General features: G+C 43.5%; 7 protein-coding genes across 18 annotated transcripts; 4 read left to right on the top strand and 3 right to left on the bottom strand.

The window, feature by feature from the left end:
• The first annotated feature begins 10,709 nt into the window (after positions 1-10,709).
• Positions 10,710-12,699, top strand: TMEM139 (transmembrane protein 139). Its single transcript, XM_074927325.1, has 2 exons — positions 10,710-10,957; positions 12,300-12,699. Exons 1-2 carry the CDS (start codon positions 10,710-10,712, stop codon positions 12,697-12,699), a joined length of 648 nt encoding a protein of 215 aa, XP_074783426.1.
• A 2,588-nt stretch (positions 12,700-15,287) lies between these two features.
• Positions 15,288-34,920, top strand: CASP2 (caspase 2). Of its 6 annotated transcripts, none has more exons than XM_074895574.1 (12): positions 15,288-15,305; positions 15,572-15,722; positions 21,040-21,207; positions 22,908-22,983; positions 24,393-24,487; positions 25,913-26,089; positions 26,561-26,578; positions 27,221-27,349; positions 27,809-27,899; positions 31,443-31,592; positions 31,682-31,791; positions 32,905-34,920. In XM_074895574.1, the coding sequence occupies exons 2-12, from the start codon at positions 15,573-15,575 to the stop codon at positions 33,037-33,039; spliced, it is 1,299 nt and encodes a 432-aa protein (XP_074751675.1). In that variant the 5' UTR covers positions 15,288-15,305; position 15,572; the 3' UTR covers positions 33,040-34,920. The 6 variants fall into 6 exon arrangements, with proteins under 6 accessions (XP_074751675.1, XP_074751667.1, XP_074751714.1 ...); XM_074895566.1 differs by lacking the exon at positions 15,288-15,305 and adding an exon at positions 15,314-15,430; XM_074895613.1 differs by lacking the exons at positions 15,288-15,305; positions 32,905-34,920 and adding an exon at positions 28,013-28,074 and having other exon boundaries at positions 15,318-15,722.
• Positions 34,921-40,213: 5,293 nt separating this feature from the next.
• CLCN1 (chloride voltage-gated channel 1) lies at positions 40,214-103,231 on the top strand. The gene is made up of 23 exons (XM_074927340.1): positions 40,214-40,304; positions 72,495-72,648; positions 73,175-73,306; positions 75,281-75,409; positions 75,506-75,639; positions 75,985-76,062; positions 81,836-81,914; positions 84,111-84,236; positions 85,987-86,071; positions 88,562-88,663; positions 90,464-90,548; positions 90,949-91,098; positions 93,702-93,771; positions 95,338-95,448; positions 95,576-95,789; positions 96,465-96,598; positions 97,105-97,331; positions 97,449-97,545; positions 98,636-98,718; positions 99,469-99,507; positions 100,127-100,231; positions 102,087-102,173; positions 102,653-103,231. The coding sequence occupies exons 1-23, from the start codon at positions 40,254-40,256 to the stop codon at positions 103,052-103,054; spliced, it is 2,874 nt and encodes a 957-aa protein (XP_074783441.1). The 5' UTR covers positions 40,214-40,253; the 3' UTR covers positions 103,055-103,231.
• A 6,767-nt stretch (positions 103,232-109,998) lies between these two features.
• Positions 109,999-165,724, bottom strand: FAM131B (family with sequence similarity 131 member B). 2 transcript variants are annotated; one of them, XM_074895696.1, is made up of 9 exons: positions 165,595-165,724; positions 128,819-128,928; positions 122,993-123,028; positions 120,262-120,355; positions 119,460-119,657; positions 119,010-119,153; positions 118,430-118,606; positions 117,795-118,336; positions 109,999-116,204 (listed from the first exon to the last, which is right to left on the bottom strand). In XM_074895696.1, the coding sequence occupies exons 1-8, from the start codon at positions 165,620-165,622 to the stop codon at positions 118,062-118,064; spliced, it is 1,062 nt and encodes a 353-aa protein (XP_074751797.1). In that variant the 5' UTR covers positions 165,623-165,724; the 3' UTR covers positions 109,999-116,204; positions 117,795-118,061. The 2 variants fall into 2 exon arrangements, with proteins under 2 accessions (XP_074751797.1, XP_074751787.1); XM_074895686.1 differs by having other exon boundaries at positions 117,795-118,606.
• A 258-nt stretch (positions 165,725-165,982) lies between these two features.
• ZYX (zyxin) lies at positions 165,983-193,840 on the top strand. Of its 6 annotated transcripts, none has more exons than XM_074895627.1 (10): positions 165,983-166,176; positions 185,467-185,721; positions 188,681-188,871; positions 189,904-189,996; positions 190,288-190,794; positions 191,111-191,252; positions 191,335-191,504; positions 191,655-191,833; positions 192,120-192,240; positions 192,653-193,840. In XM_074895627.1, the coding sequence occupies exons 2-10, from the start codon at positions 185,478-185,480 to the stop codon at positions 192,761-192,763; spliced, it is 1,758 nt and encodes a 585-aa protein (XP_074751728.1). In that variant the 5' UTR covers positions 165,983-166,176; positions 185,467-185,477; the 3' UTR covers positions 192,764-193,840. The 6 variants fall into 6 exon arrangements, with proteins under 6 accessions (XP_074751728.1, XP_074751774.1, XP_074751764.1 ...); XM_074895673.1 differs by lacking the exon at positions 165,983-166,176 and adding an exon at positions 181,739-181,759; XM_074895663.1 differs by lacking the exon at positions 165,983-166,176 and adding an exon at positions 181,765-181,857.
• Positions 193,841-198,274: 4,434 nt separating this feature from the next.
• Positions 198,275-236,076, bottom strand: EPHA1 (EPH receptor A1). Its single transcript, XM_074927353.1, has 18 exons — positions 235,931-236,076; positions 232,762-232,829; positions 218,604-218,879; positions 216,580-216,970; positions 212,347-212,502; positions 211,095-211,427; positions 209,714-209,838; positions 209,451-209,610; positions 206,868-206,964; positions 206,020-206,075; positions 205,635-205,757; positions 205,346-205,531; positions 204,844-204,905; positions 204,272-204,481; positions 203,454-203,603; positions 200,567-200,760; positions 200,093-200,248; positions 198,275-199,223 (listed from the first exon to the last, which is right to left on the bottom strand). Exons 1-18 carry the CDS (start codon positions 236,025-236,027, stop codon positions 199,145-199,147), a joined length of 2,919 nt encoding a protein of 972 aa, XP_074783454.1. The 5' UTR covers positions 236,028-236,076; the 3' UTR covers positions 198,275-199,144.
• Positions 236,077-246,554: 10,478 nt separating this feature from the next.
• Positions 246,555-247,548, bottom strand: LOC141957919 (olfactory receptor 10AC1-like). The gene is given in 4 exon segments (XM_074900198.1): positions 246,555-246,848; positions 246,850-247,139; positions 247,142-247,332; positions 247,334-247,548. Coding segments are annotated over 4 exon segments (990 nt in total).
• Between the last annotated feature and the right edge of the window lie 40,810 nt (positions 247,549-288,358).

Raw genomic sequence — 288,358 nt, forward strand, 5'->3', positions numbered from 1 at the left:
AAACAGAGTGATGGGCAGACTTTTTTTACAGCGAAGAGGCAAGTCATTAGAGTGAGGAAAGGCTGAAGAGCACACAGGTGAAGATACAGGCCTTGCCTGGGTTGGGTCAACAAGTTCAACAGTTTGCAGCAATTAAATGGTATTCAAACAAGGGGAATAATAGTGTTCTAATCCAAGAAGAGGGACGGGGCGCACATGCAAAGTTTTTGTGCTATGTTTGTATCCACAAGTCTCCAAAGTGGCACTGGGACTGCTAGAAAGATATCCAGGATGGGGAGGAAGGGAGGTCAGTCCTGGATGGATGCAGTGCTGGGGAGGACAATAGGGAGGTGCCTCGGTGGAAAGGCAATTGGACAAGTAAATTTATTTTGCAGAATTAGGGATAAAACTGCCCTCAGTTTCTCTCTGTCCAGATAGTGTGAGCCAGCTGGGACTATTCCCCACAAACATCTCCTGTCAGCCTGAAATTCTGAAGGGATCAGAAGGGGTTAAAGCATCCTGCAGTACAAGGGGTAGCAAGGAGCGGCCCCTGTCAGGCCAACTCAGGCTGGGGAATCCCTGGAGATTGGACGCCATCAGCCCAGACTCTCTCCTCTGGCAGGAGTCCCCTCCCTTGGGCGGGATCCCGGGAAATGGGAAAGGTGCCGCGTCCCCTTTAAGGGTGGGAGCCGCCGCTTATTAGTGTGTTCCGCACGATCCACTGCGGCGAGGCGCGGGGAAAATGTTGGGGAAACCCAGGGGGATTTACACCCCGAGGCACGAAAGATCCCTTAGAAATACATGGGAAGGCGGAGTTGCTACTGACAACTTCTTAGACTTGATCAACACTTGAAATGTTGTGAAATAATGTGTTGAAGTGAAATATTTCTACTTTTTATCATAGAAGGAGGCTGCGAGATAGCTCAGTAAAACCTCGGCCCTATTTGCAAGGCACAAAATACGAGTCAGTCCCCATTCTAAAAATATTCGTTCTTCAAGAGACTTGCAATGAAATGAGGGATTTTGCTTAAAGTCCCAGCTGAAAGGTTTGTAGCAACTAGAAATTGAACTGAGATTACCTGAATCAGAGATGAGTTTCCCAGTTTACAAGAACAGTCGCCTTGCTACCCCTTTCCTTGCTGTTATTCCCCAGAAGAAAAGCAATACAGTGCCTTTCTTTAATTACAGGAAGGGAAGGACATCATTACTATACTTGAATCAGGACAGTAAACAAACAATATGCAGGCTGTTCACAATTAATTTCTTAAGAGAATTTAATCAAAAAGCACCTATCAATTGTTCCACAATGACAGGCCACCTGGAAAGTGGCAAAGATGGTTTATGCAGAGAGTAAGGAGAAAAAATAATGGATCATTTGTTAACCAGTAAGGACGCATAAAGAATACCGAGGGTCTAGTAGTGTAAGTATGTACCATAAAGAACAGCCAATACTTGCTTTGACAAATACATGGCATAGATAGCACCTTAAAAAGACTCACTTCATGATATTCAGTAAGAAAACCTCTTAGAATGTTTTCTTGTTTCTATGTTTCACTTAGGAACCATACATTAAATACCCAGAAAATCTATTAATGCCCTAAATACACAGAAAATCTGTTAATGAAGAATGTGGGGGACATTTTGCTTGTGTGAATGTCTAATAATCCTACTGTGTCTGTATAGTACATATCACAATAGGGCAGTTCTAATTGGCATGTGGGCTGTACAGTATAGGTACACATATATTTATAAAATAGATAATATATTCTATCAGCTCTGCAATAAAAACTGAATTTATGCCTTCAAGTTTACCTAAGTGTTTCCTAAACCATTCAGAGAACTGTCAGACAACATGTCTCACAAAATAGTGTTTCCACATCAAACTTAAATGACAGAACAGAACAACTAAGAAAAAAAATGGCTCTGTGGACCAGTTTATTCGGGACCTCACTGGCCTGGATAGCACTAAGAGGACAAACAACTGAGCACCACCGGAAAATCAGCCTATACAGAGCACCACGGATCCAGTAGAATTCCTAGACTGCAGGGACACAACCGCTACAACAAAAAAATCCTAGTAGATTGCAGTAAAATCAGCAAGGGATGAAAAGCATCCAGCCATTCTTGGACACCAAATGACCACTTAGCTGGAATAGGAACATCCAGCAATTTCTAGACTGCTATATATTGTAGACCTGAAATAAAGAACACTAGCAGTGCTTTGGTGACACATAAAACTGAGAACAGGGAAAATCCAGCAATCTTCTAATAGCAAGTAGAGCTGCACAAACTAAAATATAATGGAAGGAGGACAAGATGTTTACTTCCTTCTCAAAGAATATTAGGAATAGATAAATACACCGATATAACTGATGTACATATATTCATGGAATGAAAGACAGAGACTTCCCACTTTCAGAAAAGAGAAATTCATTAGTTCTGCACAACATAACAATTGTTTCTGACTCACTCTCTGTAGATATATGCTTTTCAGGTATCCCTGAGACAGCTGAGGAACTAGTAGCAGCAGTAGAAGCTCTCCTTGCAGTATCAGTCCTTGTGTGACCACATCTCAACTCTGATCTATAGAGAAAAAACACTGCAGGTAGAAGACAGCCATGCCAAAAAGCCATCTTACTGTGACTACACATACGATAACTTTCAAGCATTGTCCTGTAAGAACTGGAATAAACTGGAAGACAAAAAAGGATTCCCAGCTCTCAAGAAATGTATGAACATTCAGCTAATGGCAGGTAAAGCACAATCGTCTTTCTCAAAGTTACACGTATTTTTTGAACATGTGAGCACAGGTTTCCTTGGGGTTTTGCTTTCTCCTGCTCTAGACATTATACTGGCCAGAAACATATCAACCATAGTTCATGGCTGCCCCGTGACCTCTGTAGATACAGCATAATCATGCTCCTGAACTGAAAAATCAAAGTCATATTTCACAAAGGTGACTAAACAGAACTTGGGAGAGAAAAGGAGAGGTAGACAAGACAGGAGAAGGTGGTTCCATAGCACTTTGTCCCCAGTAATTGCTCAGGCTCTCAGAAATTGCTTCAGGACAAGGTTATTGGGAAGAATGGCCTGAGTGATTACAGAGACATTAATCATGCTGTGGTATGTACGTCACAAGCCCTTGGGAATAAAGCAAGCTTCTCTGCATACCGAGCTGATAAGTGAGCTTACTGTAGGTACTAAGTTAATTAGTAGCAGTCTGGGCAGGAGGTAGAGTAGATAGTGAGATGACGCAGGGGAAAGGTAAAATGCTTCCTAGAGACTGAATGAACAAAAAAGACCAACAATGAGATACTGGAAGAAAGAAAATTTTAAAAAGGAAATCTGTGGTCTTAACTAAAGAAATGTGCTGTTAAAGGAAGTCTGGTCCCCAGAGCATGACAGAGAACAGAAAGCTTTCTATAAAAAACATCTCTACTGCACATGAAAGGGAGACAGTTTAGGAGGGCAGTATAAATGTCCTTGTTTACTCTCCCTGACTTCTATGCCTTCTTTCACAAACACTGCATAGTGATACTTCTCAGGCCTTTCCCAAGCCCCGCTGCGTTTTCTGAATCCTGCCATCCCAAAAAACTTCTTGATGCAGCTACATGATCAATTTTTTCATTCTTATGGATCCCCACACCACTGTAATCAGTGACAGTCTGAACCAGACCATGGAGAGAATCAAAATGGCAGACAGATAAAAATTTCAAAGTCCTTCAGAAATGCCAAAAGACCTCATGTAGACACTCTATGTTGCTAGAACTCATATTGCAAAGGTTAGTTCATAGAAGTTCATCCTGCTTTGTATCCTTAGATCCACAAAGCAGTCAGTATCACAGTCATAAACATGTTCAACTAATGCATTCACAGCTGCATGGCAAAGTATCGTTCTTGTAAATGCATAAAAATAATTCCTAAAGATTCAGCCCTGTCATCCATGCAACTCCATGGTTAAAATATATAGGAGCTGCTGAACTCTGAATTTCAACTGAAAAAAACTAAAGTAACACAAGCAACAATTAATACAGCAGAGATACCTACCATTTTTATCGTTTTTCTTCCTGGTATTTCTTAACTATGTCTATACATATTTTTTAAAATGGTGCATGAATCAAAACTACTATACAAATTTTCAGCAAAACTTCTATTACAAATCAAATACAGCCTTTCCAATTGCAGAGGTAGTTTTCTATAAATAATGAAGATTTTTTTTCACTTTTCTGACTTTTTGCTAACTTAGCAAAAAGGTCTAGCCCCAAAGCACTTTTTATGTGCCTACTCCCCACAAGAGAATGTGCCTTGGTTCCTTCCACACAGCTAACAGCAGGATAAGCAGCCTTCTATAGGTACTTACAAGGGGATTCAATGATAGTCAGATTGCTGGGGGGATTCAACAATAGTGTACATACCAAAGCTGGGAATTGGTCATCGGGCCATCAGGCTGAGCTGAAAATCCCTTATAAAATTAATAGGACTTGCTGATGCCAAGATGGGTGTTAGATTCTACACCTTTCTTTGGGGCTTACTCAGTCAAAGAAGGAAGTACTTCCTTCTGTTCCAGTGGTTTGGGTTGAGGGTATCAAACAGTGCCCACTGCAGCCCTAAAAGTTAATCCTGCTCTCCCTCCCTCCCCCTCCACCACTCCAGCGATGCATTCCCATTGCTTCCCTTGAATGGGGATCTAGTGGTTAGATGATACCTTGGTGACTAGATTCAGCCCACTAAATTCACTCTGGAAAATGTAAATAATTTCCCATTAGCTGAGACATTTGAGATGGCTCAGCTAGAGATCAGCTGAGCACAAGAATCATTGCAAGGAGGACAGGAGAAGATGGAGGCAGGAAGAAAGGACTACTATATTCCATAGCAATTACCTATTAAATTTGTTCAGCTGCCTTGTCAAACCACACTTTCACTTGCTCATTCAAAAAGCAGAACCCTTTTCTTTGAAAATTCACTCTTGTAGTTCTTACAGTAGTGATGCTCTTTTGTTACAATAGCTCAGTAAATAGAACACTTAGCAAAGGTCTGTAGTATATTTTAATATACCCCTCAGCCAAGTAAGATATAATCTTTTATCTCTAAGGAACAGGTCTAACAACCACCACCTACCCTGGTTAGAGGGAAGTTGCTGTTAGTACAGAGGCATCCAGATTCCACAAGTCAGTCATGCTTTCTGTGCAGAGAGGCTGTTTTGTAAAATCTTCCTTAGCTGTTAAGGTGTTCTCAACACTAGGCAACCCCAAAATTGAAAGAACTGTAAGAAACAAATCAGTTTTCCCATTTAAATGACAGTCTTGGAAAACAACATGCTACACACCTGACTTCCTCCCCTTTATGTAGAAGTCTGCTATCTTCAGAGGAAGTCTCTTGAAAGTAAAGAATGTGTAACAGTCGGAGCTGAAGGTCCTTTATCTGTCAGCAGCCAAAACGGCAATTATAAGAGAAAAATACTTGAAACATAGAAACATTGACAAGTCTAGGCTGGAAGAAGAGATCATCTGGTCCAACGTCCTACTGAAAGCAGGGCCTTAGACTCAGCTGCATCTTGATTATTTCCAGCAAGATGATTCCTCCACTTCTCTGGGCAAGTAATTGCTATGTTTTGCTGTTTTCACACTGCAGACTTTTTTTTCTTTTATCTAGAGGCACTTACCCTCTTTCCTATTGCCTCTTGTCTTGTCACTATGTACCCTCATGAACAGTACCTCCCTCCTCTCTGTAACTACCTGCTAGACATTGGAAAACTGTGAACAGACAACTCAACACCTGCCCAAGCCTTCTCTTTTCTAGGCAGTACAAACCCAGCTCCTGAAGCTGTCAAAGTTCTCCAACCCTTAAATCACCTTAGTGGCAACTCCCCAGACCATATCCCATTTTTCAGTTTCTCTCTTGAACTGGGGGGACCAAAACTGTACACAATATTCCATGTGTGTTCTAACAAGTGCTGAGTAGAGTAGAATAATCACACCCTTTGACCTGTTGACTACACTCTTCCTGATGCAACCCAGGACACAGTTTGCCTTCATTGCTTCAAGGGCACCCTGCTGACTCCTGTTGAACTTGCCATTCATCATGACCACCAGGTCTGTTTCAGTCAGTCAGACCCCAGCCTGTACTGCTGTTTAGGATTATTCTGTCTGTGCATGACTTTACATTTATCTTTGTTAAAGCTCATGCTTGTCAGTCCCATCTTCCACCTTCAATACTATTAATAAACATTTAGCAGTAGGACATCTTTCTATTACAGAAAAACTTGAGCTGCAGCCAGCTAGTGGATGTAATTCATAGTATAATGTTTGAGAACTTCTAATGATGTAAACACTGATGAGTTACTGATAGGCAATTAAGAGAAATTTCACCATCAGTAGCCCTTGTCCTTACAGAAGATCTCAATGGGAGATGTCAACTTCCAAGACATCAAATGGGAATATCATACTGCTGAAACAAGCAGATCTTGGGAATTCTTGAAGTTTGTAGGAGATAACTTCTTGTCACAGGCACTTGGTGAAACAACTAAGAAAGATGCCCTCCTACACTTGCTGTTTGTGAATAGCAAAGGACCTGTGTGGGGTGCAATGGTAGGTGGCTATCTTGGCCACAGTGATCATGAAATGATTGAGTTTAAAGTTTTCAGTGTAATAAGAAAGAAGGACAGCAGAGTTGCTACCCTGGGCTTCAGGAGAGAAAACTTGGAGCTATTCAGGGAGCTATTTAGCAGAGTACCCTGGGAATCTGCTTTCAAGGGCTTAGGAGTCCATGAATGCCTGTCAGTCTTTAAGCACCACCTTTTAGAAGCACGGGAGCAGGCAATTCCACTGTTTCAAGAAAGTGGGGCAGAAGACCTTCTTGGCTGAACAGGAATCTCCTCATGGAGCTTAAGAGGAAGAAGAAATTGTATGATCTCTGGAAGCGAGGTCAGGCTTTGCAGGAAGATGACAGAGATGTGGTTTGTATATGCAGGAAGAAGACATGAAAGGCCAAAGCTCAATTAGAATTGAAACCGTACATTCATAGCAAGAGGAGGTCTAAAGAAAACTTTAGACTGATACTTGTTGAAGATGGTCATCTGACTAATAAGGGTGAAGCAAAAGCAGAGGCATTTTTGCCTCAGTCTTTAATAATACCAACAGATCTTGGCTGCCCAGTTCCCTGCCTTGGAGAACCACAAGTGTGGGAACAGTGGCTTTCCATTTGTAAACACTAAAATTGTAAGGGACCAGCTGTATCAGCTGAATGTTCACAAGTCCATGGGGCCTGATGAGATTCATACCAGAATACTGAAGGAGCTAGTAGATTTTATGACAGGACCCCTCTCAGTCACCTACCAAAGGTCTTGGGAGTCTGAGGAAGTTAGCCAGTGTTATTCCAATCTACAAAAAGGGAGTGAAGGAAGACCCAGGGAACTACAGGTCCATTAGTCTAACCTCACTTCCTGGAAAAATTATGGAGAAAATTATACTGGGTACTACTGAAAGGCATTGAAAGAACAATGCAATCATCAGGCACAGTCAGCAGGGGTTCACCAAGGGAAAGTCCTGTCTGACTAATTTGATATCCTTTTATGGTTAGGTCACCTGCCTAGTGGATGAAGGGATGAAGGCGGCGGATGTAGATTTTCTAGATGTGAGTAAAGTTATTGATGCCGTCCCAGCATCCTTCTGGACAAGCTGTTCAATTGTGAGATAAGCAGGTTCACATTATGCTGGGTGAAGAACTGGCTGGAGAGCAGTGCTCAAAGGGTTGTGGTGAATGGGGCTACATCTGGCTGGTGACCAGTCATCAGCGCTGTTCCTCAGGGCTCAATTCTAGGGCCAGTTCTGTTCAATATCTTTATCGATGATCTGGATGCAGGAATTGAATACACCATTAGAAGTTTGCTGATGATACCAAACTGGGAGGTACTGTTGACTCTCCTGGGGGACAAGAGGCCTTGCAGAGGTATCTAGAGAGATTAGAACATTGGGAAATCATCAATGGCATGAAATTTAACAAGTCGAATTGCTGGATTCTGCACCTACAATGGAGTAATGCCAGGCACAAGTATAAACTGTGAGAGGAGGGGTTTGAGAGAAGCCCTGCAGAAAGGGATCTGGGAGTGCTGGTCAGCAGCAGGCTCAGTGAGAGTCAGCATTGTGCCCTGGCAGCCAGTAGGGTAAACCACATCCTGGGGTGCATCTAATACAGCATGACCAGCTGGTCAAAAGAGGTAACTATCCTGTTGTATGCAGGGTTGGTGTGGCCTCACCTTGAGTGCTGGGTGCAGGTCTGGGCCCCACAATTTAAGAAGGATGTGAAAGTTCTTGAATGCATCCAGAGGAAGGCAACAAAGCTGGTGGAAAGGCTGGAAGGCATGTCCTGTGAGGAGTGCCCAAGGACTTTGGGCTCATCTAGTTTGGAAAAAAGAAGGCTGAGGGGCGACCTCATTTGCTCTCTGCAGCTTCCTGAGGAGGGGATGTGGACAAGGAGGTGCTGATCTGTTTTCCTTGGTATCCAGTGATAGGATGTGTGGGAATGGTTCAAAGCTGTGCCAGGTGTGGTTTAGACTGGACATTAGGCAGCATTTCTTTACCAAGAGGGTGGTCAGACACTGGAACAGTCTTCCTGGAGAGGCGGCCAATACCCCAAGCCTGTTAGTGTTTAAGAGGCATTTTGGACAATGCCCTTAATAACATGCTTTAACTTGGTCAGCCCTGAAGTGGTCAGACAGTTGGACTAGATGATCGTTGTAGGTCCCTTCCAAATATTCTATTCTATTCTATTCTATTCTATTCTATTCTATTCTATTCTATTCTATTCTATTACATTACATTACATTACATTACATTACATTTTCAGACACACACTAAAGGTTCAGATAATAGAAGATTTCATGAAGTAATTCAGTAACTGTTTTGTAGCTTATCAGTACTCCTTATTCCCAGATGCATCAGGGAGTAAAAAGGATTTTAACTCAGCCCTCTGTGAAATAATAACCCATTGCCTCCTTTTTTCCTTTTGTTTGTAAAATCAAAGAGGACATAAATCAACACCTGACAAAGAGCACCCAAACAAGATTAAAAAATGTATAGATTTACATTTTACAGAACTCATATTTATGCCATGTGATGTGGGCTGGGCCAGCAGTCCTTCCTGCTTTGTGAGGCAGAGATCAAGATTCCTCTGCTACGCAGTGGGGAAAACATAATTTTCAGGGCAGTTTCTCCCATTAAAGTAAAACAGACCAAAGAGATCCAACACAGGTAAGCACTCCCCCACTGCTCACTCCACCCTCTTTCCTAATGAGTTTCCTGCTTTTGTGGGACAGACCTAGAAGAGCTGCAAAAGAGTAGAAGGTATGTGATCGTCTAGAAATTGCTTTGGATTCAGAACCTGAAAAAAGGAGATTCTAGTTTCCCACAGAACACTCGTACAACAGGATCTTCCCATCATTTGGTACTTTCCCATATTCACTACTACCCAGCTTTTAGTTTCAAAAGAAATCTTCGTCATCTCCCTACAGGAAAACTCAAAAGAAGGAAGGGAGAGTTTTTACTGGTGTCCCATCGTCAGTTCAGAAAAAGAGGGAGCAGGAACAAAAGAGCTTGTACATTTTACCTTGTGATGAAGTCAGAAGTTAAAACATGACTGCTCCTACCTACCGAAACCTTTCTCTGGTAAGTATAGCTGAAAATGAATGTGTTTCTTTTCCTGGCATTTGTATCTATACATTTATGTATTTTTGCTGTAACAAGGGAATGCATTTAGTGCGCAAAAGCACACAATGTAACATGGAACTGTATAAAACTATATTTTTTGAAGATGCATAGTCATAAAAAATATGCCCATTGTCATGCTTTTTTCCCTTCAAAGGGGTCTTCATCAAAACAGTGGGATATATGTAGGTTTCTATAACACATGCAAGATGACTCCTTAATTATAGTATTCTTGAATACCACAGATGCCTGTTATTCATTGCATATTGACTGCACACAGTGACAACTGCTCTCTCTTTCACAGAGATGGGCTTTGGAATGGGGGACAGGAGGGGTTCTCGTGTGTGAGAATGGTGCAAAAAAGCACATAAACGGAAAAACAACAAGGACATAGAAAAATATTCAAACACATGCCTATATTTTGTGAAAACATACACCAGCTATGTCTAGAACCTAGTCATGTTATTGCTATAATGCTACACTGAAGTTAGACCCTCAATTTACTGGGGCAGACAAGCCCATTAATAAGGCTACATTTCTTCCCTGATCTGAACTAGTATCTGAATGTTCATTATGCAACGTACAAATGCCCTAGAATTAACCTTTAAAGTTATTTGGCATTTCACATTTGCAGTAACCTCAAATCTGCATCCTAGACTGGTCTAAGTTCTATTAAGAAGCTAAACCTTTTTATGTAAGCCTGGCAATTAAGTGCTAATGGTGTATTTATGCATTTTGTCTTGCAACTGTGTGTCCAAGCATTCCCATTATTCAGTATGTGTTCACATAGGAAAGACTACTGACATGCATTTATGCACAGATTTCCCAGGCTTATTACACATATGCATAGCTGCATGTTCTCATGATGGCATGTACTTGAGTATGTATGTTCTTATTTTGGTCCTGATACTGATAATGTGTTTATATGCTCATGCTTCATGTTGAAAAAACTATTGTGTCTCCCACAGATGTCTGTCCCCTTAACTTCTCATCTGTTCTCAGCTGTCTGCTACAACCATCTATACTACCATGTGGTTAGAGACACACTGGAAGAACATCCGCCAAACCTTGTTGCTTCTTTTCACTGCTGCTCTTCTCATTGGGGTCACCATGCTGGCCATTTCATCTAACATCAATCCAGTAGGCTATTTCTTCCTAGGGGTAGGGGGAGTGTGCCTGATCGGCTATTTGCTCAGTGTGTTTGTCGAGTGTTACCTGAGGAATCAGCACCGACATGATGCAAATGAGATACCTACAAACAGACAAAGCCAAGCAGGGTAGGCAGCAACCTGGTTACTTCTCTTACTTTAACTCTCTCTCCTCAGTCATGGCCGTTTTACATACTGTTGTGCTGCCCTTCCCCTAGGGCACCAAACACAGATCTCATTCCAGAAGACAAAAGTTCTTTATAGATTGTTTTCTTTCATTCTTCAGGTGGAGATTGCAAATGTCTATACCATGCATGTCCTCTATCTTGTCCAATATAAATTTTCTTCCCCCTGTGAACAGATCCACTAACAATTCCCAAGGTTAAACAGATCCAGGCCCAGTTTTGTTTTGATTTGAGTAATTAAGTTTTGCCAAACAATGAGTCAGACAAGGAAAAAGGAAAAATGCTGAAGCAATACTCAATCTTAGCTGGGCTTAGCTCTATAAACCTTATCTCCAGAGCAACTGTTCCTCAGTAAACTTTTAAAAAGGAACCTGTAACAGGGTGTGTTTCCAGTCTTAAAAATCCAGCTTGACACTAATAAACCCTGATTCTGAGAGGCCCTGAATACTCCCACATCTTTTTGAGTTCATGTACATTTGCAGGTTCTCAGCATCACCTAATTTAAACCCAATTTGCCTAGTGTAGTTGAAGAGTATAACTTTATTTGCCTCTTTGCTTCCTTGTCTGTATAATCCAGGTAATCATTATCCACATCCATAAATGACTTGACATTCTCAGATATGGAGTTTGTAGGAGGGTAGGTTTGTAGGGTGTTTATTTTTAGAAAGAGTACATAAAAAGCAGTCTATATTGGGCTTTTCTAGCTCGGGGGCATGCTAGAAGAAAATTAGTATCTGTTTATTTTAAAATATGACCTAAAAAGGAAGATGTTTCTAAAGTAACGTTTTTCTTTACAGATACTCTAACATAGAATAGTTAGTTGTTGTTTAAATTAAATGCAAATACTTTTCTCCACTTCTTAAAAATAGATGAACATTGAGCTAATATATTAAAAATGCAAGGTCCTGTTTTATTCCAAGAAATAATCAGTAGTTAGTAATTCTTAGTAATAAATTTTAACTGGTAGGAGGTTTTAAATGAAGGACATCAAGCTAAGCCTAGGATACTGAACTGAACACTGTGAGTTTCTTCATTTATTCTGAGGAGTGTGGGAAGAGTCAGGTGAGCCATTCTCTAGACCAAAAAGCAAGACATTAAGTTGGCTGGACAAGTGAGCTGATGCAGTGACAGAATATCACATACAGTAATACTACCTGAGAGATCCTGTCCCAGTCCCATCTACTGATTGTAGCATGGTCCCTATAGGACATTATCCAGACTACTCACCTCTCCGTAAACTAAACAGTAAAATAACCAGTGTAACTGGCATTCCTCTCTGTGCACAGGGTGAACACTGCCTATGAAGCACCCACCTATGAGGAGGTGATGACCATGTCAGTTCCAGCCATATGGACTATTGCATCCAATCCAGGCTTCGTGCCCTCACCACTGAACGAGCCTCCTCCTTACAACGCAGTTACTGAATCATCTGCCCAAGAAGAGATTATGGTGGAGGCTCTCAGGGCATCAGACACAATGAGCACCTCTGAGACAGACACAGGCTCTAGGATGCCGTTGCAGCTGGTTCTGCCCCCAAGGCTGCAGCGGTTTGTTTCAGACATCCATGAAGTGAAAGGTATTGAAGAGAGGTTTGAGCCACTAGAGCCACTCACTCCGCCACCTGCTTATGAGAGTGCCATCAACGATGAGGTCTTTGAAGATGCTTTCCAGCCCTCGGTATTATGATTAATTTCACTTTCCATGAATGCAGAACCACACCCTTACCTAAATACAGGGCACTCCTAGAGGGAAGGTGAGAGATTTTTCATGCCTGAAATGAAAGTTTGTCTCACCATTCTTTGAACCAGAGCTGAACTACAGACTCAGCTTCTGATGTCACTTAAATCAATGCAATACCATAATGCTTTGTCTTGGCAGATGCATAAAACCACTGTGAGGAAAGTTGTGTTATATATGGCAACAATTCTCAAACTGGAGATACACCTTTGTGGGGCAGGAGAGTGAATCATGAGAAGAGACAAGGTTGCCAAAGGACCTCTGAAGGACTGTAGAGTGCAGCCAGGAGAAGCTGCCTGGGAAAGGGGAGGAATAGAAACAGCACTAAGTAGGTTCTGCCTGTGTATTACAAACAGCAGTATTGCTGAGAGCTGTGCAATCATCAGCCACCCTAAAATCCCTACTGAGAGATAGACACTACAGTTCCTCAAGTTGCTGTTTTGCAGCAACACAAATTTATGGTCTGTGCTGTTTGTTGCTACCCCTCTGCCACTCTTGCTGCATGTCATCAGCTGTGCTGTACTGGAGCATGACTGAGGGGAGGGTGGCTGTCTTCATCTGGAAGCTGGCACCACCTTGATACCTGTCACTTGGGGCTGAAAAGCTGACAGCAAGCATGGCACCATGAAATTACTTTTGTTCACAAGGTTCTCATCCCACACAGCCTGCAGTGGCAGACAAGAGGGAGATAATAGCAGTTTTTCTCCTGTAAGAGAGGCTGGCAGTGGGACAACATACATATATATACATATCCTCTGCCTGGACCACCAGTCTTTGCAGCTCTGTCGGAAGGTGTATTTCTCTGCTGTACTACAGCCCCAAACAGATGTCTTGAGATACTTTATTGTCATCACAGCAAACATTTGCACAGAAACGTCAATGTTCCTCCAGTTCTCTGTAACAACACCATGCACGAAGGCTTCTCCCCAGACTCTGGAAAGAGCCAATCTGTCTGCCGAGGCCACTGCTGCAGTGAGGAGCACCTGAGGATAACAGTCTCAAGGCATGTGTAGTCTTCTTCGTGATGACTCTAGGCTGGAGCCATATTCTAGCTCTCATTGCTCAGTCATGCTGGGCAGTCTTTTAAAATGGGTGAGTTAAAATGATAGGCTCTGCAGCACTAAAGTGGTCTGCAGTATGCAAAGAAACATTAATGTGTGGTGAATGTCCAAACAAACAAAGAAAAAAGAAATATGGTGGTCTGAATTTCCTTATGAAGGAGAACAGCAATTATCACAGCCTTGTCTCATACAACTGCATCATCTTTAATTCATATGAGCTACCATCAAACCATAGGCTAGAAGCAAATCAATTATTTCTTATTGTTCTTTACAGTTCAAAGGGAGAAAAGACCTTTTATGTTGTTTATAAATAAATGGGACCACATTAAAAATACCTGGTGGCATCATTAGATTTTCCTTCCAAAATACTCCATGCTTTTGCTTGCATCCTGCTTATTTGATAATCCTGGCTTAGAAAAAAAGAGAGGAGTTCCACTTCTAAAGCTACAGCTGAATCACTTTTAATATCATTATGAAGCAGCTATGATACGTCTATCATGAAAGTATTATAAGAGATGTATTTGCCGATAGAGGCAATAACATTTTTTTTAAAGCCAATCAGTTCTTGCATTTCCCTCCTGTATCTGCAAGCATGAAAGAACAAACCACAGTAAAAAGCAGACAGGTATACTGCACAGGAACAGAAACTTTGGTCTAAACTGGGCAACCCGGACCTTTCTGTGTGCACTGAATTGCCAGGAGTCAGAAAGAAATTCAGGTGACCAGCACAGATAAAAACTAGCCAAAACAAAGGGCAAGAATGCCACCAGTTATAATCATTAGGATTTTGGCTTCAGCATCTGTAAGGGTTATTTAAGCCTTTGGACTTGTGTTAAGTTTTAGTATGTGAAACTCCTCAGGAAAAGGAATAACTGTCTGAAGCTTTACGTGACAGGAGCTGTAAATTTGCTTCTGCTAAAAGGATGCTCACTTGCTTTCCCCCTCCTATTTCAGGTGTACTCCTGCACATCCTCTGCGCTCCCTTTCTCCCTTCTAAATACAGAACGTTATTTGAGCCCTTTTTGGACTTCAGCTGAAACGTATGGCAACAAAATATATGTAACAAAACCTCTGAAAATTAAAAAAAAAAAAAACAAAAAAACCCACCAAACCAGAAGCGGTATGTTTGCAAGAAAAGCTGCGTACCTGTTAATTATATCTAAAGGCAGAACCCCTCTCATTACCCTGACGTGCAAGACGCCCTCGCCCATAAAACCAGCCCCGGCGCTTTCCCTCTGCCCACCAGCTGCGCGCGCAGAATATCGCCACAATTGTGACAGGCCTCGAGCAAACCCCACCCCCCGCGGCCGCGCCCCGGTGGAAGATACATGACCTAGACTACGCATGCGCGAATCGGGCGGTGGCACCATGTTTTGTTTGGCCTCTGCAAGGAGAGGGACTGCGGGACGGGGCTTTTGCCTCGGTCACGTGACCGGAAGCAGTGGACTCTGGCGAGTTGAATCGCTGGGGCCGCCGGGAGGGCGGAGCGAGGCGGTGAGTGGCGGGAGCTGATCCTGGGGGAGCGCCCTGAGGCCTGCACCGGCTCGCGGGCTGGTCCCTGCCGCCTCGAGGCTCGGGGGTGGCACAGAGCGCCCCCTTCTTCGCCCATCCCCGGTGGGGTAGGTGGTGGAGGCCTCTTCCGCCCGTTGTCTGGCGGCGGGTGCCCGCGGGGTCGATCTGCTTCCCCCTGGAGCAGAAAGGCGGGTGAAGCGTGGCTCTTGCCCGTGAGTTTGGCTTTGGTCTCTCTCCTCTCTCGCCAGGATGCTCGTGGCGTGCGGCATGCAGCGATGTCACCAGGAAGCGCTAAAGAAGAACCGGGTGATGCTGGCAAAGCAGCTGATTTTGAAAGAATTGGCTGAGCATATGATAGAGAAGGACATCATCACCACGGAGATGATGGAAATGATACAGGTATGTAAGTTATACTTCGCTGCACTGTGAGCTTTATTTCTAGTTAAGAACCTTAAGTTCTTGGCAGTCGCAGCACGGTAGAGCTAATCTGTGTGTTACCTGTGTATTTTAATGTGATTACGTTTGGAGAACATGCAAAGCAGTGCAGGGTTTGCTTGCAACACACAGAAGCGTAAGATGCTTTTGGCAATATGGATTTTGTCTGAGATGTACAAAAGTGTTGGCTTGCATGCTGGTATGTAGTTGTGACAGGCTGTGCTTTGTGAGTCAGGTGGTATTTTCCCGTCCTTTGTTGCCATTTTGTGCCTTTTTCATTTTTAGAAGTAGGAACAATACCTATTTCCAAGCGAATACTGTGAAAGTAAGTAAATGAATGTATTATGAACCAGCTTGTTGTGGCACCTTTAACTTAAAGAATTTGTGTGTCATATGCGTGTTTGTAAATTATGTGAAGAACCTTACTACGTGAGCTAAGTCTCGCTCTCAGATGATGAATGCCATTAATAGGTTTTTGATACTTAACCTAAGCAGTGGGTGCTATGAAGTCTTTGGACTTGGGATTGCTCCCAGAGGTACGGTAATGCACGGAAGACGTAATGCACGGAAGACTCTGCAGGGTGGAGATAGAGGTCTTCAAAGAGAAAGCAGACTGCAAAGAAAAGAACTGAAGGTGCACATCAAGTGCATCTTGGGATGCAAGGAAGCAATTGAGGGACTTTTTAGTCTCTTAGTAAGGTTGATGGTCCTGTCATAAGAACAGATGCTGAAAAATAGAATTATGAGTTATTTCCTGGGCACCAGTACAGAAGGTATGAACCTGAGACTGATAAGGGTTTTGAAAGCAATGAAGAAATAACTTCCTGATTAATTTTGACTCATTATGTGTCAAAGATAATGTGAAATTCCTCATGGGACCTGTCATGGATACCTGTGTTAAGTTGTGGGAGATGCAGGCAGTCTTACCTGAAATAGCTCTGGTCTCTGATGAAGGAGAACAAAGATGCAGGAAGACAGTGAAAATCAGAGAATTGATCAAGTACTGATTGTACTGGTTTTGGCTGTGATAGAGTTAATTTCTGAATAGCAGCTTGTATGGGGCTGTGTTTTGGATTTGTAATGAAAACAGTGTTGATAACACAGGGATGTTTTAGTTACTACTGAGGAGTGCTTACAGAGTCAAGGTCTTTGATTCTTATACTGCCCTTCCAGTGAGGAGGCTGGGGTTGCACAAGAAGTTGGGAGGGGACACAGCTGGGACAGCTGACTCCAGCTGACCAAAGGGATATTCTGTACAGTACGACATTGTGCTCAGCAATAAAAGCTGGGGGAAGAAGAAATGGTGGAATGTTTGGAGTAAGGCCATTTGTCTTCCCAAGTAACTTAGGTATGATGGAGCCCTGCTTTCCTGGAGATGGCTGAACATCTGCTTGATGATGGGAAGTAGTGAATTAATTCCTTATTTTGCTTTACTTGCGTGCATGGCTTTTGCTTTACCTGTTAAACTGACTTTATCTCAACTCACAAATTTTTTCACTTTTACCCTTTCGATTCTCCCCAGCCATCCTGCTGAGGAAGGAGTGACTGAATGACTCTGGTGCTTAGCAGCCAACCAGGGGTTAAACAATGACACTGCTGAAGTATGGGTAGTTAGTAGGGATGTTTAGTTGCTGGCCTGCAGTTAGTTACTGAAGGGGGACGAAGGAAAGGGGAAGAAAAAAAAAAAAGCTGCCCTCTCGAAGGTAGGATGATGTCAGAGAAAATAGCTTTTTGGCAGAATGCTGCTGTATTTAAGAAGCATTGGGCAGAGGGGAAGAAGACAAATGGAATCTTCCTCTCCAGGTGTAACTAGATAAAAGGAGATGCAACAATACTTAGTAATGGATTATCAGTAAGGAGAGAGGTGTTATGATAGATAAGCTAGGTAGTAATAGTGTAGTGGAAAATGTTGTGCCTAATCCAACATACACAGATAACTAAGATCTTATATGTATATAAATAGCAATAGCAGCCTGAGCAAGAGAACAAAGTGACTTGAACTACTGTTGCAGGGTATGAATCTGGAAATTCCAGCAGAAATAGAAATATGGCAGGGGTAGGAGGAAACCATTAACAACTGGAACAGTAATACTGCAAAAATATGCATTGTACTGGAAGGATAGAAATTAAGGGAACATTTGCAGTACAGTACTAATCATAACACTGCTATAGATAAACAAAAAGTAACATGCATTAAAAAAAATAAGTCACCTGAGTCAAAACCACTTTGTCTTACCTTTTGTTTTTCTGTGGTAAGTCTGTGAATTTGTAGTATTCTTCCACTCTGGCTCAAATGTGAACAAAGGTTTTAGAAGTGCTGTTAGGTAGCCTATTCTTGAAAATGTATTGTGATGCATCAGGTACTTTAGTGGAAGTAGGAGGAGACAAATGTCACTGTGTCTGATGATAGAGCGTAGATTTTCCTGGATGCTGTAACTAACTGATTCTATATATCCCCCTGCTCCCCCCAAAGGTTGGGAAATTGAGAACATCTGGATAAATAGTTATGTTTGAAATTATTTTGTCTTAAAACCACAACAGTTATACTGGTCCTGTTGGTTTCATTTAAACGAAACAGAAGAATAAACAAAATGGTTCTGGAAATAGGGCACTCTTTCCTCACAAGGAAAGTGAAATAAGCCAAAGAGCTCAGAGAGATAAAGGAAGCATGAAATTTCTTCAAGTATGAGGTGCTAAACCAGTACTGAAACTTTACTACAAGTAAGAAAAAGGTGGGAAGGGAGGACATTGGAGGAAGGGCCACTGAAGACAAAGGTGGTTGAGCTGGATGAAGACCTCACAAGGAATATGAAGAGTTAAGTAAAGAGTTTGTAGGTGTACACTAGAGGAAAAATTAATAAATAGGAGCAGCTTCCTTTGATGTCCAAAGTGGGGAAAGAGAGTAGGAACTGACCAGAATTAATTTAAATTGCGTCACTCAGAAAGATACTCAACAATTGGAGTTTTTTTCAATTATATATTTTACAGAAAGAATAAGGAAAACCTTTTGCTTACTGTATAGCAAAGATGATAGAAGTTATCTAGATTAAGACTCAGAAGAGGGATTTCAAACACAGAGCAAAAAAGATAGTGGAAATAAAGTGGGGCAGTGGAAACAGCTGTTTTTAAGATGAAGTCCAAAATCCACTTCATTAATGCCACTTTGCCAGAGGATGTGATGTTCTCCCAGAACTCTGGGATGGACCTTCAAAGCTGCACGTATGATAGCAAGAGCTTTCTCTTGCTTTTTAAGCAAGTGGAATACTCTGTATTGTAATCAAAGACTATCAGTTTGTGTAGATACAGGGATTTAAATGCTCTGTCTTGATCACTAGACAGTAATGCAGGGATCACTGGCTTTGACAAAGTTAAATAAATTTGATGAGGATGTTTGTCAAATATATGCTCTTCTCCACAGATTCTGCTTGTATATTCAGTCTCAATAAGAAGACTAATGCTATGGGATTTTGCCAGGAATTCAGAGTTTATCATGCAACCAGTGCCTGTTATGCAGATTATCAAACTCATCCATGAGGGTACAAAAAAAAGTTAAGGATGTATTAGGAAATAAAATGAAAGCAGTCTGTCTTATGAAAGTTTTACTTCTGAATGTTTGCTGAACATTGTTTAGTATAACTGAAATGTGCTGTTGATGTGGAATTCACATGAGGAGGTACAGCGCTTTGGGTATTTAAGGAAGCATTAAAGAAGAAGTCTGCCAAAAGCTGACTACTGTACATATGAAGTGCAGTATATGAACATTATGGAAATTTCTTAACTTTTCAGTAAAACTTATGATCCAATTCTTGAGGGCAGCTTGTGATCTTGATTCGTGGTTTAGAGTCATAGACTATGAAGACATAAAGTGAAGAAGAGCTTGTCATAAACAGCTGCAGGCCTATTAGAAAGGAAGAAACAGTTAATAGGTACTGTAGAATATCAGCTGTCAATTTACTTTATTAGGTAAAATAAAATGCAGTGGGCTTATAGCAAGATACGAGTATATGGAGCTGGTTATCTTCTATGGAGTAATGGAGAAGTGTTACTGGGAGGAAGGGGCAAGTATTTTTGTACTTCTGGAAGGACACAGGTGAGATATTACTGTATGCACTTCTAGTCAACTGTGTTCTGAAAGCTGAGGTTTCCATGGGAATAAGAAAGGGTACCTGCATTATCAAGGGGAAGAGCTATTTGTGAGGAGGCTGAAAGAAAGTGGCTTGTTTACTGTAGCAAATCTAGACTGATTTATAGAAAGAAGTTTGATAAGTAAGGGGAAGGACAGGAGAACACTGAAGTCAAGGACATTGTTGACACAAAAATAAATGCTATTAGTCATGAATGAACATAGGTCTGAAATTTCAGAATAGGTTCATAAGCATTGGATCAACAAGATTTTGCAATAACCTTCCAAACAATATGATGGGACAAAATCCAATCTGCTTTTAACACCAAGCTTGAAAAAGTTTGTGAAAGAAGCCAGATGATGTGAAATCTTTTGTAGCAGAGGATTTACACATGTTATTATTAAGGCTTACTCCAAAAGAAGAGATCTTGAATCTAAGTTGTAATTCAAATCAGATCAGTTCCATGCAACTGACAAAATTTATTTTTGATACCCAGTATTTTAGTAGGTGATGTTTTGGTGTGTTTTACATACCATAGGAAAGGCTATTATTGTAGAAAATTAGAGGTTTGTTGGCAAATTCCCTGTTAATATTCTAACACTTAAAACTTCTTGAATGTCTTAGATACATACATTTAATATTTGATTGTTACTTTTTCTCATATACAACTATATATTGCTTTGTTGGTCTATATGTTACAGTCTATACATATGTAATTTTTTTTTAATTGACTGCATATAATAAGTATTTTACTTAATGCTTTCTGAGGGATTTGCATGTCTGCGCATGAGACCATAAACTATTGGGCAGTAATGGAAGCATGTTCTGGACTTCATGTATTCAATAGGGGAAAATAGATACTACTCCAACAGTAACTGGAAGTAAGAGGGCATATTACTGTGTGTGTAGTAACGTATGAATTGTTGGCTTGCTGTGTTGTCATATACTCTCCCACTTGAGCTAGTAGGAACAGAGTAATAGGAGTGAAATCAGCTAGGAAAGACAATAAAAATGGATGTAGCACAGTTAAGCATGGTGATGAAACATTTAGATGAAGTAAAAAAAAAATAAAATTAGTTGTTCTGAAAGTTTCACTGAAAATTAATTGTGTTGGGGTGTTACTTTGATTGTGAATTTTGTTTTTTCTCTGAATCTAGGCCAAGTCTGGGAGCTTCAGCCAAAATGTGGAATTCCTTGATTTGCTGCCCAAGAGAGGCCCTAATGCCTTCTCAGCCTTCTGTGAAGCTCTACGAGAAACAAAACAGCAGCATCTGGAGACAATGATCTTGAAGACAACATCCAACCTGAGTCACAGGACTGCAAGGGTACAACAGTTTTGGGGTTTTTTTTATTTGTTAAAAGGGATGGATGGACTGGATTTCAGAATGATTTTAGGCACAAAGTGATCTTTTTCAAATGGAAAAAAAAATTTGTTTACGAAGGATAGGATGGGATTTTGTTGCGAACTGAAACTTGTAGTAGCCTTAGTAAAAGCAGAGGAGAAGGAATTTGGGAAGAACAGAATTTACAGACAGAATTCCAAAATGATAGAGGTTGGAAGGGACCTCGGGAGGTCATCGGGTCCAAACCCTCCGCTTGAGCAGCATCACCTTGAGCAGGTTGCACAGAGTCACATCTAGGTGGCTTTTTAATATCTCCAAAGATGGTGGTTCAGGGGCCTCTCTGGGCAGCTTTCTCCAGTGCTCGGTCACCCTCACAGTAAAAAGGTGTTTCCTGATGTTCAGATGGAGACTCCTGTGTTTCAGCTGTACCCATGGCCTCTAGTCACTGGGCACCACTGAAAAGAGCCTGGGTCTGTCCTCTTTGCACCCTCTCTTCAGGTGCTTATAGGCATTGATAACAGCCCACTGAGCCTTCTCTGCTCCAGGCTGAACAATCCCAGCTCTCTCAGCCTGTCCTCAAAGGAGAGGTGCTCCAGTCCCATCATCATCTTTGTGGGCTGTTGTTGGCCTCTCTCCACTATGTTGATGTCTCTCTTATACTGGGGAGCCCAGAACTGGACACAGGACTGCAGATGCGCTGAGCATAGGGGAAGGATCACCTTCTTTGACCTGATGGTAACATTCCTCCTAACGCAGCCCAGGATGCCATTAGCCTTGTTTGCAACAAAGGCACCTTGCCGGCTCCTGTTCAAATTTATTTTCACCAGGTCCCCTGGGACATTTTCTGCCAAGCTGCTTCCCAGCTGGGTGGCCCCCAGCATATACTGGTGCATGGGGTTGCTCCTCCCCAGGTGCAGGACTCTGCATTTCCCTTGTTGAACTGCACAAGGTTCCTGGATATTTTTATATCCAACATGTTCTTAATGGATGTGTCCTCAAGAACCCAAGCTGGAAAGAAAATATTTTTTTTCTGAAATCTTTTCATTTAGTGTTCAATGATTCTCTGAGTAGAAAGCTACTAAAAGCTAGACTTGTCTATTGAGGAGAGAGGGATTTTATTTTGTTATTTTTATTTCACAAGCTACATTTGTTAGCACTGGATTAAAGGAATAATTTAGCAAAGATTAAGTAGTCTTACTGCATTGACAAGGATGGAAACTTGCAGTAAACATGTATCATACAAAGGAAGGAAGAACAGATACTTTGGAGATGTTCCCTTATTAAAATATAAAATTTATTAGACTACCTTTCTATTTTTTTGTTTTCAGCTGTGCTTTGCTATATGAACAATGAAATCTTGAAAGCAAAGATAAAGATAGGAATCACTGGAAAATTAAATTTTTGGCAAAAACAAGGAGGACATGATGACCGCTGTAAGGTTTCCAAACTGGGAATTTTGGTAGTAGAGATGAGCAAAGAAGGGAAGGAATTTTGCATTGACAGAAAATGCTGCCATCTTGTCAGGATGTTTCATTTGGATGTGAACCATTTTAAAAGTCATATATATGTGTATGTAAACGCATGTATCTTTGTTCCATGATTCTCTTGTGGTACAAGCTTGTAAATTAAAAAAAATAGCTGGTTTATGGTACTTTTTCACGGGTTTATTGTATGTCTTGTAGCTTGAACACTGTTATGGATCAAATCTTCCATTCCCTGTCAGTGAGTTGTGTAATTCAAAGAGACCACGCTGGATTGGTGAGTCACACATGATGTTGTAAATACTTGATTGGCTATCTGGTTGGTTGTTTCTAAATTCTTAATATTCTCTTAATTCAATTCTAGAAATAAACTCACCACAACTTTGATCATTCCAGGAATACAAACTTGACAGTGAACTTACTATGTTATGATCAGATATAGGAGGCAGAATTAGGCTAGAAAATGACAGTGAAACAGAGAACTCAGTTCCTAGTCAGCTTCAGTTATTCTTACAGGATTTTCTGTTGCTTAAACAGTACACGTCAGTAAAAAGATTCTGCAAAGATTTTCTTCTTTAAGGTTTGTAATAGAGTTTAGCTGAACGAGAGCTGAGAAGATATTGATTTCGGGCAGTATTCCTTACCATAGAATTCCTTCTTAGCAAATAGGTTTAAGTATAAGGCCTTACATATGTTACATGGGTCCAACATAGACTTCTGTAGCTTCTGTCTAGTGCAGCAAATCATCTTTTCAATAGCAAGAATTTGTGACTTAGATCAAGGAACTAGTTGGGATGAATCTCCTTGATTGTTTTTATATTGCCTCTGGTAATGCCTGGAGTACTCATGTTCCTAACCACAGCTTGAACTGTGTACTGGTTACTGGGAGCTCTCTCTAGTGTTAAGAACAAGTGATTTTGAAGGCTTTTTTAAATTTAGGTGCAGAGGTTTTAAGGTTGGGTTGTCTTGGTTTTTTAGAGCATATGTTCATCCAACCAGGAAAGCCATGCCTCAAAAGGCTGAAAAAGGATTTCAGAGGACATCATGAATGTCATTAGCTCTGTTTCTTCAGGACAGGGGAGTGAGTGTTTGTCTGCAAATGACAAATAATTGGTTATGATTCACCTCATCTGCTGTTACCTAGAGGAAAGGGTTGTTCAGAGACAGATAAATAAGAGGGCATTGTACATTATGGAAGTTAGAAATGTCTAGTTTGATCACTTATGAATATGTTCAGCAAAAAATAAATAATTGTATCCAGTGAGCATGGGAGGCCTTTTCTGAAAGGAAAAGCACTGTTCTATTTGAATATTTCTAGCTATTTTGTCAGCCTAACTGTGAACATACTGTACAAAAAGACAGAAAGCAAACAACTCTAATTTTAGGTAAGAATTCTGTTTTCATCTCTGTAAATTTACTAGGCCTTAGAAAAGGATAATCCACATACAAGACAAAAAAAAAAAAGTTGCTAATTAAAATTGTAAAGAAATAAGAATACCATTCCAGTACTTTTCGGTTTTTCTCCTATGTTTGCTTGTCTGTCTGAAGTCCCTGATCAAGGAAAATTTTTAGAGGTATGAATAGCATAGTACAGGAATATGACTTAAGACAACATAGTTCAGAATTTGCAAGCCACTACCTCAGTGCAGAGGCTTTGTAGTTGGAATTTTTTATTGTTTCGCACAGAACCAATGGAACATTCCTTGGATAATGGAGATGGTCTACCGATTCCTCCAGTGAAGTACTGCTCTCCTGAATTTTATCGTGATCATCAGCACTTGGTAAGTACTTGACAGAGAAAATCTCCTTAAGATGTGAAAGATGTGAGGTGTTTGGATATATCAACTGAACACGTGCTACTTAAAACTGAGTTGAAACACATTCTTCATTGGGATGTGGATCAGAGTTGTGCTATTTGTATAACTGAAAGGTGTTACCAGTCATGTTCAATTTGGTGTAATTCTCATTTACTAGTGAAGAAATTCTGAGTAGTTCTGTGGCTATACAAATCTCTTGCCTCTGGTTTTTGGTCATGATGAGCTTCATTAAATGCCTTCTGTGTTGTTGCTCTGTGTAAGCTGTCAGTATTATTGCCTCCTATTTATTTGTCTGCATCCTCATCTTTTTCTGTGTGGTGGCACACCCTGCAAATGTCTGTAAAATACTAGAACTGTGTTACTGTCTGTTTTAATTGCCAACTGTACTCAGAAGTATGGGTCAGATCATGATTCTGTGCTGGGTAGTACTGGGTAAAACAACCTGAATTTCTAATCTGCAGCGTTAGAAGTAGGCAGTCTGATTACTTTTTGTTTATTCTGTTTGTAAAGCATAGATTGTGGTGGGGCAGATGCTTTACTAGAGTTACACAATGTGCTAACACTTAACGCTCTGTCACAGGCTCTGCGTACGGCAAAACAGATGAATTTTTTTAACTATTGGGGAGACCTAATTAGGTAGCGTTGGTGTGACCCTGACTTCGTTCCTTTTACACTTCTGCCTTGATGCACCTTATTTGATATACTCCTTTGGTATTAAATTTTACGTCCAATTTACAGGAGTGTTAGTAACTGATTTATTATTGATTTGTTGTTTTAGAGTGGGAGGGTCAGAGAGGGAACTTAATTTGAAGGCACCCCTCTTAAATAAGTTCTTTCCCTGTTGACCTTTGGCCGCATCACTTTCACAATCAGTGATTGACAGCCTCTTCCTGTTACAGTTGTACTCACATGCTATTTTACATCTCTCTCTGCTTCCAACAGCAACTAAGAAATGTTAGCTACATTTTACGTAGTGTTGTTCTAAGGCCTTTGATGGAATGACAGAATATACGGGACTGTGCTGGGATGAGGATGGGGAAAGGGAAAAAAGCTAGCAAGGCCTAATTCACAGTTTGAAATGGGTAAGCTCTGTTTCTTTTAAAATGAGAAATAAGGCAAGCTAGTATAACAACTTAATGAGTGTTGTAGGATCATCAGTTGTGGAGACTTGCAAATACAGTTACATGTGGGATCCGTTGCAGTGCAAACATTTGTTTTATTTATTTAAAAAAGCCCACAACCCCTTCAAAAATTTAACCTCTGCTGGTTTTGTGCCTTCTCAATCAAGAAATCCTGCATATTGTATCAAGTTGGCAGGTTGGGATTGCTGTCTACTCTAATATTTCCTTGTGTAGTCTAAATTTTACCAATTTAAAATCTTCTTTTCAGGCATATAAACTGATATCAGAGCCCCGAGGCTTAGCACTTATTCTCAGCAACGTCCATTTCAGCAGTGAGAAGGACTTGGAATATCGCGCAGGGGGAGATGTGGACTGTAATTCCCTGGAGATGCTTTTCAAGCATCTTGGGTATCAAGTGACTGTCTGTCATGATCAAACTGCACAGGTAAGGGGGATGGATCCCAGTACTTCACAACCACTATGGATGAGACTTTGTTACATAAACATTTTAAGAGGTTCCCTTTGGTATAGCTAAGCTGAAACAGGAAGATGCGAATGGTCACTTCTGAATAGAAGATGAGGGATGATGTCTGCTCACATACTGATAAATTTGAAGAAGCTTGGAAAGCAGAGGACTTGACAGAAAGTAGAATCACAAAGGGACCACAAGGGGTACTATTCTAGCCTGACGCTAATGAAAGGGGCAAGAATTTCTAGATCACACCTGGCATGTGTGTTAAAACCACAAATTAGTAAAGTCTGCAATGTACTCTAGATAGACTTTTCCAGTGTTCTGCTATCCTAGAAGTTAAATTTTACAAATATTTGACCTAGTCTTGCAATTTTAAGTGATTTTTTTTTTTTTTTTTTTCCATGTCCTTTCACTGATGGAGTCAGTTGCCATCCTATTTATCAGTCTTCCAGTGTCTTTGCAGTTAAGTTCCACTCTTTCACTCTTTGCTTTGCTAGAGAAGTAGCCGTGCTTGACTTGGGAAAATTGATAATATTCCATGACTGAATCAAGCCACTTTGTTTTCCCTGGGAATGCAGTTGCTGCCTTCTCCAGCCTCATTTCTTCTTATTCCTTTTAATGAAACCGAGTGATACAGAATGTGTTAGTGTGTTTTATAGAAGACCACAACTTTTTGCGACATCATAACATCATAATAAGACTTCTGCACCTGCCATGTTGTCAGAGTTCCTAAAGTTTTTAAATTGTTACCGTGTACTGTTAAGTTGCTCCAATATCCCAGCCAGACTCAAGTGTCAGTGTAAAACACAATAATATATCAGCTGGTTTCTCCTATGTTAAATCCATGTGTACCAATTCCAGATACTTGCTGCACCCCCCTGTTGGCCTAAGTGATTCCTACTTCACAATGTTGTACTTAGGACTGAATATTACATAACATTTTGCTGTTCTTTTATGGACATGTCTTTTGTCTTGTAAATTTGATGTATTGTAGGGTTTATTTCATAACAGGAGGACCATTTGTGTTTTTCCCAGTATATTGGCCCATGTCCCCTATGCAAGTCTGGAAAGCATTAATTTTTTTTTTTTTTTTTTCTCTTCTAGGAGATGCAGAATGCATTGGAGAGGTTCTCTAAGCTGCCAGGTCATCAGGATGTGGATTCGTGCATTGTTGCTTTGCTTTCCCATGGTGTGGAGGGTGGGGTTTATGGCAGTGATGGCAAACTACTACAGGTACATTGCTGTGTCCTGATGTGGTGTTGTAGGTTATCTCTTGGAAACTACCGATGGAAAGCGGGGAAATATTTTTTTTTTTTTAAAGTGAAGTGATAGGAGACTGAAAAATCACATTTTTTATAAAGGAAAAAATAAGTTCTTGTGTGAAGAAAAGGGCAGGGGGCTGTCTATGGGAGGTCTGTAGGATAAAAAGTGGCATAGAAATAGGGCAAGTAGGGAAAGTTATTTCATTCTCTCTTCCTGTACAAGTACTAGGTAGAGTTCATGAACTCCAGCTAGTAGAAGCTGAGGGAGAGGGTGGGAAAGGTATGTGTTTGTCACATGGTGAGTTTGGAGCTAAAGGAAAAAATATCAAGACTAGTGAGGTAATAACCAAAATACAGGGAAACAAGGCGAGACTGTGTTTGACTCATAGAAGGCTGCAATGAAGAATATTTATCTTCTTTCTTCTCTCAGTTGCAGGAGGCTTTCCGGCTCTTTGATAATGCAAACTGTCCAAATCTTCAGAATAAGCCCAAAATGTTCTTTATTCAGGCCTGCCGTGGAGGTGAGTGCCCACATACTAAAGCCTTGTATTGGGCATGCCATTAAGGCTCATCTTACTCACAGACACACCCTCACATTCAACTTGCTGTCAACTCTCCTCTTTGCTTCTCTCAGGTATAAGTGGAACCCATATTCACCTCCCTCTGCCCTGCTGCTGCCACTGCATCTGTTGCTCTGTAAGTGTCTTTTACTCTGCATGGGATGTGTACATTGGCTTGCAGACCTCAGAGCACCTTAATGATATCAAACTCTTATCACATCCCACTCATATGTTGAGGCTTTCTCGCTTTGCCTGCAGTAGGGGGAGTGGGGCGTATGGTGCATCGAATTGCAGCACAGCACAGAGTGGTACACTAGCAATGGAGTCCTGTCTGAGGTCCTTTCTTTTGATCCTGGATGTATTATGTCTCTTGTGCTGTTGTCTCTTGAGCTATCAAAGTTGGCTCAAAGTCTTTTTTTGTCTTTTTTTTTTCCCCTTTACCCTATCCTCTTTTCAGCCTCCAAATGACCTTTCTTTACACCCTATTCCACATACTACTGTAGAATGTTTACATACTATTGTACAGAATTCTTTTCTTGATTCTCATATACTTGGTTTTTTTCCACTTTCTGTTCCTTTTTTTTCTTTTAAATTGTGCCATTCATTTTCCCTCCTCTTGTAAATAAACACATGTCTGTAAGCACATACCTTTCAGATCTGCTAATGACTAAGTTTTTCCCTAAACTATTTGGACTTTTTGAGATTGCTGTGAAACTGTGGATACTCCAAAGCGAAGTTCTGTCTTAGAAAGCTTTGTTTTTTCTGTTGTGATAGAGAAATTCTTCTAGAGTGTATGCTTTTACCCCTTTTCCCTTGTAATTGTCTCCCTTTTTAATTTTTAGCAGAGCTTTATAGTTTGTCCTCTAGCCAAGAGAATGTTTCATTCACGTGTTATCTACTTGCGTTCAATCCCAGTGAGGAGAAAAACTTAGTCACATGAAGTATTTTGGCAATCAGAAATATTTGATTCTTCTAAGCATTTGGAAATACTGTAACATGTGTATTTACAGTATGAATTGAACGTGATTGCTTTTCTTATGTTATTGAATCTTTACAAACTCTTGAACAAACATGAAAATGCAGACTCATAACACTGTGGAAATAAGTGTAATAAACCAAAGCTTTGCAGCTGACCTTATTAGGTAATTAGGTTTATTTGACTGTAAGGTTACCATAATGGGTCTGTTCACATCAATGAATCAGGCTTGGCCTTCCTATTCCCAAAAAGGTATCAGTTCAGAATGAGTGGTAGGCTAACTATGCAAAATGCTGTAGAACTGGGATACTGCAGTAGGCAAAGGATTGAGACTTGAGCAAATTAAAAGTAAAAAAATCTTTTCTCAATTTAAAAAAAAAAAATTTTTTTTAACCTCTCTTTTAAACCTTTATTAGTAGCTGGAGGGGAAAGCTAGTTACAGAGTAATTGAGCTGTCAACAAAAAGGTGTACCTTTTCATGTTAGCATTCAAAGGTTAGACTAACCAATACAAATTTTTTTTCAAAAGCAGCATTTAAAAGACTGTATAAATAGTGTGGACAACTTTAGATTAGTAGTCAGTCTTTCTGTTGAAACAAAATGAGAAATTAATAGGTTATTCTTTTTCCCTACATTTATGTAATAGGCCTTATCCATCTTCTATTAATGACACACTAAAAAAATGTAGATAAAGAGGAGGTGGTAGTATCTTCTAAATTTCCAAAGGGTCTTTGGCAGAAGTCTACTAAAGAATGGAAATAGTCCACCTGCAGTCATGGATCGAAAACCAGTGACAACAGAAAGCAATGGGAAAAGACAAATAGATTTCAGTATGACATAAAATGAGACTTTGAAGCTGCGTAACATCTGTGTGGAATATAGTCGTTGATCCAGAAGAGTGAACTGTGGTAAATAATGACAAATAGGTAGCTAGCAGTTATTTAAATCAGTTGGCAAAATCACTATCTGGGAGCTTCATAAAATTTAAACAGGCTTAATCAATCTTTGTGGCAGTGATTGGTGATATAAATTGGAGGTTAAGTATGTGGACGAATATCCTGATAGGGTTAGTGCTTTACACTTTTTAGTTTGGGATGGTGTTTGAAGACAAATGCATGAGGAAGACATCTAATTTTGAAGCTTTAATGAAAAAGGTTTTGACTTTATGGGTGACAACAGTATGAATAATAGTTTGACTGTAAAGTTACCTGAGTCTTATCTGAAATAGCATACACTGTGAACAATACACTAAATTTTTAAGAAGATACAGAATTTAAAGGATTTGGAGAAGTGTGATAGAAGACATGAAAAAATGTGGTTAAAAATGGAAAAATTTGTATTGCTAACTTAGAGATGATGAAGGAACTTGATAGAAATAAAAATGAAATTTTGAGCTATGGAGTCTTAATTATAGGGTATATCTATTCTGTCAGACAATCAGACCTTCCCACTGCTGCTTGGAGGAAAAGAACAGCGTTGCTGTCTTACAAACTGACCATTACCTATGCGTAATTATGAGATGCCTTCAGTGCCACTGCCTGTAAAAGTGTTAGAAATCCAAATGCATTTCTTAGGCATGACCTGGCAACAAAAACCTAGAGCCATCATAACAGGAGGGTCTCTGAAGTGGACACTTGTGCCTCCTAAGACTAGCATCTACTTACTAGGAAGTAAGTAGAATAGTAGATTCTCATTTTACAGCAAAAGGGCAAAATTATATAGAAAGCCTGTAAAATGTAGTTTTACTTTTCTTACAGCATAGCTGGACTACTAAAGTTATTGCCACTAAGCAGTTGGTCTGTATTATAGTGAAAACTCTGCATCATGTAAACAAGCAATTGAGAATATGTACACTTGTCATAATACATACTAATGAATCCTGGAAAGGACATTAAATGTTCACCAGATTATAAACTAATCTTCAAGTACTCAAGTTCTTGTCTTTGGGGTCAAATTATTTTGCATTTTCTTATTGCACAATTTGTGCTTTTGATTGAAACAAATTATATTATAGTCAAGATTTAGAACTGGGGGAGATATTTGGTCCATGTTTTCTTGATGTCTTGGAGGCAGACCTTAGCTGCTAAAATTATAGCTCTCGTTTTGAGTTCTACAAGAAGTAGGTAGCTAGCATTGCAAACTAGACTAGACGTTTTTTGACATTTCTAAGGTAGATAAAAGTGTAAAGTAGAAACATGTGCATGGTGAAGAACTATCAAAGTTCTTTGCTTTCCATATATCCCATGATTGCATAGGAAAGAAGGGGGGAGGGTGGGGGTGGGGAAATCACTTGGCATGCAGACTAACAGTCATATTAGGTTGAGCAGGTTCAGCATTTATTGGTATATGCATTAGTTAGCATGGAATAACTTTCAGATGAGTTTTAAAAACAGCTGAGAAAGCTTAAAGTTCACGCAAAAGCTTTCTGCTTGACAGCAGATGTGGCATTGCTGCCCAGAGCTAAAGAAGTACAGGAAAAGTATATCCAGTAATTCATGATAATTTCTTCTTTTTCCTCCCCCCACCCAGATGAGACAGACCGGGGAGTGGATCAAAGAGATGGGAAAGAATGGTCAGATTCCCCAGGCTGTGAGGAAAGTGATGCAAACAAGGAAGAAAATCTCAAACTGCGTCTCCCTACGTGCTCTGATATGATCTGTGGATATGCTTGTCTGAAAGGTATAGGGGGGAGGCCCTAAGTGTTGGGGCATAAGGAGGTTTTATTTGTCTGTGTTTCCCAGAAACTTCATCATACACTTTCTTCTCAGGCACTGCAGCCATGCGGAACACCAAGCGTGGATCCTGGTATATCGAGGCTCTCACCTCTGTGTTTGCAGAGGACTCTCGAGACACTCATGTGGCTGACATGTTGGTAAAGGTGAGATGGAGTGTCTTTCTTCTCCCACACTTCACAGAATCACAGCATCATCATCTCGGTTGGAAAAGACCTTGAAGATCATCCAGTCCAACCATTAACCTCACACTGACCGTTCCCAACTCCACCAGATCCCTCAGCGCTGGGTCAACCCGACTCTTCAACCCCTCCAGGGATGGGGACTCCCCCCCTGCCCTGGGCAGCCCATTCCAACGCCCAACAACCCTTTCTGCAAAGAAATACTTCCTAAGAGCCAGTCTGACCCTGCCCTGGCGCAGCTTGAGGCCATTCCCTCTTGTCCTGTCGCTTGTTCCTTGGCTCAAGAGACTCATCCCCCCTCTCTGCACCCTCCTTTCAGGGAGCTGTAGAGGGCCATGAGGTCTCCTCTCAGCCTCCTCCAGACTAAACCCCCCCAGTTCCCTCAGCCGCTCCCCATCAGACCTGTGCTCCAGACCCTGCACCAGCTCCGTTGCCCTTCTCTGGACACGCTCGAGTCATTCAATGGCCTTTTTGGAGTGAGGGGCCCAAAACTGAACCCAGTCATTGAGGTGTGACTCTGAAGAGCCTTCTAGTGCTTCAAACTGTTAGGATTAATCTACTATCAAAGCGATTGTTCTTGCCTTTTTCATAACTAAATTATTACTAATTTCCCCATTTTTGTGTGTATGTGTGTATACATATATATACACACACAGTTCCACAGCAGTTTAACCAAAGTAAAAATACTGTTTCTTTGACTCATATTCATCATGAGACTGCACAAGTGAAATGGATGAGAAGAATTAATCTGGCTTGTCAAGAATTACTTTTTTTCTATAGAAATAGCTTTTCTTTCAGGTGAATTCATTCCCTGAACTGCTTACCACATAGCTGCACAAGCACTTGCACTCACATAAGATAAAGAAAATGGGGGAAGAGGGAGTGAAGACAGCAGTGTGACCACGGCAACAAACCGCTGTGGAACTGCACCCCAGTTCTATATTCTCCTTATAATATAGAAAGACAGTACATAGGGGACTACTTAATAAGATAAACTATGAGTATAGAAAGCAATGACATTTTTATTCTGTCTTCTTAATCCTTCCAGTAATTTTATTTTTTTAATTTCACATCTAGGTGAACAGGCAGATCAAACAACGAGAAGGTTATGCCCCAGGCACAGAATTTCACCGCTGCAAGGAAATGTCAGAGTATTGTAGCACACTTTGTCAGGACCTTTACCTGTTTCCTGGCTATCTTCCAGGAAAATAACCCTGCCAGCTCTGGAAGACAGATACTGCCAAAGCTCAACTTTGAGTATGGAAGTCTGTTTTCATTCTTATGGGTTGTGACATCACATGCACAAGCAAGGAACGCTTGTTATATCCAGCCAGTCTAATTCTTGATGTCTTCTAAAATAAGCTGGCAACTCTCTTTATAATCTGATTCAGTTCAGGGTTTAAAATTCTAATGTCCTGACTTACTCCATATGGTCAGAAATTGATGGACAGAGGATCAGCACTGGAAATGGGAAGAAATGGGAACATCCTTTGGAAGGAGACGTAAGGACATTTGTAAGCAAAGTGAATGTGGAAAGGGAAACAGACTATTCATATAACTTTTTAAAAGGTTAAGCCTTTCTGAAAGGAAAATTATTCATAAAATGCTACTTATGTTTGTATTTTAAAATTTTTAAATACTTTCTGTCTAGTTCTTCATGCAGGACAATCATCTCCTGTGTGCATTAGAAAATAACTCCCTTGTGAAAGAGAATCCTTACCATCTCTAAAATGGCAGGTTATTTTTTTCAGTACTTGACACTTTTCATCTTGATCCCTTAAATTTTTATTTTTGCACATTTCTTCTGTAGCCAAATTATCAAGAGAACTACAAAACATCCTAGGTTATCAACAAAGCAAGTAGAGATCCAGGATTTCTCATACAGACAAGTAAGCTTCCATAAACTGCCCCAGATATAGTTTTGAATCTAGAATTTCTAGATTAGCTCCCCTTAGTCCCAAGAATGAACAATTGCATGGAATATTACTTTTGAGGAATTTGTTTGGCATAGGACCTGTGTGTCACAGGCATAGCATTCAATCCACCAACTTCTCAGGAGCCTATAAATTGCACTGTAAAACTGAATCTCCCAAACCCTACAGCCTTGTACAAAAGGATCTTTTTTTTTTTCTTAATTAACAAAAATATTCAAGGCAGCTCTTTACAGCCTAAGCGTTTTTGCTTGGTTTATTTATCACTGCCATTTGTTTCCCTTTTAAATGAAAGGGAAGATTTTCACATTACTACCCTGTTCTGTGAGTTTTGTCTTCAGCCATGATCATGTAAAGCCATTTATTTAGCTAATATTTGCAAAGTGTTGTTTCAACTGATGAATAAGAAAAGTTGTGGCATAATCAGTCAGTTATTTTGGAAATTTCCTACATAGTCTTTTCGTGTTCTGGTTTCTCTTGCTTGTGTCCAGATGCAGTTACTGCTATTTGATGTGTTATGGGAGATAGGCATTGTTCTCTTTTTGTGGTAGAGCCTAAATCCTGATAAACTGAGTTACATATGGACTGTAGTCTGTTCAGTCTCAGTCCTCGCCCATCTTGTAAGTTGGCATAGTTTCCAGCTTTTTTATGTAAGTGTGACTTTTTATATATTTTAATATCTTAAAATATTTTTGTCAAGATAGAATTATGAATAGGAAGCACAGAGGGATATGGAGGGAAGCTGGAAAATTAGGCATGTGCTTTTTTTATTGTCTTGCCTAGGAAAATGAAGGCTGTTTCCTCCAGCTGACAAAGGTGCAGCATTAACATGCATCTTGCACTTGTCTTACACACAAGGTGATAAGCAACAAGGATCACACTTGCCAATTGGTGCCTTACTCTGAAGTTTAAGATACCATTTTAGAGGCTGTTGTACCTACCTCCCTGGAGTATAAACGCTTTCTTCTTGAGTGCTCCCTATTTGAAAAAGTGCAATATTTTAAGATACGTATATTGATGAAGCAGTCCACTCTGGATTAGATTTTTGTAGGATTACATCAAGCTGCGTCATCACTGCCACTTTCTTATATACTTTTTGTATACTTGTATTTTACTGCCTTGAAATGTCAAAATAAAGAATAAAGAATTCTTGTTTCATTAATATGTGCAGTGTCTTCCACTTGCAGAGTTATACCTTTGTGCAGAAATGGAGATTCTATATAAAGAGAATTTTTCATAATTTTTTGAGATAGTACCTTCTGAGGCACTTCTGAACTCTTGGGCAGAAGCCTGCTACTTGCTAGCTGCAACCAGTATGGGCTGCTTGTAAATTTTGGTAGCACCTGAACTACACAAAATTTAATACATTGATAAAGAGATGAGAGGCAGAAACACCAAGTAGGAGGCCAGGTTGAACAGGGTTTTCGGCAACCTGGGCTAGTGGAAGATTGTGGGGGTTGGAACTAGAAAATCTTTAAGGTCCCTTCCAACTCAAACCATTCTGGTTGTGTTGTGTTTCAGCACATAAAGTATTTAGACTGGGAAAACTTTGGGCTTGATGTTCCTGAAGGAAGAGTTGTTGCCAAAATGAAGGGCTCCTGAAAAAAAGGAGGAAGGGCTTAGAAAGAAAGTGAAGATACCAGCTGGAGAAAAGATCCTGGAAGTGCAGGAAAATCCAGGTAGAGGGCTGCATGGGAATGAATGCCAGGGACTGTCCAGAGGCTCTGACCTGTAATGCCCAAGACTGGTAACTGGGCCCCAGCTGTACAGCACAGAACCAGCATGACTTTTCCCCCAATCTTCACAGACTAGCAATGATCTCGCTGCGAATGCACCTGGGAGAAAGCTAGTGAGTGTGAAATAAGAAGGTAAATAATCCCCAGTGTCCAGACCCACTAGAGATTACCATTTACTCTGTCTCATCCATGACATTTAAAAGACAGAAAACACCCTTCTAAAGTCTCTTTTTACTGAAAGAGTACATTTTTTTTCCATAATACCAAATTGACACAGGAAATCTAGTAGTAATATTAGCAGTGGAATTACCAAGGTCTACTTGTGCAAAAAGTGTTTCTAGTAGTCCATGTGATAAAGCAGGCCAGAAGATGAAGTATACAGATGTTTGTATTTTCAGGGAAGTAAGTTTTGAGATAGTATCATAGTTTAAGGAATGACTAATAGCTAAAATAGGTGGTATAGTAGGAAAGTGCTAACCAAGTCACTTTTTGGCTTGAAACCAAAAGAATAATAAGGTCAGAAGTTTTGTTTTGAGGTACAGGGAGTGAAAACAGTGATTGTGGTGTAGACAGGGTATCTTACAAATCTTGAATAGCATTAAACTAATTATATTTATTAATAGAAAACTTTGGTAAATTAATACAATTGTAGTAATTCTAAACTGGTTTTGTTTCCCCATTTGCCATTATGAAAAGTAATAGATACCCAAAGAATTTGACTTTGTAAAAACAGTCATTGATCTTAAAAATAGGAAGGAACAGAATGGCATTGGAAGAGGGAAAGCTTTCCAAAACATCAAAAGAGTTGTCTAAACATATATAAAATGTCTTATAAGATAAAATTTATGCCAGGCTGAGACTCCTAACATACACTGTACCTGTGTTGTACAATGTGTTCTTGCCCTTGTCTTCAGGGTGTGAGAATTCTTTGCTACATCACAACACTGTTATTAGGAAAAGGAAATGCAAGAAAATAGGATATTGTTACGTAATTGATTATGTTGTGATGATGTCAGCAGTGTATGCATATAGAAAACAGTTTCTTTAAAACTAAGGGACTGAAATGATCTCTAGAGAAGTTATAATCAACTATTGTCACAAGATCAGCAGCCTTGGTGAGGCTGTTTTCCTGAGGAATGAGTACTAAGTCCTATGCAGTGCAATTGGGCCTAGTGTTGCTGCTTTTGCCAACACTACTTGTAGAATTCTCTCATGTGAAAGTTTGATGTTATTTTGTTTCCATTCATCTGCATTTAGTTCCTTGATTATGGTCACTGTTATGTGTAACTTCGTCTCCAGACAGTATTTTTGCAAAATACAAAAATACAGGTTACAGCTGTGTGCACAAATTCTTAAGAAGACATCTTCTGTATAAATCACTACATTTTTGAAAGAGTTCAGGGTTGTTTTCAGATTTCTCTGAGTTTAAGAGAAACAACTGGACTTGCTGTAGTTTACATTGATTTTTTTTTTCTTTGTTACTCCTGAAAGTTCTCATTTTAAGCTGCCAAGTAAGGAGAAACAGTAACACCTTTTATAGAAATCCATCCACCAGTTCCCTCAGTGCCTGCAAGGTGCATGTCCTCAGGTCGCAGGGACTTGGGCACCTTCAGATTCCTTAGATGGTCTTGAACCTAATCTTCCCCTACAGTGGGCAGTTCTCTCTTCTCCCAGTCCCCATCTTTACCTTCTGTAACTTGGTCAGTGTGGCTGGAGCCCTTGCTGGTGAAGACTTGAGGCAAAAAAGTTGTTGACTACATCAGCCTTCTCCATATCCCAGATAACCAAGTCTCCCCTTCCACAGAGGGCCCACATTTTTCCTGGTCTTCCTTTTAACACCAACAGATCTTTAAAAGCTTTTTTTTTGTTACCCCTCATGTCCCTGGCCAGATTTAATTCTATCGGGGCTTTGGCCTTGCTGAGAATCCCTGACTACCCGGACAGTGTCTCTGTATTCCTCCTAGGTTACCTGTCCTTACTTCTACCCTCTTCCTTCTTATATTTGAGCTTATCCAGGAGCTCATCCATGCAGGCATCCTGATGGTCTTATCCAGATTCCTTTTTGTTGGGATGCATTGCTCCTGAGCTTGGAGGAGGTGATCCTTGAGTATTAACCAGCTTTCCTGAGCCCACCTTCCCTCCAGGGTTTCACCCCATGTTACTCTGCCAAGCAGCTCCCTGTAGAGACTAAAGGCTGCTCTCCTGAAGTCCAGGGCAGTGAGCTTGCTGTGCTCCCTCCTCACTGCCCTAAGGATCTTCAACTCTACTATTTCATGGTCACTGTAGCCAAGGCTATCCTTGAGCTTCACATTCCCCACCAGCCCCTCCTTGTTGGTGAGAACAAGATCCAGCATAGCACTTCCCCTTGTTGGATCCTCTGTCACTTGGAGAAAGAAGTTATCATCAACACTTTCCAGGAACCTTCTGGACTGCTTATGTACTGCTGTGTTGTCCCCCCAAAAGATATTGGGGTGGTTGAAGTCCCCCATGAGGATGTTGGCTTGTGAATATGAGGCTGCTCCTATCTCTCTACAGAGGGCCTCATCCAATTAGTCTCATGATGTTGTCCTAAGTAACTGTCTGCTTTGCCTAGATATAGAATTTATTAATTTCCCTGACTGAAAAGCTTTACAGATGACAGAGGAAAAAAACCAGCAGGTGTCTGTGAAAAGAGCTGTTTCCTGTATTATCTGCTGCATTCCCCACAGAACTCTGGGCTTGCTGCTGCCTCAGGATACAGTAGACAGTTGCTAAGACTCAGCTGAGGAATAGCAGTTACCATGGCTGCTCTGTTTCTCAAGGCAGTAGCTGAGAGCAGCACCCTGATTTTGCCCTTTCTACCCCATTAGTTTCTCCTTGCTTTCCTTGTGGCAAACGCCCAGAACACACAAGGGCAGGAGGCAGGACTTCCCTACTTTTCACTCCTACTGATGTTCCAGGATCCTCAACATCCCACAAACCCTTCCTGACTGTGCTGTTGAGCAGCTTTGACTGGTTTTAAGTATAACAAATTTGGTTACACATAGCTTCTTTGTTGTCTTCTACATTCCCATGTCATTTCTAGTCAGACATTAAGAAAAAAATGCCAACATTAACACAAGAGGAAAATATGAGATCTTTTCAAGGTAGTTCTCAGGACTGCAATTATATGTATTTACATGCTAGAATATGCATTCTTTTAGTTTATCTGTCTATCACAAAATGTTTCAAAATTTGAAATTCACTTCTGAGGATGATAGGGAAAAAAATAGAAAGGAAGTGGAAAAAAGAATCATGAAGAGCTGAAATCTCATGAAGTCAACCTCATGAAGTTCAACAAGGGGAAATGCAGAGTTCTGCACCTGGGGAGGAGCAACCCCATGCACCAGTATATGCTGGGGCCCACCCAGCTGGGAAGCAGCTTGGCAGAAAATGTCCCAGGGGACCTGGTGAAAATAAATTTGAACAGGAGCCGGCAAGGTGCCTTTGTTGCAAACAAGGCTAATGGTATCCTGGGCTGCGTTAGGAGGAATGTTACCATCAGGTCAAAGGAGGTGATCCTTCCCCTATGCTCAGCGCATCTGCAGTCCTGTGTCCAGTTCTGGGCTCCCCAGTACAAGAGAGACATCAACATAGTGGAGAGAGGCCAACAACAGCCCACAAAGATGATGATGGGACTGGAGCACCTCTCCTTTGAGGACAGGCTGAGAGAGCTGGGACTGTTCAGCCTGGAGCAGAGAAGGCTCAGTGGGCTGTTATCAATGCCTATAAGCACCTGAAGAGAGGGTGCAAAGAGGACAGACCCAGGCTCTTTTCAGTGGTGCCCAGTGACTAGAGGCCATGGGTACAGCTGAAACACAGGAGTCTCCATCTGAACATCAGGAAACACAACCAGAGAGGTTTTGGAATCTCCATTCCTGGAGATACTCAAAAGCTGCCTGGACATTGTCTTAGACAACTGACTCTAGCTGGCCCTGCTTGAGCAGGGGAGTTGGACCAGGTGACCTCCAGAGGTCCCTTCAACCTCAACCATTCTGTGATTCTTTACAAAAAAGATACTGAGTGTTGGCTATACCAGTGGATGAAGGTTCATGAAGGTACAAAGACTGTGAGGAAGTCTGTTTATCTGCGGTGAGGTGGTGTTGTGGCCAGGGAATCAGCAATAATGGGTATGCTTTAAGAAAAATTAGGCTAAATGTGAGAACACCATGTAATTTATGTAAGGAATAGTCTTCCAAGGCCTGCTAGGAGAATTTGCCCTCTCAGATTCTGATACTTTACAAAGTTGTCCCAGAAACAGGTTGTAGGCATAATCCTGCTTAAGTTGCAGGATGATTCTCTTTTCTTTAATTGTGGTAATTTTTAATTTCCATCCTCTTCTTCCCTAGTCTCTCTCTGTCATCAGCCCCATGCTTTCTATGGTCCCACTGCTGACCCCTTCCAAATGCAGTGGAGAATGATACTGCCTGAGAGAGGAGAGGGAAACCTTACCTCCTGTTAATTTACTGAGCTGTTCTGGTGCCAGAGCAGCAGAGAGATATTAAAGCAGGGAAGCGGCTGCTGTGTCCAAGCACAGACTCAACAGGAGGGGGAAGGGAGTCTCTGATTACACTCTCCCTCTGTGCCTTTCCTTCACCAGTAACCTTCTCTCTCAGGGTGCTCTGTGGGATTTTCTCTGAAGCCTTGTGTCTGTTTCAACTCCATGATTTTGCTGTGGAGAGCAGGCAGGAAGACGTTGCCCTGGACGACCCCTACTCCACAGGACATTGTCTCTGAGGATATGACTGTGGATGGCTCTCCAACAAAAGCCTTCCGATACCAACAAACCCTGGTGAGTACAATACCTTCAGGAGGACAGAATGTTTCCTACAGTATAGCTGTTCCCTTTTCTGCTTAAGGGGCTAAACACTTTCTTTGCCTACAAACATCCTTCCCTGGTTGCATTAGGAAGAATCTGTGAGAGTTCTGACTGACCACATGCTCCAGTAGTGTCTTCCTCCAAGAGAAAAAGAGGCTATATTCTCCTTTTCTCACTGTGAAAATGGGAATCGTTCCTGATCCCCATGGGCAAAAAATTTACGTCACTGAATTCACCAGACAAGGATAAAAGTGCTGGAGAGACTTAGGGCTGAGTCTGTAGGGACACCTAGTCTTCAGAGGTGTATAGAAATGCAACTGCTGGTTGTGAATGGCTTTCCTATTTTTTTCCAGAGAACCACAGATAAGGCACTGAAACATTTCCCTGCCTTTCGTTACAGTTCTCAGAAGATATGGTTAGGATTCTGCCATGCTGGGTATTAGAAGCTGCTGTGAGAGCACAGAGCATGATGCTCTGTGGCATCTTTTGGGCACATCCCAGTGGGGTCTTGCACTGCTTTGTTTTATAGGTATTTGAATGCAGGCGGTTGCCTCACTTTTTGGTTTAAGTACTTTAAGAGATTACTGCCAACTGGGAGAAATAAGATGTATTGCACTGCATTAGTCCTCACACTTTTCTGGACAAGATGAGGTAGCAGTTTGTACTGTATCTAAAAAGCCACTTCCTTCAGTCACTGAAGTGAGAATTAGCATCATACACTCCAGATTGCCTAAGTAACAGCATGAGTGGAATCCCAGCCTCTAAAAATGAATGGTGGCCTGTTTGTACCTGAGCATGCAAAGTTTTGGTGGTAGTGTTTGGAGACAAATAAGACTGTGTTGGGGCTGAGGAAAACATGAAATCTCATCTTCTTTGAGCCACTGCAAAGTAAGATGGAGAGATTGTTTCTAGAAATTAGAACACCCAGTTTACCAAGGGGAATGTACGGTTGCCTTTGAGAACAGAAAACTGAGGTGAAGACCAGGAGAGTAGCTTTCAGTCCAACATTTTCTGTTGCTGAGCCTTGCATGTATGACATAGTGCCTTACAGATGAATGAAGAACTGTATGATCTTTAGTGTGACCATATAGTCCTTTATGACTGAAAGCTTGATTTCAAATTCAAACTTATGTAATTAATGTAAATTTCTTAGTGCTCCACACATCACAAGCACGTGCCCTCAGCTCAACGGTGTTTTACTAAGAATGCTATTTATCATTTGACAAGTATTAACATTGCTGAAGAAGCCAATCATTACAGTGGAAAGGCTAGATTATTAAATATTTCATTTCTGTTGGCCTGGCTTTCTGTAGTCCAATACAAAGAAAAGTAGCATCCTCAGCATCAGAGTCGAGTAGCACCAACACTAGAGAATACAACATAATGAGATTACAGTGACCTGTTTGCACAGTATGCAAACATGTAAGGTTTGTGGAGAGAGAACAAGAGGTGGGTTCTGAAACCAAAAATTCAAACTGGGTTGGTTTCTGAGCTGATCAAATTACATGAGGTCCTGAACTGTAAGAAAATCCTGCAAACCTGAACAAAAGCAGTGGTGAAGAAGAGAGGATGAGACAACAAAAGTTGCAGAATTAGAGAATATGCAGCCTGGGGAAAATGGCTATATTTCTTCTGTAACTGTACAAACTCATGAATCTCTAGAATTTTCCATTTTATGTTATTTAGTTTAGAACTAGACTAGTCAGAGAGTTTAGACTATTGACAGTTTTCTTGAATGCTTGTGAGAAGACACAACTAGTATCACATTACTTGAATCAAGGCAAGTCTTTGACAAAATATTTATACATTACTAAATAGCTATTCAGGAGAGAAAGGAAGACTATGGACTGCATGATTTTAATTTATTTATAAATGTATCCCAAATATTTGCCATTGGGATATTTTTTGGCTTCTGGATGGGACAGAACTGTGTAATAAGTGGCAGCTCTTTGATCAACTCGTGTCTTCATGGATAAACCCAAAATGCTTAGTTCTTTAACTGAATTCAAGTCACCCACATCCCTGATAAGCTTTATGATAAGGAGGCAATTATGCTACAACCTATTTCATTGAAGAGGTGGCTATAAATTTAGGAACTCTTTGAGAATGATCATATATACTTGGGTCCTTAGGGATCACAGGCAGAGTAGCAGCTAGTTACTGAGAGCAGCTAGTTCCTGGATCTAATTCAGGCATCAGTGCTAAATACATGCTGAATCACTAATCTTGATGAAGCATGAATTATTTATCAAAACACGAAGAATGAAGAACAGTTATAAGGATTAGTTAACAACAGATCAAGGGACTGTAATTCTGGATGTAAGTGCCTCAAGTGGATCCCAGACACTTTTGGGACTTGAGTGTCTTAGCAATTTATACCTTAAAATGCTATCTTTAGGACCATACTCCTATCAAGTAGCATCATTAGCACCATCCACTCCATGTAGTCAGTCATGTTAGTTCTTTCTTGTTTAGTGAGTGAACAGTAGCAGGGAGCACTTCCAAACTGATGCTACATACATCAGTTTTCATACGTAAAGCAACCACTGCTCTCTGGGCATGCTGGTCTGTAGTAAAAGACAGATGGTAGCTCATCACCTAGTTTCAAAGGCTGTGAGAATGACTTCTATTTTCTTCTAATTTAGAAAATCTACTGCCATGTCACGATGCAAAACCTAAGTCACTTATGACGCCCTTATACCTTGGGATGAGGAGAGATGGTAGACTGGGTAGTTGCTGGTCAGTTGCAGGTCACAAATCATCCATATAAGAGTGCTGACTCATAGCTGACCATTTTTTGTCCTTCAGTCCCTTCTATGATTAAAATATCTCTGCTTATTTATATAACATGGCCAGTTTATTCAATTTTTCTCCTCCTGGCTCAGTCTTTTGCCGTTTCTCTCCCCTATTCTCTTTTAGCCATTTTTTCCCCAGGTGTTCATTGCCTCTTTGTCATTTACTCTTTTACCATTCTTGTGTTATCCTCATATACCTTTTTCTCACTCTTGTCTTCTATTGCGTCTCCTCGGCTTGTTTCTCTGCTGTTCCTGCTCTCAGTATATACGAAGCCAAGTGTTAGGTTTCACAGCTGTGTTTTTCCCTGTGACTTCCTCACATCACTGCCATTGGATTATGTTCTAAATATATCCCATGTGACCCTTTCCCTGTGCTGTCCCAAGGCAGCGGGGGGATTCTCCACAGCCCCTCTCTCTTCTTTTTCTTCCTGAAGATGCTGTCAGTCATACAGAAAGTAATGTTAGAAGGCAGAAGAGACCTGGAGAACTGAGGTCATGAGAAAGATCACTTGTGCAGATTTTTATTGCTAATTCCGAAGTTGGAGAGGACAAAAGATGCAGATGAATACCAGGCCAAGCTCTACAGGTCAAGATGCGGGCTGCAGGAGAGCTGAGCATGCACACAACAAATGTGATCAAGCAATGCCCGTTTATTACAACTAAGAAAGCCCTTTTATCATGTTCTCCCTCGCACGTGAGTAACATGCAATACAAGTCCTCAAGATTGGACAGTTAACTTAGCCCACGCTTTAAACCTTCTTATGATTGGATAAAAAGTGCCACATCAGCCTTGCCAGGCTTCCTGCCTTGTGTAACTTCCTCTTCCGTCCCAACCCCTTCCGGGAGTTGTTTGTCTCGTAGAGTTTCTCCCCCCTCATTCAGGGTCACATCCTTATCGCATTCTTGCTCAGGCTGAGGCTCTTATCAGTTTTGTTCTCACGCAGGATTGCTCACATGGCCATTCTCTCGCAGAAAGTCCTCTAGAATCCCAACAGCAGGCTGCTGACAATGAGAACAGAAAAGAAAGAAAGGAATTCTTTCTATCAGCTTCTTGCTGTCTGATTAAAAGTGCAGGCATTTAGGAGCATCAGCTACTGCTATTAGGGAACGATTTTTAGCCTCTCATATTCAGTCTTTGAGGGGAGAGAGTCACTTCCTGTATACCGGCAGTATTAGTTGGCTCGCAGGCTGGCCTCTGCTGAAGCTAAGAAAGGAGAAGAGGTTCATTTCCCATGTTCCCATAAGTCAGACTGAGATTTAGTATCTACTGAAGCTAAAGGCTTCCTATTCACTTTTCCACCATATCCACCTTGCTGTCTACTTCTCCTTGCTTGGCATCTGCTGGCTCAGTTCATTGGGTATATCTGAGGATCTGCATTGATTTCTCTCCCAGTTTCCCATTAGAGGGATCACAGAACTAATACCTTGCCTTGTCAGACATTCACTGAAGAAACCTGGCTGCATGGTACAAATGCCTGGGGAGTTGAAAGGCTTTTCCCTGAAATTGTAGTGCTCTTCTTCTGTAACCATCATCCAGTCAATGGGCAAACAGACCTCCTGGTTTTGTGCTGTGGGACTGTGCCTGGACCTTTCCTAGCTGAGGGATGGGTCAGTTTCAGAATTCCAGTGAGTAACTGCAGGTTTCCCATGCCACCCAGCATGCCAGAAGGAAGGCTGAGGAAAAGAAAAATGACAACAAGCCTACTAACAACAATTTTTTTTTTAAAGTAACATGGGTTTTATTTTTAAGGTTTTAGTGAGGTAGAATATGCATGGCATTAATTTCTGTATTAGGAGCAGGTTGAAGTGTGGTTTGAGTATAGGTTTACTTCTCCAGACTACCAGGCCCTAGTGACAAATCATGAGGCACTGTTTATGTCTGTCCTATTCATCCTGTTTGCAAGTAATTTATATAAGAACCTCTTCCCCAAACAACAAAGTTGCATCATTGCATGGGAGAGGTGCTCAGAGCTGCCCTACCTGTTTAAAACACAGGGATAGGAAATTTTAATATATTTTGCTGTGGAGATAAGTTTCACTGTGAGACCTAGCATCTTCTTGAAGAAATTATCTCATTTCCAGTTTGTATTGCTCCAGACCTGGTCTTCATAGTTCTATTAATAATCAAAGTTTGTCTGCCAGTATTTTGATTTTGTCTCTATCAAGGTGAAAAAAAGAGCGACACAGAAATATTTAGATGGGAAAGGACCTGTGGTAGTAGCCAGTCCAACACCCTGGTCACTCATGAATTTCCCTTGTTGCAAGTCATGGCTGCTACCTCTTGCACTTTCCTCGTGCCTCTCTGAGAAGAGCCTGGCTGTGTCTTGTCTATACCCTCCCTCTGGGTAGTGGCAGACAGCAAATAGATCCCCCTTAGTCTCCTCTTCTCCGCCTGAATAAACCCAGCTCCTTCAGCCTCTCCAGTCAACAACCCAGGCAAGGCTTCCTGAGGTGACACCCACAGCTGCATACTGGTGCTGTTTACTACTGACCTGAATGCTTTTCCCACAGAGAAAGTTTGATTTAACAATAAGATGTGCAGCAGAGACAGCCCTGAAGACTTCGCTTGCCACTCAGCACTACCTGGCTTGGCTGTTGCCCATATTGTCCTTGTACTGAACCAGCATTTGCAGCCTCAGAGGTGCAGGTTCTCTGCAGGCACCTTACCCATGGCACCATCCTGGCAGGATGCTACAAGGGGCCTTTTTTGCTGTTTGCAGAAAAAGTATTTTTTACCCATTTTCAACATCATTTAGGCTCCATCATGAAGGTGTCCAGAACTGTATGTTTTAATAAGTTATTTCCAAACAATCCAAGGTGTCCAGGCACAGAATGAAGATCTCACATACCAGGAGCTAGCTCAATAGCAGTGGCATTATATCTCAGTACCACAGTTGTCTTTTCCTGAGAAAACTGTCACAACTATAGCACAGTAGCAGTAAGACTATCTTTATACTTCATTGAGTTTGTCCAGCTATGTGTCCCTTATTTATAATGTTACAAAATTGAAGCTTTTTCACAAATTTTACAGACCTCCTGTCCAAGCAAATACATGACAAGGGTGGGCAACATGTTGATCAATCTTACCCTTGCCATTGATCTGGTGCTGTAAAAAGTAAAATAATCTGCTTGTGTGTAAATGGCATAAGGGGGAATCCCACATCTGTCTGACACCTAGTTGGGTAGCTGCATGCTATAACCTTTTTTACGTGGACAAATAAAATACATCATTCTTTTGTCAGCCGATAATTGCATGCTAATTTGGAAGTACGGCAGATTACATTATTTCAGACAAGTTTGGGGCGGGGGAGACAAGGCACAGAAAGACAATGTACTAGCATTCCTGATGTTTCAGAAAGATTGCTCATAAAATTGTCAACAATTTTATTGCTCATAAAATTGTCAACAATAGTAGTAGAGGGGCAACAGGAATACAGTGGTTACTGCCCAGGCTCTACAGCAGGTGGCATACAAAGTACAGCACATCAGAAATAATGCATCAATACAGAAGTGTACAGCAAATACAAATACTCAAGGTAAATTCAGATACTGTTGTGAATCTCCACAAAATGACAGCAAAGAATTTATTTTTAATTCCTCATCTGTAACAAACTCTCTTATCCACCCTTATTTTTAAAGGAATCACAAAAAAACTGGCATTTTCTTCTATTAATGGAAAAGCAAATTAAAACTGTTTGCCTGCATCTAAATTTCAGGTTGTGACTTTAATAGAACAAGATCTATATTGTCTGATCAACGAGTTATTTTGGTTAGCCTACCTCCTGAGATATAGCAAAACAAAACTTTTCAGTTCACTTTCTCTGTATCATTCATGATTTTATTCATGTCCAACCTAGGAGGTTCAAGTCTGTTTAGCTGTTCCTCACACAGAAGCTATTCCATAATTTTGACCATCCTCTGAAACTCTTCCATTCCTACTCTATTCTTCTTGAGACTGGGGAAAACAGAAATGCAAATATTATTCAAGATGTAGTTGCACATTGCATTTAATTTTGCCTTATTTTCCTACTTCTTAACCTATAGTTCTAAAAAAATGCTGAGGGATTCATTGTCATGACTATTCTGTTTAACCCCAAGATCTTATTCTTAAACAGTAAAAGTCAGCTGGACAATTCTTGTGTATGCAAAGCTAGAACATCTGTTCCTCCTCACAGTCATCACTTCATATATATATTGTGACTGTTTCATTTGTCATCTTATCACTCAGTCATCCTGTTAAGGTCCTTATAAAATTCTTCAGTCAGCCTTTGTTTTTACTCCTCTGAATGTCTTGCCAACACACTGTGAGCCCTTTCCAGACCAACTAGGTATGTGTTATTACACTGCCTGCCATTAAGTTTATTATCAGTGGTAGAGGACAAGGCACTGAGTATACACCGCTTTTAGTTGTAATTCCATATAGAAATAGGACATGTTGGAAATCCCATTTCCATTAGTCCATAATGCTCCAGGCCCATAGGGTGAAAGAACTGCAGCTTCACCTAAGATTTCTAGGAATGGTAAAAGGAAATGCAAGATTAAACACATCAAAGCTGTGCAACATAGTAGTGACAGAAGAAATAGACAGCGTGCTCTAGGAACTTTACTCCAGAGGTACATGGAAATCTTTCTGTAGGGAGGATTAAACAAGGGCTAAGTAAAGTTCTCTTCTTGCCTAAGCATATGTTTTAATGCTTCATGTGAGGGTGTACGCTGTATCTGAGATAATCGACCACCACATGTTACAACTTCTTATTTGAATGCTGCTTCCCTGACCTGTGGTGAACCCATTCTGAGCACAACATTGAGCAGTTAACTGCATAAAAACATGAATCTTTTTCCATCAGTTTTCCTTTCACAGTGCTAAGGGCAGACATATCAGAGGTGGTGCAAGGAAGGGAATATGACTGTCCTTTATACCACTCACAATTTTGAGACAGCTGTGAAGGTTCAGGCCAACACTGAATTGCTGTGCGTTTCTCTATTCTTTAACCCAGCCTCTTCTCTATCTTTCAAAAGTAGCCCAAACTACTTTACCTCATGACCCCTAAAGAATTCTGATAAAAGACCAGATTTAACACTTTATATGGAAATATGAAATAAGGGAGACTAAGAAGTTCAAGGTCTGATAGATTACCAGTTTCTGATTAGGCAGAAGTGCACAGTGTGACAGGCATGTTCCGCTTAGGGCTTGGGTAGCGTGGCCTATTCCGGCTTGACTAGTAGCCCTTCACTACAAGCCCACAGAAAGAGAGAGTCAGAATATCTGCAGGAAGCAGTCTCTCCTCATAGTACCTTTCATTCTCTATTCGGTTTTAGCTCTGAGCCCCCCCATGTCACCCTTATTCTTTACCTTTACTGTTCCTCACTGTGGGAAATTCTCAAATGCTACATGGACTATCTGTAGGCATAACCATATTAAAAAAACACCACCTATGAAACACGAATCACAGACCTATGAGGCAGCACCAGCAACTGCCCAAGGTGTCCTACTGGGTGTCCTGGTTCAGCTAGGATAGGGTTAAGTTTACCCAGCAAAGAGGAAGAAGGGATCTCCAGCTGGGTTATTCATACCATGCTGATGTCAGGTCCTGCGTGGCAGCGCGGGAAGCTTTTCTTTGTGGCTTTGGTCACAGAAAGCACGTGTGCGAGCTGTCTGTAACCATTGCGGTATTTCTCTGTATATCTTTTGTCTTGTCTACTGTTATTACTGTTTATTGTTGTTATAATTACTACTGTTGTGGTTCAGATTGTTTATCACACTGTTGTATTAAATTTCTTCTTATTTTAACCCGGGGTTTGTGCCCTACTTGTGTCCGAGGGTGGGGGAGGGACAACGGCAATGTGGTCTCCGGTCCTGGCCAGGCCTAAACCACCACAGCATTTTTGGCACACCAATGTGGGGCACAAGAGTGTTGAAATAAGAATCAAAAAGGGACAGACCCTGACCAGAGTGTGTTAGAACAATCTGTTGGGTGTGATTTTTCTGTTTGTATTTGTACTGCTTGATAAGAAAATGTTTGCAATGCTGGCCCACTTGCTTGCGTGGTTGGGCTGGATTAACCCTTATATCCAGTATATGATCCCAGTGCTGGTGTTTGTTGTTGGTGGAAAATGTATAAAGGGGATTGTTTTGTCATACTGGCTACTGACTGCTTATAATGCCTTTGTATCGCTGGGGGGGAGGGGGGGGCGGGCCGGTACCTGTTTGCTGCCTGGGCTTTTGTTAGGGGTCTCACCCCCTCTATGGGTGAGCCAGGGGAAGAGATCCTCTTGGTTTTTGACAGTTTCAATTATCCTTGGAGCTTGCAGGCCAGTGTGATTGTGGCACAATGCTTTCTGAATGTCTGCCTGATTTCGGTTTTGGCCATGCGACACTTCTCTAACAATAGCAGTGCCCGGAATCCTGCCCCGAGGTCAGATAACAATGAGTGGCAAGGGGTGTGGGAAAAGATGGGCAAAGGCCTGAGTCAGTGGTCCCCTCCATTGCTTTGGAATTTCACTCCCAAACAAATGCAGAGCCCTGATAAGCTGATGGAGTGCTTAGAAAGGGTGTGTTACCCATCTGGCAAACCCCAGGAGACACAACTCGCTGCAATGTGTTGGGGACTTGCCCATGCCTACCATGTCCTCTTTAATACCACCCACTGCCCCCAGGGGGGAGAAAGTCCTGCAGGATCTGAGAGTGAACTTACTTGTACAGCAGCTGGGCTGGGGGTACAGGCAGAGCCAGTATCAGTCACCTCCACCAGCACAGCAGCTGAGCCAGAGAGCCAGCCAGTGCCGGTATCTGTCCCCGATACAGAAAACAAAATATACCAGAAAGTCAGCTCGCAAAGTGGGGGATGGGTTGAGCCAGGCCCAGCATGGGAACAGGAGGAAGGTCCAGAGGTGATCGTCCGATCTCTATCCCTGACTGAGTTGTAAGATATGCAGAGAGATTTCGGCCGCCTGGGAGGCGAGCAGATTTGCACCTGGCTGCTCCGATGCTGGGACAATGGAGCCAGTGCTTTTGAAATGGAGGGGAGAGAGGCCAAGCAGCTGGGATCTTTGGCCAAGGATGCTGGCATTGATAGGGAAATAGGCAAACAGACTCAAACCCTCAGCCTTTTGGGGCGACTCCTGTTCAGTGTAAGGGAGAGGCACCCCTACAAGGATCTATTTGCCATGGACTGGTCCATACTGCACTGGACAAAGGTGGGGCTCCAGAACACCTGCAGTACATTGATGACATCATTGTATGGGGGAACACAGCCGAGGAAGTCTTTGAGAAAGGGAAGAAGATAATTGAAATCCTCCTGAAGGCCGGCTTTGCCATTAAGCAAAAGAAAGTTAAGGGGCCTGCAAGGGAAATACAATTCCTAGGAATAAAACGGCAAGATGGGCGTCACCACATCCCGATGGAGATAATAAACAAGATAACAGCCATGGCCCCACCAACCTCTAAAAAGGAGACTCAGTCTTTCCTGAGTGCTGTGGGGTTCTGGAGGATGCACATCCCGAACTACAGCCTGATTGTGAGCCCTCTCTACCACGTAACCCGTAAGAAGAACGATTTTGAATGGGGCCCTGAGCAACAACAATCCTTTGAACAAATTAAGCGGGAGATTGCCCAAGCAGTAGCCCTCGGGCCAGTCCGGGAAGGGCAAAAGGTTAAGAACATGCTCTACACCGCAGCTGGGGAGAATGGCCCTACCTGGAGCCTCTGGCAGAGAGCACCTGGGGAAACCCGAGGCCAACCTCTAGGCTTTTGGAGCCGGGGATACAAAGGCTCTGAAGCTAATTATTCACCAACTGAGAAGGAGATACTGGCAGCGTACGAAGGAGTTCGGGCTGCCTCAGAAGTGGTCGGCACTGAAACACAGCTCCTCCTGGCACCCTGACTGCCGGGGTAGATGTTCAAAGGAAAGGCTTCCTCCACACATCATGCAACAGATGCCACGTGGAGTAAATGGGTTGTGTTGATAATACAACGGGCTCAGATAGGGAACCCCAGCTGCCCAGGAATACTAGAGGTGATTACGAACTGGCCAGAGAGAAAAGATTCCGGGATGTCACCAGAACAGGAGGTGACACGTGCTAAGGAGGCCCCACCATATAACGAGCTGACGGATGAGGAGAAGCGATATGCCCTGTTCACTGATGGGTCTTGTCGCATTGTGGGAAAACGTCTACGATGGAAGGCTGCTGTGTGGAGTCCCACACGACAGGTCACTGAAGCTGCTGAGGGACAGGGTAAATCGAGCCAGTTCGCAGAGGTGAAAGCCATCCAGCCTCCTTTGGATATTGCTGAGCGGGAAAAGTGGCCAAGGCTCTACCTCTACACCGACTCGTGGGCAGTGGCAAATACCCTGTGGAAATGGTTGCAGCAATGGAAGCAGAACAACTGGCAACGTAAGGGTAAAACTGTCTGGGCTGCTGAAGTATGGCACAGGACATTGCAGCCCGTGTAGAAAACCTCGTTGTGAAGGTGCCCCATGTGGATGCCCATGTACCCAAGAGTCGGGCCACTGATGAACATCGACACAACCAGCAGGCAGACCAAGCTGCTAAAATTAGAGTGGCTCAGGTGGACTTGGACTGGCAGCTCAAAGGTGAACTGTTCATAGCTCGGTGGGCCCATGAGACCTCGGGCCACCAAGGTAGAGATGCAACATACAGGTGGGCTCGAGATCGAGGGGTGGACCTCACCATTGACACCATTGCAGAGATGATCCACGGATGTGAGACGTGTGCTGCAATCAAACACGCCAAGCGGGTGAAGCCCCAGCGAAATGGAGAGCGATGGATGAAATATGGATATGGAGAGGCCCGGCAGATCGACTACATCACACTGCCACAGACCCGCCACAGGAAGCGCCACGTGCTCACAATGGTGGAAGTAACCACTGGATGGCTGGAAACTTACCCAGTGCCCCACGCCACCGCCCGAAACACCATCCTGGGCCTTGAAACCCAAGTCCTGTGGTGACACAGCACCCCAAAGAGAATTGAGTCAGACAATGGGACCCACTTCCGAAACAACCTCATAAATGCCTGGGTGGAAGAACACGGCATTGAGTGGGTCTACCATATCCCCTACCACGCACCAGCCTCTGGGAAGATCGAGCTCTACAATGGACTGTTAAAAACCACATTGAAAGCATTGGGAGGTGGGACCTTCAAAGACTGGGACATGCATCTAGCAAAGGCCACCTGGGTAGTCAACACAAGAGGATCTGCCAGTCGAGCTGGCCCGGCTCAGTCAAAACCTCCATGTGCTGTAGATGGGGATAAAGTCCCTGTGGTGCGCATGAGGAATATGTTGGGAAAAATGGTCTGGTTTAGTCCTGCGCCAGGAAAAGGTAAAGGCAAACCCATCCATGGGATTGCTTTTGCCCAAGGACCTGGATGTACCTGGTGGGTGATGCAGGACAATGGAGAGATCCGATGCGTACCACAGGAGGACTTGATTCTGGGTGAGAACATACCGTGAATTATGCTGTGCCTTTGCAAATTGTTGTTTTGTATATTGTTAATAATATGGCAGCTGGACATGACGCAGATGGTATAGAATAAAGGGGTGGATTATGTCCTGTTTCAGCTAGGATAGGGTTAAGTTTCCCCAGCAGAGAGGTGGAAGGGGTCTCCAGCTGGGTTATTCATACCATGCTGACGTCAGGTCCCGCGCAACAGTGTGGGAAGCTTTTTCCTTTGTGGCTTTGGTGAAGGGGAGCACGCGAGCGAGTTGTCTGTAACCATTGCGGTATTTCTCTGTATATCTTTTGTCTTGTTTGCTGTTATTACTGTTTATTGTTGTTATTGCTGCTGTTGTTGTTCAGATTGCTTATTACACTGTTGTATTAAATTTCTTCTTATTTTAACCTGGGGTTTGTGCCCTACTTGATCCGAGGGTGGGGGAGAGACAACGGCAACGTGGTCTCCGGTCCTGGCAGGGCCTAAACCACCACACTGGGTCAACCCTTGTGAGGTCTGCCCCACTCCTTCATCTCAGCAGCATCTTAGGGAAAGAACTCCAGGGGCTGTACAAGCACTGAACTGACCTTTTCCTTCTTAAGTGCCAGTCCTTGGAAAGAAATTGAGGGAATCTATATATCTTCAGTTGTTATCAAGAGATTCACTGAGTATAGCTTGCTTATTATTTCTTAATATGCTGTTTCTGCCAGTCTTGTTTGTTTTATATTCTGTTCAGCCACCTAACTCTTGATACCTTGTAGAAGCTGATATCCTTATAGCAAGTACAGAGTATAATGTTAGTATAATGTATTAACAAAATTCTAAGATACTCTGGCACACTCTTTCTAAACCTTTCTGCAAGTATTTTTGACTCTTCAGAACGTCTAATTGTTTCCACTTTCCACACAACCCCTTTTTATGACTGCAGGCTTCTTTCTCCTTCTCCTCACTTTCCCAGATCATTATGTTTGGGTTTGTAGTAAATGGATCTTGCCTAAAGAGAATGAGTAGTCATCAGCTGATGACATTTTGCTACTGAATGTGGAGGACTGTGGGACTGACACAGCTAATGCCATAACAGCGTATCAGCTGACTATGATTTTCAGGGTGAAGTTTTACAATACAATATAATATGATCTAATGGCAGGTAGCTGTGGAAAGGGACAGACTTATTTTCTTTTCTCTGTTCTTGGACATGCTTTCCTACTGTCCCTGTCATGATGATTCTAATGCCCATGACTGCAGTGTTAAATTAGCTCAGTCCACTGATTGAACAGAAATCTAACCCATCAAAACAATTAGTTTTCCATCAACCCAGCTTGGTCACCTCTCAGTCACAGGATTGCTCAGACCCCATGAAAGGAAGAGAAAATTGTTTGGTAATATAGCTTCTTGCTATGGACTGTTGTAAAAGTGACCTTTTACAAGAGGAACATATCAGCTGCAGGAATCAGGCTTCTGATGCAGAATATTAAGAAGATTGTCAGCACACTTTCAGACTGAAGATTGAGGAAAAGATAACAGGTGCAAAAGCATATTTTCTTCAGGCAGTTTCTATGAAGGATAGCAAAGTTAAAAAAAATTCTGTATCCTCGAGTGCAGGGCAGATCAGAGTCTGTGAACAATCAAATTAGATATAGAAAACAAATATGGTTCAATTTAAATAGAGTACCAAAACAAGAACCAAAGTAGTAGTATACCTACTTCTATGCAAATGCTAGAATTATGAAAAATAACAGGTACAACCAGTCTCTTGTCCTAACAGGAGATACATCAGTCATATTAAAAACTTCGTGGCAGACAATCAACGGGAAATTGTAGTACCAGATTACAAAATATGCAGAAAGATAAGGTAAACCATACTAAAGATAGAGTAGTACTATATGCTGATGAGAACCTGTATTGAGCTAATTAATTCAGCATCTGAATAGGTTGAAATTTCAGACCTAAATAGGAAGTGTGTGGTGGTGGATCTGCATCACCACTTTCTGAACCTAGCTTGCAATATTAGAGATGTGTTGATTGAGATCAGAGAATCAGCTAGGGCAGAAACTACAGTAGTAACACAAAACTGCAATGACCCCCCATATAAGTTGGGCAAATGTCACACTGGGATGTGAAGTAGATGCAAACAGTGATTGTGGAATAGTTAGCTAGGAAGTCCACAAAAGGCTGTGACCAAATAACCACACAAAACAATTCAATAGTTGAAACCACTACTTCATAGTGACCACAATGTGCTTGGAGTCAATACCCCTGTGGAAGCAACAAAGATCAGAAAATCCACTGGAATGGATCAAACACAAAACCACTTAAAAATTAAGAAGACTTTTAATCAACTAAGAGACATGACAAAAAACCCGAAATATTTCCAGAGACATAGAGGTTACTGAAGGACACCATATTGGTATCTAAAGAGAACAGGTCCACACAGAAAGCCCTCAGTCCTTTCATCTGCTTCAGATCCTTAAAAGGAGTGCTGTCATCTGCCAGGATGCTTCCTAGAACCTTCTTTTTCTCCAAGGTGTAGAGGAAATGTGTGGTATGATCCATCTCCCAAAGGAGCTACATGAATGACCAGAAAAAAATACGCCAGGACAAGCAAACTTCCAAATCCTACAGCTTATCCCACTTCTCCCAACACTCACTGTAGAAAAATGGATCACAAGACAGGCAAACACCCATTCAGCCCCAAAACCTTCTGTTAAGCTGCCCTGTTGCCACATCCTTCTGCTGGCAGCCACCTCTATGTGTAGCTGTTGTAAAATAGCCAAGCACACACCATTTTCCAAAGCCTTTGGCTCTGTCTTCCCACGGGTCCTACAATGCCCGTGTTCAAATGGCCAGTAGGCCAGCAAGAAGTGACAACAACCCTCACAGAGAGTGGATAGTTGTCTGGGAAGGACAACAGTTCAGTGTCAGAGGCTTCTGTGAGATGTTCCAGTGCAAGATGCAAGTCAGGAGTGGCTCAGCCTGATCTCTTCCACTTGAATATAGGTGAAAGAAACACTATCATCTGGTTGGAGGTGATACCATCCTTTAGGGAGTGCTGACTTCCTGCTTTCTTGATGATATCTGCCTCTTATTGCAGCTCTGTGAGCAGGACAGAAGCAAAATTCACAGCCAGGGCCAGACACTCCTGTGGATTGATACTGATGAGGAAGGCATCCTGATAAAAATGACATTGCAGACCTGGTATCAGAACACAGATAATAAAGTTGTTAATGCACTTCCAAGCAGATCTGAATGTGCAGCAGCTGATTTAGTACAACGATCATGTTCTTCAGCATTCAAGACCATAAGTCAAGAGAGGACAGAGTTGTAATGATCAGTGTGGCAAAATTCAGTATGAAATTGTATAGAAAGACATGTTTGTCCAAGTGGTCCTGCAACAAATTACAGCTGGATCACCAAGGTGAAGGTCTCTTGCAGGAACACAATGGAGGACCCTCCTGCCCAAAGCAAGGAGAATGCCCTGCCCCTACAGAGACCTTACCTTCATCCCATGGGGTTTAATGGTTGGATTTTGAGCTGTTTGACTTGGAGGGAGGGAGAAGAGGTGTAAGGAACGTTCTGGTCAGCAGTGGTGGTGCCAGTGGTCCCTGCAGTGCTGTACACCAGCAAGTTCTGCAGCCAGAGCTGTGGTCCCTGTGGTACAGGGAAGCACTCTGCCTCCTGGGTCCACTTCCCTCCTTGAACAGGGCACTCACTGATGAAGATGAGGTTGTAATCTGCCATGGCAACGGTCAGCTGCATCTTTTTTTTTCCAGAGCAATGAGTCTTCAGCACAGCTTGTCCCTCAGCATGATGGGTCTGAGGAGCCTGCAGACTTGTGTGAGCCTACAGTCCTTGTAGCACCCAGAAGCCTGTGGGCTGGGACATTTCTGTCCTTCTGCTAAGCAGAGGTCCCCAGCCCAACCCAGCAGAGTTCAACAGCTCTCCCCTTGACACAAGGACAAATAGCAGGGGGAGTGGAATTTGAAAAATCTCACAAGGACTATCTCTGTTTTTTTCATTTTCTGACTGATACTGATCAAAATATGCTATAGACGTAATGCTATTTGTGCAATAGAATATGGCTCTGATACAGATAGGCAAAATTTGAGTTACACCCCAGGCCAAGGGCAGCGTCTGAACAAGATATCACAAATCCTCTCAGTGATTTTTGCTGACTCTGAACACCAAAAAATGCACATGAGCAAGACTGTGAACAGTGTTATTAAACATCTTACACAAACGCGGCATCCAGTCAGTAATTTTTCATAAACAATGTGAGTTAGCAGCTTCTAGAACTCATTTCATTTCTCAAGTTAAATGAAAGTTGGAATAGTTCCCATCATTTATCCTCTGCACCGTCTTTTTCACTGGCCCATTATCCCTCTACCACTTCTAACTTCGGTCAATAGTTTCTAATGTTGATCTACAGTTGCTCCCTGGATTCCTGTTCCAGGTTTAATATTTCTAGATGGCATGGACATTAAGTGGCAGTTCTGGGACACAATGCCATTTGTGTGGTACTTACTGCACTTGCTCTTCTGACTTATCTTGTCTTGGACTTGAAATACTGTCTCTTTGACACATGGAAATTGTTGCTCCCTCACAGCCTGGGGTACTTTGTGCATCTTTTCCCCCTTCTGACAGTCAAAATTGACTCTTGCTGGTAAGTATACAGCAGCTTCAGTTTAATGAGTTCCACAGAGAAAAGACTTTCTGCAGCCTTCATGCCAAAGTGTGACCCAGTAATTCAACTTGGATGCACTTGCTCAATGCAGTTCTTCCCTTCCCCCAATGCTTTCCTACAAGTCAAGGCAGGGGACTGATAAAAGAGGGAGGGAGTCCAGTGAATGCCATGCGGACTCTCACTATCATCCCTGTATCAGCAGCCAGTGATAACAGCAAAGGTTATTGTCACAGGGGAATTGCTTTGCCCTCATTTGTGATGGATTTATTATTCTGACTGCCAAGAGAACTACTATCTTCCCTCTGTTTACCTTTGTCTTTATCTCATATCACTACCAGGGGTTGTTCTGTGGGAAACAGGCAAGACCCGTGCTGTACAGGATGTTTAAGTGCTTTTGTATACCGGTATTTGCGTTTGGATGGGGGAAGGACAAGGAAAACAGGAAGCTTAGTCAAAACTGTATAAGATTTACTAGTATAACTTTGATAGTAAATAAAGTATTTAAAAAAACTTTAATGGTAGCAATGTCTGTTCTGCAACTTTTATATTGATATAATTTATCTCAGTTAGCTGAAACAGGACAGGACAAGCTAGTCCAGTCAGCAACTACTAAATGGCAACCGTGGAGTTCATATAAATAGTTTGTACCATTTGTTCCAATAATGGTGAAAGTCTGAAACATAAGCAAGACCCAAGTGTTACTGAGAAAAGATTTATGGTTGCTTATGTCTCTACTGCAATCAGAGAAGGCAGTTCCGTTCCTCATTTCTAGGTGTGTTCCTGACCCTTTGTTTTCTAACATTCACGTGGCCATGCATCAGCTGGAATGGAGAACTGAGCTGGCTGAAAATTCATTTTTTGTTACATCTTGATCACTAGTTCCAGTACGTAACAAATTGTGCAGGTTTTAAGCCTGCCGGGATCGGAGAGCACGTTGCCGTTGCCCCTCCCCCACCCGCGGCCGGTCGGGCTGGAAGTTAGGCACAGACCCGGGCTAAAGTAACAAGAAATTTAATACAACAGAGTGATAGAACAATCTGAACAACAACAGTAGCAATGATAACAATAAATTTATAACAATAAACAGCAATAACAGTGAATAAGACAAACGATATACAGTGAAATACCGCTAGCTGGTTTACGGACAAAAGGGTGCCCGCCAAAGAGCAAGGTAAAAAGGTTCCGCCCCTGGACCTGACATCAGCATGGTATGAATAACCCGGCTGGAGATCCCTTCCCCCTCTCTCTTTGCTGGGGGAAACTTGACCGTATCCCAGCTGAACCAGGACACAAATCAGGACTGTCCTTTTCAACCAGTCTGCTCCTTAAGTCCCCTAAATCAGTAGTGTTATCATCTTCTCAGAGAGGTCAGTAGATTCTAGGGCCTCAAAGAAGTGACTTTTCAAGCGTTTGAAAGTTGAACGTGTATCAGGAAAATGAAATAAATCATTTATTTTCTTACATACATCTAATCCTAGCCATGGCCTTCTCGAGATGTCTGTCCATACTCATGGTCCTTTCTTCTTGCCAAACCTCAGGTCAAGCATACCCCTAACACATCCTTGAAATCTTCCCTTTTCATCGCAGTGCAAATAATTTTGCTTCATAAGCCCTAAACTTTTCTGCTATGATCACATTTTTCCCTAGTTGGCCATGGCATACATAAGAGGCAGCATTCTTCTCTTGAAATTAACCAAGTTCAATATAAAACCAGGAGCCCTAGCACAGCCTGTGCCAGCCCAGTTCTACACAGCTCATCACTGCATTTTCATCCCACCCTCATGATGTCAGTCATGCTGCTGTGTAATTGCATGACTGACAGATTGAATGTGTAATTATATATTTTACCTGTGCAACAAGCAATCTACAGAGAGGGGAAGAAAGGCAGTTGTTATCTGCCATGCATTGCCTACCATCTCCCATGGATGGTTTTAGCAACAAAATACAGGTCATGCTGCAGGTGACATTAGGGAACATTCACCATTTGCAATCAGAGCTCATCATCTAGATAAATACAAAGGTAAAGAGCAATTTCCCAGAGAGTCTGTAGATTCTCTATACTGGAATAATAACAAATTCACAGGCTTAGAAGCATACCTAATATGTTTTGATCACTCGAAATGAATCTGAATTTCCTAGATGTTCTGTAGTCTCTTCTGCTAAAAATGACTTCAAGCTGATTACTTCAGAGAATGTTTGTGATGCAACATTATTCTCCTAGAAAATAAGAAATACACGAAACCCACTTCAAACATTTCATTCAGTGTTTGCTAGTTCTTATTGACTTTAGCTGCTTTTGGATGCATAATAAAAAGTGTTCTGACTCTCAGCAGTCTGATTTTATTTTTTATCTCTTTTTTCTTTCTTTAACCTTTTGATACTTGTATATGCACTGTGCCTGTTTGGTTTACCCTCAGTTTTTTCTAAGACAAGACAATCAGATCTCTATCCCACCAGTAAGACACCTCTTCCTTTGGAAAGCCGTTGAGCATGTGCAAGGGAGAAATTATTTAGTAGAGGCTACAGGGTGCTATTGGGTAGAGAGTCACTGAGGGAATTGAGGGTTGCAATTTAAGAAGAGGGGCAGCTGTAGGGGAGGAGCCATCCAAGTTGTGGAGGTGCAGAAACAATCTCCTAGGCAATAGAGTGTAAGCACAAAATTTTAGCAGCTCAGAAGGTCATGGAGTTAATTGCAACCAAAGTTGCAGTGGGTGGAGAAGAGTTGTGTATAAACTATGTATTTACCTCTGTGCTTCCTGACTTACATACCTGAAGTTTTCTCTATTTTAAAAAAATCAATTAATCTTATTTTTATTCTAGTAAAAACTGTTCTATTTTGAGTTTGAAGCCTGCTGTTCTTAACTGGAGAGCTCACCAGGACATTTAGTGAGACTCACTTTAAAGTTCTGGATGAATTGGGATCCATTTATCAAACCTGATTTTGCTATATTCCCTTTCATCTGACTTTCTGTGTCTTGCTGTTGCTGCTGTGTTTAAGTTCTCTCTGCTTGTTCTTTTTGCTCTTAGTTCTAAACTGTGACAATGTTGTGATGTAAGATAAGACAACCTCAAATTAGCAAGTAACTTACCTTAGGTACCAGAATCAACATAGATATGGCTTTGCTTCATTTGATTTTGGTGTGAATTCACAATGTGCTCTGTGAAAATTGTCACAGTGGAGTTGTTTCTGTAACTGGGACATAACCCTGCCCCTTTAAAGCTCATTTAGGTTTTGCCAAGTCATGGCATAATATATTGTCATATCATGTCATACCACAGTGTCATCATGTCACATCATGATCTGTTCAAGTTTCCTTCCAAGTTCCTTCAATGGATCCTTCATGTCCCCGTCTTCCTATAAGTATTTATCTGCTTTCAATAGTGAGATCTATTTTATTTTTTCCATTCTGCCTCTCTTCTGGTAACATCATCATCCCCTTACCTGAGTTACCAGAAGCTGATGATTCTCAAAATCTGCCCTGTTTCTGTCAATATTTCTCTATTCAGTCTAGTATTAGTCAGTACATGTCCTCTTGAATATCATCATATTATTCTGTTATTTCTCCACTTAAACTTTTTGTACTTTTTCATTCTACTTTTTACTGTGAATTCAACCCTTCTTTCAAGTGTGAGTTCTCTGTCATCATCTCTCCACATTCAGCCTTGCTTACAACGTGCTCCTGCACAGCTTAAATTTCTATCTTTTGCTACCATTCAAGCCTTAGTCCATGGTCTATTTCTTTCTTTCACTATAAAAGCTGTCTTTTCTCCCAGTGTCCCTCCCTCTTCCTAACCCTTTTCACAGCATTCTTTCTCTCCCAAAGATCCAGTTATCTCCTGTGGCTCTTTGAAGCCTCCATGGGTATCTTGTCTAATAAAATGTCCCATTCAAGGACCTTGTTCTCATCTACAAGACATTTCCTTATCTTATGACTACTGAAGGCTTTTTCCTGCCTTTTCACTCTTTTTGCTCCATCTGAAGCTATTGCTTGAGGCAAAGTACACATGCTGTGACTTCTTGCTGTCATGCATCTCATCCTCTCATGTCCTTCTGTGCTTTCTTTGTCTCTTATTGCCTCTGTGTTTATCTCTTGGAGCCTTTGTTACTGATAAGTAGTCCTCCTTTTGTCTAAGTAGTCCTCCTTTTGTCACCTTTCTCATCTTCCTCCTTCAAAACTCCCTTTTTCCCTCTCACCTTTACAGTTTCTTTATATAAAGCTATATAAGATATAGGTTATCTTTTATATTATCTCCTTCACAGCCTTATGGACCTCTTGGATTTAGCTCTCTTAAGCACAGAATATTATTTTTCTTTATTCTTAAATTACTGCTTTTCTATTCTGCATGCATGGTTCTGAGTAACAATAACTGCCTCGACAAATTAAACTTCTTTCAGGGCTCTGCGTCACTATCTGCTGTAATGTCTGTGTATGCAGTATTGGTGGCAGCTGAAAAATAGACGTTATGTTTCATTCCAGAGGAAGCTGCAGTCTTGTGGTGGGTCATAAGGTTTGTATACAGTGAGGTTATGAAGTGGTCTAAATCTTTTAGGATGAATCTGCTAGAGAAACAAACAAACAAACAAGCTCTAATATAAGCAGAACGCTCAGAAGTTAGTCTGATGTCTGATAATTTTGTGGGCAGGGCACAGGGAACAACATTAAGCTTGTCACTGTCGATTAATAGCACTGGGATTTCAGGTGATAAATCTCCTGGGGCAGGACCATGAGAAAAGTGCGAGTCTTCAATGATCCCTCCCCCTATACTATCAGAGTTTTCACTATAAAGGCAGTAGGATGGGAAGACTAGGAATTATATTTTTGCATCCTGAAAACCAATCAGGAGAAAAAAATAAAGGCAGAGAAAGGGAGACCTGAGAGAAAACTGGGAAGAGGAGAGAGAAAGATAGATGGCTGACTGGAGAAAAAGACCCATCTTGGGTGAGAGTTCTTCTAACTTCTATTCCTTTCTTTTTCCTCACCTATGACCCTAATTTGGGCTGCAGCTGTAGTTTCATCTGTCATGAAGACATTCTCCTTGAAGGAAGTACCACAAAACCAAACTTTGGAGTCCTTCTAGGACCTGTAATATGCAAAGAACCTGGTGTGTGAGCAGGTTGTATACCCTTCCTCTTATGTGCTGTGGGGCAATCTAGGCACTTTTGTGAGCCCTTTCAAGAGTCTTAGGTGCACCCAAGGAGTCAAGCCTATGTACAGGTCATCTGTGTTTGTGACTACTGTAAGATTATTATTACATCTTCCTCTTTTTTAAAATCTTAGTCCTTTTCTGTGCTGGTCTCCTGAGACTGTTGGTAACATCTCAAGCAACAGCAGCACTAATTGCTGTGTCCTGGTAGAAGGGCAGAACTAGGCCTTGGTAGTAGAAAGCAGGACAGATGAACAGAAAAGAAAATACATAAAGAACTGTGGCAGGAAATTACACAAAAAGTGATAAGGGATATTGGACAGCAGTTGCTGGGTGAGAGCAGTAGCTGGGCAGAAAGGCAGATCTTCTCAGGAAGTGTTCAGTATTCTGTAATTTGGGATTCTGATGATCTGAAAACATGGACAAGACAATGGGTAGAGCTGGAACAATACCTTTCATTAGGTCAGCTGTGCCACTGGAAAAAGTGGGCAAGCTGTTGGGTCCGCAAGTTCTTTGAGTCTGAAATAGAAGCAGCAAATCTCAAAGCAAATACAAGTTGAGAGTACCTGTTTTGAATTTAACTATACTAGTGTCAGTAAGGCTGTGACAAAACAATATTGCTGCCTTGTGGAATAGAGAAAATGTTAATGGTGCTCAGAGAGCTGACAAAGTACTTTCCTCCTAGGGGAAAGAGGGAGAGGGGAGTGGAGCATGATAAGTTCAGGACACAGGAAATAATGTGACGTAAATCCAGTATCTGTACAGATGGCATATATTTTGTCATGCATGGGAATGGTGAATTTCAGTTCTCAGTCTTTTCCTTGGTAGACAGTATCTGGGTACAGAGATGAGAGGTAGAGAGATCATTTGATGAGTCGTGGGAATTAGATAAATGCTAGGTCCTTAGCTGCAGATGTCCTTAGAGCTAGGTCCTTAGAGTGCACACATGTACCACTGTGTGCACAATGACTGTTCAGTTTCATCTGTATACTTATCAGTCTACCATCTGGTGCACTGGATGAGGTATATGACATTGTGAAAAGTACAAGTGAGGGCACAGGGTTTTTGTGGGTTGTCTTCCTCATGAGGATAGGAAAGGTTTCTTGTCTGAGTAACATCTAGAGCCATTTGGTGAATGCTGGCCTTGGTGTCCTTCATGCTTTTATTGATGAGGTCAGTGAGGCTGAAGCCAGTTTGGAGGCTGAGAGGGACAGTTTTTGGAAAAAAACTTTGTAGCATAGGATCATCTTATTTTAGGCTATAATTACATAATTATTTTCCATGGAAATTCTACAACAGTATCATATAAGACAGACAGTAGAGCTTGATTAGCTGGCAGTAGGGGATTCTTTTTTATACTGAAGAAATTTCTGATGTGCTGTTCTTGTGCCTTTTGAAAAACAAGAACTAGAAGAGTGCACCTTGTTCCTATTAGTTTACTCCAATGGCTGTGATGAGTGTTCTCCTCCAGTAAACGTAATAGTAACTAAAGATCTGGTGCTGTATTACATGATGTTTGCTGGGGCTTATTGGTCTTTAGGTTTTCTACATATGTTCAACATTTATATTCTATAGAGCTTTTTATATTATATACACTATATAGTATATGCTATACATAATTTTTTATGTAAGCCATAGTGACATTGGTCTTCCAAAGCATCTCAATAGGTTGGGAACAGTTAATGCCTTTATGATCGAAATCTATGAGGATACCCAAATGTTCTCTGATTTCCTAGAAACGGTGACTTAGAATGTCTTCTTTAAGGTGGTTCATTACAAGGTTTGTCCTAGTCATAGGCCACAGTCTTCTTCCAGGAAACATTGCTTATTGAAAGTAAAGTGAGTGATGGTGAGAATGAAACTATATGCCTATATGTTTTGAAGCAGTACTGATACTGCTTTTGTAAATATTCAGAGCTTGCCTGGCCTGCCACCAGGTGTGCGTTGTACAGACTAAAATATCCATATGGATTTTATTGCTAATGGATATCCATATGGATATTGTTAGCAGAAACATTGGAGGAGGTGGGGAGGTGGTTTATGGAGGAAATCAAGTGTGTCTTCCTCTTGGAGACGTTCTTTGCACCCCACTCTCAAGGACCATGCAGAGTGAAAAAAAGCACAGTGAGCCTCCAGGAGAAATGTTCTACAGAGGTCTGCAAATTGAAATAATGAGACTACTGTTCTGACCCAAAAGAAGGGTGTTTTGCCTCTCTCTGTCCCTCATCCTGCCTGCAAAACTCTGATCCTGCTGTGGGAGAAGCTTGGAAACCATTATTCTGGAGAAGTGATAGTGTAGAATGAGAAAGAGGAGAATGAAGGAGTTAATGGGAGCTCTTTAGTGACTGTGAGGCATGCAGAGCCTTCTTCTCTTGTACACAATTTCTAGGATCTTGAACTCACTGTTCTTCATTGATTAATAGCCACCAAAAGACATGGTTACAAGCAGCACACTGACAGTACTGGGCGGTGTCTCCAGACAGTGTTGCTGGAACATGCTTCTCATTTCTGTCACTGTTTGGTAGCTCATTGGTGTTGGCTGAACTCATTGCTTTTTTTGCCTGAGAAACAAGTGGCAGAGTGGAGAGGAAAAGCTGCTGAATGCTATAGCCTGTGGAAAAGTGAACATCAGGAAGAATAAAGTTCTGCATATACTTATAACTGAATACCCACAGAGAAGTTTGGTGACATTCTTCACAAGTGTAAAGTGTTTCTCATAAGGGCACATGGGAAGGCTGTAATGCTCAGCAGTTTACAGGGATGCCTGACTTCTCTGTTGGGGCTTGCTCTTTCTCTTGTGGACCATGGACTTAGAAAAATTGTGTTGGGACACTGAGTGTGCACCCACCTTTTTCTATCTCACCACAGTTGCTAGCATCTTTATGATTGTCACTCAGTCCTATGGACACCTGGTATCTGGGAAGACAAAGAGGAAGTCCACTGAATTTTGTTCTCATTGTGAATGTGGCTTGCTCAGGATGGGGAGGTATGAAAGTAAAGATCTCCTGGATAACCATTTCTGCTTCCTCCAGTCTGCTTTTTGTCTCTGTCCTTCTAGCTCGCTCTGTCTTACCACTTTCTTTCCTCCCTTCCCCCCTTCCCCTTCTCTCTCCTTCAGGAGTTCCCCTCTTGCCCACACCTGATATTCAATCCCAGCAGAGTCAGTGCCTTTTGCTGAGATCAGACACAGCACTGGAGAATCATGTGGCAGAGGAAGGTTACTATAAATATAGTTAAACCCTGCAATCACTGCCTTTGGGCAGGGAGGGGGGAAAGTGAGAGAGGCACAAGGAGGAGGAGGGGCAGAGAGAAAGTGAGGCAGGAACAGGACAAGTCAGAGTGGTCTGAGGAGAGAAAGAAAGGAAGGAGGGAGCAGAAGAAAGCACGGAGGCCATGCTCTTGGCCAGAACATGAGGTGGTTCTAGGTAAGGCCCAGAGCAGCAGCTCCATTACAACCAAGCGTGTGGAAGAGTAGAGGCATGGAGAGCTCAGAGACCATGACGCAGGACCCCAGATCGAAGTCAGCTTTGGGGGGGGGCACACCGCAATACGACTATATCTGCTTTGAGAAATGCACCCGTTACGGGATACCTTTGGAGGCAGGACGCGAGGCCGGGGGGACAGGGGACGACCTGCACTACCTGGAGAACTCCCTCAGCTACCCACAGGTAGGGCTGGACAACTGGGACGTTTGTGGCAGCACAGGTTTTCCTGGGATCACACAGTCTCTTGGGGCTCCCAGAATGGTACTGGTAGAGCGCACATCCTTGTCCATTACAATCCTACCAACTCTCCCCTTCGCTTGCTGACTCCCAGGTCAGGCATTGACTTTCATGGTTGTACTTACATCAGCATTTCCTGTCAGGGTCATTTTCACCTGCCATGGACACAAAGAGAGTTAGAATGGGCAAGCTGGGATGGGGAAAATCAGCCAGACCATTAATGTATTTCTAACAGCAGAGAGGAACTGCAGCTACCTTCAGCTACACAGTGATATTAAGTAGAGCAGAAGAAGGAATAAAACCAAAGAGAGCAGTGATGTATATAGACGGGTATCTATCTGCACAGTTGGAGAGTCATGCAGAGCTCTGTTCTGACTTTTCTCTGACCAAAAAGCAATTCATAGTCATAGATCCATATGTGTATATTGATAGTTTTAGTAGCTCTTAGGGGAGCTGTAAGTGAGGGATTTTCTAGCCCTTAAATTTGACCTGACACTTGCTCTGGTTCATACAAGCAGCAGTTCAGAAAAAAATCTGGGAGACATAAATGTACTCTGGTTGTGTCTTCTTGTTCCATTACCCTCTGTATCCCCTCTACCTCTCCTTTTGGGACAGCTTCCTGCAAAGGGAAGGTTTTACAAGAAAGTCCTGGTCTCTTATTTCCTACCACTTTGCTCAGACTAAGCTGACATGAGAGGGCTTTAGAGAAATGAAGGATCCAGTCAAATGATGAGGGAGAGAGGGTGTGAATGTGAAATTCATACAGAAATGGATGTTTCTCCTTACATGAATAAAAATCCCTTTACATGAACACTTAGGTGAATGATCGGGGGATGAGGGAGGGAATGCATTCATCATCTCCTGAAAACTTTTGTGATTTGCTGATAGGGAAAAAGTTACATTTGCCACCAATAAAATATCTTCCAGTAGATAAGCATCCCAGTGAGGATTATATGTGCTGCATGGCAAAAGATTACAGAGTCAGTTCCGTGGCCACATTCAGGAATTTCTCTTCTGAAATTGTCTAAAACATCTGAGAGTTTTCAAATGTCTCCTACACTAAACCCTTCCAAAACCACTCCCTGGCTGATTTGGAAGCAGCAGCACAAATGGGAAGTCTGGCCAGAGGTCTGACTGGAACAGTTTATGCGTTATTTACACTAACACAAGGCAATGGTTTGGCTGCAGCAGCCGCACTAACAGGGTGAGTGTGGGGCGGGATGGGATGGAGGGGTGCGTACACCCACGCAGCTGGAGCTGAGCTCCACTGGGATTCAGCCTTCGCATCCCCACATATTGCTGCACAGGGCCCGAGGCAGGGTCAGGTGGTGGGAAGGAGATGTGGGCTGTGAGTGGAGCAATGCCTAGGGCTGGAGAGCTGAGGTGGGAGAAGGAAATGCACCTCGAATTACATGAACTAAGTTGGGGGCAGGGGGGGAGTTGTGGGATACAAACTGTTTCTCCGGTAAAGAACATCCATGCACAAAACCATCCCAGTTCACATGCATCGACCTGGTCTCACACCTCTAAAGCCACTCTCACAGCACCTGGTGACACAGTGAGGCGATACAACTCACCTCTGTGCTCTTGCTGTCTGGCACGTGATCTGATCTGATCTCAGCTCCAGAGGCATGCTGGTCAGTGCATGTAGACAGACAGCCTCATGCACAAACAAGCCTATCGCCAAATGCATTCCCATGTGCTTCTTCAGGCAGTAATGTCCCCAGGCAAACCTGCATTTGTGAACACAAATTGCAATCTAAAAAGCAGACAGCCCTATTTATAGATTTACTAGAAAATATGCTCTAGACATTCTTTTACATAATCACGTACACATGTGGATGTACATGTATGTACGAAACTCTGTATGCAGACATACTCTGGCAAAACCAGGCTTGCTGTGCATATGTGTATTTTGCTAGCCATTCATGCACATGCAGATAAAGTATAAATATGCATGTGAAAGTACACCTTGTACAAACATGCACACTTACATTATTAGCATGAAAAACATCCTTCTGAACATGTTTTCATCCATTTCTGTGCAGAGTAACCATCAAGATTTCTTTCCCCACTGTCATGTGAAAAAAAGAGTTGGCGAGAGAGATTTTGATTCTGTTGTGCCTTTTTCTTTTGCTAGCTGTTGCCTTCTGTTTTATATGTAGGTTGTAAGCTATTTCAGACAGGCTTCAGACTGTGATTTGATTGGGTTTACACGGGCCACAGAACAGTGAAATCTTGGTCTTTGGCCCAGAGCCTTCAGATAAGCAATGGTCAAAAATCAAATAGTGGTTAATAGATAAAAAAATAATAATAGTAGTAGGATGATAATAGTAATATATATATACAATTTTGGACAACTAAGATGACAGATATCTGATAGATGATGTAATATACATTGATAAAAATACATTCTCACACACTGTAGGATTTTATATTGTTTTCTTTCTGCATGAGAAAGCAGCTACAGCTGGTGAAGTATTTTGAATCTGTGTTATTCATGACTACAGAAAGGGTGTTCATGGCAGAGACCTCACTCAGCAATACACAGATGGGGTGTAGTGGGGGAGAATGTGTAATAAGTAATTAGGCAATGCAGTAATACAGCATAACAGACTCACAGAAAGATGTAGGTGGGAGGGGTCTCTGGAGGTCTCTAGTCCAAGCCCCTATTCACAGCAGGGCTGACTCCAAAGCTAGGTCAGGTTGTCCAGGCAGTTGTCCACAAATGTTCTGAACATCTCCAAGACTGAAGTTTACTCAGCTGCCCTGGGCACTTGTTCCTGTGTTGTACCACCCCCAAGAAGGGGTGGATGGCGACATGTTTTCCTTTTGCACGGACTTTCCTTTCTTGCAAATGATACCTTTTTCCTTTTGTCCTTCACTGTGCCTCTCCAAGAACTCTCTGATGTTTCTCTCCAACTCACCTCACCCTTAGGAGGTGGGATTGCTGTTAGATCTCCCCTTTGCCTCCTGTTCTTCAGGAAGAACAGTTATTTTATTGCTGCCCCCACCCCTCACATGTGCCTCATTGGGTCTATGTCCAAGCAGTTGAGCCTAGACTTTTTACTGACGTTTAAATTTACTTACAAAGTGAGTTTTGAGAGGTTTCCCCTTTGAGACCAAATATGGCAACTCTTTTGTGATCCATCAGAAAAAAAAAAAACAAAACAAAACAAAAAAAACCCCACCAAACCAAAAAAACCAACAAACTAAGGAGGATAATTTCAGGAATAGCAGGATGGCTGCAAGGTGGGAGAGGGATGAGCAGTAGAGCTCAAGACTTCCTCAATGGCCAGGAGCAGCAGATTGAAAACAGTCTGCACTGACAGTGCTGGGGGAAGGGATTTCAGGACTGGGCTATGCTGTGAAGAACATTGTTCAATCTGAATGGCATGGGAAATAGCTTAGACTTTGGCCATAAGGAGAGGGCAGTTTTATGCAGGTACTGAGCTCTCAGAAAATAGCTCCCAGAAGAATCTTGAGATTGTGGTGCTGTACATACTTTTTCCCCTGAGATTCTGTGCAGTGTTTCCCCCATTACTCAAGCAATGAAATGTCCCCATCTTTTTGGAAAGACAAACCCTGATGGTTTACATTTAATACTATTAAATGCTTCCTCCCTCAAAATGAACTTTACTCTGTTGTGCTTTCTCCCTGGATGCTTTTGGGATTCCCCCACCCCACCCCTTTAGTGGTTCAGCTGGTTTTGCACCGTTATCATGATGTCACTTGGCATTTAGCTAAGCTAGGCATGGTAGTACCTTTTCTGGCTCAACCCTTTATGTGGTAATTGATAAATTTTAAAATTCACTCCAGTTTTTCTGTTGCTCAGAAACCTTGTGTTAGCAAGGGAGCATCAGAAGAAGGAACAGTCTAAGTCCTACTGTGCTATATTTTTAGTTTTACATGTCTTCTAATAGAGTGGATATTTATTGCCTAACCTAATTTTGTTTTAAGGTCATCCTCCAATTTCCAGATTCTTTCTCTATCCCAAAATCTCCTACCATTTTAAATAGTGCCAAAGTCCTGGAGAAGCAAAGCACATGTGTGAAGCATTCTTTAAGTGAGTTGAGACTAACTTGTTCTCCAGGACAGAACTTTCATTTTTGTTTCTGGAGACTAACTCCTTTTTTCCCAACATCCTGAGTGCACCATTTTCCAGCCAGATAGAAACAGTCAACTAGGATAATGTATGAGGATTTTAACCAGTCATACTATTATACTGCCATGCTGTTCCATGTGGGCAGATGAAAGACTCTAATTTGAAGATCATACTTGGCATGGCTTTGAGTTCATAGTTTGGATTAACATGTATTTGATATAAACCCACCCCTCATGACCATGTAAAGGCAATGAAACATTAGCTGAGGTGATGTGAAGATGCATTTGTCTAAAATCTGATAGTACTTGGCATTTCTGGCCAAAATAGTAAGAGAACAAAAGGAGCAGTCTGCTGTTTAGGACTGGATTCTGTATGTCACAGCTTACCCTGTACATGAAGTTCTTCAACCTGATGTTTCGCTGTCCTGTCTGTATTATGGGGGTCAGAACATGGCCATGCCTCACTGCAAAGAGTATGCTTTGCTTAGTTTGCCTAGGGTGTGTTGATAATCATGTGGTTAATAATTACCATTAAATTTGTCAGCTTCCAATACAGTAATGAAGGGAGGAATACTTTCATATGTTCAGATAGATCAATTTGTTTAAGAGACAGCAGATAAGCCACCTTAAGAACAGGATGATTTTAAAAAGCCTAGGTGTGTGTTCTGTTAAAAAACACTAGGGTTTTTGAAAGGAGCTATTTCACATGGTTCAAGTGTCTCTTGAGGAATATATGCAAATAAATAAACTACTTAGGATCTTTGGTCATATTTGTTATGTGGAAACATGAATTGGTAGAGCACTGAAACAGGTGCTGAGAATCGGGGGAATTTCAACCCTTGGAGATGTTTAGGAGTTGCTTGGAGAAGGTCATGAGCAGCCTAATATGGCTTTGCAGTTCATGTGCTGTGAGCAGAGGCTTGGACTAGAAACCTCCAGAGGTGCCCTCCGGTGTAAATTGTTCTTTGAGACTCTGAGTCTATTTGATCTCAAGGTAACAGCAGCAACATCTCCTGTGTCAGTCTGAAAGGAGGAGACATGAAATTGTCAAATAAAAATGTCTCTTAAGTGCATGGCACTGCTTATGTGTCTTGTAATTCTCCAGCTGAAAGTGTCTGGTTTTGCTAATCAAGGTATTTCTCACTCTCCTGCTGACACTCAGAAAATGTTAGAGAAGCAGATGTTGTGCTGGGCAGGAAGCAAAGGGTCACCTTCTTGCAGGTGGGAAGTGCCATGCATCAGGTGACAGCCTGACCTCAAGTAAAGCCAAAGCTGGTTCACTGAAGGAGATGTGAGGTGAAGAGGCTTATTCTTTGCTTGTCAAATGCCCACCTTCCCCACCCATACTTTGAAAGAATAAGGTAAGATAGATGCTCTTCAGGGAATCTGATAAACAAACACAGGGACACAGTCAGGATCCTTCAAGCTCCCTTGAGATCTTGCTGTTGACAAGACGGCACAACTGCCAATTGCACTACAGATCTGTGTATGAAATATCATTGGTAAATGCGTGTAGATAGTTGTGAATTGCATGTAACCAATTGCATTTCAAGATTAGTTTCTGAAGACAAAGACTAGATTAAGTAGTTAGAAATTCAGAGAAACTGGAGATATGTGAGGACTTAGCATGATGATTTGGGTAAATAATGGGAGGACGTGTGCAGTGCCCTGTAATATTTGTGAGCTGATACTGCTTCTTTTCCTCTGCGGGCACCATCAGTGGCTGGGTGTCCTGTTAAGCATTCCTTGGCAGCAGGAGGAACAGATGCAGGACATTCCTGCAGCCTGTTTGATAGTGTAATACCTCTCAAAACCTTTAGAGAGTTTTACAGTGCTGCTGAAATCTGTGAGACAGCCCTGAGGGTGGCAGCCTGAATGTGAACTGTTTCGACCTTTTGTACCTTCAGAAAGCCTGCCCAATCTCTTCATACCACACCCAGCTCTTTCTCAGAATGTTTGAAAGCAATTAAATTTCTGTGATCATAACTTGTACTCCCCAAAAGGTAATGAAAAGATTTTGGAGAGATAATGAAGAGAGAACCAGAAAGGAAAAATAAAATTAAAAAAAAAAAAAAAAAAAAAAAAGATGAGCTGCATCTGTCTGACAGATTCTGTGTCTCCGTCTCCCTGCTTGGGTACATTTGGGTCTGCACCTCGGACTTTTAGTAGATCTAGATACCTTTTCATCTTTAATGCTATTTATGAAGGAGCACTTGCCTTGCCCTTGCCTTTTGATCTCTCTTGCGTTCTGCTCCTCTAGCTTTATGGCCAATACACAGACCAGATAACCGACTTTGCAGAGAAGGAAGCAGCAAAACTACTGAATAAGAAGCAGATCCAAAAGAACAATGAAAGACCCCTGAAACGTGAGAGTCAAGTAGAGATCAAAGAAGAGCAACATTCCAAATGTCAAGGTAGGGGCAATTAATCTTTCATTACTCTATAACTAGATATTGGGCAGGCCAGCCACAGAGACGGAACTTAAGCAAGACCAAAAAGACAAGAAAATTGTGACTGGGGAGAAGCAGGGAAGGAAGAAAAAGGAATCACAGTGAATCAAAAAGTCTTTTTCATGTAAGGCTTCATCACAGGAAAAGCCGAGATCTGTTTGGAAAAAAAACCACTCCCAAGTTAATAATTTATTCTACAACAGAACTCTGTAATAGGAGGAAAAAGACTTGTGTCAAAATTTTGCTGCTAGTGCTTAAGATGTTGAATTCTGCCCCACTCCCCCCCACCTTTTTTTTTTTTTTTTTTGAAGCTGCATAAGATTTTGCAGGACTGTATAAGACAGGGATGGGTACCAGTCCTTCAACATGAAGCACATGATGCTTCCAAATAAATCCTTTTTGTAGTCAGCTCTCAGCATAGGAGAGGAGAGACAGACACAGGCTTCATCTATGTTCCCTCAATTTTTCTGGTTTGCTCTTCCCTCCACAGACTGTGCTAGACACATCCAGAAATATGTTACCAAGAAGCTTGGAGAAGACTGGATTTTCTTGATTCTGTTGGGTCTGGTCATGGCGTTGGTGAGCTGGGGAATGGACTATGCCAGTGCGAAGAGCCTACAGGGTGAGTCCCATTCAGGTGTTGCAAATGCACACTGTAGATGATACAAATGTTTTACAAAGCCCAGTGACCAATGTTCCTCCCCCTTTAATATCAGTGTCCCGTTCTCACCCCTCCCTGCCCGGGAAGTCTGAAGTACTTGCAACATAGTAAAGAAAAGGTTAACTAGGGAGAGGTTCTTTAAAGGGACTGCAGGAAAAAACTTGGAAGCAAGCAGGCAGAAGCAAAGGATGTGCCTATGATGAGTCAAACCGTTATTTTGACTCCCTTTCCCTCCTGCTTCCTTGAATATGTAGGGCACAGAGAAGTGGTACTGTGATCCTTCCTATTATACCGGTTCCCATCGTCCCCAGGAATATTGAGCACATAGGGGATGGGGAGATGAAGGGTCTCTGAGATGCCCTCCTGACACTGTTTCTGCTTTTACCTCATTATTGTTCTTTCCAATTTTTATTTATACAGTGCCCTGTAGTTTCCTGCTACCTGGCTGCATAGCGCTCTCTCCTTTGGCTGGTTTTACACAGATCTCCTAAACACTGCCTTATATCCCTTCCCCACCTTTTTCCTGTGGTCCCTCTCCCCTTTGCAATCTATAACAATTACAAATATTTTAGTCCCCTTGACCTCATCTCAGTGCACACACATTGCCCCCATCCCATTATCATAAGTGCACTGTTTCTTTGTCCTTAACCTCAGTGTCCTAATCCTTATCTGCACATGTACACAAACCTTTTCTTCTCAGCACTCTTGGACGCTCATGTCCATCAGACACCGAGGTTCCTCAAAGCTCCCAATATTTGTTCAGCCCAGTGTTCCTCCCTCTAGAGCTTCCCCATCTACCAGGCATCTGGCTTACCCTACCAGTTGCAGAGACCTTCTGTTCTTTATACTCACTGCAGCCAAGTCCTTTGTTGTTGGAGAACGGCTTGCAGAGAGCAAGGCCATGGGTCTCTGCAGGAGCTGGTCACAGCCACCTGAGGTAAACAAAGGAAAAAACCCAGGGTACAGTTATGCTAACAAAGGACTGTTATGTTAACAAAGAGAGAAACTGAGGTACATTATGACCTTGTATATGATAAAGGAACGGCCCTGGGAGAAAAAACAGGTTCAGAAGAGGGAAGATGTTGTGACATATCTGAAATGCCACAAGGGGCTGGGATATTATAATGTAGCCTGTTACATGTATCCAATAGATTTGTGAGTAGTATGCATGATTATTGTAGAGTGCTTATATAAGGTGTGATTTCTTTCTATAAAGTTGAAGCTTATAAGGTGTGATTTCTTTCAATAAAGTTGAAGCTTGCTCTATCATTCACATTGAATCGGCTGCTTGCTTCCTCCGCCTGCCCTTTGTGGTTTGTTTGTTGTTTTTTTTTCCCTTCCCTCCACCAAGTCTCAACCTCCTGTTGTATGTGGATCCAGCTCAAGCAAAGAAGATGAACTGCACAGGAGCTGCAGTTCAGTTTGGATTCTTGGCAGCTCATGCTGTTGTACCTATCTGAACAACAGTATCACTGCTGTTTTAACAGTTGACATAGCTCCCTTCATGAAAATCAGCCTTTTAAGATAGTTTTTTATCTTAAAAGAGTGCAGAGGGCACTAGCTATTGGCAGACTAGTTTACTGTCCTTCAGGACCCGCATAAGGCCCTCAGGCTGCCAAACGAAAAGATGCTGTGCAGTGATTCATCCTCACAACTGCATGTAACACACCTTTTACATCACATTTTGGCACAGGTATTAATAGTATTTCAGAACAGGGAGCCACTTCTATCCGTTCCTGCTAAATGCCTGTTTTATTTGAGAACTCATACTCAAAATGTAACAAGACTTGTCTTAGAAAATGAGGACTTTTAGAATAGCATTTCTCAGGGAGATTTAGCATGGGCATGTTTAGCAAGTGTGTGATTCATTGATGTGTACCAACCTGTTTGGAGCTGCTGTGATTACTGACAACTTCTTTGTTTGTCTCTCTACAGCCTACAAGTGGATGTACAGAGCGCTGCACCCGAATGTTCCTATGCAGTATCTGGCGTGGGTCACATATCCACTTGTTCTTATTCTGTTTGCGGCCATTTTCTGCCACCTCGTCTCTCCACAGGCTGTTGGTGAGGGCAGAAGGCATGGCAAGATCTGTTTCTGTCTCGTTTTTCTTATTCCATTTGCCTGCAGGTTTTGTTCATCTCCTGCTCTGCTGTTTTCAGGGTCTGGGATCCCAGAGCTCAAGACCATTATGAGAGGAGTGGTCCTCAAGGAGTATCTCACTCTCAAAGCTTTTTTGGCCAAAGTTGTGGGCCTCACAGCTGGGCTTGGGAGTGGCATGCCTGTGGGGAAAGAGGTAAATATTGCTGTTTTCATGTGCGGTAGTGGCCATGGTATGGGAGGTTGTCTGTGGAAGAAGAGTCTGTAAATGTTTTCTTTCTTTTGCCACCATTACTCTTCTCAAAGTTCTGCTCTTTCCACCAATGCTTATCTTCTACTGTCCATTTTCCTTCCACTTTGAAAGGCTTGATATAGAAAACATCAGAGAACTCAAGTCAGGTAATCTTTGAGAGGAAAGAAAAAGAAGATTGGAGTACTGGCTGAGATGGCCAAAGAGAAATTATGAGATCTTCAATGGCTAAATGGTTGTCAGTAACCAGAGGGAAACCCTCTCTGATTTCCTCCTCCCTTTCTCTTGCAGGGTCCTTTTGTGCATATTGCCAGTATCTGTGCTGCGGTACTCAGCAAGTTCATGTCAATCTTCTGTGGCGTGTATGAGGTAAGGCACATGTCTCTGTGTAGAGCTCTTCCACAGGCTGAACTCCTAAGACACATAGGATAGTATTGGTAGGCCACAAAATAGAGAGGAATCATATGGATTGTATTTCACTGTGCTGCTATAGAGCAGTAAAATACAAGCCAAAGAAAGTGTTAGTGGGAGGCCAGATATAAAGTTAAATAACTATGCAGGACCACCAATGTTACCACACCAATTACACAGAGGCTGGTTAGGAATATGCATTTGACATGTTTTCAACCTCAATATGCTTATAACTTGGCACTGTGATCATTCTTTGTATAAAAAAGCAGCTGCAGACAACAATCACAGAATCACAGAATCATCTAGGTTGGAAAGGACCCTGGAGATCATCTAGTCCAACCATTCTCCTAGCACTGTTCCCACCTACAGCATATCCTTAAGCTCCAAATCGACCCTATTCTTGAACACCTCCAGGGATGGGGACTCCACCACCTCCCTGGGCAGCCCATTCCAACGCCTAACAATCCGTTCTGCAAAGAAATACTTCCTAATATCTAGCCTGAACTTTCCCTGGTGCAACTTGAGGCCATTCCCTCTTGTCCTGTCGCTTTCTACTAGGCTAAAGAGGCTCAAACCCAGCTCTCTGCAGCTTCCTTTCAGGTAGTTGTAGAGGGTCATGAAGTCTCCCCTCAGCCTCCTCTTCTCCAGACTAAACAATCCCAGTTCCCTCAGCCGCTCCTCATAGAACATGTGTTCCAGACCCTTGACCAGCTTTATAGCCCTTCTCTGGACACGTTCAAGTAACTCTATGTCCTTTTTGTAGTGAGGGGCCCAAAACTGAACACATGAATTGAGGTGCGGCCTCACCAGCGCCAACTACAGGGGCAAGATCACTTCCCTGTCCCTGCTGGCCACACTAATCCTGATACAAGCCAGGATGCCATTGGCCACCTGGGCACACTGCTGGCTCATGTTCAGCCGGCTGTCAATCAACACCCCCAGGTCCCTCTCTGACTGGCAGCTCTCCAGCCACTCCTCCCCAAGCCTGTAGTGCTGCTGGGGGTTGTTGTGGCCCAAGGGCAGCCCCCGGCATTTGCCCTTATTGAAGCTCATGCAGTTGGCCTCAGCCCATGGCTCCAGCCTGTCCAGGTCTCTCTGCAGAGCCTCCCTACCCTCAAGCAGATCAACACTCCCACCCAACTGGGTGTCATCTGCAAACTGACTGAGGGTGCACTCGATCCCCTCATCTAGATCATCAATAAAGATGTTAAACAGGAGTGGCCCCAAAACCGAGCCCTGGGGGACACCACTCGTGACCAGCTGTTAGCTGGATTTAACTCCGTTTACCACAACTCTCTGGGCCCCATCGTCCAGCCAGTTTTTTACTCAGAGAAGTGTGCGATTGTCCAAACCTCAAGCAGTCATTTTTGCTAGGAGAATGCTGTGGGAAACGGTGTCAAAAGCCTTGCTAAAGTCAAGGTAAATTACATCCACAGCCTTTTCCTCATCCAATAAGCAGGTTGCTCTGTCATAGAAGATCAGGTTTGTTAAGCAGGACCTGCCTTTCATAAACCCGCGCTGACTGGGCCTGAGCATCTGGTTGTCCCTCATGTGTTGCATGATGGTGTTTAGGATGAGCTACTCCATCAGCTTCCCGGGCACTGAAGTTAAGCTGACAGGTCTTTAAGCCAAATTTACACAGCATTGGTAATTATAGACACACTGTATCTAGGCTTTTGCTGTTGCAGAATAGCCTCTGCAGGCTGATCACTGTATTGACTAGCTGTATAAAAAAGATCTATTAACTTCATATAAAGATAAATGTAGGAGCTGCTTTACATGCAGTTTTTTTATCAGAAACTGGCTGTGTAATACAACAATGGGAGGCACTGTTCTAGTTGAATAGATCCTGCGTGTGCTTAAGAACCAGTGTCACTGCTGAAAACCAGCTGACAGTACTAAAGACCACACTAAAGTGTGTAGAACTTGCTATTTGTAATAGCAGTGGCTGAATCTACTGCTGGCTGTTGCTTTGTTTCATTGTTCTGGATCCTAACCCCCTGGCTTTGCTTCCTCTAACCCCAGCATGCTCTTCTCTGGCTGCACTCTCTGTTCCAGAATGTGCATAGGCAGTTCGACTTCCTGGTGGCAGCTTGTGCAGTTGGAGTTGGATGTTGCTTCGGGGCTCCTCTTGGAGGCAAGTGTCTTCCTATATATGACATTTAATGTACAGCTCATTTAGCCTCTGGCTGTGAGATTTCCTGGTCTCAGGAAAGGTTCTCCGCAGATGCCTCTCCACAGCAACATGAGTTCTTTCTTTTCATGTGTAACTGGTGGCAGTGAAAGAAAGGGAAGGTTATAGGAAAAGTGACACCTATTAATGTGCTGATTTCCTTCACTGTGTAAAGTTTTGGGCTCGCCATATAAGAGAGGTGTGAAGGGCCAGTAAGATAGCTGGGAGGTTGAAGTAACAGTATATGAAGAGAAGCTGAAGAAGCTGGGTTTGCTCAGCCTAAAGGAGAAAAGGCTAAAGGGGGATGGTCTAACTGATGTCATCAACCACCTAAAGGGGGATTTTAGTGAAGACTGATCCAGGCTTTTTTCAGAGCAGCAGAGTGCAAGAGGCAATGGGCACAACTTGCGACAAAAGAAATTCTGACTGTGTATAAAAAAAAAAGTTCCTCCCCCAGGGGTGGTTCAGCACTGGAACAGATGTCTAGAGGATCCAGGGAATCTCCGTCTTTGGAGATGTTCAGGACTCACCTGGACAAGAACCCGATATAGCCTTGGAATTACCCCAACTCTGAGCAGGCAGTTGGAGGAGACACATCCAGTGGTCCCTTCCCAGCTTTCTATGATCCTGCTGTAAGGAGAAATGTGGAAATTTACCTACCTCACCTTACATTTGCACTAGTCTTCTCAGTCCTGGAATTTCCTTAATCTGCATATATGCAAGAGGAACATGGGAAATTCTTCCTAAAACAGTGGAAATATATGCATAAATAGTTTGTCTTAAAATGTTCTCCATTCTTTCTTGTGCCTTCATTTCACTCTCCCCCCATGCACTGCACCAAACTTCTCTCTGCAGTTATTGTGCCCAGAAATTTAAGAAGTTTTTGAAATGAGATGCTTTTTCTAGGTTGTTTTTACTTCTTCCCTGCACTATTTTCCTGTTAGTCTTCAAATGGATGAGTTAGCTGACAAAGAAACACAGTCTTGCGTAAACAATAATAATGATATTTACTCTGGTTTGCTATTAAAAAAAAAAAAAAAAAAAAAAGGAACATAGTTTGTCAGCTACAAATTAGAGGTTCCTCAGTTGACAACTTGAGAAAAGATGTGCCAGGAAGAAAATGAGGTTCAGCAAGAGAGAGGCTGAGATCTGTGTATATGTGGGCAATATAGCAAGTTGGGGATAGCCTGAGCTGAAGCCTGAAGCTTCAAGGCAAAATTTGTTAAATCTGCTAAAAACCTTGAGAGAAACCAGGTTCAGAACCAAGGATTAGACCACGGTCAGGTGGAACCATTGGTAGTATGCAGGAGAATGGTATCTCTCTTAATGGTAAAAAAATAATGAAAAAAACAAACCCAAAACCTTCCATAACAATCTACAATTCTTGTTTCTTTCTATGTACCTGGAATTAATATTGTCTCCAGGACTGCAGGACACATTCTACACTAGGAGAGTCTAGAGAAGAAAAGAGAAGGATAAAGAAGAGTAGTCTAATTGCTCTCTTCTGTAGCTAAAGGAGATATTAGAGAGACAAAATAGTCCAACTCTTCTCAGAGAACAGTGAAAGGACAAGAGACAACAGGCACAACTTGCAACAAGGGAAATTCTATCTAATAAAAAAAAATTTCTCCCCTTTCCCCAAAGGTGGTTCAGGGTGGCACAGGTGTCAAGAGAGGTGTAGGAATCTCCACCCTTGGAGGTGCTCAGGGCTCACCTAGCACCCTGATCCTGAGCACCCTGATCTATCCTTGAAGTTAGCCCAGCTCTGAGCAGAGTTGGAGAAGAAGCATTCAGACGTATCTTCCAGAATGAAACTTGCTGTGAGTCTGTGATAACATTGTAGTGTGGGAACAAACTGGAGGTTATCATAGCTTTTGCAGCCCTAGATGGGTTCTTCTTGTGGATTCACACCAAATTGCCAAATGTGGTTTCCATTACCTGGCAGTCATGTAATCTTTTGCTGACATTTGTCTAGGATATAGCTTGCAACTTCACATCACATTGCCCACGGTGTATAACTTCTTGGTGTTCATGCTGGTGAACACCACCCTGTGTATTAATGAAGAGCCCTCAAAATGGATTTGAAAAGCCAGTTTAACCCTTGACAAACAAAAGGTGCCCAGCTTACTTTTTCTGAGTGCACTCTCGTACTCTTTGTGTTTGTTTTGGTCTATCTGGCTACTCCTATATTGCTACACAGCACCAGCACTCTGACATAGTGCTGAGTCCTGGAAGACGCCATATGCCACGGGCTGTTCTCAGTGGTTGCTATAGGTCTCTCTATCTCATACTGTTCTTCAACACTGTCCCATCAGGATTTGCACCTTCAAACAACTCTTATTACTTCTTGCCATACTGCAGGCCATGTCACATGCACCCTCAGTTTCAAGCTGTTAATCACTATGCTGGTGGGCTATAACACAACCCTCCCACTATTCCAGGCACTTTGAGCTGAACGCCACCCCTTTTCTGGTCATGATTATGTCTTAACGCCACAGGGGAACTGATAGGGCCCACAAGTTACCTAGGACAAAGCTGTGGATAAGGACAGGGAATGGTCCATGGCCCTTCTATGCTGGGTTGTGCAGAGATAACCTTGAGACACCTTTTGGTTGAAGCTCTATCAAACACCTGCTCAGGTAAACAGGAATTCATGGTGTTCTGGTCTTAGAATTTAGTGTGGCAACTGAGATTCTCACCATAGCACAGGACCAACCTTTCTCAAAACTCTTGTGGGAAACCTAACAGGCTGCTTTGGGAAAATAAGATAGTAGAAAGTACAAAATACACAGGCTTTAACACTGGTGCATTACACACCACCTAGAATTTAGACAAAATAAAATAACATCTACCTGTTCATGTTTCACCATTCTTAGGCACTTCAGGGACAAATCTTGGAGAAAGAGTGGAAGAGTATTTTTTCCCATTCAACAGCTCTATGTCTTCCAAAACTGTCTCAGGAGAGACTCTACCTTTTATACCTTCCATTTCCTTTTATTATCATGCTTGTTTTCACCAGGACAGCACAGTGCTTTACTAGGTAATCTGCTACCCACTCACCCACTCGAGGTGACAGGACCTTTGGCATCTGTCCACAATCAGTTCTGGACATGCATGTGCCTTGTGCACACAGACTCACAGGGTGGCTTTTTTGAGGCACCCTCTGGCACATGTGTATCCTGAGATTCCCTGACAAAGTAAAAGAGATGGAGTAAAACATAGTTATGTGCCCCCCACCGTCTGGAGGATTTTCCACAAGACATTTCTTCTACAGTGCTAGAAATGTGTATGTTTCAGTGAAAGAGTAGATGCTGCCTTCTCCACATGTCTTGAAGATGTGATTCCAGGTATATGCCTGTCTTGTGCCAGGTCTTGTCTTTTGAGTATTCTGAAACCATCCAGAAGGGAGAAGTAAGATAAATACAGCTGTAACTCTGACACTGGTGACAAAGCTGGGTGACAGCAGGTGGCCATACCTGCCAATTCTGTTACTCACTCTCTGCTTTCTTTCCTTCTTTCTTCTGTTTGTCTGTCTCTCTTTGTCTCTTTCACCAGTAGCAGCCATATTATTACACAGATGTCCTGACTGTGGGTTGTGCTGTGGGGGTCGGCTGCTGCTTTGGGACACCACTTGGAGGCAAGTGGCTGTTCTGTTTCCTTTTTCTCAGGGACCTAAATCCTCTCCTGCCTAGTCCTGTCCTCCTCTCCCCTTTCTTGCACTGTAATTTTGATCAGCCATCTACTTTGAACGAAGAAGCCTATCTTTAGCATTACCAACCTCCCCAGCTTCTCTGACACAGTCTTTTTTCCACATTGTCAGCCTTCTGGAGGCAAGAGGGGAAGGCTCTCTAGAAGTGGTCTCCAAATTGGGATGTGCCTACCCCAGGGACTGTGTAAGGTGATCCACTGGGGTGTGGGAAGGAAATATTGGAATTTCTATTTTTTTACTGAATCTTAAAAAAATTAAAAATCAATTAAGATTTACTAATATTCAGTATGCATATTGGCAGTGGTGCCCTCACTCAGTCCATATGTCAGATGGCCACTTGTCATGAGGTGTCACAATGCAGAGGGTTGACGGTGGTGTGCTCACTCATCTGCTCACTTTTGGCATACTGCAATGTATCGCAATCAGTGTGTGACCACTTAAGTGATTTATGGATTATATTATCTAATGTTAACTAAACTAACCCTCACAAAATGGACAAGTGGATTAAAAAGATTCCTTCAAAGAAACTGCATATTGAAGATAATACTAATAATGCAAGCACAGATGAATGACAAGAAGATAGCAGAGCTGATAGTTCTCCTACTCCTAGCACAGGCTCAGCCACATTATGAGGTACAAACAATGACTAGCTAATCAGGTTTGACAAGAAGTCGGGAAAAAAAAAAAAAAAAAAAGGATATTTAAATACGAATTTACATCCACTATCATTAATGAAAAACCTCACCCTAACAGTATATTGTGCTTTGAGAAGTTAGCTAATGACACTATGACACCATCAGAATTAGCAAGACATTTAAAAACTAAGCATCCAGAACATGAAGACAAATCTCTACAATTTTTTCATCAATGTTTTAAGCTATGTGATGTTCAACCCAGTACCTTACAAAATTTCACTGACCTTAATGATACACGTATAGAAGCCTCCTTTGAGATTTCTTGTTTCATAACAAAAGACAAAAAGCCACATACCACTGGGGAAACACTTGTTCTTTCTGCCACAGTAAAAATGGCTGAAATAATACACAGAAAACAATACAGTGGCAAACTAAAATGCATTCGTCAGCAAACACTGTTGGAAGTTGCATATAGAAAACATTACTGAAGGTTTGAAGGAATAAGTATCAGTACAAATTACCCAGTGTTAGAGGCTTGCTACGCAGCTGAATGAAAGTACAGATGTTTCTAACATGTCTTAGCTTATGGTATTTGCTACATTCTGTTTCGATAGTGAAATACATGAAGAACTATTTTCTGTAAGCCACTAAAGGAAAGATCTGCCAGAGAAGCTATACTCTCAACAGTAAATTACTTCTTTAATAAAAATGTTTTATGGAAAAGCTGTGCAAGTGTAGCAATCGGTGGAGCAGCTGCTTTGACTGGCATAAGAAAAGGATTACATGGTAAGGTTACATAGATAGCACCACACCTGAAATTCATTCACTGCATTGTTCGTAAGCAAGCTATTGTGGCAAAGAAATGGGAGACAGACGTGCACAAAGTGCTACAGGATGTCATCAATGTGGTTAATTTCATCAAAACAAGACCTTGAACAGTAGAATCTTTACATTACTTCAAATGAGATGGGGAGTGATCATGACAATCCTTTGTACCATAGAGACATGTGCTGGTTAAAAGAGTTGTATTTAAAGACCAGTACACGTTTTTTTTCTATGAAAAATGTGATGATCTCTTCCATGATGACAAGCATCTGTCAGTGTGTAACGAAGTGTTAAACCAAGATTTTCAAAAATAAAGAATATCAATATTTTAATCAGTATTTTTAGTGAGAAGAAAAATATTTTTGTTCCATCAATAAATAATGCATTCTTTTAAAAAATTTTATTTCCTCATTTTCATCCTTTTTAAATTTCTATTTTTTGTGCATGTTTTATATTGTACATAATATACAGTAGTACATGTATATATTTTTTAAATAAATATACATATATTGGGGGATACATGCTCCAAAATATTTTATTGGTAGGGGTGCGTGATCAAAGAAGTGTGGATACCACTGCTCTAGAAGACTACTTAGAAGCCTCTCTCATGCTTCTAACATTACACTTGTGATTTTAACTTTGGTCCCTTTCCAACTCTTTCTAGGGGTTCTTTTCAGCATTGAGGTCACTTCTACTTACTTTGCTGTGCGCAATTATTGGAGAGGTTTCTTTGCAGCTACCTTTAGTGCCTTCATTTTCCGAGTCCTTGCTGTTTGGAACAAGGATGCAGGTAAGCTAAGAGCCACTCCTACTCTCTTCATAAAATGTTGCTCTATTAATTTATTATTTTCTATCTTCCTTAAAACTACAACCGTGTATGATGCTTGAAACTTCTGCCATGATGTGTGACATCCAGCAGTACAGACAGAAAGAGAAGGGAAAGTATCTTATGTCATCAGTTGTATAACCCAACCTATTCCTAGGTTATGACTGAAAAATGACTGAATATGAGTCTTTGGCAAATAAGAGGGCCCTGAGGTGGTAGTTTTGCTTCTACTCAGCATAATATCAAGGCTGCAAACACAAAGGTATCCCATCACAGAGTATGTGATACCTACTATAGTGTATGCTGCTACTATCTGCTGAAAATACTGTGGTCTGCTTTGGTCATCTCTTGGCTAGAAGCATAAAAAACAAATAGTCTAGAAAACTGAGATGATAAAATGATTAGGAGGCTACAGGATTGGTAGAGTCTGACTGGAGGTCCTGAAAAAATAACTGTCTCAAGTAACTGAAAAGCGTAAGCGCAAATTTGTGAAGACAGAAATAGCACAGGACAAGCTTGTTCAGGAGAATATTTTAGATACTATGGGAATGGAGTTCCAGCTGATGCTGAAGGCTACCATTTATTTGTAAACTTCTTGTTTATAATGTCTTTATCTTTTATACTTACAGTTGTATCTATTTTATTGATCTGAGCTCCATGTGGGCAGTTCCTTTACTTAAAACTGCTATAATTTATGTCTCTTGAATTCACAGGGTTGGATTTTTTGTTTGTGCTAAATCATTATTTGGCTTGAATATTCTCTTGAATGTAGAAAGTGATTACATCTTTGTTTGTGAAACACTGCCTCATATTGAGAGGTATTCAACCATTAGTTGCTCTAAACCATCTAAAACCATTATTGCTCTAAACCTAGTCCTGTCTGACCAGTTAACAAGTAATTAATGCCTCCTGTAATTATCATATAATGTGAGATTTTTCACTGCTTCTTTTCTGTTCTCATTGTGTGAATAATTCCTTCATCCAGGGCAAATTTGAATTTATATCCCTCCTTATTCAGCTGCATTTCCACTCTGCACTTGATTATTAATTTGTACTTCACCTGTTGGCATACAGATATTTACTATTTCCACACAGTTAGGTACCTCCAGGCACATAAAGCAGGATAGGTTTCAACATCTGTGTCATTTTAGCAATGCAACACTTCCAGGAGAGGTGAGTTGGAGAAAATGAGGCTTAGCTGATATTTTCCATCTCTGATTTCTAAGGCTTTCATTCTTTTGGTATCAGCCAAAAAATTTGCAGATATAACTTCAGAGAGGCTCAGAGTTTTGTTTCTAGAAGGCAATCACAATGGTGCATGACACAGCTTCTTCAGATACGTAAGCACTGCCTGCCTCGGCAAAGAGAGTTTTCAGAGTCAGTGAGTATAGTGGGAAGAGATTTTATTTCCTAGAGAATGGATGGTAGAAAAAACAAAATAAAATAAAACCCTTTAAAAATCTGGGATTGTAGCTAAAAAAATATATACATTCTCTGAAAATCTAGAGCGTTAGGATTGCAAATGCTCAAAAATAGCACTACTAAAATCAGAGCAGTCTGCCAATCTGTAATATTGTGTATAATGTCACGAAACCACACAGCACCATGTATAAACTAGTTCCCCTGTCCTGTCACTACCCTTAGCTTTTATGACATTTAACTTCTCACCTTTCCTTCATTCCCTTTCCTTCTTAACCACTTTCTTCTCTCACAGTTACCATCACAGCCCTGTTCAGAACGAACTTTCGTATGGATTTCCCCTTTGATCTGCAAGAGCTGCCAGCATTTGCTGTAATAGGGTGAGTTCCCAGGAACCTGGCTTCTTGCTCTACAAAGGTTATCATGTGAATTCTGTTAGGAATTCTTTTGCAAAACAGTTACATACATCCGTTTTAGACATTTTGATTGTTACAAATAAGGCCTCTGCATTCCTCCTTTAGAAATTGTGCCCATGTAGTACAATGGGTAAGGAAGGAAATGTGGGTGTTTTCAAAATGTTTGTTATTTCCTTTCCACAGAAATTAAATTCTGGAGACAAAAAAAACACAAAACAAACCAAAACTAAGTCTAACTTGGTCTAGGTTCTGGGTGTAGTTTTACTGAATGACTCTTTAACCTTTTTGATGGCATCCCCAAATGAACTGACCCAACAAGTACAGCCTTTTCACCTGACAAAAATGGGATGAAAGACTTAACCAAGAAGTTTCCCTTTTACAAGGTCAGAACAGTTATCCTTTTCAGGAAAGGTTGGTACTCGACATGGTGGCAAGGGTAACTGAACCATAATTGGATTCAGTGAGAAAACAGTTAATTTATTAAGATGAGTGTCAGTTTTATTTTATTTGTGGAGATATCTGAGATGGTTTCATTTGTGGAGGAAATTTTGCAAAATGAAAGAATGAACTTAAGAAAAATGAGAAGAGAATTGGGAAATGCTAGAGAAAAACTGCATTTGGAATTGCTGTGAGGAAAAGTCTAGGGTCAGAGTTGAGAGAGGCTCCAGGGAAATCACTGCAGAGTAGTAAATGGAATACGCTGTAGGAACAAATACTTGTGCTGGTGTTGTGAACGTATTCTGTTGTAAGACCTGGATACAAGATCAGAAATATATTTGAGGTTTTCCGACTCAATATATAGCCTATATAATATAGGCTGACCTCATATTCATTTACTTGAATATGAACTCAAGTGGGATTTTTTGAAGACATCAGATATGTTGAAAATCTATGAATATACAGGAGCTTTTGCTAGTCACATGTATCCACTTTGTTCTTCTTAAATACATTTGCATGTTGAACTCGGGGGAATCCGTTTGTTTAGACTGACAAGGAAGAAGGTAATCCTTAGGGTTTACAGCTGATAGAATGCAAAACTTCTTATTGTGTTTTGAACAGAGTTGGCAGAGCTGGGGTTTTTTCAGTACTCCACATAGGCTAGGAAAGGAGTATGCCAACTGCAAAATGCTTTCAAATGCCTGGGTGTTCAACGTGGCATCTTTTTTTAAAAAAAGCTGGATAGTCTTGGATGAAGTCCTGATGACAACTTAGAATGCTCTGAATTCTCTTAACATTAAGTCTCAAAGTTGGACTCTTTCTATCCAACATATTTCTTCACTTTCAGGTAGGACAAAAAAAAAAGAGCCAGCCCAAGCACTGTCAACAGGTAGATCTTGTTCTTCTACGTCAGCAAATGCTAATTTGCAAAATATATACAGGAGGAGCACTTCTATTTTACTGGCAAATTGATAGGCAGAGATGGATGTATTTTTTAATATAAACTAATGCAAAGAAATTCAGTTAACTGTGCAGCCCTTAGGCTAAACAGTGCTGGCTTAAAATATTTAAGAGAAGCTCACTGGACATGTTTGTGAACAGCTTCATACTTAGTTTAAACTTGTTTCTATGCAATTTTTAAGTGATCGTGCAGGATCTTTTTCAACATACAACTTTTTACGTAAGCTAAATTAATCTTTAAATGAGATTTGGCAAAAGCCTGCAAACCATATAACAAAGGAAAATTCCCTTATTTTAAAAAAATAATAGAATGAAAATGTTATATGTTTATTCTCAGTATTCTGTGAGTTAATTTTATTTGCCACATAATATAATACTTCCCCTAACCAATTCTAAATGCACTCTTTTTTCACTCTTTTTTTTTTTTTTTTTTTTTTTACTTCACCTTTGAGTATTACACCCTATTGATCCAGGTCTCATTAAGTTACAGAGCATAAGGATCAAGGCCAGTCCTCAGACAGCTATAATTTTTTTGGCTTTATTAGTATCAGGAACATAGGGCTAAGTGATTAGGATCATGGAGATTACATACTTTGCTTTAGGCATGAGAGTTGCTATTACTTTTAATATTTGATGTAGGCGTATAATTTTGCTAAATCAGAGTTAAACTCCCCTCATTTTTATTATTTCCTGTTCCAACTCGATGTCTAAGTTCTGACAATACTGGTCTTTGCCCTGTTGCTCTTTGTCAGCCCCCACTGAGATCTGTCAGTCCTTTTTTATAGATTATTTTATAGGTTTTTATAGAGGAGATTTCCCCCTATATGTAACAAATAATTTAAGTGGTGAAATGGCAGTGTGTGTGACAAAGAGATCCAAAATAATTTCCCTTCTTTCATCAGGGAGTCAATGTCTTTAAGTGAATTTCTGTAGGAGTAACCCTCTAGGTGACATTTAAAAGACTTTATGAAAAAAACTTAAACTCATTTTCTTGACTGATGGTTTGTTTATTATCTGTTGTTTGGTATGATTTTATTTCTTTCTGCTCCACTTTAGGATATGTTCTGGATTCCTTGGAGCATTTTTTGTTTATCTCAATCGCCAAGTGGTCCTATGCATCAGGCGTCACACAGCTCTGAGCCAGTTTCTCACCAAATAGTAAGTGCCTTTGAAGTTATTCTCTTTAGGGATCAGATTTTTATACCCTACTGGTATTGGATAGTAACAAATGTTTTCTGGAAGCTAGTAGAACTATTTCACGTGTAATACAGTAAAACTATGAGAAACTGAATTTATATGAGAGTAAGATATCTATAAACATCAAGAGAATTTGTTCTGCACTGGATTTTCTTTTTCATCAGCCCAAATAGTTTCAAATAGCTTCTTGATTTAGAAGGGAGACTCTGTAATATTCATTAAGAGGTCAAGGCATATTATCGATTGGACAGAAAATGTTTTTAATTAGAAAATCAATGGTCATGCTTCTTAAGATCATGCTGCTTCTCTTTATTTTTTTTAGAATCTGTAAAAAATAAACTCAACATTTATATTTTAAGAAAATTAAATACAACCGAAATCTAACTATGTCTTGAAAACCTAACTTAAAAAAAAAAATCAAAATGTAGGCAAAAATATAATGTGCTGCAGTACTGCTGTTACTGCATACTTACAAACCAAATACTGAAACGGATAGTAACCAAATGATGTGAATTGCAGCATGGAAGAGAAATGCAAAACAAAATAAAAATTTAAGCCATAAAGGTTTTACAGGGCACCTGATACTTTTTTTTTTCCTCTCTAATTAAGTTATAAACTCCGAAGTTATAACCTGAAGAAGAAAAGGTGACTAACTGTAAATGTCTTCAGTTTCTTTCCAGAATTCTGATGCCATGAGATAGTTGAGAGGTGTGGAGGATCTACATTTCTTAGCAAAAGTTGCAGATCTGAGTAGAAGAAAAACACTAGTTAAAAAGAAGTTCAGACTAACTTAATTTATCCTGTGGAAGAAAAATTTTCTTTCTTCATTATGCAGCATTACTCACAAGCACCAGCAGAGCCATCAAACAAAGTTAATAGAGAAGTGGAGCAAAGCCTGAAAAGCAGGAATTTACTTTAAACTTTTGAGCAATTTCTCAGAATTTTGTAGGTCCTTAGACTGAAAGAAATTAAAGGTTATCTTTTGTCTTCCTAAATACCACAGTACCTCAGCTAGGACTTCCTGTAGGGAACACAGTAATTTGTCAGGGGAGACCTCACTGGATTAGTCCAGCATGTGGAGGCAGTTTACACTCATGTTGTCTTAGTGCCCACGAAGTGTCACAGTGTACCCAGAAACCCACCCTGGGATTGGATACAACAGTAGGAAAACACAGATGGCTTCAGCCTGCTCTCCAGTTATGTCCCACTGGCCCAGCACACTTAGACCCACCGGCCACCAGGGACACCTTCCCAAAAACTGTGATGGTCACCAACTCCATGGAAAGGAAAGCAGTTTTCCTCATAAGAATTAATGCAATGGGGGATGCAAAAATGTATGAAAAAAAGAGTACATTTAAATACACTAGGACAGGACACATTACAAGGGGCATGAAGAAACAAGACTGGTATAATCAGGACAAACGGAGGAGGTGCTGTCTTTTGGCAACAGGTCAACACATCATTGTAAATACACATCCCACACCTCATGTATTCAAGTTTGTGTATTTTGTAAATCCCTCTCTCCTTCCATCCCCTCCATTATATCAATTCTGATGGGAAAAATGGCTTTGTTGACAGTTGAACTCTGAATCATGATGATCAGTGAAGCAGGGCATTAAATTGCCAGTAACAAAACTCCAAAGCAATGGATACAGAGGTGGCAGAGAGCTTTCATAGAAACAGCATTCATAGTCCTGAAGTGATAGTGCTACAAGAAAAGAATGTGAGTGTATATTTTAATAATTTTTTCTTTCTTTTCAGCCGTCTCATATACCCTGGGGTTATAACCTTCCTTATAGCAACTGTGACCTTTCCTCCTGGATTTGGGCAGTTCATGGCAGGAGAGGTGAGAGTGGGATGTGTATTTGCAATTCTGCAGAACAATCTCCACTTAATCCTGTGTCCCAATAACCTTATGTCATGGAAAGGGGAAGAAAGAAATGGGAGGAGTTTGGACTGAGGATATTTTGAAACTCTTGATCTTTGCTATCTCCTTCATATAAAACTTGAAAAAGGTCCACTCTCCTAAGCAAGTAATAATGAAGATGTTACCCTGTGTGTAAAAGTAGTTATCCTTTCATCAGTTCAGATGAAGTTCCACCTCTCTTCCTGAAGATTAAAAATGTGAATTAAGTTTCATAATCATGAATTACTGAAGTAAAAATCTCCTCCACTTCCTTGGAACAGAGGTAGAACATTTACTCCATCTAATCTCATGGATCATGTGTGGGTTTTTTGCTGTTTAGTTGATGCCACGGGAAGCCATCAGCTCTCTCTTTGATAACTATACCTGGGCAAAATACACAGGAGACCCTCAGATCCTAGGGAAATCCGCTGCTTGGATCCATCCTAAAGTCAGCGTCTTCATCATCATCCTGCTCTTCTTCCTCATGAAGGTAGGAAACCCAGCTCACCAATAATGCTTCTCTACTCAGAATGCATGTTCTTGATCCTTTGTAAAATAGTTTTTGAATTGCCTATAGGTAGTTGCTGGGTATTGAATGAAGCACAACTGCAATGGATTCTTACATATTTTGATGTGATGTTTGCCCACCTTGAATGGAAAAATGCCAAAATTATTAGGGCATAGTTTCCTGGCCTTAATACAGTGACCTCCTTCACTGCTCCCTAGGTCATCTTCCTCATGCATCCTGCTGAATGACCTTTGGTACCCACTGTGTAGTAGTTGGTAGGGAAAGATTTCTCAAGTTCCACAAAAACAAATAAATAAGTAAAAAGCTCTCAGATAATTTATATTTGGTCCAAACAAAATCTGATACAGTCTACTTTATATTCCTGACTACAGATAAGTGACAAATAAGGATATGCAAGCACAATCTCTAGTTGCGTGAGGCTGAAGGATTTGTTAGCAGTACCATAACTTGATGGAGAAATGCAGCTGAAAACAGTTTTGCTCATTTCTCGTAAAGCAACAGCAGATAAATTTTCTGAGCTGACATGGTCTGTGAAAGTCACAACTGTTTCAACTTCTGAAACTGGTACATGACAGAGGAAGAGAAGAGATTTGAAACAAGAAAAGATTCTCTTCCAGTTATATTATATTCCTCTTTTCAAGAAGAAAGAGGTTTTTCTTAAAAAAAAAAAAAAAAAAAGAGATAAGAGGGTAAAATGGTGAGGTTTTTTGTTGCAAGGGAGCAAAAGAGCTGAGGCCACCTTGTAATATCAGTTGAATATTTCAGTACATCAGGAAGGGACATCAATGATTGAATGACACAGATGATTCCACCTAAAGTAAAATACTGTATCAAATTTCTGTCAGACACTTAAGGGTTTTGCTTCTGGGATAACCGACTGTAGTGCATCAAGCAGATAAGGTCTCATTTACTTAAATAGAAGAGGGATGGACTACATAGTGTATCTGTCTTGAGTCCATCTGTTCCTCTTTGGAAGAGCTGTATCCTCAGACACTAGATTCATTGGATTTGTCCCATCAACAAAAGGCCTTCTCAGCTCACTAGATAACTGCTCCAAACAGTTTATTTTTATCTGGATATATTCAAAGTTGGAACAGACCACATAATAACGAAACTACTTTTTCAACACTGGGAAAAGACTTGGCCTGATTCTCCATTGCACTGTAGTCCCAGTTCTCAGCTCTATTTGACCTGGATTTGGTAGTGCAAAGAAGCTTACTTAGCAGTACTTCACTTCTGCAGCTTCCTGGCCTCTGTAGCCACCTAGGAACATTTAAATAGCCTATGAAATGAAGAGCAACAGCTAGTATCAAACTGATGTTCCAACCATCCTCACAGCATGTTCCTCTACCACAGGCTGAGCAATGCTGTTCTGCTGACTCTCTGTTACCTTTGTAGAGGGCTTTCCTAAATGCCAGGCTATATATCGGCTTCATTTTCCCTTTTGTGCCAACCATCCTATAAGAGTTACAGTAGAAGAGCTGTCTTGGGTTGGATTTCCTGTAGACCAAACTGTCTACAGATTAGTATCTCAGCTGTCTACAGCTACAACAATGTCTGAAGAGGCATCACCTCCTCAAAGGTGCACCTTGAACAGGAAGGATTTGCCCACTCTGAGATTATAGTCCTGAAATACCTGAAAGTATTGCTCTTGATGTGCTGGACCATAGCTGTTTCTCTCCTATGGATGGTACTGCTGCAGCAAGGAACATCTTGCCAGTACAATTCTTTGTACAAGCTTTTGAAACAGCAGCACTCTCTGTGTTTCCCTCAACTGTGGAAATCTCTTGTCATATTGCCTGAGAAAGTCTGAGCATATTGGCCTTTGAGGTGCTTGTAAGATTAGGCTGTTGGCTCGAGATGAAGTCTGTATGTGCTGGGCTAAGTCAGCATCTGAATTGGTCTTAGCAGTACCAGGACAGATTTCATCATGTTGCCCAGATCAGTGATAGGACAAGAGCAGTGATAGGACAGATAGACACAAGCTAGAATAAAATAAACTTATGGCAGTTGGACTTCAGGGAAAAAAAATCTCACCTGAGTTTGTGTCAGCAGTGGCGCAAATGCCTGGAAATTCTGGGGAATCTCCATCCTTCAAAATGTTCAGACCTCACCTGGATAAGGCCCTGAGCAACCTGATCTAACTTAGGAATTAGCCCTCCTGGGAGCAGGGAGTTGGGGAAGAGACCTCGAGTTCCCTTCACATTGAAATCTTTCTGAGTCTCTATAATTTTGACAGTCTTGTTCCATGAAAAGCCAAGCTGTTTGGAGCAGTAGGAAATCTCAACTTCTGAAGTTCATGTTCATCCATCCACTTAGTGATTTGGCTTCTCTGACACCACAGCAGTTACCCAGAGGTCCTCTGCATCAGTGATGCTGTGTTGCCAGAGTTCCTCCAGCTCCCATTCACACCCCACCAGCCCCTTTACCCTTCACTTTCTGGCTGAGCTGCTAGATCCCTCAGAATGTGTCTCCTTAGGGATTCACAGGCTGGGCAGTAGAGTGGGGCTGCAGGAAATGCTATTGCTGCTCAGTAACAACCACACCCTCTGCCTCTGTTCTAGTTCTGGATGTCTGTCATTGCTACAACGATGCCAATCCCCTGTGGAGGCTTCATGCCTGTTTTTGTTCTAGGTGAGTTTCAACTTTGTGTTGTAGCATGTTGCAGCTGTCTGACAGGTGAAGATAAAAGAGATATTGCGCACGTACCCAGGTTTCTTCCAGTGGATGATGAGTTATTACCTGATGTCTATAACAAGCTCGGTTAACAGTCTGTATACCAGCCTCTGAGTCTGCTTTTGTCACTTTCTCATCTGTCAAATCCAAATGCTGAGGAGGAAATCCCTGTCCTTTTACATAAGGAAAGCCACACTGTGGGAAGGCATGCTGAGCCATGGCCTTCTAATTTCTCTGCCTCTTCACCTACAGAGAAACTTTCATCTTACAATTAGTAGTAGTCGCTCCTTTCATCCCTAAAATTCAGCTAGACGAGATAACCTCAAAACTAGTACCTGCAATGTAATCCACCACTTACTCATTTCTTCTGACTGAAATATGGTGACATACAGGACTTGTTTTTTAACTGGTTTTAATTCCAAGAACAAAAAATAAAAATAATATGATGTTAATGTTAAGAAAGAGAGGCTATATTAGACTAAAGTATAGAGCTCATGAAGCCCAGCATTTAACCCACAGCTCTTAAATGAAATGGTGTGAGCTCAGGACCTCTGGGTTCTGGCAGGCAGCAACTGAACATGAGTCAGTAGCATGCTCTTGCAGTGATGAAGGCTAACCACAAACAAGGCTGCATTAGGAAAAGCCTAGTCAGCAAGGTAAATAAATTAGTTATTTCCCTGCATTCACTGTTTTGGACACAACTGTAGAATATTGTGCCATTTTGTGTCCACCAATATAAGAGATTTTGATAAAGTGCAATGAGTCCAGTGGAAGACACTGAGATTGTTGGGGATCTGGAGCACAAAACAAACAAGGAGAGCCTGATGAAGTTGGGCTTGTTCAGCCTGCAGAAGAGAAGGCCAAGAGGGGTTCTAACTGCAGCTTTCACCAACTAATGCAGTTGGATAGAGAGGATAGAAAGAAACACACAGTAAATAGGGGGTAAAGGCACAAGTTGCAACTGGGGAAAATCTGATGGGACATAAGAAAAAAACTGTTTCCTTGGTTAACGTGCTCACAAAGGCTGGAGAATCTCAGTCCTTGCAGATTTTTAAAGCTTGTCTGGACAAGGCTCTGGGTGACTTGATCTCACTTTTAAATTAGTCCTGTTGTGAGAAGTGGTCAGAACAAGACCTCCAAAAGCCCCTTCCCACTCTTTCATAAGCTGCAATTCCAGTTTTTGGACATTCATAGAATGAGTGTGTGAAAGGCCTCAACTGTGATCTGGATTGACACTGTACATATTCTGAAAATATTTTCTCCTACCTGGGAATCACAAATACCACTGTGACTGGTGTGCCTAAGTTGAAGAATGAGGGGTCAAGTGTATTTACCTATCTTAGTACATTTTTCTCCTCTTGGAGTCTAACTTCTATATTTTGTAACTGACAACTATTTAGTCCCTGGTGTCATTTTAACGTAAGTTTTGATTTTGTTTCTCTTAGAAAATACCCAAGAAATTGCCCAGCACAGACTGGGTGTTCCTTAGATGTTAATTCTGTAATTGTCAGTGATATTTTCCAGGTGCTGCATTTGGGCGCCTTATTGGGGAAATCATGGCATCGCTTTTTCCCAACGGGATCATCTTTGATGGTATAGTTTATCAGATCTTACCTGGAGGGTATGCTGTCATTGGTGAGTCTCCATGTCTTTCTTTTTCTTTGCGTGTTCATCCCCATGACTTTCCTGGATGACATGACATGTTGTTTCTGTATGACAGACGCCTTCTCTCCCTATTCATTTTCTACCCTACCTGGGAAAGGTGCAGCAGCTCTGACAGGAGCGGTGAGCCACACTGTCTCCACTGCTGTGATCTGCTTCGAGCTGACAGGTCAAATCTCTCACATCCTCCCCATGATGGTGGCTGTCATTCTTGCCAACATGGTGGCCCAAAGTCTGCAGCCCAGCCTCTATGATAGCATCATCCAGGTGAAGAAGTTGCCCTACCTGCCAGACCTGGGCTGGAATCACATAAGGTATAGTACTAAAACAGAGGTGGAGGTGGGGAGTGGCAAAGAAATAAAGCAGAAGAACATGAGACTACAGGAGAATAAAAGGTCATGAAAAGGGGATGGTACTACAAAGAAGAGGCCTGCAGTGAGAAGAAACAAGTGGAGGAGTAGAACTAGGGTTTGTATAAAGAAGTGGAGAAAAGTCCTCTTTTTTTCACTTAAAGCACAGGTTTGAATAATCTGCAACATTACTGAATTTGTATTAATATTGCCAAATTGCTTCAGTTTAAAAATTTAAAAATTAAATGCCTCATTTCCATGTTTTTCTGAATATAGTGGGGTTTGGATATTTTTCTCCAGAAAATGTTTGAAATATTGTTTTATTTTGATATTTTGCTTAAAAAAATCAGTTATTCATATACATGTCTTCCTCTCTCTAGTGTACACAGGTATATGCATATGTATATATATGTGTGTATTTGTATGGTGAAGGGTAATGGAGTGGAACTCACCTGTAATGAAAATCCAGTTAATCTGTGTCGATCCTGTTGGAAAGTCCTCTTTGGTTACTATCACAGATTACCTAGCAACTTTATTAAGAACACTTTTTAAAGAAGTGGTCATTTATATATTTCTTTAAGAAATTTATCTGCTAGACATTTTAATGCGCTCTTACGCTTACTGTCCATAAATTCACAGCAAATACAATATCTTTGTTGAGGATATCATGGTCCAAGATGTGAAATTCGTCTCCTCCAACTGTAAATACCGAGACTTGCAAACTCTACTCCAAAGCACCACTGTTAAGACTTTGCCGTTTGTGGACTCAGCAGGTAAGCAATGTGGAAAAACTGGTCCTGAAGACTGCCTCAGTTTAAAGAGCAAAAGAAACTAGTTTTCAAATTACATGCTGTGAATGAGACAGGCTGACCCACTACCTAAAAAAAATCATCCTAAAAATCTTCTGCTGTGAATGATGTATGGCAGAAGGCTGTTTCAGCTGGTCAGACAGGTAAGCTGGAGCGTGGGCAGCAGAGCAGATAGAGCAGGCAAGGTAGGTGTGGGGCGAGTTTGTGGACTGAACTGTGACAACAGGCAGGGATCTTGCATGAGTAAAAAGCCTGCTTCTGATGTGGTGCTGAGGGGTGCCACAACTCAGGGATGGTGAGTGTCCCAAAGCCCTACTGTGTATTAGGAGCAACTAGCAGGGCTGGTCAATGACTCTTGTATAGCTCTAGATGGTACAAGTCTTGGACTTTGAAGAGGTTGGGGGGAGGAAGGGGCAGGGGACATTCAAAACCTTGAAGCAGCTTAATGGTTTCTCTGCTCTGTTATGCAGAGACCATGATCCTTCTGGGGTCTGTAGAGAGATCTGAACTGCAAGCTCTCCTCCAGAGACATATAAGCCCAGAACGGCGGCGGCTCCTCAACAAAGAAACGCAGCAGAAACTGTCTGAGGCAGCCTACGATGGGCACAGCAAGGGACCGTGGACAACCCTGACAAAGCTGAAGCATGAATCTTTTGCTTATGTTGATGAGGATGAGGATACAGAGGAGAAGGGAGAGGTGAGGGAGAGAAGTGGAGAGATTGCAACACAGAGACTGCATAAGAAGTAATAAAGCATTTGGAGAGGCTGAGAAAGAAATTACACAGGGTGGACTTTTATTTTCTCTCTATAACAGCCCCCAAGTCCCACTCCCAGTTACCCAGAGGAGCTCAATGGCCCAACAAGTCCTCTTAAACAAATGCCTGAAACTTTGGAGCCACAGCAATTCCCAGGTATGGTAACTTCTGGCATGCCTCAGCCACATCCTAGCCAGCTTATGGAAGCTTTCATGCTAACTGTGTGTACATGCCTGTGCAAGATGCCGATTTCCCAGAGAATGAGAGAAGGAGCTTTCTCTGCTGTTCCTGTATTAAAGGTACTTTGTTAATGCACCTCAACATCAGTGTAACGTACCTGAAAATATCTTCTGTCTGTGATGCCTCAGAGAGCACAGCAGAAGTAAGCCCACTCAGGCTGCTCCCTCTCTCTCAGTAGTCCCCACTCCATCCTTTGCAAGAACATCTCCTTGGACTTACTCTGGAGAGTCTGTCTGGAAGGGTCCTGTCTCTTGCCTCCTTCAGCCCATGAATGAATTTCCCTGGGGAAAGGAGCCTGAAAGCTAAACATCTCTACTTGTTTTTTGAGTAGCTACAGCTGTTGCTCAGCCATCTCCAAAACTGAACAGCTCCTCCTTTGGACACGCACCTCAGATTCAGATACATTAATATGATGGACGAATACTGATGTATTGTGTTCTTTTGTGTGCCACCCCAGCCTATTTTGGTTCCAAGACTGTACCCATAGCTCATTTCTGATTCATATATCACATATTATCACATATTACATGCAGGATGGTGGGAATATGTTTGTCTTTGAAGTAATTTCCAAATTCTCATTGCCCCTTTCCATATGCATCCTCCAAACCACATTCTCTTTGTGGACTGCAGAAACCTCTCATCATAGCAGTTTATCTCTTGTATCAGATTGTTTGCTGTGTTAGTAGTCTTGCTTGTGGACTGTTCTTCTCTTTTCTTCAGGAACACTGATCTATGACTATTGTCTGCAAGGCTTACTTTGAAATGGTTTATTTCCTCTGCTTGAGGAAAAGATACTGAATGGGAGTATTTATTCTGGCATGTCACAGACACCATCTTACAAATTGAATACTAGATTGTGACTTGCTCAGCCCTGTCATATACCATCTAATATGTCCCTCATATTATTTCCCAGACTACCTTGGACAAGGAAGTGGGCATGGGGCTTAGTATTTTTGTTTCTCACTTGTTCTTCTCTCTTATATATGTGTTTGTTTTCATCCTTCAGACAATTTCAGGCGTTTGAGGCAACTGATCCAGCAGCTCTTGTGCCATTACAACCGTCCACTTGAAACAGAGAGTGCCGTCCAGGTTAGGGATACAGAGAGCCTAGCAGCACCCTGAAGAGGGAAGGGAATGCGATGGAAATAGAGCTTACTACTCAGAGTCATTCAGCATTTGGCCAAACTGTGGACATGTTTATGGTCCTGAACTGACAGCATCAGTGGGCAACTCTCTCCAAGGAGAAAGGGTGTGATTACTGTAAAGCAGTGTGTGTCTTCCTAAAGAGCCATCATTCTTAGGTGTCAAGGCTACCATCATGACTGAATGTGGGCATCTTTCTCAGTGAATAACTTAATGCTGTATTGGCTAACTTGGAATAAAATGCAGTTCTATTCCATTTGGCAAACAGTTCTGGCCAGATGAAAATGAAAAAATGCTTTTGCCTTGTGTCATGTTAGATGCCCTTGGGTACCTGACATATCTACACATGGTGGGTGGACATCATACAGAACCTATGGGAGACCCATCCACTCTAGGACAGTGGTTGGACTCCATGTGGGATATCTGAGAGCATCTAAAGCAGTACTAGATGACCATGTTTAGGCACCTGAATTGTTCCATCAGTATTCCATAGTCAGTCTTCACTGGCAAGGGAAGCACAGCAAGTACAGAGTACACCTTATAATGTATGAGTATGAAGAAAATCTAAACACTCAGTAATACACTATTTGGAACAAAAAGGGGACTGCATAGGGTGAGGAGACTGCACAAATTTTTCCTTTCTGTACCCTGTGAAACTGTGCATTCTTTGTCCTTGAACAGTGTTTTCTCCTACAGGAGCCTGAGGAAGTCATTGAGACAATGAGGCCAGAAGAGGTAAGACTGGGTGCAGAAAGGAAATTAGGTCAATCGAGTGCTTCTTTTGCCTATTGCCTATCACTTGTAATACTTCCTAAGCTCCAACAACCTCAGTGATTGCCACATAAAGCCATAGCTAAAGCCATTTTCTTCTTACAGTTGCACAGCAGGCAAGTCTCACCCAATAAGAGAAGAGATTGTTCTGCTAGGTGTGCTGAGTAAGGCTCTGACTCATCTGATCTTGCTTTGAAGTCAGTCCTGCTGTGAGCAGGGTTTTGGACTAGAGACCTCCACAGGTCCCCTCTCACCTAAATCTTTCTGTGGGTCTATGTTGTTCCTTTAGTTTTCAGACAAAGGGAAGATGCACTCAGAAAGGAAAGCTGAGATGTTCACTCCCTCTTAAGTAGGAAGGAGCAAAAGCTAACTTTCCCAGAAAACCTCTGAGATACTGGAATTGCTGTTTCCATAGGGACTTGACATCTGGCAAGGAAGGGATGGGGACACCTGAGGGGTGTGACATAATGGGCAAGATGAATGATCTACATAGGAAGGAAGAAGCATTAACAGCAGAATGGAACTACTTTGGGTCAATACTGATGATTACTGTAAGAGTGATTCCTCTTCTTTCCTGTGTCAGATAGATGCTTGGGAACAGGAGGAGCTGAACAAGAACGTGTGCTTTGACAACTGCTGCATAGACCCTTCCCCTTTCCAACTGGTGGAGAGAACTTCCCTGCACAAGGTGGGTGCAGATGGCTCTCTGAGGCATACACCATTTTTCTCCACTCTATCATTGCAAGTCTAGTCTATGACTTATTTCTTCTCCTTGTCTTCACCTATAACTACTATTGCCAGCTATTTCCACATCCAGCTACAGAAAGTCAGTTTGTTCCTATAACCTGCATGTACCTTCAATGTCCTGCAAAATGGAAGGCAACATGATAATAAGTATATTTATTAAAATAGCTTTTGGACATTAGATCGGATTTTCCAGCTAGTACATTAACAGAAGCATTGTATGCCTTGCTGCTGGGGGATTTACACCGAGATTTACACACTGTTTTGTCAGTGTGCGGCACTGGAATGAGTGCTTCTGGATTTCTCAGGGTGTTTCTGTCAGGGTGTAGAGTCTGTCTGCTGGAGTGCATGAGAAGAGTTGTTTGAAACCACCCTATATCATAGGCTTCTCTTTGAACTGAAGCACAAGGGAAAAAGAAGCTGCATCACACAACTTCTAGAGTTAGTACATGATGACTGGAGATAAAAGCAATCATTGCCTATCAGGAGTAAGAGAGGACTGGGCTTTCACTCCATGGAAAGGGGAAGCAGTCTACTAAAGCAGAAGTGCACGGTGCATGTTTTTATCAATATTCAATTAATGTGAACTGTCAGCATATGCCTGGCACAAAATTATTATTTACTGTTATCAAAGGGATAAGATAGCCTTGAGAAAAATAAGAACAGGTTAGCATATGCTTAAGTTTGGTGTTTTCTAAAGGGCTGTCTGAAGTGATCTGAAAACCACTATCAAAAATCACTATCGTTGAGAATATAGGGGTTACAATAAATTACACCTGAAGGCTGTAAATACCTCTTGTAAAAAAAGAGCAAATGAGAAACTCTAAAATAACAGACAAGTAAACTTAGCTTGGATGCACAAAAAGTGCAAGAATAAATAATCAAACTATCTGAGACATGCATAGTTAGAGCTAAATGTGAGACTACTGATAATGGCAAGAATATCATAGCTTATCATGATCAAATCATATTTAACCAGTCTGATTAGGGTAAAATGTCTTGTTCCTGAGAAATGAGATTTTCCTTAGTTTACACTTGAATGTGACATTCAGTATCTCATGTGATGTTAAAAAAAAAAACAAACTCCAGCTGTGAAAGAATGGCTTAATGTAAGGCCACAGGTAAAGTCCAGTTAGAGCTCAGCTTAAAGAAGTTGCAGGTTGGAAACATGCCACAGTTGAGCACTGATAATGCTGTAAGTTTTGGAAAGTCTGATCTACAAAGAACAGCAAAATAATGGGGTATATTTAGGCTAAAGAAAAGAAGGCTGATAGCAGTGTCATATCTATCCTTTTAAGAATGCTTTGTAAGAGAAGGGGAATAACTTGTTCGCAGCGTTCCCACTGTACTGGGTAAGCAGTAACAAGATTAAGTTTTGACAGGAAATATTCTGGAACAGGAAAAAAGAAATCTTGTAGTGTTAAGGGAAACACTGGAATAAATAATCTAAGCAGGTTCTGACTTTGAATATTACTGTATGATAATTTCCAGCACCAAAATGAAATAGGATCTGTGTAAGTCTCCAGACACAGAGGGTATTGCATGTGAATCTCTGTTTGCCAGATGCAGGATGGGAGTGACCTTAAGAATGTGCTCTCCATCATCAAACCAATCCAAACTATGGCTGCACAGCAGAAGGACCAAGGGGTACAAAAGGGGTAGTTTCTCACTGTGATATCTGAAGACTTGTGTTCCTTTGTGATTCCCACTTCTAAATCCCAAGTCCCAGCTCTAGTTCCAAGTATCGTGTCCCTGTATCAAAGTCCCTGAATTTTTTTTTTTTGTGGTTTTGCTCACAGACACATACATTGTTCTCGTTACTGGGCCTCAGCCATGCCTATGTAACAAGTATGGGGAAGCTGAGGGGAGTGTTGGCTTTGGAAGAGGTAAGTACAGATCTTTTCATCTCCTCCTAATCAAATGCAAATGTCTTGTGGATCACTGCAATAACTTACAGGTGCTGGACGATCCAGCTGGGAATATATATAACTGCAATTGCTACATTTTCAATCCAGTGTTGAATTCTGAGCCAACCCTTTGGAAACCATGTAGAGGAATGGATGACTATATTTCAGAGGAGGCAGCAGGTGTTGTTTACAGGGATGTTAGATGGTTCATCCTTCTCGTGAACATAGGGCTCTTAACTGGGTGGCTATGACTATCCCTGAAAGTGGTGTGGCATTTGTTATTTACTGTGGAATAAAAAAGTACACCATCAGGGTAAATTAGGCTCTCCACAGGCCCCAGAGGTAGAGCTGTGACTCTCTCTGTGCTTTTACCCTGGACAGCAGATGAACTTCTGCCAGGTAGGGCTGGGTCAGCCCCCTTTTCATTCATTTTTTCTGAACTTTTTGTCTTTTTATAGCTCCAGAAGGCAATAGAGGGCTCCACACGCTCTGGGGTTCGCCTCCGTCCACCCCTTGCCAGTTTCCGTGATACAAACAGGACTTCCATCAGCAGTGAGAAGGTCAGTCAGGCCACTCCGGTGTGGACCCGGCAGGACAACTGCATGGTGGTGGCAGCACAGCAAGCAGCAGACTTGGGCACAGAGAGCCCACTGCCTCCGTGCACACATCTCCCCCAGCCCTCATACGGGCATGAAGACGGGGAAGTCCTGTGCTCCCCTTATGCCACTGATACCGAGTTGGAAGAGATGGAGCTGACAGGGCCAGTAGCTGAAAACATCTCAGACATCCTCAAGGACATAAGCATACACTCCACTGACCTGGATGAGGATGAAGATGAAGAAGAGGATGTTCCTTTATAGCTGGTGTGAGGGGAATAGTCCTCACACTCTTCAGTCGAGCCAGTCTTCTTGTGTTTGCTCCTCAAAGAGAAGCTTTTGGATGGTCTTTGCAATCCCCACAGAGAACTGATTCAGCTGGGAGAAGGGGCATCAGACTGAGCCTTTCTTCTGCTGCTTTCTTTCTGTGCAAAGGCTGCTGGACTATACGGATGTGTGCAGGAGTCAGATGTGGACTGCAAGGTGGCTAAGGGCAAGCTGGTAATGCTTAGGCTTCTGCCATCTCTACATAACACGGCAGAAGGCATAGTAACAGCACATGAATACTGCTGGACAAAGTCAGGATGCTCTGGGTCAATCTGCCACATGGAAAGTGGAGGAGGAGCAGCTTCTCTCATTCTTCACTGGTGTCATCCTTCCAGGCACACCTGACCTGCATGCAGCGTAAGCACAGCTGGACCTCAGCCTGGAAGCATATTGCTACTTCTGACTGCAATCCTGTCCATGTTGCTGCAGTTCCTTTTCACTAGCTCTTATCTTGCATCCCTCCCAAACATTCCCATGTAGAATATTTTTCCTCTTTTTCAACTTTTACTCTGGGATCTTCCTGGATGGGGGTGCAGTTAGGAGCTTCTCCTCTGTCCTTTAGCTGAGCCATGCCATAAAAACAGGTGGAGGTAAAATATTTGGTTTACATCTCATGTCTTGAATTCAGTCAGGGCTCTAAGAAAAGCACTGGAAGGGAGGAAAGCTTCTTTGTGGCCCTTCACCTCTGGAGTTTTTAAATAGAAAGGGAAAATCTTAAGAGGGGGCATCCTCAGTGTTGGACAAAGAGGAGTAAAACAGCGTGTATGCACCTACATTTCAAATACCTGTGTTTGTCTCTCTGAGTCACTGTTCACAATTTTTACAAAGTTACAGTCTTAAAATACAGGAACTCAAACAACCAATTATGGAGTGTTAGCAGGCTGCCAAGTAACGCAGCAGAGGGAAACCACATTTTCTACACTTTGAAAACAGGTTTATCTCTGAAAATTCCTGCTCTCTTTCCTGGTAATTCTACCCTGTCTACTTTCCACATATTACTGCATACCTCAGATCTGAGAATTCCAGCTCTCACTTTTGCCAGCTTGTCTCCATTGTGATTAACAGTAGAGACCTCAACCCTTGTCTGCAGCATCCCTCTCTGTTCCAGTTCTAAATCTGGAGCAGATCTTGGTGTGTATCTTACAAAAAGATGTCTTGTCAGTTCATGTCATGCATGCAAAACCTCAGCATCTGAAGATGCTGCTTTGTTTAACTCGCTGTCCTTGTGAGATTTTCTCAGTAAAGAGGCAAAATCAAATTCTGTGTATTCTGCAGCTTTCCTCTTAACATTCTACATCTCTGTCATATTTTTAGTGTGTCATGGCACTTAGATGCAGTCCCAAGCAGCCTATGGGATGTGTTTCCACTTATCAGCAACAAAGAAATCCAGTCTCTGAGAATATTGTTCTTGGGCATATTCTCCCAGATGTTGCACCTCATCCCCCCTCCCTATATTAGTAAAGCATTACCTAACTTAGAGTGACTGTTTTCACCTTAATAGGTTGTTTTTCATAAGCTGTCCCAAGAGCAAGTAAAAAATATCATTACCTCTAATCCAGTCTCCCTAGGAAAATTCCCTCCTGGCTTTAATTTCAAGGATTGACCTTGCATCAATTCCTCTCAGATGATGCTCATGGGTGGGAGAGTCTGTGACAAGCTTATAATAGAGGGAAATCTCCGCAGCTAGCCTCTTGAAGAGGGAGGGATTTATTTTTGCTGTCCGGAATTCAGAGCCACCAGCTCTGTATTGTCACACATGATCCGCCTCTATAAGCTAACTGGGGACAGCCTGTCCCTGCTTAACTGATCTTCAGTCCTCCAAGGGTCACCTTGTCCTTGTGAGAAGACAGTGGTGATCTGGGGGCAAGTCTCTTGTGCACCAGCTGCTTGCTTCCACCAGGACAGGGTTGTGGCATATTTCTGGCTGTCAGGCATTAGCACACAGCCTCCCTGATACCTTTATGTCACCTTCCCCTGCCTGCAGAGAAGAGGCAAAACAACTGCTATTTTTGTCTCAGGGTACTGTGATAGTCTTTTAAATAAGCAGGGGAGAAAGGATGTTCCTTTTAAAAAACTGTAAATGTGTGGTGAGTGCCAATACTCTGAGACCAAATCTGATCAGCAGGTCCACACACCCTCAGGAAGGACAAGTTTCTCCAATTCAGCCCCAGCTTTATCACTAGTAAGTACAGACTTACATTTTGCAGCTTAGCCAAACACTTGCACTGAGACAGATGAGAAAAAAAGGAGAAACTCTGAGGCTGGAGTCAATACACCTCCCCCTCCTCTCTCCTGAATACAGATATATGTTCTGCTTCAGTCCCATACTTCTCCTACAGTGTGTCGCAGAAGAACTGGGATCTGACTGGCTGAGAAAGCAGATAGAGTCTAAATCAAAGCCAGAGAGTATGTGAGTCATGACAGACAGATTGTGAGCTGGGGGAGATGAAGCTGGAACAAAACCAATGCACATGAAGAGGCTTGGGGAGCTCAGAGTAAGACACAAGCTAAAGTGGACAGTATCCTGAGGTCTGTCACCTGAGAGTGCAAGAGCACACATGGGTGCCCACACATGCACACACACATATCCCTCCATTCCTATTGCCTCTAGCTGTCCCAGAGTTACCATGAGGAGCTGGATTGCTCTCTGTGGGGAAGCTGAAAGGTGGGTGTTACTGCTGCTCTTTGGAGGCACTACTCAAAATCCATTCCAAGTATTCCACCACTCTTGGAGCAGAAGCATCATTCATCTGCACCATTTTCTCACCTGGGAAAAAGTATGCATACATGAACGTGTATAGGGAGCCAGGAGTGGACAAAATGCATACTGTAAAGATGGTTTGCAGTGGCTGAAGATGTTTCCACTTCTATTTTACCAATAAAATCTTCACTGAGCTGATGCCAAGTACTTTAATAGGTGTAAAATGTGCAGTAAACTGACACTGAACCTTTGTCAAGGAAACGCTAAGCTTGTGCCCTCTCGGGCAATCCCAGTAGGCCCCCTCAAAGTTCAAACTTGAAACCTTTGTCCAGCAAACAAAGTCACACTGATCTGTCACTCTAAAACCTGCATCTCTCATCCTATCCAAGTAGCACAGACTTAGCTACCTATACACAAAAATAATTTTTTCCCCAACCTAAAATATCCCCAGAATATTTATCAGCAGTGAGGCCTTCCCATTCAGCTAGAAAGTCAAATCTCAGATCTGCCCCCAAAAATCCAAGCACAAGCCTTGAAAAACAAGAAGCTCTCAGTCTGTTTTGCCACAGAAACTTGCTTTTCTCCTAAATAACATGTGCAGTTGCTTAGAATCATCATTCTGGGCAGAGATTCATGTTACACCAAGCTTGCCACTACCACTCAAAGTACTAAAATAGAGCTGATCTTGTTCAGCCTTTTTAACTCCAAGCACCTGCTGAACTACATTTGGTACTCAACAAATAATAGTCTGAGAAGAACACAATAGTGAAAAATCTCCATCAGAGCAGAAAAATTTGGGAAAACACAAACAACACCACCACCACCAATAACAAAAAAAACTAAAAGAAAAGATCCTTTGACCTTGTATCTTCGAGATAAATGTATTATTAATCTCAAATAATTGCCAGTTTGCTGATAAACTGTTAATGAAGTTATCGTTTTCTGTTAAATTTTAATCTAGAAGTTAAGAAGTTAGAGTTAAATTTTCAGAATTTATCTGTTAAATTTTAATCTAGGAAAGGTTGAACTCTTCCTTTTACCTGGCATTTAAATGTGAAAGAAGTTTTGTTTTTAAACTCATCAACATAAAGAATTGAAAAAAATAAGGAAGACTTAAGGTTGACAAGACAACAGCTAGAGCTTTGGGTAGTTATGACAAGGCCTTATAAGAGACTTGGTCATGATCCAGATGAAGGAGAAAACACATGAGGAGGGATTACTGGACAGCAAGAAGAATTTTCCTGAACAACGTAACTTTTTTTTATTGGCAAATTATTTTAGATTAAAAAACCCTCTAGTTTGCTAACCCTATGGACAAAACCAGTCAGTACAAGCAGAAACAGAGACAGACAGAATCAAGAGTTCATAAAAAATAACTCCCCCTTTCTCTCCCGTTATACAAACACTGTGTAGAAGTGTGTGTTTTGTGGCCAAAGAGTACAAGACAGGGCAATAACCAGCTGAGCAAGTAAAGATTCCTCATTGCCAAATTAGTTCAACCCCAGGAAGAGTATAATCTAAAACACACTATTAAAAATACTGTTACAGCAAGTACTAAGTTGTTCATGGCCACATAAGCAAGGATCTGGGCCCAGCTCTCATAACAATTTAATCAACAGTGGAGACCAATAATTAATATTTCCGAACAAAAGCCATGCTTGAGCATTAGTGTTCTCAAATAGAGAAAAACATTTTTTATCTTACGCTACGTGATGCAAAACTTTTTAAGGCCTTATTTGTGGGAGGTAAGCTTAAAGTGGTCCTGACTGTAAACCACAGGCTCTCATTGTGTGCCCCTGCCATACTAGACAGACAACCCTGTGCATGTGTATTCACACACACACACACACACACAAACACCACTTTTTTCAGATCCCAGGTGTGCCATAGTAGATAGCTCTTCAATTGGGGTTGCCTGTGCTTTGAGTCACATCTCCCCTCCTTCCTCAGCTTGCTGGAAGTAAGTCCTGATGCAGCCACACAGTACTAAAGACTCAACTGTGGACACTGCTAGAATTAGTGTGCTAGCTAAATGAAGGCAGTCTCAGCCAAATCTATTAGTAGTTCAAGCACTGGCCTGTCAAATGAGCCTTTGCTCACATCCCAACAGTTTTGGTGTGCTGCTTGTGCAAACATCTTGTGCTCCATAGTAAAACCAGTTACCGAAACAGATCTAGTCAACTTGAAGGATTGCACTTGATATGGAGGACAAAGTATGTTGAGGAAAAGTCCAGTAGCAAATTTATAAAGGAAACAGAATGTAGAGAAATTAAAATGTGAAGTACATGCTTTATATGTGACAATCTAAAAGCTGATAATATCTGGCTATTTACTGAATAGCTACTTAGTTAGTTTGAAGAACAGAAGGTAAAAATATAAGACCTACCAAGATATGTTCAGAACTAAATTCACACAAACTCACTCAAGATGGAAGCTTTTCAGTTCTTCCACACAGAAACAAGTACAAAAGACAGTAATGGAAAGCTTATGAGGAATACATTTGCCAAAAAAAAAAACTAATCTGCTTTTTTCCCCCCTCAAACTTCTACAGTGCACTTAAAGAAATGGGCCGTGAAAAGAAATGGGAGCTGTGAGATGGTTGGATTATGATCAAACATGTCACAGATTCTTATGCTTAAATCAAATTTGCGGTTTCTCTGGCACAGAAGATATGAACTGTCTGAGGGACTGTACAGAAAATACCCTTCCAGCTGGCAAAGTGAAGAGCCAGTGAGGTGTGCAGCATAAGAATGGTCCTATGCCCTTTTTATTTACTGTTTTCATTATGACATGAAAGTAACATAGGAGAGCTTGTAAGGCAGTAACATGAGAGAAACATATGGTAGATTTGCCATCTAGTCTAAACAGAGAAATAAGCAGAAATTAGAGATGAGAGACTAGGGCAGATGCCACAGAATGAGGTTCCGGTTGGGGCTAAGCAGTTAAATCTAGAGGAGATGTATTTAACTAAGTGATAAATCTAGACTAGTATGATGGCAAAAGAGTTCTGTTGGGTGATGCATTGAGCAGTTAGACACCATCTTTGTAGTGTAATGTGAAATTAAGAAAAAAAGACATTTTTCCTATGCAGAGGTAAAAACCAACCCAAATTTAAGAGGAGTACTAGGGAACTTACAGCATTGACAAACACCCCCCCAACCCCCCCCTCCCCAAACTTAAAGGAGGTAAGTATGTGTGTCTTATGTAAGTCACAATTAATTATATTCATCATAATTATGCAGACATACATACCAAGGGTTGGGTGGGAATCTATTCAGTAGCAAAGGCAGGTAAACTGGCAGAAAGCAAACTAACTTCAAATAGAACACAGAAAGCAAAGATCAGCTAAATAGCCCCAATTGTAATGTATACTGTGCCTTAAGCAGGGCAAGTGACACTGCTTAGCCCCTGTAAGAACTGGCAGAAAAATGCAAGTATCTTCAGAGGGAAGTAGGTATCTTTTATAGCTAGAACTTGAAATTCTCATATGGTAAACAAAACTCTACTGGATCTGGCCTAATGTCCTAAACCAGAAGCAGATGATACAATAATGCTGGAAGTGCAGGGATGTTCCTTTCCCTCTGGGTCAACCAATTCCCCAACCTGCTATGAGGACAGCAGGCTGAGAAGCACTGATTTAAAAGTGAAATGTGAACTCAGAGATCCTTGCTACCCAGTGTCAGTGCCTTTTACAACCCCAGCATCAGACTCCTCTTTGTGTCCTGTCCTAATCTGCTGCTGTGAAACTTTTGTCCAACTCTGTACCAGATGTGTCTGCATGTCACCAGTATTGGGACAAAACATGTATCCTCTGGAGAATGCTGTTTCAGTGTAACAGAAAAACTCACTCTGTGCTAAACTAGAGGATTCTGTTGATGTGATGCTGTCTCTCATCAAATTGCCACAATGGCCTGGGATTTGTGTCATGGTAGCCACAGGCACACATGAGATTTTAGCCCTGTATAGTTAAGCATGTGATGTTCTTATCCTCTTAATGAGAAATAGTGTGTCATATACTTCCTAGTCTGGGGTGCTTCTCCAAGCCACCATGGATGCTTTTCAACGCCCTCCGTCAGACTATCTCACTGAGACCCACCCCATCTTCCTAGGATCTTGCTTCTTCAGACGCAACTCCCCTGGAACCAGTCCCACAGAAATAAAACACTTCCACCAGCCAGGATGGCAAGACCACATTCTGTTTAATAACAACTCCATAAAGGACTGTACATGCTATTTTGAGCTACCTCCCCTCCTTTACTGTGGTTACTGCCACATACAGGCATGGAGGTGTATAGTGCCATATAGTTTCCTAAGTCTGTATGTAGTGTGTGTACATGTATGAATGTGGTTGTATATGTATGTATTTATATATATCTTTGTAGAAGTGCTATAAGTCACATTATCAAAACATGCGAAGTATATCCAACAAAAATTTTCAGGCAAACATGTTTTGGAGCTGGAAGACCAAAGGCAAATCAGACTCATTTTAGTTATTAAGGGCTTGTGTGGGACAAGGTAAGGATGAAAGCTTTCAATAGTGGGTCACTTTCCCTTTTTGTTTTTACTTCCATTCAGTATGTTCCCCCCACCCCAAACATCAATGCACCTCTGTAAACACTATCTTGAAAGAAATCATATAATCACCATGCAGCCTCCCTCCTACAGAAATTGTGTACAGGCTTGGGGGAAGCTCTTTAAAATTGCTTTGCAGCAACTTCTGTTGTCCCATATGCTTATGCTAAAGCAGTTTCACACACTGAGAATACAACATTTAAAAACCCAAGCCTTTACTTACTTTTAAACATGCCACCCTTCAGACTCCCATCCCCTTATACCTCCCAAATCCTCAGTCTGTACCCTCCCATATTCAAAAAGAGCTGAAACAAGAGAAATCCTGTTCCCTGTAAAATTTCTTTTGAGTCCAAATTTTATAGTGTAGGGATTCCCAGAGACCTGCAATCATGTACAATATCCACAAATCAGAGAAGAAAAATTGAAGCCAAACAAGAATATGTAACTGCAAAAGAGCTTTTGGCTTGCTACATTGCTCACACATGCAGTATCTGAAAAGATGGGAAGTCCACCTGTATTTGCCTCATGGGAACTTGGTAGAGCCCTGGAAGAGCTGGATTTCACGGCCAACAAAAATGAACCCAGAAGGCCAGTGAATGTGGACTAGATCCCTTTAGCTTATTAGAAGTAAATCCTGGTGCATGGTCTTGTCTCCATAATGGAAAAGAGCCTTTTTTAGATGTTTTTTGTCTTGCTAGCATGGACATTTGATCCCTTATGGGAAAGCAAAAACAAGACTAGGTTTCAGAGGGCATTTAAAATGTCCCCAGTCAAAGGAAGATGAGGAAGATCCTCAGTAGCATTCTTTCCACAGAACACTGCAACCCTCTCTTCCTAGAAGATAGCAGTTACTACTCATCAGTAGATAAGTCCTGCCCATGGCAGGGGAGTTGAAACTAGATGATCTTTAAGGTCTATTCCCACCCAAACCATTCTATGATCCTATGATATCTGCACTGAGAATATTCTTGAGCAAGTCTTCATAGTTTTACTAAGCATACACTTTCTCAGAGAGTCACGGCCTGACTAAAGTTTTCTTCTTCCAATGTGTATCTCAACTGAAAAAATACATCACAGATTTATTTTCTTTTGTGCAGATCAACACTGACAAATCTCTTGATTTCCAAGGAAAAGATAATAGTTTGTTCTGCCCATGCTGGGGAAAAATGTCAGTACAAGGATGTACATAGACCCTAATATTCTAAGCACAGGTTTTCCATGCCCATTTCTTAACATAATAACCATTTGTCTTCTATCTCTATCCCAGTCAGTTCAAGAAGCTGGCTGTGCTACTGAGAGAGCATAGTGTCCCCAACAGTCTTGCCCAGGCTCCATAGCATGTTCTGAGACAAAGAGAGGCACTGATCTGGCACAGATGTCCAGCTCTTCTCTTCTGCTCCTGTGCAGGTTCACTACTACTTAGCCTGGAAAAAGCCTATGATACAAAAGAGGCACCTGATGTTGATTTTACAGCTTGCATTCATGTATGAGACTGTAGGCTGTCCTACATGTACATTTAGTTCTAATAGGCACTACTTTACTCACATTTTCCCTGTTTATTTTTCCTTTCCCTGAGCGATGGCACAGAGTCTTTTTCCCTGTCAGATTGCTATAGGAGAAGGGACTGATGAAACTGTTACTTATTTACATTTTTCTAGATGTAAGGGCACCAGCTGCTGATAATCTCTGTACTGTGATAGATTTTTTTTTTCTTTCATTTCCTTTTTCTTTTGGAAAAAGTCAGCTAGTTTAAGGGAAATGTTGAATTGTTTAGAGTTGTCTGAACAAGGAACATGGGAAATTCCATCTGGGAGAAATTAAAAGGAAGAGCTTAGACTATGCCAACATCGCTCTGCTCTCTACAACATTTAGAGGTGGATTTATTTTAGTTCTTTTCTCCTTCTAGGCAATTACCAATATAATAGTTAAGGCAAACTGAGTTATATTTAGATATTTTGGCTTTCCAGTGAGAACAGAACTCCTATTAACTTCATTTGGACAACGACTAAGTTCTTATTCGGTGTATTTCTTATATGATTCTCCTGAAGAATTAAGCATACTGTGAACTGTTTTTCAACCATGATGAAAGAGAAGCCAGCAGATGCTCAAATTCAGAGAGGTCTCTTTCCTATCGCTCAACCTTACAGAAAGAAGTGTGGTTTGGACAAAGGGGTACCATAAACTGCACCAATCCTGGAGCTACAGCTCGTGTAGCAATTCTGTACCTGAACCCATTCTATCTGGAGTCTGCCATGAAGTTTCCTACCTGTGCTGTGTAAACATCAGACATCAAGCTTTTCTTGATCTTTTTCCCAAGCCTTTCTCTCAATGTCCTTCCCTCTGCGGCTAGACTTGCTGTTGCACAGAGCACACACTGTTGTCTACAAGCCTACCTTGCCTCACCCCATACCTCATATCTGTCAAATTAAGAAAACAGTTTCCTTCTCTCCAGTTCTCTGGGCCTACAACTAATATCTTCAGTTGTTGCTGTACACAGTACATATGCACAGACTCTGTTTAGGTGTGAATGACCATTCTGGATCTCACACTAGATTGGAACTGGCTTAAATATAGGGACAAATCTCACCTCCAACAACTGTGCTTCACTCCTGCACAAGGCCCTGCCTCTTGCAATTACAGGAGAAGACTCATTAGCATCTTTAGCTGCCATGGAGTGTAACCACTGAGTGCATACGAGATTTGTGCATGTTAATTTTATTAATTCCATGCATATATCAAGTTACTCATCTCCTCCTGCCCTATTGCAGGGGTTTCTCCCAAAGGAGCCTGTGGATTGGGAAGGAATAGTGAGGGAAATAACAAGGCAATAAATAACATGACAGACCAAATCAGAGAAAAGCATACTAGAAATTCTAAGGAAAACAGTATGGAAGGAAGAGGGGAATATGTCCTCCCTGTTACCCCAGCTGGGTTTATTATTCTCAAACAGATATTTCATAAACAGCTTAAGCCAATTTAAATTACATCTGCAACCAAAGAAATAGTCTTCAACATGACCATCTGCACGTTTCACCAGCCCTCAGTGATGCTTGCCTCACCAAGTGAAACACCACGAGGAGCTGATCCCACTGAAACCTTTATTTGGTAGGGGACTGGGCTGGTTTTCAATCGGACCAATTCCTGAGCACCCAAATGAGTGTCGGCACTAGTGCTTCTTAGGTAGTAGAAGTATACAACTGGTGGTGATGGAAGGGAGGAGCTGCATCCTTTTAGCAGCTTAGACAACTCATGAAGATCCCATTTCAAAGTACACTTACCCACTTTCCCTAACCTGATACAAAGGCCAGCTGCTGAGAATAGTGTTCCCTCTCCCTTTGCTCACAGCTGGTCCCTCTTTGCTTTTATAGTAGGGTGCAGGGGGTAAAGTGCAGTGGCTTGCTGTGGGGGTCAACTGTGCATCAGCATCTGCACAAGCACTGTGGGAGATGAGCTGGCAGGGCAGACTGCTTCCTCCTTCACAGCAGCTCACTTTTTGATCACCTTAGAGGTATGGTTCTGTTCTCTACTGCAAACCTATCATGAAAGGTGATGTTAAAGTTTTTAAGAGGGAAAAGCAAGTGGGTGACTTGTCAGCAGCTTCCCAGAAGATGGTGATTTAGAGGCACAGAAAATTAAAGAAGCAGATTGACTTCTCCATCCCAGAGCCTGAGATAATAGTTGTAGACAACTCACAAGGCTTGTAAAGAAAGCTTAAGATTTATATAAAAGAAAAACTTATGAAATAGTGTAACTGATCAGATATGAGCAATCATGGGAAAAGGAACAAGAATTTTCTTGCAGTAGAATCTGAGATCTTTTTCAATTAGGGTCACTTGTGTTTAAGCCTTTCTTCACATTCAGCACAATAATTTCAACAAGTTCCCATTGAGGACAAAGGCCTGGGGGGAAAGATGGGAATCTTCTACCTCCACTGCTTCAAGAAAATCCAAAAGTTTTATGTAATGCAGGTCTGATTTACAAAGGGTTTATGTAAACGAACAGCTGGGTTCAGTTTCTTAATAACTATAGATCAGCTTACCTTTCTTTCTTATTTTCAGTCTCACAAATTCCATTTGGGCTCTGAGTATTTGGCTGGACTCTCTCCAACTCATCCCTTCTCACCAGGATAAAGGCACTGCAGGCCAAATTTTGATCACAGAGCACCTGTGCCTCCCATATGCTTCAATAAGTGCAGCTATAGAATAACGGCTTTTCTGGGAAATGTACTGTAGGTTCCAGGTCCCTCTCTATGATATTGGATACACACAAGCAGCAGGCCTGTTACATAAGAAAAGGCCAGGTTATACAAACCATTTTCCAAGAGATTCAAACTGACTTTCCAGTTCAGCTCAGGTAGCAAGTGTGGATGGGCAGACCTGCTCTCTGCAGTCAAGCTCCTGGCAAACGTAGATACAATTTCTCTTTTAGATTCTGGAGAGGACATGGAAAATAGCCTTTTTCTTTTTTTTTTTTTTTTTTTTTTTTTCAGAAAAAGGCTGAACTCTTACTATTCACAGAAAGTCAAAAAGTTTATGAAAAAAATTTATAGAATTTAGTAAGCTTGAAAGTTTTTGTAGAGAGTAGTATTCAAACCAGTCTGAATTCACAGAGAGAGTCTACAAGTTTCTAAAGATCAAGTTATAGAATTATACAGCAGTGTATAATTCTCTATCCCATTCCACAGAGGTTAGAAAGCTCTACAGATAGGTTTCCTCTTCCTATTGAAACCCCCAGAATTTTCTATAAGGTTAACTTTTTTCATACTTTTTGCCTGTCACTGTCCTGCATGGAGACAATGTACATCTTTTAGACATCAATCAGACATCTTAGTAAATGTAGCACATGTCCACACTAAAAGAAAATGAAGCCCTGGGTAAGCTGACCCACTGTCCCAGTCCTGTAAACAATACAGAAGGATCATTAGAAGCTACTCTGAAAGTTACCGTAAACATCCAGATTGGTCCGGGAGAGGCACATGGGAATGAAATGGTTTGGAGAAAAAAGCAAGAAGACACCCAAATCTTCTCCCACAGAGGAACATACCTGACCATTTTTGATTCCCTGAAGGCTTTTTAAAAAAGCCATAGAAGGTTAACACTTAATCATCTGTCATCTACTGAGGTGCCCTTGGCACTTGCCCCATCTCCCTATTCTGGCTAGTGTGATTTCCTAGGCCCTGCTCCATGGCTAGACCCAAACCAGTTCAGGACAGTGAGCTTGCACTGGCTCCACAAGAACTGTAGGAGATCATCTTTGTAGGAGATTGTCCTGCCCAGGGGAGGGTAGCACCTGAATGTGTAAACATCTTTAGAGAGATATTGAAAGGTCATCATTCAGGAGAAGAGCTACCTCCTCAGAGAGATGTAAGCAAGCCCAAGCAAATGGGTAAAAAGATGGTCACAAAAACTTGTATCATCTCTTACCTACACCAAATTACCAGCCTTACTTAAATATCCCACAGGTCTTTCCTTTAGAGGTGCAATGGTGAGGGAAGACAGATCCGCTTGAAGTGGACTTGGCTGGAAAGAGTTGGGTTTTCATAGAGGAGAGCCTCTTCATGCAGCTGCCTGTGTAAGTGGGAGAAAGCTGAGTGGGGTAAAGTTCTACCTGAGAGTCCCATTTGTACTTCTCATAATTCCTGGACATCATCCACTTTGCTTGGAGTTTAGCTGTCTGAACTCTGACACATGATGATATTACTTCAGTCACATTTTATTCTCTTCAGACATTCTTCCCTGCAAATATGCTAGGACTAAACTTGAATCAGGACAGGAGCATGTATCACTCTGCTGTCATCCAAAAAATACACCAAGCCTGAAGAGGAGGCAAAGAAGAGACAAATGTATCATGAGTTAAACAGAGTAGATATGAGTCAGAGTAAGTGAGAAAGTCGCCCCTGGGACAGTATGGCACTGTCCGGGCAAATTCCTTTCTCTAGCTCATCAGATCTATCATCTGATCTAAACCCATGCTTTGCTGATGCTTCTTTGCAAGAGGTATTGCAATTAAAATTCAGCACTTGGGTAATCTCTGCTGGTTCTGCTCAGTACTCTAGAAAAATCGATAGCCTTGTACAATTTTTTCTTTTGCTTTTGCTCTTTTATTTTCTGGTTAAGAGCTTGAAAGGAAGCGTTTGCTCCTTTCAAAACCCCTTCACCCCCAAAAGGAGGTCTGTAGAAACATGGAGAGGAATTGCAAGAGACCAAATTCCCCCTCATCAATAAACCATAATTTGTTAGCAAAAAAAACCCAGAAACAGAACCCGTATAAATGGGGAATACTCCTGAAATCAGCTTTCTCCACTCCTAAAAGAAGAGAGGGAGGGAAAAGAAACAGACCCAGTACTGAGCATTATTTACATTGCTTTGGGGTAGGAAAACAAAAGAAGAAAATATAGGCAGGAAGAAGAAATAAATCGGAGGAGAAAACTTCCCCTCACACCCTTTTTTCTCCAGCTACATTTGGCACTGCAGAAGGAGTGACAGAAATGGGAAAGATGCAATATTTATGTTAAGTGATGACTGGAGTACAGGCCTTTCCCACTATTAACTGCTTTGTTAGGAACACTCACCCAGCGATATAAAAAGGTTACAAAAAGCAAAAACTAGAAAACTCCAACGTAAACTGGGTATCTGTGATCTCATAGCTGTACACACTGTTCCTGGATCTGCTGCCTACTCTCTGGTCTCCCCCTACTGCTGGTAAGGGAAAAGACAGAAGGATGCAGCAGCAGCACCAAGATGGACATGTTCTCAAGCCCCCTGCAAGAGTCAGCTTTTTATGACTGTCTCCATAGCTGAAAATGTCTTTTCCACTGGCATCCAGTGCCCAATGCCGAAAGGACACACACTCTTGCCAGCTACTGGGGAGGTAGAAATGTCAAAAAGAGAAACAAAAATTAAAGATTAGAAAGAGACCAAAGCATGAGTATCTGCGAGCAGGGTTAGTTGCGTATCTGCATCCATTCTTCCATGCCACATCAGAGCCACGCCCACAGAGCCAGACCATCTGTACTGCAGCACAGCTCGTGCCCACGGAGCCGAGCTCATATCCATCAAGCCTGCAATTTCATACAAGGTGCTACTGAGGATCTGGTTACACAGTGAATCTTTCATCTCAGTACAGTCTGTATCGAATACAGCCTTATCCTCTGTATCAGCGACAATCACAATACTAGTGCTATCTATATTTGTAAAGCCATATCTTCATTTTATACCAGTTTACATTCATATATTCTATCAAAGGGGACCATGTCCACAGAGCAACATCCATTCTGCCAAGATGGATTCTAGCCACACAGCTGCTCCCTATAATAAGCCTGTCTCATCAGCCACATCCCCAGTACCAGAAAAGTTTGTATCCACAGCCAAGACTTTGTATTAAAAAGATTTAGAAATGATTTACCAATCCAGATCTCTCCAAGCACCTCACATATGTTGCCCAGAGCAATGAAAATCAAAAATGTCCAAGTGTCCATGGTGGAGTGGAAGAAGAGGTCTTCATGCGTCAAGCACTTTCAGGTTTTCCTCTTGTTTAAAAAAATAATTAAATGTCAGGAATGGAAGGTGTGTCTGCTCAGAAGTATGGGGAGCTGGAAAGAAGAATCCCTGTAATTTCATTCCTTGCCACCCCTCTCTTTGTTCAGCAGTGATGACAACTTCACAGAAAGCATCAGTTGTTTGTTTCTCCCTCTTCCTCATCAAAGGACTGCACCCCAGAGGAGGTGACATCTGAGACTTTGCGGCTCAGTGCAGCATGTTCCATCTCCTCTCGAGGAGACAGTGATTCCAGGTCCCGGCACACTGCGTCATCCTCCTCTGGAGAGGGCTTCTTGTTTAGGAGAGGAGCCTTCTCCAGCCGTGGGTTCCCTTCATCCTCAATGTGGTCCTCCATGTACATGCTAGACTCAGCCCCACCCCCACCCTGCGCAGTCTGCAGGGGCCACACATGGGCCAGCCCCGTGCTCTGGATGAAGTTCTGCTCCTGCCGCTGTTGCTGCAGCTGTTGCTGCTGGAGAAGGCTGCTCTGAATCAAAATGCTTTCCTGAAGGTTTGTCTGGGACTCATCAAAATTTTGGCCTAAGTAGGAGCCAGTTGCTGGAGAAGCAATGAGGGACTGGTCACTGGTCTCCCAGGCATCGGATGAGCCTAAGCAATACATGCCCTGCGAGACGTAGGAATGAGGCCAGCTATCATACTGCGTCTGCGCCATATGCTCTGCAAGAAAAGCAAGGAAACAACACAGTTAGACACTCTCTCTAGGCCAAGCTGGCCCACTCAGATTGCTTATGTGCCTGTGCATGGCACTGTACTGTATAGGGTAGATAAATCCTTTAGAGGGGAGAAGGGTGAACAGAAAAAGCAGTTCTAGACAGAGGCAGATGATTATACGCACAATTGACTGCAAGAGCTGTCAACAAAAAAGGCAAAGGAACTGGGCTTTGGAGCTTCCCTGTAAAGATCAGACTCCTTGGACAGCTCCACAAACAGGTGATGCCTCTGCTAGATCCCAACCCCAAAAACTCAGGCCACAGAATAAAACAGGGTAGAGGTAAAGAGAGCAACATGATAAGAGCAGGAAAGGGGTGTTTCAATATTAGAAAAAGGCACTGGAGCTCACCTTGGCTCTCCATTAGCTCCTGATAGTTCTCAGAGTAGTTGCCTGCTGGGTTCTCCTGATTTGAGTTTACACTCACATCCTCACCATCCATGGAGGACCAGGCCATGAGAGTTGCCTCAGAAATAGCAAATTGCTCCATCACTCCTGTGCAAAGAAGACAGGGAGGGGAAGCAGGCATGTGTAAGTCCCCACTTCTCGCCATCCTCTTTAACCTCATCTCTTGGTCACACCTTGTCCCGTCTCAGCAACACCCATCATCAAAAACTGGCCCTCACCCTCTCCATTTTGCATTCCACTGGCAATACTCCAACCACAGTCTCTCTCTCCTTCAGCCATCTGAACCACCCACAGTGTGTTTTGCAAGTTCCTGCACTTTGGTCTTAGAAGGATTCTGCTCTGGGACATCCCAACCAATCCAATCCAACCCACATGTCAAAAAGTTAGCACTACCTGCAAGGAACCGGGCCTCCTTTTCACCATCACTCAGGTCTGAGTAGGCATCAGCATCTTTGCGTGCTGTCTCATGCGTGTGCTGCTGCTGCTGGCTGTTACCTTTGCCCCAGCCTTGCCATTCAATCATGTGAGCCACACGGCCTTGGCCCATAGCCGTTGGCTTTGTGACATGGTCCTTCATGCTGCGAGATATCCCTAAGGGGCCAGACATTAGAAAACAAGCAGGGGCTATTACACAGCTCCACGGTTGTCTGCCATGCTGTTTATCTCTCTTGGAAGTGGAGCTTCTCTTCTCCCCTCCCTTCCTGACAGGGTTCAAGCCGGGTTCAGGTTGGGTGTCTCCCACCTTTCACTGTATCACTCACTAGGAGAGTTTCCCCATCTTTCTTTTGACTGGGTCTCAGAAGGGGGGAAAAAGGAAACTCCACATATGACAGACTATTTCCTTCCTTGCCTAGAATCCATTTAGGACACAGTTGGGCATGTAGGATGGAGCCTGGAAGTGAACAAACTAAGATTCAAAAAATGGGGTTAAACGCAAGACTGTTTGAGGGGAAGCAATTAAAGATGTCTGAGCTGAGCTTAGAACCCAAGAGGAGTAAGAAAATTTGTTCTTTGAAAGGGTAACAACCAAGAGATTTCTGTATCTTGAACCATGGTAGTGGAGACTCCTCTAAGGCCTCGAAATGGCAAGAGCCAGAAAGGAGCAGTTGGGACAGCAACAGAGAGACAGGGGAAGAGGCACAAAGGCCTATGGAGAGAAGCTGCCAAGGATAAACGCAAATTTTGAGGACCTCACCAGAGAAAGATGATTTAGCCAAAGCCCCAATCCCATAGGCATTGGAGTTGCGTTTCAGCTTGGGGAGGATGGAGGTCGTATCTTCCATGGAGAGCTGAAAAGAGAGACAATATGTAGAAATTATATACAGGAAGGAGAAAAAGAAGTGAATTGAAGTGAGAAATCAGTGTAAGGATGCCAGAAAGTAGGGGGAAGATGAGGATCAGAAGCAAGCAACAAGAAAAAGAACAAAAGAGGGAAGCAAAAATTAGAGGCTATTTAACCAGGACTGTATATTGCATAGCGCTGGGACTGAGTGAGGAAAGGTCAGAGGGAGAGGCAGAAGCAGGCTAAGAGAAGCCCCCCTTCAGTTGCTGCCAGTCCTCCATGGACACACCCCACTGTTCCCAACTCTTTGTTAGAGATGGCTGATGGACAATTCAGGGGGCTTACAGTGGGGAGCTGACAATGTGATAGGCAAGACCTAGTAATACATCACATATGCATCATGCTACTGATATTAGTTTTTATATGTTACTTTTTGTTTTTATTTCTTCTCGTATGGTCTTAATAAAATGAACATGACCATATAAGTGATTCATCCTGTTTCAAGCACCTACAACTACCTGTAAAGAAATGAGGTCTACATTCTGTTTAACACCCTTTACTCTCTTCTCTATGTTAGTCCTCAGTCCCTAAATAACAAGGACAAGAAACCATTGGGATAGGCAGCAGTCACAAACATCAAACATCAAACACAGCACCTCAAGATGAATTCATCAGGCTTCTTCAGAGATGTCAGGCATTGCATAAGGCATAATTTTCACAAGGGCTAAACAAGCATTGCTTCTGCTCTTCATTTCAATCTCTTTGAAAATCAAGTCCAGCATGTTTCAAACACAAAGATACTCAAAAGTAGTGGCCATAATACTGGAAATTTTAAATTCTGACATGAAGCAAGCATTTGGTCATAGGCACAAACCTCACAAAAGGTGAGTGGAGCAATAACTGGGCAGTCAAATAGTTGGAGGCAAAGGCAGGCATTGTAAAGATGTTGAACTGCATATAGTTCCAGTCAATGGCCAAAATGGGAGAGGTGAGTTTCTCTGGAAAGTGAGTGTAAATGAAGCAGCTAAAGCAACCTGTAACTTTGGAACCAGGAATATCTGTGTGTAACATGTGAGCTGAAGAAATCAAAAAGCAGGGAAAAACAGTAAAAATGAGAATGCAGCCCTTATTCTATGAGGGATTTCCTTTGGTGATGAAACCAGGTGAAGAATGTCCCATCTATGCCCTCACCAGCCATTCCTGCCTGGGTGCTGCTGTTCAGTATCCACCCATTTGCTGCTGTGCTGTGAGCAACCTCATGCAAACAGTCCAGAAAATAAAGTATCTGCAGGTCTCTACTGCTAAGAGGTTGGAAAGCTATGACGGAAGGGAAGGGAAGGGAAGGGAAGGGAAGGGAAGGGAAGGGAAGGGAAGGGAAGGGAAGGGAAGGGAAGGGAAGGGAAGGGAAGGGAAGGGAAGGGAAGGGAAGGGAAGGGAAGGGAAGGGAAGGGAAGGGAAGGGAAGGGAAGGGAATTCAGGAGCCAGATTGGATAACAAAGAAAATCTATGGAATTACACCAAGAAAGAGAAAGAGTTGCATTATGAAAGAGCTCCGTTTATTCAGAATGGGTTGGAAAATGGGAAGCTGCAAGAAAAGAAACTGTCTTCTACTATCTTTAAGGAAACATGACTTTGCATACCTTGCTTTCAGCTAGACAGAGGTGCAGTGAGGAAAAAACTGACAAATTTGTTCTTGACAGTTGCTGCATGCAGCATTATTCTCCTGCACAATTTGTTTCTCTAACTGACCCTAGGCAACAGATCCTAAGCCACAAGTGCCGCAATGAAAAGATGTCAGTAGGGTGAGGGTTAGTTAAAAATACATCCCATTGATATTCAGTGTCCCAAGTGCTTTCAAACCACAAAGAACGAGAAAATGACAGTTCAAAATTTTTGAAAGTATGTGGAATTTGAAAATTATTATACTACCAAAACCGAGGCTTCTAATCTTGCCTTTCCAAGTGTACAAAACTATCAAGCTAACTTATGTGAACAGATTTTTTAAACCTCCCGAGCAGAAAAAATAGTTTGGTAGAACTAATATGCATTATTCCCTTTTCAGGATGCTGGTTTTGTATCAGCAAAAAAGAAAAAATAAACTCCTATTTTTTCATGGTATAGGTATTAAGAGCAACAAGGAACATGTGTTATTAAAATGTTTGATTGTTTCTTCTTCTGCTTGTTAACTGAAGTTAACTGGTACTGACCATCTCCCCCAGGGGACATTAAGAATTCTTTTACTTCGGTATGCAGCTGAAAATGAAGGATACATACCTCTCAAACTCCTGGAGAGGATCAAATGATGCCCTAATCAAAGACTACTGATTTTTTAAACTTGCTGGACAAACACCTATTTTATCTAGCAGTGTCCAGAAATCTTAAAAATAGAATATATGAAATGACACACACTTGTCCCAAAGAGGACAAAGACAATTTAATAGCCACCTGCAGAACTAAACACCTGCCAGAGCAAAAGACTCAGAGGCAAACAAAAATTCATCACTATTGTCTAAACCATAGATAATTTTCAGAAATTCAGTGGCACTAGTCATGTTTCCATTCTGGTCTCCACAGTATCCAATGGCAGACGAATCATGGTCTTCCTATGACTAGAAATCTGAACAGTGGTGTGATGCATACTCACATTGATACCATCCCAGGAGAAATCTGTTCGTGTTTGCTAAAGAAAGCAAAGGACATCATATTAGTGTAACAAACAAGTTGTAAACAGCCACGCAGCTATCTAGTAGTTTGCTTTAATCAACAGCCACTACTTTATCTCATGTATTAAAAGGAGTTTTGTCTTTCAAGCCAGTTGCTGTTGATTATGGTGCCTGTAGGTATCACAGTGTTTGAAGATACAATAGCGAAGAGGATCATACAGAGAGTAAGAGAGAGAAAAACAACACCCTTTTCATGAGGCTCCCCTTCTAACAGCTCTTTACTAAATGTTGCAATGTTGGCACCCCTGCGTGGGAGTTGCACCACTTTGAGGCTAACACAAGGAGGAGCTACACTACCTAGCTATTTTGAATATAATACAGCAAGTTACAGAATTATTTTCTGCTGAAATTATTTTCTCTTGTAGTATTTCTTTGTCCAGTCTGACCCACTTTCCCCTTGGAAACTAGATCCATTTCCCATCTCAGCCATTACAGTTCTAATTCCCAGTGCATTTCCTTTCAGGTGGAAGGAGTCACATCTCAACATCTTGGTTTGTGGATGTGGACACTCAGGAAAATTTAGATTAATCAATTACACCTATGGTATCTATTCACATAAATAAAAATGTCCACTGAGGTATAGTTTATGCTCATTGACTTTTAGATCTGTCTTTGATTTAACTGAATTTTCCATACAAGGTTGGGCCCCAAAATTTCCGCCAGAGTTCCATGAAACTACATGTTTTTTGAAGTTACATTCCAAGCCAGCAAGGTATAACAAGGAAATAAAAATAGCTACACATTAGCCCTTTGTAAGGTTTTGCAAATTGTATGTTATTTTTCAATGTTATTTGTGATTCCTCACTGTGATGGTTTAAGCCCTGCCAGGACCAGAGACCACGTTGCCGTTGCCCCTTCCCCACCCAAGAGAAAGGCAGCAGAAGGCACACACCACGAGGCACCCTGTGGTTTTTCCTCCGTGACCATGGAGAAAACATGAGGAGGTGGGATGGACAGCCCACTGCCGCCCTAGCTGCACCAGTAGAGCAGCTGAAAGGGAAGACCATCACAAAAAGGGAGTCTTCCAAGAAAAACGCAGCTCAAGTGTCCAGTCAGAAATCCCCCAGACAGAATAGAATGGCCAACGTTATGTCTGACACTCTTGAGGGGACCAGTAAATTGTTCTTACAAGAAGTGAGTGATGCTGAGCAGGATTAGAGGGGCCCTGCCTCCAGCCAGGTGGAGGAAAGGGATAATCGGATTTACTGGACAGTGTGGATCAGATGGCCTGGCACATCAGACCCACAAGAATATCAGGCTTTGGTGGACACTGGCGTACAGTGAACCCTGATGCCATCGAGCTACAGTGGGGTTGAATCCATCTGCATCTCCAGAGTGACAGAGGGATCCCAACAGCTGACCCTATTGGAAGCTGAAGTGAGCCTGGCTGGGAAGGACTGGCATAAGCACCCCATTGTGACAATGCCCAGATGCCCCGTGCATCCTGGGCATTGACTATCTCAGGAGAGGGTACTTCAAAGACCCAAAAGGGTACCGGTGGGCTTTTGGTGTAGCTGCCCTGGAGGAGGTTGAACAGTTGTCCACCTTACCCGGCGTCTCAGAGGATCCCTCAGTGGTGGGGCAGCTTAAGGTTGAGGAGCAGCGAGTGCCAATTGCTACCAGGACGGTGCAGCGGCGGCAGTACCGCACCAACCGAGATTCCCTGGTCCCCATCCATAAGCTGATCCGTCAACTAGAAAGCCAGAAGGTGATCAGCAAAACTCACTCACCCTTCAACAGCCCTATATGGCCAGTGAGAAAGCCTAATGGCGAGTGGAGGCTAACTGTGGACTACCGTGGCCTGGATGAAGTTACGCCAGCAATGAGTGCTGCAGTGCCGGGCATGATTAAGCTCCAGTATGAACTGGAGTCGAAGGCAGCCAAGTGGTACGCCATGACTGACATTGCTAACGCGTTCTTCTCCATTCCGATAGCGACAGAGTGCAGGCCACAGTTTGCGTTCACTTGGAGAGGCATCCAGTACACCTGGAACCGATTGCCCCAGGGGTGGAACAACAGCTCCAACATTTACCCTGGACTGGTCCACACTGCACTGGACAAAGGTGGGGCTCCAGAACACCTTCAGTACATTGATGACATCATTGTATGGGGGGACACAGCCGAGGAAGTCTTTGACAAAGGGAAGAAGATAATTGAAATCCTCCTGAAGGCCGGCTTTGCCATTAAGCAAAAGAAAGTTAAGGGGCCTGCAAGGGAAATACAATTCCTAGGAATAAAACGGCAAGATGGGCGTCACCACATCCCGATGGAGGTAATAAACAAGATAACAGCCATGGTCCCACCAACCTCTAAAAAGGAGACTCAGTCTTTCCTGAGTGCTGTGGGGTTCTGGAGGATGCACATCCCGAACTACAGCCTGATTGTGAGCCCTCTCTACCACGTAACCCATAAGAAGAACGATTTTGATTGGGGCCCGGAGCAACAACAATCCTTTGAACAAATTAAGCGGAGATTGCCCAAGCAGTAGCCCTCGGGCCAGTCTGGGAAGGGCAGGAGGTTAAGAACATGCTCTACACCGCAGCTGGGGAGAATGGCCCTACCTGGAGCCTCTGGCAGAGAGCACCTGGGGAGACCCAAGGCCGACCTCTAGGCTTTTGGAGCCGGGGATACAAAGGCTCTGAAGCTAATTATATACCAACTGAGAAGGAGATACTGACAGCATACAAAGGAGTTCGGGCTGCCTCAGAAGTGGTCGGCACTGAAACACAGCTCCTCCTGGCACCCCGACTGCCGGTGCTGGGGTGGATGTTCAAAGGAAAGGCTTCCTCCACACATCATGCAACAGATGCCACGTGGAGTAAATGGGTTGTGTTGATAACACAACGGGCTCGAATAGGGAACCCCAGCTGCCCAGGAATACTAGAGGTGATTACGAACTGGCCAGAGAGAAAAGATTCCGGGATGTCACCAGAACAGGAGGTGACACGTGCTAAGGAGGCCCTACCATATAACGAGCTGCCAGATGAGAAGTGATATGACCTGTTCGCTGATGAGTCTTGTCGCATTGTGGGAAAACGTCTACGATGGAAGGCTGCTGTGTGGAGTTCCACACGACGGGTCACTGAAGCTGCTGAGGGACAGGGTGAATCAAGCCAGTTCGCAGAGGTGAAAGCCATCCATCTTGCTTTGGATATTGCTGAGTGGGAAAAGTGGCCAAGGCTCTATCTCTACACCGACTCGTGGGCCGTGGCAAATACCCTGTGGAAATGGTTGGAGTAATGGAAGCAGAACAACTGGCAACGTAAGGGTAAAACCGTCTGGGCTGCTGAAGTATGGCAGGACATTGCAGCCCGTGTAGAAAACCTCGTTGTGAAGGTGCCCCATGTGGATGCCCATGTACCCAAGAGTCGGGCCACTGATGAACATCGACACAACCAGCAGGCAGACCAAGCTGCTAAGATTAGAGTGGCTTAGGTGGACTTGGACTGGCAGCGCAAAGGTGAATTGTTCATAGCCCGGTGGGCCCATGAGACCTCGGGACACCAAAGCAGGGATGCAACATACAGGTGCCCTCAAGGTCGAGGGGTGGACATTACTATTGACACCATTGCAGAGATCATCCACGGATGTGAGACGTGTGCTGCAATCAAACACGCCAAGCGGGTGAAGCCCCAGCGAAATGGAGAGCGATGGCTGAAATATAGATATGGAGAGGCCTGGCAGATCGACTACATCACACTGCCACAGACCCGCCACAGGAAGCGCCACGTGCTCACAATGGTGGAAGTAACCACTGGATGGCTGGAAACTTACCCAGCGCCCCACGCCACCACCTGAAACACCATCCTGGGCCTTGAAACCCAAGTCCTGTGGTGACACAGCACCCCAGAGGGAATTGAGTCAGACAATGGACCCACTTCCGAAACAACCTCATAGATGCTTGGGCTGAAGAACACGGCATCGAGTGGGTCTACCATATCCCCTACCACGCACCAGCCTCTGGGAAGATCGAGCGCTACAATGGACTGTTAAAAACCACATTGAAAGCACTGAGAGGTGGGACCTTCAAAGACTGGGACATGCATCTAGCAAAGGCCACCTGGGTAGTCAACACAAGAGGATCTGCCAGTCGAGCTGGCCTGGCTCAGTCAAAACCTCCATGTTCTGTAGATGGGGATAAAGTCCCTGTGGTGCGCATGAGGAATATGTTGGGAAAACTGGTCTGGTTTAGTCCTGCACCAGGCAAAGGTAAAGGCAAACCCATCCATGGGATTGCTTTTGCCCAAGGACCTGGGTGTACCTGGTGGGTGATGCAGGACAATGGAGAGGTCCAAACTGTACCACAGGGGGACTTGATTCTGGGTGAGAACATTCCGTGAATTATGCTGTGCCTTTATAAATTGTTATTTTGTTATCGCTAACTGCTAAATGGCAGCTGGACATGACGCAGATGGTATAGAATAAAGGGGTGGATTATGTCCTAGTTCAGCTGGGATAGGGTTAAATTTCCCCAGCAGAGAGAGAGGGGAAAAGGATCTCCAGCCGGGTTATTCATACCATGCCGATGTCAGGTCTGCACACGGGAACTTTTCCTTGGTGGCGGGGAGCTCACGGCGGGCTTGTTCCGTAACCATTTGCAGTATTTCTCTGTATATCTTTTGTCTTGTTCACTGTTATTGCTGTTTATTGTTGTTATCATTTCTACTGTTGTTGTTCAGATTGCTTATTACACTGTTTATTAAATTTCTTCTTATTTTAACCCAATTTGGGCCCCACGTTGGTGCACGAAAAAAAGGCTGTGATGGTTTAAGCCCTGCTGGGACCGGAGACCACATTGCCGTTGCCCTTCCCCCACCCTCAGCTGGTCGGGCTGGAAGTTAGGCACAAACCCCGGGTTAAAATAAGAAGAAATTTAATACAACAGTGTAATAAGTGATCTGAACAACAACAGTAGCAATGATAACAACAATAAACAGCAATAACAGTGAACAAGACAAAAGATATACAGAGAAATACCGCAAATGGTTATGGAACAAGCCTGCCGTGAGCTCCCCGCCATCAAAGCCACCAAGGAAAAGTTCCTGGACGCGGACCTGACATCAGCATGGTATGAATAACCCGGCTGGAGATACCTTCCCCCTCTCTCTCTGCTGGGGAAACTTAACCCTATCCTAGCTGAACCAGGACACTCACATATTATGTGTTTAACGTAGCTTTGATCTTTTTATTAATCATGACTGCATACACTGAACCTTATAGAGCTGAAAATTCAGGTACCTAAGATTGCAGAAGCTACAATTCAGAGCAGCAAATTAATCAGCCCTTGAGATACTGCATGGTGAATCAACTGGCAGTGAGTTACTAATGAATGCATCCTTAAAAATCAAAATGGAGACAAATGTGTTTCTTCAAAAGATTTTATGGCTGTGCTGCAGAATCTGGGACAGACATAGTGCTGGACATTTCAGTGAATCCATTATTCAAGAAATGCAGACTTACAGGCTTGTCAGAATTGCCACACTTTTTTCCATGTTCTGTTCCACTCATGAGTGGTTAAAAGCACTTTCATTTGCAAATTCTTACTCATTATTGATATCATGAAGAGAGTGACTTAACTCTATTCAATGCAAGCCAAACTGCAGATATGAAAGTCTGGTCCTCAGGTGCACACTGGTATTCTGGTCCTGTGCCAGATGACACCTGAGTGATGCACAACACCCATTTCTGAACTCAGAACTGAAAATTTCTGATCCCTCTGGGTAAGTGGGTCTGGGACAGGCACTCACCTCAGTGGAAGGTCGATGGAAGCTGCTGCCATGCAGTGAACTGGTGCTATCCATATTGATTTGGTCCACATCTTTCAGTCCCTTCCAGTCTACTGCAATCACTTCATTTCCTGTGGGAACACATCTAGTCAGGCTTCTGAATGCCACTACAATTTGTTCTAGCAGTCTTAAGCCAACGCAGCTCAGCATACACAACAGCCTTAGATCAGACCGCCCCAATTTTTGTCAGACCACCTGTACATCACCAACTATTATATTTCACACAGTTATCTCTGTAAGACCAGTCATTTGGGTTTTTCTCAAGTATAATGTATACTTGGCTAAAGCACAACTCCACAGGAAAAAAGCATCCAGTCATGATGTGTGATTGAGAAAGAACCAATTCTTTAAATATTCTGTTCCAATATTAAACCATCATCACTTAAAAAGGCATTTCTCCTTTATAATTTGAATTGGTCTGACAACAACTTAGAGCTGCTGGTGCCCTTGCTCTGCCATTTACAGAAAGATTTAAGACCTTTCTAATACCTGTCATTACATTTCAGGAAAGTTATTCATACACTTGCTTTTCTTCTTGAAAAACCAAACAGACTGAGATCTTTAGTCTTCTTACTGTAGATCATTCTTCCAGTCCCCCTAATAAATCTGTGTCTCTTTTTAAAAGACATCTCAAATTTTTCAGTTCTTTGAAATGTGGACTCAACATTATGCACAGTAATGTAAATGAAACTAAAAATAGCTACCTACTGCCCCTCTTCACATTAATCCATTGTGCCATAACCTCACGGTTCTCATATTTAGGTGTTTGTTCACTCAGATCCCTACGCACTTTGCACAGCTTTCTAGAATTGTCACCCATTCAAAAGCAGAGTCTGTGTAATTTGATTTTAGATGCAATTTAATACAACTTAAAGGATTGGGTAAAAATAAATATTAACATAAAACAAATTATACAATTTAATTAATAAGATTAAAAATAGTATTATTAAGTAAGATCAAATTGCTATAAAAGTGAGACTAAACACAAAGTAGCACACTTTAAATAGCCAAGTAACCAGGACTGCTCTGCCCAGTGACTGATTCACTCTGCCTTCAGCCTTTGTGCCATCTTCAAACTCTGTTAAAAGTTATTTGCTCCCATGTCATGGAGGAAAGGTTGCACTGTGTTTAAACCTGAGCCTTTTGGAATCTGGTAAGAAATATAGCTCCCAAAATGATCATTTATTCCTGGGATGAATTCAGCAATATCTAGTCTATTTGGAGTACATATCACTGCATGTGAATGGTTCCATTTTCATTAGCTTTTAGCTTTTTATTTACTCTTCATAGCCTCCACAGACATATGCAAACCCCCTTGCTCATTCTAGCAGCTCTGGCGTGTTTACACTGGCTCATAACTGCACTTCCCAGATAGAAATCTTCTGACAAGTGAGAGATGCTGTGCTCACCCTACACAGGCCTGCAAGGAGGCATGTAGTCACTCATGGGTGGGAAACCTGAGGTACTCATCAGCTAGAATCCAAAATGAAAAAAAAAAATTGGTCCTTTAAAAAGGCTAAACCTGGAGAGATTAAAATCAGCAGAAAGCAAATGCTATTTGAGTTGGGGTCCACCACACCTCCACATCTCATCATTTTCTGCTGTGCGAGAAGATCTCCCTTTCTGAAAGAATCAAGGCATATTTTGCCCTTCACACCTGAGGTTATGTTTCAGTTCATGAGAATAATTAAAACCAAGTGCTTCAATAGTATCCCCCATATGTTTCTGACTAGGCTGAGTGAAGCTAATGAAAAAGAAAAAGGACATTCCTGCATCGTATGCTGCAAAGGTGAACACAGAGGTCAGGCACAGCCAGACTTCAGGAGGAGGCACAACATGGTTATGATGAGCACAACAAAGACCACCTTTCAAGGTTGTGATCCTCTTGACTGATTTTCTTGACAAGCACATGTATGCATTTGACCTTACTGAGATCAGTTATTTAAAACTGTGATTATTATTAACCACAATCAATTCATGAGCTATGAATGGTATGGCTGAATTTATGTTAAATTCTGATCAGATCCCTTGGCTCTCATCTGCAGGCACGCACTTTGCATGGCATAATGTTAGATTGTGTGATGAAAGTTCACCTGCACGCCCACAGAGGAGCACAAGAAGACGAGGGCAGGAGGGGGAACCCAGCCAGCATGCTGCCAGGCTGCTCCCAGGCCCACCCTAGGGGCCATCAGCCCACCAAAGGCCCATCCCCACACACCCAGACGAGCACAGGGGCATGATGGCAGGTGGGAACCCAAATTATGGACTCACAAGAAGGGGCACCCTGACCAGGTGCTTCCCAGGGCTGCTCCAAGGACAACATCAGCCCCAGGGTCCAGGGGAAAGCTCATCAAGATCAGTCAAGGGGAGAGGCTTTCAGAAGCAGTTTCATAACTGAGGGGTGCAGTGACTGCCCAGGGCTATGGGACCCATGATGAGATGCAGGAGGAGAGCATTTGGGGACTGCACAAGATTTATGTGATACGTAGGAGAAGAACCAACAGCAGGGAAAGGGGGGGATCTAGGTAGTTTGGGAAGAAACAAATGTGAGAAAATAGATAAAAGGATAAAAGGGACTGGTAGCATGTAAACAGGTTGCTGATCAGTATGGTTGTCTGGCATGCTCTGCCAGTCAGAGAGGGACCTGGGGCTGATTGACAGCTGGCTGAACAGGAGCCAGCAGTGTGCCCAGGTGGCCAAGAAGGCCAATGGCATCCTGGCTTGTGTCAGCAATAGCATGGACAGCAGGTACAGGGAAGGGATCTGAGCCCTGTACTCGGCACTGGTGAGGCTGCACCTCAATGACTGGGTTCAGTTTTGGGCCCCTCACTACAAAAAGGCCATTGAATGACTCGAGAGTGCCCAGAGAAGGGCAATGGAGCTGGTGCAGGGTCTGGAGCACAGGTCTGATGGGGAGCGGCTGAGGGAACTGGGGGGGTTTAGTCTGGAGAAGAGGAGGCTGAGGGGAGACCTCATGGCCCTCTACAATTCCCTGAAAGGACGGTGCAGAGAGATGGGGGTGAGTCTCCTGAACCAAGGAACAAGCGACAGGACAAGAGGGAATGGCCTCAAGCTGCACCAAGGCAGGGTCAGACTGGCTGTTAGGAAGTATTTCTTTGCAGAAGGGGTTGTTGGGCTTTGGAATGGGCTGCCCAGGGCAGGGGGGAGTTCCCATCCCTGGAGGGGTTGAAGAGTCGGGTTGACCCAGTGCTGAGGGATCTGGTGGAGTTGGGAATGGTCAGTGTGAGGTTAATGGTTGGACTGGATGATCTTCAAGGTCTTTTCCAACATTGATGATTCTCTGATTCTGTGATTATTTTGTGCAGTCTGTCCCAGCTTCTTGTTAAAATCATTTTCTAACTGTTTTCTGGCATGAAGGATGCTCTATTCTGGGTGCATGTGTTTTGTGATGAAGTCTAAGTGCCAGGAATCAGAGAGACCGGAGTGAGTGAAATCAGCTGGAGCGAGTGAGGGTGTGTGAATGAGTGAGTGACCGCTAGATAAAATGAAGGTGAAGTGATCTGAGTGCCAGCTGTGTGCCCTTATGTGGCCCTGAGGGTAAGACCACAGGGTTAGTGGGCTACTGGAAGGATCAGGGGAGTCCCAGCCACTTGTCACAGAGCTCTGTGTGTGTGCATCTGTGAGTGAGGGGTCTGCACCAGCAACTGCAGCGTGACTGTGTCCTCAGGGGCTGCTATGTCCAGGTCCAGGAACTGGGGAGGCTGGGATAGAGGAGCAGCTACAGGGCAGACTGAGCAGCTGTGCAACGGGAGGGATCTATGCTGCTCATAGAGGATCTCCATCATGCTCAGAGATGGGAGCAGGATGAGGCTGTTGGCGCTGTTTGTGTGAGGGCTGAGTGTGTCTGTCTGTGCTGATCTGTGTGGCTCGCATGTATGTGCATATATGTATGCAGATGTGTCACCAAAATTAGGAATAAAGAAACTCCTTAACACTAATGCATTATTAAGAAGCAGGCATTCTTTATTAACAGCCAGGTACGTAGGGGTGTTGTTTCATGAATAACGCACCCGGCCATTAATAAAGAATGCCTACTTCTTAATACTGTATTAATGTTAAGGACTTTCTTTATCCCCGATTCCGGTGACAGTTTTGGTGACCCAGATGGGACACTGTTCATGAACCTCGTGATCCTTGTGATTGTGGGACTTATAGCCAGCACCAAGGGATTCTCAGGGGAGAACCTCCAATCCTCAGACCACAGAGTAAATTCCCTGGGAAAAGGTAAACACATTTTTTCATTTATGATGTCCATAAGACACGGTGAAAACCCTGCACGATTGAGCTAAGAATAAGGTGCCTTACATAAGGAGGTTTTGATCCTGTTAGGCGAAAGCCTGTGGAATACCTAGGGTTTGGTAAAAAGGTTGGTGAGATATGTGGAATAAGGCTTCTATACAAGGGGAGAAAAACAACATCAGAGGAAGAAGGAATTCTTAAACAATCTCCCTCAGGATGTATTTTAAAGCACTGAAAAAGGTGGAAGGGGATCTGCTTACTCATAGGCCGCTTAAGGAATATTTTCATCATTGGTGATCTATGTACATTCTCAATTGTGGGATTTAAGAACTGGTAGTTAGCAAAATGTAAACTGACCTTAAGGTTGAAAGAATGACTGTGGATGACTGAGGCAACATTCAGAATGCCGTGGTGCAAGCGTCAGAAACAGCAGGCTGGGATACCGCCTGCAGAATGCATGGTGAGCGTGTGAGCAGTAAACAGATAAAACCTGAAGGTCAGTAGGATATAGAAGTAAAAACAAACCTACGTAAACAAGTGGTAATAAATTGGGAGCTGGCACACAGTGCAGTGGCATTTGCTCTTGGCAATGCTCCCCCTACAACAAACTGGTGTGATCTTGTTGTTAACGCTTTGCCCAAGTCCTGGCTGGTCAGAGACCAACACTCGATGATGGGGGAAAATGGCCAAAAAATGTAACTTTAAAATATAATATCATGTTGCAATTGATGTTGTTTTGTAGGAGAGAAGGAAAATGGGATGAGGAACCATATGTTATCTTTTTTCTCTTTACAAAATCAGTCAGAGTGGCAAAGACAGTGTGGGTTAAAATCAGCTGACCCCATGGTGTTAGCATAAGAAAAAGAAAACAGGAAAGGACATTTATGGAGGTGTTGTTCTGCATGTAGTATTGGAAAGAGATGTTTAAAGTGTGAGAAAGAAGATGATGATTTAGAATTGGTAATAAGACAGAGGTCTGGGAATGGTCTGAATGATAATAAACAGTTAGAATAAGCAGGAGCTGGCGGAGCTCGGGAGGAGCAGGATGACAAAGGACAGGGGGAATTTAGCCCAGTAGTGGGAAGGATGCAGGGCAGACAGGGGGAAATAATACAGGCGCCGCTCCAGCAGGGAATTGGTAATGGTTAAAGTTCCATTTTTCATAATGGATTGAAGATGATGGAAGGAGATGGCAGGAGTTTATAGGGAGGATCCATATAAGGTGGCAAACATGTTCAAGAACTCAATCACAACTCAAAATCCTGATTGGAATGATTTACAAGTAGTATTAGATATGTTGTTAGATAGTACAGAGAAAAGAATGGTGTTAAACACTGCCAGAAAACAAGAAGGGGCACATGCTAATGGAGACCTGCAGGGAAGTGTAGATCAGAACCAAATTGGGATCCAAACCAGGAGGGACCCTGGGAATTACTAAGAAGGTACCAAAGGTGGATATTATTTGGAATAAGACATGCTATGCCCAAAGCAATAAAATGGTCTAAATTGTATGAAGTGAAACAAGATTCAAACGAGTCCTCAACTGCCTTTATGAAAAGGTTAAGAGTAACAGCTAGAAAATATACCAGTTTGGATCCTGAGAATTCTGAGGAGGCGGTTCAGTTAAGCCTCCATTTTTACGGGTGAATCCACACCAGATATCAGAAAGAAACTTAAAAAATTGAAGAGGCAGATTCTAGAAATTTGGAAAAAATTATGTATGTAGCATGTGAAGTTTTAATAATAGAGAAAAGGAGAAAGGCAGATTAGAAGAGAAAATAAAGAGATCTGAGATTGATTGCAGCCCTCACTGGGGTTTCTGGAGGAGGATTTCAAGGAAGAGGAAGGGGGTATAGAGGAACTGGAAGAGGTAGGGGAATAAGAAGATCACCCCATTTTGTACAGTCTCAGCTTGCAGAAGATCAGTGTGCAATTTGTAATGAAAGAGGACACTGGAAAAAAGAATGCCCTCAAGCAGGGAATTTAGATCCGATCTTGCAAGCTGATAAATTGATGACCTTAGATGAAGAATCATGAAGGAGATCAGGGGCATCATCATCAGCTGAGCTTCGGGTTACATTAAAGCTGGGGAATGATGAAATTGAATTTTTAGTGGATATAGGAGCCACACATTCAGTTCTTAATACTTGTATAGGAAATTTTAACCAAACATCGGTAAGCATTGTTGGTGCAACACGTAAAATGGAAAAGCAGCTTTTCCTCCAACCATTAGAATTTAAAGTTGGCAAACAATGGGTAACCCATCAATTTTTATATATGCCAGATTGACCAATTCCCTTAATGGGGAGAGAACTTTTCATTAAATTGGAAGCTTAGATTACATTTAAAGAGGAGAAATAAAATTACTAATTCTAGAATCAAAAGCTGTGGAAGCAAGAAGTTTTATATTGCAGGACAAGAAAGCAGAAGAGATTCCCAAGGAAGTAGAGAATGCAGCGATACCACTGGTATGGGCGAGTGGAATTCTAGGATGATTCAAAACTGCAGAGCTTACAGGCTGACTTGAAGTATGGAGCCAACCCAGTAAGACAAAAACAATACCCTATTAAATGGGAGGCAAGGAAGGGATTGGAGGAATTGATTACAAAATTCTTAAATTATGGATTGCTAAGAAAGTGCAAATTAGAATATAACATTCTGATACTAACAGTAAAAAAACAAAACAATAAAGAATATAGATTAGTTCAAGATTTAAGGGATATAAATCAATTTGTTCAAAATATTCACTCATTAGTAGCTAACCCATATACCTTGCTAACATCTTTAAAGGAAAGGTATAAGTGGTTTACTGTACTTGATCTCAAGGATGCTTTCTTCTGCATACCTCTAGATATAGACAGCCAGGCAATATTTACCTTTGAGTGGGAAAGTCCTACTACAGGATGAAAGACACAACTTACTTGGACGGTGTTACCTCAAGGGTTTAAAAGCAGTTCAATTATATTTGGCAATCAGCTGGCAAAGGCACTGGAATTATGGAGGAAGTGAAATCCTGAGGGAATAATACTACAATATGTAGATGATATCCTGTTAGCGGCAGAGACTCAAGGGAATGTTTACAAATGAATATGGCTATTGAATTTTCTAGGACAAGAAGGATACCATGTATCAAAGAACAAAGCTCAGATAAAGAAACAGACTGTAACTTATTTAGGATTTGAAATTTCACAAGGACAAGGGAGATTGGGGGCTGACAGGAAGGAGACAATTTGCCAAACTCCAGAGCCCAGAACCATACGGGAGCTAAAAGCATTTTTGGGTATGGTTGGGTGGTGTAGACTGTGGATCCTTAACTATGGATTGCTGGTGAAACCACTTTATGAAGTTCTGAAAGAATCAAAGGAGAACCATCTGTTATGGACTCCCAAATGTTGGGTGGCTTTCAAAAATTTAAAGAAAGCACTGATGTCAGCATCTGCACTAGGATTGCTTGATTTGTCAAAATCCTTTTAACTTCCTGTACATGAACAGCAACATCTTGCCCTGGCTCAAAGACTGGGAACTTGGAGAAAGGCTGTTGGATATTTCTCCAAACAACTAGGCAATGTGAGCAAGGGATGGCCAGGGTGTCTGCGTGCTGTGGCTGCAACTGTCCTTTTGATCCAAGAAGCCAGAAAGCTGACAACAGAACAAAAGATCACTGTCTATGTTCCGCATATGGTGATTTCTGTTTTGGAGCAAAAGGGGGGACACTGGTTGTTGCCAAGTCGTATGCTCAAATATCAAGTTATCTTGTTGGAATAAGATGATGGTGATCTCAACTACATCAATCAACCTAGCAATGTTTTTAAATTCAGAAGCAAAAGATCTTGAGCCCTTATACCATGACTGCCTGCAAACAACTGAACATATGTGCTTGAGCAGACAAGATTAAAAGGATAAACCCTGATTTGGAATTGTTCACAGATAGAAGTAGCTTTGTTCGAGACAGGAAATGAATGGCTGGATATGCAGTGGTTACAACTACCCAGGTAATGGAAGTGAAGGCCTTGCCTGATAAGACATCAGCCCAAAAAGCAGAGTTGGTGGCATTAAGACAAGCTTTGAAAACAGCTGAAGGGAACAGAGTGACTGACTCAAAGTATGCACTTGGAATAGTTCACAGACATGGGGCTATCTGGAAAGAAAGGGGATTACTGTCAGCCCAAGGATCTCCCATTAAATACAAGGAAGAAATTCTTCAGCTGCTCCAAGATATTCAGAGACCTAAGGAGGTGGCTATAATGTACTGTAAAGCACATCAATTTGGACAAACCACAGTAAATGTAGGCAACAGGCTAGCTGATAAAACTGATAAAGAGGTGACTGAACAAAGCATCTTTGCATTAGTACCAGTAAAGCAGATCAAACTCCCAAATCTGATACTTAAGTATAGTGAGACAGATCAACAATGGGCATCATTGTTGAAAGCAGCTCCAAATGAGGCAAGTTGGCTGATAACTCCCTCTTGTTACACCACAGATTATGACTGAAATTGTAAAACAAAACCACGAGGAAACTCATTGGGTAGTGAAGCTATGATTTGTAGTCTTCAAAATTTAATTATATGTGTAGGAATGACAGGAATAATAAAGTCTATAATGGCAAAATGCTGTATTTGCTTGAAAAACAATCCTTTAAATAAGAGAAAACTTCTCCAAGGAACTATTAAACATGGACATTCTCCCAGGGATTATTAGCAAATTGATTTTTCTGAATTGCCAAGGCAAAACGGTTATAAATAACTTTTGGTCCTAGCTGATACTTTTTCAGGATGGCCAGAGGCTTTTCCCTGTCACAGCAACAAGGCTAGGGAAGCAACCAAACTATTGCTTAAGGAAATAATAACGAAGTTTAGAATACCCATTGGAATATCTTCTGACTGAGGCCTACATTTTGTGGCAGATATCGCCCAGCAGTTAAGTAAAATCCTTGGCATCGAATGGGATTTACATACTCCATGGAGGCCTCAGTCAAGTGGGAAGGTAGAGAAGATGAATCAAACTCTAAAGCGACAAATTAGTAAAATATGCCAAGAAACCTCCATAAAGTGGGTTCAAGCCCTCCCATTAGCCTTGCTGAGAATTAGAATACAACCAAAATCTGCAACCAAATACAACCAAAACAAAGTTTGTCCTTATGAAATATTTTATGGAAAACCATACCAGAAACCAGTAATCCCAGACTGTCCTGGTTCAACTAGGATAGGGTTAAGTTTCCCCAGCAGTGGGGAGGGGGCTCTAGCCGGGCTATTGAATACCATGCTGACGTCAGGTCCATGTGCCAAGTGTGGGAACAGTTTCCTGTGGGCTTTTGTCCGGGGAAGCACGCGCGGCGGACTGGCTGTGTCCCTTGCGGTATATCTCTGTATATCTTTTGTGTGTGTTTACTGTTATTACTGTTTATTGTTGTTGTTCAGTTTATGATTTGTTACACTGTTGTATTAATCTTTCCTTATTTCAACCCTGGGGTTTGTGCCTCACTTCCAGCCCTGCCCAGTCCGAGGCCGGGGGAGGGACAACAGCAATGTGGTCTCAGTCCCGGCAGGGCCAAAACCACCACAGAGGACATAGAGGGAAATGTGGATCTGAAAATGTATTTAATTTCTTTAGGGAAAACCCTTTCAGCTCTTTGGCCATATATAGTTTTAACTGGACCTTTAGACACTCCAGTGCACATTTCAACTGGGAAATTCTGTCTACATCGAAAACTAGACCTCAGAACCCTTGAAAGAGAAGTTGAATAGACCATATCAGGTGCTGTTGACTACATATACTGCTGTCAAGGTGCAAGGATTGGAACCTTGGATACATTATACCAGAGTGAAAAAGGCACCTCCAGAAGTTTGGAAGTCTGATAAAACTGAGTGGTTGAAACTGAAAATTTATAAAGAAAAGACTTAAGTTGAATGTACTGTACTTGGGGAAATAACTGTGGGAAACACAGTTTTAGGATTATTATTGAGCATTCTTTAAGGAATAATTATTCTATTGTTTATCATATGCTTTAAATTGTTTAATAGAAAATTAACATTTCAGAGGAAGAGAACCTGGAAGCAAGAATTAAAATCTTAAGAGACTGTTGTATAAAATAATGTAAAATTGTGAGCCACAACATGAAGAAAATAACCTTAGACTATATATTGATTTTTTTGTGCGTTAATGAATCTCTTAGAAAATAATTTGATCTTGCAGTTAATACAAGGGTTTGCAAATGTACAAAATTTGACCTCCCTTACAGACTGTCTTACAATACCAAAATCAGCCAACAATTCTGTTCCATGAGGAATCCTCACCATAGATTTAATGATAGATTGAAAGTAGATGTGGAAAGAAAACTTAAACAAATTAACCTGGATAGGGACAGAAGGAAATTATTCCTTAAATGTTAATAGAAGAAATTAAACTGTCTTTGGATGTAACATTACAAAATCATTACAACCCTCAGCAGTGCTACAGGCTTGGGGAGGAGGGAGGAGTGGCTGGAGAGCTGCCAGTCAGAGAGGGACCTGGGGGGGGTGATTGACAGCCACCTGAACAGGAGCCAGCAGTGTGCCCAGGGGGCCAAGAAGGGCAATGGCATCCTGGCTTGTGTCAGCAATAGCGTGGCCAGCAGGGACAGGGAAGGGATCTCACCTCTGTACTTGGCACTGGTGAGGCCGCACCTCGATGACTGGGTTCAGTTTTGGGCCCCTCACTACAAAAAGGCCATTGAATGACTCGAGAGTGTCCAGAGAAGGGCAACGGAGCTGGTGCAGGGTCTGGAGCATAGGTCTGATGGGGAGCGGCTGAGGGAACTGGGGGGGGTTTCATCTGGAGAAGAGGAGACTGAGGGGAGACCTCATGGCCCTCTACAGCTCCCTGAAAGGAGGGTGCAGAGAGGGGGGATGAGTCTCTTGAACCAAGGAACAAGTGGCAGGACAAGAGGGAATGGCCTCAAGCTGCACCAGGGAAGGCTTAGACTAGATATTAGGAAGCATTTCTTTCCAGAAGGGGTTGTTGGGCATTGGAATGGGAGGTTGTGGAGTCCCCATCCTTGGAGTTGTTTAAGAGTAGAGTCAACATAGCGCTTAGGGATATGGTGTAGTTGGGAACTATCAATGTCAGGTTAATTGTTGGACCGGATGATCTTCAAGGTCTTTTCCAACATAGTCAGTTCTGTGATTCTGTGAAAACCTGCCACCTCCTGGATAAAGGAACTTATATACCATCCATCTGGAGAGAACTGTACTAATACCCCATGGGGCTGCCAACTCCCAGGGGTTTGGTTAAAAACCTCAAGAAGAAACTTGGGATCATATTCAAAATGTAGGACAGTGTTTAGAGTTTGAAGGAACACCTGGGCCTTTAACAGACCCTCCTCAAGTAAATACAATTTATGACAATTTGGAACAAGTTCGGCAAAAAGATAGAACGATACACCATAAATGGAACTGTAGGAAAAAAACAAAAAAAACCCAAAAAAAACCCCCACCCAACCTGCAATTCATCAGATGCAGAAATTCAACTTCTCTACCCAGCAGTCAAGGCTCGAAGATGGAGATGTGCCTGTAGATATTAGAGTAATTCTCTAAATGATACTTGGTTGTATTTGAATAATTATAGGAAAACATGGCCAGGGATCAACTGTGTCAGGGGACAACTAGAAGTTTAGGAATAGCAATATGGGTAAGCAGTGATGGAAGATGGAATACCCATATGCCAGTGAAAAGTTGAAACAAGCAGTGGACTTTAGGATTATTAACATTATGCCCTCTTTTGGAGAAGATCACCATCGCAACCTTCATGGTGGACTCAAGTAAAAAGAGAAGAGAACACCTGGCAATCCCCAAGTACTGGAATGAAAGTAGGATGGGTGTTAGAATCAATCTTTTTACCAGGAATATCAGCACTATGAAACAAATTTATGTTGCATAATCTTTCAATACAAGTAGCAATACTGGCAAATGCTACTCACACAGGATAGGCTGAACTGAATATTCAGGTTCAGGCAAACAATAAGACGGCATTACAGAACAGACTGGCCTTGGATTTACTGTTACTTAAGGAACACAGGGTATGTGGATACTAAGGATTAATAAATGACCCCTGCTGCATCCATACATCCAATGTGACAAAGAATTTAAATCTACAATTGGATAGGATCAAAAATGTGGCACAAAGTAGTACAGAATTACAAACTGGATTAGAAAATGCATGGTTAAGCAAAATCCTCCATGGACTAGGATTCTCCCTAACAGGGTGTCTAGCAAGCCTTTTGCAAACTCTTATTGCTGTCATAATAGTAATTGTGATCGTATGTATAGCTATTAGTTGGATAAAATGAATGCTTTTAGAAATTATGTAAAGGAATCTATAAAAAGTAGATTCTTTACAATAAAAAGGGGGGAATTATATAAGAAATGTTTAGGTAAAATAAAATTTTAAAGTTGCTATATGTTAGTTACTTCTCTTCTGCATAATCTCAAAGTAATCATTAACTGGTGATCTATTTGTAGAATGATGTGTAACAAACACCGTTGTGTAGGTGCCTGCTAGAAAACAATTTATTACCACATTGATCAGAATGTTTTCGAGGACGCATTGTAAAGAAGCCTTGAAGCATGTTAAAAGTGCAATTCAAGCCAAAGTCCTTGAGAGAAGGACATTCAGGGGTCTTTCAAGTCGGTGGTCCATGGTAGTCTCACAAGCAACCCCCAACTCATTTCAGGACTCAAGTGTGCATGATCGGAAAGAGGCGGGAATAAGGAAATGAGTTACGGGAATTATCATGTTTATGTATGAGAACTTGTTTATTATGTATTACTGTATCCTATGTAATCTGTGTCTTACATGAGTTATGTGTGCACTGTTAGTGAGACAACTCCCCTATACACCCAGATGTTAATAAAAAGTGCCTGCTTCTTAATGCTGCATTATGTTAAGGAGTTTCTTTATTCCCGATTTCCATGACATCCGTGTTGTGAATGCATGTTTATGTGTATGCATACTGCGAACACTGGCTGCACCCAGGGGCAGGGAGCTGCAGCCACCTTGACTCTGTTGGGATGCCGGATTCACCTCTGCTAGCACATAAGAGCACTCAACGGCATGCATAGAGCTTCCCAGCAGGTTCACAAACATCACTACTCCCAGGCCTCTGCAGGCTCCCACAGCCAGGCTGCCAAATCTTTCTCTTAATTCTGTCATGGCAGGCCTGGATGGAATAGGCCCCTTGCTCCCTCTGGCTGGAGAATACAACTACCACTAACCCACTCTGAGCAAACACTTCTAATATCACTGTATAAAGCCTAGACACGTCATTGCTACCTTCTACCCAACCTCTGATTAGATTTTGGACTCCCCCTTTGACAAGAGTTTCTTTTCTTTCTATTTTGCTCCAAAAAGCTGTGTCTGACTGCACTACCACCTATCAGACTGGCAACCTTGAGTCCAGCAAAGCAAGAGGGATGTTTGGGGCGTGCTTGGACTCAAGGGAGAGGAGCAAGGCTCATTCACGGGTTGCCCATTCTTAGTGTGGCTGGAGATCTGGGGTGCAAGCAAACCTCCTAGGGCTAGAAATATCTCTGGCAAAGGGAAGTGCTGGATAGAGCTGTGGAAAGCCCAACTGTCAGCCCCAGGTGCATCAGCTATAAGGTTTGCTTCTGGCTTAAAATCAAATGCATTTGTACTTGGTCTCCCTTGAACGTGGAAGGGGCAAAGGGAAGAAGAAAGGGGCACTGCAATGATGTGCAAATCTAAAGAGAGCAGGTCTGGGAAGGAGTGGAGGGGTTGACTGTAGTCAGGGTGAGCTGAGCTATCAACAGATGTCCGTGGGAGGATGAAACTGGAGTTAAAAGCGGAGTGGGAGCCTGCCCCTGCACACTGGGATCCAGTTGCCTCTTCCCATAGAAGCAGTCCCTGTTCCCTCCATCTGCAACCCTTCATGCCAGAAGCTGCCACAGGGCTGATCCAGACAGTGATGATGGAGAGGCAGGAGAGATGCCACCTCTCCAGAGCAGAAGGTAGCTGTACAGACACCTTCAATGCAGGTAGCAGTGTCATGCCTGTTTATCTCCATTTACCCTAGGTCTTTCTCCTGTACTCTCAGCTGTTTCTGAGCATAGCGCTGTGGCCCTTCCATAAGTCTAGCTAGATGTCCTGTCACATGGTGCAAAACAGGTTGCAGCACTGCTCTGTGAATGCACTGCAAAGATCTCCCAGGCAGAGAGACCAACCTCAGGGAGTCTGGTGCTCAACACATGCAACTTGTCAGCCCCCAAGTTTGGCAAATGACACTCAACCTTTGCTGTCAATTCTGCTAGCCCAGTGATGGTTTCCATGAAGTGTCAGACTTGGAACAGTGGAAAATATTAATATTATTCTAGCAGATGGTGACATCAAATGATTGAATAACATTAACATCAAACAACTATTTGCCTCAAAGTCCACACCTGTTCCATAATAGTAGCACTAAAGGCCTATAAAATTGATTTATTACTATTTTTCTCCAGTTTAAATATCTCATCTATCTAGACAAGGGAAGAGAACGTGATCTTGCATGCACTGTAGTTATAAAGACTGAATAATTATTGCAAATTTTTGGTCTGAACAGTTTCACAGGTACTAAGAAAGAAAGAAATACATTGGAAGAAAATATTTGTTAAATGCTTTTAAATGAAGTAATATCAACTGAAGAGTTACTACATCACACACTGGCTGAAAGGAAAATCTCTGGATTCTAATTGGTGTTGGGCCTGGGGCAATGTTACTTCCTCTTACTGGAAGTTGGATAAAGGTTAGTGGTTTTTTTTCTCTTCTGCCAGAAATAGCAAGATCAGCATTAATCCACAGACATGAAAGATCAAGATCTGCTCTGACAGATGGAAGGAAAGAAACACGGAAAATCAGAAATAAGTATGGACAGTGAAGTGTCAAAAGAGAAACTAAAAGAAGTACATTACATTTTAGTATTATTTTTATCCAGACTTTTGTCAACCTCTTTCTTCCTCCATTTAGTATGTTGGGGTTTTTTCTTTTGTAATGGTACGTTTCGTCTCCAATATAATTTATTTACTCTTACCCATCTTCCATTCCAGCTTCTGCTAATCAACATGACTATTCCATTTGTAATTCTATCATCAATCACATCTTACAGAACGGTATTTGCTTCTTTCCAGGTAAAGCTGATAAGCATTTTAAAACATGAGTAGGTCATAAAGCTAATTTTAAAGTGGGGTTTTTACAAACCCATGCTAGTGAATTTCTCATTGAAATACTCTAAAATGAAATGATAAAAGTTGAAAGATAACTGGATTTCTGATTTCCTTGTAATTGTTTCTGTAGGGTGTGTATAGAAAGGATATAAAGAGCTTTCATTTTCATTGAATTTTTTAAAAACTTCTAGATTTTAAAAAAAATATTATTTGTTTGGGTTTAACATCATAAAGCCCATTCTTGCTCTGGAAGATTCAGTAGATGACTGACCAAGTAAGAAGCTAATTACATGGAGCAGTTGAAATAAATACATTAAGTCACATTGTTTGCAGATCATGGTTGTTTTGTATTTTTAACATAGATCTGATTAAAAAACTCTGACAAACACTCATCAGAAAAAGATGTCTCCATCACAACTAAAGTAATGTTCCCACTCAAGTCCCCTAAGCCCTTGGGGGAAAAATATCATCCCTCTGTTACTGTAGTGTTAAGGTAAAAATCAAAGTTTATTTTTAAGTCGGGCCTTTCTAAATCATAAAGATGAAAAACATTTAAAGAGAAAAAAAGATGAGGGAAAAGAGATTACCATTTTCCCCACTTTCTTTTTTCTGAGCATCATAATTTTGGACTCTCAGAAATTTAAAAATGTGTGCACTAAGCATTCTCAAGCAATATGAAATAATGGCCATTTTGATGAATGCATTGGAAAAATCCAAGAAGCCATCTGGATGACTGTTTCCCACCTTCCTCATCTAATATTACTACTTTTTTCCTTATTTCAGTAGGTCATTTTGCCACATACTCCAATTTATCATGGAGACACAGAATTTTTTAGTTGGACATCTTTTGAGTTTCTTTACATTTCTGTGATCATAGGAAATACACCTTGTTTTGAAATACTTAATCTAGACAAGTCCATTCTCCTTGGGTTTCCTCTTGACATATTCTCAATTCTTGTTACCACTGTGTATTCATTGATGCTGTATTTGGTACCTGTGCCTGTACTTTGTTCATTTATCAAGGTACATGCTAGTGTCAGGTATCTGCATCTATGCAGAAGACTTTAATAATCTCTTTTGTTGTAAATTCTGTGTTGGATGCTAAGCATCTTCTCTATTTTGTTCCACATTAAGTAGAAAAATACAGTTTTGGAGTCTTAAATTCTGCTTTTTCCTTCCTGACATGATGCTGGTGAAGATGAACACCATATACCAAACATGTATTTGTGTCAATTGCTTTCTGATGTGTCATGCCAATTAACAAGAGAAGAAACACATTAATTAAACAGTGAATTTCCAGCACTGCTATTATCCACTCGCTTCGGTTTCTCAGATTTTACTTCCCAGCAGAGAGTAGAAACATTATGATTCAATATTGGTAGCCAATGTTAATGTTGGTAAAGACCAATATTTAGAGTAAATGGTTCAATTACTCTTTTCCATTCCCTTCTTTTCCCTGAACAACTAAGAAAACAACAAATGTAATTGCAGTAATTATGATCAGTCTTTAAATTGTTCTTTCTCTGATATCAGTTTTCATGATACTCGTGGGAGTGTAGTATCTTTGTCAAACACAACATCATCATGTCCTGTCAAATATGGACAAAATAAAACCAGTTCAAGCTACTAGGAAGGACTGACGGATGGATAGCATAATCATAGCAACCTTTTAATTCCCTGCATGGTTTACAGAGAGCCATTCAAAGCTAGCCAAAAGGTCAACATCAAGGAAAGGAATAAACCTCAGATGGAAGCATTCAAATTCTCCCAGGTAAAGCTGAGAATTCAATGAACCAGAGTTATACACATTGTGTGAGTATTCTAGCTTGTGCTACATGAGGAAACAGAGATTACTTAGTTGTCGTTGGCATCTACCAACAGAATCACTTGTGGAAGATGAACAGAAAAAGGTCTGTTTTCATGGTAGAGATAGGGCTGAATAGTCTGATGCTCATCAAGGCAGAGTAATGTCTTGGTCTCCACAAAACAGCTGTCTGTCTTTGAAATTTTTAATCAAAAATGAAAACACCTACAGTTCTGAGATGTCTGTAAGATTAGGAATCAGATGGGCAGTTCTCAGGATCTTTTCTTTGCCTTTGGGTAATCTATATTCTTTTCCAGACCTCTTTCTGCAGGTACGTTCCTTTTTAGAGCTGTTTAGGAAATAGAATTAATGAACAAAGCTCCAACATCAACATTTTTCTTCTTGACTGTTAGTGCTTTCAAACCAATACTAAAGGCATACCATGTCCTTGCAACTAAAAAGAGATGAGAAGAGAGCCTAATGTTAGACACAGGCAGTTCTGTTCTGAGAAGCAGTGATGTCATCTAGGCTAAGGATGTACTGCAAAACAAAACACACCCAATTAACACAATTTTAAAAAATAAATCTCAAAGCCCTGTCTCATTTGCAGAACAAGTATCAGCCAGCATGAATAGCAGTGTTGGGTTTATCCTCATTCGTCACTGCTTCTCTGAAGTGCAGAGAGTGTGTCCCCAGGGGCCTCATTCAGCACAGTAAGTATAAAAACATCAATATGAACCAAGGTAGAAGCCCTTTTTTGCTGGCCTATAGCCAACACTACAAAATATGCAGCAGGCAATTTCATATGTTGCTCTCCATGTGTTTAAATTTCAATCTCTGTGGCCAGCATGTCATATGGGCACGGTCCTAGAGTGTAAGAATACCATTAGTTGTGACATCTACATCCCATAGTTTCATCTCTACAAGTGGGGAACAAGGACCACCCCAAATACTCCTCAGGAATCAAGCAGCAGATCACAATGCACCTTTTTCACCCCAGGGACACTCTCGGTCCCCCTCTGTGGGGTGGGCAGCACCACTGCCAAGGTGATGCCAACAGGCCAAGGTGAAACTGCACTTCTGGGCCCACTACCATTCCCCACCCAGCAGGTCAAGTTGGAGGAAGAAGCAGAACAAGAGCCTGATCAAAACACCAGCACATGGGGGCTGGGGCAGCCTGTCAGTTCCATGCTCCACTCTCCTCACCTATCCCCTCCTCAGCTGTGGGGTATCACTCTGGTAGCCCCAGACTATACAACCAGGTGGCAACATCCTTCTCCACCACAGCCAACACATGCTTGACCACAGTTCCCATCAAGCATCTGATTTTGGAACAGCAGCAATGGTCAGAGCCAGCCAGGAGTCACTGAGACTGCCTTCCTCTCACCACCCTTCCCAAAAAGCAAAGTGTGGGAGTTTCCAGGGGCAGTGATGCCCTAGGCCATGACAATGGCCTACAAGCCATAGTAGGTTTTCTTTCTGTCAACACAAGCCACTCCAAGGGAGGCAATGGGTAAAGGGCTCTCAGTAAGGGGCTCTTCATTCCCCTCAAGCCCCTCCAGGTGCTGGGTCTAGAGGTGACACCAACTTCTGTCTCATCCCTCTTCCCAGTGCTGCTCTCCTCATAATCCTCCCCTTGTTTGCCCCTGGTGTTTCCCAAGAGCCCCCTCCTGCAGGGCTGCAAAGGACAACTCCTTCTGCCAGCAACTCCCCATCCAACAGTGGGGGCAGGACATGGCATGTAGAGCTGCAGAGTCCTTTATTATGCAACATCAGAAATCTTCTTGTACACTCACAGCTCCTCAAGAGACATTCAGGGCTTCCCTTGATACTTCCGAATGGACTGCTTTCTGACCCCAGGAAAAGGTCACCAGCCCTCCAAACAGTGAAAGATGGAAGTGGTCACAACATTAAGCAGATACCCACCCCACTTGGGGAAACCCCGCACAAGGAGAAAGAGGGCTGCTTGTAGGGAAAAACTGTTACCTCTCATGCCTCCTTCCTCTGTGCACTGTTGCCTGGAGACACAAATTCTCTCCATTGACAGCCCTCATTTTGTGGACAGGTATGGAGAACATACCTGTAGGCCCAACATCTCCCATCCCTTGAGAGAAGAAAAACCTCCTCTACATCCTCAGAGGAGTCCACTTCAAGATATGGCTGGACCCTCAAAGATGGTCAGGAGGGCAGGGCTAGCCACAGCTAGTAAGAAAGAATGAGGCTGTTGCTGTCATTCCTCTATGAAGGCCCAAGCTACGGGATCTCAGAATGGTTCACCCATCTTTGCACCTTTGGTCACTCCAGTCAGAACTGAATTCAAGATCCTTGGCCAGTGGGGGAAGAGGCCACTATCTTTGATGAGACAAGTTCCACCTAAGCGACTGCTCCCTTAACAATCCATTCTTTAACATGCCAGTGACCCAGTGCAGCTGCCAAGAATGCCTTGGCTCCCTTCAGATGTACAAAGTAATGAGGGAGAAACTATTTCCAATCCTAGAAAGTCACCAGCAGGGCTTCAGATGTTACAGAATCATCTCGGCTGGAAAAGACCTTGAAAATCATTCAACTGACAGTTCCCAACTACACCAGATCCCTCAGCGCTGGGTCAACCCGACTCTTCAACCCCTCCAGGGATGGGGACTCCCCCCTGCCCTGGGCAGCCCATTCCAACACCCAACAACCCCTTCTGCAAAGAAATACTTCCTAAGAGCCACTCTGACCCTGCCCTGGTGCAGCTTGAGGCCATTCCCTCTTGTCCTGTCGCTTGTTCCTTGGTTCAGGAGACTCACCCCCATCTCTCTGCACCGTCCTTTCAGGGAATTGTAGAGGGCCATGAGGTCTCCCCTCAGCCTCCTCTTCTCCAGACTAAACCCCCCCAGTTCCCTCAGCCGCTCCCCATCAGACCTGTGCTCCAGACCCTGCACCAGCTCCGTTGCCCTTCTCTGGACACGCTCGAGTCATTCAATGTACTTTTTGGAGTGAGGGGCCCAAAACTGAACACAGGAATCGAGGTGCGGCCTCACCAGTGCCGAGTACAGGGGTCAGATCCCTTCCCTGTCCCTGCCGGCCACGCTAGTGCTGACACAAGCCAGGATGCCATTGGCCTTCTTGGCCACCTGGGCACACTGCTGGCTCATGTTCAGCCGGCTGTCAATCACCTCCCCCAGGTCCCTCTCTGACTGGCAGCTCTCCAGCCACTCCTCCCCAAGCCTGTAGTGCTGCTGGGGGTTGTTGTGGCCCAAGGGCAGCCCCCAGCATTTGGCCTTATTGAAACTCCTCCAGTTGGCCTCAGCCCATGGCTCCAGCCTGTCCAGGTCTCTCTGCAGAGCCTCCCTACCCTCAAGCAGATCAACACTCCCACCCAACTTGGTGTCATCTGCAAACTGACTGAGGGTGCACTTGATCCCCTCGTCTAGATCATCAATAAAGATGTTAAACAGGAGCGGCCCCAACACCCAGCCCTGGGGGACACCACTCGTGACCAGCCGCCAAGTGGATTTAACTCCATTCACCACAACTCTTTGGGCCCAGCCATCCAGTTTTTTACCCAGCAAAGCATGTGCCCATCCAAGCCACGAGCAGCCAGTTTCACCAGGAGAATGCTGTGGGAAACGGTGTCAAAGACCTTACTAAAGTCAAGGTAAACATCCACAGCCTTTCCCTCATCCAATAAGCAGGTTGCCCTGCGTGGAAGGAGATCAGGTTGGTCAAGCAGGACCTGCCTTTCATAAACCTGCGCTGACTGGACTTGATCATCTGGTTGTCCCGCACGTGTTGTATAATGGTACTTAGGATGAGCTGCTCCATCAGCTTCCCAGGCACCGACGTCAAGCTGACAGGCCTGTAATTTCCCGGATCAGCCTTATGACCCTTCTTATAGATGGGTGTCACATTGGCCAATTTCCAATCTGTCGGGATCTCCCCGGTCAGCCAGGACTGCTGGTAAATGATGGAAAGTGGCTTGGTGAACACCCCAGCCAGCTCCTTCAGCACCCTCGGGTGTATCCCATCCGGTCCCATAGTCTTGTGTATGTCTGTGTGATGCAGCAGGTCACTGACTATCTCCTCCTGGAATGCAGGGGGGGTGTGGGGGGGTGTGGGGTGTCATTCTCCTAGTCTCTGTCTCCTGGCTGAGGATGCTGGATTCCCTCAGTACAACTAGTCTTGCTATTAAAGACTGAGGCAAAGAAGGCATTAAGCACCTCAGCCTTTTCTTCATCACTTGTTACCATGTTTCCTCCTGCATCTAGCAGGGGATGGAGGCTCTCTCTGGTCTTTCTTTTGCTGCTGACATATAAACATTTCTTGTTATCCTTGATTGCTGAAGCCAGATTAATGTCCAGCTGGGCTTTAGACCTCCTGATTTCTGCCCTGCATAGCCTCACAGCATTTTTGTAATCACTGTGAGTGGTTAGCCCCTTCTTCCAAAGGCTCAAACTCTCCTTATCTTCCCAAGTTGCAGCCAAAGCTCCCTGTTCAGCCAGCATGGTCTTCTCTGTCACCGGCTTCTCTTACAGCACCCGGGGACCGCCTGCTCCTGTGCCATTAACACTTCCTTCTTAAAGAGTGCCCAGCCTTCCTGCACCCCTATACCCTTCAGGACCATCTCCCAAGGGATCCTGTCAAGCAGGTGCCTAAACAAGACAAAGTCAGCCCTTTGGAAATCCAGGATGTCAGTTCTGCTGCCCCCTCTCCTGGCCTCTCTAGGAATAGAGAACTCCTTTATTTCATGATCGCTGTGCCCTAGTTGGCCTCCAACCACCACATCCTCCACAGGTCCTTCTCTATTCACAAATAGAAGATCCAGCTCTGGTCGGTTCACTCACCAGCTGTGTCAGGAAGTTATCATCTCCCACACATTCCAAGAATCTCCAGGATTGGTCCCGCTCTGCTGTGTTGTATTTCCTGCAGATGTCTGGGAAGTTTAAGTCCCCCACAAGAACAAAGGCAAGCGATCATGAGATTTCTCCTGAGTGCCTATAGAATATTTCATCCACCTCTCTGTCCTGGGTGGGTGGCCTATAGCAGATTCCTACTATAACATCTGCCCTGTTGGCCTTCCCCTGATTCTAACGCAAAGACACTGCATCCTGTCTTCACTACACTTGTGCTCAAAGCAATCATAACAGCCCCTAACATACAACGCCACCCCACCACCTCTCCTGCCTTGTATGTCCCTCCTAAAGAGCTTGTAGCCATCAGTTGGTGCACTCCAGTCATGGGAGACATCCCACCATGTTTCTGTAATAGCAATGACATCGTAATTTTCCTGTTTCATCATGGCTACAAGCTCCTCCTGTTTGTTACCCATGCTGCGTCCATTGGTATACATGCACTTCAGATGGGCTATTGTTTTGCCCCCTTTTCCCATTCAAATCTAGTTCAAAGCCCTGTCAATAAGCCCAGCTAACTCCTGCCCCAATATCCCCGCTGTCCTCATCAGACATAGTGCCACAGCTCCCTAAGCAACTGGGGAAAATTACAAAAACCTGCTGGCACTGAGACTGCAGGGGCTGAGCTCATCAGGCAGAGCTGCTAGCACCAGGCGCCCAGCCCCTGATGTCCCACCCCTATACCTATCAGGGGGAGGCCACAGCTCACCTTCACAACCACCATCACCCCCACCCCATGATTTTCTCTGATGCCCCTGAGTGTATCCACACCTACATGGAGCAACCTTCAGGGAGTACTTGCTGTTCATGAAATCCCTTTGATCCCCAAAGGGCTACTCCACTCCCTCTGCTGCTTGTTCTTGTGTCAGCAGGAGAGCCGTTGCTCTCTGCCAGGTGCACTCACTGTACTGGGGACCTCTACTTAACAAGAGAAGCACAGAAATGTCCCAGCCCACAGGCTTCTGGGCGCTACAAGGACCGTAGGCTCACTCAAGTCTGTAGGCTCCTCAGACCCATCATGCTGAGGGACAAGCTGTGCTGAAGACTCATTGCTCTGGGAAGAAGATGCAGCTGACCGTTTACATGGCAGATTACAACCTCATCTTCATCAGTGAGTGCCCTGTTCAAGGAGGGAAGTGGACCCAGGAGGCAGAGTGCTTCCCTGTACCACTGGGACCACAGCTCTGGCTGCAGAACTTGCTGGTGTACAGCACTGCAGGGACCACTGGCACCACCACTGCTGGCCAGAACGTTCCTTACACCTCTTCTCCCTCCCTCCACGTCAAACAGCTCAAAATCCAACCATTAAACCCCATGGGATGAAGGTAAGGTCTCTGTAGGGGCAGGGCACTCTCCTTGCTTTGGGCAGGAGGGTCCTCCATTGTGTTCCTGTAGGAGATCTTCACCAATCCAACTGTCAAGCCTAGTTGCTGCAGTGGTAGAAAAGTATGGTCTACTTTAGCTGCCTCACAGTTAAAGGCTCATGCCACTATGTCTGATGGAACAGCAATCCTGTTCACCCTGGAAATGCAACCCCAAGTGCTGGAAGTCACTGAGAACGTGCCTGTCACCTGATGCACCTTTCACTCTATAGAATGGGTGTCAGTAATCCAGTTGATGTATGTACCCTAAAACCAGGCCCTGTACCTTTATAATTTTTCTAGCTTATATTTGCCAACTTTGTTGGTCTGGTTCCTCCCAAGTGCTATTCCTGGACAGGGTCTTTAAAATATCCCACTGAACTGGACTGGCAGGGGTAGATATCAGGCCACAGTAGGTATCCATCTGAAGGTCATGCCCTGGTGCAAACTCCATACACCTGACTATGCTTCCTCCATCACAAGTTGAGTAGCAGAGCATGAGCCACTCCTGGGCAAATGGCATCTGTTGCACACAACATGTTGTAAGCTTATTCTTCTCACATCACCATCCATGTTGCTCACCAACACCTCCTGTAGGATGAGACTGGCCTACCAATAATTTAACAACCTGTTAAAAAATATGAGCCTTATAGTAGCCTCCCAGGACCTCTGGATCAACATCCTTTCCCTTGTCCCAAAGGTGCTAGAAGGTAGAGTAGGAAGTTGTGGGCCAAGTTCTTCTCCTACAATTACATGATGGCACCAAGGCAGTGGAGGAATGTGGCAGAACAAACAGGATATTCTCAAGTCAGAGAGGCAGGCTTCCCTCAGAAATTCAGTGGATGCCACAGACAGCAGGACAAGTTCTGGGTCCTGAAAGAAGTTCAGGGCCAGAACACCATTGCCTGGTTGTAGACCCAGCTCCTTTGGGAGCTGGATCATGGCACTTGATTCTTCCACAAGTGAGGTGACAAAAACACATTGCTTGCATCCTTGTGAAGGGTACTTCTCCTTACATTGGTCCAGAGCAGAAGCAAGAGGAGGGAGAACTTCATGTGCAAGTCCACTTCTGTTTGGATAACGTTGATTTCCGCATTTGCCATGTTCTGAGCAAAAGTACCCTATGGCTGACCAGGACTCACTGGAGTTCCTTCCTGTTGTGGCTGAGGCCTCAAAAACTGTTCACCACATGCACAGTAACAAAACTCCAGGCTCTCCAAGGCTGCCAGGCTGAGCCTCTCAGGAGGAGTGAAGAGCTTTACTTCTCATGGGAGAGAGGTATGACAGTTCTTCTGCCAAAAAACCTGGGACCTCTGCAAAGGAAGGGACTGCTACACGGTATTTCTCCTCAGCACAGATTACAACAAAAGCTATAATGTAGCTAAAGTCTGTGCTGGTGTATGTGGTTCACCCAGACCAGAGCCACAGGATTCAAGTTCAGAGCATGAAATTGTGTATGATCTAAGACCACAGAGTGACAGTCTGTCAGTAGCTCTCCTCCTCCTGGTCCCCCAACCAGGAGAAAGTGTTTAACAGAATAGGCAATGGTTATTTTATGGGGACCTTTGAAGGCATTCAGTTTCAACTCCTGTTTCATGGTGTTTCTCTAGCAGCTGTATACAACTGCAGAGTGCTTATTCAAGCTCAACAGGGTCCTCTTCCTCTGTATTGGGGTTCTAATTGACAAACAGCTGAACAGGAGCCAGCAGTGTGCCCAGGTGGCCAAGAAAGCCAACAGCATCCTGGTTTGTATTGAAATAGTGTGACCAGCAGAAGTAAGGAGGTGATAGTCCCCCTGTATGCTGCACTGGTGAGGACACACCTGGAGTATTGTGTCCAGTTTTGGGTACCTAAATACGAGAGAGGTATCAAGGTGCAGAGGAAGGCAACAAAGCTGGTGAAGGACCTCGAGAACAGATCCTATGAGGAGTGATTGAAGGAGTTGGGACTGTTCAGTTTGAGGAGGAGAAGGCTGAGGGGAGACCTCATCACTCTCTACAACTATCTGAAAGGACATTGCAGAAAGGTTGGTGCTGATCTCTTCTCACAGGTAATTAGCGATAGAAAAGAGGAAATGGCTTTAAACTGCAACAGGAGAGGTTTAGACTGGACATTAGGAAAAAACTTTTCATGGAAAGAGTGTCAAACAGTGGAATAGGCTGCCCAGGGAGGGGCTGGAGTCACCGTCCCTGGATGTGTTTAAGGGTCGTTTGGATGAGGTGTTGGGGGATGTGGTGTAGGGGAGAACTTTGCAGAGCAGGGCTGATGGTTGGACTCTATGATCCCAAGGGTCTTTTCCAACCTGAATGATTCTGTGATTGTCTGTTAGGGCGTGATGGACCTGCTGCTCACAGAACTAAAGTTGTGTGTAGTTACATGGGTTTAGTCCTGCTGACATGCCTCCTCACACTCTGGTACCCAGCAGACCTGGCACACATGGATCAACCAAGTCACGTATACAGCACCTTCCTCCGCCCAAGTCAACTGGGTTGAGAGGTCTTGCCACATGTTTGGAAACAGGTGCTAAGCAGGCAGCTAGCTACCAACCTCCCAGCTGCACTCCACACCACTAACAAGTGAGGCCTGTACATGCCTCTTGCTCTGAGAGCCTACCTCTGGGCTACCAGGCACTTTCTGGCTACTAGCTGGAATAAGAAGAAGGTCAAGGTGTCTGAATAGCTGCAGACATGGTCAGAAATGATGCAGCAGCTTTTCCTTCAGGGAGGGTTCTGGTCATCATCAACCAATGAGTGCTGACCATACTTCAATACTGCGTTAACACCCTGTGCCCTAACCCTGCAACACTGACCAGCCTCCAGGAGAAAGTACTGGACTTCTGGATGATCTTTTACACTTCAGACTGTGTTAGCATCTGCCTTCTCTCATCATCTCCAAGATGGCTGTCATTCTACACCAGTGACCCAAGAGGCCTCTTGTAAGATCTTCTTGAACTACGGGTGTTTTAAAAGCCCTCCTAGAACGTGGAAGCTCTCTGGAGCAATCAAGACCCTCATGATCACCAACAAGGGGGAATCACCCTGTTGAGCCCCAGCTGAACAAAATTCACCTCCAAGTGCAGGCAGAAACCTCATCACTGCATGAAAGGATTGTCCCTGCAGCATCACTAAAACTGGGGACCACTGTGTCTGTGGTCAACCCCACACTGCTTGTATGGTATACAGCACAGAACACCCATATTATACCACCATCTCCTACCTCAGACAAGTCCCACAGGAGGGTAGTCCCCTCCAACACCTAGGACCATGGAGATACCTCTGAGGCCTTGACCTGTGATGCCCTGTCCAACTCACACACCACTTCACTAAGCTTTGAACAACCAGATGACCTCCTTTGAAAACACCTCTACACATTCATGCATCGATGGCTCAACCTCCTCCCCCTTACACACAATCATGATACATGGTTGTAGGACCACTCATTATCAGGAGAGGATGAGGAATACTGGTGGCCAGTTTCTACTCTGAACTAATTCCATGAACCACTGGGAACATCAGCTGGAAAAATCTTTGATCAAGCAGAAGGCACAAGTTCATTCACAGGATCCCCTGACTCATGTCTTATGCAATTAGAGGGAGACTGGCATCTCTGTACATCAAGCTTACCAGTCTTCTGGCTCCTTCAGAACTTGTTATCAAGATTTTGGCTGCACTTCTCACATCTTTACTTGTACAGTTCTCATCCCAAGGCCTACTATGTTCTGGGTCCTCTTTTCAACTTCATCATTTCTCACCAAGCTGGCTATCAGCAGCTCCAAGGAGAGGAAAACCCAAGATCCCAGCAACTAGCAGTTGCTATTTCTATTCCCTTGTTTTGGTCAGGGTATCGCTAGGCAGCATCTACCAGTGCCTCAATACCATGGAAATACAGGGGTGCCCTGCTCACTGTTCCTTTCTGATTCCCTGTTTTCCTGGTTTTAGCCTGTTAGTCATTACCCCGTTCTCTTATTTTTTTTCTTCTCTTCCACCCCCAAGCCCACCTCAGTGATAGTGTTTTTCTTTGGTTCCTTTTCTTCACTCTCTTTTAGGGGCTGGTGGGAAAGTAGGCATTTAGTATTTGTTTAGGATGGGTATCAGTGGGAGTGAATGTGTAAGAGGGGATAATAACAGGGGAAACTAGTGATATTTTCCCAGAATACTTGTCCTAGCCAGCTGTAATTTACATCTCAAGTAGTTCCTGAGACAGAGATGTTGCCTCTGTATTTAGTCACCTTTAAAGGAGTTTTCTTCTATTCACCTGTTCACTTTTTAAAGCAAAGAAAACTTTTAGTACCCATAGCATCCTATTTCAAGGAGTTCCACAATTTAACTTTGTGTTATATGAAGAAGTGCTGGCTTTTGTTTGTTTCAAACTTGCTACTTGTAGTTTCATTTGATGTCTAGATTGTTTTGAAATAGATAATGAAATATTCTTCCTTCTTCATTTTCTCCATGCTGCTCATATCACAAAGAAAATTCATTATTTTATAGATATCATTGTAATTTTTCCTAATTATCTCTTTTCCATACTTAAGAAATCTCTACTTAAATGGCTTTCTTTTCCATACTTAAGAAATCCCTATTTAAATGGCTTCTCACATATAATCCACACCATGCCCTTGTCTTTGCTGTCCTTTTCCGAATCTTTTCCAGTTCAGTTGTCCTTTCTGAAATGGGAATGCATAATGGAGGACAACACATTATATTCAAAATAAGAGTGTAGTATTGTTTTATACATAGTATAATGCTGTTTCTCATTTTTTTCTCTATTCTTTTCCCAATTACTAACATTTGATTGGCATTTTTACTGGTACTGAGAATTAAGCTACTTATTATAACCCCAAGATCTCATTCTTGCATGGAAATAGTAAACTCAGAACCTTGATCATTGCAAATGTAACACTAGAATTGCTTTGCCTGTGTGCATCATTTCACATTTATCTACATTTCACCCATAATTTTAACAACTAGTCATTCATTAATGTGAAATCCTTTTGCAAACCTCTGCATACAGCTTTTTTTTTTGCTCCCCGAAATGATTACTGTCATTATCATACTTTGGTACCTCATTATTTACCCCTCTTTTTCATATCATTCATAAATACGTACAAATCTGGCCTCAAGTTGCGCCAGGGAAAGTTCAGACTAGATATTAAGAAGCATTTATTTACAGAGCGGGTTGTTAGGCGTTGGAATGGGCTGCCCAGGGAGGTGGTGGAGTCCCCATCCCTGGAGGTGTTCGAGAGTAGGGTCGATTCAGAGCTTAAGGATATGCTGTAGGTGGGAACTGTGCTAGACAAATGGTTGGACTAGATGATCTCCAGGGTCCTTTCCAACCTAAATGATTCTGTGATTCTGTGAAATCTGAAAAAATATCCCTGTGAAAACCAGTCATTTCATGCTAATCCTTGTTTCCTGTCTCTATCCAGCTACTTTCAGGAACTTCCTTTTGATTCAGCAGCAGATTCTTTAACTGCCTGGGGTGAGTGACCTTTACAAAGGTGCTTTGCAAATCCAAGTAGACTATAGCCATTGTATCTCCTTCTAAGACTTACAAGGTGTGATACCCCTTTAACAACAGTAGTGTTAACACTGCCTCAGTATATCCTACCTGTACATGCATGCACTAATTCTGTTCTTTAGAGTAAACTTTATTAGCTTGCCTGCTAGGCATATCTTGTTTACTAGCCTATAGTTTCCCAGATCTCAAGATAGCTACCTTCCAATCTTCTTGTACCAAAGTAATTGGAAGGCATTACAAATCATAATCAGTAATCAGTTCAGCTCTTTCAGCCTCAAATTTCTCCAAGAAGTCTTGCATGAATACTGTCTGATGACTTGTTGCTCTTTTGTCTACCTGCTTTACAACCTCATTTACTGAGGCTTTGATTTGAAGCTGATCTTCTGATGCATCCACAACAAGGATCCACAGGATAAAATTCCACAACTTCCTCCACAATGAACAGATACAAAATTGCTCTTTATTTTTTTGAGGTTGGGGGCAGGGTCTTGGTGGTCTTAATCTCTCTTGAATCACCTGAAGCCTCTTTAGTAGTAACATCATGCACTAAGTCCTCCTAATCATCGCACAAGGCTTTGTCTTTTACAGGCTCTTTGAAAGTCTCCTGAAGTAAACATTTGCCAGCCTACATGTAGGATTAACTGAAGACCCTGTTACTACTGAGTTTCCTGCCTTCACAGCCTCTTTGATCTTCCTCAGACTGTCACAACTCCCTGTCACCTTCCTGGACAGTAATTATAAATGGTCAGTAGTATAATCCCTAAAACTATTTTTTCCATGTGGAATGTCAATCTACATGCTAGCCATTTGGATCACCAAACTATTTTCTTTGATTTAGTTAAGAAGTTTTGCACTGAAACTCCCCATAAGCCACGTCTGATCAGCATCTGTGGATAAAACCACATCTTCCCAGGACATAGAAAAGTCTAGTATAATCCTGGATTTGAGTCCTCAGACACGTGGCTTAAACTCACAGAGAAACATCCTGATCATCTAATCTGGCCTCCTTAAAATAAGAGAGGCTAAAGGTATTCCCTTTGTTAATTATACTTTCTGTTGCTCTGCTTGAACTAGAGCATTATTTTTGGAAAAAAAACCTTGATTTTTATGTGTTCAGGTAACAGAGGACTCATTACAGCTTTTATAAGCATTTTTGCCATTTGATATTTTTTTTGCCACATGTACAATCTGAATGTATCTGGCATCCTTCTATCACATTTTAACTGTTTTCTGCTCAATTGATGGTTTTGAGGGCTTTTTTCTTCACTCAAACACTCAAAAACTGTCATCAGGTTGCTTCTGTGAGTTTTCGTTCATGGTTCCATGTTTACTTTCTGGCCATTCTTCAGCTTTGCACTACTTCTCAAAGTGATAATAATAGAATTAGACAAAGTAGATGAAAAAGAATTTTTTCACAAGTGCCAAATGGAGAGGAAATATAACCCTCTCTCCTCCTGTTTGTTCAATACTCAGCTCTTAATAGACCAAAGAACCACATTAGCTTCTTTGGCTGCAGCACCACAATAGTAGCTGTTGATCTTCTGATTATCTGTTCAGATATCTATAAGATTTTTCAGTGTGACTGCTTTATAACATACTGTTCACACTCTGTCGTTAGATATATGAGCTCATGCTTGCTTAGACTGAAACACAAACTGTCAAGATTCAGTACTCTGAATGAATCAAACAGTTCCATATCAGTGATTTATCCTTTCCATTTGTATTTTCATTTTTAGCAGTTCTTCCAGTCTTTGTAGATTCTACCAAGCTTATAATACTTTAGATTTCCCATCAGGATTTTGAGCAATATGTTAAAATCACATGGTACTGACAACTGTATTGAGAAATATGGGATCACATAAGAAACACAAGCTTTTCAACAGTGATTCTCTCTTTGTTACTATCTTGCTATGTACTGAATTTTGATGCACTTAAAACGTACAGTATTCATATATCATTACTCAAAGAATCGTGTGATACTAAGTTGGTTGATTAGTGGTTTTATCTTTTAGCATCTACTATTTTAGATCTGTTACCATGATTGTAGGTAAAGGTACTTCTATCACAGAAGTACTTGGCTGCAGGGAGTCTCATAAAACTCATGAAATTAAGTTAGCTTGATGGGATCTGTTTTGCATAAACTCATTCTGACTGGCATATTGTCCTAATATTTTACTGGGAATTTTATCAGATTGACAAAATTAAGCACCTAGGCCATCTCACAGAACTTTTAATGTTGTGGTAAAACTCCAGCTTTTCACTTTTTCAGAACTTACTGAAAAACAAAGCTTTGACTTTTTATCCAACCACTAAAAAACTCCTGAGTGTGAGTTATCTTGAATTAGCTGCTGTAAATATTAGTCTAAAATCATGGTTGTTTACTGTGGAGAGAATATCCTTATTAAATGAGCTGAAAACTATTTATCTGCTACTTCCCCTCAAGAAAGCCAGCCCAAAGTATTTACTGATTAGCTCACTTTTTCTGCTTCAATACATATCGGTATACAGAAGTCAGACTCCCAGCTCTATCATGCCAAGGAAATACTATTCATTACTTCCATTTTCCCATCAGGTTCTTTATAATTTCTCTCATAATTCTCTCATATTACTGCCCATAAGAGTTTACAAACTCAGTATGTTGTCCTTCAGTTCTGTTCTCTGTTTCTCAAAATCAGATCTGTTGTGCTGTTCACCAAAAAAAAAAAGTCTTAGGTCAATCAGCAACATGTCACACACTTTTTTCTTACATTAATCACCGTTAGTGATAAGCTTATCTTGCACTTTTTTAAGTAACTTTTCCCTATAAAGCTAGGTTTATGCAATCATGCTATTTGTTAGTCCTCTCCACACAACAACTTCAAATCCACTAGCCTATTTTGGTAACCCTGACAAAAGAGAGAGGGGTCTTGAAGATCATCAGTTTGTACACACTTCATGACAATTGGCTGCTAGGTCACTATCTGTTCATATCCTCAATGGCAGAAATAACTTCTTACACCAGAGCTCTTTAGTTGAGTTTTTGAAGGGATCAGATTGAGAACCCTTCAAAAGGAAAAAGGGAAGAAGTGGGAGTAATGAAGTGAGACCAAGCACAAAGCAGTCTGCTCTGGAAGGAAAGGCGTCCCTTTGTCCCTCTGTTCTGCTTGTCCTTCCCCCAGGTAAGAGAGGAACAAGATACCTGGATACCTTTCTTCATGTATTCCCCACTCTTTTACCCACATTGGCTATAAAGTGGAGGTTCCTAGGCAGAGCTCTGTGCTCCTTCCCCTTCCCCCAGTATGCATGCAAGTAAATGAATCTATCCCAAATGCCATGACTCAGTTTCTTTCTGCATTACTATTTCCTCTCCTAGGCTTTTCCCTCCCTCTCTTTCTTTTTACTGACTCACTTATATGTTGAAGGTGAAGGAGGGAGGAAATGGACACTGGGCCCCTTGATATGATGTATATAGACATACACTAGCTGTACCGGATCTCATTGCTACAGATCTGAAGGTGGATGAGTAAGGAGAAAAATGAAGGGGATGATCACTGACTGCTCCAGCTGCTTATTCCCTCTCCTGCTAGTCTCCTGTCCTGCTCCCACTCTAATGAATGGCTGCATCAGAAGTGGGTGGGCTTTGGCCAGACACATTTGACCCTGATATTTATAAAGAGCACTGTCTTTGCCATTCTGCATGGTGACTGCTGCTCTGTGCATGAGCCTAAACCAGCTATCACTTGTTTCTTGCAAAATTGCCTGACCAAAAATACATGGGGAGAACTTCAGCTGACAGCTGGGGTTATTCTGGTGAAGGAGTTTGTGGCACATGGTATTCTCAGTAGTTAAAGGAAAGTGGTGATGGGGAGAAGGTACAGGAATGTACTATCCACGTGTAGAAGACCTGGGGTCCTCTGGCAGAAAAGGACTAAAGGAACTGATCTAACCTGACTCAGAAAGACAACCACTCCAGGCATTAGATCCTAAGCATAGGATCACAGGATAATTCACGCTGGAAGGCACCTCTTGAGGTCCAAACTCCTGCTCAAAGCTGAGTCAGCACTGAGGTTAGACCAGGTTACTCAGGACTTGACCCAAGCTGGTCTTGAAAACCTCAAAGAATGGACACTGCACAACCCCTCTGGGAATCCTCTCCCAATGCTTGACACTCCTCATGGTCAGAAAGTTCTTCCCCATATGCAGTGTAAGTGTCTCTAGTTTCTCTTCCTCCACACTTCAAAAGTACTATTAGTTTTTAATTTCTTGGAATACTTTTCCACAATTTTATGTCACTTCACGAAACATGTTTGCTGCAGGCTTCTGCGCAAAGACATGAGAGAAACCAGAGACACCACTGGATAAAGCAGCGCAATCTTGAGCTTAATAGACTTGAGCTTTCTATTAATTTAAATCCATTCAAGGAATTAAGAGAGATCTTGTCACACTAGTCAGAACAGTCAGTATTAGGTGTCTAAGCTGTGGTCAAAGTGCACTTGCAATGCATTCAGACATATACGCAGGGCTGAAATCTTAAAGTTTGCTAATTTAGTTACTTGATTTAGTAATCAAGCTGATCTTTGCACTTAGTTGGCACTCAAATATCTACAAGTTCCCAGCTGGATTTTGCAGCCTTAACCATCCAGCAACCTCAGTGAAAACCTCCTTTAAATTCAGTAGAATCAAGTCCCAGTTATGATGAGAGTCACTGGGCAGCTGTCTGGGAACTATGATGGGGTAATTATCACCAATATACAGACCTGACTTGTAGCTGTTCTCAGAGGCAGAAGCCAGCTGCAGTGCTCATTGTGTAACTGCTATCATGACATGTAACACACAGCACATGTGTGACACTGTGGTGTGAGTAGGTGCATCTGTGGAGAGGGTGATTCAGTATCAGTTCAGCCTTTTAAGGTCACTTTTCAGCTTTTTTCATGCCCTAGGAAATCCTAATCTGATCATTGCCACTGTGATTTCTGGTGTCCTCTATAAAACTGAAGGATGTTATATGACTCCATTTCAATTTTACGCATACAGAGCTGCTCTGTTATGACCCTCTCAATTACTTTTCCTCAGGGAGAAATAACCAGAAAACTCATATTTAGGAAATAAAATGTGAAGTTGCACATCACTAAACATGTGCAAACTATGACACCTAACTAGATCATAGTAAAATGTCCCTGCGGGAGATGGAGAAATCATGTGGCTTGCTTAAAACTGGAATGGAAAAAGGCCCAGAGCAAGCTCAAGGCACAATCCTGCACTGGCCCTTGTGTGGTGAATAAACTAAATGTGACTGATTACAAGCTTTCTAACACTAATTAAAACCTCCCAAATTCTGAGTTCAAAATCTGCTACATGAAAATTCCAAGGTAAAACTAAATTCAAGTGTACCACCATTCTATCTCTAGGACCTACCTGGTCTTGGAAAAGTAATACAGAGCCTGTATATTGAACTAATTCTGCAAAAATCTAACCAGATACACTACACAGCAAGAACACAGAGCTCTACTCATGCTAGGGTGTTAGTTTCCAACCACATCCTAAGGCTTAGACCTAGCACTTAAAAGCACTGATTTCCCAAAATAGGTCTGAAGAATCCTCTCAATAACTCCAGGAAGGCTGGACTGAAAAACCTGGGCTACCAAATAAGAATTGTTCTTAACCAACTTCCATATGTGGGGAAGTCCAGGTAAAACTCAAGGATCCCACCTTCACCCAGTCCAACCTCTAGGACACAAAACAGATGAAGCCCCTACTGAAGCAAAACAGTGTCAAAGTTTCACAGGAAGTGAAACAGTACATCAGGCACTATTACTACATTGGTATTTGACTCCTATAGAGATTAGAATCACATCTGTGCAACATGCCTCACCACACACCTCTGTAACACGAGGTGAAAGAGAGTACCTCAGTTAGCTGTACAAATAGGTCCCTAATGTCCATCTAGCATGAACATATACTGTATAAACCAAAAGTCACTATACTATGGAAAGTCCATTATCTGTACCATTAAGGTCTATATTTAAGGAATGAAACTAGAAGATAAAGAGAATTTTCAATTACCATTATCACATCATCATTTTAATGCATAGATGCTTTTATATATTCATTTATGTCCGCATATCAGTATGACATTTATAAACATATATATTCTCGTATGTATATATATGAGAATGATACTTGCAATAGCTTAGTTACACAAGGGTTTTTTGTAACAGATTCCTGGCCACGGATCATAAAAATACTGCCATGCACAGGAGTAAATACCTGCGTGGTTAAGTACAACAGCTTAACCACGCTTCGGAGAGGAATGGATGTTACTAGATGCATGTTTGTCTTTTATTTGAACGGTGTTGTGGGGAGAGGGACCAAGAATTAACACTGCTAGTTCAGACACACGCTGATCAAAGGGGTACAGATACTGTGCCACCTAACAGGATAATAAAGCCCTTGGCAGCGCATATGTGTGGAGAATATGGGAATGGCAGGAGATGGAAGCAATATGTCTTTTGATATGCTATAAAGACACAGATCCAGGTGAGCATGAAGAATCTTAAGGGAAATATTGCAGTGATCTTTGCCACATGGACATTACAGAAGACATAAGACATTTCTTTAGGTTATGAGGACATTTGAGACCAGTAAAAGGCAAAGGATAGATGTGGAAATTAAATCCCAAAGTAGAAACCGGAGTCTCTAGTTTAAAGTTTGCTGCTGTGGGAGTAGATGGTTCCCTGGAAGTGCTCACAAAGGACTTTACCATTGAGCCAAGAAGTGTCACAGCACCAGGCTTTGACACAGTCCCTCAGATTTATTCTGGGGAGGTGGTTCAACTCCCTTGCCCTCAGAGTTTTCCTTTTCCCACAGACATCACAATGCCCATGTGTGTTGCAGAAAGGCTTGGGAGAGAGATGTACTACCAAATGAGCTGTGTTTTTCTCTCAGAGATTGTTTTGCTGGCTTGAATGACACATCCCCATGTAACTGATGTCTGCACACGTGGTTTGCACAGAAAGAAATTTTCCTGTGGGAAGGAAAGTGTGCCACAGGATGCTGTTTTTACCTGTAGAGACCTGCGCTTAGGGATCAAGGGATCTCTTGGTATCCGCATGAGTGTAGGAGGGGAAAGCTAGGTTACATAGTCTGAAGGCTTGGGATCCTCTGCTAGAGAATGTGTGTGGCCCAGAGGAAAGATGCTATTCCTCCCACCGTGTCCCCTCGCAATGGCTCTGCAAAAGGGGATTCGGTTTTGTTTGCTGGTCTCCACTGAAGTCTACGCAGAGGGAAAGGTGGAAGAGAAGAAGACGTGCAGATCATGCAACGTTACGTACCCTCGGATAACAATAAAGCAGCACCGAGCAAAGGCGGCAGCCGCCGGGCGCCCGATCCCGCTCCGGGAGACACGCCCTGCACCCACCCCCTTCAGCGGAGCAACCGCACTGACCCACATGTTCCGCGACCTTCCGACATGGGTGGCCGGGGGGAGACGTGCGTCGTATCCCCCTCCCCAGCACCAGGCACGTCCCGCTTCCCCCCGTCCCCGCCGGGGGGGCTCCGCGACATCCCGCGCCGCGGGGGACCTGCCGCGCACAGCTAATGGCGCTGGGCGGGCCCTGAGCAGCCGGGAGCGGGGCTGCGAGGGGCGACCCGACCGACACTCCGCCGTGCCAGTCGTTCATTTACCCGGGCGGCCCGAGCATCCCCCAGCGCCATCCCCGCCAACGCCTTACCCACAGTGCGGGATCCGATGCAGCCCATCACTCCGGCGGGGCTCCGCGGAGAGGCGGCAGCCTCAGCAGCGAGGAGGCGGAGGAGGGAGGGAGGGAGGGAGCGGGGTAAGCTCGGGAAGGAGCCGGTCCCTTCAGCGGGAAACGCCGGGGTGGCCCAGCCGGGACCAGCGCGGGGTCATGGCCAGAGAGGAGCGCGGGATGCCCCCGCCGCAGGAGGGTGGTCAGCCGGCGGGCCAGGCTGTCATCCGCCCCCCGCCGCGCCTCCGCGTTTTGTTCCGTTCCCCTTGCGGCTCCGCCGCCGCCGTGCTCACAACCCCACCCCCCTCGCTTCTCCGCCTGCTCCCCCCTCGGCTGCTCCTCGACGGGGAGGCGGGCTGAGATGGGGTAAACAGCCCCGGCCCGGCAGCGCCGCCGCGATTGGCTGCCGGTCTCCGCCGCACCGGGAGGCCGGGCCGGGCCGGGCCGCCCTCGGGGAGCGCGGGCCGGGGCCGGCCCGGTCGGGCGGGCAGGTGCTGGCGGTGCGGGGCCCCTCCCGCCCGCCGCGGAACCGAGCGCAGCGCAGAGGGGCGGGGGCCGGCACAGGTGAGCGGCGGGCGGTGCCGCAGGCCGGGGGCGGAGGTACGAGCAGACGGGGACCGCGGGAGGCTGGAGGGGAGCGGGAGCGTCCCCGGAAGAAGAAGCAGCAGCGAGGGGCGCGGCGGCGCTGGGGACGGAGGCGGCGTATGCCGGCGCGGTTTCCCGGTAACTACAGTTACCGGCCCGACTCGATTACAGGCGGCTCCCTGGCGGCCGCTTCCCCCGGGCCGGGCCCGGCGCGATCTCGCCCTCGTTGCCGACGAAGCAGGGGCGGGCGGCCCCCGGGGAAAAGCGAAGGGGCCAGGCCCCGCCGCAGCCCTACGCGGGCGGCTGCGGCCCGTGAGCGGCCCCGGTGACGGGCGGCCGGCGGCTCCCTCTCTGATCTGCCCCCCGCCCCGTCTCTGATACCCGCCGGGGAGCCGGGGCTTGCTGCGGGGCTCCAGGAGCAGAGGGGTGGCTCTTCCCTCCCTCTCCCCGTCGTTTTGTAGAGCGGTGAAAGAAGCGAGTTCAAGCCTGTGGAAGGTCGTTGAGGCCTCTTCCGCGCCTTCCCCGCTGACATGGCAGTAGGGAGGGATCTCTGCAGATGGAGAAGGTGCCCTGAGGTCTGCTCCCTTCGCTGCCCAAATTCTTCCTCACCTAATGGCAGCAGCAACAGGCAGCGTCCTCCTGGCCTGCTTCCCCAGCAGCACGGGCTCTCCACAGCCTGCTCCTTCCACCCTCCCTCTGAAATGCTCATGATTTCTCCCTGGCCCTTCACCCCAAAAGCTTCACTGATCTCGCCACCTTCCTTCTGCCAGTCTCTAGTCACAGCAAACTGAATTTTGCTGATCCATATGAGCCATTTTGTTCTCATCCTTGGGCTTGGAAAATTCAGCTTTTGTCTGCATTGCTGAGAACCCACTCAAGACAGTTGAACAGCCGTGATTAACAGCAGTAATGGGAATAGGTAAGTTAATTAATTTTCCCATTCACAACTTAGAGCCAGCCTAAGGAACGAAAAAAATATTTTAAAAAAAAGGACTTCACATAGAACATATTTTGCCTGACCCTTTGAAACAATAAGAACAATAAGCAGGAAGTCTACTCACACAAAGGCAGTTTACAAAATGTATGTAGGAAGGGCAAGGGCAGAAAAAAAGATGGCAATGTCTGAATATATGCAGCTATTTGTATTTTTTTTCGCTTCTTCATGGTATTGAAGATCTAATAAGTATGGCGAATGTCACACAATTGCAGTGTAAGAGACCATATTCTCCTTCTTGCCTGAGGCCAATGAGAGTATGCTCTGGTGCTGTAACACTTATCACTGGGGACAGCACATTGTATCTCAGCTGAGGATGACGTTTTTCCACAGCTAGAATTCTTCTCCCATTGCACTCCTCCTTCCACCTCCCCGATATATTTCCAAACCTATTTGTTTTCATCTAGCCTTTCTGAATGTCTCACTAAATTCCCAATGTATCTGTACTCTTGAAACCTACACTGTAAAAATGCTGAGAAATCAGATCTGGTGAACTTTTATGTTAACCAGAGGTGTTTCAGCAGATCCATCTTGACTTCCAGGGCTAAATGCAAGGGAAGGAGAAATAAAAGCAGATTGGAATGGGGATATTAAGACACCAGGCCTGTCTCAGAGAAATGTTTTGTAAGTTAGTGGCTGCCCAGCTAACTGTCATCCACCGTCTCCTGTAGACAGATTGATCAGGACAGCTGTCCTCAGGAGTTTCACTGCAAACCCCACTAAACAGTATTTGCAGCTCATCCTGGCCTCAGAAGATGTATTACTGACACAGTTGTGGGCAATTTCTTTTCCTCTGTTCAGAGAGATTCTGGTTGCATTTTAATCCCCTTCTCCCCCTCACTCACCCACCCAATCTAAATCTGTTCCTCTGTGAACCTCCTTTCTACACTGTGAGTGATCTCTGCTGTGGTTTCCTTTCCAGTGAAGAATTCAGGTAAGTCAAATTGACTCCTTTATTCCACCTGCGTGATGCTTTAGCTTGTCTCAAGCTGAAAGTCATACCCCAGGTCCCAGCAAGTGCACATCTGGCTTTCCTTTCATTAAGCTAAAATGTCCTTTACATCAGTCTGCTCTGACTTCTGCCTGAGGGTGTGATTCCATAGATAGACGAGCAAGTCCTAGCACTTACCCTGCCTGAAAAGCAGCTTTCCAGGTCTTGATGGGTTTGTCTTCTGCTGCTTTAGTGAGGTGGTAGCGGGGATCTGGCAAGCACCCATGCTGCTGTAAGGTGAGTGTCGGGCATGTACAGCAGAGAATTGGAAAGGAGGAGCATTATAACCAAGCGTCCATTAATTCACTCCACAGAACTACTGACCTGTCTCATGACTGTCATGCATGTTGTGATGCCTCAAGCACTCTCCTTTTTTTATTTGGAGTCAATATCACTTAGCTGCTGGAAGCACTACCTGTTTTGACACCTACAGCCATGCTTTGTCTGCCATTTGTAACATAGTTGACTCTAAACCATCTTTAAGTTCTTACTCATAGATTTGCTCATTATGGACACTGTGTACATAAATCTCCATATTTAAAGTAAACATCATCCTCATTAGAAGTTGTGAAGACTTTGTTGGACTATCACAGTTGATGGGCTCTTCCATACAGTAGGTTCCATGCAAATAGGGAGCTCATCATCAGTGAACAGTTTCTAGTTTTTAATAAGCCAATACCAACCTTTTACTTCCTAAATTCAGTTAAAATAGGTTCATTATACAGTAGCATAAGAAAACTAGCTATTTTACATTCTGAAGAAATACATGATTTCATGAGAATTACCATGTAGGAGGGAAGTGACAGGACTGAATCTTGGAACAAGGGACTAAAACAGAGCATAAATCTAGCTGTCCCCCACAATTTCTGTCCTTGCTCTACCTGAGCAACAGTATTCTCACTGCTGCTGCAAGGAACAAAAGGTAAATGACCAAACATAAATTGTTTTGTTTTCTTTGAAACACACTTTCTGACAGGCTTTGAGTATTTTCTCTAAGCATTGTGGATATTTTCTTAAATATTGAAGCTATAATTTCATGTAGGAAATTGTGTACAAAATACATTTTGTAAACACTGGTTTAAATGCTGGTCTGAGGGATTTTTGGTAAATGTAAGTTTTCGTACAGGGTTAGGAAAAGGAGACATTTAACTAGAGAGAGAGAGAAACACGCATAGATTCTTTACATAGCTGAGTATCTCGGAAGGAAGGAGCAGTAAGAAACCACCACTTGCAACTTCTTAAATTATTTGTATGATGGGTGAAATTATGTGCCCCTGTGCTTATTGTATAGAGCCCTATAACTCCCCCTCCACAGACCATATTGTGAGAGCCACACTAGGCAAGAAAGAAAGAAGACTGTGGCTGTGTTCAAGCTGTCATGGGCTGTAGGTCACTGCTGTTAGAACTTCTGTTTGCAGAGCAGAGTTTCCAGACTGCCCAAACTAGGTCAAGGATGCTGCTGGTGGAAGGGCAGTATAAAGCTACCCTGACCTTTTTCTTCCCTCACTCCTGCACCTTTGCCAATAATGCAACAGACAAATTGACTAAGATGCCATAATCAACTCACTAAGCATGTACTCCTAGGTGAGTACCACCTGGTTTGGGGATTGAATGCCAAGGTGAGTTGGGAACAGACAAGGATCCATGCCTCCATGTCTCTTCCCCCCCCCACCCCCCACCCCCCCCCCCCCCCGCACACAGGCAGAGTGGTCACTCTAGGTCTAAGCCGGAAAACATACCTCCAGCAAAGCTAAAGATAGTGACTTTGTGCCTGGTAGAGAGGCTGGTAATGGCACAAAGCAAAGCAATTTCAGAACAAGCTCTGATTTTTAGCAACTTGTTCCAAATCCACACTGAGGCAACTCTGTCGTAACCCTGAAGACACACTTATGCTGTAATTATTAACTGTTTGCTTTTTAAGACATGTCTGTTTATCTTTTCTGTAAGCCATCAGTAAATCTATGGACCTTATTTTTTAGATGTTTGCTAAAGCTACATATAAATGTATAGATCTTATAAATACTGGAACAGCTTCTTCCTAAGAAACACTGCTTATAAAATACAGAGCTATTGTTACTGTCATACCTGCTGAGTAAATTTATTCTTTTCATCAATTATCAGGGATGCAGATTATATCACAGTAGGTAATATGCTCCTGTTGTCTCCTTTAGCTGCCATTTAAACCAGTTAAAATGAAAAAAACTACCAATATAAATCTTGCCACCTAATGTTCCACTTTCAAGTAAACATTGCCAACCCCAAATAATTTAAAATGTCTTCCTTCTGTCTGTCATTCACCCTAACATTAGTTCCTGTCCTCGGAGATCTCACTGACAACCATATCTATCCTGTCATGAAAAGGCTCTGAAAAAGGTTCACTTTCTTCTCTGGTCCTTTTTAAAATCCTGTGGCCTGACTAACTACTATCACAGAAAGATGTGGAGAAACTTCCTACATGCTTCTTGCAAGATGTGTCTTCAGCTGTGGAAAAATATACTGAGTCCTATAAAGTTCATGAGTAGGAGATGTTTACAAAAATAGTATCTGTATCAGATCCACAGAGGCAGGAATTATCCTCTGGGGATGTATGCTTCTCTGTTGGCCTCCTGCCACTGGCAGTATGGATTCCCCAGTAAATGCTGCTTCTGGCAGAGATCTCTGTAATTGCTTCATAGAAGTAATGGAGTAGATGCCACAAGATTTAATTCTACATCAAGCTGTATTAGCTACTGATGGGATTTTCATGTGGACTGAAAAGGAAATGAGATAGCAAAATGACTCATACAGTTCTTTTTTGTTCAGAGGTACTTTGGTGCAGGAGACAAACAGAAAGGCTTTTTATGAGGTTCAAAGTGTGAAAAAAGTAGTGCCAATGTAGTTCAGATCCTGAAAGTGGTAACTTATCTGACTTAAGTAGAAGGCTGGGTCCTTTCTAGCTGTGAAAATATTTGAGGCTGTGTGAATCAACTGAAGATTAGAGAGGACAATAGGTGAAGGTATAGACATGGGCTGTGTTTGTGTTTTATGTTGTAATATAAGCTCATGCTTACCTACACTCACATCTGAGCAAATGTGACCTTGTTCTGCCTGCACCCAGAGGTCATAAAAAACTTTGAGAGCATATTAGTTCAGACAGAACTGAGACAGAACTAAGCAATCCACCCCCTCAACAGTGTATTTATCAAAAAATCCTCTTGGGTGTTTTGTCCCATATTGCTGAAGAGAGGTAATGATGAGCACCAAAACATTTTTTTTTTCCTTCTCCTGCATGGTGAGTTCTCAAATTAGCCGATGCTGCCAAAGTAGAGGCACGCACTTTGGATATCCTGGCATCATCTATTGGAAACTTACCATTGACGGAGTGTCCCAAATTAAGCACAGTCTCACTCAGAGGAATGAAATATGTCGATGTTAGCCAGATACCTTAAAAACACATTTGTTTCAATGCAGGTTAAATTTTTAAAAACAATACATTTCTGAAACAAATTTTAATAATTAGATTACAGGTAGCCCACTGCTTGCCTGCTTTTTATGTGCTGGGTTGACATACCTCTCCACTGTAGAAATTCTTAAAATTTGTTTCAGACAACAGACAGTGCACCCATACCTGCTTTGCTGCAAGATCCCTGTTGTGTGACCTCACTTATTTGGCAGTATTCTATTAAAATACAATCACCTTTCTTTATAAGACGTAGGTTTGACGTATTGGTACAAACACAAATGTTCAATGCTCAGTGTTCACCATCCTTTTCTCACCTTATCTTGGTATTTCCCTTCCACTAGTTTTTCTTAAGGATTTGTAGTTTCACAGTTTTTCAGAACCACCTTGCTGGTTTGTAGATCTTTAGCAAGTATAATCTTCTCTCATTATTTTCATCCATGTTTGATTTTTATTCAGAGTCATGCAGAAGTGTCACGTTCTGTTCTATATATATTAAGTAAGATCTCATCTTTCATACAGTTCCCATTTCTAGACTTTACAGAAGACATAGAAAAGGAATTTACCATCTGGAGATGTGGTAGTGCAGCTTGTTCTGTTTGCATTTCACCAATGCCTTTGTAGCACACTGACCTACTGCATGTGATCATGCATCACCTTCTATTTGAGCATGGAGAACCGTCACTATCTGGAACTGCAGCTCAGTATCAGAGAATTAGTGAGTCTAGCCTGCTTCATCTGTCACAAACTTCACCCACTCAGCAGCACCATTCTGGCAAGTATCTTTCATAAATCTGTTCTGCATCCTTGCATGTCCTTACCTTGTGTCTGAACCAGCTAAACGCCTGCTCACATGGAATGAGACTGGAAGTAGGCTGGACCATGCTCTGAAATTCCAGTTTCTTCTGCCATGGGCCAGGGCTTTTCCAGCAGCACATTAAATGGGAAGATGAGTGAGTTCACAGATGAGGGACGCTTTCCCACTCTCCTCCCTGTCAGGAAGGGTTCAGCAGATAGTAACAAATAAGGAGGAAAAAAGAAAGGAGATTCCAGGAATGTAAGAGAGGTGGAACTTGGTGAATCTCTTGACAGTCACGCTGAGAGTGCACAGGTTCCTCACCATCAGGCAAGTAGTGCCAAGAGTGGAGGTCTGAGGAGGTGGCTTTGGAGGGTCAAAAAGGGTATATGGTATGCACTGGGAAAACAGTCACCACCGATTACATAAATGTGAGGTGTATATTAGGGTGCAGACATCTTTGATGCAGTCTGAGTCTTATTTTGCCTTTTTTAAAATGTTTACTTCATTCTCTACTGAATGTCTCGTTTCCATACAGCAGATACTTCTTCTAAATGTCAGTTGAACCTATATTAGTGGTGTTGCTCAAACTGCATTTTAAAAAATATTCTGCAAGCGGTTAATGTGCTTTTTAAATTCCAAGTGTTATGTAAAAAGGCACAATATTTTTAGCCTTACAAAATATCAGTTGTCATCGCACTCTCTCCCTTTGATATATTGGAGATGGGGGACTAGAAGCTCACAGAAACTGTAGATACTAATTCTTTCAAAAATAAGTGTTTTTTTCTGCACTGTGGCTTTGGAGTTACACAGATCTAATAAAAACATGAAAATACCCAAAACCTTAAAATTGAGTCTGAACCAAGAAAGTAGTTTTTACTTAAAAACCTTGTGATTCTTACTTAAAAACCTCATGGCCAAATTCTTATGTCTGGAATAATGATAGCATAATGTATCCAGAAGCAAAATAACAACTTAAACTGTTCACTCATACACTGACAGAATGCCCCTCATATTTAAAAAATCTCCAGAAGGTACCCTCTGCCATATAACATAGAGCACACAACTGCTGTGAGTAGGCTCTGGCAAATCAACATTGACTCAAACTATTTTTGGAATCAAGTCAGGCCTGCTGCTGTTTCTGGAGATGTGAATACATCTACCTGCTCTGTTATGCTGCTGCACTGTATAAGGAATATGGTGGGATCCAGAACGCTTGCCTCTATGCTTGTTTGGTGGTGACGTTTCCCTTCCCATTTGTGTTTACAGGCCTTCTGAGGTCAAACGTTTTCACCTGCTGACAACCACCTTAATAAGCACATTGAGCCTTGCTTCTTTCTGTGTTCACTACTGAAATTTGAAGAACAGGATCAGGCTGCCTTGCTACCATTTCTTCTTATTGACTTGCAGCCCTTGACATCCTGATGCTTGGGTTCATCCAGAAGCCTCAGGTGCTTCTGGCTAGGAGGCATCCCCTACCAAAAGCAGGCCAGGAAAGAAAAGGATCCTGTTCTCAAACCCGGTGATCCTTAAAGGAAATCACATGACTTCCTGGGTTTGGTGGCATCAATGCAATTCAAGAGATGGCCACTAGAAACTCCTGGAACAATAATGTTTATTGTTGCACCACACAGCATATGGAGGCATATATATCAGTACTGGGCTAAGGCAAAAGCCATGAAAGTACAGGAAAGACAATAGTCACCAGTCTGGGCAGCATTATTCCCAGCAACTGGTAACCCTGTCACTTCCCAGACATATGATGGAGTGTCTTGGAACCGAGCAGCTGTGGGGTGAGAACACCTGCTGATCAGGACTGAGGAGGGCCTTCTTGAACACTGCTGTGCTTTTGTGCTGGCAGACAGTCATGCTGGTTTTAATTAAACCTGGTTGAGTTTGTGACTGGCCATCAACCACAGTTGGGTACCCCTGCCATGAATCACTAGTGTTTTTAATGCCTGCAAGTACTTTTTCATAGAATTGTTTGGGTTGGAAGGGACCTTTAAAGGTCACCCAGTCCAACACCCACCTGCCATGTGCAGGGACATCTTTTGCTAGATCAGGTTGCTCAGAGCCCTGTCCAACCTGAAGGGCAGTGGTTTGTCTTTACCCAGCATCTTTAGTCCAGCCAACACTGTTCTGTTTTTTTGACAGAAAAGCAATTTTAAATGGAATCAAGACATGCACTGATTCAATATGTGGGGTGTTTTCACAGTATAATACTATAATCAGCCATCACAATGTTTCAAAAAGTTGCCCACTTCTCACATTCTCATGTGTACTAGGCCTATTCTTACATAGTAAGGCCCTGAAACATAAGGTGCAGTTAATGCAAGAGCATGTCTTCTGCATTTAGGGGGATCTTAGTTTTTCTATGCTCTTACAGGAGGCTGCTCTCCTTTCTGTCTCCCCAAAGTTGGTTTTAATCTGCAGTAGGCAAGAGAACATTTATTATACTTTCATATTTACTACTTCTTCCTCAGTTTACTGTCAGCTGGGAGAAAAAATTGAAACAGCTGTAGATGAGAAGAGTTCTGGTCTCATGGTCCCTCAAATCAACAAAAAAAGACAAATTCTGAGTCTAATGAGTCATTTCAGCCTCAAAACCAAACCAAGAGCCTGAGAATATGGAATATTGAAGAGTCAAAAAGAGTCTAGAATTTAGTGTCCTCCTGATTTTGGCCACAAGCTAAGGTCACTAAGTTGACTTCAGTCTTTTGGCACTAAAGGGCTGATATCTGTCTGCAGTGACATCATGGAAGCAAAGGGTCAGGAGGTTTGCCAAGTATGTAGGAGGCATGGTCATCATAGTGATCTTCATCAAGGCAACTGGAGAATGCCTTGGTTGGAGGAAATGCATCTCCAGAAATGTACATCCACAGCTGAGCAATGCTATGTCTTGAGCCCTTGCCCAAGCATCTACTGCTGACAGGCAGGGATGGTTCACAGTTAAGAAGAAAAATGGTAGTCAATTGATTCAGAAATTAGGCTATTCCTCTGTCATCTCATCACACCTCTGGAGAACCCAATCTGAAAATTGTCAATGACTTCATAATACGAGATGGAACACATTTTGAGGACCTCTGCTGAGTTTTGAACAATAGCTGTGGCTACTGGTCTCTCAATATCACTTAGACTAGCTATAAAGCACTTGCAGTGGTGGCCTGTAACTGCTACCACCCTATCCTCCACAGCCAGTGGCTGTCCTGCAGTGCTTGATCACTTTGCTAGGTATGGAATGAACTTCGCACAAATCATCAGTGAGGCCTGTCATACCCTTGTATTTTCAACCGACTAAAGTCATACTCTGCTTGAATCACCTTCATCTCTCTCTCATAAATTGTCACTTGTCGCAGACTCCTAGCTGCCACTGAAGGTACAGTGGCTCCACTGCAAGGACCTGCACAGCCCTGTGAAACAGTCAAAGATTCTTGTCTTAAATTAACTAATGGAATTATTTAATGTAAATTAACTAGCAAACATACTAGCAGCCACATATACTAAATCTGGGAACGGCAGAAAACTTCATATAGCTCCACACTTCTTGCTTTTGGAAAACAAGGGCTTGAGGGGCTGCACCTCTTAAAGCTGTACTCAGATTGTGGTTTGCTGTGCAGTTTGTAGATAACATTTGGCCCGATGTTTTTTGCAAGCAGACTCTTGGACCATATGCCTATATTGTCTATTTGGTTTGTCTGTTGCTTTGTTTCAGGGCCTTGGTTCCTTGATCATCTATGCTGTGTAAATACTAGGTTTTGCCAGGACTCCAGTCTGGAGTTAACAAATTATTTGGTTTTGTGAGGCCCAAAAGAGAGGGTAGTTTGCTTCAGGATCTACACCCTACAGATAATGCAGGTGTGGACTACACCAGGCTTCATTCTTCCTGACCAGAACAATCTTATGTATTCCTAATGTACTCACAAGTCCAACACGCCCTGACATATGCATCTCATTTTTGTAGGCACGCTACAAAATAGAGAATGAGCAGTCTCCAAAGCCTGTCCCTGCTTATTTGGCTATCATCTCAATTATGCAAGAAAATAATAGCACTGGGATAGAAGGGGGCCACGTGAGGACTGGAGTGACCAGGATCCTGTCCTAGGTTAATGTTACTGAGACTGTCGATCAGCATCTCTGTCCCTTCAGCAGCACCAGATGCTTCTCTGGGAAGCCACCACAGAACTTCTATTATATGACATAGGAGGAGTCTCAGTACAAGACCAGGGGAGTTGAGAATCTGCTTTTGCCTCAGCTCTGTCACAGGGAGGATGTGGGTGAAGAACCCTTTTCCAGGGACAAAACACCCTCCCCCCACAGATCCACACACTGAAATTATCCCTGGAACTTTTTGTCAGAATCTCCCAGGATGCAACAGGGTGTGCACCCAGCTCTGTTGAGTACATACATCGATCTGATTATACTCGTTTGCAGGAAGGAGCATGGCTTGTTTGTGCCATGCTTACAAGACTACATAACAAAATGAAGAAAGGACACCTGTACCACAAGAGCATGGTACTCCGCGGTTGTAAGAGGCTTGCACCACACACAGGAACTCTTTAATTCGTGGACTGACAGGTCTGTGTCTTTGACAGTCAGTTCTGACAAGCAGTATTTGCCAGAGAACAGCCAAGTATGTCACTGCTCGCTTGTCTTCCTGGTGGCAAAGGGGTGGGGCATATGGTTGAGGAAATGGCAGGGGTATCCTTGGAATGTGGAAGTGGCTGATTTCCAAGCAGAATGGACTCTGGTGGCCATCCACACTCAGCTGCATACACAGCCATGCTCCAGTCACCCAGCAGTTCTTCAGCTGCATCCCACTGCCTTGTCCAGGCCTTGGGTGTCTGCTCACCGGTTTCCAGAGTTGCAGAACAGCTCATACTCCACCTGGGAAACGAGATACCTTCTGGGACAGCCTGCTTGCTTCCCTCATCCCTCAGGCACAGAGCCCAGCAGCAGCAGCGAACAGAAGGTGTGGGAGAGCGGTGTGAGGGGAAGGAAGCCTGCCAGTGAACAAGCCCCAGCAGCCATAGAGCTGCAGGCATGCCGCCCTGCTGAGAATCGGACACGCAGCAACTCAGCAGGAAATCTTGCTGGCAGGAGACAAGGAAACAGCAGTGGTAATTGATCTGGGAGCTGCACCCCTTGCCCAGGAGCCTCTGCCATGCATCTGTCTAGGAAAGACTTGCCAGCCCTGCTGGAAATGGAGCTTTTTCCCTGTAGAGACACCACCCCAGACAGGGGTCTTCCTGGCCACTCTGATGCCCTGTCATGTGCTGGCATGACCAAGGTCACACCACAGAGATCACAGAATCAGAGAATCATCAAGGTTGGAAAAGACCTTGAAGATTATCCAGTCCAACCATTAACCTCACAATGACTGTTCTCAACTCCACCAGATCCCTCAGCGCTGGGTCAACCCGACTCTTCAACCCCTTCAGGGATGCGGACTCCACCACTGCCCTGAATACTTTCCTCCCCCTTATTTGTATGTGACCAGTTTGCCTCACTAAAAAGTGTTTCCTGGCACAGCAAGGCTTTGGGCTTTTTTTCTTTACAGCTTATGGCTTATTCTAGTGTTTTAGGCAGGGTAATCTAATTGTATGTGTATGGCCCGAATGGCCTTTCAAAGTATGTACATATGTGTGTGCGTGCCATACAATACTTTCATAGTGGGATTTGAAAACCCACAGTGACACTTTTCAGAGATCAGAGAGGCTCTGTAGCTGCTAAACAGATCCCATTCTTGGGGAGGGACACTTCCAAAGTGTGCTTTGCACCACAAACTCAGTTTTGAAGGGAAACAGCAGAGATACTAGTTATCTATCCTGGGTAGCTGGTTGTTCAGGGACTTCTCCAGGAGAATTCATGACCTTTGCAGCTAGCATTCCTGACTGTGTGCCAGTTTCACAGATGCAAGAGGATGATGAGGCTCATCAGGACTGGAGGCTCTGCCATCTCCAGTGCATCTCTCTGTGTTTGGCACCCAGCTGACAACACGCATCCCACAGCAGGGCTGAGGCACTCCAACTTGAAATTGCTGTTTGGTCAGGAGAAAGGCAGCTCCGCATGCATCACAGCCTCCATAGAGTGGAAGCAACAGTCGTGGCAGGTGTCAGCTTATGCCAGATGTAGCCCTTCACATGGGGGATACCCGGAGAGGGCTGTGCTGTGGGAGCACAACAGATCCCAGGAGAGCTCTTACCAGGGTGCATTACACCTGTTGGTCTGTACGGATGCAGACAGTTTGCCACAGGTGGCTCTGCCCTGGACGCTGTGGGCCTAACCTCATCTGTACCTCTTGGCCCAAGGACCAAAGCGAACCCATTATATATCCCCAACTCTTCCAGTAGGCTCAGACATAGCATTTCATACAGCACAGGGAAAGCTTATGAGTATCAAGTTTAGCATTAATCAATAAAGTGTGGTTAGACTAAGCAGAGGTTATAGGACTAAAGAAATATTCGAGATGCAACACAGATAAATTTTCATTGGTTAGGAAAAACATGGACTCCAATGTGGCATCACTGATTACTAACTCACACTGAGATAAAATAGCACTAATTGATCTGTTGATAGGGATGGAAATTATACAGATGCAGATGTTTTATATTATTAACACAACTAAAGCACCCTGTCCAGCATCTAGATTGCCTTCCTCTGACCTTAAACCTACTGTTAACAAAAAGATTCCCATCTGCAGCTACGTGAAACCTCCTGAATCTAGGTATGACCTTCTGCCTGACAAGTTTAATTCCCTGATAGTGTTCTTGTAAATAATCCTTCCTTTTGCATTCAAGGACTTATTTTTTCTTCTCTTATGTCTACTTTTTTCATTTTATAGGCACCTAACCACTGCTAGCATATTCATCTCAGTGCAGTACATGAATTTGCCACATAACTTCTGCATGGCTTTATTCTTTATTTACTCACTGCATGACATGGCTGAATTACCAGTGGAGATTCTTTATATCTGTCTCCATGAAAACTCAGTCTCTCTAAGGCAGGTTCCTTGAACTCTAAGATTCTAAGCTTTGATTTGATAGCCAGTACTGGGGCTTGCTTCCTGTCACTCATCTCAAGCCCCCAGCTAGAACTGCATACTCTAAATCCCTCCAACCTCTCTGGCTGTCACTTCACCCATGGTGTAGAATAGCATTCACACCACAATATACTCCAAAACACCAGATCAGTTTTTTCATGGCATGGAACAGCCAAAGTGATTTATGCAGAGGACTGCTGCTAATTCCAGAAATAACAAGGTCTGGCACAACAAGCTGAGTATACCTGCTGATCCATCTCTGTACCCAGACAGCTAAATGCCTATTCAAAACTAATATTTTGCTTCAACTAAAGAGACTGACTACAACTGTGTACATCTCAAGGCACTAATTTCAGTTTGCAGCAGAAAAATATCTACTCTTCCAAAGAATTGCATGAAGAAAGGTTGCCAGCATAAGGAGATTTTTACTTTGTTTACAGAGGAATCAGAACTTACAGAGGGAAGTTAGTTCGTCTTCATCTCTGATTAGAAAAGAACAAACTTTAAATCCACTGTATGGCAAGCATGAAATCAGATTAAAGTTTCCCTGTGTGTATTATGATGTATTCCAGTTAGAGAATTCTAGCTTTCACATGTCCAACCTGCTAAACTCTTCTCTGTTTCATATTTATTTTATCATAGTGAGGAGATAGTACAAAATGTCTAAGAGGGTGTGCTTTTCTTGTTCTTATTCCCACTTCACTTGATCTGCCTTCATCACCACATCAACGAGACAATCAAACATGCAAGCATCTGGATTTGTGGGGATTTCATACCAGAAAGTATGAGAGCGCAGATTTTTTTTCATATTCTCTCAGCACTTTTTTAATCTCAGTCTGAGACATTCTTTGTTTCCTCTGTAGTCAGGACTAGCCCAGGGAACAGTGGCAGAGTATCTGAGGTCACGCTGATTGTGTAAGGTGTGCTCTGATGTTCCAGAATTTGGTTAGCTCTGAACTGACATCTTTACCTGACCAAGAGGGAAAACGAATGTCTGCACTAGAAAAGTGACAGTGTTAGAAGACCCAGTACAGAGATACCCTTCCTATACTGTATAATTATTTTTTTATTTGTGCATTACTCATGGGAGGTAATGGGGCTGATGGCATGCCAACAAAAGCGTCAGTAACCTCAGAATTATTTAGCACCCACACAAGAGCTATAGATCCCTAAACAATTCACAGCCATAGATCAATGGCTGCAGCTATGTAAGAGATGCTCAGTGCTACACATTGCTATGGGTGACATTTTCATATGGTATGTAAAAATGAAAAACCCCACAGAGGTCCCAATTTTTCCAGCTGTATTAGCTGGTTAAATAAAAGGTTTTACCTCTTTGTACAAACCCTGTCTGTAAAATTAAATATTTGTTTACAGTGGATTTCCTAAGCCTTGATGAACCTCTTTGCATAGCTCTCCAATATGAAGATTTTGCAGTAGTGCACACTGGGAGTCTAACTGGTGTGGTTCGTGGCTTAACTCACCCACCTGTGAGTAAATGTCAGTACTGAAACGTACCTATGTTGATAGGTAAGTTTTAGGAGCAGACAAGCCCCAGATCTCCTGAGCATTACCAAACACAGTAAATCTCCAGGGAAGTTTCAAAGTAGTAAGGGTATTAACCCCAATATGAAGGCCAAATTCCAAAGGTAAAGTACAGCAAAGCACAGGAATTGTCTTTATTGGTATCCCGCCTGCCTAAGAGGCTTAGAAGCAAGAAGAAAAGTCTGGGGTTGAAAATTCCACGCTCTGCTCTGCTGAATCAGGCTGTCCCTGGTCTAGAGCAGGGCTTAACGGGGGTTCCTTATTTTTCTCTCAGCCGCCACTGAGAGAAAAATAAACTCGATGTGCCGCACAGGCAATCCAGCAAAGCGATTCAAGCGACTAGTGTTTGACATAAAACGGTTCAGTGTTTGCCTTGCAGCCAATACAAGAAAAAGTCGCTTTTCTGCACGGTGGAGTCATCTGACGTTTAATTTCTGGACTACTCGGGGCGGGGGGGTAAGGGGGGTGCGAGTCAGATGCTCTCGCAGCTGGGTCGTGCGGGGAAGAGGCCAGTGGGGACCCTGACTCACCAGAGCTGCTGAATTTCTTCCTAAATTCCAGCTCAGCGACTGAAGAGCAGTCCCGGGCTAGGGAAGGGGGGCAGTATGGCCCTGCTCTGGCACAGCGGGAGGGAACGACACCGCGCTGCAAGGCGGCGGGAGGAGAGCCCCACAAACATTTCTTCATCGTGACCAGCGGTAGCCACGGAAATACACCCTCTCCCTCTCCCTCTCCTCTCCCCTTGTCTTGCCTTGCAGGTAAAGCCGGAGGGGGCGCGCAGAGGCTGCCAGCGCGGGGCTCCCGGCGGGGCGCGCCGCGCCGTCTCCCCTTACCTCATCACCACATTCCCCAACGAGTAAGCTCAGCTGTTCGCGCAGCCTCTCTCCTTTTATGGTCAAACAACTTTGCCTGGGCGAGGCTTTTTTCGCGAGTTGGTAGGCCCGCTTGGGCTCAGCAGCTCCCCCACCTTTCATTCCTGCTGCCTTTCTCGGCAGGACAGGCCGAGCCCCAGCCCCGCTGTCTCCAGCCCCGGGGGGGAGTGGGGGGGGACGACATTTCCGTCTCCCCCATCCCCGGAGGTGAGTCTCTGCTCAACGGTTTAACGAAAAAGCTTTTGTCTGCGGCCCCGGGGCTGGCGTTGGGCGAGCACTGCGGCGTCGGGGGTGCCGCTCCCGCCGGGAGGGTCTCCTCACCTCCTGCAAAGTGTCTCGGGCGATTTGGGCTCGATTGACGGTCTTGGCTCGTGAGTTTGGTTTGGGTTTTTCATTGTTTTGTTGGTTTTTTTGGGTTTTTTTCCTTCGCTTGTGCGTGGGTCTGGTGAGTTTTCTTCCCTCCCGGTGAAATGGAGGCAGCTTAGCGCTCCCGTGTAGCTCCAGCGGTGGGGAAGGGGGGGGGGGAGGGGGGGGTGTTGCTGGTTTTGCTCGAGACAAGCTGCCTTTTGTGTGTGTAGGGATGAGTGAGACACCTATGGAGCCTTTTTCCAGATGTGCTTGAGAGAGGAATCTGGAGCTCTTTGTGCATGAAACTTCTTTAATTTATGAGTTTCTGTCTCTCTGGGAGTGCCCTGAGGAAGTGAAGACGCAAAGACGCAACTGCTTGCTAAGTTGTAGAACTTCCTAAAGGTTTAAATATGTTTGCGTACATTTTTGGTGGTTTTCCTCCGTTTTTTGTTTGTTTGTTTTTTTGTTGGGTTGTTTGGTTTTTTTTTGTCCCCCCCCCCCCCCCCCCCCCCCCCCCCGCACAGGGAGGAGGCAAACCCAGCATATGTGTGAGAAGTTTGTAGCTCTGAATGCCCCCCTCCCCCAGCCCGGTTATTTTAAGGCTCTACCTTCCAGCTTGCATAGCTGATAGGACTTTGCTCTCTGAAGCTTTTAAACTTTCGGCCAGGCTGGGAGAACTTTCTGGAAATAGACTGTATGAGAGGATGAAAATAAGCATAGCTCCTAAATCTGTTTAATCTGTTCACCTCATATTCTGTACTTTTTGCTTCTGGCTCCTCTGAGTTGGAAGGAAGTTGGCAAATTGGGGAAGTACAGATGCGGTGTGTCAGTCCACTGCGCAGGGCTAGCTTTTAGGGGTGCTGGAGCCAAACTGCTTTCTGCCAGCCGAGGTGAAAAAATAACCTTGGTGCTCCTCATCTTCAGGTTTTTCCTCCTTTTGCTACCCCAGGAAAGGAGCTGAGGTTTTGAAAGTGATGTCTTGGGGTCAAAGAACTGAAAGTTGTCTGGGTGCATAAGAGGTGGCAGACCCACCATGGGACCTTCTGGGAGGTTTACACCTGCTGCTGAAAGAGGTGTCACTTGGTTCTGTCCTCCTAATTCTTGCTCTCTGTTAAACAGTGTATGAGGCAACTGAGTATCCTGACTGTGTCCTTTAGGGCCAGGTTTCTTCATAGCTCCACATGAGTCATCTTAAATACTGTTACAGCAGGCAGAAAAATCTCTCCCTTCGGGGTAGATTGTGAGGACGAGAAGGATTTGAGATTAGGGCTGCTGGTGTGACACTCCCTCTCCAATAGCTTTTACAAACAGCACCGCAGGACCTCACATAAGCCATGTGGTTTTGGTAAGGCTTAGATGGCACTGGCAACGCTGGGGGGTGACTCTCTGCAAGTTTGGTCTGTGAGGGATGTGGACTGATAACCAAAAGTGAGGATGAGCAAACAGAAACGGCTTTAAGTGCACATCATACTGGAAAGTGGGCTGCTTTGGGTTAAGGAGGACAGCAGCTGCTGGTAGCACAGCCAGCACTTTTTTGCAAAGCACATGATGTTCCAAGACTGTCTCTGTGTTGACATGGGTCATGATCAGAAGTGATGTTGTCACCGTGATGTTCTGCTCATAATACTGTCCATTCTTGTAGAACTACTACCAGGTGGTTCATTATACCATAGTGGAACAGGCAGAAGTCTCTAAAGAAAGGCTGGAGGTCCTTTTCATAGCTTCTGTAGCACAGTGGGAGGCTGCAGACTAGAGGGGGTTGGTCAGTCCCTTCTGGCTTTTAAGTCTGTTGACCCCTACAAGTCTGAGATATTGAGGACAGACCTTGCTAATTACTCTTCTGCCTTAGCCCTTTCCCATGCTGAATCATGCGGGAGATGGCTCAGCACAGCTTTTTGGCTGCTGCTTGCAGTTGCAGCCTCTTCCTCCTTTTGAAAAGCCCAGAAGAGTTTGTCAACATGCACGCGACTCATAAGCCCTGCACATCAGGAGCAAAAAGTGCAGAAGCATGGACTTAACGTTTGTCTGTATTGTCACACTCTTGTGACCTAAAGAAGCTGTTACAGGTTACTAATATCCACTGAGTCGTGGGAGCTCTTAGAATGGGGCATGCAGGTTTTATCAGCAGCCATGGATGCATTAGCAGCAGGCGGATGTTTGTGGCACCAGGGCTGTCTGCTCTTGTCAGGGCGAGAGAGGCCAGCAGTGTGGAGGGGCACCGATTTGAACATGCCAACTTGAAGTGCTGGCACGGAGCCCCTGTGCTGGCAGAAGCTCTATTGTGCTGGGGTGTTAGGGGCACTATAGGCACGCCAGGCTTTACAACAAAGCATCTGGCTTTGTAGAGATTTCTAGCACAGATGAGATTTGAGGCCTGTATTGCAGGACTGAGTGAATCCTGGCAACGCGGCTCTCCTCATGAGACCTACGGTTCCTGAACAGCTGATTTGGTGAGGCTGTTCTCCGGCTGTGCGAGGCTGCTGGCGGAAAGGAGTGAGTGGAGAGGGTCTGTATGCATGCTGGGAGCCACCACTGCAGCCCCGGGGAGTGGCTGGCATCCCGGGGGTGGCCAGAGCTGCTGTCACCCTCGCTAGGGACAAGGAGAGGAAAAAGCGAAGGTGAGCTCTGGTAGAGCAGGGGGGGCTGTGCTGGGCATGTAACACCAGGGAGTCCTCACCCACCCTGCTCTGCCTCTGCTGCAGCTGCCTGTGCTCCCCCAGCATGCTGGAGGTAAAGGGTGGAGGATGCAGGGGCTGTGCCAGCATTGGGGGGTGAAGGGCAACTTCACTGAGGTCAAGAGGAATGGGCTGGTGTTACTGGGTAAGTGGGGGAGAGGAAATGCTGATTCCAGTTCTGGGAAAGCCCCTGTGTGGGGGGGGTACCCTCCTTAGGGTGTGGGGGGGGCTTGGTGTGTGCAGTGAATATCGCTCGTTCTGGCAGCCCACAGCTCCTCTCCAGCATGTGTGCATGCAGGGTTCTCGGGCAGCAAAGAGCTGGGTTTTCTCCATGGCAAGAACCCCTTGGCAGTTGTTGAAATGGTGAAGTGTGCTGGCTCATTCCAGCAGTTTCTGTTTCTCCTTTATCCTGTGCTGATCCTGGAAGTGTTCTGTGCTTGCTCAGGCACCTCAGCCTCGGGCCAGACTTAAACTCCCGTATCCCCCTGTTTTACTTGTTCCTCTCCATTAATTTCCACTCTGGCCCAAGGCTGACTTCATATAGGTTTCTCCCCTCTTCCCTTCTGCCAGGTGCTGAGAAGATGGCCTCTCCTGGTGCCCCAGGGACCCGCATGACATCCTCAGTCAGTATCAACATTTCTACCCCTTCCTTCTACAACCCGCAGAAGAAGTTTGCTCCTGTGGTTGCCCCTAAACCCAAGGTGAACCCCTTCAAGGCTGGTGGTGCATCAGAGTCATCGCTGCCCCCGCCTCCTGGAGCTGGCACCCAGCGTGCTCAGATAGGGAGGGTGGGGGAGATTCCATCAGCGTCCGTGCTGGCAGAAGGTAGGTGAGGGTTGGTGTGGCAGATGTGAATATGCATTTCTAAATTCTCGGGGTGTGAGGTCTGTAACTGGGCTAAGCATGAGAACAGGCATAACTGCTGTAAGTGACAGGTACTCTTGCTGTAGAGGTTGGCAGGTTCCAGAATGAGATAAAGTGATTGTAAAGGGATCTCAAAGTATGTAGTATCTCCATTAGGAAAGAAAGCAAGAAGGCAATCCTGCATTGCACTGATGCTGGAGGAATGCAATGGATTTTTCATAGTATTCCCTGAGTGCGTAATTGTTTAACTGCATCAGTTTCTGGCCAGCATGTCTGAGAGCAAATATGTTGCAGGGAAGTTTACTCTGGTGGTGATGAATCATGCTGTTCTTCTTGATTCATCTCAGGTCAAGTTGGTTGTCTCTGGCTGTAGAGATCCTCCTTGTGGACTCTGCAGTTGCCATCTTTGCTGCTGGAGATGAGGAGGAAGAAATAATTGCATGAAAAAATGGTGGAAGCTATCATAAACAGGAAGTGAGACTTGGAGTTTGTATGGCTTGTAGAGTTCTGTACTTTTTCCTAGTGGTTTGGGTTGGGTGTGTTTTCCTGTGTAGAGTGACATCTTGCTTCAGTGTGGTTTTCTTTTTGTGTGTGTTTTAAGTTGTTTTTTATTTCCTGTGGTGGTGGTGTGATATATTTTTTGTTGTTGTTGGCTGGTTGGGTTTGTGTCCTTGAAGAAGCAGAAGGTTCTTGGTTGTGTGGCTCCCCAGTTGGAACTGATCAGCATGGGGCCACTAGAAATTCCTCTAGGGACCTCTTGCTAATGCATATTAACCCAAGACTCTCTCAGGGTGCATCTCAGTCGGGACACACGTGTTCAGTTAATGTGAACTGCTGTTTTAAATTCCTTTTGCTGTATAGCATAGGCTGCAACACTAATGTTTTCTAGGTTAGCACGCTAAGTTAGTGGGTAACTGACCTGATGGTAGGAAGGCTGGTTCTGTGCCCAGAGCAGACAAAATATTAAGCCATTTCTTCTGTTTCTCAAGTCATAAGGGCCTCAGCGTGTTGCTGCTTCTGTCTCCTAGAATTGTACCAGGTAAATCTGGTGACCTTTTTCTCATACATTGTTGTCGGGAATCTCATGTCTGTACTCCAGGGTCCCATCTTAGGCTTTATGATTTTATGCTGTAGTTGTGCAGATTAGGGATGTGTCTGTCAGAAGGTCTCAAATTGACACAAATACATTACCTGAAGTCCAAAAGAATGTTAAAAATTATTTTTCAATATACAGTGCGAGTGGAGGATTGGATGATGTTTGCTCCACCTCTCCTTTCCTTGTAAAGCTTACTGTGGAGGAACTAACTTGACAGAAGGATTAGCAAAAGAACCGTTTGGCTTAAGCTGCTGTGTCACCATCAGGAGAAGGCTGCCAGCAATTCATCTGAAGTACAGATGAACCACTAAAACTCAGCCATGAGAGAAATGCATCTGATTTGATCCTTCCCTGATGCATCTCTTCAGTCCTTCTCTCCCTTTCTTATACACTCCCCAAACAAGCAGTAGTATAACATAAATCCGTAGCAATTGGTCTCTTTGTTTGAGAAGGCAGGATGGCTAAATTCATATTGCTGTAGGAATGTTATATTTAGTATTGATCATTCTATAAATCTGGTAACTTTGTGAGGAACTGTTTTGTTTGTATGAATAATTAATAAAACAGGCTTTTAGTTCATCTGAAACAATGTGAGCAGATCAGGGCTTCATTTCTGCAATTATTCTTTATCATTTCAGTAAACTGAAAGGCAAGTATGTACAAACTTGATCCCAAACTGTCGCTTCAAAGAAAAAATAACAGCCTAGTATTACTTCCCTGCTCAAACAGAATTTCTGTGGCACAGGAAGGCTTGAAAGAGGTTATGCATTCCACTGGGTAATAAGATTTTGGCTTCCGTTTTCTGAAAGGGCAGTATTGTTTCCCTTAAGTTACAGATAAGAAGTCCTTATAAAATCTGTTGACAACAACTGGTATAAAGATGAGACAATTTGTTTACTGCTGCTAAAAGTTGCAAATGGAGCATCTGGAGTGAAAAACGATCTTTCACCCTACTGCTTCTTGGGGCTAGCTCGGAAGAAAGGTGGGTCTCCAGAAGAAGGGATGTGGAAGTTAAGCCTTATTGTCTTCAGTGGGTTTTGCTGCTTGAATAAGAGGACAACTTCTCCCATACATGGTGCAGGCCAGAGGATTGACATTAATTTGACTGTGGTTTTTGCCTGTTCCACCCCTTCAGCAAATATGAATAGGTGGAAGCAACGAAGTTTTCTTTTAGGCGATTGAGGTACTCTGATGCTTTTCAGCCTGCTTAAAAGGGTTCTGGAAAATTTCTCATGTCCTAATCCCTGTTGGGTGTGGGGACACTTTAGCCTCCAAAAGGGAAGCTGTTTTCATCTCCCAGAAAACTAAAGCAGTTTCAAAGATTCCTCATATGCATAAGGGGTAGTTGGTCTGCCTTTCCTCCCCACCCCACACCCAGCCCCAGCTTGTTTCTTTTAGTGCTTACTAGCCAGCTACAAGGTGCTAGCATATTTTCGTGTAATAATGCAGGTTCTTCAGGGTCCTGGGTTGTCTTCTGGCATTCCTTCTAATGCTGCTCTGTATACAGTAATCCGAACCAGTTAACTGGCAAGAGAAGCATATGCTAAAGACTGAAGATTGAGAGTAGTGGGATATGGCATAGTAAGGCATATTTTTGCAATTATACAATAACTATTCCCCAGTGACGAATTGCAGTAGCTAGTGAGGAAAGTTTATATGATGGCCTGTGGCTTTGGACAAGGTGAAAGCTAGTCTGTGGAGTTCAGTTGTCCTTGATGTGTGCTGGCATTCCCTGGGTACTTGCTTCAAATCCCTTCCTGGGGGTTGTACTGGCTAAGAGTAAGAAATGACCCAAACTTGCTTTATTCTCATTCTTCCCCATAGAGCTGCCGCTGCCACCTCCTCCCCCACCTGGAGAGGAGTCAGGTTTTTCCTCAAACTGTGCTTTTCCTCCACCCCCACCACCCTTTGAAGAGCCTTTTCCACCAGCCCCAGAAGAAGTTTTTACTTCTCCTCCTCCTCCTCCTCCACCGATGTTTGATGAAGGGCCTATGAGCAAGGTACCTGCCCCACAGGTGAGTAGGGTCAAGAGAAGTATAGTTTCTTGTGATGCTCTGTGAGTTGGGACAGCCTCTTGATCCTCTCTGAACTCAGCAGCAGGAAGCCCTGAGATCTGGGAAAGCAGAAAATGCTACCACCCCATGGACCAGTGTAAGCTAGGGTCAACTGGCCAGGCTACAGCTCTGCAGATGAAGGACCTGGGGTTCCTGGTGAGCAGTGAGTTGAATGTGAGCCAGCAATGCACCCTTGTGGTAATAAAGGCCAACCACATGCTGGGCTGCGTGCGTGTGAGGGTGCTCAGCAGCAAAAAGATGCTGGTTATTCCTCTTTTCAGTGAGGCTGCATCTTGGAGAGCTGTTTCCAGTCGGGCTCCCCAGTATAATAACCCCAGAGGAATACTGAACTAGATGAAATTCAGCCAACGGTTGTAGCGATCGTTGGGGGTTGGAGCACATGGTGTGAGATCGGGGTTTTTTCAGCCTGCAGAAGACGAGGCCAAGGCAGGGATCTAACTACAGTCTGCGATACGTAAAGGAGGGCTGGAGAGAAGACAGATTATTCTTACTGGGGCACAACAAGAGAGCAAGAGACAATGGATGCAAGTTGTGGCGAGGGAAGTTCCTGTTGGACAGAAGAAAAAACATGTTCTCCTCCAAGGGTGGCTCAACAGTGGCATGGGTGCCCAGAGAAGCTGGGGAATCTGCGTCCTTGGGGATGGTCAGAAATCACTTGGACAAGGCACTGAGCAACCTGGTCTAGCTTGGGAGATAGCCCTGCTGTCAGCAGGGTGTTGGATTAGAGACTTCCACATGGCTTTTCTCACCTAAATCTGTCTTGAGTTTCTTTGGGCTCTGCATTTTCCCACTATTTGTAGACCTTGGAGACTGTGCCCTGGTCATCCTCAGCAACTTGCTATCCACTCCAAGCAGCAGATCTGTACCACAGTACAAAGTGTCAAAATCTGCTATTGTAAGGGGATACACCCACTTCTCTGGCTGTTCCTGTAATGTGCTCTGCTCCCTCTTTCCTCATGGACGGTGGTATAGGTACGTGGCAAGATGAGCAGCATTGATCTTGAGATTGACTCACTGTCCGTAATGTTGGATGACATGGAGAAGAATGACCCCTTCAAATCACGGGTGAGCTCTCCAGAATGTCACAGGTGGAAGGAGAGGTGTCTTGTTCGCTGAACACAGGTAGTGAGATGGGTGCTACTGAAAATTCGAATGTCTGTATAAACCGTAGCACAGGAGTGTACACAAAGGACCAGAAAGCATAAATCTTGCAACCTGTCAGGACTGCTAAATATGTAATAGTGTGGGAGCTCTCAGCATTGTGGGTCTGGAATAGCTGCTGACTTGCTGCTGTAGACATTTTCTCTTCCACCTTGCTGATAACTGCTTGTTTCTCTCTGTGGCTTCACTTTACAGATATCTCCAGGATCCCCATGTTCTCTGGAGAAACCATTGGCCCCAAAAGCCCATGTGGAAATACCGTCTGCACCCAGAGATACTCCTCATTCCTTTCCTTCCAAGTTCACTCCAAAGCCAAGTGGAAGCTCACCTTTCAAGCCCCCTGGAGTGGATTTCACCCCCTTGCCAACCCCATGGGCAGCCCCACAGCAATGCAAGGAGCCCCAAGCACCAGTTCCTCCCTCCCCCGCTGTCCCTCCTGCTCAGCCTACCCCTAAATTCACCCCACTTCCTGTTGCTGGCTCTCCTAAGTCTGGGTTTAAATCAGGTGCCAGTGTTCCCATGGCTCCCTCAAACTCAGCAAGGTATCCTACCTCCCTTCAGACTCAGTTCACTGCCCCTTCACCTTCAGGTCCCTCCTCTCGGCCACAGCCTCCCAATTTCACCTATGCCCAGCAGAGGGAAAGACCCCAAGTGCAGGTGAAGCCACGTCCCACAGAACAACCTGCTGCTGCGAAAGACACGGTAAGGGATAGGACCGTGGCACCAGTGTCTTTGGACAGGCACAGCATCACTGGGAGTGAAGTTGGAGGATGAGGAGGGAGAGTCTGTCCCAGGCTAAGGGAGGCCATTACCCGTCTGAGAGAGAAATGTAACTGGAGGCAGTGGTGGAGAGGGATGGGACTCTCTTTACATAGGAGGAAGGAAGCAAGCACAGTGGGTGGTGTTCCCGAGAGAGAGGGGGAAAGTAAAGGCGAGAGAAGGAAGTTGATTAGGGATGGGGTGGGAAGGAGCTTGTCTGTATTTGTTCTTTGTGATGGAATGTTTCCTTTTTATGCAGCATAAACCCACAGGTTCCAGTACAGATCCACCTAGGGGAAATTCCTGTCTGACCATGAAGGAGGTAGAAGAGCTGGAGATGTTGACCCAGAAACTAATGAAAGACATGGAGCATCCACCCCCAACAGAGGCTGCTACTTCCGGTGCGTTCTCTCAGTGGACAGCAGCAGAACTAAGACTGGTGGGTTTTCATCTCTCCTAATCCCTTTCTTCTTCCATTGACAGAGCTCTGTGGCTTCTGCCGGAAGCCCCTATCGCGAACCCAGCCAGCTGTGAGGGCCCTGGACTGCCTCTTCCACGTGGAATGCTTCACCTGTTTCAAATGTGAGAAGCAGCTGCAGGGGCAGCAGTTCTACAATGTGGATGAGAAGCCCTTCTGTGAGGACTGCTATGCTGTGAGTCACTGGGATGACAGTTATGGGAGAGAGCTGAGCTTGCTGTGGTTGCTCTCTTGCTTTCCCTTCCTCCTTCAGTCTTGCCTGTCTGTGGTGTAGCTTCCCAGGGATGAAGGAATAATGTGTTTTATTTGTTTCCTTCGGGCTCAGGGGACCTTGGAAAAGTGCAGTGTCTGCAAACAGACCATCACGGACCGGATGCTGAAGGCCACTGGTAACTCCTACCATCCCCAGTGCTTTACCTGCGTGATGTGCCATACTCCTCTTGAGGGGGCCTCTTTTATTGTGGACCAGGCCAACCAGCCTCACTGCGTGGATGACTACCACAGGTACAGAGAGCGCACATGCGTGTGACGCCTGAAAGAAGGCAGATTCCCTCACACCTGCTAAGTTTTGCTGCGATATGAGGTTGTGTTGTCCATGTGATCTGTTGGACATGAAGTTAAAAATGAGTTGGCAATGTACCTTGTAGTAGTTAAGGTTTTTTTTCCACCTGAACTTCTTTGTGATTTATTATTCTTCCACTGCTAATACCGTTGTATGGCAGTAAAGAGAAATTTGCATTGAATGTCACCACGGTGGTCATGGTCTCCTCCACGTTTTTGTGTTTTGCAGGAAGTATGCTCCACGCTGCTCAGTCTGTAGCGAACCGATCATGCCAGAGCCTGGAAAGGATGAAACAGTGCGTGTGGTGGCTTTGGAGAAAAATTTCCACATGAAATGTTACAAGTGTGAGGTAAGCCTGGTGGCCCTGCTCTTCCTGCCTCTCCTACACCCACCTGGGAAGCTTTGTGGTCTATCCTGACCAAACACTGAGGTTGTTTTGGATGAATCTGGAGCATTTTTGAAGCAGTTTCAGGAAAAGATTAGACACTGACAGACAGCAGATCCATGAGCAAGAACTGCGCAGGGTTGTAGTCTCTTAACATCCCTAATACAGCAACTGTGGATACTGGGAATGTGCAGGAATCACAGAAGGCGTTTGCTTTTCCCTCAAAATAGTATCTCCCGTTAGCACCATCAGAGACAGAGCCGTGGGCTGTGAGCCATTATGCTGATCCAGGGGGGGCATTTCTTACATCCTTGAATGCGTTTACCCTGCTGCTGGTTGTCACTGAGCGCTCTCCCTCTTTTCATTCTCTGTTTAGGACTGTGGGAAGCCTCTATCCATTGAAGCAGATGAGAATGGGTGCTTCCCACTGGATGGGCACGTGCTGTGTATCAAATGTCACACTGTTCGTGCCAAAACGGCATGCTAAGGAGCTTGGAGGGGGCATATGCCAGACCCATGCACTCAGTGCTCTTCCCCTCCCCACTGTTGTCCTGTCCCTCTGCCTGACAAGGCAGGCTGTTACCAATGGTGACTGTGCCAGCGCAGTTCTTTACTCATGTAGGATTCACTGCTCTTAGACTTCCCTCTGCACACCCACCAAGCAAGGACCTATTCTGTCACCACTTCCTGGCCACAGCGTATTCCAGGCTGGGGGCTTGATCAAGGTGAGTGCACAATCTGTGTTCCATCAAGACGCTGGAGGAGAAAGACCAGATCTCTACCACCACCTGGTGGAAGCAGCAAGAACGACCTGGTGGCAGGTGCTGGGAAGGCCGAGTGTTCTGTTCCACAGAGCGAAGAACCATGATTTGACCTTACAAGGTGGAAACCTCCATCTCAACACCACTTCTGTCTCCGATTTTATTTTTTCTCTTGTGCCACCTCATTATCAAGATGTCTTCCCTTGCCCCTTCCCTCACTCCTGGGTTAGAGTGGAGGCAGAATGTATTGGGAATTTCTGTTATTGTTGCTGGAAAAACCTAACCTACTATAGCTTTTCTGTGTCTTAATGGATTTTACTGGCTGTCTTGTCACTTTTTTTTTTCCTTAGCCAGATTGAACTGGTGATGTTTGGAATCCTACTCTGTTCCTGAGTTTGGAAACTTTTTTTAAAAAAAATCTTTTTTCCCTCCCCAAAATGAATTGTTTCCCAGTGTGGTTTCTGGACAGCCAGGCTGGGCACCAGAGTAGCAAAGCAGTCCAAAGAACGTGTGTTTACAAATAAAGACCGTCATACGGACAGGCAGCATGTGGTTAGGAGGCATCTCAGTGTGTGAGTGAGGATTCAGCAGACTGAGGAACGTCTCCACATTCCAGTAGGGATTCTTTTTCACTGCTGTCAGTGAAAGCTGCAGTGTAATTGCAATGTACTGTCTGGCTCTAAGTGTTACTGCACGGAGCCCTGTTTCCTGGACTAGAAACTCAAACTGAACAAACCTTTTGAATAACTACACTGTCCAACCACTGTTTGCATTCAATAAAAAGTGGTGTTCTTTGCCATGAACGTGTGTCTGCTGTATTTGTTCAGGTACCCATGAGAATTGCTGTCTCACACAGTAGAGACTCTATAGTTGCTCTTCCACTTAGGCTCCAGAGATGAGTTGTTTGAGAATGGCCTTTCTCTCCTTTTCAAACTTATACTTTCTTTTCTGTGCCTGAAGAGTAGCTCTCATTTAAAGCAGTACAGCAAGACTGTAATTTGCTTGCTGTGTCACTAGGAGGTGAGTTATTAAAATCCACTTGCACCAGACTGGAATAAAGTGGTCAGTTTGCTTGCTTTGCCTTAACTGTTGCTTTTCAGAAAGCATTGGTGCTTGATGTTTATGGTTTTAAGCATGGTTCTGACTTGGTCACTACAGGTGAAACTCCTCTCTGTAGTGAGCATCAATGCTTCAGCACTTCAAAGGCATGAAAACCTTGTTCTCTTGCCAGTTTGGGGGAAGTCTTTAATGAGTCCTTGCAAATTGATCTAGTAAATTTTTTGAGGTTTACTATAGGATGAGCAACAAATAAATTGTACATTTGCTTTCTTACCTGAATTCTTGCTGGTTTGTAGGCATTGTTTTGAGTGGTTGCTCCCAGATTATGTGACTAAAAGCTCATGCCCACAAACACCAAGGAGCGCAGAGGAGAGAAACAGTGTTGGGAGAGAAAAGGACTCTAAGCCAGCTCCTCCCAGAGCTATCAGAAGACTGTAGCCCTAGTGTCTGGGTGTGAAACTCATCCAGCAGAGTCAATGGGAAGGGCCTTCTGGGATCACCTCACAGATGAAGGGGAGGTTAGTCTCTCCAAGGGACATGGTGTGCTGGGGAGGAGCATTTGGGGACTGTACAACACTTGTTAGGGAATGCATAGGGGCAAGATTAAAGGCAGGAAAAGGGGAGTGATCAAGGAGATGAAGAAGCATGGGAAAACATGAAAAGGGCACAGAAGGGTCTGGCTGCATGTACACAGTACACTGGTCTGGCCATGTCCTGTGTGTCATCAGCACGGTCTCTCCTGTCTTCTTACTAAACTTCTTAATTTTTTTTTTCCCTCTGTGAGAGGACTGTTCAGTGCATGTGAAGATGGTAAGTGCCAGCAACTGGAAATACGTGAGTGCGTGCATGTTGTGTGGGTGTGTATGTCCATGCATAATCACAGGCAAAAATCAAGTCAGAGTAGCTGGTTAGTGAGTAGGGTAAGAGACTTCAGAGCCATGAGCTGACATGTCTGCAAGTCTGGCCGGATGCTGGAAAGACCAGTCTGAGTCAGCTGCTAGAGCTCCCAGGAGGTCCAAGCCAGCCACTCTTGGGTCTGGGAGCCAGCTGCTGGTGGTAAGCCTGGACCAGCCATCAGAGAACAGTTGGTATCTGTGCATGAGGGGTCTAGGAGACCGGGGAATCCTGGGGGCAGCTGCTGTGTAGATCCAATGTATAAGGCTCAGCCCAGCCTTACTGGAGGGCTCCTGTGTGTGTACATGGATGAGGGGCCTGAGGGCCCACTGCTGGAGGGGGGCTACAGCCCTTGAGGACACCAATGTCCTGGTGCCAGCAGCTAAGGAGACCAGCTCAGGCTCCAGGTCGCGGAGCCAACTACTGGATAGAGAAATCCATAGTATGTATGTATGTATGTATTTTCCAGTAGCAGGTTCATCCTGCTCAGCCAGAGAAGGGAATTGGATCAGGCTGTGCTGTGCTTGCGTGATTGCCGTTTTCTGCCTCAGGCCAGTCATGTACAGTGTGTGCGCATATATATATACACACGCATATGTGTATTTTGTGTGAGTGTCTATTGGGAATACGTGCTCAGGCTTGCTACTGGCTGTACCTGAGGCCATGGAACTGAGCTGCCTCCTCTCTGTCAGGCCAGCTGATTCAGAACCTTTTAAGTGTTCAAGTTGCAAGGGACGTCCCTGCCCAGAGCAGGGTCAACCAGAGCAGGTTGCTCAGGAACGTACCCTATCAGTTTTTTAATAGCTCCAAGGATAAGAACTCCACAAGCTCCCCAGATAACTTGGTCCACCGTTTAACACTTCTCACAATAAGTTTTTTCTTACCTTCAGATGGAATTTACTGTGTTTCGATGTGTTCCCACTGCTTCTCATTTTACTGGATACCACTGAGGAGAGTCTGGCTCCCTCTTCTTCACTCCCTCCCGTCAACTATTTATATACAATGATAAGAACCACCCAAACCTTCTTGAGTCTGAACAGTCCCAAGTTCTCTCAGCCGTTTCTTGTAAGTCAGATGCTCTAATCCCTTCAGAATTATCGTGGCCTTTCAGCTGGACTTGCTCCAGTAAAGTCTATGTCCTTCATACTAGGGAGCCAAAAATTGGACACAGTGCTCTGGATGTCTGAACCACACTGAACAGAGAGGAAGAGTTGCCTCCCTTCTGCTGCTGGTGATGCATTTGCTAACACAGACAGGTACTGTCAGCCCCTTTTGCTACAAGGGGGCATTGCTGGCTCAAGTGCGACTTTCTGTTCACTATGGCCTGCCAGGTTCCTTCCTGCAAAGCTGCTTTCCAGCCACTCAGTCCCCAGCATGTACTGGTGCAGGGGGCTGTTCCTCCCTAGTTGCAGGGCTCTGCATTTCCCTTTGTTCAGCTTCATGAGTCTCCTCTCAGAATCACAGAATCATCTGTCGGAAAAGACCTTGAAGATCATCCAGTCCAACCATTAACCTCACACTGACAGTTCCCAACTCCACCAGATCCCTCAGCACTGGGTCAACCCGACTCTTCAACCCTTCCAGGGATGGGGACGCCCCCCCTGCCCTGGGCAGCCCATTCCAATGCCCAACAACCCCTTCTGCAAAGAAATACTTCCTAAGAGCCAGTCTGACCCTGCCCTGGTGCAGCTTGAGGCCATTCCCTCATCCTGTCACTTGTTCCTTGGTTCAGGAGACTCATCCCCCCTCTCTGCACCCTCCTTTCAGGGAGCTGTAGAGGGCCATGAGGTCTCCCCTCAGCCTCCTCTTCTCCAGACTAAACCCCCCCAGTTCCCTCAGCCGCTCCCCATCAGACCTGTGCTCCAGACCCTGCACCAGCTCCGTTGCCCTTCTCTGGACACGTTCGAGTCATTCAATGGCCTTTTTGGGGTGAGGGGCCCAAAACTGAACACAGGAATCGAGGTGCGGCCTCACCAGTGCCGAGTACAGGGGTCAGATCCCTTCCCTGTCCCTGCTGTCCATGCTATTGCTGATACAAGCCAGGATGCCATTGCCCTTCTTGGCCACCTGGGCACACTGCTGGCTCATGTTCAGCCAGCTGGCAATCAACGCGCCCCTCTCTTTACATTTCTCCTGTCTATTAAGGTCCTTCTGAATGGCAGCACAGCTATCTGACGTACCAACCACTCCCAATTTTCTATCATCTGCAAGGGTAGCTTCAAGTTTACATATGCATGACCCAAGTCATAATCCTGTGTCAGCCTCATCAGGGTTTATCTTCTAGCCTAGATATCTGCCAGGCAGCAACTTTACTATCTATACTTTATGCTATTGGCACCTGTTACTAAGACTGAACTTCCTGATACACTAAGAAGCCTCACAGCAAGAGCTTATGTTGTCAACTGTTATCTCTTCCTGCAGCCGCACTGACCCAAGTAGCTGAGGTACACATCTACTACGGTTCCTTGTATACACTCTGCTGCTTCTCACGTTGAATAGAAACCAGCCTTCTTGCTTTAAGTTGTAGTTCTTTACATCTCTGCTGCTTAACCCTTCTGTCATTTATGGCTAAACAAGACCTCCCCAGAAGCAAGAGTATTAATTTACAGCCTTAAGAATTTGAGGCATTTTACAATTATGGAAATACTGAGAGCTCTCTACAGCAAGTAACTGATTGCTGAATGGATAGCACTCATCTTCTTCACCAACCTATACTTGGCTCAAGCACTGAAAAATAAATCTTGAGGTGACTATTCTTCCCAGGTAGGAGAAAGTCTTAGGAACATCAGAGTGAGATGAGGGGTTTTTTTCCTGCTCCCAGACAGTCTATTCTGCAGAAGGAAGTACTACTCACATGTGTTTCATCAAACTATAGCAGTAGTTTCTAATACTTGTCATGGTTTAGGAATAAACACAGGACCTGTGAAACAATGGACTTGGCTAATGGGTGGGTACAGCTGTAACTGCGTTTAGAGAAAAAAGTCTGAAGTAAGAAGCTGCATATGTATCCTTTAATCCTAACACACCTGAATTTCCACATTAAATCTGCAGTTAAAAGGACAAAGACCACTGGCTAAAACAACTAAACATGGATGTAAGGACCCTGCTGGAATTTCTAATATACATATATTCAAGTAAAAGGTCCCAAACATATTTGAAATAAGCCAGAGAACTCCAACACAGCCTGCTCTGCCACAGATTTATTTACAAAATATTATTTACAATCTGTAACTGTCTTGAGCTCTGATAAATAATATTTCCTCCACAGAGAAGGAATAAGACAGACCACCCACGTATTTTTCTGTTACAAATACCCTATCCAGCCAAACAAGACTATTCTCCCTTTTAAAAAGGGGCAGAGAAAAATTAGTACCTAAAGTGTTTTCTGTCCATAGCACAAGTAAAGGTATTAAGCAGGTTGGAGAGATGTAAACCTCCCTGCTGAAGCGGGCACATGCTAAACAGTAACGTGCTGAGGTTACACATGTGATCACACAAGTTACAGCAGGGTGTGCTGCTACTCCCAACTTCTCCTCCAAAGAAAGAAGTACACCATGAGCTGGTGTTTAAGGCAAGTATAGCTGAATTTAAAAGTACATCCCATACCAGCAGCCTGGTGAAAGACTGAATAGTTTGTTCCTGTTGTAAAATAGGGAAGACAGAAGGCTACTGAAGTGAGAAGGGATGCATGCCAGGAAGTGAATGGGCTCAAACTCTACACGTCTGTATCCTTGTGCATGTTCCCAAATGTCCCTGTCTATCTGAACCCTCATGTCCAATCCTAAAACATTATTCACTGCCTCCAATCTGCTTTGTATATATCCTTATGTTTCCATGTGATATACTGAGGGTCTGAAACTCCGGTGTGTGGACTACAGGGATTACTTAGTGCCGCACAGAATGGACTACAGAAGACAAAAGTTGAGAACAGTTTCTAAGACCAGTGCTCTGAAACGTCCTGATGGCTGCTACAGAGCTAAAGCAAGGGGGAACAGAAATGACAGCAGGTGGTGCTGCCTCGTGAGCCTTTCCAGTTCTGGTTGGTTTGCTTTGCTCGTCCCAGTCACTCATTTGGAAGCAATTGCCATAGGAATGATTCCAAGTGATATCTGGTAAGAATGGGCATTTAGCAAGCTTAAGAGAGCAACGACTGATCACTCCTTAAAGCCTTGGATGCTACACAGGATCCTCTTCTGGTGGCCTGGAAGTGACACTCCCATCTGTTTCAAGTCCCTGAAGAAAACGGGGAAAGAAAGGAAAAAAATGAATTGCTGTTCTTGTTCCTTGGGGACTGGGATGTGGGTAAGTGCAGAAACAGTTACCAAGTGTTAGTTCAGAAAGCTTCCTTTCCCTCAGTGTCTCCTACTACACCTTCTCTAGAGGGAAGAAACTTCTATGCGTTCCTGCCCTTCCCTGGCCACCTCTGCCCAACCCGTCAACTGGCTTCTCCCACCTCATGACTAGGCCTGTGATCCCATTCAACTGGGACTCTGTCCGTGTCCGACTGTGATATGGGCCAGGTCTCAGCCCTTTAGCAGGTCTGTCCCTGCATCATGCCTGCTCATTTGTGTAACGTAACCACCCTCGTTGGAGCTGGCTGTATGTCCCTGGCTCTACAAGGGAGTATGGCTGCATTGGTGAAGCATCTGAGCCGAGTCTTTCTAAGAAGGAATTTGCTCTATGATAGAACAGTACCAGGACGGGAGGAATACCACTAGCCCATGTGGGGTTTAAGGCAAGAAAGGCAAGAAAATTATCTTATAAAGTCCTGCAAGGGTGTGGAGATGGTCAGGTGAGACAACTGTCTGCCATCTATTGTGGCCCTCCTTGCTGTTTGTGTCTGATGTGAGCTCAGAGCAGCTCAGGCCCCTGAAGAGACTCAAGCATGGACAGTTAGGGAATTAGTCTCACAGTTTGGGTTGATCTCAATTTTTCTGGGCTGATTCTTCCCATTTAGGGCAAGAAAGCAATCCACTTCCATTTAACTATATAAAGAATGGAGAGAAATCTTCCAAGTAAGTATAAGTTCAGAGAGCACAGGGACAGACAGGCTATTTGCAGCATAGCTGGGGGTGCCTGGTGGGAGCTTGGCCTGCCCTTACTCAGCAGTGAGCTCCAGAATGGACTCCATGGTGTCCAGGCCAGCAGTGCGGAAGTTGGAGATGTAGCGCTTCATGCGAATGGATTCCAGCCACTCAGGGATGGATCGATAGGGGATCCCATCAGATCCACTGCAGCTGGGGAGCCGGAGTGTTACCCTAAAGACAGATAAAACCCTCGTTAGCCAGGCAACTACCTTAAATGGCTGGTACTATGAGATAGTAGCTAACAAGCAAGCACCCTCTGCCCATGCTAGGCCAATTTATCTGCATTCTGCATAGTGAAGTCAGAGTGCCCAGGCCAATGGCTATGCCTTCTGTCGCCATGAGAGAGAGATGACTACTATCTTCTGCACACAGAGCCTTCAAGGTACCCCTTATCAGCCTGCCTTGTTAGCACTGCCTCTCCTCCTGCTGGATGCAGGGAGGTGAAAACCTCCCAGTTAACCTCACCTCCTCCAGCGACAGACTGCTTACCTGGGATCAAAGTCTGCAACAGGCCGGAGGAGCTGGGGACTCGAGATGAAATGCTGCAGCTGCCCCCGGATTTCCTGAAAATGAGGTCGTCTTATTCGATCATGTGACCAACAGCTCTTCATGAGCTCGTAGAGGATAGATGGGCAGTCCACAGGTGGGGGGAGCCGGTAGCCCTCCTCTAAGCTTTTCATCACCTAAACAGAGGACAGAGAGAAATCTGGCCAAGAACAGAGAGTGCGAAAAAGGAGCAAAAGACCTCTGCAGGGCTGAGAGCAGGCAGTTCAGCATTTTGCACAGTGTGCAGTCAGGGAGGGGTTGAAGCAGATTACATGTGTCTGAAGTAAGATCTGAGCAGCACAGCAAAGGCTCAGGACACCTAAGGGATGTCAGAAATTGAAGTAGCATATGCATGTACTTTCAGTCCTTTCCTAGCTTAGCTCCCATTGGCCATTCAGGGGACGTGTTCATGAGAAGCATGTTGGGTTTGTGTGTGGCGGGGTTTTGGTAGCAGGGGAGGGGGTTACAGAGGTGGCTCCTGTGAGAAGCTTCTTAAAACTCCCCTGGCTCCAAGTCAGACCCACCTCTGGCCACAGAATCACAGAATCGTCTGTGACCTTGAAGATCATCCAGTCCAACCATTTAACTTCACACTGACTGTTCTCAACTCCACCAGATCCCTCAGCGCTATGTTGGCCAAGGTCGAGCCAACTAGCGATGGTGGCTGTGCCTTTGCGATAATGTATTTAAGAAGGGGAACCTGGGATGAGGAGGAGTTGTGAGGGAAATACTTCTAATAATACTGAAGTCAGCTGAAGAGAGGAAGAGGAACGGAGGAGGTGGGCTGGAGCAGAGACACCCCTGCAGCCCGTGAGGAGAGGGCCGGCTGTGACTTGCGCCCATTGGAGGTCACTGGTGGAGCAGATGCCCTCCTGTAGGCCATGAAGCACCCCACACCAGAGCAGGGGTCTGCACTTAAAAGAGGCTGGGACTCTGAGGAAGAAGCCCCCACTGTTGTAATTCGGCACTGGAAGGATTGCAACACGCAGGGGAGACCCACACTGAAGCAGCATGTAGCCTGTGGGAAGGACTCACATCAGAGAAAGTTTGTGGAAGATTGTGCCCTATGAAAGTGGAACCACGCTGGAGCAATAGAATGTGAGGAGTTCCCCCCCATCCTGAGAAGGAAAAAGTGGCAGGACTGATGGCCTATTCTCTGTCCCTGTGCTGCCAGTGGAGGATGAGGTAGAGAAATCGGGAGCAAATCTGAGACCAGGAAAAAGGGAGGGGTGGGGGGAAGATGTGTTTAAAATGTGGTAACGCTTCTCACTGTCCTGCTCTGGCTGTTAAGGGGCATTGATGATAGCGTCTGAATTAAATTTACGTTCTTTTTCTTCTCCTAATGAGTCAGTCTTTTGCCCATGACTGTAACGAGTGACTCATCCCTCTCTGTCCTTATCTTGAATCTGGACCCTTTTGCTTCATTTTACACCTTCCCAGTCCTGAGCAGGAAGAGGTGAGTGAGCAGCTGCATGGTGCTCAGTTTCCCTCTGGGCTCAAATCATGACACTTAGTTGCACTGATTTTTAGCAGGGAGGGAGACAGTAGTTATACGCTCAAAATAATGTCAAGACTGGATGCTGAAACAGGTCTACAGAAGTTGGGCCTACATGCCTTGGGGTGGGTTTTTTTGAGCAACTGATGTCATCTACCTGGACTTGTGCAAAGCATCTGACACTCCCATATGACATCCTTGTTGCTAAATTGGAGAGACATGGGTCTGATGGACAGACCACTCAGTGGATAAGGGATTGGCTGGATGGTCGCACTCAAAGAGTTGTGGTCAATGGCTCCATGTCCAAGTGGAGAGCAGTGACGAGTGCCGTTCCTCAGAGGTTGGTGTTGGGACTGGTGCTGTTTAACATCTCTGTTGGTGACATGGACAGTGGGATCAAGGCACGCTCAGCAGTTTGCTGACAACACCGAGCTGTGTGATGCGACCGACACGCTGGAGAGAAGGAATGGGCCATCCCGAGGAACCTGGACAGGCTGGAGAGGTGGGACTGTGCAAACCTCATGGAGTTCAACAAGGCCAAGTGCAAGGTCCTGAACATGGGTCAGGGCAATCCCAAGCACAAACACAGGCTGGGTGAGGAGTGGGCTGAGAGCAGCCCTGCAGAGAAGGACTTGGGGGTATTAGTGGATGGAAAACTGACCATGAGCCAGCAGTGTGCACTCGCAGACCAGAAAGCCAACTGTGTCCTGGGCTGCATCCAGAGCAGTGTGGCCAGCAGGGCGAGGGAGGGGATTCTGCCCCTCTGCTACACTCTCATGAGACCCTCCCTGTAGTGCTGTGTCCAGCTCTGGGGGCACCAACATAATAAGGACACAGACCTGCTCAAACGGGGCCAGAGGAGGCCGTGAAGATGATCAGGGGGCTGGAGCACCTCCCCTGTGAGGACAGGCTGAGAGAGTTGGGGGTGTTCAGCTGGAGAAGAGAGGGCTCCAGGAAGACCTTAGAGCAGCCTTCCTAGGGAGGGACTCTTGATCAAGGGGGTAGGGGTAGGATGAGTGGTAATGGTTTTAAACTGAAAGAGGGAAGATTTAGATTAGACATAAGGATGAAATTCTTCTCTGTGAGGGTGGTGAGACACTGGCACAGGTTGCCCAGAGAAGCTGTGGCTGCCCCCTCCCTGGAAGTGTTCAGAGCCAGGTTGGACGGGGCTTTGAGCAACCTGGTCTAGTGGAAGGTGTCCCTGCCCATGGCAGGGGGGTTGGAACTAGATGATCTTTAAGGTCCCTTCCAATGATTCTATAGAATGGTTCATAGAACCATCCTATGATTCTATGATTTTTTTTTAAATCAGCGCTTGAGCTTATTGTCTCTTACCTCTTGATTGCTCATGTTCCCATATGGTTTGTCACCAAAGGACAGCACCTCCCACATGACAATTCCAAAGCTCCAGACATCACTGGCTGATGTGAAAATCCGATGAGCAATGGCTTCCGGGGCTGTCCATCGGATGGGAATCTTACCACCCTGTGGAACAGCAGAGACATAGCATATCCAGCATGTAACACTGAGTTGTATTTCTCCAGTGCTTTCATGCAAGGAGATGACAAAGTTGTTCCAAGATCTGACCCACTTCACTTGAAGTGATGTGTAACCAGCTGGGGAAATTTCTCAAAAGGACAAAAACATTCTTGGAAAGTGAATGAGTTCAAGCCCTCTGTTCAGCTGAATGCTACCCAAAACCACTGCTGTGGGCATAAGAGCCCAACACCAGTCATAGCCCTACTCTGAATTACACCAGTCATTAGAATCACTGGAACTTTCATTGAAAGAGACCTGTAGATGTCTGTAGTCCAAACCCTTGATGACAGCAGGGCTATCTTCAAAACTAGATTTAGTTAACTGAGTCCAAAAGATCAGACCTCTTACACTTCTTCTTGTTTCAAAACCACAATCTCTCTGAATCTCTTGGCAAAAAAACCCAACAGGGACTCCAGAGAGAAAAGTACCACCTTCTGAATCACACTGTGACTTGCAGTTTTACTACGGGTTTTCCTCAGAGATTTTCCATCCAAATCTTCCCCTGGCCTGGTGTTTCCTACTGGGAAGAAATTCTGCCATTCTTATCTGGCAGAATCCCAATCCCCTTGAGACTACAGTTCATTTACAAGACTGAGAGATTGGTTTTGCATTACCTTGGTTTCATAGGTCCCCTCTGCATCATTCTCCAATATTCGAGAGAGTCCAAAGTCAGACACCTTGCACTGAAGACTGCGTGTCACCAGGATGTTGCGAGCGGCCAGATCCCGGTGCACGTAGTTGTGTTCTGAAAGGTAGGTCATGCCAGAGGCTATTCCCTGCAGCATGCTCACAAGCTGCACAGGGCTAAATTTTTCCTCATTCTCCTGCATGGAAGAAGAAGTGAGAGAAGATCCTGGTCAAGTGACATCAATCTGCTTGGTTTCTAGTTACTGGCCAAAGTGGGCATTGGCGAACAAGTGAAAAGGCAATGCTGCAGCCCAAAGGACCCAACAGTTTCTCATTAAGGGACTGGGGTGGTCTCCAGAGTCATCATTAGGCACCTGCACTTCAACTACAGCACTCTGGACACTGGTATCAAGCTTCAACTGCTGAGACTGGAAACGTTAGTGAGCAGAAAGTAAGTGGATGTCTGGATCTTATATCTGGTCTTCTTTTAGGATCCTAAGTCCAGGTCAAGTGCAAGTTCCAGCAGTACACAAGCCTATTACAGATTGGAGTCTCTCACCCGGAGGAAGGTATCCAGCGCTCCATTCTCCAAATACTCAGTGATGATCATCATTGGCCTCCCTTGAGGAAGACAAGAAGGTGTCAGCCTTTTTGCAATTCTCCTACTCTTACCTTTCAATGCTCTCCACACTGCCCCAACGCAGAGAACCATATCCAAGTCCAGCCAAAATCCCCGCTCCACTGGCACAGCTGGCTCACCCCTCTCCTTACGCCCCCCTCAATGATTTTATATTCCTCCTTATGTCACACATACAACTTCACAGCATCCCTTACACTATCCCAACTTCTCATCCACTCACCAACTCAAGAAGACCTCTCCTAACACTGCCTCATGACTCTGCTGGAAATCCATACAACTCCTCCCTTCTTCCTTTTCTGCCATAACATGACAACACCTGTCTTCTCCCAGCACAGCCTCTCTGAGAGCACCCTCTCCAAGAAAGGACCAAGAAATGTGCCAGTTTCTGCTCTCGTTCCAGGACTCTCTCCCACACACTTACTTTTGGTGACAACTCCTTCCAGACGTACAATGTTCGGGTGATTGAATTGCCCCATAATTGTTGCTTCACGCAGAAAGTTCCACCACTGTGAGTCTGAATATGTTGACTTCAGGGTCTTGATGGCAACCACAATACGTTCTTTCCCTGGGAGCCGCAAGGACCCACGATAAACCTCCCCAAACTCCCCTGAGGAAAACCAGAGGCAAAAGGTCACAGATGAACTCAGGAATAGTCAGCAAAATAACAGTGTAGGGGAACTGTAAGATGAGGGGAGCAACAAGTAACTCACCCTCTCCAATCACATTCTCCATAGTGACACAAGAGATGTCCAGTTCCTTAGTGAATTCCAGTACCCCTCTGCTGGGGTCATCGTATGGTTGCAAGTCTACATAGGGCTTCAACCAGACCTTCTCTATGGTAAAGGGAAACAAAATAGAAAACTGACCTGTCAGCTTTTTGGACAAGCTTTGTAAGACAAAGGTACAGACATGGGATTCTGACAATACAGTAAGCAAATCTACCAAACATACGTTGAAGACTAGAGCTGTTATGGAAAGAGGCAAATTATATCAGAAAAATCTATGTCAGTGTCTGATTTGAAACTACAGTTTCTTTTCACTCCTCCCAACCCATTTCAGGCTTCTCCCTTGTTCTGCTACCCCTTTGAAGCTCACCTCGATCAAAGCCTGAAGTATTGTAATCTGGCCGTGCTTGTCTCCGACGAGCCTGCCTGGAACATAAGAAGCAGTCATGAAAATAAAACAGTCAGCAGATAGCAAAGAGAAAAGCAAGACTTCCAGAGCATCTGCCCTAGCTGTTCAGGTACAGAGTTCAGAGTAGCATAGAGCAAAGTGGAACCAGACACTGTACCTACTTGGCAGAGTACATCTAGCAAGTAAATGTGATGCTTCACTGACATTTAGAAATGGAACTTTGTTTCTACGCAGGTAGTTTTGTTCATGCTTCTGCTTGCTGAATTACAGATGAATTCCAATTTATTTTATGTTTTCTGAACACTTTCAGTACAATACCTAATCTTCTTAAAACCAAATAGCGGCTTTATAGACATTTAGAAAGGAAGTAATTTTGTATCTGGGTAGAGGACCACTAAAGTAATGGTATATGGAAAATGGTTTGAAATGACTGGGTACATGTATTGCCCACTTAAATGATCAGTAGCTATAGAAATGGTTGTGCCATAACAATGTTTTTATTAATCTGTCATGATAACAGTATGTTAGTGCTGGATTATAACAAAACAGAGGAATCACCCCATTCTCCTCTGTCCTCAGCGGCAAGCAGTATCTTACAGACATATCAGTACCTCCAATCCTGCTGATTGAAATTACTTACTGACACTCATTCCACCTTGCCACAGCACACCAGTCTTACTCTTTATTCTCTAACTATCCTTTACCTATCCAATATTCTGTGAGAAATCAGGGCTTCCCTCCTTTTCTCAAGATCCCATAGTTCAGCTGTTCCTACATCTATACCTTTTTCAATACCAAAAACCACTTACTTTCGCCAAAAGATGAGAAGTCCCAGAAGCAGCCCAATAAATAGCAGAACTCCGAAGATAATAGAGACTATGACTCCACCAGACAGAGCTCCCGAGTCTGCAGAAACAAAGAGAAAGGCCATATCATTTAAAAGACCAAGAACTATTTCAGAATGTAGCAACCAGCTGTCACCAGCCAACGGTATTAGGTAAGCTACAGCCATTTATCCTACAGACAGCAGAGCCTCAGATTTGAGTCCTATTGTACTTTTATTCATGTGCATGGAGCACCTTCTGGTGGTATGTGGTTGACTCTTATTTACAGTCTTTGTCTTCTAGTTGAGCAATTTATCCCTGTCTGATTTCCCACATAAATTCCATGACATTTTCAAAAATGAAGAACAGCTGTTCCTTTCCTTCCACTCCTCTCCAACTCCTCTTTCAGAGAAGACCCTTCTTCCTGCTCAGTAGCTGATACAAACTATGGCACAGCAAGGACATGATTTTTCCCAAGTTAGTAGTCTACTTGATTCTCTTCCTACTTATGAAATTAATTCTTCCCCCTCCCCCTGCCCTTCTATCAATATCTGGGGTTGTTCCTTTGCCCAATTACATTGATAGAAGCCACTCTGCTTAGGACTTTTCAAACAAGCAAGTACTGACTTAAGAACTTGAAGACTAAAATCATATTCCTGCTTTCTCAAAACTAAGCATCAGGTGGTTTCATTTTGTGATCGAATAGCATTCAGATAGCATTCATGTAACACAGGTTGTCTTCTTACATTTAAAATTTAAAACCATCCATTCCCATATAGTATATTTGAATTAATCACAGGAAATCATAAATGACATCTGATGGTGAAATATGTGTTTTTAAACCTTATTTCTCAAAACTTAAGAACCTATTTTAAAAACTTAAAAATACATTAATGCGAAGTGTTCATATCCATATCTAATGAGAATCTACATTTTTTAGTATTTTCCCTAAAGAGATTTAGGAAAACATCCAGAAGAAAGAGAATTTCCTAAAGAAATTGTTTCAATAAATTAATAGATTTTAAAGCAAGGAACAACAGATTTTAAAGCAAGCAACAGCTTGTGTGACACAGACAACTGTGTCTGGAAGTGTTTCCTAACATCCAGTGCAATGGCCAGCATCCAAAAAACCTAATTAGCACTTGTTATTCTTGCTCAATTTAATGCTGACTCATCCCACTAAAATTATTAAAAATCACCAGCTCAGTTAAGCAGAAATCAAGAGGCAGACATAATGTTATTTTTTAAAATCACAAAGGCAAGATTTTGAAGGTGAAATAATATCTCTAACAAAATGAACAAGCTTTTAGGTACATAGTATTTCTGCAGAAAATGAAGGGATCTAAATTTTCAAATTCAGATGAAAAAAAATTGCCTTCTCCTGCAAATCTTGCTCCACTAATATCCCTAGACCATTACAGATAAACAGTGCTTCTAGTATTATCGAAGAACTCTCACCAAATGAAATCTTGCTGGTACTTCTTTTTAATCCCTTTCATATTCAAAAATACCTTTGTCTTGGCATGATGAAGTGATGAACTTCTATTTAAAAAAAAGCATAACCTTGACAAAAGTATATTCTAACATATTCTTTTATAATCAAAACCATCTGAGGCACATGTTAACTTACACATTTTTCTTTGTGGTACATTATCGATCATTTATATCATCAAATTTGGCACTTGTGAATTCATGAACATTTTATCAAAAGCTCCAGGTGCCAAAAAAACCCCAATCTTTAAATTATATTCCATTCATGGTATCACAACTCCTTATCAGCTTTTATACAGTTAACTATTTAGTTACATTAAGGTATGCCTTTGTTTTCTCCCATATCCTTATTTCATTACAGTAAAGCTAGCCTTTCAAAGGCATAATTTCAAACGATGTATTTCTAAAATAAGAGGATCTGTGAATGTGTGGAATGAGGAGAGAGCAATCTCCACTACAGAAAACTTTTGATAAAGGGGAATGCTCTGGGTAACCCAGGGAAACAGAAGGTTGGATGTGAGGCCTATACGAGATGTTCTTTAACATAGGAGAAAGGTCTTCTTGTGACCTCAACAGCTTGGCCTTCTACACTTTGTGATTTGGTGAGAACTTTTTTCAGTGGCACATACCATCTTTTTGGGCAGTTACATTCAGGGGTTGCACTACAAACAGTGGAAATTATAAAGCTGGAGAAAGTAGTGGTGAGGTCCTCTGAGTTCTCTTTTTCACCACTGACTTTCACACAAAAGCAGGCATATGTAGTAATTTTGCTAACTTTCAAACTTAGAAACATTAGCCAGAATAAAAATGTCTTTCAGGAGAAGCAGATGAAGAGCTGGTTCTGATCAGTTCTGAACGGGAAAGTACAAGTGGATTTTATACAACAGCAATGAAACAGGATAAATGTCTCCTTTTTACAGAGCAAGAGGCTTGGCCCTTGTGACAAGGAATTCAGGAGTGTGGTGTCTGTGCCTTACAGCTAGCAGAATGCAAAAAGAGAACCATGTACCATGGGAATATACAATCTGACGGGGAAGTGAGTTTCTTCCAAATGAGATTCCAGTGGTTGTCCTTTACCTGGTGGAAGGGTGCGGAATTCCTGCTCCGCAGAGTAGGGCCCAGGCCCGAGGGGTGTGATGGATCTCACGCGAAGCAGGTAGGCTGTGTCTGGCTGCAGGTCTCTCAGAGTGACATTTGGCTCAACAAGGTGCTTCACTGTGTAACGTGCCTCCTCTCCCTGCAGAAATCAAACAGGTTCAAGTCACAAACACATGTTGAATGAAGAGGATGCTTCCAATGCTTTGGGTGGAAGAGGGAAGAACAAATAAGGCAGGCCTCACCTTCTCAAAGAACATGACCTCATACTCCACAGAAGTCCGGCTGCGCTGTCGTGGGGCAAGCCAAGAAACAGAAAGACTACTGTCATCTCTTTGTGTCAGGATAAACTGGGATACTGTCACCGGAGCTGCAGGGGAGAGAACAGAGAACATCAGGAAGAAATACAAATATAACGCAAACTAGGCCCTCTCTCCACCAGAAGCTCTCTCTTTTCTTCTCTAGTCATACCATGCAATTGGAACCGACTCTCATTGCCACTGCCACTCCCTCATCTTGCTCTTCTGTGGTGAAAGGGAAATGAGGTCTCTGTCTGTAATTAATTGGTTTCCATATATGCTTCTGTCCCAACAGTGGAAGCATAACTCTGGCCATCAAAACAAAATCAGTGTTCCAAGGAATTACATTTAATCCAGTACTGCACTGGAAGTGCTCAATTTGAAATAAAAACGTTGGGGTTTTACGCTGTTACAGCAGCAGTAACACCACTATCCCATGTGATTTACAAATGCAGCTTCATTTCATAAGGGTACAGTGAAATACAGTGCTCAAAATCTCTCAGCTGACTGCAAGTGCATGCTGTTCATGAGTAAAAAGATAATTCTCAACAGTGTGCAAGGACTGAAGAGTCAAGCCTGGTTCTCTCCTTGTCCTTCATCAGCACCAGGAAGCGATGAGGCAAGCCAAAAGTAGCTCTGGTTTTCCAGTTCAGAGTTGTGCTGCCCCCACATAGCATCAGGAAGAAAAGTAGTATTTTGTCAGTCAGAGCTTGAGGAAAGCACCAAGGGCTGTTGAGCACTGTGATATCACTGTTCTATAATCAAGTTTCACAGCACTCTGGAAAGTACTCACAGGAATTCACAGTCAAACTAGCTAGCTTGAAGCTAAACTATAGAAATGTGTCAAGAACTTGCATGCTTTTGATACTCTCGTTTCTCCATGCTTTCAAAGTCTGGGTTGGGTTTTTTTTTGTTTTTTTTTTTTTTTTCCCCAGTTACAACAAGGTTTCTGTTGTGTTTGGTCAGACTTTTTGCAATATCCAAATCACAGGAAATATTTCATGCCACAGTTCCTGTTCTTCCTGTCATACAGGTAACAATACTTAGGCTGGACTACGCTAGTGTATGACAGGGAGGGCTTTATCCTCTTCACCTCTGTTAAGTCCTTGGTGGATTCACAGCTCTAGGTGGATAATGATTTCTGCTGCTTGACTTGAAAAGAATATGACTGATGGACTTTACATGCCAGAGGCAGAGGTACCTTAGAGTCTTTATCATACCATAAAAATACATGCAGCAGACAGAAGGAGAATATGGAGAAACCTTAAACATTCACAGAGATCCTTTTCCTGATGAGCAGGAAGAACCTCTCTCTACTTCTGCTAACCTGCATGTCCAACTGCGACCCAGACAGCTGGAGCAGTTCTCTGTGGAGCAGGTCCCATTCCCGAGACACCATTATGGGCTTCCACAGCAAAGGTGTAGTTGGTGTAAGCTTCTAGGCCATCCACATCCACAGCAGGTTTAGTGAGACCAGAAGCACTGGGGGAGAATACTACACCAGCCTCACAGGGCTCACACGGCAGGAAATGGCAGCGCTGACAGAAGACTGTGTAAGTCAGGTCCTTCCGCCCACCGTGGTCGCTGGGTGGCTGCCACCATAGACTCAGCTGCGTGCCAGTAAGGGAGAAACTGACATTGCGGGGAGCTGAAGGGGGGCCTACAAGAAGCATGAAAGAAAGTATTAGATCCAGCTGTTAATACCCAAAGTACTGTGGCAGTTTCCCATCTGCTGATGCACTCTGAATGGAGTCCTCTGTCCCCCCAGCCCCTCCCTCTCTGATCTCTCATCCCCATTTCCTGACATTTTGTTTCCTCCTATCTCCTTGTTTGTAGAAACACAAAACGGTTTGGGTTGGAAGGGACCTTTAAAGATCATCTAGTCCAACCTCCCTGCCATGGGCAGAGACACCTTCCACTGGCCCAGGTTGCTCAAAGGCCCATCCAACCTGGCCTTGAACACTGCCAGGGTGGGGGCAGCCACAACTCCTCTGGGCAACCTGCTCCAGTGTCTCATCACCTTCATCATAAAAAATTTTTTCCATATATCCCTTCAAAATCTACTCTCTTTCCGTTTAAAACCATTTCCCCTTGTCCTGTCAGTACAGGCCCTGGTAAAAAGTCTTTCTCCATCTTTCTTATATGTCATCTTTAAAAACTGAAATGTCACAGTAAGATCTCCCTGAAGCCTTCTTTTCTCCAGCCTGAATAACCCCAACTCTAAGCTTTTCTTCATTAAGAGAGGTGTTCCAGCCCCCTGACCATTTTTGTGGCCTCCTCTGGACCTGCTCTAACTGAACCGTGTCTCTTTTGTACTGGGGACCCCAGAGCTGGATGCAGTCCTGCAAGTGGGGTCTCACAAGAGCAGAGGGGCAGCATCGCCTCCCTCAACCTACTGGCCATGCTTTCTTTTTACGCAGCCTAGGATACAGTTGGCTTTCTGGGCTGCAAGCGCACATGGCCAGCTCACATCCAGTTTTTCACCCACCAGTATCCTTAAGTTCTCTGTAGGGCTGCTCTCAATAAGTTCATCCCCCAGTCAGTATAGATATTGTTCTTTCTTTCTATTTGCGACTCACGGGTGCAGGCAATGTTCTGGCCCTCCAAAGGTGCTCGGTAGAAGCCTGCATTGCAGGAACAAGATGTAGCCCCTGACTCATTGGACAAGCTGTTGGGGGGGCACTTCAGGCAGTGTTTAGTCTCCAGGGAGTGACGATAGAATCCTCGCTGGCAGGCTGTGACGAGACAAACAAGTCAACATAAGTTCAAAAATAAGCCAAGATTAACAAGAAACCACCTGGCGGTTTTGTTCAGCTTCTTGAACACTCCTTTATCTGCTTGCTTTTCTTCCATTTACTTAGCTCACAGGAATATTTAGGTTGGAAGGGACCCCTGGAGGTCACTTAGACCAATCATCTTCTCAAAGCAGACAGAAAGGAGATGCAAACTCAAGGTAGGTTTAATGTTATGATAGGACTTGTAGACTGAAGAAGGGGTATCTCATTCTTCACGGATGCTGTATGAAAACAGAAGCTGGTCAACCTCAGAGACTTCTTTCAACATAAACCCAGACTGGTCCCCACTGTGCACTTCAAGCTTTCCACACTATAAATAAGAGCTGTAAATACTAGCTCCAAGTCTTTGTACTCCTTAGAGTCCCCTGTTGGCTGATTTCACAAAGGATAGCCAGCGGGATTTTTAGCAAAAACATCTTTTCTGATTTCAAGTGTTGTACCAGAGCATCACCTAGAAGGGCACTGGGGAGATAACTTCAGTTCACCTAACAGCATTGAGTGTAACTGGCTACAGTGTCAACACAGACTACAAGAGAACAGGTGTCACGTGCTTTCTACTTCCAGTCCCACAAAAACAATCAGCCACATCTTTCTCCAAGTGTAACATCTGACACTCTGGTTTTGCTGCATTACTATTAGCTTGATCTACAGCAGCACTGCTCTGTCTACCAGTTATCTCAAGGTCAATGCTTCACCTCTATAGGTGTTTAGCAAGAAGAAAATGAGTGAGGGAGGTTGAAGTAACCTGTGAATTTAATGGCTACCAGCTTGTGCTAAATGAGTCTATCAGATGTTCTTAAACTAAAGAAACAACCAACCTATCACTCATCACATGGTTGAGGAATGCATACGCTAATTTTCTGTCACAGCTACCACCTTGCATTTAACTTGAGCACCAAGGGAACGACCCTTTTCATATGGCACTATAAAAGGTGCTACACATGCTCAGGGGAAGGGGAAGGGTCTTAACCTGGGCCAGGGTCTTTTCGAGCTGTGGGTGTGTTTCTCGGTAAGATAATGAAGGGAGTTCACTTTCAGCACACTTAGAAGTTGGTTTCATTGCTAAGTTCATTAATTGGAGAGTCACTCTACCGGGTTGTCAAATAACTCATCCTCAGTACAGTCCCAGACATTCTCTTTCATGGTTCAGGATGTTCTGCTTATTTTCTAGGGTTTGGAGATCAGAATCTATCCTTCATGAATTTCTTATCACTAATCAAGGTAATTTTGACCATGCTTCAAGGTCTTGTTCGACCAAGCTTCAAAACCTGGTGACTCCCCCCATTTGTGCGGTACCTGTGGCTGCTTAGCACAGTTACTAACCACGGCTACTAGCCACCGTGAAATGTGCTCTAACAGGAGGGCCGGGGCACAGCGTGGGGGCAGCTCCCGCGGGCAGCAGGCTTGAGGCCACCCAGCCTGGGGGCAGCAGGCCACGCAGGCCCAGGCCAGCCAGGCCAGCTCCGCAGCCAGGGAGAGCCTCTGCGGCCCGAGAGGGACCCTGCCCGGGCGCCTAAGGGCGGAGCCGCCGCCCCCGGAGCCCAGCCGCTGCCTGACCGCAGATGGCGTTGCGGTGGCGGGGCCCGGCGCCTCGGCTCCCCCCGCCGGCCGGGCCCGTCTCGCGTCCCTGCCGTGCGTGCCGGCGGCAGCCGGCAGGTGGCTGCCCAGCACCGGCGAGGAGGCGCCCCGCGGCCCCGGGTGGGCGGGGAGGCGGCCCCCGCGGTGCCCGGGCGCGCCCCGGAGGTGGTGCGAAGCCTCCCCCCCGGAGCGGCCCGGCTCCCGGCGCTGGCTGCCTCCCTCCCTCCCTCCTCTGCAGGCCTCTCCCTCCCTCCTCTGCAGGCCTGGGGCTCCCTGGGCCGACGCAGATGCGCGGCCGCCCACAGCCTCAGCTCCCGCCCAGCCCCTCTGGCCTCTGGGCACCGGCTCCAGGCGACGCGATGGGGAAATCAGGTCTGGGAAAGGGCCTGCTCGGCCCTGCTCCTCAGGCACCGGCGAGCACAGAGGATGGCTGCGGCGTGCCCTTCACTCCTTATTCCTACAGGAGCTCACCAGGAGACCACCAGCAAGCACCGGGCAGCCTGCAGACGCCAGACCTGAGCTGACCCGGAGCTCGGCTCACCTGCCATGCTGCAGAGCCCTTCAAGAAACCAGAACACAGGCTAGGGCCACCAGCCAGCCTTCGTGTTCTCCATACATGACATGCTTGAGGGGGTTAATCACAGGGCTCTGGGTTTATCGGCAGCAAAGTCTGCTACACTGTGAGAGGCTGAGATGTAATGCTGTGGGCAGGCACAGTTTTTCTGGGATCTGGGGATGGCAGAGCCACTATGTACCCAGCAGAGCTTTATACATCTGGAATTCACCCGGAGGTTGAGTGAACTAGTTAAGAACCTCGACCTCAGGCCTTCTGTTGCCTCCTGTCCCGTTACAGAGGTCAGGTTCTCCTGTGAGGCAAGGGTTCAGCTTTTCTTTTTTCCTGTTGCTAGTTAGGGCAAAACTCAGAACCAGAAGGCACTGCCAGAAGGTCTTCCTCCATCCTGTCCCCCTTTACACATTTGAAGGAGAAGTCCTTCCATCTTCTGAGGACAATGTAGAAGCCGTGACCTCAGTATTTATTCTGACCTGGGTTGTTCCCAGTCCTTTGCACAACACCTTTGCACAACGGTCTTTTCCGTCGAGGGAGAGGATCCCAAGATATCCCCCGTAGGCAACCTACATTCACCTTCTCAGATCCTTCAGTAAGACACTGCTCTGGACATGAAGTACCTCTCCCTACCCCTGGTACATTCTCCTCTCTTCCCTTCCTCTCCTGGGAGACCTCCCCAGACCCTGCTGATCCTAAAAAAGACACTTTTGGCTGCAGCTGTACTTGGGCAGAGTGGGATAAAAGCACCGATGTAGAATGAACCTATGCTGTGATAGCAGTCAGGGCTTGTCCAGACAGGACAGCTTCCCTGCCCCTTCCCAGGGGAGTGCTCTCAGGAGGGCGGGGAGAGCTCTGTAGCACCTAAGTGGAAAAACTGGCTGGGCTGTGCTAGGAGAGGGGATTGCTGGAGGAGGGCAAGGATCCTGTGCTTCAACCTTCACCAGCTCCCCAGGTGAAAGAAGCAGCAAGCGGTGAGGATTCACAGAGGCACCAGATCCTTGTAGCAGAGCAAAGGCAGAACAAAGCAGAGAGACAGGGCATCCGCTGACCCTGACAGCAGTGCATGGATTCCTTTTTCTATATGCTCTGGCCTTGTACCATGTGGCTCTGACAACAAGAGCAGAGCTGTGCTGTCTTTTACCTCTCTCTTTGCAGGAATACCTATCCCCCAAAACACAACACATATCCTCTCCCCTGATAAAGTTGCCCTAAGAAGTTGAATCTTGTCCCCTCAGTGGCAAAGGGAGAGGCCTGCACTGCTTGCTCCAACAACCCAGGCTCACTCTGGCTCCAGAACCCCAATGACTGCTATGCTTGCTAATTGCTCTTTCTCAGCAACAAGCCAGACACCGATGGTGTTGTGCAATGTGCTTTACATGGCTTCCCATGGCAGAAGAGCCATCCCAGTCTGAGCAGAAGGGGACACAGAGGAGAAACTTGGCCCCCTCCAGCTCTCAGCTTTCTACTCATGGGACAAATACACTCTTCCATGCATCTGTCCGGTCTGCCCTGAGAGAACAAGGCTGCCATTTAAGGGTTGGGAACCAGTTGTTGAGTCAGTGTCAATCACACAGTTACAGATCGCAGAAACTAGCTCCGGAGCTGAAGGCTCCTGGATGAAGCCCAAGAGGGAGTGGAGAGGTGTGTGCAGGTCTTACACCTGACACATGACGAAAAAAATCACAATTGGAAAAGAGAAACTAAGGAGGGGAGGGAAGGTATAAGACACACCTGGCAGGCACAGAGGCAAGCAAGAGAGAGGTAGACCACACTAACTCTCCTGATCCTACTTTATGCTTACAGATGCTCTGATCTCTAGTTCCCTGGAACCTCTCCCATGGCCTACAGCCAGTGTCTGTCTGCAAACTCACCTACGCAGCTCCCATCGGCTTCCTCAAACCCCACAGCACAAAGGCATCGGCCCACTGGTACCAGCCACTCGCCATCAGTGCTGCAATGCATCCTTGGGGGAGAGCCCACTTCTTCAGCTGCGTACTCCACACAGACCCCAGGCACTTCTGTCAGCCCCTCTGAACTTGCTATCGTCTCCGGAAAGCGGGCCAGGCCCCGCACTGCCTCCGGGCAAGTCTTGTAATACACTCGGACAGACACCATCGCTACACAAGCCCCGGAGTTCTGGAAAGCCAAGTAGAAGCCCCGGCGAGACAGCTTCCCAATGGGGCATACTTCTGTGTTCAGCTGCATGGCGCCTGACTCAATGTCTCTGCTTGTGAAACTTCGGTCTGCTGCCACAGTGTTGAGCTAAGTAAAAGAGAAAAAAAACAGTTTTAACATCTGAGCAAGCAGCAGCAGCTGAGATCCCCATGGTTCTCAAACTTCTTTTACACTAAGGCCTTTTAGAGACTGTATGCCTTCTAATGCAAGCGCATGCTTTCTTTGCACTTGGAAAAGGTATTAACAATGGGGTCCACATCCTTTCTTCCCTCCATACTTTCCATCATCTCCTTTCAAGTCCTTTGAAGTCATTCACTGGTCTTACACAGTACCCTATGTTCTGGGTCTCTGATCTCAGAGGTCTTTAGGAACTGCCCCTAAAGGAGCAAATCTCTCTTCTGTGCTATTTTTCTTTGCTTGCAAATTGTATGCAGTAAAATCACAACACCGCTTAGAGTTGTGTTTTTTAATCGACCAGTAAATTACAGCCACCTGCTTCTAGGCTGTAATCTACTGTAAGGTGCTTGTCATGCAGCATTCAACATATTTCAGCACTGTAGATACTTTGGTGAAAAATGCTCCCACTCTCTTACATTCCCACTACCCTCAGCAAACACAGGATGAGGGTGAGTGAGAGATGATTTCAGTGCTTGGGCATACAGGAAAGGCCTCTGTGACATGGTGTGAAATGAAAAATCTGAACTGCAGGTGGGGTGGCCCTTCTTCTCGGAGGGAGAGACTGATAACTAATCTTCTCCACCACAGGCCCCTCCCCCTTGCATGACACAACCCACTCCATCTACTTGGATAACAGATGAAAGGATCTGCACAGAAGCTACATCTGGCAGTGGGATCATAAGGCAGGTTTAGGAGTTGTGGAAGTATCGCACAAATTCAAGTAGTAGACTGCAGGGGAGGTGGAGGAGCACTGGGGAGGGAAGGGAGTCAATTACCAGATTCCTGTTCTGCCCGTGGTGGCCTATACTGTTCTCTGTTTTCATCACATTCCATTTAAATTGCAGAGAAAAGGGCAGTCAAATAATTTAGGTCTGTGGCTTCTTTTAGGACAGAACGGGGTTATAGAATTTCCTCTACAAAAACGCTGAGGTTCCCTGTTCTGCAATTCAAATGTTTCCATGGCAAGAGGGCACTATGCTGGGGAAAAGTTAATGGTTAAAATACAGTTGTGCTAAATACTTTCACACAAGGGGGAATGTCATTATAGCAAGTCATCACCTCCAGTTTTAGAAAATAAGACCCTATATATCATAACAGTCAGAGTAAATAATCAGGACCACAGAGACTTGAACTGGATTCTGTTCTTCACTTGGACTAATCTTGCTTTATTACCTAAGGTAAGTCAAATTCCTTTGGTCTCTGCTTTACTATTTCTAAAAATTGGTGTAACCACACAGCACTGTTACAACCTTTCAGAATCCTTACCTACATGGTGTCCAGTTAAATAAGTGATTACACAGAATGGAGGTCTGATCTCGTATGAAAACTCCTATGCCTCCTGTGGCAAAGACTGCTCAGAGCATCACTGAGGGCACTGGGGGCAAAGTTTATTCTAAGGACAACACCTACTATCCATGTCCCTACCCAGATGCTGGTTCTCCTGGCCTCCCCCAGACAGCAAGACATACCTAGTTTAAGCTGAAAGATATGTCTAGTTTAATCTGAAAGATATGACTCAGTCTTCACCCCCAGAACTACGGACCTTGATGAACAGTGGGCGGCGGAACTGGATCCCGACATCTTGTTCAGACTCCATGTAATAGAGATTGAAGGTCTCTTTGCAGGTCACCACTTCACCTCTGAAGCTCTTGCAGTCCCTCACAGTAAACTTTAGCTCCACATAAATGCGGGAGGCTGCGTCACCACGATAAATCCAGTTGGTGCGAAGCCAGTGATCAGTGTCACCCTCAGAAAGCACACTGCAGTCCTGGTACATATAGACGGGAGTACCATTGATCATCTGCTGCACTTCGCTCCACTGCTCCCAGGGTAGAAGAAAACACACATTGTTAGACATGTGAGAAACAAGTTTCACTTCAAATATGACAAAATCTTGCCTAAAAGATCAATTTCCATATAGCATTCAGGGCTCAAAGCCTGGCTAGCTAAAAGTCTCTTACACTGAGCAAACCTGGGTCTAGAGCCCCGTATCTGCCTCAACTCTTACAGAGGGAGCAAAGAGGACACTGTAATTAGGATATGACTTATGCCAAACTGAAGGGAACCACTATGCATGGATGCCTGCACATTCCCTTCATCCTAGCTTGGTTCCAATTTCTTGCTTTCATACACTGCCTTAAGTTAGATTGAAAAAAAGACCCACTACTCCCATGTACTGACCACTTCTCTCTGCCACCATTTAAATTCAAAATGTACAGTAGGGCACACCAGATCAGGACTATTATCTGCCCCTGAAAATAATGCACAGCACTTTGGAATAAGAGAAAAGATGGCCCAACACAATGGGATGGTCAATTGCGGAAGGACTGTGCTAGAGCAAGCACTCATTAATTTGGAGTTAACGCTTCTTCAAGTGTGATATTTTTCAAACCTTAATTTAACTATTAAAACTCAGTTGATTTTCCTGACTTCATACTAGGTTCTGCTTCTTCCCCAGGCAAATAATGGCTGAGAGGAGGACATGGGCCCAGCTGGTTATATGACCTTGCTGATACTAGTTGTATCAAAACCAGTAGGGTTTGATATGTATTTTAACATACACTTTTGCTGAATTTTATGTGGCTCTAGTTTTGTTTCCTCACCACAGGTCAGATACAAAATGCAAAGAATATTCACTTTTGAGTAAGTCACACATGAGAACTGAAAACTTGGAAAGCAAGGATTTGTCCACAGGGAAAATGACTTAGATCCTTCTTCCCCCACATGCTAAGACTGCCTTTCTCATTATGCTTTAAATGTTTAATCAAATTAAATTGAAACAAGTGCCCACATAGGTACTGGCACAAGTTTAAGCATATTGGTTTTAAATCACACCCCAGGTTAAGACTCAATTTAAACAAGGCCTCAGTCTCTATATTACTCTAGACTTGTCAAGTCTCATAAGCTGAGCATGAGATTCACTCACTTCTCCAGCATCACCACCTCCTGGATTCACAGCACAACCCTGAAGCCTCTCTCCTAGCTTCTGATCCCCCAGACCAGGTCACTCTGCTAGTGGAATACAAGAGATGGACCCATGGAGTGCCAAAGGAGGCTCTGTTTTTATGCCATTACTTAAGAGCATACTTCCTATGCAGCCCCATTCTGAAAACTGTCTGAGTGCTTCCTTCAATCCCTGATGATAGTACAACCTCCTCTCTGGCTGATTTCAGCAATTTACTTAAATGCATGCTATCAGTCTCCTCCCAGGAAGTTCTGTGGATGGTATCTATGTGTCCCATCTTGCTTCCTTTTTCTCTATGTAATTGATATCCAGTGTTACCCCGCCCTCTTAATCTGATCCAGCTGGCATATACCTGTACCACACAGGATTTACACTTATTTCACTTACCAGAGATCAAAGGACTTGGGATAGCAAGAGAGAGAAACAGACTGACCAATCTCAGTTGATCAACCAGAAGAGGCAATCAATCACCTCTTGCACTATTTCATTGAAAATCTTCTGAAAAATGCTACAGAACTGAATTTACAACACATCGTGAAGTATATAAGAATAGAAGAAAAGAAGTTAGAAAGGAGAATAAGAGCGAAGTAGCTTTTTCAAGAAACTGACAGTGTTAGGACTGGCTTTTAGAAATGTTTTTCCATGGGTGTCTGCCTCCACCAAGCTGATGGGAAAGGCATAATTGCATTCGAAGGCCGAGAGTTAGACGAGTTTCCATTAGCAGTTTATCCTAAGGCAGTACCACAGACAAATGTCACCAGAAGGCAATTTTTGATGTCTCGCCAAAAGATATGAGCTGTTATGATGCCTGTCCTGAATATACCATTTTCAAAACTTAAGTGATATAGGATCAAAGTTTCTTTTTCAATAGTGACAACTGTAGCAGAAAAACTTCCCTTAAGAGCTACTCCTGGAAAAACATCCAGCTTCTAACTCCTATATTTCTTAGCTCATCTCAGCACAGCTTCTTCCAGACTGAGCTCTTCAGGGCAACATGCAGTGTGGTGCAAAGAAACAACAATGGAGTCAGACTTGATTTTTCTAGACTCTACTGCTGATGGGTAAAGGAAGTAAAATGAGGATATTATTTATGCTAACAATACAGAACTACTGTTAAACGTGCTTGTGCCTTCTTTTCATTATTCAGTGAAGCTTTTAAATTCAAAGTAGTAGAGGAAAACTGTTACATGCAACACTTAATGAAAGGGTGAGGAGTCCAGACGTTGCTAGGCAACTGTCTCACATCCTCAGAGAATCTGCTGCAAAATCAAAATGTATGCCTCTGATTTTTAATGTAATGTTCTTAAACATGTGTGGTAAAGTCTGGCTCAATCAATATTAATTACTTGGCTCTCTAGTTTGTCTGCCAATAACACTGAATCAACCTCTCTTGATAATATAATTTTCTACCTATTTCATTCCAGACACTGTATCCATATGCCAGTCATATGCCAGTTTGGCCATAGGATGGGGATCTTTCTTCTAGGAGAAGTGGAGGACAGTGCAAGTCAGACTTCTTCATTTTAGCTTGAGTGAACTGTGGGTTTATGATGCTACAAAAAACTTTCTCATGAGATTCAGAATCATAGGAAGACAGATTAGAAAGGACCCTCAGAGTCCAATTCCTCACTCCAAGCAAGTGAAAGAGATGGTAAACTCTTTAAATTTTATTCTTTAAAATGCCTTTTCATCTCTTTTAAATTTAAATTACTTTTTAAAAGTTTAAACTGTCTTTAAACTAGTCAAATTTTTAAAACCTTGTAGAATTCTTAAAATGTTGCTAAGAAAACAAAAGCCAATGCATGAGGGCATTGAGCCAGTAAGAGGGCCATCAATTAGTAAATTTTTCTAAAAAAGTCTAAGGATTTAGCCATCAGATTTGAGAACAAAAGAGCATTCTGTACTTATCAGGAACCCACACACTAACACAGGCACTTAGTTCCAAAGATTTGTTCTTGCAAGTCTTGGTGCGGTGGTATAATACAGAGCAAAATAATTCCAGCACAGCAATTGGTGTTAAGTGAATGACAACCTCAAAGCAGAAGTACTATGTCAATAACCTCAAATCACTGCAAGTTTAGGAAAAAGGAAGTCAACCTTCCTCCCATTGCTAGGTTGGATTCAATATAAAGAAAGCAGTGGTGGAAACGAGCTATCTTTAAGAAGGCAGTTCAGAATGAGTTTAATGGCAGTCTGGAGGGGCACCAGTAGATATTTGTAGTAAACAGTATGGTTTGGTCTGCCATGTGAGTAAAAATCCAAAGATAAGATAAGGTACCTTTTAAGATCTGCCTGGATCGACTCTGAATTGATTATACAGTTTGAAGCTCTGAAGCCTAAGGAAGGCTTACTCTGCTTTTTCTATAGATGAGACTTCTCTAGGTTAGGTCTGTGTCAAGGAGCCCATCTAGGACAATCTGTGATTCCTCCATCCATCTGTGGGCTACTCTCCCTATGATCTGACATAAGGTATAAGATAGAAACAGTTCATTTATCTTCTTGGAGCTACTGTCTCCGGCTCTACAGGCATCATAAAGTGGTCTCTTGGGTTTAGACTGGGTTTTATGTGGAAAAAAAAAACCAACAAACTTTTGATGATGACAAATATAAATGTCATCCTTGATAATAAAGAGGTAGGCTACCAGTGGGAGAGGCAGCAGACACCGACAGTATTGCAAATGCTTAGGCTCAGACGGGCATCAAAAGAGCATGTGGCTCACAACAGTAATGCCAGCTCCAGCTCCAGCTTGTGAGGGACTTGCCCTGTCTCCTCTCAGATAAGAGCCTGCCTGCTGTGACCTGTATTTCATTTGTTTTCACGTTAGATTAGCACAGTGGCTTCCAATCTGCGGCCTGCAGACTCCTGGGAAAAGGCACAGTGATACTTTTAAGAGACTTACAGAGGGCAACAACAAGGCAAGCATCTTGCCAATAGGCTTAAAGTTACTAAACTAAGATGCATGTCTCCATGGAAAAGTTAGGAGTTAATGTACTGAAAACCAGTAACTTGTTTAACTTTGTGTCAGAGTTGCACTAAGATGAAAAGACTGGCCAAATTACTACAGGCCAGGTACAGCGTACCGGTGCTTAGCAAGGGCATCTCTTCCCCATCCAGTTTGCAACAGAATTCAGAGTGCTATTTTCATCCATGAAATCTCTTCCTGAAGAAAAATCACAGGGCCCCAAAACAGCAATCTTTTACAGCAACAATACATCAGTGGTGTGCCAAATCTGAAACCACCTAGCAGAACACACACCACCAAACATTTTCTGTCTCCTTCCCCCGGCAGCACTTTTGCCCGTGGAGTCTCTTTGACTTTTGTATAGTAGCATTTGCATGCTACCATGACCAAAAAAACCTTCCTGGCATAAATTCAGAGTTGAAGGCAGTTGTACATTACAGGTTTGGATGTACTACATTCTTAGTATAGCGCCTCTGAGGAAAGACTGTGACAATAGAGACATCCCGCTGGTACCTGCTGTGATGTGATAAACAGCTTCTCTTCAGCTAAAATACATCTCACAAAAGTTTGTCAGTAGGCAAAGCTAGACCAGCCAGTCAAAAAAAGCAGCACCACAGTGGTGTTTTGGCAGTACTCCAGAATGAAATTTCTGTGACCCTTCACTGAAAGTTTCTCAATACTGTTGCAAGTTCTTTTGCTGGTGTGGAAGACAATTTAGATGATGATGATGATAGAAGTGTGGTGACATCTAGACACTTAACTTCATGAGTCCTATAACTTTAGATCTAAGAACAGCAAAGAGGCTGCTTTTATTTCTTTGATCATTTGGCAATGGTCGAGTTTGATTTCGTCACATCACAGAGTCTTTGACACAACTGAACACAGAAGCTATGTTTACTTGTCTACAGTATCTTTCTGGGTGGGATAATACATTTTTTCCCCACAATGATCCATTGATTATTTTCAGGGAGGAGCAACTGCATTATGTAATTACTTCTCCTTGAGGGCACTACCACATAGATCTCCATCCCACCCATCTCCTTTCAATTTAACTAGTACTCAGATTCTTATAAGAAGATAAGGTGCCAGTGTGAGCCACAGAGTTCCAGTGCATTGATTACAGAAGTTTATCAAACCCAGGTTCTGCTGCCTGCTCATTCTCTGAACTCTCTGGCCACATTAAGGTCTTGCATGAAAACAGTTCTGGTCACAACAGATACTGCTAGGTAAGGGATGATAATACTCTAGCCCAGCTGTTTTGGAACACTTGTTTTGGATATACCTATTTTGCTAACATCCACTAACAATATCAGTAACTACAAAAAGGACAGTAGTAGAAAATCAGATGGTGCATCTTAAGAGTGCGTAATTCATGGTTAAAATCATATTACCAATAAAGCAAATGTTAGATCTCATGTTATTTTTGCACTGCATTGTATATTCCATAGGATCCACTGTAAATGGAAGTGAATTTTTTCTCTTCAAGGCAAAGGGTGTGAGTTACGGTCTTGTATGTTGTGTCAAGTATACTTCCAGTATTTACAGAGAATATTGGAAATGAGTCTGATGGCAATGGGCAATACTTGCTCTGTTGGCATAGGTTCCTTTTAAAGATGGATCAGGTGGAATCCCACACAGGGACAGAGTAATTGTGCCTTTCCTTTGAGATGATCAAACCTGACTGGAGAAGACAAGCTGCAGGAGGTGGCAGCATGGAAGTCACAGTGAGGAGCTGGAAGGCTCCAGGTCAAGCATAGAGAAGCCAGAAACTAGGTTTTAAAAGCAATGGAAATAACTTTCGAAGAAATCAGAGACATTTGGCATATTTTTCTGCAGCTCTGCCTCTGAGATGGTAAGAATTAAATTTCAAAGCATAGGTCCATCCATCAAGGACACAGCAGGCAGCAAACAACATAAAACCTTTTCTTTCTAATCTGACTGCCTGCAAACTCACCAGTATTTTCGTTGGTTATAATCATAAAAGTTGGGCGGGGTTAAATTTTAAATAGTCTGTTAAGTCTTCTTGGAGGATCATGCTATAGGCAGATTCATTTCAAAGCTCCAGCTGACTTTTGTGTTGAGATAAGGAAGTTCAGTGAACCTTGTCCACTTTCATTCAACAGCTATAAAAAGGGTGAATCAGCTTCCTGAAGCTGCTAGGCAACAGTGCTGTCAGCACTGTAGTGTCTGAGCAGCCATGGTGATGAATGTCATGGTTGTAAAGCATCTTTGTTTGGCTCAGAACATGGTCTTTTCTGCCCTTCAGGTCACAACACTGAGTGCACTAGCTGAGATTGCTACTTGGGTCTGTGACTTCAGTGACTTCATCCTAGGCACCTGGTTGGTGGCTCATGCAGTCAGGCCTAAGGTGCAGATATTCACACTTGACTTCCTCTCATCTCACTTTTTTTCCTCCCCCCTCTCAGTAAAGTATATGGATATGCATAGCTTTTTTTTTTTCCTTCTCTCCCAAATCCACACAAAATAACTAATTTTCACTTAACAGACTATCATAAAGATACTATCGTCTCCACCGGCCTGCATATTAACAGCAGCAGGGCATGTCAGGATATGACCCTGAACACAGAGTTGTTCCCACTTCCAGTAGTCATTGACTTTACTAAGCATTTGTCCCATATTTCTATACAGACCCTGTTCACTTGGAAGAGCTAATCCCCTGTGCCTGATACTTAAACTGAGAGCAGCCTGAAGTATATACTGCCACTCTATTCCAGGTCCAGAGGCAATGACATCCCTTTAAGTTAGATCCTAAAGGACATGCATTGCCAACAGTTGGAACAGATGCACATAACAGCATTTCTGATGGTTATTTTTCACACCACCTTCGGATGCTACAAAAGCAGACTGTCCGAGACTCATTTAGGGTAAGACTACCCAAGCGAAATACCAAGATTAAGTGGATTGGGTCTGACTAAGTGGACTGGCCAGGTTTAATAGGAGTGCTGTGCTGGAATCACTTGCGGGGGGCTGTGTGGCCCTCAACACTATTTCCTTCATGAACAGGCCTATCTGTCTGAGCAGAAGTGGTGGAAACCGAAACCAGCCATCAGCCATTATTAACATCTGGGACCTCTTAGTCTGGTGGAAGGCAACCTCATCTCGCTAGAACCTGAAGGCATGTAAATATTATCATGTGGTCAGTTGCTTGACAGGTCACAGGTACTTGACCTAACCTATTAGCTAAAAGAAATAATTGAGCAGTGTAGTGAAGTTTCTACAAGTATACTTGAAATTGCTAATGTGCAGGGACCTGTAAAAGTAGGACATTTAGTTTTAACGTTCATCATCACTTGTATTTTACTAGCTTTTATTTTTCCGTACTTTACTGCAATGTATGTAATTTCATTTATACTTTTTCCTAACTACCCTCTGTAGTAATACCCACCTGTAAGATGTTTTGAAACCTTTAATTCCTTGCCTAGTAAAGATAAGACAGACCTTGGACAGCCTGAAAAACTCCCTGAGTACATCCCTAATATCAGGAACCTAAAAAAACAAGTGTCTAAGAAGATGCCAGGGTCAAGATAAGTGACGGGAAGTGGAAGCTGGTCTATAACCTCCTTGGAACAAACAGGAGCTGAAGGATGAATGAGGTAACTCTATGACCATATATGGACACAAGAAACCTGAAGTTCACTAATGGACAGTGTGAGAAAGGCTATGTAGACCCCTAAGGAGGGGACAAGACCCTCACTCTGTTTTTACTACGCATGCTCAGACTATGTAAATGAATTCTGAGAACCCATGAGCATAAGACTGCCTTTTCTAAGAAATCTGATGTATATGTATGCTTTTTGTGTATATTAGTCAGTGTTTTGTTAGTAAATGTGGCAGCTGATCCCCAGTGGTGCCCAGCACTGCGAATAAAGAATACCTGCTGAACAGTTATACTCAATTCTGACTGTTGAGTCAACCTCTTTGTTTCAGTAGAATTTGTACTATGCCTAGGATTTAAGAGGAAAATAACAGCATCAAAAAACTGAGCAATGTCTTACTCAAATTGCATTCACATAGCTGTTGTGTTCATAATCAGACCTCCTGCAAAACACAGCATGCAGAACTGCACAATAATTGTGTCGTTTCCAAAGTTTTTCAAGTGTTTTTGGAGCCACAATAGTTGCAGTTAGTGACTCTTCATGAATAGCCTCTGGGATACATTAAATCACTGGGATTAAATGCACAGCCTCAGTCCTGTGTGAAGGAAGACTTTGGAAAAGTTGCGCAGATCAGGTGCCATGCACACTGGGAGACCTAGTAGAAAGTTTGACACTGATAGCAACACTGAAGTATGTGTGGAAGGAAGCAAGAAAGAGTATGGGCAGGAAAAAAATTATGTCCTCCACTCCTCCAGACATAGGAGATTGAAAACAATGGCAGCCTAGAAAGGAGACTAAGAAAATCATCTGGATGCTTTAAGAATACTATGATCCATGCAGGAATATAATTTGGGAAAAACAAGCTCTGTAAACCAGCTACCAGCTGAGAACTGAACATTGCTGAACCTTTAATATGTAATAAGTATGACACAATTTGGCAATTAGTGGCAACAGTAGAATTCAACTGATTTCTGAAATAACATATATTCAATTTAAAAACATAGTTACTGTGAAAAAGGACACTTCTACAAGCAAAGACAGCTGTAGAACTGGTGAAAGCATGCCTCCCAAGAAAACATACCAACTAAAAAGGAATAAAGTGTGTTTAAGTTACAACAGCATAGAGGCAGAAAGTCATATTGAGCAGCCCAGTATGCAGCATCCTACAGTACAAATGGCTAGGAACCTGAGTAGTCATATATATTAATGAAAGTATGACTGGATTGTGCATACTATTCACATATACAAAAAGGAAATTGGAAACAGTGGACAAAAGGAAAATTTCAAGACAGGCCCACAAACTGTGGGTGAAATAATCATAGCAACTAAAGACAAATATTGGATTGCCCAATACATTGTATCATAGGATTACATAATCTGATACAGCAGATCCACAGAATTAAATATTACAGAGTTCAAAACACTGAATCAAGTAAAGCTAGAAGGACCTTTTATGCCTGGGCTAAAAATTCAAGCTCAGAATGTTAATGAACAAACAATGCAAAACTTATAATGTAAACAAAGAAAAATGTAGGTAGGAAGGGAACTTTGGGTCTCTACTCCAATCCTTTGCTCACAGTGAGGCTAACTTCAAAGCAAGGTTGGGTTGCTCAGGGCCTTGTCTATTAAAATAAAAATGCAAGAGAATTCCTCATCACCATCTGTTCAAAGCTGATGTAATTGTACTTGAAAGCAAGACAGAGATAAATAACTTTTTATACGGTTCTTTTACAAGCTGCCAAGAAGCAATGCTACTATGCCCAGTAGCATTGCCCTATGTTCATGATAGGATTTGAGAAGACCTTTTTGGACAGTTTTGGTGATTTTTGAAATCAGTTCAAGTAGTCAGGCTGTTTGTGCAGCATGGGGAGCCTTAAAAGAAATGTCAGAGCAAGTAAATTCTGGACTTCTGAGACCTTCAAAGTGATCATCATTAGCTCTCCAATATATGTTAAAAGATGGGAATCTACCACTAGTACTGTTAAACTTCTCCCCATGCCCAACTGGTATTGCTGTCTCAAAACTTCAAAGACAAAAAATTTATCAAGAAATTTGTTAGATGATGAGTTTTGGGGTTGGTAAGGTAGATAAGAAAGTGATTACAGGAACTACAGTCTGCCATTTTAAGGGCCTAGTTTCTGATAGTAGCCTAAAATGAGTGAAACCCTTTCTAAACAGCTACTACAAAGCAAGCTAGCACAAACATTTTAGCAAACCTCTACAGACACTTTATTTAAAATACAGACACTTTCACTTAAAGACTACCTTTAAGCTTAGGCAAGATTTCACTCCCAGTAAAATGACCCATGCTGTCCAAAACTGACTGATACTCATCTCGGTGTTCTTAGGCTGAGCATGTGTTAACAGAAGCATTGTCTATACTGGTGTGCTGGTTTAGGCCCTGCCGGAACCAGAGACCACGTTGCCATTGTCCTTCCCCCACCCTCGGACACAAGTAGGGCACAAACCCCGGGTTAAAATAAGGAGAAATTTAATACAACGTGTAATAAACAATCTGAACAACAACAATAGCAATAATAACAACAATAAACAGTAATAACAGTAAACAAGACAAAAGATATACAGAGAAATACCACAATGGACATAGCCAGCCCGCCATGCATGCTTCCCGTGACCAAAGCCACAAAGGAAAGCTTCCCATGCTGCCGCACTGGACCTGATGTCAGCATGGTATGAATAACCTGGCTGGAGATCCCTTCCCCCTGCTTGGGAGAAACTTAACCCTATCCTAGCTGAACCAGAACAACTGGATACAGACCAAGTCTGACCATGAAATAATCACACACAGCAAGCCACTTAATCCATTGTCACTGGCTAAAAGTGACAACAAAACAAAGGTGTAATTCTGCCTTCACAGAATTATCCAACCTCTTCCAGGCTGTGCCTTGGAGACCTTGTCCAGATAAAGCATGAAAATTCCTCACAGCAAATTCCTCCTCTGTGTGACATCATCTACCTGGACTTGTGCAAAGCATCTGACAATGTCCCACACAACATCCTTGTTGCTAAATTGGAGAGACATGGATTTGACAGATGGACCACTGAGTGGATAAAGAACTGGCTGGATGGTTGCATTCAAAGAGTTGTGGTCAGTGGCTCCATGTCCAAGTGGAGAACAGTGACGAGTGCCATTCCTCAGGGGTTGGCATCGTGGTCAGTGTTAACATCTTTGCTGGAGACACAGACAGTGGGATCGAGGCACGCTCAGCAGTTTGCTGAAAACAACAAGCTGTGTGGTGCAACTGATACAGTGGAGGGAAGGGATGTGCCATCCAGAGGGACCTGGACAGGCTGGAGAGGTGGGACTGCAAACCTCATGGAGTTCAACAAGGCCAAGTGCAAGGTCCTGAACATGGGTCAGGGCAATCCCAAGCACAAACACAGGCTGGGTGAGGAGTGGGCTGAGAGCAGCCCTGCAGAGAAGGACCTGGGGGTATTAGTGGATGGAAAACTGACCATGAGCCAGCAATGTGCACTCACAGCCCAGAAAGCCAACCATGTCCTGGGCTGCATCCAGAGCAGTGTGGCCAGCAGGGTGAGGGAGGGGATTCTGCCCCTCTGCTACACTCTCATGAGACCCTCCCTGCAGTGCTGTGTCCAGCTCTGGGGGCACCAACATCAGAAAGACACAGACCTGCTCGAGCGGAACCAGAGGAGGCCACAAATATGATCAGGGGGCTGGAGCCCCTCCCTTGTGAGGACAGGCTGAGAGAGTTGGGGGTGTTCAGCCTGGAGAAAAGAAGGCTCTGGGGACAATTTGGAGTGGTCTCCCAGTACTTAAAGGGGCTACAGGAAAGATGGGGAGGGACTCTTGATCGGAGGGTGTAGGGATAGGATGAGTGGTAATGGTTTTAAACTGAAAGAGGGAAGATTTAGATTAGACATAAGAAAGAAATTATTCCCCGTGAGGGTGGTGAGGCACTGGCACAGGTTTCCCAGGGAGGCTGTGACTCCCCCCTCCCTGGCAGTGTTCAAGGCCAGGTTGGACAGGGCTTTGAGCAACCTGGTCTAGTGGAAGGTGTCCCTGCCTGTGGCAGGGGGTTGGAACTAAATGATCTTTAAGGCCCCTTCCAATCCAAACCATTCTATGATTCTATGATAAGCATATTGACACAAATCCAGCTCTCATTTGGGAGATCTCTGGCATCTGAAGTTAGGTGCAAGTAGCACCTACATGAAAAATACCCTTCAGCTCTATGCAATACAGCTCAGATGTTTCCAGACTGTTACTAATCAAGCTAATCAGATGATTCATTATTAATCTTAGCTCTTTTGTGTCAAAAAATGTTCTGAATTGATCTAATTTGTCATTTGAATATATTTACTTCTTCATTTTGGAGGAATGGTTTCAGAAACAGCTGTTCAAAGTTCTGATTCAAAGAGTATCACCCATTGTTCTTGTTTTGCTTGTGGCAATTTGCCAGCCTTCCACCTAACAGTTACTGGGAAATGACATAACTAGACAAATCCCTGAAAAACAGTTGCTCATCAGAAGTCAATGAATATATTCTTCATCCTTTGTTAGTTTATCAGTCACCAGTATCCCGATCTATTAGTTTAGATTGGCTCTCAGGCCATGTTTTCCAGCATCTTCTATAGTTCCCAGTTACAACAACTATATTTTAAATATACATATTTTTAAAATATGTATATTTAAAGGTGCCAACCCTTAGCAGTGCTGCGAACCCACTGTGCAAAGATCAGATGTTCTGTAACAAAGGTTTTCTCTTCCTTCTGTCAGATTATTTTCAGAATGCACTTTTCAGTATTTTTTTCCAAACTCTCCAAGAGGCAGATTTAATCCTGAACATGCCTGGAGCCTAGTATTGGATTAAAATTACCACACAGTTGATAGAGACAATGAAGGGAACAATGGGCAAAACATGATCTACATGTATGTCTCACTAGGGCACCTGTTTTGAGTAGGGTGTAATAATAATAATAACCAAAACAGCTGTACTAATGAAACAAATGCAGTTATGCCAGTACAGCAGAACCTCACTCTCTGGCTCTAGTTCATCCAGCAAGACTACCAGGAGGAGGAGGAGGAGGCTGGCGTGAATTCAAACCAGCCACAGCACATTACAGAGGAAAGTTATGAAAATGATTTAGGAACAGGCTGAACCCAGGTCTACTCTGTAAGCAGCAAGGGTGAAGACTTATTCTCCATAGGAGAACTTGGGGCTTGCTAGAAAGACAAGAGCATGGATGAGGAACTGGAACTGTGTATTAACATATGTCCTTCTAACTACTGCAGTGTAGTCCCTGAATTCCCTTTTCTTTGTGCCTTCCTTCCACCACCCCCACAGTCCTGTTATTACAAAGGAAACTATCTTTGCTAGCGTAGGTTGTGATGCTACAGCTCCACTGTACTTCATACAAAATAGCTGTAGTAGTACAAAAGTAGCTGAGATCCCAGATGTCTTTTTGGGTCCAATTTTGCAGTGTTTTCAGGAGTAGATTTTGAAGTGCTTCCATCAATTTAATTTTACAGTCATGAAACAAAGGGAAATATCTCATTATCAGGTGTGTGGGACAAACACAGCATTAAGGCTGGGTGTAAAGTCCTAGAACCTTGTAGCCCACCCAGTAAGAAAGACTGCTGACCCATGAGTTAACAGTTATTTCTTCAGTCAGCTGCTGAGCTAAAAAATGTGTAACTGAATCATTCAGTTTAGTACTCAAGAGGAAAAAGACAGAACAATCTTAGACAAAGATTCGAAATTCTTGAGAGACTTGGAGACAGAAACACTTCTGCCATGGCTGTTTGCCCCGACAACGAGACATCTGCAACATGTTAGAATGAAAAACTGGGTGATGATTTGATTTTTTCCTTTTTCTCCTTTAGATTTTATTACCTCATGGAAACAATATATTTCAAGGACATGTTTAATCACTGGGAGCTACTGGAAGTCAATGAGGCATCAGTCCCCAAACAGCTGGCTGTCTAGTGGATGAGACTGAAGAGGTGAAGAGGCTGCAAGGGAGAGAGCCTTGCAAAGCATACAATGTCCAGGAGAGAGTGGAGCTGCCGAAGCCCGATTTTGGGAAGCAGGGTGAAATTTCAACTTTGATTATGCTTTTCCATCATTTAGTACTCCCAGTGGCTCCCCTTCCTTCAACGTGTGTACTCACCCCTACTTCTGGAGGGTCTGGAAGCCAGCCCAGTTCACCCTGTGCAGTGCTTGTGTCAAGTAGATCCACTGAAAACCAGAAGAGAGAAAAAAAATATCAGTGACTCAATTCATATGGTGCATAGAATGGCTTCATCCTCTCATTTTGTCACAGAAGACAAAGCCTGCACTTCCTATCTCAACCCCACATCTTTTGTGAGCTTTTACCTTCAAAAAGCGTGGCTAGAGTAAGGATAGGAAGATACAAGAAAGTACAGCTAGTCAGGAGTTAGAAGGTTTTCCTCATATATGAGGCCCCCTCCCCTTTCACCCTCCTCTCAAGTAATACCCATATACATCTAAAAAATGCAACCCTGACAAATTTTTCCGCTCCAAAATGAGAACAGGAGGCTGACGCCTATTGAAAGGGGAACCCAGCATTAGCAGCTGAACACATCTTTCCTTGGAACAGGATGGCAGCAGACAAAATGGATTAAGAGGCAGGCAATCAAATAAATTACCAACACAAAAGATCAATCAGTGTCGCCTAGAGGTACTATATAGTGCTTGAAACACAGGAGGAAAGTACAGAGGCAGTGTGAATTTGCAAAGGGACTTTCCACTGTCACAGTTCCCAAAAGCCATACATCAGTTGCTCAAACAGCTGAACCCTCTAGCTCTGACCCAGGCTGCCCACGATCTGATAGGGGCGTAGAAATCCCTACACACACCACCCCCCACCCCCACCCCCACCCCCCGCCCCCATTGTTTTAGCCATGACAGCAAGAGAATAACGGGTCCCGGGCACAGCATTGCCACCTCTTGCACAACTGCCCTGCATGACTGTTAAGCCTTGGCTCCTGGAGCCACATGACAACGGAGAAATTAATCAGTATGTTCGGTTTCAGCCCGGAAAGTATTTTGTCATCACATCTTGATCTGAAGAGAAGTTAAAAATGTATCACTGAGACAAACAGGGAGAATAAAGAGGAGTTGGAATAAGCTGTACTGCTGGATGTGCAGCTTCGTGCCTGCCTTTGGGTCTGCCAGTGCTGCCAGACTACTACTGGTTTCGGTGCACCTCTCACAGCCCCATCTTGAGAACATAGGAAACAGGAAAAATTCCTTGGATTCCCTTTTAGATTCCTGTAGGTGTATTCAGAGTGATCTCTAAACATCTCAGAAAATAATTTGAGGGTGAAAGATAGGAGGGGGAAAATATTTAAATAACATTTAAATAACCAGATTTCCTCCCCCTCATCTGACTGCTTTACAAATAGTCTGCCAACTGTAAGTAATAGAGTGTAAAGTGCAGATCAGCAAGAGTCCTGTGGAATGAGGAAGCAGGCTGAGAGCCCAGAATCAGAGATAAGAGGGATTGCACTGTGTTCTCACCTCTGAAACACCCTTTCATGATTGGGAGAAGGGAAAAGCAGGAATCCAGGTTTTGCAAGTTCACAACATTCAGAGCATGACCATATGGCAAAACCTTCCTAGCTACAGACTCCCTGTTCAGACAAGGCTCCTCACTCGCTTCCCTTCTGTTCTCAATCTCTCTATTTGAGATACTGTTGTGTTGTTGACTCCAAAAACTCCCAGGGTGAGGTAGCCTGTCCTTCCAGAACCATCGCCCAGATAATATCTATCGCACACACTTCAGGCCTGAAGCAGTGATGTGGAAGTGAGAAGGGCTGCATGGCAAGTTCTAGCAGAGCAATGGAAAAAGAACTCAGAAGTGGCCAGGATGGGAACCTTCCAAAGCCTGTGTGCCATGCCACTGAACTGTCAGCTGTGGCTCCTTCAGCTGCTGACTGCCCACTGGAGGGGCAAAGTCCATTTTCAAGAAGTACCTCTCAAAGTGAAACCCACAACAGGGATTCTCCAAGGAAAGGAAGAATGAGTCAGCAAGGCTACAAGAGCACGGGGAATACAAGTACTCGGGGGCTACTAGCTCTTTGGTCCACAGCCTCACTGTTAGGAATCTCATGTGGCTGTCAAGCCACAGGGGAGGAGGTCATCCCAAAAAACAAGAAAGACTTCAGATAAGAAATGAGCTGTTCTCAGACAGACACGTTAAGAAAGAGTCAGATCAAGACACAGCTCAAATGAGATGGTTGAGATAGGGGAGAAGCTGGCAGAGAAGTCCCTGAGGGTTTCTGCCAATTACTGGTCACACGCTTATGGAAACCAGAGCCTGTGTGGCACTACATTATATTACTTCTCACCTAGACAGGCCTTCTCCACAAGGTCTGCTAGCTGCATGTCTAATTGCACATTGCCTTCAAGAATGGTCTAAAAGAACACTCAGAACTTGCAGAGTCTAGGAAGAGCCCCTGGCTGAACTGCCAGTTGACTAAGTCCTCTTGATCGAAAGCCTGGTGCAGTAAAGGACAGGGCTGTCCTTAGGATGGAAAAGCCCCAACACCTCTCAATGTGCAAAACAGAGACTAGAAGTCTCTGGCAGGAATTAACTGCAGGAGGAAGTAGGGAACAGAACACTCTTCCTCACCTCTCTATTAAAAGTTCCCATTCCCCAGATGTTTCATAACTACTGTGCAACTGCCAAGATGGAAGAAAAAAAGATCACTACATTTAATAAAAGGGACTAAGTGGAACAGAGAAGGCAAGCAAGGAAGTCTTAAGAGAAGAAGTGGAAGAAGAAACTATAAAGCCCAACTCTACCTTCCAACACTGTGTCAGGTGAAGGAGACTGTCTCACCTTCCAAACCTCCAAACAATCGACTGTCTTCTTGATCACAAGGGTTAACCCCCAAGAGAACTTCCTGACGAAACTGCAGGCATGTGGGCAGGGGAGGGGGAGAAACTTTCTGAGTTTGTTTTTAAACTTGTTATCTGCAAGGCTTGTGTTTAAGGGAAACAGAGGCAGAATTCTCTTGGATCACTGGATATGTCGAGGCATTTGTGCTTCAACTGGGAGGGGGTGGAGAGGGAGGGGGAGAACATACCTGGACTCAGTTCATTGAGTCACCAAGATCTGGATGGGGTTTGGTCCTGGCCTTCATCCCCCCACACCCACTTGCCCTCGCCAGACACTCCAGTCCCTCTCCAGCTCCCTCCGGGGCCCCACATGTGTTGGCCTGGGCCAGTTCCCAGCCCCTTGAAGAGGTTCCTCTCGGCCTGCCCGCCCGAGCCCAACCCTCCACGCAGAGGGAACAGCAGGTCACGCTTACCTTCTTTCCCAGAGACCTCGGGAGGAAGGAGAGCCCAAAAGAGAAGGAGCCCGAGTGAGAGCTCCATCCCGCTGCTGCCCCACGTCCTCAGCTCCATGCTGGCCGGAGAGCGGGGCTGGCTCCCAGTCCCTGCCCGCGCTCCCGGCTCAGGCCTCGGCTCAGGCCTCTGCGCCTGGGCTCAGGCCTCCACGCCTTGGCTTGGGCTCGCAGTGCATGAACCTCTCCCGCAGCCTCCCGGCTGGAGTTGCACACATTGCACAACCTCCCTGCCTGGCCCACACTTATGATGAAAGATCAAGGAAGGCGAGTGGGTGGAGAAGCCTTACTGCCTTTACCTGTTTTAAAGGGGCTGGTCACAGACTTCCCATCTGGCAGGCAAATAAACCCACCTTAAAGGCAGACACCTTTTTCCTGGGAGCCTCCCTCCACCTTTGCTCCAGTCCTGGAAGAGGCTCCCGGTTGCCACCTCCTGGGCAGCCCTCGCCACCGTCCCCGCTCGTCATTGCCAACCGATTGCCGCCCTGAACCCCAAACCCTCCTCCCCCAAAGGTGCACTTGTAACTTTTAGAGATTAAAACAGCCCAGAAACAGCGTTAAGAGGCTGTTTGGCTGTTCGGTCTGCTTCTCCCTGTGATAATGTGGCTGAGCTGTCCTTGCAGTAGATATTTAGCAAATCCATCTGTACACAGTGGCAGCGGCCCATTCTGTTCCCCAGGCTGTGACAGCATATCACAGAGCAATAGCCATGCCACTTTATAACAGCAGAATTGCTCTTTTTCTTTCAGTAAGCTCCTCAGCATCGATGGAATGTGCCTGCTTTTCAATTAAAAAATCATGGGAGAGGAACTGTCTCTCTGTGTAGGAAGAACTCATGAAACTTTTAGTCTCCTTGAGGTACATAAATATAAAATAACTTGCTTCAGTTGCAGCTCTTCTGCCATTCATCAAGGATGTTACTTCTACCCATACACAGCTATTACACCCCCCTCCCTAAAATACAGATGGCATTATTCCTCCACTTGCTGTAAGGCTGCATTCCTCCTGCTCTCTTTCTCCTTCTTCCCAAGGAAGGATAAAGAAAGGACTTTGTCAGGTTGCCTAGAGAAGCTGGGGGGATCTGCACCCTTGGAGATGTTCCAGACTCACCAGGACACAGCAGTGAGCAACTTAACTACCTCTGGAGTAAGCCCTGCTGTGAGCAGGGGTTAGGACTACAGACCTCCTGAGGTCCCTTGCATCTAAATCTTTCAGTGAGTTCTGTGAGACTTAACCATACATCCTGGAAAACCAAAATCTATCCCGAGGAGTTTGAACACAGGCAAGAGAAATCTAAGAATAAATGGTTAAAATACTGAGCTTTACCTTGTACATGTCCCATGAAGTAAAATATCAGTACAAATAATTCACGTTAACGTCACTCAGAATAGTTGCATCTTAAATATATTCCAGTTTAATACTATCTAAAGTGCTCTTTCTCAGTCTGTGGTGCTAAGTCTCAAATTTTTATGCCCACCTTTCCCACACGTTTGAATGACTCCCACTGCAGCACCAGTATAAGGTTTCCTTGTCTGCATCCCATACCTTGAGTTTGCACTAGTGGAATGTATCCACTTTAGTCTTCATTTGTACAATACTGTGCCTTCTTCAGTCTATGATGTAGCAGTGGGACAGGTGGACCCAGAGCTAACTTCTTCTTTGTGATGGGAAAACATAGGCAAGGCCTTCATAGACATGAAATGGGAAAGAACCATTTGCAACTGGAGGGTAAGGCTCTAGGGCAGCTCAGGAGCTCACATCATTCCTGAGGCAAAAAACATCAGTGCTGCAGCCTTACATTTGGTTCCCCAGGACTCACCGAGTTTGTATCTCAGAAGTACCAAAGCTCTGGAGTGAAGAACCTGGGGATGCTCTGTCTCTATTTCATTAGTGGATACTCAGGGCATTTGATTTAAGCTATTTGGAATAGGCAGGAACAGACTTACTAGGGTTTACTGGAGAAAATGGCCTACAAAATATTTACTTTCTTTTTCTCCCCTTTGTTAGTGTTGGCTGATGAACATCAGAAATTAGGATATTCCAGATGACGGTGATCAGAAATTGTATGTTCTGCTTTGTTATTTTGTAGATTAGAGTTCACTTACTGTAGCTCCTGGTCAGAATGTGTACAATGGTAGTCAAACAAAATTCAAACTAATGTTATGGCAAGATGAAGATCTGCATCAAATGTCTAAACAAGTGAAAGCAAAAAATGTAGAAAACCCCAAATGCCTGGAACTTTAGTGATACCTGTAAAAGCCCTGATGCATTGCTTGGCCATGTGTCCTCTGCACCAAAATGCAGATCCAAAGAGAAAAAGAGGGTATCTACACAGATGTTGTACCCAGTACAGTGGAGTACTATGTGTGAATTATTCGTACAATTCTGCTATTTCGTTGACAGGATACTTTTGCTTGTGCATCACAAGGTTGAATTTTGTCTCTGTAAACCGTTGGACAAAACCCTGACTGTCTAGTAAAAAAAAAAAATAAATATCTTAAATAACTTCATTTCAAAAAATCTTTGTCTTTACAATCATAATCTATGTTTTATACCTACACAACCTTTTCACTGTCATGGCTTCTCAGTGAGCTTCCCATCTCTGGCATGCGTTTTGATGGTAAGATGATAACGGCATCTTTTAAACTCACTCTCAGCATGTCTTTGAGTTGAATCTCACCCTGTGTTTCTAATCCCTCTGAGTATTTCTGAACAGGGCATATTTTTTCCTTCCATTTCCCAGTATCCTGTTTTGTGTATCGCCGAGATTAGGTATCTAGCTGGAAAATACCACTACACAACACATCTGAGCATTCCTCCTACAGATATGTGTGCTTGTGGTGAGAGAAGTGAGGAGGAATGGTATGCACCAGGTCTTGATGTACTGTTGGGACAGTCAAAGGGCTCTCCCAAGGCTGTGTTGGGCTGTACTTCTTTTGAACTGCAGTTCAGACAGAACTCTTAATATGTTCCTTATAAATTGTTTACTGTGTTTGCTGCTTTTCACATTTTAGAAGTTTCACCACTGTTAAATGTCCTTCTAAATGATGAATGAAACTGAATGAAACTGAGCCTAGAAACAATCTCTGGAGTTACTCACTAGTTATTACTTTCCAATCTATCAAAGCATCCCTTTGGTATTGATACCTTGAATCTGTGCATCTTGAACTGCCTTTCAGTAAGGTGTTATAGTAACGTAGATGTGTAGAGCTCCCAGGGGCCCGAATCACAAGCCCCAAGGCAACAAGCCCCACTTCAGTCTAAAGGAGGAACTTGCCCTTCTTCTGTGGCCTCTGAGTCACTCCTTTTATTCACTATCTCTGCAAATCTAAGCCAGACCTATGGCAGCTCTGTCAAGCATAGAGGAGCTCTGTTTCAATGTTTCATTTCCTGTAGAGCATTTATGCTCTTGCTCTTACTCTCACCTTCACAACAGTTTAATATTCTAGTGTTTTCTTTTTTATCTTGGAACATTTCCTGGCTCTACTCCACCAGAAATTACCTGAGTATTGCAAACAACTAACTTCAGACAGTCTTCCTGCAGAAAATCGACTCCCACCATCTAGTGGTTTAAGCTGTTAAATTAGTTCTGTACACGGACTTTTTTCATTCAGAAACTCAGACTTTATTTTAAACAGATAATTTAAATGCCTACAAAGGAGCACAAGTGACTCCTCTTATTCACAAAGTGCTCACCTCTAGTTTAGGGACTTGAGGACTTCACTGCACAAGTAGTTAAGCTGGTGATCTTTGTCCCCTGAGACGAATAACAAAGGTGAGAGAATGAACGAAGCTGATAGGGAGAGGGTGTAGATCTGGGTTTTCATTCCCAGTAGAATCAGGAGATACTCCATCACTCCTCCTCACATATCCAGAAAGAAACATCCTTGGAGATGTACAGGATTTGCCTGAACAAGGCCCTGAGCAACCTGACACAGCTTTGGTGTTAACCCTGCAGTGAGTAGGTATTTGGACTAAAGACCTCTAGTAGTTCCACCTTAATTTTTCTGATTCTGTTCATCACCAATAGATGAACAATCATGCCTTCTTGACAGCAGGAATATAGACAGCTCCTTACTTGGGCTTCAGTCAAAACAAGAGGGCAGCTTCCCGTATGTATTTTCACCTAACAGAGATGGCATACCAGTGGGAAGGACATGGACACGGACTAGAAGTCCAGTATCCCCACAAAAAACTTCACTTATTTGTTCATCAGCAATGTACTCCTAAGTATTTCTCTACCTACTAATGCCCTAGCTGGACACTTAATTAGGCACAGAAGAGTATTTCTACTATTGGCTGAACTGCAGGCTTTCTGGCTTTTGTCTCTTGATAATCTACCCTGCACGTGGTCTGCCATGCTTTTATTGGGCTTGCAAGACAGGAGTAATTAAATTACTGTACCAAACCGAAAATGAGGAGGAGGACCTTTCTTTTCCCCAGAAATTACCTGAGAAAATTCTCTTGCCATCATATCCCAGTTCTGCTCCCCATGGGGTTCCAGTGGGTGTGGAGCCTGAGGGCCCTGCTGCCTCAATGTGGTGTGGCAGGAGGAGAGAGCAGCCACCCCACCCATCAGGACCATATGAAGTTTAAGGGAGATGCAATCTCTGGTGATGGCTGGGATTTTGTTTCTTTCCAAGTTAACATTTTTGGTCAACAGTGAAGACATGGAGAGACTGAGGGACCGATTGCAAAAAGAAAAAAAAAAAAACCAACAAACTAAGCAAAGCAGGGCTTTGTTTATATTAAGATACAACGTTTTTGATAGACAAGTGGAAAGCAATGCAAACCCAGCCATAATATAATCTGAATCATATTCCTATTCATAAAACTACCCTAAGTGCTACAAGTTAATTACTTTTGAATAGCTATTACAGCATATTTTGTACTTATAAACCCAAAAAGTGCAGTTCTACACTTCCCACTCCTCTTCAAGAGCACATGCTTCCTGGGCACCTTTGAAAATATTTATTTATCTTAGTGGCAATGTTTTCACTTTTTTCTTACTTCTATTACTGACTGCAGGAAGGAAAAAAAAAAAAAAAAAAAGCAGGATTCAATTTCTTCTTGAGCATTACTAACACAGCACATGTACAATAAACATAAAATTTCGCAGAGAAATTTGATTTCTAGTAGAGATGCTCATGAGTTCTTCAAATAGGTTGTAAGAAAAATAGGATTATAATATTTTTAGTAATTGAAACATCTCAAAATATAGCAATAGTAGTCTCTGCATGACAAAAACATACCTCTCTGTAATTTGTAATTAATTTATACTCTATAATTTGTAATTCATTCATATTTTCTAGCTGTTCTTTCCCACTCTTGGATTAATTACACTTAAGTGTGAAAATACCTCACCAACAATGAAAAAAATCGTTAGCATTAATAACATGTGGTAAGCAGCCACACTGCTAGTCACTTTGATAGTGTGATTTTAAATTTCTTTTTTCTATACTGCCACTTGAATGTGTGAGTTAGTCAGTCTTTTAATTTCTGTGTTTTTAAATAGAAATTTTAAAGCTTTTAAGTCTCTTTCAAATCTGCAGTTATTTTTATGGTCCTCTTATCGACAAATTCCAGTTGCCTCCACAATCTAAACACAATAAACTTGTCATTATTTCTTGCTGTTGCAGCTTAATCTTGATGTTGATGTGTTGCTATCCTGTGCAGAAATTATGTAGTTGCTAGTGGTCACTGCATTAACAACCTGTGTTCATCCTGAGTGGTTTCAATGTTGGCATCAAGAGAAGATATTTGATACAGACACCTTGCTGTCTTGAAAGTAGAAAGAGGGCATTGATTGTGGTAACATCTTCCCATCTCACTGTCAACTCTATTCCCAGTTCAACTTCACACTTGATTTTGGAAACGTGAACTCTTAATTAAATCAAAACATGAAAACTCAAGTGAATGCTGAGAGCAGCTGTAGACCAAAACCACAATAAAACATGACACAGATTTTAGGAGACCTGATTTTCAGCAGTGAGTAGGCTAGAGGACATATGCTACTGAGCCATCTGGTCTTCCCTCAGCTTTACATACTAATTTGTAGAACCAGATGGTCTTATATATTTACACACCAATGTAGCACCAGACTGTGCTCTTATACAGGTAAAACCAAGGATACAGACCAGGTGAGTATTGACCTTCCCATTCTCACTTTTTTCCTGGACTAGACTATCTAGAAGATAACTGAGCATGGCAGGATCTTTAGAGCCAAAAGCTTTAGGTTAGGGACACAATGCTGGAATTAGTAGCACCTTCCGTCAGCTTTTTGATGTTGAGATGATTGCAGGGCGAAGTGAAAGTGACTCTGAGACTGACCAGCTGGCCTGAAGCCTCACCTCATTCCTCAGCTCCACTTTGGTCTCCTGATTATTTCTTGTCCTGCATTCCTGGTTGCTTCCTGAGGCCGTGTATTAAAGGGGACTTAAGTCTTTGCACAACAACCCAGTTGGAAAATAAAAAGCTTGTAGACTCTAGAAATTTTTGATTGTGGGGGAATGTGCAGAATATTAAAGCATGTTTCTTCCTCATTAGTCTGTTTATAGCAGTGTGGACTTTATTTTTCATATCATATAGGATCCTATCAGATTTTTTTATGGGTAAGTAATTTCATATAATGGCACAAAAGTCTCAGAAAGGACTCATCTCTCTTCTGTAAATCTTCTATCCATAAATATCTCCAAGAGAAACCTCTATGACATATTTTTTATCATTGTAAAGCCAATATGGATATTGCCCTTGGCATGTTGAATGATAAACATAAGGAAAACAGGGGCCTTTTCTCAATAAAGCAAATCACCATCTTTGACAGTTTTTCACCCTCATGATCTTAAAGTCTGCTTTCTAAGTTTAATCCTATCCCCACATCCATTTTCACTGGCTACAACTCCATTGTTGTAAATAGCTGTATTAATTTCCCCTTGATGATTTTGTTCTGCTTCAGATCAAAGGACAAAAGAAGCTATTTGGGTAAATATAGGACTTTCTGCAGGTTTTCTAAGATTTTAAAGAATCCAAAGGAAAGGAGGCTGGTGAACTCACTTTCCATGTAAGCCAAAACGAATAGGCTGTGATAACATGACTTGTAAAGAGTAGGTGAATACACTGAAACAGCTTCGATGCTCTTAAAATTGGACTTCCAGGAGAATTTCCACTTCCCTAACCCATAACAGAAAAGCATCCCCATAGTAACCTTGTATTTAGACTCCTAGAAAAGTAAGGAAATATTTTTAATGCAAGTGCATTTAATACTTTTAGGAGATTGATTATTTATAGGAACAATTTTTAGGAAATGTCTTACATGGATTGATAGAAAAAACATGACAGTGTGGGAAGAGAAAAAAAAAAAAAAGGAGCTTTCACTGGTTTCTCTACACTGAAAAGGAGATTTCATTGTCACTGGTAGGTAGCACTCAAGATATAACCTTGAAGTATCTCCTTGAGTGAAGGTACCTCTTTGAATGGTATGTACCATTCAAGATACTGGACCTCAAGTACCCTGAATGTTATTCGACATCTCTGCCATCATCCTCCAAACTGTCTTCATTTCTGAGCATATGAACAGCACTGATGTGATCTTACAGGCCTTACAGGTTGAGCTCTTACAGGTTGAGCTCTAGTGCTCAACCACTGATTAAGATCCAGTGCCTAGCTCAGGGCAGCCTTTACAAAAGTAATTACAAGGATGAATACTCTGGCTTTGTGGCTATGTAAACTATGAAGGGATCCTTAGAGATGTCTTAGCTGGTTTCACTGGAAAACTTCATAACATGTCAAGCCTCTGCAAATTTGGGAATGAAGGCATTCTTCTTCCAAGAAAGGACAGGACCCTTTGTGGAACATGGGTGCCCAACTGTATTCATACACTGGGGGGTCTTGAGACCCTACCCACTCAAACAGTTATGATGACCATGGAAAGAGCCTTGCTCTATCCATCTTTGGTTGGAGGTGTAATACGCACTTGTCTAACAGCACAGCTTCTCTGGATCCTGCTGTTCCCTGTGAAGTTCTGAAAAGGAATTATAAATTATCTTTTTTTTTTTTTTTCCGTGCTCATGCCCTACATCAAGGATATTGCTGGGTCAACAGGACTGAAACAGCCACTTGTAAAGTTGAGTGGGGGTAGGTAGAAAAGAGACCTCAGACATCTCCTGGCAACTGAAAGATAACATTTAAAAAGAAAGTGGTTCTGACATATCTTACCTATTGTTGTTGCTCTTACCTCATAAGCGTCTGCCTTGCCATTCTCATCCCTGAGTCTGCTCTATAGATCTATACAGCAAAGCCCTTCACTTAACGCAGATGGGCACAGGAGAGAGGCTGAGGGTGCTGTGAATGGATGTGGGAATCCTGGTGGAGATAGGATGGGGGATAGTCTTGGGCTCTGGGATATCTCCTCACTCTGCAAGGACATTGGGTGGAGATAATGTCTTTGCAGAAAGCCTACACTGCTTGTTGTGCTTCTCACATGTATCTCAGAACTGAAGAGCTGGGAGTCTAGCCTGGCTGTTGTTTCAGTCATGTTATCCCTCCCAAAGGCATCATCCATGTCCTTACTGTGAGGAGAGGTCTGCCAAGGTGCCTCTCATCAGCAGCTGTTCATGAGGAACATCTCTAGTTCAAGACACAGCCCTGCTATCTTCTCACAGATAGCAGCAGATGACAGTTATATCTGTACTATCCCATGTCCGCAGCTGCCAGAAACACATAAGGGCCTCTACCAAGGTTTTGATCAGTATTAAAAACCTCATGTCTTTCTGTCCCTTAGTTTTATTGCCAGGTATTTGAGCATATCAATACCTCCTAGAAGGCAGATTAGAAACCTCTGCTGTAAAATCCTACTAATTTTAGAAGGGACCTCTACTGGTCTCTAGTCCAGCCCACTGCTTGCAGCAGGATTAACTTCAAAGCCTGATTTGTCTTGACAGGATTTGGAATTGATGCATCACTTTTGTCCTATGCTCATTACAGTTATTTAATAGTATTTGATTCAAAGTACTTCTCTAGTGTACTCCTAAAGTGTTTCTCTGTTTGTAAGTAATGTGCTTTCATTGAGACCCTCCCCTCCTCATTTTTGGAAGACCTGGCAGGTGATTAAAATGTTCACTACAACTTTGATCATTTTAAATAATGCAGCTAAACCTTTGCTCACAGCTGCAATTAGGTATTCATTGACATGAGAGCCAATATTCTGCGTCAATGTTTTAGACTGGCTAGACTGTCAACTTGAAGACAGCTTTTAATGTGAGTTCTAAATTCCACATTTCTCTTTTGTCAGATGGCTCCAAGTTAACTTCCTTAGTTATAGTGCCAATTTTTTATTTTAGTCAAATCCACCTACCATAATTTTTAATGATTGTAGCCCAGAGAAAGCAAATATCATTCTGCTCTCTCACTCTGCCAAGGGAGAAAGCTGAGGACAGCTGAGGTGCTGAAATTCCTTTACATTAGACAGGGAAACAGAAGCAAGCCTTATAATTTTTTCTCAACAATTTGATATGTAAGAGGTGGGTTCTGAATCCTAGGGTCTGTTTGGAGCTATAAGGAACCATGGAGGATGGAAGCATTACATAAAATAATGAAGTTGCTTCTTTCCGCCCTGTTCAAAACTGATCTTCTCCAATTTGTCTGAATCATCCTGTTCCACCTTCATGTAGGAAACACACAGAATAACACTGCTTTGCACCTTTCAGACTCTTAGGTCTGCTGCAGTCCAGCATGTGCTGTAACTCTCACTGGTTTTGCTAAAGAAATTACAATAACTGTAGCAGTTGCATCATCTTAAGATGATAGATTTCAGCACTCCTCAGGAATCCCTATTTATATGATACAGTCTTTCCTGATAAAAGTCACATAATACCAGTATCTTAGCCTTTATGTTGCCACAGGTACAATCCAAACCTAAAGCATCTCCCTATAGAAGGAAAGATTGCTTCCTGAAAAAGAGGTGTAGAAAAGTCATACTCTTGACAAATTGATGGCACTTTCATTTTCATTATCTAGAATAATTCAAAGTAAGATGAGTTTACACTAGTGATCTTTCCATTTGTGATGAAATGCTGGAGTGCAGCCTTCCGCTGAATTTGGAGAAGGCCACAGCTTAATTTCCATTTCTTTCTAGGCATGGGCTTTCTTCTAACTTTCCAATAACCCTCTTCAGATTTTTTGTGCAGATAAACCTACCAGTCTAAAATTTTTTATTGACTTCCAAGTTGCTGCTTTCATCTTGTTAGAAAAATAATGAAACCAGTACAGCAGCTTTAAATAATTTTGTGTCAATCTTTTGGTTATGCTGAGATGACCATGAATGTAAGCATGTGTATGTGATCACAGAAGTGAGACCACGAATTGATCAAAGCTCTTCTTCTTCACAAGTCATTAAAGCATTTCCCTTTAGGTAAAGTGTTATGTTAGAGACTTTTTGTTTGCTTGTTTGTTTTAGCAGAGATTTTTTTTTGTCATAAGTGTATTGATGCATTTTGAATTCTGTCTGCATATTTGCCATAGTGAAGTCTACAGAGAATCTGGTCCCAACATGGTTATGGGGCTGTTTTCCAACAAGCAGACATTTGTTCTACTAATATTTACCACACACACATATCACAGCTCTGGTAGTACCCCAGTTCAGCTGAGCTGTTTTCTTCCTCCTCAACATTTTCCTGAGGACCCCTCTGATTTTCTTGTTCCTCAGGCTGTAAATGAGGGAATACAGTAATGGAGGGATGTTGGTGTAGACCAGAGACACCATCTTATCTCGAACTGGTGAGTAACTGGTCTTAGGACGAATGTATATGAAGGTGGCACATCCATAGTGTAGCAAGGTGATGGCCAAGTGTGAAATGCAGGTGGAAAAGGCCTTGCACCTTCCCAACGGAGGAGGTGACATGTAACAAAGCAGCAGCAATGCAAACATATGAGGTCAGGATTAGGAGGAAGGGGAGCAGCAGGAGGAGCACACAGGCCCCCAGCAAAGGCAGCTCAGGGGTGTAACTCTGTGTACAGACCAGGTGTAGCACAGCGGGGACATCACAGAAGTGGTTGATATGACACAACTGGCAGTAAGGTAAGCTGAAAACAGCCACTGTCAACCCCAGGGCAACATCAAAGCCTCCCAGACAGCATGCCACAGCCAGCCTGAGGCAGAACTCCTCACTCATCACAGTGGCTGACAGATGGCAACATAGTGGTCATACGACATAGCTACCAGGAGGAACCATTCAGTCCCACCAAGTGCCACGAAAAGGTGCATCTGTGCAGCACAGCCTATGAAAGAGATGATGCTGCCATCCACCATTATCAGGCTGAGGAGTGTTTTAGGGACAATGACTAAGGTATAGCAGAGCTCGATGACAGAGCTGACAGAGGAAGAAAAGCATGGGAGGATGGGAAGGCTCCATAACTACTGCCATGAAGATCATCGTATTCCCTGCCAATGTGATCAAATGGATAATGAGAAAGATAAGGAAGAGGAAGACCCACAGACAGAGAAGCTCAGAGAAGCCAAGAAGGAGGAACTCCATAGTTGCACCAGTGCTCTTACTGTCCCTCTCCATGCAGCCTTCACGTGGCATCTACAGGGAGAGAAACAGAAGGGAGACAGTTGACTTTGACCTGATGCCTGGCAATCAATTCTATATAGGAAATAATGTTGCAGTACTGTAAGAACCAGTGGAGTAAAGCTCATTGTGGGGGGCAGGAAGGTGCTTTCATCTAAAAACAAAACTGATCTCACTCAGTCACATTCGACACACTCTCAGACCCATATTCTCACAACCACCAAGGTTCTTGTGCCCAAATGATCTGCCTAGGTTTCTTTGCTATGACATTGATGACAAGGAATTTCAGCTGTTGGGTCTTCATCGCTTCTTCTGAATGATGACTGTGTGGATGTTTCGAACATGCATTAGGTACCCTTTAGGAGTTGACACTGATTAGTCTCTCTGTCCTGCCCTGCTTTTGAGAGTCATCATTGGACTCTTCCCTTCTGATCTGAGTGTCCTAAGAAGCTGCAGAGGGATGTGTTGGGATCTGATGATCATCAACACCTAGGTCTTGCAGACATTCTGCTAATGCTCCTTCTGGTGCTTCCACTCCCAGGCAGACCCATTCATTCTCTATTCACACCAATATTGCAGTTCTCTACATCTGTGCTAGAGATGTACAAAGGCAACCAGACAGTGAGCTGGAGCTTCCGATCTACAATCTGACTCCAATTAATGGGAAATTGAGGTGTTCACTGACTAGTTTCTCCCTTCCCCACAATGGTTCTGACTCAAAATTCAAATGGAAACAGGTTTTCAAATGAAAGGGGTCAGTGATTAGAAACAAGAATTCCAAAATCAGAGCTGACATTTTGGCTGCTGACATCTTTATGCCTGGCTCAGCCCTATGGCATCAGAGTTAAAGTAAACAAATTTCCAAACTCAAAATCAGTGATGTCCATGGCAATGTACTATGCATAACAATTTTTTAAAGAAAATACAAAGCTAATATCTTGGACTTGGAGGGAATGACATCTTTCTTGTCACAGGAAGCATGGAGATTTTGTAGGAATGTAGAGTGATGTAAAGCTGTTTAAGTTGTAAAGATCTAGAAATGGTAAGGATGTCAAGAGATGTACAGTAATAAATTACATATACTCTTCATAGATGAACAGTGCTCATGGCTTATGTGTTCATCATGTAATGCAATATTTACTACAGAGAGTAATTCCAACTCTTTCTACACTTTACTGTAAACCAGGAAAAAAAAAAAAAAAAAAAAAAAAAGAGAAAAGATTCCTTAAAGACTTCTGCTCACATCAAAAAAAACCAGCAATATTTAAGTATGAAAGAAGCTGGAAAATTACATTAAATATTCCAATGCCATCAAGAGCAAATAGAAGGAATGGGAAGTTGATGGAAAAAATTATTAGTGGAGACAGGGATCTTCCTGGAAAGAAGACATCTCAAAAAAGCTTCAGAAAGAAATAATCAATAAAGTTGAGGTGAATCTGATAAGCCTACACACCTTTACCTTTATTTTTGCCTCTGCAATCACTGAAACTTGCTGCCTCCAGGTTTCCTTGTGATCCAGTATCTCAGCAGGATTCAAAACATCTGGAGACTCAGGTGAATAATGAAAATATCCACAATTATATTACCTCAGGTGCAAAACTAGGAATTAAATCTCTGTTTCAGAGCATAGGTCAGCAAAATGAGTAAGTTAGGAAGAAACCTTAACATAAGCTCCAAGACAAAAAAAAGTGGACAGTCAGTGAAGACCAAGAAGGGGCTCTTTAGAGAACGTAGAGGGAACAGTAAGCCTGTAAAAGCAAGTAACTCAGCAAGGACTACTGCTAGACACAGTTCCCAGTGGTTATAAAGCCATGGTTAACTCCTACATCCACCTTTTGCTGCTGCAGGACCTCCCTGACATCTATTCTAAACAGTCTGGCTATAAAGCTTTCCTGACACTCTATGTAAGTAGTAGATCTTCACAGAAAGCAGGGGTAATGGGTCTCAAGACTGCAGACTCAATCACTGGGGACCACAGCTGGGGGTCCCCTCGCTCCAAGTACTGAGACTTTAAGGGGATTCCGCTAAACACAACAAAGCTAGAATGGGGAAGAAACAGGGGTTTCCCTTCCTTTCGTTTGGAGCTGATCACTTTAGTGACAACATACCGTCTCTAGGTTAGAAGGCAAGAAAATAGAGGCTTCTTCCTCTTGATGATGTCTGCAGTTCAGTCTGGGCTGAGATTCCATTTCTTGCCCAGTCTGGGATCCCCCTGTTCTGCGTGTCCCTAGAGAAAATGTTTTCTTTCAGCATTTCATAATCATCCTCTCTTCTCTTCCACAGGACCCAGTTCCTTATATACAGTATGACACAGAGGTCTTTCCTCTTCCCCACTGCCTCTGCCCTCCCTGCATGAATGTCAGGCAGTTCCATTCCTCCCAAGAAAAGGGGGTTTGCACTTTTTCTGTAAATCAAGCAACAGGATGTAATTACACCTTCAGAGGAAGGCAGTGTTGTAACACCCTCCTAGAGGGTTCTTGCTCCTTTCTCTGAAGCAGTTGGGCTGGTTTGTACCTGAAATGGCAATGATTTAATTAACAGAATGCACTGGTGCTCTTCTTACATCAAAATATATCTGTGGGTCTTTAAGTAAGTTTAAACCAAACTCTCACTTAAAGGCAAAACAAAACAGATATAAAAACTTCAAACCCATGTGCGGAGTTTTCACCAGATCAGATAATCCATTATTTCTTACTGACTCAGATGAAATTGCTGTTCAGCAGGGGATAGGACTAAAATTATTTGGGCACAATTTATTTTTATTACTATTGTTACATTCGTTTCTGGCCTTACTTACACTGAAATCATTAAGGACATCTGTAAGTAGAAAAGAGAGGCAAAGACTTTTGACTGCTAAAATGGAATTTGGCATTAACATGTAAATATGGTAACTTAAGATTTTTCCCAGGTCATGGTTTAGAGGAATTCTACCTTTCAAAATATTCTTCTGTAATCTTTTATCTATATGGCATAGTCATTTTGGGACAAAACTACCCCATGTATCATACAGTGTGGGGACTAATTGTATCAGGAGCAGATCTGTAGAAAAGAACTTGGGCTTCCAGAGGACAGCAAGATGAACATGAACAAGGAATAAGCAACAAAGACCGACCACATACTGGGCTACAATAGAAAGAATGTGGCCATAAAATGAAGGGAAGTGATTATTCCCCTTTATCTGTCATACATGAAGCCATATCTAGAACACTGTGTCCACTGTTGCAGTCCCCCATATGAGATATGACAACAAGCTCAAGAGGAGCACATGATGTCCAAGGAGAGGCTGAGGGAGTTAAGTTTGTTCAACTTGTGAAGAGAAGGCCAAAGGGGGATCTAACATGACTTTAGGTAGCTATTGGGGGGCTACAGAGACAGCAGAGCCAAAGTCCTCTCACAGGGGCACAGTGAAACAGCCAGAACATTTACATCAAAGAAAATTATGACTGACCATAAAAATAACCTAACGCTTCTTCTCACAAGGGTGTTTCAGGACTGGAACAGGTGTCCTGAGAGGCTGGGAGGTCTTCTTCCTTGGAGATGTTCACCTGTTGCCTGGACAAGGCCGTGAGCATCCTGATCTAGCTCTGGAGCTAGCTGTGCTGGGAGCAGGATGTTGGACTAGGCACCTCCACAAGTCCCCTCCCATCTAAATAATTCTTTGAGTCTATGATTCTGTTCAGCCTTGGTCAGATGTCCAGTATGGCCAGGACCAGAACTGTGTGAACCTGAGGAGCTTCACTGCCACAAGCTGAAATACATGCAGAGTTTTGGCTGCCCCAGGACCCCTAACTGGGATTCTGCATTGTCACACAGTTTTGAAATTAGGCAGAATTTAAATACCAAAGTTGTATTTAAGTGGGTTTACTCTTTTTTAAACCTGTCATGTAACTTCTTGGAATTAAAGCTATGACAGTAGAGTCTGTTCTCTTTAGTCTCTCAATTCACTTCCAACTTTTAACTTTTTTTTTATTTCAGTTTTTTCCGTACACTTTTTTTTTTTTTTTTTTTTTTTTTTGTTTAAGATGCTGCAAACAAGTCAGGGCACAGAATGTCCTTAAAGCATTTACAAAACTGAATTTTGAATCTGGCTGGAATTTCTAGATACTGTTGTATAAAAATGAATAAAACAACAACCCTGATGCCTCTTTCTGTGGCATGTTGTCTCTGCAGCTGTAACAGGACTAAAATTGAGGAGCTCGTTATTTTATAATTCCACCTAGCAAATTGGGCAGAATATAAGTGGAAGTAAATCTTTACAGTGAAGAGTCTATTTTAGTCAAATGCTTTTCAGGGTAAGATTGCTCCCTCTAGCAAATTCTGCAAGAAATTCAGAACACCAGCTGATTAACTGACATATGGTTTGTCTTTGTGTTGTAAAACTCAGGGGCTTAGGTGCCATTTCTTTCTTTAATTTATATTTATCCTTTTCTCTAATCCAAACCAAAGGATAAAATATGCTACTTCAGTAAGAATGCAAAAATAATTACAAGGAACTATTTTGACAAGTCTGTTCCAACTTTCTTATCTTCAGATGGTCCTTTTCTGCTGCTGGACTGGAGGTGAACCTAGGTGAGTCAGCACATACACACTAACCAATACCACGCAGTCAGCAGTAATATGCACTATTTTTTTTTAACCATAGTGCCCAGCCTTATACTGAAATAAATAAGGCAAATTATTGTTTCAGTTTGTGTGTGTGTGTAGATAAGCTGTCATTTATTAACATGCAACTTACCCCTCCCCACAACGTTTCAACACACACCTACACATTAACTCCAAAACATGGCTCACCAAAGAGGGGAGTGTTAGCTGGAGTGAGGTATGCATCCCAGTGCCAGAACACACAGCAACAAGACAAACAGAGAGCAGGAAAGGATGAGAATATGCATGTCAAAGTGACTCCATACTTCCTCCTCTAGGCCACACCTTTCAGGTTCCCAGCATTTTCATTGCATCAGTTTACAGCCAAATTCATAATAGATTAATAAAAGCTGCACGTTAACATTCATTTTTGCATGTCTTGAGTCTGCAGCATGTCAGAGAGGTGTGCCTTCTTCCCTGCTGCAGAGTTCAGCTCTGCTCTCCTCCCCCGCCCTCTAAGTGTGTGATTTTTTTTCGCTACACGCCTGCAAGGCTTTGAGACTGGCCTGCCTTAGCCTGAATATGTATAAAGAGTTTCTTGGAATTCAGCTGCAGTTAATGAATCACATCATATCAGTTTCTATCAGCAATTGCAACATACTTCAGAGGATGTTCCCCTTGATCTTCAGAAAAAGGACCAGCACTGGGCTTGCCTATCCACACCCATAAATTGCCAGCCTACTCCAAAGAAGGCAAAAGAAACAGTAATGTTGCCCAGGAAGCATTACTGTGAAACTCAGTATAATCTGGAGCAATCTGGACAAAAATGAAACAGCTGAGACATGCACCGGGAAGGCTGAAGCACAGGGATGGCCAGTCCTAGCAACAGCTGAGGAAATAGTGCTCTTAGCCCAGACCACCCTGTGGCTTTGACATGATGGAGAGGTGCAAAACTTCTTATCTTGGAATGGTTTGGGTTGGAAGGCATCTTAAAGATCATCCAGTTCTAACCCCCTACCATGGGCAGGGACACCTTCCACTAGACCAGGTTGCTCAAAGCCCCGTCCAGCCTGGCCTGGAACCCTGCCAGGGAGGGGGTAGCCACAGCTTCTCTGGGCAACCTGTGCCAGGGCCTCCCCACCCTCACATGGAAGAATTTCTTTCTTATGTCTAATCTAAATATTACCTCTTTCAGTTTAAAACCATTACCCCTCGTCCTGTCCCTACACCCCTTGACCAAGAGTCCCTCCCCCCTTTCCTGTAGCCCCTTTAAGTACTGGAAGGCTGCTCTAAGGTCCTCCTGGAGCCTTCTCTTCTCCAGCTGAACCCCCCAACTCTCTCAGCCTGTCCTCACAGGGGAGAAGCTCCAGCCCCCTGATCATCTTCTCCTCTGGCACCATTCGAGCAGGTCTGTGTCCTTATTATGTTGGTGCCCCCAGAGCTGGACACAGCACTACAGGGAGGGTCTCATGAGAGTGTAGCAGAGGGGCAGAATCCCCGCCCTCGCCCGGCTGGCCACACTGCTCTGGATGCAGCCCAGGACACGGTTGGCTTTCTGGTCTGCGAGTGCACACTGCTGGCTCATGGTCAGTTTTCCATCCACTAATACCCCCAAGTCCTTCTCTGCAGGGCTGCTCTCAGCCCACTCCTCACCCAGCCTGTGTTTGTGCTTGGGATTGCCCTGACCCATGTTCAGGACCTTGCACTTGGCCTTGTTGAACTCCATGAGGTTTGCACAGTCCCACCTCTCCAGCCTGTCCAGGTTCCTCGGGATGGCCCATTCCTTCTCTCCAGCGTGTCGGTCGCATCACACAGCTCGGTGTTGTCAGCAAACTGCTGAGCGTGCCTTGATCCCACTGTCCATGTCACCAACAGAGATGTTAAACAGCATCGGTCCCAACACTAACCCCTGAGGAATGCCACTTGTCACTGCTCTCCACTTGGACATGGAGCCATTGACCACAACTCTTTGATTGCAATCATCCAGCCAATCCCTTATCCACCGAATAGTCCATCCGTCAAATCCATGTCTCTCCAATTTAGAGACAAGGATGTTGTGTGGGACATTGTCAGATGCTTTGCACAAGTCCAGGTAGATGACATCAGTTGCTCTTTTCTTATCCACCAGTCCTGTAACCCCATCATAGAAGGCCTCCAAATTTGTCAGGCATGATTTGCTGTTAGTGAAGCTGTGTTGGCTGTCACCAATCACCTCCTCTTTTTCAATGTGCCATGATCCAGGAGGATCCACCCCATAATTTTCCCAGGCACATAGATGAGATTGACTGGCCTGTGGTTCCCTGGGTCTTCTTTATTTCCCTTATTAAAAATGGGGGTCATATTTCCCTTTTTCCAACCAATAGGAATTTCATTGGGGTGCCACAGGTTCTCAAATAGGATGAACAGTGGCTTAGCCACTTCATCCACCAGTTCCCCCAGTGCCTGCAGATACATGTCTTCAGGTCCCAGGGAATTGTGCACCTTCAGGTTCCTTAGATGGTTTTCTCAAACTTGATCTTCTCCTACTGCGAGCAGTTCTTCATTCTCCCAGTCCCCACCTTTACCTCTGCTTCTTGCACAGTGTACCTGGAGCCCTTGCTGGTGAAGACTGAGGCAAAAAATTCAGAGTACCTCAGCCTTCTCCATATCCCAGGTAACCAAGTCTCCCCTTTCCTTCCACAGAAGGCCCACATTTTCCCTGGTCTTCCTTTTAACACCAACAAATCTGTAAAAGCTTTTTGAATTACTCCTCATGTCCCTGGCCAGATTTAATTCTATCAGGGCTTTGGCCTTGTTAAGATGATCCCAGACTTCCCAGACAGTTTCTTTGTATTCCGCCCAGGCTACCTGTCCTTGCTTCCACCCTCTGTAGGCTTCATTTTATATTTGAGCTTGTCCAGGAGCTCCTTATTCATCCATGCAGGCCTCCTGATGGTCTGACCTGACTTCCTCTTTGTCAGGATGCTCCTGAGCTCAAGCTCAGTAGGTGATCCTTGAATATTAACAAGCTTCCTTGGGCCCCCCTTCCCTCTAAGACCTTATCCCATGTTACTCTGCCAAGCAGCTCCTGTAGAGACTAAAGGCTGCTCTCCTGAAGTCCAGGGCAGTGAGCTTGCTGTGCTCCCTCCTCACTTTCCTAAGGATCTTGAACTGCACCATTTCATGGTCACTGCAGCCAAGGCTGCCCTTGAGCTTCACACTCCCCTCCAGCTCCTCCTTGTTGGTAAGAACAAGGTCCAGGATAACACCTCCCCTTGTTGGATCCTCTATCACTTGGAGAAAGAAGTTATCATCAACACTTTCCAGGAACCTCCTGGACTGCTTATGTGCTGCAGTGTTGTCCTTCCAACAGCTATCAGGGTGGTTGAAGTCCCCCATGAGGATGTTGACTTGTGAACATGAGGCTGCTCCTATACGTCTATAGGTCAGGTGGCCTATAGTGGACCCCCACTATAACATCTCCTGTCCCTGCCCTCCCTTTAATCCTGACCCATAAGCTCTCAGTCGTCTTCTTGTGCACTCCAGCTGGTCACATAAAGGGTGACACCCCTTCCTTGTCTCCCCTGCCTGTCCTTTCTAAGGAGCCTGTATCCTTCTATTCCAACACTCCAGACATAGGAACCATCCCACCACATCTCTGTGATGTCAATAAGATCATAGCCATGCGGGCATGCCCATGTTTCTAGCTCACCTTGTTTATTCCCCATGCTACATGCATTTGCATAGAGGCATTTAAGTTGGGCCCCTGGTGAAGTTGACTGTCTGGATGGAATTCCCTCATGCTGCTCTTCAGATGCTCTCCTAATGACCTGTGATCCCTCTCCAGCCTCTAAACATCTATTTCTGCCACTGGCATCAAGCTTGTAGGAGTGGGATGGAGCGAGGTTCCCCTTCCCTGGCAACTTCAGCGTAAAGCCCTCTTCACTAGCTTGGCAAGACTATGGCTGAAGATGCTCTTCCCTTCTCTGACAGATAGACCCCATCAGCCCCCAGTAGACCAGGTTTCTCAAAGTGAACCCCATGGTCTAAGTGGCCAGACCCCTGTCTGTGGCACCAGTCCCATAACCAATTGTTGATTTGCCAGATTTGACTGGTCCTTTCAGACCCCTTCCTTTGGACTGGAAGGATTGATGAAAAAAATACGTGCACTCCAGATTCCCTTACCACCACTCTCAGGGCTCTTTAGTCCTTCTTGTCACTCCTCAGACTGCTCCTGGCTGTATCACTGGTGCCCATGTGAAACAACAGCAACAGATAATAGTGGACTGTATGAGGCTTGGCAGTCTCTTGGTGACAACCCTGACACAAGCCCCAGTAAGCAGCACATGTCTCTAGAGTGCATCAGGTCGGCAGATGGGTATCTCCGTGCCTCTCAGAAGAGTCACCTACCCCTATCACCCATCGCCTTTTCCTAGTTGTTCTGGCTGGTATACAGGAAGACCAGGCTGCCTTACTCAGCTACAGCATCTCTGCTGACATGACGGGTCTTTCCTCTTCAGTCTGCAGAGCACTGAAGTGGTTCCACAAGGACACCTCAGGCTTCACGGGAAGTCTCTTCCTCCTGCAGGTCCTTGCCATTGCAAGCTTCCATTCTTCTGCTTTATTGACCTCCCTGCCTTCCGTGTGTACCGGTGGGGGAGTTTTTGGCACTGTGTCCACGGGCTGTGTGTCCACTGCAGACTGCACTTGGAACCAGCTATCTAATTCCTCCTCAGCTTCCCTGATGCTACGCAGCCTTCTCACCACCTCCTGCAGCTCAGCTGCCTGCTGCAAGAGGTCCCCCACCAGGAACACCTTTTGCACACCCTGGGAGAAATGTTCGGGCACTTCCCGCATTTCAAGGCTGCACCACAACCTCTCCCTTCAGCAGCTCCATCTGGGGCGAGGCATCGGCCATCTCTGGGGTAGATGGTGCAGACACCCCAGCTGGAGCTGCAGCCTTTCCTCTCAGACTAGTACCCACCATCCTGCCCTGGGTGTCAGGTAAGGATGAATGCCCTTGGCCTGTGCAGATGGTCACAGAACAGTGCCCCATTGCTGGCTTATGTGAACTTCAAGTCTCTCCACTCAATCAGTGGCCAAAAATAATGTTCGAGCAACATGAAGTAACTAGCCAGTGGTAAAAGAGAATAAAGAGGATAAAAGAGATTATGGTCCTTCTTTGCATGCAAAAGCATGCCGATATTGATCTGGGGGTATCATACTGTTGTAGAAATCAAAGATTTTGGCTTTAGCAGTTCCACTGATGTTCTGCTGCAGGTATGTTCACAAGCAGAAGCTATTTTTTTATTCAGAAATGTTATGTTGTCTTATCTGGTTACAGAAATTACAGCAATTTTAAGGCAGATTGCTTGAATTGGTTTTAGTGATTGATTAAATGTAAGATTCACTCTAACAAAAATGTAACAGTGGCAATATGAAAATAAATGTTAATATCATTTGAGAAAGTGCATTTGTGACTCCATTGAGGCTGGTTATGATCAGGATGTAGCTGGACCAGGGGCTGGAATTTGCAGCATCTTGACAGAGACTGGATCCCCATTCTGTAGTCAACAGGAGTCAAGAGGTGCTGCCTCCCAGAGAGGCAAGACACTGAAACAATTGTGCATAGCCTTTAGGAGAAGCAGTGTTTCCTTATTCCTGTAATGTTCAGAGCTTTCTGGAAACCAGGAACTGAAACTGGCTGAGGTGGTAACAGCAGGATGGCTGGCCTCAATTTCCCTTGGTGACAAAAAGCATCACCCTGTTCTCATTCAGTTTCTGTTGTTTGGCTTGATGAACACTGGCTGAGAACTCACCCCAGGAAAGATGCTGAACCATAAACCAAATAAAAAAGGGTAAGCAGTCTGGCAGCTGACTTCTCATGGTTTGTTAAAGGTGGGGCATTTCTTTCACCTCATTGTACTTACTCATACTCTGACCAAGTCAAAAGCACTGTCTTGCATCTCTGTTAAGAAAGTGGTTGCATACATTAGTTAATACTATCATAAACATGCAAGCATTTCCTATTCAGAAAAAAAAACGAAGTTACTGAAAGAACTGGTTTAGAATTAGAGAGAGAAAGGACAAACCTAAAAAGAGAAGTAATGAAAGAGATGATGAAAAGATTTAAACTGAAAACAGCAGGTGAAAATTAAAAAGGCAGACAAATTGAAAATTAAGCTACAGACGTGGAAAATATTAACTTGAAATCCTGTAGTTCAGATAAGAAAGAAGGTAGTAAGGAAGGCTGACATTCTGAAGACAGATCTAAGTTTTCTTATCTGGTTGAGAACTTGCCTCATGGTTATTCCGGGATTTCCCCTTTCCTGGGCATCTGGTTGTTTCTGTGAAGTAATCAGTACAGATGTCCGCAGCCCTTCACAGCCCTTATGGGCATCACCCTTTACTAATTCTGAAACACTTGAGATGACTGTTAGTTGCCCTTTTCAGCTCTTCCTCTTGCCCTGTGACAGCCCATAATATTAGGTCTCACATTGTGACCGCTTAACCTTATCCACAACATCAATCAAGTTCTCAACAAGATAATCCCATGAGCCTAAAATGACAGGCCTTGATGACACAAAATGGCATGGCCTCATATTGCTGTAGGGCAAAAGAAGGAGCATGACATAGTCGCATATCAGTAACTAAAAACATACAAGAGTGAAAAAAATGCCAGTGAAATAACAAGGACCTTAGAAATATTGGGATGGGGAAGAGAAAGGTGGAGCTGGACCACTGTGAGACCAAGAAGTGAGAAAGTCCATCCCAGTCATGTGAAAGGAGTACATACATGACACCAGGTGATGTTAATGGGGGCTGCAATCCCCTTCACCTTTACCCTGGGAGCTCTTCCCAGTTGTTCAAAATGAGCTGCTGCTGACCAGAGGACATATCTGGAGAGTGCAACTCTTAATGTTATTGGAAGTTAGTTTCAGAGTCATTTGGACAACTTTGTGGATGTCTCTGAGGATCTAATTGAAAGTTTGTCTTTTAACTGTCCATTTATAACCTGCAGCCAGAGGGGCTCATCTGGAAAGGAACGGAGTAGCTGCATCTCTCACAGTCCTTGAAGGAGCTCAGCAGTGCTCAGCCCCCCTCTTGGGGCTGGAATCACAACACTGTGGGACCTTGCTGAGAACCACTGATGTTGACATCTGAAAATCATGCATTTATTGCCTCCTTTTGTTCCCTGTGAATGAGGCATTGTCCCACCTGAGTTCTTCCTTAGATGGCTGAGACATTCCACCTGGGGACATCATTTGGTTTTGTTTAGTTTGATCTGATGCAACTGCAGCTCCTGGGAGGAATGGTAGAAAAGCTCATTCTTGTATGAAGTTTTCCACAGGAGACACCATCCCAAGCTGATCCTGTACACACACCATCTCCAACGTACCCAGGCTGCCACTCATTTCCTCCTCCTCCTTCCATCTCATGTTTGGCCATTTAGGTTAACATTTTGCAGCTATGTCACTTAGGAACCCAAGGGTCATTTTCAGGGTAGCAAGGCAAGTAACTAATAGACCAACATGTTTTCCAAAAAATGCTTAATGCAGAAAGTAAACTCTGGCAATCAGCATCCCAGACTGAATGAACAAGCTCCACATGAGCTGGAGCTCAGTTAGACAGAGGAAGTGTGGTACACAGTCACTGTATGTGTGGTCAGAGAAAGCAAGTGGGCTGCAGAATCCCTTCTAGCACTGAACTCTTGAGGTTGTTTCAAGTTATGTTTCAAGCAAGTTAGTAGGAGGTGAAAGACAAGAGCAATCTGTCACTAATGGTGGACAGAATGTATGTTTTAGAAACCATATATAGCTGATTGTTGGACTGGATAGCAAGGGAGCAGATGCTCAATTGAAGAGCCGTCCAGCTCTTGCCTTAAGCATTCTTTAGCATCATTTCTGCTTGCTGTCTCACACAATGATGTACACATTATCTACTATTATTCTGTTTCTTATGTTCACATCTCTTATATACTTATCTAGCACAAGAGCAAAAACTAAAACAACTCAGTGAGAATTCAGTAAAATATCTTTAATACAAAGCCAAGCATTGCAGCACCACTGCAGAACACAGAGTGAGAGGCAGTAAAATAATACTAATGCAGGTGTCCATGAACAGACTTACAGGAAATAGTTTCAGGATAAGTGGATGCAAGAGAGACAGACTTTTGGTAGCTTTTCTGCATGAGGTCCTGTTAGAGATACAGGAAATAAATATCAGCCTGCAGGGATCCTTGTCTGCAGATGTGTCATATATTTAATTTCTTCACTGTGCTCTGTGGGTGACCAAAGCCCTTATCTGAAAGGAGACATCGCATGACGCAATGAAATAATAAACTGTATGGAGGAACAGTCGGAAGAAGGGGACAACAGCTCTATTAATCTTCTGCTGAGCAAACAACCTATACCAGTCAGCTTCACTGCCTGTTTCTATCCAGTTTTGTTATTGGGACTCTCCTAGCACAAATAATTGGCAGGTGAGGTAACGTTGAACTTTCACTGTAAACAGAGAACAAAAAGATTAGGCCCTGATCACCTTCTGGGAGTCTCAACGAAGATGTGGCTGTAACAGAGGACTTGTCTTTGGAGCCTTGTGTGTCACCTCGCATTAGAGCACTGACAAACAGCCTTCAGCTGTCAGAGTGCTGAACCCTGCCTTCGGCAGGGAACCTGTGGGCACATGGACGTTTAGCAAGAGACCATGCTCATGTTTATGTGATTGCTGACCAGTACAGCAGAGCTAGGCCTTGGATGGGTGACCAAAAGCCTGATACTTCTGGTGCCCCTAGTGTTTTTGAAGCCATATTTTCATGGATCTATTTGGTGCAAAGACTTGTATTTAGAAACAGACTGCTTGCTAGAGCACATGCTAGCCAAGAAGTATATCTATGCCTATTCCTTTATATTCAAACCCTGACAAGAGCTTTCTCCATATTCAGTTTTACCAACTTTCTTTTAGCAAAACCTAATTTTCCCTAATTGGAGAAATAGGCTGAAAATCTTGTGACAGCCTGAGCAATAAACCAAGATAAGTACTCAGATGTTCTTTCAGGCTGATGAATGGGAAATGTAATGACACTGCATCAAGTGGATGTGATATCAAAACACTCTCCAGGTCTACAGAAGCTCTCCACTGACTCACAGAAGCAAGAAACTAGGTGGGAAGATCCAGCCTCCTGCTCAGAGCTGAAGTATCGCTAATGTCACATCACATCTTCATGGCCCTTCTAACTGAGCTTTGAAAGCCTCCAAGGTTGGAGACTACTTCACCACTCTGGATATCAGTTCCAGTGCTGTTCTGCTTCTTGGTGAAAGTTTTTCCTAATGTCCAACCAGAACGTCCTAATCTGTGATTCACAGCTATTGACCATTACTGTTGATTTAATGGAGCTGTCATGAACCAATATTGTTTGGGACTCGAAGGTGGAGGGAAGAGAGAGATGGGAGAGGACAGGAAGAAGGAAAAGTAAGATCGGTACATCAAGACCATGTTGGAAAACAGCCTGTTAGAACAACATAAAGAAGGAGTAGCGTTTGTTACTCATTTTTGCATGAAGTCACCAGGTGAAAGAGTTGAAGGAGCAGAGAGGCAGTGAAGTCTAGACCTTCTTTGCAGAAACCACCACGTAAATGCAATGCCTTCCTTTGAACTGATGTGCTCATTAGCCAGCAGTCTTTCTGTGATAATCAACTGCATTTGAACTGGTACTTGAAATGAAAAGCATGAAATCTACTGTTTGCTGTGGTCTGGGCTAAGAGCTTGGCAGGCAGAGCCTGTTGGCTATTGCATTGCTAATGGCTTGAGATGAGCTCACTGTAGGTAGCCGTGTAATGAAACTCAGTTCAGCCTCCAGTATATCCTCACTTCCATTTTGATTCCCATACAGAGGGATGGAGTACCTACTGCCACTGAGTCTGTGCATGACAACCTTGGGCACACTGATAGCAAAGTTCTGTTTATAGTTTTTCTTTTGTGTTTGCTTTCTTTTTCCCCATAAGCTCATGAATAATCATATCTCTCTCATTCACTGCTTTCGGTTCACAGTGGTTAAGTCTTCAGAATAACAGAGCAGACAGTTCAAAGGGGCTGCGGATACAAAGTTTTGTCAATGAGATAAATGAAAGTTGTGAATCTATTTTTTTCTGTCATCAGAAGTGCACGAATGTAGAGACTGTTTCTCTGCTGAGGATCTGTACAAATTAAAATCATCCTACAACAGCTCTTACAGTCTCAAGAGGTAAGTAGTCAGCTGGGAAAGGATCCTAATTTATACTGTAACAGATACAGCCATACTCACCCACACCACGCACTTGAATGCAACATTAGTTATGGTAAGGGTGGCCCACACATGGCTTTGAACTATATGAAATTACAGAAATCTGTTAAACGCCATCTGGAAATATCAGAGATGAAACTCTTCAAAGTTTACATGTTATTAAAAACTGATTTTATTTGTTCTGGGCTTTGATGGATAGAGCAACCTTTTGCTGCCTGAAATTTAGAATAGTGATAATGCTGCATGTTAGGTCACAGACACCTAACGGACTCAGACAGAATCTTGATATGTGGCTCTCAACAATTCTGCTGGACACTCAAATGAGAAGATCCACTTCACTGGAATAATGCGTAATATTGTATCTAACAATTAAACATTTTTTTTTTCCAAGGTGCTCCAAACCAAGACTTTAACTTTTACCCAAGATGGAGTAACAATATCCATACTTTCTCAAATCACTACTTTCCCTGTCTGATTTTGGAAGCTTGATGACTGTTCCCAGAAACACCGTTACTTTCCCAGTGAACAGCCTTCCTATGAATTTTTCATTTCAGAATGTGTTGTTCATATTAGACTTAACAATACCCATTTTTTTGTCAGAAGCTGAGGACTGCAGAGCAATGGAACAGCTGCATGATGGGTAGAATATAAAATGCAAATTATGGCTCTACTTGTCAATTAGCTATGCATGCCTTGGAAAAAGGGCACAAGGCCATCCTGAAAGCAAACAGTGAAGTCACTTGCAATAGAGATTTGTAAATGTTTCACAATATCAGGCTCTAGTCAAAAGAAGAGTGATAAAACTGGATACACACCAAGCCTGAACATTGCTACTTGTTTCATGGGGTATCTCCTTAAAGGAAAAAAACATGAATTTTGAAAACTCTGTTGCAGAGGAAGGTGAATAGTCAGAATAGTATGCTGACACCCAGGCAGATAAATGGACCAACATCTTTTTTCCACTATATGGAGGAAGAAAAACACAAAGTCTGAAAATTCAGATGATAAGACAATAGAAATCTTTCCCTGCAAGTCAAGAGTCTGTAATGTTTGATATTTTGACAGCTTTAGGCAGGCATTCACATCTCTACCTAAAAACAATCTCCTCTATAAGGCTGAATTTTTCTGAGATTCATCTCAGACCAGGAGTGGCCTCAAAAGAGTATATTACTTAAAACTGTGAAAACAATTTTTTCTCTCCAAACACAGAATGACAACAATAGAACTAGTAAGTAACTCAGCCATCACTGTAGAAAATATGTGGTATGTTCTTGATGTCACAACTTTGCAGTGTTGCAGATATGTGTTGGTTTAAGCCCTGCTGGGACCGGAGACCACGTTGCCATTGCCCCTTCCCCACCCTCAGCCGGTCAGGCTGGCAGTGAGGCACAAACCCCGGGTTAAAATAAGAAGAAATTTAATACAACAGTGTAATAAGTGATCTGAACAACAACAGTAGCAATGATAACAACAATAAACAGTAATAACAGTAAACAAGACAAAAGATACACAGAGAAATACCACAATGGTTACAGACAGCTTGCTCGCTTGTTCCCTACCACCAAAACCACAAAGAAAAAAGTTCCCACGCTCCTGCGCCTGGACCTGATGTCAGCATGGTATGAATAACCCGCCTGGAGATCCCTTCCCCCTCTCTGCTGGGGAAACTTAACCGTATCCTAGCTGAACCAGGACATAATCCACCCCTTTATTCTATACCATCTGCGTCATGTCCAGCTGCCATTTAGCAGTTAACAATAACAAAATAACAATTTACAAAGGCACAGCATAATTCACGGCATGTTGTCACCCAGAATCAAGTCCCCCTGTGGTACGCATCGGACCTCTCCATTGTCCTGCATCACCCACCAGGTACATCCAGGTCCTTGGGCAAAAGCAATCCCGTGGATGGGTTTGCCTTTGCCTGGTGCAGGACTAAACCAGACCATTTCTCCCAATATATTCCTCATGAGCACCACAGGGACTTTATCCCCATCTACAGAACATGGAGGTTTTGACTGAGCCGGGCCAGCTCGACTGGCAGATCCTCTTGTGTTGACTAGCCAGGTGGCCTTTGCTAAATGCATGTCCCAGTGTTTGAAGGTCCCACCTCCCAGTGCTTTCAATGTGGTTTTTAACAGTCCATTGTAGCGCTCGATCTTCCCAGAGGCTGGTGCGTGGTAGGGGATATGGTAGACCCACTCGATGCCGTGTTCTTCTGCCCAAGCATCTATGAGGTTGTTTTGGAAGTGGGTCCCGTTGTCTGACTCAATTCTCTCTGGGGTGCTGTGTCACCACAGGACTTGGGTTTCAAGGCCCAGGATGGTGTTTCAGGTGGTGGCGTGGGGCGCTGGGTAAGTTTCCAGCCATCCAGTGGTTACTTCCACCATTGTGAGCACGTGGCGCTTCCTGTGGCGGGTCTGTGGCAGTGTGATGTAGTCGATCTGCCGGGCCTCTCCATATCTGTATTTCAGCCATCGTTCTCCATTTTGCTGGGGCTTCATCCACTTGGCGTGTTTGATTGCAGCACACGTCTCACATCCGTGGATGATCTCTGCAATGGTGTCAATGGTGAGGTCCACCCCTCGATCTCGAGCCCACCTGTACGTTGCATCTCTACCTTGGTGGCCCGAGGTCTCATGGGCCCACCGAGCTATGAACAGTTCACCTTTGTGCTGCCAGTCCAAGTCCACCTGAGCCACTCTAATCTTAGCAGCTTGGTCTGCCTGCTGGTTGTGTCGATGTTCATCAGTGGCCCGACTCTTGGGTACATGGGCATCCACATGGGGCACCTTCACAACGAGGTTTCCCACACAGGCTGCAATGTCCTGCCATACTTCAGCAGCCCAGACAGTTTTACCCTTACGTTGCCAGTTGCTCTGTTACCATTGCTGCAACCATTTCCACAGGGTATTCGCCACTGCCCACGAGTCGGTGTAAAGGTAGAGCCTTGGCCACTTTTCCCACTTAGCAATATCCAAAGCAAGCTGGATGGCTTTCACCTCTGCGAACTGGCTCGATTTACCCTGTCCCTCAGCAGCTTCAGTGACCCGTCGTGTGGGACTCCATACAGCAGCCTTCCATCGTCGACGTTTTCCATATCGCTTCTCCTCATCCGGCAGCTCGTTATATGGTGGGGCCTCCTTAGCACGTGTCACCTCCTGTTCTGGTGACATCCCGGAATCTTTGCTCTAGTATCCCTGGGCAGCTGGGGTTCCCTATTCGAGCCCGTTGTGTTATCAGAGCAACCCATTTACTCCACGTGGCATCTGTTGCATGATGTGTGGAGGAGGCCTTTCCTTTGAACATCCACTCCAGCACCGGCAGTCGGGGTGCCAGGAGGAGCTGTGTTTCAGTGCCGACCACTTCATCCACTGTTAGAGTGTGGGTGTCTGTCCACCAGGACACTATTGTCAATGCTTTCAAGTGCGCTTCTGGTGCGCTCTTCAGGAACTTTCGCCACATGAGGTGTGTGCAAGAGGCCTGATCTGGGTCCATGGGTGGCTGCTCATCATTCAGATCACCATAGATCATCTCAAACACAGCCAGTTCCCTGAGGTTCTGAATTCCCTTCTCAATGTTGGTCCATTTGCTTAGCTGACATAGGATATCATCCTTGTAGGGGTACCTTTCCCTTACACTGAGCCGGAGTCGCTTCCAAAGGCTGAGGGTTTGAGTTTGTTTCCTTGTTTCCCTATCAATGCCAGCCTCCTTGGCTAAAGATCCCAGCTGCTTGGCCTCTCTCCCTTCCATTTCAAAAGCACTGGTCGCAGCTCAGTCAAGGATAGAGATCGGACAATCACCACGGGCCCTTCCTCCTGTTCCCGTGCTGGCCCTGCCGTATCCCCATCCCCCACTTTGCAAACTGACTTTCTGGTATATTTTGTTTTCTGTATTGGGGCGACTGACACCGGTACTGGCTGGCTCTCTGGCTCAGTCGCTGTGCTGGTGGAGGTGACTGAAACTGGTTCTTCCTGTTCCCCCAGTCCAGATACTGTACCAGGAACTTCACTCTCAAGTTCTGTAGCCTTTTCTCCCCCCTGAGGGCAGTGGGTGGTATTAAAGAGGACATGGTAGGCATGGGCAAGTCCCCAATACATTGCAGCGACTTGTGTCTCCTGGGTTTTGCCAGCTTGGTAACACACCCTTTCTAAGCACTCCATCAGCTTATCAGGGCTCTGCATTTGTTTGGGAGTGAAATTCCAAAGCATTGGAGGTGACCACTGACTCAGGCCTTTGCCCATCTTTTCCCACTCCCCTTGCCACTCATTGTTATCTGACCTCGGGGCAGGTTTCCAGTCACTGCTATTGTTAGAGAAGTGCTGCCTGGCCCAAACCCAAAATCAGGCAGACATTCAGAAAGCATTTTGCTGCAATCACACTGGCCTGCAGGCTCCAAGGATAATTGAAACTCCCAAAAACTGAGAGGATTTCTGCGGAGGACTGAGGAAGCAAGCAGTCGATTCAATATGAATGATAGAGCGAGCTTCAACTTTATTGAAAGAAATCACACCTTATATAAGCACTAACTATAATTATGCACACTACTCACAAATCTATTGGATACATGTAACAGGCTACATTATAATATCCCAGCCCCTTGTGGCATTTCAGGTATGTCACAACATCCTCCTTCTTCTGACTTGCTTTCTTTCCCAAGGTTGTTTTCCATTATAATCAAGGCCACTCCGTACCTCTGTTTCTCTCTTTGTTAACATAACAGTTCTTTGTTAGCATAACTGAGCCCTGAATCTCCTTCCTTGTTAGCATAACTGTACCCTGGGTTTTTTCCTTTGTTTAACTCAGATGGCTGTAATCAGGTCCTGCACAGACCCATGACCTTGCTCTGCAAGCCATTCTCCAACGGATCTCTTCCCCTGGCTCACCCATAGAGGGGGTGAGACCCCTAACAAAAGCCCAGGCAGCAAACAGGTACTGGCCTGCCCCCACAAACAGCGATACAAACACATTATAAGCAGTCAGTAGCCAGTACAGTAAAATAAGACCGTTTATACATTTTCCACCGACAACAAATGCCAGCGCTGGGATCATATACTGGATATAAGGATTAATCCAGCCCCACCACACAAGCAAGTGGGCCAGCATTGCAAACATTTTCTTATCAAGCAGTACAAATACAAACAGAAAAATTACACCCAACAGATTGCTCTAACACATTCTGGTCAGGGTCTGTCCCTTTCTGATTCTTATTTCAGCCCTCTTGTAGCCCACGCTGGTGCGCCAAAAAAGGCTGTGATGGTTTAGGCCCTGCCGGGACCGGAGACCACGTTGCCGTTGTCCCTCCCCCACCCTTGGACACAAGTAGGGCACAAACCCCGGGTTAAAATAAGAAGAAATTTAATACAACAGTGTGATACGCTACTGTTGTTGTTCAGATTGCTATGATAACAATAATAAACAGTAATAACAGTAAACAAGACAAAAGATATACAGAGAAATACTGCAATGGTTACAGACAGCTCACCCACGTGCTCCCCGCCAGCAAAACCACAAAGGAAAAAGTTCCTGTGCTCCTGCGTCCGAACCTGACATCAGCATGGTATGAATAACCCAGCTGGAGATCCCTTCCCCCTTCTCTGATGGGGAAATTTAACCCTATCCTAGCTGAACCAGGACAAGATAGCACTGAGGTTAGATGGAGGACTTGGCTGTCTACACTTGATTTATGTGAGTCCTTGTAGTGTTATATGTGGGGCTGTTGAAGGCAGCACCAGTTGGCCATGTCAGTGTCCTTTGCGGACATGTATGTGTGTGTGTGTCTGGGTCACATGTCCAACCTCACTACTGGCTGCAATCTGGGAAGAAGCAGCCGTATCCAACAGCCTTCAACAGGGAGACCCTGGCTGGGCTCCAGCAGCCAAGCAGGAGTGGCTGGGGCTGAAGCCCACCAGACATCCCTTAACTATACTTATACCCTAAACTTGAAAAGTGAGTTAACCAAAAAGAAACTCTGGAACTGGTATTTCCCCGCAGAAAAACTAGCTTGTGCAACTTCATTGTCCTTTCATTTTACCTTATGTCCTTGTTCTGCGGTAACTTTTCACCCTTTGCTTCATTATTGTTGATTATTTTGCTTACAGGAACTATCACGGGCTTTCATAGAAGAGCATCTTGCATGTTGAAATCCTATACATCAGCAGATTCTATCCAAGTTCTCTTTTTCTTGCAGTTGTTGTAGGATGTTCTTCTACTTCTGTTCTGTCAAAAGCAATGAAAAAATCCTGGAAAATTCCTTTCACTAAAAAAAAAAAAAAAAATCACCGAAAAGGAGTAAAACACTAAATGGAGGCCTAAGTACAGAATCACAGATTTACAGAAAAAGTTAAGGTGGAAAGGGACCACTGGAGGTGTGGGAGTTAGGGTCTGGCGCTCGGAAGATATCGCGTTGTACGGGAAGATAAAACATAGGCAGACGGATGTGACGCCATGAACCCAGGGTATAAAAAGCGGTGTTATGCCATAATAAACGCCATTTGCCATCCATCACATTGATGTCTGTGTGCAGATGGACCGAGCGGCCTGGGGTTGGCCGCCGTGTTGTTTTTCCCTGAGCCAGGTCGTTAAGCATCATTAGGCAACATGGAGGCTTCTAATCCAATCTTCTGCTGACAACAGGGCTGACCACAAAGTTAGATGAGGTTCCACCTTGTCTAGGTGAGTTCAGAACATTGAATCACTGAATGGTTTGGATTCAAATGGACCTTAAAGACCATCTAGTCCAACCCCCCTGCCATGGGCAGGGACACCTTCCACTGGCCCAGGTTGCTCAAAACCGTGTCCAACCTGGCCTTGAACACTGCCAGGGAGGGGGCAGCCATAACTTCTCTGGGCAACCTGTGCCAGGGCCTCACTCACACATACCTCCATCATAAAAAATGTCTTCCATATGTCTCATCTAAATATACCCTCTTTCAGTTTAAAACCATTGCCTGTTGTTATGTTACTACAGGTCATGGTAAAAAAAAGTCTCTCTGTCTTTCTCATAAACCCTCTTTACATATCAAAAGGCCCCAGTAAGATCTTTCCAGAGCCTTCTCTTCTCCAGCCTGAATAACCCCAACTCTAAGCTTTTCTTCATTAAGAGAGGTGTTCCAGCCCTCCGAACATTTTTGTGGCCTCCTCTGGACCCACTCTAACAGGTCCACGTCTCTCTTGTACTGGGCACCCCAAACCTGGATGCAGTACTCCAGGTGAGGTCTCACCAGCGTGGAATAGAGGGACAGAATCACCTCCCTCAACTTGCTGGCCACACTTCTTTTTATGCAGACCAGGGTGCAGTTGGCTTTCTGGGGTGCAAGCACACATGGCCGGCTCATGTCCAGTTTTTCATCTACCACTATCCCCAATTCCTTCTCTGCAGGGCTACTCTCAGTCCATTCATTCTCCAGTCTGTATTGACCCTGCAGGTTGCCCCAACCCAGGTGCAGGACTGAAATGCTGGGGTTTCAAACCCAAGCCCCAAATTAAGGTTGACATATGGGTGATTCCCACAGCCCTTCACAAAGGGGGGGGTGAGTTTGCCTTTAGGCTTCCCTCCAGGGTGCGGCCGGCCTGGCAGGGAGAGCCATTGGGTAAATGAGCCCCAGGTGTCCCACATTAAGTAACCCAAGGTCAGGTGTCCCACTTAGGGATAAAAGCTGGGACCACTTTCAGGAAGGGGCAGTGTCTGTCTGTGAGGTGGATGCATTTTGCAGAGTTCCCTGTTAGGTAAGGACCTCCTGTGTCCCTGGAACTGGGCTCCAGTCAGGTCTGGCTTTTGTACATGTGGGCTGTGTAGAGATTCAGTATGTGGTTTCCTTGGTATTATGTGTTTGTCTTGTTGACTCAGTTATCTCCCATCCCTTCTATGGGAGGCTGCATTTCACCATTTATTCCACCCATTGCTGGTTGTGTGGTGTTGTGTGGATCACTCAGATTGATGTCAGTTATGTATAATCTGACTTGTTTGTACCCCCAGCGCTCACACATGTACTGACCCTTTTGTCTCAAATACAGTTTGGTTATTGGTTCATCTTTATGCTGGCTGTGCCCTTTATGCTAGGCCTAATAATTGGCAAAACAAAGACCTTGCACTTGACCTTGTTGAACTTCATGGTGTTCACATTGGGACATCCTCAAGCCCTTCAAGGTCCCTCTGGATGGTCTCTTCCCTCAAGTGTATCAGCTGTACCACCCAACTTTGTCATCTGCAAACTTGCTGAGGGTGCACTTGATCCCTACCTGTCTGTGTCATTGATGAAGATATAAAACAGTACTGGTCCCAGTACAGAACCTTGAGGGACACCATTTGTAACTGGTTTCCACTTGGACATTGAGCCATTGACTAAAATACTTTGGAAGTAGCCATCCAGCTATCCTTATCCACCTAACAGTCCATTCATCAAACCCATAGCTCTCCAATTTAGCAGCAAGAATGTTGTGTCAAAGGCCTTACAGAAGTCCAGGTAGATGACAGCAGTAGTTTTCCCTCATCCACTGATGCAGCTACTCCATTGTAGAAGGCCACTAGATTGGTCAGGCACAATTTGACCTTGGTGATGCCATGCTGGCTGTCTCTAATGACATCCTTGTCTTCCATATGTTTTGACATGTCTTCCAGGAGAGTCTGCTCCATGATCTGACTGGGTGTGGAGGTGAGGATGACTGGTGGATAGTTCCCAGGGTCCTTTTCACCCTTTTAAAAGTAGGAGTGATGTTTATCTTTTTCCAGTCACTAGTGATTTCCCCTGGCTGCCATGACTTTTCAAATATAATGGAGAGTGGCTTGGCAACTACATGAGCCAATTCCCTCAGTGCCCTGGGATGTGTCTCATCGGGTCCTGAATTTGTGTATGTTCAGTTTCCTTAGGTGGTCTTTAATCTCATCTTCTATGATGGGAGAGACTTCATTCCCCCAGCCCCTGTCTTGAGTTTCAGGGGCTTGAGAGATGTGGGAAGAGACAACTAAGGCAAAAAAATTGAGTACTTCAGATTTCTCTGTGTCAGTTGTCACAAGTTATTCTGTCTTAATTATCAGGGCAAATCTTCCTTTTCTGGCCAATATACCCAGAGAAGCCTTTATTATTATTCTTGCCTGTTGGGATTCTAGAGGGCTTTCTGCAAGAGAATGGCCATGTGAGCAATCCTGCGTGAGAACAAGAGTGATAAGAGCCTCAGCCGAGCAAGAATGCGATAAGGATGTGACCCTGAATGAGGGGGGAGAAACTCGACGAGACAAACAACCCCCAGAAGGGGTTGGGACAGAAGAGGAAGTTCCACAGGGCAGGAAGCCTGGCAAGGCTGATGTGGCACTTTTTATCCAATCATAAGAAGGTTTAAAGCGCGGGCTAAGTTAACTGTCCAGTCTTGAGGACTTGTACTGCATGTTACTCACGTGTGCGGGAGAACATTATAAAAGGGCTTTCTTAGTTGTAATAAACGGGCATTGCTCAATCACCTTGGTTGTGTGCGTGCTCAGCTCTCCCGCACTTGCCAAATTCAGCTCCATCTATGCCTTGGCTTTCCTGATCCCATCCCCTTGTTTTTGGGGCATAGTTACATCAGTTAGGAACATGAAAAATCTCCATCCAGCCCTGATTAACATAGTTGTACCTCACACAGGGAAGGACTTCTGTCTCCCTGAGTTGCTGAAGAAGATATTTTTGCTACACTCCTCTTATCACTTTGCTACCTCTCCTTGGGGAAGAGAAAAAGCTACATCTACCTAGTCTTTAGTAGTGTAGGGAAGTCCTTAACCAAAATAATGCATTGTTGTTGTGTGGACAATATGGGCTTCCACTGACTGCACTAACCATGTCACTGTGTGGCACTCAACAGTCATACCCTTCTGGTGTTTGCAACTTCATCTACTCATAACAATATTTGCCTTGACACGAGCTGTGATTTGGAAGGTTTGGATTTGACATTAAGAAAAACTGTTTTGCTAGGGGTCGGTGTAGCACTGGACTGGGTACAAGACAGTGGACTTCATCAATGTTTTCAACATTTGACTAGATAAAGTCACAGTGACCTGACATGGTGTTGGGAATAGCCCCACTTGAAGCAGAATTTCTGAACAATGAATGCTCCACTGATGTGATGACATGGAAATCCATTAACTGATAAATAACAAATGAATTCTTAGTTGTGCTGACAGCTCCAGCTTCTCACACAGAGGGTGATCTTAATGTGCTTTCCTATCCAGATTGACTGAGAGCTGTTTCCATTACCGATCTTTTATATTCCTGTCATATTCATTCACCATCAGGTGATAGTTTTATCCAGTTGGTGTGTTGAAGCTCAGACCATGTCATCTTTGCTTAACATCAAGCCTTGACATCATTTTAATTGTAATGACAGTACAATACAGAGTTCTGCAGAAATCCTGGGCAAGTATAGCAGAATTTTCTTCAAATACTGCAGTGATGGATGCATTAAAAGTACCGATAAAGAGACAACCATTCCCTCTCTTCGCCATTCTTTTTTGGCTGCCCAGAAGTGCAACAAAAAACAACCAAAACCAAACATATAGGTAGTGGCTGCTATTACTTAGATTTTTATCAAGCCCTGATTCAGTCTATAGTCACCACAATCATCTGATACTATACAGTAGCAATTAATAGCCTAGCTATGGATTAATTATGTCAACTATGCGAATAAGGATATTCCTGAAATGTTTGGTTTACATTTTAACTTCTCTAACAAGAACTATGAGAGAGCAGTATAAAGGAGGCAAGCTGCAAGCTGGCAAGCTGCTGGCACCAAGGCCAAAGCCAGAAGATGGCAACCAGTTCCCCAGGGCATACTGGTCCCAGCTTCACTGCCCACCTTTTTCCAATCAAGGCCATCATAGCAAAGTTCCACACACACATGAAATGAAAGCCAAGCTTTGTCACTAAGCAGGGACAGCTCCTCCCCCCCCCCCCCCCCCCCCCCCCCCCCGTTGACGGCCAGAGGGCTGCAGCTGTATCCTGGCTCTTTCCAGAGGATGGCAGCAGAGATCAAGCAACCCTGAAGGATCCTTCCGTCCTGGTTCAGACTCCGCTGAGCTCCCCACGATTTCCAGGCTTGAGCTCAGCAAGGTTTCCAAGGGCTCCAGGCACGGCAAGAACTCGGGGTGGGGTCTGTTTTTTTGGTTTGGTTTGTTTTTGTTTTTTTTTTTTTTAGTCTTTGTTGCTCAGTAGCAACAAAACCTGGCCAGCAGTCCCAGGTAATGCCAAGAGAAAGGGAGTGGTGCAAGAAGAGAGGAGCCACCCCCCGGGCACACGGACCCTCTCGCCGTGCCCGGAGAGGTCCCGGGGGGTGGGAGTCCCTCCCGGGGAGATGGGGGTCCCTCTCGAGGGAACAGGGGTCCCGCCCGGTGCCCGCAGTCCCGGGGCACCCGGCCGTGCCGGCGAGGGGAGGGAGTGTTGAGCCGGCGGGGGCTGTGCAAGGAGCGCTGCTTCCCCGCTTTTCTCAGAAAAACCTGGGATTTCAAGGGTTGGGAAAGACTGACCTACCACAGCACTGGATTGCCTGTTGAAAGTAAAATTTATTTTGGCAAGCGATGAAGTGTTTTTTGATTCAGCTAACATACAGCAGGGACTGTGCAAATTCGCGAGATAAGTACTTTTCAGTGTTGAGTAACGGTGAACATACCGTCTACTACCTGTAGGTTGTTTTTCTTAAAGCTCTTCCTCTCATAATGAGATATTTCCAGAGTAAAATGAAAATACTACGTGTATAAACAAATATGTCTATATCAACATATGTAATCATATATATGTATGTATAGGAATAGATGTAGATGGTAGTTTTTTAGATGATAATCAAAAGCACCAATATTTTTGTCTTTAAATCAGGAAGGTGAGAGTGTAGAAGCCAGAAACAGGGTGCAAACAGAGACTTATTAGTATGGTGTAAAAACAGATTAGAAGTCAAAATTTTAAAGCAGATGCATGGGAAAACAAACATGCATCCTTGCAAACATTTTAATTTGCAGTAAGTAGCAAATATTACATATCATGGTTTATAATGTCTGTTTTGAAATTAAATAATTGAATTTGGTTAGAGATGGTGTTTCACACAATTGACAAGCAGAAATATTATTGCACTAAACATGATTCCAAACATTTCCCCATTCATTCTGAAGTAAATTCTTCATATAGTATTTATTTTTAATATTTTGCCTGTATCAACTATTTCCATTTCTGTCCAATGGAGCTTGAAAGCAGAGATTATCCTTCCCCAGTATATTTTTAAATTCCTGAACCACAGATCTTGTTTCTCCTCATTTCCCCATCCTCCTTTACTTTCTTCTCTACAAGGTGTCCTGGTTTCAGCTGGGATAGAGCTAATTTTTCTTGATAGTAGATAGAGTAATGCTGTGTTTTGGATTCAGTATGGGATTTGTTATGAGAAGAATATTGATAATACACTGATCTTTTTAGTTGCTAAGAAATTAAAGACTTTTCAACTTTCCATGTCCTGCTAGTGTGCAAGTACACCAGAAGCTGTGAGGGAGCACACAGCCAGAGCACTGGACCCAAACTGGCCAATGAAATATTCCATATCATACAAGGTCATGCTCAGTGTATAAATGAGGGTATATAGATGACCAGGAAGCTCACTCTCACTTCCAGGATTGTGATTTTGGGATTTTCACTTCTCTGGGATCGCTGGCCAGAAACAGGCTGGACATCAGTCAGTGAGTGGTGAGCAATTGCATTGTGCATCGCTCGTTTGTATTTTCTATTATTGTTATTACCATCATCATTTTAATTTTATTGTATTTCAATTATTAAACTGTTTTTGTCTCAATCTGCGAATCTCTTTACCCTTACCCCTCCAATTCTCTTCCCCATCCCCAGGGTGAGGGAGTGTGAGTGGCTGTTGTGGTGCTTGGCTGCCACTTGGGTTTAAACCACAACACATGTGTACAAATCATCTTCTGCATCAAGTTATTGGTTCTCCCAAATGCCAGACTTTGCTCGCAACAAAAAAAAAGCTGTTAAAGGGAACTTTTTGGAAGATCTTATCATCACAGAATTAAAATTGATACTGACACAGAGGTCCTGAAGCGAAGTATTTCTTCTGTGGTCACACAAGAGACCATACATTAAGTGTGCTCTTGAGAACTGTCTGTACATAATCTGTGACTGTGAAACAACTACACTCTTCTGTGAATACTATCTTCAATGGTTCTTCTCCAGAAAACCGTTGGACATGACGAGCAACCGACAATGAACACAAAGGGAAAACATTTTACTGAGGTGTGACGAGTGTCATTACTTGATCACACTGTTTGAGTCATACTGGAACTCTTCTTTGCAGAAAACAGTGTCCCATAAACTCTGCTGAGTTTCATCTGTTGTATGGGTGCTCAGGTCTCAGCCCATGCTCCTCCTGGCCAGCATCTTTCCAGGGGCTTTGGCTTCACTCATTCTGCTCTGGTGTACCTGACCAAATACCAAGCACCAAAAGGATCATCTCATGAATTATTGAATTGAATCCATCATAGAGTGAATTGCAAAGTTATCTATTCAAACATTGTTTTTCCACATAAATATCTGTCTTTTATAATTCCCAGAGTCAGCTTCCAGTCTCCATTGTTTTATCAGCTGTTTAAAATCTTTCTGGTTTATGTTTCCACATTTTCTTGAAAATATGCATTAGCATAAAATGAATTTTCAGCACAAAAGCAACAAGAATGATAGTGGGTGGGTTTTTTTAATTTCTGCTGGCCTTTTTTGTTGAAAGGATGTGAGATACTACTAGTGTCCAACCAGAGGAAACTGTTTGTACTAGCCCAACCACTGTCAGAAATATAAGGTATGGAGAAGTTAGAGAGACCTGTCTAAGACTGTCTTCATCAAACTTTGAATACTGTGTGGGACAGAGCAGTGCATGGTGCTTTGACAGGGAAGCCATGGCCAGACTTGCATTAAAATCTCAGATATAACAGGCAGTGACACGGTGCTGACCTATAGCTGCTACAGAACTTGGGGTCTGCTAGGTTGTATTTAAGAGTCATGGATCCTGCACAGGTCTAAATCTAATTGAATTGTTCTGTTGAGACCTGTTGCCTCTTCTCTTTCAGTCACCGGCTATACAAGTGTCTCTTTCTAAGTGTCCTGCTAAGACCCATCTTTCTCTTTGTGTCTGTAGGCTTGTAACACTTCCAAATTTTAAAGTATGGAAGAGTGTGGAATATCAGAATGTCTGCTTCATTACTTTATCAGACCAAGAACTTTTTAGTTCAAAATGAGTCATAATGGTTTAATTGGCTAGCAAACTTCAGGCTGGACTAGGCAGAAAGTAGGAGGCCCAGGATCCAGGCAAGGATATTAGACAAGCAGAGAGGTCTTGCTGATATTCAGTGCATCCATGAGTGAGAGGATGACTACAAGACAAGCATGTGAGTGTGTGCATTGGTTGGCTAGCAAGTATCAAGCTAGACTAGCCAGTGAATAGGAGACGAATATCTCTTGGTCAGAGATCCAAAATCCAGGCAGGGTATTGAACAGGCTGAGGGCTCACAGTGATATTTGGGGGACCTGTGAGTATGCTTGTGGATCTAGAGAGTTGGGGGCTATATGTTTTCACCGGTGGACTTAAATCTTGACCATCTGGCGAGGAGCAAGAGGACCTGACTGTCTACACTTGATTCATGTGAGTCCTTGTAGTGTTATATGTGGGGCTGTTGAAGGCAGCACCAGTTGGCCATGTCAGTGTCCTTTGCGTGGACATGTATGTGTGTGTGTGTCTGGGTTACATGTCCAACCTCACTACTGGCTGCACCTGCAATCTGGGAAGAAGCAGCCGTATCCAACAGCCTTCAACAGGGAGACCCTGGCTGGGCTCCAGCAGCCAAGCAGGAGTGGCTGGGACTGAAGCCCACCAGACATCCCTTAACTATACTTATACACTAAACTTGAAAAGTGAGTTAACCAAAAAGAAACTCTGGAACTGGTATTTCCACGCAGAAAAACTAGCTTGTGCAACTTCATTGTCCTTTCATTTTACCTTATGTCCTTGTTCTGTGGTAACTTTTCATTATTGTTGATTGATTGCTTATAGGAACTATCACAGGCTTTCATAGAAGAGCACCTTGCGTGTTGAAATCCTACACATGAGCAGATACTATCTTTCTCTTTTTCTTGCAGTTGTAGGATATTCTACCTCTGCTCTGTCAAAAACAGTAAAACGGCAACCTGAAAAGTTCCTTTCACAAAAGCCAAACCAAACCAAAACAAAAAAATTACAAAAAGCTGAAAACACCAAATTGAGGAGAGAGAAATTGAAGGGCCAAATCAATTGCTGAGTGCTGGAACAAAGTAACGAGGCTCATTAGACCCACTTGAGTCAAAGTCAGTGTACATAAATGCAGATCAGGACAGCAGCAGACTGACATGGCTGAAGAGGAGGGATGGACAAGGGACACAGATCATCTTTCTTTATAGCAAGATTTCGGAGTGATAATATGGAACAGGAAATATTATGATTTGCCAGTCTTGGCTCTTAAGTAATAAGCCTGAATGATCCTGTTAGCCAGACAGATGATGGGATCATAGTATAATTCAGGTTGGCAGTCACTTCTGAATACCATCAGTTCCAATCTGCTCCTCAAAACAGGGACAAATATGAGGTCAGATATGGTTGCTCAGGGCTTTATCCAGTCAGGTCTTGAAAACTCCCTGAGTATAGAGACTACCCAACATCTCTGAGTAACGTGATCTAAGCTTTTACTGACCTCATAATGAAAAAGTTTCTCTTCATAGCAGTTGGAAACTCACTTGTTTCAGTTCATGCCTGTCACTTTCTTATCCTCCTACCATGCACCACTCTGAAGAGACTGAGTCCTATTTTCTTTATAACCTCCTTGTAGTTATTGTAAAGGTGCTATTAGGTCCCACAAAATCCTTTTCTCCAGGCTGAACAAGCCCAGTTCCCCAGCTTCTCCTCTCAGGGCAAGTGCTACAGTCCCCTGACCTTCTCCATAGCCCTCTATTGAACTCAGCCCAATTTATCAACATGTTTTTGTGACCCAAAACTGGATGCAGTGTTCTAGATACTAAGAAACACTGAGAGAGAGGGATAATATTGTCCCTCAATCTACTAACTAGGCTCCGGTTGCTAGAGCCCAGGATACGGTTGGTCACCTTTGCTGCCAGGGCAGACTGTTGGTTCATGTTTAGCTAGCTGCCTACGAAGGCCACCAGGTCTTTTTCAGCAGAGATGCTCTCCAGAGAGTCAGTCCTCAGAGTGTCATTGCAAGGGGTACTTCCTTCCCAGGTGCAGGACTCTGTATTTCTTCATGTCAAATTTCATAAGGATCCTGTCAGCCCATTCCACCAGCCTGCCTAGATCCCTTTGGATGGCAGCTCTGTTGTTGAGTGGTGTCATAGGTGAACTTGTTTAACATCACCCCCTCCAGGCTGTCTTTCAGTCATAAATATGTGGGGGCTGCAAGTCTCCATCTGAGAGGCATGAGGATAAGCAACAAAAATGTGATAGCCATGGAGCTGAAAAAGGGTAATCATCTTGTATGCCAAGAGAGGGGGGAGAATCTGCCAGGAACAGTGTCAGCGCTCTGTTGTTCTGCTCCATGGGTGACCTATCCTTTTTATACTAAAGAATCTTAATTAAAATATCTGAACTATTTTAGCAGCAGGTGAGACCCTGCTGGTCTATGGAGTAATGAGCATGAAGATCCAGGTGGCAATATACTAGCCTGGTGTAAGAACACCACTTTATACTCTACAAATCTGTCATTCATCCATAGTTACCAGGAACATGTAGGGAGCTCCTCAAATTCACAGGATAATAAATAATAATCCACCAGGGGAAAGACATCTCAGCCATGAAGTTCAGAAGGAAAATTTTTCAGATGTCTTCTCTCAACACCTTCTTCTTCTAGGATAAAGGTGCCCTTTCTTATGCAGCATATGTGCTAAATTTCCAAAGATTTTAACACTAAAGATAATGCAAAATAAGATTTACTAAGACTAGCATTTGAAAAATCCAACTGTTGAAAAGTGACAGCATTGTACAGGTAAGATCCCATGCCACTTCAGTCTACATCCAAAAGAGGTTAAGAGGTCTAGCACAAGATTTAGATGCAGTCTGTTGTCTCAGTATGACCAGAAGTTGACACCCCAGTGACCCTGTTCACCTGCCCACTCAAAGGCCAGTCTCTGTCCCCACTGTTACATTCATGTGACAAGGGGCCATCATGAGCTGCTGTGTCCACAAGGCATGGCACTCTGCTGAGTGTGAGTGTGGGTCCCAGAGTTGTGTGTATGTGTTAGTACCGTACAGTTGCTGTGCCAGGAGGGGCTGATTTATAACAAGGCTAATTAACTCAGGTGCAACTTTACACTGGCAAATTGCATCAATTTAGACTCCAGAGCAGGTTTTTTACGCCATGTTGCACTGCTATGTAGAAGCAAACTCATCAGCACCACTGAGGTCAGATTCCCAAATTCTGTGTGCTCACTAGCCTGCAGGTCTCCCTTGGGTGAGTTATAAGAGTGTCTCTGTTGGTATCTTAGCAGGGCAACTTTCTGACATGTCTGGCCTGTAAAACACCCTGCAGATAACCTGTCCTCAGAAAGGTGGTAAAAAGAATTAATTTTTCACAGGTAGAACCAACCACAGAACAAGATCAGGCTGGTTTAGCTCACCACCAATTGTAAAAATTAGGCTCAAGGTCAGATCTTGTCTGCCAGAAGACCAGATGACAAGTAGGCGTACCTGCTTACCTTATTTTGTAATGTATGTAATGTTGCAATATAAGTGCAGGATGCTAATAACTGGATACTAAAAGACAGGGTTAATCAAAAGCAGTGGTCCCTTGCCATTGAGTTGGTTTTAATGCCAAGGTTTCACTTGCAGGCATAATGAGGTCTTCACACGCTCCCCATTTGATGACTAAAGCGTGGACAGAACACAGCACTGAAATCACCTGTTACTGTTCCCTAGGACCTTAAAATTTAATTCCAGTATTTAGATTCTTTTCTTCTTGTTAAGCTGAAAAATTCATTTGTAAAATATTTGTGCCTTTTTAAAATTCATTTACTGAACGAATTATATTTTCAAAAAGCCTCTTTGAAACACAGTTTTTTGGAATATTTTGTTTTCTGGAGCTGATTCTTCAGACAATACTAGTTCCTATCTGAACAGGTGAACACATGATGCATGATAATTGAAGCAATAGTATCTCCAACACATTTTTGGCAACAAGGGCAGATTTGACAATTTGAATGATCCTGTTAGCTACAAGAGAGTGTTGTGAAGTTGGAATGAAACTACAGTTTTCCACAACAGGTTTGGACAAATATTAATAAGCTAGAGGGGTAACAAGACAGAGAAGCTGCTCTTGAGAGGAGCAACTTTCACACCAAATGTTCCTTCTATCTTAAAAGAACTCAGGTTTCCCAGGCATCACTCTCTTGAAGGAAGAAAGATTACAGAGGACCAGGATGATAAGATATGATGTTATATGATATTATATGATATATACATGATATATTACATATTGTACATTGCATATGGTATAGTATATACATTGCATATTGTATAGTATATATAATAAATCATGATATATGAGATATGTTACCTATTATCTGTTATATATTATTCAAACCGTTCACAGCAGGGTGCACTGCCTGTTGTGAACTGTGGTAATGGGGCCTCAGAAATGTTGGTGTTAGGTGTGAAGGTCAAAGCAGAACTGACCCATTGGCTCAGAAATGGGTAAAGGATGAGCATGGTCTTTGGCTGGCTCCCTTCCCTCACTCTCTCCCTGCACAGTGGATAGAAAACTAAGCAGGCTGAAAGGCTGACTGAAATGTGGTATTTCTACAAGAAAACACGTGGGCCATATTTTTACAAGGTGCATAAGATTGTTTCTTCTGAAGTTACTAGAAGAACCAATGGATGGCACATGTGGCATTTCTGGCCTCTTCTGTTGGCAGTGTGAACATGCCAGTGGTGCTCAGGGCGCCTGAGAAGGCTCATGGTGTGGGTACAGAAGACACCACAGCTTGGGACACAATACTCAATCTAAAAGTTGTAGTTTAAGAGTATATAGGCAGAAATAAATGCATAATTATCTGTATACCCAGTGTAGAGGGGCACAGATATAACAGTACAGAAGACCATGAGAACATCCTGCCTCTGTGTCCAGCAACCTGGCCAAACAATATCCTAGTAATTGCATCCTTCCACACAGGGAGGAATACACAAATCCATGCACTGATTTCTCCTAGAAACACCTTCTCTGCCCCAGCTTTTTTGGGGGGACACCTCTGATCTCATTCTCCGAGGTGTTAACACCACAGACACTAGCACAAGCAGCTATTCTCTCGATTTGCAGGTAGGTGTTGCTGTCAAGTTCAAGTGATAGCAAAAATGGGGAAAAAATGTGCAGAACACCCATACTGGGATTAAGTGCTCACAAAATTATCTACCTTCAGAAGCAAATTACGTGTTTTTGTTGAAAACACAGAATGGGATGGCCAGAGCTTGAAAAACATTCAGTCCTGCTGGAATGCCCAGGGGAACTGTAGTGGTCTCACATGCTTATTCCCTGCAGAACGGGTTCTCCAGCTAAGATGGAGCCAACAGGTAGCTAAAACACATCTCTCATTATGTACCATAACCTGAAATGTCTTTAGTATTTGTATTATAACACAGTTGAGCAAGAAGGGAGCCTGTAGTTAGGACAAAAGAGGTAATCTGAAGCAAATGGGTGGTGTTGTCCACCAACAGCTACTACCAGTTGGCTCCACAGGTCCCCACGGGCATGCAACTGGAATAGTAAATGAGAAATGTAGACTAATGTTTGATATACATCTGTCTCGTCCCCTTCCCAAAATAACTTTTGGCCTTTCCTTAGAGCTTTAATTTTGCTCTCAAACTCAACTCAACTGCAAGTCCTTCCATGTGGAAGGTATTCCATTGGTAAATGACATGAGCAAGGTAGAGGTGACTGGATTCAGTTATTCCACATTTGTACTGATCTTCAGACAGTCAGATATTTCACATCTTGAATTACAGTGGATTACATTGTGAATTATAGTTCCTGGGTTTTGACAAATAAACTAGAACCCTTTCATAAACCCTTTACTGTCTCTGTAGGTTGTCATGTAGAAATATAAAGTTGAGAGAAATAAAAAGCTTATGCAATGGATTTTAAAGGTACATTTGAGCACCTGGAACTAGATTTATTAGCTTTTTTTTTTTTTCTGAAACACTTAGAAATGAGTTTAACGGATCATAATACAGAAAGTTTTCATTCATGACTCAACAACATTGTCAGAATGTAAGGATGACCTCTTGACACGTTTTCTTTACAACTGCTTTCACAGCCTCATCCTATTTTTGCTGTTTCAAAGTTACTTTCCCATTAGGGACCAAAATAAGTCAGTACTCATTCTACAGATGAGACTTACAAATAGGTGATAGGCAAGTGGGAGAATTTGCACAACTTTACTCTCATTTATAGTTTTGTCATTTACCACAGCAAGATTTAGACAGAACTATATATCACATAGATTACCATTTTTGTTGTCTTTAAAGTTTATCCTATTATATCGACTGCCTATAATATAATTTTTCCCGAAACTGTTCACGTATTAGGACTCTAAAGAAGTTCCATCCAGTTCTTGATAAGACTTCATCTTCATTGATCTTCATCTGTACTGTACAGATAGTTTCTGGATGAAACAGATACATCTTCCTTCATCCTGAGCCACACAGATTCAGAAGTGAGATGGGAATTACAAAGGTCAAGCAAACCATAACAAAAACCTTCGTCATATCTTAGCAGAGCTCAGATACTTTTAGAGCAATGATTACTCTGCATCTCCTCCTGCAAACATGCAGAAATAATAACTGAACTTATACTAGTTATGTCTTGAATCCACAAATAGTCCCTAGGAGGATGTGACAAATGTAAAAGGTAGAGGTTAAAAATAATTCCTCCTCTCTTTTTAATTCTTTCCCCTCAATTCAGGGTTTTGCACAGCACCATTGTAGCGACATCAAAACAAACTTCAAATGAGCTCGCTTTACTCTCAATAGCAGTCTAACCACGCAGCAGCAGAAATTCTATTTGAATTAGACCATATGGAATTTTGTGGGCACTACCTGCTGCCTAAAGAAATACCATTGTGTAAACCTTCATACACACTCCATGTGTGACAAATCCTCAGAGTGTCCTAATTTCTTAATATAAAAAAAATTAATTATTCTGTTAAATTTTTGTACTTTTGTATTTTTGTACTTTTTTCGTAGTCTTTAAGGCATGTAAGACTACATGCCTGTAGTTTTATATAGTACTCAAAGTTACTGAGAGGAACAGATTAGATAGCATTCATGCTTCTTTATTAAATGGTTATTTTTCAAAAGCTGTTTTATAGAAGCCATTTTTACAGATACTAGCTCCTCTGCTAATTCAAGATTATCTTCTAAAAATAATGTTTCATATCTTTCAAGATTTTTCCAATCATTTTGCTTAGGAAATGTTAGATTTTCCTCAGTTTTTCCAGAATTTTTTTTTTTTTTTGTAACTAGGCTTTAGTTCTGAATTTGGAAATTCAGTGGATTTAGTTATCAACAGATAGCTACATCTGTACTGTATATGTCATTCTACCATTTCCTCAGGGATGAAGACGTGTACAGGAATGAACAGAGAAAGCTAATGAAGGGTTTTGTCAGCATGTGTCATGTGGTTTCACCTTTTTTACAGCTGAGGTCTCTCAAAGTTTTGATGCCCTAGGTAAGTTAATCTGAATGGTCCTCAGGGTGTGCAAAAGATAGTCCGGTTCAAACAATTCTTTTGTTTAACATATTTTTGTAAGATGAACCATAGAGGACTGTATCACACATTGTTTGAGCAAACAGGGAATGATTTTGACCCCTCCTTGAAGAGACTGCAGATCACATATGGACTATAGAGAGCTGCCCTGTCATCGGTCCCTAACAATGTTAATTTCATTAAGGATGAGGTATAGGGGCTATGCTGGTATGAAGTAGGTATCTTGCAGGAACAATACCAATAGTGCCCCTCTTCTGTAAACATCTGAAGTCTGAACCGTCTGGAGGCGTAGAAGACTTGCATGAGATGCATTTAAAGTTTAATGCTATTTTCTGATCCGAAATTATTGCAAAGCAAAGTAGCTTGCACATGAAGTGGACTGACATTACAGCACAAGGATCCCAGCACAGGAATATGTAAGCCTGCTTCTGGAAGTGGTCAGCTAAAACCTGGTTGGGAACCACAGGTTTAGAAAGCAAAGACTTTGAGGGAAGTATGTAAATGAAGCCCAGTACTTTGTAAAATGCTAACTGCAAGTTGCAGCCATAGTGACCTGGCTAATGGACTGGACCATGGGGCACCTAAAATGTATATGACAGATGCTTGTTAAACTTGAGGATTTCTTCAGTTAAGTGAACTATCAGTGTTACACAGAAGCTAAGGCAGTTTTGTGGGACACTGATGGCCTGGGTGGAAGCTCCCTGGATTGTTCTTTGTAGAAATTTTTCTTTAGAGGGGGAGCACCATCTGCAGTTACAACTAGAAAAGCTAAAAGACATTCCAATGGCATTTTTTTTGAATCTTCTCAATGAGATTTTCAATCCAGAGATTCTGGAGGAACAGCTAAAAGGCAGCTGGTTACATGGAATAGGTCAGAGGTAAATGTAGAATGTGCCAGTTGCTCCAAATGACCTCCTTAGTTTGATATTAAATGTGAGTGTATTCCTGGGATTTAAGAGAGGAGGCTACAACAGGAACTGATTGTATACCACACTGTACAGGAAAACCCTCCCTTGGGGAAGCACATACTTGATGTCAAATGCATGATTGTCTACACCTCAATGGGAGAAGCTGAACACTCATGTACTTGAACCTGCCTTGGGAAAACCAGGGCTTTGGCTGTTTATCTCACGTTATAGATGTGCATGCTTACAGCAGATTTATTAGCTACTATGTTACAGAAATATCTCTTCCCCCTCCCTCTTTCTTCATGGCTTCACAGGAAAAACATCCAAGTGTCACCCCCCACCCCCACAAAATGTCTTCTGAATTTTTGACCCATTTAGGGTAAGAAATATGTCTGGGACACATCAGAGGTACTATCTACAATTTAATTCCTAGTTAAGCCCTACTTTCAGAATTCTTGAAAAGTTGTGTATCAGGGAAAGAAAATGTACTCTGAGTGTTGTGAAAAGATCAGAGAAAATAGTAGTTGCATCGGCTCATAACAAATTTTTTTCTGCCTCGCCTGAAATGTTACCACATTTTTATTTTCATACAGTAGCTTTATTAATACTTGACTGCATGGAACAATTAATTGTTTAAAGTATTTGAGATCTAACAGGCATGCACTGTTTCTTTCCTTTGTTTGTCCCTTTCCTTATCATCAATGATTGCAAATTCTAAGTGAAATTTCACCATAGGGTCACCAGTCAGGAGAACAGTCTGCTGCTAACCAAAGAAAAAACATAACCAAGATTGCAGATTGGTTCTGTTAGGAGGTGAAATTGCAAGAGGAGTCTAGTATTTCAGTGATGTTATCTCATGTACTTCTCTGAACACTGAGGTTGCTCAGCCATCCTTGGTTTCATAATGATTTCAACCACTTGCCCTCTCACACTAGCAGAGTTTAGTCACACATCTAAGTTCTTCAGAGTGTGCTGTGAGGAAACATAAAAGCATCCTGACCACCTAACTCCAACTTGTATGTAGTCTCTGAGCAGAGGATTCTCTTGTTTCAGCTCTTTTCCATCCAACTTACTCCTTTTTTAGACTCACTTTGAAGATCAGCTGTTGCACTCATTATTGCTGTAAAGGTTTACCCTATCCCAAGCTTATAGAGAAATTAAATAATTCTAGTTGTCTCTGAGTTGTGTCTTTCTCACTGCAACCTGGTGGTGGAAAAGAAGTTGAACATATTCTAATCATGCAATTGTGTATTGGAGAAGGCCAGCTGCATACTGCACAGCATGAGGACAGGAGTAGCAGAGTAAGAGAAAAGTGTATTCCCATCTTCTCTCCACTGTGAGGCCATATCTGGAATACTGTATCTATTTCAGATGCCCCATTAGAAAAGAAATCTGAACAAAGTGGCGAGGCCCCCATACAGGCCACTGCATGGCACTGGAACATGCCATGTACCGGAGAGGCTGAGGGAACCTGGTTCTGTTCAGCCTGGAGAAAACAAGGCTGATTGTTCTCAGAAGTGCACAGCAAAAGGACAACTGGCAACAGGGAGACTCAGACTGAAAATAAGGAAAAAATTCTCACCTCAAGGATTGTTCAGGGAGGCCAGAGAAGCTGGGGAATATCCACCCTTAGAGTTGTTCAGAAATCGGCTGGAGAAGGCCCTCAGTAACCTGATCATGTTTGGAGGTAGCTCTGCTGTGAACAAAGACTTGGACTAGAGAGGTTCCTTCTAGCCTAAATCTTTCTGTCAGTAATTCTAATAAAGATTAAAAAGCCTTAGTCACGCTGTGACAAATTTGATCATTTGTTCAATTTTAATAAAAATGTTTCACCACCATTTCAAGTACAGTAACTTGATTGTTGTTGATTGTTTTCAACTTTATAAAGTCCATTTCCCCGTTGTCAGTCTTCCCTCCCAGTTGTTCCACAGGCTCTCACTTGTTATCTTATCAAATGTAATCCACAAGGCTCCATTTAAGGGTCAAAGTCCATCTCCACCTTTCCTTTCTCCTCCTATTACTGAGAAACCCTTCAAGAATCCTTTGCTAGATTTTTTGACCTGACACTTTCACATTAATTTTTTTATTAACTCCTTCAGGCTAAATAGACTTAGCTCGGTCAACTATTCCTTAAAAACATGTTCCTGTTTTTAAAAAACCTTCAATATTTTTTCTGGGGTGTTCTTCAGACATATACATTCTCTTTAGAAAGCAAAAATAATGTGAAAACAAGAATTCCTAAGAGAAAAGGACGTGCACTGGACTGGCATTTGGTAGCTCAAACAGGAAAGAAATTAAGAGGAACAATGTCCATGGGGTTTTTACAGGCGTTGGAAAGGCATTTGGGTTGAAAAGGGAGCCCAGTGATGTCTGGGAGCAAATTTCTTATAAGCTAAAATGCTTGATTGAAGACTGGAACGAATAATTATGTCTAAATGGGATTGGGAGAAGTAGTCATGATCCATCTTAGTTCACAAGCTTTGATATACAGAAGTTAGTACCTAAAACTAGAGATTGTGCAAGTGCTTGTTATAAAGCTAGGGGAGAGAAACCCATGTTTAAAGAGGAAAGTTTGTTACTGTAGGACTATGAAGATGTTTTCTTCAAGGGACTGAGGTAACAGGAAGTGTTGGGAAAGTGGCCACCACTGTGTCAGTACGTGAGAAAAAGAGAACAGTGGCTGCGGGAAGATAGAGGCAGTGAGCCTCACCACAGATAACACTCCTTCAGCTGGGCACCGAAGCCACAGGAAGACAGAACCGTTCTCAGATGCATGACATGGTAATGCAAGAGAGGAGGTGCAACCAGAAGGCCTAGCAGCTGCCTCTCCAGGGGCAGAGACTGTAAGGCAGTCCCAGGTTTTTGGGAATTAAGTATTGTGTGATACCTTATTATCTACCATTTTTGACATCTCTCTTCTTCCCTTGATAATAATACAGCCCGCTAAGTCAAACATTCCATGCCTGTAAGCACAGGAAATAAGCTGCCTGACTACCAGAAAGCTTTGTTGACTTTTTCCAGTTTTCTGGGTAAGGTCTTGTGCTCACAGTAACTCCTTCAAAATTTTACCTGGGCCTTGCTGGTCTTGGCAGAAGGGTTACATTTACAAGTGGCATGAGGAGGAAACAAAACATGTAAAAGAGCCCATGTAGATTACAGGAAACAGCTGAAGCTATTCATAACAAACCAACAAACAGGTATTTGCAGAGTTTTTTTATTTGAATATATGTGATTGTCTCCTGTCTTTATCCAGTCGGTATAAATACAGTGGAT

Source organism: Athene noctua, chromosome 1 (assembly GCF_965140245.1).
Source record: "Athene noctua chromosome 1, bAthNoc1.hap1.1, whole genome shotgun sequence".
NCBI lineage: Eukaryota > Metazoa > Chordata > Aves > Strigiformes > Strigidae > Athene > Athene noctua.

What these genes read in the sequence shown, in the direction of transcription:
- TMEM139 (XM_074927325.1), top strand. Translation starts at nt 10,710, where the DNA reads ATGTGGTTAGAGACACACTGGAAGAACATCCGCCAAACCTTGTTGCTT. An exon ending in AACAGACAAAGCCAAGCAGG is followed by an intron (nt 10,958 to 12,299) that starts GTAGGCAGCAAC and finishes CTCTGTGCACAG; the next exon opens with GGTGAACACTGCCTATGAAG.
- CASP2 (XM_074895574.1), top strand. Translation starts at nt 15,573, where the DNA reads ATGCTCGTGGCGTGCGGCATGCAGCGATGTCACCAGGAAGCGCTAAAG. An exon ending in TGAGTCACAGGACTGCAAGG is followed by an intron (nt 21,208 to 22,907) that starts GTACAACAGTTT and finishes TATGTCTTGTAG; the next exon opens with CTTGAACACTGTTATGGATC. An exon ending in AAAGAGACCACGCTGGATTG is followed by an intron (nt 22,984 to 24,392) that starts GTGAGTCACACA and finishes TGTTTCGCACAG; the next exon opens with AACCAATGGAACATTCCTTG.
- CLCN1 (XM_074927340.1), top strand. Translation starts at nt 40,254, where the DNA reads ATGACTGTGGATGGCTCTCCAACAAAAGCCTTCCGATACCAACAAACC. An exon ending in CCAGCATTTGCTGTAATAGG is followed by an intron (nt 86,072 to 88,561) that starts GTGAGTTCCCAG and finishes GCTCCACTTTAG; the next exon opens with GATATGTTCTGGATTCCTTG. An exon ending in TGGAGGGTATGCTGTCATTG is followed by an intron (nt 95,449 to 95,575) that starts GTGAGTCTCCAT and finishes TACCTGGGAAAG; the next exon opens with GTGCAGCAGCTCTGACAGGA.
- EPHA1 (XM_074927353.1), bottom strand. Translation starts at nt 236,027, where the DNA reads ATGGAGCTGAGGACGTGGGGCAGCAGCGGGATGGAGCTCTCACTCGGG. An exon ending in AGCCGATGGGAGCTGCGTAG is followed by an intron (nt 212,503 to 216,579) that starts GTGAGTTTGCAG and finishes GTCTCGTCACAG; the next exon opens with CCTGCCAGCGAGGATTCTAT. An exon ending in GGAAGGAGTTGTCACCAAAA is followed by an intron (nt 204,906 to 205,345) that starts GTAAGTGTGTGG and finishes GTCTTCCTCAAG; the next exon opens with GGAGGCCAATGATGATCATC.
- FAM131B (XM_074895686.1), bottom strand. Translation starts at nt 165,622, where the DNA reads ATGGGCTGCATCGGATCCCGCACTGTGG. An exon ending in TCTCCTGGGATGGTATCAAT is followed by an intron (nt 120,356 to 122,992) that starts GTGAGTATGCAT and finishes CTCTCTTTTCAG; the next exon opens with CTCTCCATGGAAGATACGAC. An exon ending in GGAGCTAATGGAGAGCCAAG is followed by an intron (nt 118,607 to 119,009) that starts GTGAGCTCCAGT and finishes CTTTTCTTGCAG; the next exon opens with AGCATATGGCGCAGACGCAG.
- ZYX (XM_074895627.1), top strand. Translation starts at nt 185,478, where the DNA reads ATGGCCTCTCCTGGTGCCCCAGGGACCCGCATGACATCCTCAGTCAGT. An exon ending in GCAAGGTACCTGCCCCACAG is followed by an intron (nt 188,872 to 189,903) that starts GTGAGTAGGGTC and finishes ACGGTGGTATAG; the next exon opens with GTACGTGGCAAGATGAGCAG. An exon ending in TGCGTGGATGACTACCACAG is followed by an intron (nt 191,834 to 192,119) that starts GTACAGAGAGCG and finishes TGTGTTTTGCAG; the next exon opens with GAAGTATGCTCCACGCTGCT.